The following is a 250550-nucleotide window of genomic DNA, read 5'->3' as shown; positions in this document are numbered from 1 at the left end:
CAGCTTGGCTTCAGGTGCGCCGCAGGAGTTGCCGGTGTTGACTACAACGTCGAACCGCCTTAGGGACTCCGGCTCCGGATTTTCTGTCGGGGTTTACTCCCTTAGCCTTTCCCCTGAAGAGGTATGCCGCAAGGCAGCGGAGGTTTTTTGGAGTCAGAGTTTTCCTTCTCTGATGTACCCTGACTGGAAGATCGAACCAGCGACACTTAGCTCGCAGGCCGACGCTCAATCCACTGAGCTAAACCAGCCAGGGCCTAGTCTGTGTGTGAATTATAGCTAAGAATTAACCGCCTTTTATCTTTATCTTCTGTAACACTCTGAATCCCTGGGAGATTAAGGCACACAATCAAACATCCTTTAAGGTATGTAGCCATTACCTTAAAATCACAAATGAAGAATTTTCACATCTAACCTGAGGACTCAAGATATGCAAGAATATTTTGGGTACCAAATTTGCCTAGGTGTTCTAGAGCATGAGAGGGTGGTAGGGCAAGAAAAGAAATTGGGGACTCTTGCAAAATTTATATAACAAACATTTACTGAATAGCAGGCACTGTACTGAGCTTTGTGATTATTACAGGGACTTAGGCATGGTTCCTGCTGTCACAGAGTTTCCAGAGTGGAAAAGCTGGAAAAGATACAGACGATTATACTGTGATGTGCTCTTAAAGAGGAAAAGATGGGGCCTTACACCTGGACACCTAACAGTTTTGGGAGGTCAGTGAAGGCTTCCAAGTCAAAGAACCACTAAGAAGAACAAAGAGAATTTGCTGGACAAAAAGGAGGGAAAGGTATTATAGCAAGAACAATAAGAACAAAGGCTCAGGAACATTTAACAAGTTCAAAGAATAAATCCCTTCAATCTCTGAGTAAAGACACTGCTGGGAGTAATAGTCCTCGTGGTGGTAGTAATAGTAGCAGCAGTAGCAATAATAATAATGATCATCATCATAATTGTGATCGCTAATATTTGCTGAGTGCTCATGTGCCGTACACTGAGCTAAGAGTCTTACACTCACGGCTCCTCTTTATCATAAACACTCCATTGGATAATACCAATACATAATCGTGTGTCTTCACTACTCATCCCTTTCTCTTCAATACGGTTTTTTGTTTTGTTTCATTCTGTTAACTGATTTGCCTGATCTCCATGCTTTCTTCATTTTGCTTGCCTCCAAAAAGTCTGCAACTAAGCAATATAGTTCTGATGTGCCTAGAGACGGGGTAGCGAAGTAAAGGAATGAATGACTCCTGGCCAGCAGCTGGCCTAGGCCCTCTCAAGAGTAATTTAGTGATCAAATTTCAGAGTCACTTTTTCTGTCACACTTCTTTGGTATTATTTGTTCTCAAGCTGGACTTTTCCAAGGAATATTTTTATAAGTTCTATTTGCTGCCTTTTTTTTTCTTTCTTGCCACCTTTGGCTTTCCTCTCACTTTTTAAGGTCCATTTGTATTGAGTCCCTGTCTGCATTGTTGTTTGTAACACCTTCCAATTTAGTATCATCTGCAAATTTCATTAACATGCTTTTTACTCCCTCTTCCAGATCATTAATAAGTGCTATTTCTTATGTATTAAATTTTGTGGTCGAATAGATTTAATTTGTGGTTGTAATGCCAATGCATGTTTTCTAAAGATACAATGCAGTTAAGAATGGTCTTAACATCAGCTTAAATCCATACTCAGTTTATAGTTATTTTACTATTATGCAATTCATTTGTGTTCTCTAATTAGCACTGTTGTGAGTTTCATTGAAGCAATAATCTATTGATTTTCTCTTCCTTCTTTTTCAATAAATGCACAGCAATTGCAGAGTCAGAATTATTGTTGTATTCTAATCCACAGCTATTTATAAAATGAAATTAAGTCTTTTTTTCTCAGTGGATATTCTTTCACTGATATAGAAAATATTCTACATTAAGAAATTATTTCATAATCATATTTCATTTTCTTATGCATTGTCTCAATGTTTTAAACAGAAATAGATTTTAGATCTTTTAAAAAGCATTTAAATATATTATATATTATATTTATATATTAAATAAACATATTATAAATATATATTCATTAATATAATACATATATATTAGGGGCATGTGTGTATTTTTTTTTTTCCTTTTATTTTTTGGTTTTTCAATTACAGTTGTCCCATTTTTCCCCCATTGCTCCCCCCACCCAGCCCACCCCTTCTCCCGCAATCATATCCCTCCCCATTGTCCATGTCCATGAGTCATTTATACACGTTCCTTGACTAGACCCCTCCCTTACTTATCCCCCTTCTCTCCCCCTCCCTTGTATTTTCTTTTCTAATAAATCTGTTCCCTGATTCCCTGACTCCTAGAGAATCTGAGGTTACTTTGTTTTTTATAATAGACTTATACATGCCACCTTCAAATCAGAGACAGATTCATTAAGCCTTTGCTTCACTTTATGTCACACGTCATCCTACTCATTAGGCCTTGATAGTGCCAGTTATTTTTTTCAGTGAGATGAGGCTTCCTACATGCCACTTATTTCAGAACTTATGTTCACATATTATAATTTTAGATCATTATGCATGAGGTTAGTCTTTATGTTTCTACATAATATTTCCAGAAGCTATTTTCTTTCCCCTCACCATCAATACCTCTCTCGCTCTCTCTCTTCCCCAGTGTTCATTGAATATAAGCCCATGGTAATCTTTTCCTTTCTACCTTGAAAAATTTATTTAACCTCTAAATCTCAGTATCCCCATGTGTGAGTAGTCCCTGCATAACTTACCTATCATCTCAGAGGGTGTTGTCAAGTTCAAATGAGATAATTTATGAAAAAGTGTTTTATAAGTGATAGAAAAGCACATAAAAAGTATTGTTTTATTGAAACATAGTAAAGGCACATACAGGATATTGTTTTTATTGAGAAATAAAACCTGTATTTCTGGAAGATTTTCTATATTGAACTTACAGTAAATGTTCATTTTTATAGCGAAAGACATGCTATCTTTTCATAATTGGCCTTCAGTGCAATTGAGTACTAAATCTAAGATTTGAAGAGAAAATATCTGCACTTTAGAATTTCTCTAGCTAAACAACATACAATTTCATACAAGTTCATAAATAACTCTCCAGTAGACCTCTGAGTTAAAAAAGATAAGACATAAAAAAAAAAAAAAATCCCAGTAAAATTTGTTTTTGTATGGGAAACTCTTTTTTATTCTTTTTTCTTATTTTTGAAGTCTTAAAGAACTCAACTTAGGCCAAAAACATCAACTGGGTTATTTATGAATTTAATTTCTCATCCAGAGCAACTGGTCTTATGTAAACTTTTGGAGATTTTATGAGAGTTTATTCTTGTGAAGGACACTTGGCTAGTTTCTCTTCTCACTAACTCATCCTCCTGACACCTTTCATTCTTTTCATTACCAATCATGTTTAATGATAAATCTCCCCACTTTCACATATTATTCTCCCCACTTTTAACTTTTTCTGTAGAAATGGTCTTAATCTTCAGTATGATACAGTATGTTTTTTTCCTTCCCATGGGGAGTGAAAAATCAAACACTTCTAGGTACACAGGGGAGGAATTTCAATGGGAGGGATGTACTATCAGAGCTACATGTACACAGAGTATGTGGTAGAAAGTTGCTATGGATCGCATTGTGTTCCCCCAAAATTCATTGACTCTAAGCCCAATGAACTGCATTTGGAGGTAGGGCTGTTAGGAGGTAATTAAGATTAAATTAGGTCATAAGGGTGGAGTCCTTCTCTTGTAGCATTGGTGGCTTTTAAAAGAAGAAGAGGAAAATCTAGCTCTGTCTTTTTCCACTTGTGTGTACTGAGGAAAGGCCACGTGAGTACATAGCAAGAAGATAGAGGTCTACAAGCCCGGAGGAGACCCTTGATCACAACCCAATCACACTGACACGCTGATCTCAGACTTCTGGCCTCTGGGACTGTGAGAAAATAAGATTCTGTCATTTAAGTCCCCCAGTCTATGATATTTGTTACGGCAGCCCAGACTGACTAATACAGAAGTACTTCAAAGGAAAAAATGTTCCATCAGAGTGAAGCAGAGAGTGGAAATAATTATGTAGCATGTGCATGAAACTGTAATCCCCTCCTCCCACTCACATATGCATACAGACACATTTTTGCTCAATTATTTAAATGTCTTATCAAAATTCTCCTTACCACCAGATATCAGGAAAACATAAGAAATAACTGCATAATTGCCATAGTGTTTCAATTCATTAATATGAAGCAAACCTTACCAAATTTTTGTGGTAGACACTCCAAAATAATTATGTCAGATTTGCAAAGTCCTACTGAGTTATTTCAGTTGAGTAATCAAACGTCAATCTCACTTAGCCAGCCTTTACCTGTCTAGACAACCAGTTTGTCTGGATCATTTTGCCATGCAAGTTAGTTGCATAAACCTCTCTAACAAGTTTCAGTGTGTTAAATGACACAACATGATATCTATGACCAACATCCCCAGCCTCTAAGGAAGTTGCATTAGCTATATCTCTAGATAGATGTCTTTCAGATTTTTCTGATCCTGAAGGGTCTGGATGCAACAAGTTTTAGTGTTGATATCCTGTTATAGAATGAAGCTCATAGATATTCTTGAAGTCCTAAGCCTGATTTATTAGTCTGATCTCCCAATGCCAATGTAGAGGGCAACCAAATTTAAGCTCTCACCCTTTCCCAGATTTTTAGGCAAGTCAGTATGGAACTTGAGTGGTCTTATACATGAGAACTTTATAAGTTGATAGGTCCCTTGGGTCAAATGTTAATGAAGACTTTAAAGTGCCTAAAACTCAAAGATTAAGGCTTTCAATGTAATATAGCATAGGGACAAAGAACATCAGCTTTGGCCTTAGATAAACCTGGACTGAGGTCTGCCTATGAGCTGTGTGACCTCGGTTTCTTCATCTGTAAAATGCGGATTATAATAGAATTTTTGTTTAGATTAAATAAGTTAATATACGGCCCTGACTGGCATGGCTCAGTGGGTTGGGCATCATCCCACAAACCAAAAGGTTGCTGGCTCAATTCCAGGTCAGGGCACATGCCTGGGTTGTCAACCAGGCCCCCGGTTGGAGGCATGCTAGAGGCAACCAATTGGTGTAGCTCTCACACATTAATGTTTCTCTTTCTCTTTCTCCCTCCCTACCCCTCTCTCCAAAAATAAATAAAATCTTTAAAAGATGAATAAATAAATAAGTTAATATATGTACAGTGTTTAAAATAGGACCTGGCTCAGAGTTAGTTTCAGTGATGCTACATATTATTATTATTATTGGTCATGTTTCATATCCTAAATATTTGCTATTATAATTATTATTCAGTTACCTGAATTAGTTCTGTTTTCTCTGGAGTCAATTTTTCTTCTCATTTTCCTTTATTTTTCTCTTTTATGGTACCAGTTTTCTCAGATATTTCTGGTGATCGTTAGTTGCTGTTTATATTTAAGAACAAAAAATTATGCTATTTTGAGTGGTTGGCATGGGTTTTCCCTGTTGTTATGAAGTAGATTTTTGCCCCATAGGACACTTCCCTGAATAGGAAGACTCTATGGGAACCTCAAGCAGATGGAGAGATAAGCTGAGGGGTAGGTTCGCTTTAGGATGCAGTTGGCTTAAGCACATATTTTCATGGTTGACTCAGCCAGAACAGTACTATTAGTGCTTTCATGTCTTGGACTTTTTTGTTTGGGGAAGTTATAACCTATTATGGCTAATGAAAAAAAATGTGAAACATAATGCTGGAGGTGACCAAAAAAGTACCCAGGAAGAGTAGCCCACTGGATAGTTAAATGAAAGTTTGTTACAACTTCAGAGGTCAGTTATCAAAGAAGGTGAAGATCAAGAACAAATGGGGAATTGGTAGAAGTCCTTCAATATTATGAAAGGCACTAAAAATATCATTACAGCCTCAAAGATTTGTCAAAAGAAGCAGGAAAAAAACTATCCCCTAAGCTTAATGTGACTTAGGGGACTTTAAGAGAAAGAAGAGTGACGTGTGCGTTCTGGGAATTTAGCGCCACATGGGGAGATAAAGACTGGTTACGCTCCTGTTTCCACGAATGTGTCCCCACGCTGAGCGTGTGCTGAGGCTCAGCAGAATCGGGGAGGCTCTGACGTGTCAGTCGTGTCTTCCTTCTTTCCTCACCAGTCTCCGAAACAAAAAGTGAGAGGAGAGAGATTCACGTTCCCTGATGTGTATTATGTACCTACCCTTTGGTGACAGAAGGCGCTGTAGCCAGTTTTGGTTTTAAATAAGACCGTGTTTCCTACTTTCTGTCCTAACAATTTTTGCTAATGGTTTTTGTCCATTTATACTACCCTTCTAAAGAGAATGGCCCTGGTAATAAGACCAACAATATCTTCAACCTCAGGCAGAGTGGAGATTTTCACATTTGGAGCTACAGCTAATGCGAAAATTAAGCTGATGTGCACAAACAAGGAAATAGGAAAACGCCAAGGATGATCTGTAAACTGGATAGGGTGGGGAGGATTACGAATAGAAAAAGGAGGCTAAATGATTGGCAGCAAAGAAGAGAGATTTGGACGACAAGGCACGTCCAGTGAGGATTTTTTAAAGAATAACTGTGAGGTTCCGTAATGAAATCCCCTTAAATTTTTCTGCAAAATATTCAGTAAACTTACATAGTTCAGTAATACTTTGATTTTAGTGGAGTCAATTTTAAATGAAATAAGGCATAGAGAATAATATGAAAACAGCCACTCAGCTTAAGCAATAAAGCATTTCAAATACAACAGAAACCCCTTCCTGAATATGAGTGGTTTCCTTATGAATGCAGAAAAAAGGTTTATCTTGTAAAAATGGAGACTTCCTATGGCATATATATGATATATGGGAAATCTATGAAGTGGCACACACACACAAACACTTATATTTTAAAAACAACAAGACTTTATAGAAAATACCCCCAAATCTCTTTTCTAAACTTCACTTAGAATATTTTGGCAAAATTAGCCTAATGTTTGGTTCCTGAACTTTTTTCTGTCGTTTTTAGTTTGTGGCATCAAAAGCCTGAGTAATCTGTGCTCTTGGGGGCAAAAAGAGAGTCAGGCCTGTGCAGCCTCGTAGTTAACAACATATGCTTTGGAATTAGACATACTTGGTTTGGAACCCAAACTTCGCCATAATCTAAGCACATGAACCTTGAGCAACATAATTCTCTAGTTCTCTCATCAGTAAATAACAAGACCATTCATCTCTTAGGTAGTTAGAATAAATACTGTGTATATGGATCTGACACATAGTAGGTAGGTGTTCAATAAATAGCAGGTGAACTGACAGGTGAAAAGCATTGATGATTGAATCAATATATCCCAGAAAATTATCTTCCAAAGATAACATTCAGAAAATTTGGTATTTAAAATACTGTATCCTTAGTAGCCTTGCTGTCCTTTCTGTTTTAAATAAAGTACAAAATGTTTTCTTTTATTTCCCCTAGCAGTCATCTTCTCTTTGTGCTCGAAAGATTTCCATGCCCCATGTTACAACTTTATTCGGTTGCTCCAAAGGTGTTTTTTCTCTAATGCATAAGTGAACTCTGCATATTAAGCTTACAGTGCAGCTACAATTTTACTTATTCCCATAATCTCCTCCACCTGCAAATGTTTCAATGTTGACTTAATATTATTCATTTGCTTGTATTGTTACTGACAGTGAGTTCTTAATTAAAACGGCCCACCATCACCTGGCTCAGATAGAGTGCCACAGGCAATGATCCCTAATTTAATGTACACTTTGACTCATACCTTCAATTTACCTCCTGAAGTCAGACATATAAATGGATTTTATGAGGGCCTGTGAGCATCATGTGAGAGGATATTAGAACTAGAATGAAGAGCTACTTTCTTAGGTGGAATTTCATAACAGTGCATAATTGTTTCTAGGTTATATGGGCTGAACATGTAAATGAACACCCAGTTTAAGTGAAAAATATAACTTCTAGTGTGATCTATAGATGTATGACATGTTAATCTTTGGTTTAATTTCTGATCTACTCTGTCATATATGAACATTTTATTTGTTGGTAAGAAGTATGAGTCTTTTATTCTATTTTCACTTCTCCCCTCTTTCATTCAGTAATTTGAAATGTTTCCTATTTCACTGTAAACAACTTTTAAGTTGGGTTTAAACAAGATAATAGTACCCTGTTTTAATTACTGCAGCAAACACTTTGCAAAATCAGTATAACTTTGGGGTACAAAGGATAAGGTTAAAGGACAGGTCTCTTGAACTGCTCCTTCATCCCAAATAAATTTCAGTGACTCAAAGCTACCATATACATTTCTTTCCTTCCCCATCCTTTTAGAATTGGTTTGGCTGGAGACTCTCAGGCATCCTTGAATGTTCTAAAGTACTCTTTAAGTGTGGCTTCTCATAGGAGATATTAGCATTTCTTGACTGCCAAGAACTCAGTCTGCTGGACATTTCATATACCTTAACTGAGTCCTCAGACAGCCTTTGGGAGGGAGGTATTGTGTGTGATTCCCATCAGCAGACGTGGAAATGGAAGCTCAGCGGTGAAATACATGGGCCAGGGTTCCCAGCTAAGGGCTACCACATACAGTGGTGCAGGCTGTGCACCTCCTTGTACATGCACAAGGGAGCCTGGAGAGGGCGCTCTCCAGCGGAGCGGTGCCAGTTGCACAGAAGGGTTGCTTTTTTCCTAACACACAGGAAGGTGCCATATACACTGGAAGGAGCTCTGATTGAGGCATACCCAGATATTTCTAATTTTAAAGCTCATTATCTTCCTCCTATTCCACGTTACTTCCTCAAGAGCAACTACATTCACCCTGGAAAAGCATTTAAACATCTGGCAACACCAGGGCCTCCCAAATTCCCCTCAAACTCTTCCCCCAAAAGAGCAGTATACCATCTAGCCCCTCACATTTTGTGCTACTGTCACTCTAGTCAACTGTTTGCAAAAGAGGCAGTAATTTCCTTACCCATGTCCACAATCTTGGCCATGTCACTTAGAAGCTCTGCCTGTGAAGAGACAGTTATTTCTGCACCCTTTGCATCTTGGCTGGCCTCTTGACCCACTTTTGCCAGCACAGTGCTGCAGAGGTGATGGTGTGCCTGTTCTGAGCCTGGGCCTCAAGAGCTCTTGCTTATCCGCCTGTTCCCTGGGAAGCCTTCACAGCCCACGAGTGAATTAGCCTAAGCTAGCCTGCTGGAGGCTGAGAGACGATGTGAAGCTGACTGCAGATACATGATTGAGCCCAGTCCTGATCCACCAAGCCTGGCCCAGGTGGGCAGCATTTCCCAATTGACCCTTAGAGTCATCTTTGTTGTCTTAAGGTACTAATCTTGGGGTGGTTTGTTGCACAGCATGATGGTTAATTTTCTGTGTTAACTCAGAGGGTGTTTTGGATGGGATTCACATTTCAGTTGGTGAACTTCGACTGAGCAGATTGTCCTCCATAGCTGAGTGGGCCTCACCAAAGCAATTGAAGACCTACTATAACAGAAAGACTGACTTCCTTAAGCAGAAGCACCATCAATTCTCCTGTGTTTCCCACCTGTTGGCCTACACTGCATATCTGGGGCTTTTCAGCCTCTAAAACTAATATATATACATATTTCATAGTGCTGTTTGTCTGGAGGACCCTGTCTAATACACACAAGCCACTGATATACTTACCAGTGTGGTTTATCCAACCATCTTTTTCTTCATCCCTCTCAAGCTGCTGCATCTTGGCTGGTGCAGAACCTGTCTACCCCAGCTCTGCTGTGACTCCTCACCTGGAGCCCTTCTCCTTACTGGGGAGACTGAACCTATTCCTCTGCACTCAAACTTTAGGACTTCTATTGGAACCATTAATTCTCCTCCATTCCTGCCAGGTCCCTATTGTTATCACGCTAGAGACTCTTGCCACCTGCCTCTCGTTAAGTGGCTGGAGATCTCATGAGGTTCTTCCAACCCACTTTTATTCACAGGTGCTGCAAAACCTGTTCTGAAGACTTTCACGCCCACTTTTTCTCCAAGTATTCTCTTGTGTTGGTTCTCCTATTGTAGAATTCCAGTCTTCTTGAATTTCCCTGCCTAGGAAGAGTCGGACCCCTTCCTGCAGGTGCTGAGGGAAGAGAACTATTGCAGAACTGGGGAGCTCTCACATGTCCTGGTCCCAGCCTCTCTATTCCTCAAGTCTTGGGGTGCTCCCCTGTTTGAACCCAGAAGCTCACAGTGCCTGTGCTCACTTCCATTTATAGCACAGCTCTGGCCCTAATCTTTCCAGATTTAAATTGCCCCAAAGCAAAGATCCTGGCTTCCTGTTGCATCATCCCTGACCTTCCCTGGCTGCCAGACAAGGCTAGACAAAGGCAAGGCAGGCACTTTCCCGTTCCCACGCCGTTGTTCTCTCGGGATTAGTAACATTTCCTCCAGTTCTCCCATCCTTTAGTGTCAGGCAACAGGCAGCAGTAGTTTGATACATTAACCAACAGAGCAGCGAGGACACACCAAGGCTCCTGGGCAGTGACTGCCTTGTGAGGCATCATGGCTTAAAGGAGGCACAGAGGCAAATGCAGACTTCCTGCTCCACGCCTGGACATCCACATACTGAGCCCGGCCCCCTAGCCACTGCTTTTCCCAGCAGCCATGCCATACATCGGCACCCTCTGTCTCCAAGGAGATGACATAGGTAAGCATGGGCTACGTCACATGTAGCCCATAAAATGGTGCAGCAACCATGGAAGACAGTATGGCCGCTCCTCAAGAAGTTAGAATTACCTTAAAATTTAGCAGTTCCATTTCTCGGTACATATCCAAGTGAATTGAACACTGGGACTTGAACAGGGATTTGTACACCCATGTTTATAGCACTATTATTCACAATGCCAACGGTGGAAACAAATTAAATAATGGATGAGTGCATAAACAAAATGCGGTATACAATAGTCCCTCTCTATAGTGCAGTTGACTTATCGTGGCCTCACTGTATCATGGGATTTTTAAAAATATTATATTTAATTATTTAGTGCAGATTTTTTGCTATAAGTTTAATAAGGGACTGGGAACAGTTTATAAGTGTGTGGGGAGGGTTTATAAAGCCTTAAAATAAATCTAAATACTAAAATAAATGTAAGGTTCCTACTTCGTGGATTTTCACCTATCGTGAGGGGGGAGGGTGGGGACTAGAACGTAATACCCGCGATAAGTGAGGGAATACTGTATATTTTTAGCCTTAAAAAGGAAGAAAGTTCTGACACATGCTATAGCATGGGTAAACCTTGGAGACATGTAAAGTGAAACAAAGGGACAAATATTGTATGATTCCACTTATATGCGGTAACCTCCAAATTCTAGAGATAGAAAGTGGAATTGTGGATACGAGGGGCTGGGAGAGGTGGAAGTGGTAGTCATTGTGTGATGGGCAGTTTCAGTTTGGGAAAAGGAAATATTTTAGACCTGGATAGTGGTGATGGTTGCACAACAATGTGATTGTACTTATGCCACTGCATTGTGCACTCAAAAAATGCTTAAAATGGTAAATTTTATGGTGAGCATATTTTACCACAACAAAAAATTAAAAGGCCAGCATGGACTAAGTCAAGAGGAGGAATGGTGCTTGACTTTTGGAGGGTATATGGGTCCACACTTTTAATATTTAAATTACATATGCTTTTTAATATTTGCCATTATCCACAATTTTCTCTGTCCAACCTTTGAGCTTCCATCATAAAGTAATTAAGGAATCAGGGATGACACCACGTGCCATCTGCTGTGTGGTATCATAAAGCAATGGCCCCCACAGGGACGTAAGGGACAACACAGCGTTAGCTATGCAGGGTGACAGATGGTTACTAGACTTACTGTGGTGCTCACTTAGTAAGATATAGAAAAATGGTGCACACCTGAAACTAATATAATATTGTATGTCAACTATAATTAAAAATAAAAATTTAAATATGTTCCACATGGACCATTAAAAAAAAAAACCCAAGAAAAACAAACAAACAAAAATAAAGCCATGACCTTACCCTCTAAGGGCTACCACTAGAAATGCAACACCCAGCCTCAGGCGCTTCAGTGGCTTCCCACAGCTCTTGGGTAAAAGACGAAGCTCCTTTAAAGGGCCTGCAAGACCGCGAACGCTCTGAGCCAGTCCTAGGTCTCCAGCACATACTGGAGCATGCTTGCCCAGTTCTCTCTGCTCTGCCACAGTGAGCTTTCCATCCTTCACACTGTCAAGGTTATTTCCTGCTGAGAACATATTCTCCTCCCTGCTGAGTTAGCATTTCTGTCCTTCAGCCATCAGGTCAACTGTCACTTCACAGAAAACAGTTCCTCGCTCAGATCAGGTTTAATCCTCTTGTGACACCTTCTTGCAACACCATATCCTTCCTTGGAAATGTTTTTATATTTATTCTGAGTTTGGTTCTTTGTTTAATCTTTTGTCTCTCCCACTGGATGATAAGCTCCAGGAGAACAGGGACCCTCTAGTTTTCCTCACCATTGAATCCTGAGCTCACAGAGGGCCTGACATTCACCAAGCCCCTCAACAATTATTTGCTAATGAATGAATGAACAAATAAATGAATACAAAGATAACAAAGAATAATTAAGTTAAAGGCTCTTCTCCAGTTTATAAGGCAGGGATGCTGTAACCAACTTCTCACATTCTTCTCCACATAAGACAAATAGAGAAAATTAAGATTATTCTGAAACAAGAGATATAATACATTTTAGATTGACAGTAAAAAAAAAAAAAAGTTATTCAAGGTAGGAGTTCATTTGTACCACACTGCATATTCTATGCTGGTTAAAAAAAAAATTAAAAGCACAATTTGAAACGAGAATGACTCTTAATTTTCTTACACTGCTAGTCATTGATCTGCATTCATATTTCACTGGAAATGCCATTGAATTCAGAAGAAATCTATTTAACCTGCATGGTATTCAAAAATTGCTGAAAAAGCTTGGCTCCTGTACCGTGTACCAGTGACCTTGCTAAGCAGGTATGTTAAACACTTAAATGTATAATTTTTTACAGGCACTTTTGGTTAAAACATTCTTTCTTCTTTTTCACGTCTCCTGCAAACCTCATTATCCTTCTTGTGACACTGCAGGCATATCATTTTCTTCTGGCTTGTTTGCAGGCTTGAAAATATTAGCTGCAGCTCCTGCTTCAGGAAGGGTTGATTGGCTGCTACTCTCCATTTTTAGAGTGTGAATTCTTTCACTTAGCCATGGCTACCTTGAGTAACGGAGTTTAATGCATTTTCAAGGAAGACAGACATAATTAAAAATCTCTTATCTTTATTAAGTATAGCAACAGTTATTCTCACTTGAAAGACCAAAGAGAATATACATGGGAGAATATGTGTTAGTTTTGAATAATATGGAAACCAAATTAAAATAAGGTTTTAAGGTGTCATAGAATTGGGGGAAAGGAGCTGTCAGACATAGGATAGCAGCTTTAAGCAAGGTAGGAGTACAGAAGAGCAAAACAAGAGCAAGGATGCCCAAGGGCTCAGCTTTTGGCATTATATGTCATTTTAATAAATGATCTAGAGAAGGAAAAATACATAACTGAGAACCTTGCAGCTGATATTGAGGTCTACGGGACACTGAAATGCTGCACAATAATAACTTCAAGAAAGTTTATTCAGAGGCTTTTCTTTTTCTAGTAAATTCCAAGCATTGTGCTTTAGTTGAGGTAGGAGGCACAACACTGCCTGAAATACAGTCTCTGCTCCAGAGGACCTCCCTGGAACTGCTGTGCGATGGGCGCAGAGAGGCATTTGCCTGTCTTAGCCTTTCTCCAAGTGGGCCTGGCTGTCAGATGGTAGAAAGGATTACAGCAGGACTTCTCAGAGCCATTAATACATTCATGAATAGTGAGAATGATTCCTAAGAATGGCATATACTACACATAGGTTCCCAAATTTATTCAAAGATACTATTTTGGTTATTTTTTTGCTTTGCGGTTGTGTATCTGCTTTTGGATGAGCTTGTAAAATTAGTAAAGCTTGGGACATACTCTGGCAAATGCTGACATTAAAAAAATAGACATGCCCTGGCTGGTGTGGCTCAGTGGATTGAGCCACCAAAAGATCGCCAGTTCAATTCCCAGTCAGGGCACATGACTGGGTTGCAGGCCAGGTCCCCAACTAGGGCATGACAGAGGCAACCAATTGCTATTTCTCTCTCGCACATCATGTTTCACTCCATCTCTTTCTCCCTCTTTTCCCCTCTCTCTAAAAATAAGGAAGTAAAATCTTTTTAAAAAATAGAGATGTCTGGAATTTAAAGAATTTTGGAACTTTCTTAATCGAATGTTTACTAGGTGCTTAAATCACTGAGAAATGCTATGAGGCCCCTTACCAAGCTGCTTTAGCACCCAGTGTCCCTTCATATCAACAATATTCCCAGTAGCCCCAAAGTGGAAACAGCCTAAGTGTCCATAACCTAATGAATGGACAAATAGCATGTGGTATATCCATACAATGGACTATTACTGAGCCATAAAAAGCAATGAAGTACTTATACATGCAATAACATGTGTGAACTTGAAAACATTGTGCTAAGTAAAAGAAATCAGATACAAAAGGCTACACGTATGATTCTATTTATTTAAAACAATGTCCACATTAGTGGTTTCCAGGGACTGGGAGGAGAAGAGAATGGGGAGTGACCATTAACGGGTACGAGATTTCTTTTAGGAATGAGGAGAAAGTTCTGGAATTATAATGTGATGATGGTTGTACAACCTTGTGAATATACCAAACCCCACTGAATTGCACCCTTTAAAAAAGTGGCTTTTATAGTATGTGAATTTTATTTGAGTTTAAAAAATCCAGGACCCCACTATGCCAAATAGTTTTCCCTCCCATATTATAGAAATTGAAAACACAACCATTTCTTTTCAACAATTGTATTTAATGAAGATACTAGCTGTTATTTACAGAAGATATACATACATACATACAGTTCCTACACATTAAATGTAGCCTAACTCTGAAACCAGGAAAAAAAGTACCCAAAATTACATACTAAATAAAATAAATAAAAAGTAATTATTTGGCACAATATCTATTATGTAGCAAATAAATAACTCTATACCATTGATTGAATGAACTATTTACAATCTATCTGAAAGTGCAAAACGATGGCTGAAAATTAAGATCTTTGTAATAAGATTTAAGTCCAGAAAATATTTTTTTAATCAGTAACAATAATTAGCCAATAGTAAAGGTGTTTAATGCCCAGGAAAATATTTAATTTTGAAAAATGTTCTGTGCATATTGTGCTCTTCTGAAATATATTTTTTTAAATCTTAATGCTGGCAATTTTAAGAACCTTGGAGTTTCTTAGTGGAATTCTTATGCATATAATCCTGATTTGTGAGTTTAAAAAAGTTACATTGTAAACATAAATATTATTTTTATATGCCATTCAGAAATTATAGACAGGTCCTCCCTAAATTACATAAATAGCCATAATGTTTTATAATAATATGGTCAGATTCAATTCCTTCAGAGGTAAGACTCTAAAGATGGAAGTATACAACCTATAATGTGGATTTATACTAATTCCTCAACACCTTCCAAAAACCTCATGCTCCAAATCAAGATGTCAAGTTAAAAATTATGAAACTATATGACCACGGATGTGTTCAAATAAATCCCATTTGTATGTAGCACATTTCACCCTGTAAACATTCTTAGAAAAAAAATGTTTCTCTTGACAAAGGTATTTTTACCAGACTCGTCATGTGGGTCTTATTTTATGTTTCAGCAAAGAAGATGGCACGTCTGGAAATGAAATTGGTGACGACAAACTGGTGATTCCTAAGCTAGAGAGTGCAAGCGTTACGCAAACCAAGTAAGTTCTTCTCTTGTCATGATGCTGGGAAGCTGAATGCAGCCCCAAGATGTCTCAGGGTGTGTTTTTGCTTGTTTTGTAGAATTCTCTAGTGACAATACAGTCAGTAGTAGCATAAATGCCATTTTGGAAAGATTGTGGACTGAAGGCAAACCACTGTTCCAGGCACTTTAAATGTCTATGGTCGACGGGGCTCTAATCGGTGTGACAACTGTGACAAAGTTCTCTGGTTGTCAATCACATTTAATTGCCGTACATAACTCCGGACATCCTGATGGTTCTTATTAGCCTGAGCTGCATCAAGATCTGTTGGAAAAGAGAAGACTTGGCATTGTGTAATATATGCATAGAAGATACAGCTCTATTTTATCCAACTACTTATTACATTTATCTTAGATTGCTGGGTTCTGTTAAGACCTTTCAAACAACACCACGTTCATAGAAATGTTTCCACCTGGATGGTCCATCTCCTCCCTCTCACCCTTTTCTTCCCAGGAATCACCTATTTTGATCATTTTCTTTTGCATTGTATATTGTAAAAAAATGTCACTAAAAGAGTGAAAGCATCACCTGAGAGTCCCTGGTTATACATTAAAATTGTTTCCCATACCGTCCACTTACGTCTCATACTCTGATCTCTGCCCCCTCTGATCCAGATATGGACTAATGCCAAAAGACAGTTTTCATTAGCTCTTAACAAAAGCACTTAAAACCTGGGCTGAACTGAAACAAGCCAGTAAGACTAGTAAGTCCAAATCCCCTTGTTACTTGCATACAACATACAGCATTACTGCATAGGTTGTGTGTTCTTAGAGATGTGCATATTCAGGAAAAAACCAACTCATGGCTTCTGCTAGACCTTTGACTCTGATGTAACTTATTCTGAAATCCCAGCTACCATTCTATTCTCATTCACTCCCCCAAATATGGGCGCAACAGAGCTATCTGACTGTTTTCCCTAAAACCAGATTGAAAGAAGAATCAGGTGCTCCCCACCCTGCACAGGGGATATACACAAATAAGGAAAGCCAAATGTGACAGTGGAGAACTAGACACACAGGTCCCTGCAGAAGTGACTGCTCATCTTCTGCACCTGTGCCCTGAATTCCTCAGTTTAGACCTAACACTTCAGCTGCTGTCCTTGGGCCACCTCTGCCCCACGGATCGCTGGTATGGGGCTCTTATCTTGCTGTGGACCACCAGGAATGGCCCATTCGGAGTCTGGCCTCAGACCAGAGTGCTTTCTGCCACAGCACATGGCCCTGCAGTCCATACACTCATCTTAGATGCTTGTACCGCTCCTGAAGACACTTAGAATGCCATCTGCCTACGGGCTGAGGGGAGTGCTTCAGGTCTGAGCACAGAAACACAGAGAGAAGATCCAAAGGCCCCTCTTGCTCTAAGAAGAAACTCATCAGTATAATTATTACATATAAATAATACCACAGTGTTTCATTTCCTCGCTTCTCACTGGCAGTGTACTCCACATGTACAATATACTGTAATTACATTGTACATAGTCCCACAATGTTTATGAATCTATTCCTATAGCTTTATCTATAGATTGTTGACTTCAGAGCTGAGCAGCTGTTGTTTACCAGCAGTTACTCATAACTTCAACAAATGCAGCAGAGAGTTACATATATTTATATTATATATTTATAAAGCCCCCTCCCCCACGCTCTAGGAGAAAATGTAGGCAGATGGGGCTTTATTTCCAAAGAGGCTTATGGAACATGACATATTTTATCATGGTTTTTTGGATCTTGACCCTCACTGAGAACCTTCTCAAGGCTATGCACCTTCTTAGGCACACAAAATTTTTGGTTCAATTCCAGGAATTTCCTGGAACACCCCCCACCCCCAACCACCACCTCGAAGGACCACGGATTCTAGGTTATAAGCCCTTGTTGTAGATCAGCACCACTTCTATATCCTCATACCACTTGTTTAACTGCTTTAGGACCATGTCCTTATCCATATAAAAAGTTACTAGATGAAGAGATACAAGACACTTCAGCTCTGGTAGAATCCACACAGGAGTGGTTCAGGATCGCCAAGACTATTCTCCCTTTGCAAGGACGAGAAGGTACAATCATTGGAGTCAATTTTTAAAAGGTCTACTTGCTCCCCAAATAAAGATAATTTTTCTAGATTAGTTCTTCTGTACATTAAAAAAATAAACAGCAATTTCTGGCACCCATGCTAGCAAACCCTCCCTTTGGCCAGTCTTATGCTAAGAAGAATAAAGCTAGCTCTGCTGGATAAAACGAGACCTCTTCAGTCTCTTAGCAATAGGTTTACCGGAGGGGATGGCACTGGTAGCCTCACAGTCAGATTTATGTCAAATCATCGTCTTGACTCAATGAGCCAAGTGACTTCAAATGACAATGAAGCTAGCAAAAAACTGCAGGGGCCACCTTCTCACTCCCAGCCCAATTTTAGGGAACCCAAGCCTCACCCCCCCAAAAAAATATTCCAGAGAGAATAGTACTGGTTGGCATGCTGATCTGGTGCTATGATGCGATGTAACTCCAAACAGTTTAAAATTGCTATTTATTATTAGCAATAGTTTCTTATTAAAGCATTGTGTTATACCAGTTATTGTGTTATATATACAAATTCAAAAAGAGCCCCTTAAATTCAACTGGGAATACTAGAAATATGATATGAATTCCTGCTGTGGAACCTTTTACAAATGTGCTATATCCACTAATGGATCCTTGCAACAGAGCAAGAAACAATACATATTATCTTTCCCAGTTTATAAACAACAGAACTGTATCATTGAGAGTGGATACGAGTTTTTTAACATCACGCAGTGAGTCATAAAGAGAGCTGGTTTGAGGCAAGATTTGTTGGCAATCATGCCTTAGTTGTCTCTAGTCACATGGAAGGAGAAAATTAATTCTCTTTAAGTTCATTCATAAAATAATATTCCTACGGTAATTTTCTAGTTTAACAACTAGAAAATCCTTAAACTCAGGCTCCTGTCCTATGGATTTCACGGTCCAAAGTGTCTCTGGCACAATCAAATATTGTCCAAATTTCTACAATGTCTCAGCAGCCTCATTTAAAAAGGACCCAGTCACCATCAATCCATATGGCAGCATTGAACTTACTGAAAGGTTGGCTTCTGCAGTACCTCACTGTTCTGGCAGTATTTGCAATCATGCGCTAAAAAGAACAAAGAGAAAAGACTGAAATGCAAGTAAGCTTAGTGTATAATCCAAGAAGGAAAATAAACCATTATTTATTTCGGCAATACCTGGGACCATGTCAAACAGCCTGTTCTGAGATGTTCTGATGTGTAACCTGTTTAATCTCTAGAAAGAGGCACCCACACTCATACAAGGAGTTTTCAGGTGAGGAGCACCAATGGTGTAATTCTACTTTATTGTTTGTTTGTTCCTCAGGACACAAAAAGCAGTCTGTTGTTCCTAAGACTACCTTGCTCTCTTGAGACCCAGCTCTCACCTTTTGGAGGTCACCATGCCTTTGTTAAGAGAATTTGTAACTATCCAGGATTTGGAGAAGGATTAGCGTGTTCAGTTCCTCAAAGGAGAGGACTCAGTAATGAGATATTATTAGCTCAGACTGATTGAACAGTCCTAGTCAAAATGTTTTACCTGTGTATTTTTCTGTATGCTATGTATTACATACCTTTCCAGTTTCCAGCAAAGCTATGTGTTTTGATATTAATTTCCTTCCCTCCTGCCTTCTTTCTTTCTGATTATAACTCTAACACATGCACATTTTAACAAATCAAAAATACATAAAATGTTAAGAACAGAGTAAAAACCACTCAGAATATCACAGCACAGAGGAATTTCATTAATATTTTGGTACATCTGTTTCTAATACCTTAAAGCTAAATATATAAAGCACATTTTTCAAAAAATTAAAGACATGTATTTTTGTTTTATTTTAATTTTTTACATGGCATTGTGACTATTTTCCATACTGTTTGCATTTTTAAACATTTTTTTTAATGAGTATGGCTGGATAACGCATGTGGATGGATCATAATTTATTTAACCTTTGTTAATTTTGTCCTTAAGGAATCTTAACTTCTTTGTAACATTTTCTTGACATAAAGACGCATTAGGAAATGTTTTGTATTTTACTCAACTTAGTTAAAAACAAAGAAGAAGGGAGTTAAAAAAGAAAAGGGACAGAAACATGAGGGAAAACCTCAGTGAGACGTAAGCACCTCTCTGAGCCAGGGAATGCATTTCTTGCTCATGGTATTTTAATAGTAGCTGGACCCCCAGTCTCACTGTCTCAGGACCCCTTTGCTACTCAGATGCTGAAGGAGATCTTGCAGACATGCTGGATCAATTCTAACACTAATAGAAAATTGATAAGGCTCCAGCCCAGAAATGAGACTTTCTAATCTCTGCGGGGCTATATGGTTCCATTTCTTGCTATCTTCTTTCTGTGTCCTTGGCTTACCAAAGTATAGAACAGGACTTCGAGAAAGCTCATGTAGTGCTAAAAAATATCAACTTATTTGGCAGGACAAAAATCCCTAGAAGTGTCAAAGCCTTAGAAATACATAAGAACGTTCACAACACTTCTCTGAATACTCCAGCTTCAAGGACTGGCAAGCACTGAGTGGCGTGTATCAGCGCTGGACGATTTATCATACACAAAGAGGCAATCGGGAAAGTTGGAACTTCACTTTCATAAAAGATCCTAAAAACCAGCATATCTGTTGAACAGCATGAGAAATATATTACAAATACCTCCAAGAGACTGTAGCATACAATGTATAATTAGCCTCTGATATATGGAACCCTGAAATAAACAGTAACTATGATAATTTCCCTAATTTACTTTAAGTTGTTTTTTCACGTCCCTAAAGGCTTTGCATCTGAAGGGCACAAGTATATTCCATGTAGAATTATTGTAATTCAGATACTGAATGGAGTGTAATTACTGAAAACCCTGGGAAATGCTGCCAGTATGCCCCTCTGAAGAATAATAAAACAATTAGCAGGGGTCAGAAACCTCTTCCTATACCATTTTTACAGGGAGTAATTGTTCCGTTTTTTAGTGCTGAGAGCTAAAACATTTCATTCTGACTTTAGTTTTAGATGACTCTTTATAGCTATACTCTGAGGCTTCATAATTTTTAGCTCATTATGTAGTTGAAAATGTGAGAACAATTGTTTAAATCAGTAATTTCCAGCTCCGGAGTTCATTCTACCTTTCTAAATCTTTGATTAATTTTCACAATGGTTTTAATTCTGACATATCCTTTTTAATTGCACTCAAACATAACTTTGAAATCTAAACCTGGTTTTGCAACAAGGTCCCTTCTTTTTCTTTGTGAGGCCTGCACCGTATGTGGTAATACGTGAACCCGCAGAAGCAGGGTGTGAGCTCCCCAGGCAAGGCTGTTGAATGCCTAGTTACAGAATGCTTGCACAAGGCCCAAGAAGGGATAACTTGATCTTTTAACTCTGCCCTCTTTTGCACCTCTTGACACATGCAGCAATTTAATATGCTACCAACTACATCCAACTAGCAGGCATACTCCCAGGAGGCTGAAGGAGACTTCAGAAGTCCCCTTCTTCAACTGTCTCCAGGGCGCACAACGACTTTTATAACTTGCTTACAACCAAGGGCTTCCCATTTTTTAAATGCATGGAGGAACTTTTTGATTTTTTATACTTGTCTGACTATCAGAAATTGCTTTATTGAGTCAAAGCTTTTCTCCCTTTGCTTTTCACCCACTGATTGTAGTTCGGAGCTCTGGAGCCACAACAAACACATTTAGTTCCTCCTTAACAGGATAGTTATGCAAATACATGAAGACACCTCTGATGGACAGCTTCTTACCCCAAAATCTTTTCTGGTCGGCCTGAATATGGACAATTTCTTTTACAATTTTTTATAAGAAAGTTTTGGGTCTACTCTGGATAGTCTCTAGTGTGGTGCCCCAGACTAAGCAAATTACAGAGTGCAGAATTATTATTTTCCTTCCTTGATCTAGACAAAGGTACATTTCTAAGTCTACAGTTCTAAAAAAGTCCCATTACTGTCATCTGTTGAGCTGACAGTGAATGAAATCTCTCCTCCTACGTCACTGAGCTGCTGCCTGGACTTAGCTTGCTTCTCTGTAGACATGCAGTTTGTTTCTTGGGCTGAAGTAAAACTTGCATTTATCTCCACTGAAAGCCATCGAGTTAGTCTTTCTGTCCTTCTGCAGACTTCAGCTTCCCGTGTAATTCACTGGTGTTCTCAGTCACAGTTGGCAGAAACTAAGGTTGAAGAAACCTGAACTTTATTATCCCAACTTCATAGCAGGGATGAAGCCAAGAATTATACCCTAGGCCTCGGGGTGCTGCCAGAGCAGGTTGTCCCGCCTACGACAGGCCAGGCAACTTTCCTGCAATGCCAGTGGGCAAATACCCGATCTCTCCAAAGCAGACTTTCTCATCGTTTTTTCCCACCTCAGCCAGCCTGAGGTTTATGACACACTCCCATAAACAACTGGCTCACTAAAAGCAGTGATTTGCAAATCAAGGTTAAATACGAGGAGAACACGCTCCTTTGGAAGGACTCAGTGCGGGGGGGCGGGGGGTGGACAGTGTGAACCCCCCTCCACACCAGAGCTGATTCTGACGTACCCCCCACCCCCACTCCCTGTGAGAATCACAGCCATGGCGTTTGCCTATTGGACTGTCCTCAAAGGACTCTCATCAAGAAAACAGTCTATGGTCTGAAGGCTAGGGCTCCGCTTGGGACATTTCAATTTTCACACAGCCACCATTTTTCTTGAGACTAATTCTAAGTACAGGTCTTCAGAGCTTCTTTGAAAAAATTAATATGTTCATACAGGTCCTCACCTACAGGGCTGAGAAATGGGCGCAAATGAAAGCTGATGAATTTCCCTCAGGACATAAACTCATGGAGAGGGAAGCTCAGAGAAGAAAAATGAGGTAGCAAGTGAAAGAGTCTGTCACTACCCTCAAGTAGTTCATTCTTCATTAGCTGAAAACAGAGTGACTCAGAAGCAGATGTCTTTCTTGGAGCCTGAGTTGCACAGTGACCAGGACAAAGATGCCATCCAGAGGGAGGGGTGACCAGCTGTCCGCATTCACCCCTGAGGCTACTGTCCCAAACACAAATTTCCTCCAAACTCTGATGCAAGTGATTCCCCTTAAATCCAATGAGGTGTCAGAGGGGCCTCTCCTAAGACTGGGCCCTGGGAGGGGGGGGCAGACTCCCCGTTTACCTTTCTGTGGCACCATCCCCTCAGGAATGGGGTGACCAAGTTACACTTTCACTCTTACCCAGATGAGCTGACAGCCTACCAAGCCTTTACCGCTCACTCCAGCTTTCCTGGCCAGCTCTGCACTGACTCAGCGTGAATCCCACTCCGTCCCTGAAATGATTCTGATGCCCCCACACACCCCCCATTAGAATCACTGCCATAGAGTCTGCTCATCGGACTGCCCTAAAGGACTCTACAAGAAAACAGCCCCCAGTCTTTTAAAGTTCAGACCGGCAGGCCCTCCAGGCAAGACTGCCTCGCAGTTACACCCCCTCAACCTCCCATTCACAGACAGACAGCTGCCCGCTCAGCCTCTCTTCTGAGGCTCTGAGTCCACCTGGAAGCTACCCCCGGACTTCAGACCACTTCTAAATGCCTGCCCGCCATGGTTTTGTCTTTCCTTCTATTGCCTCTTGAGGTCTTTGCCATCCTTTGTTCTTCAGGTTTGCCAGATTCCCTTTCTTTTCTTATTTCTGCTCCTTCTGATTTGACTCTGCCCCTGACCATATATCTATCAAATATATTTAGAATCTCAGTGATTCCACATTTATGCCATCTGATTATTTCACTCAGACCTTCATATATGTAGGATGAGATTTTTTTTCACAACAAGGTCTAGAAACATATAGTCTCAGCTTCAAAGATGGTGCCCATGATAGCCACTAAATAGAATTAAATGCACCATAAGGACCAGACATAAAAGATGAACAAGCCCAGAGCTGATCCAGCCTTCACTACATGCATCGTTGAGGAAGAACCCTGGGCCCTGTCCCCTGGCTATGGGTCTTTACTATTGAAAAGGTGTCTGACATACAGACACACACATAACATGCACAATGCTGTGTTGTATATGCAATGGCCATGAATCATGGCAGTTCAGGCACATGCAGAGTGTTGTACATGTCTGCGCTTGGGGAAGGACCCTGAAGGACAGATGTCATTAGCACCACAGGGAGGAGGGGAGACAGAATAATGTCCAGTCAGGAACAGATGACTAAGGGAGCCATCTTGCAGAGAGTCTCAGTAACACAAAATGCTTGGGACATTCTGCTTAATCTAATTTCCTAATAAAATAAAAAATACTTTTTGATTAAATCTTTGTTACATTAATCCTTTAAAAATGTTTTAGTGTACTGTCCTATCTCACTAAGTCCAACACTGGAATAGGATTGGGTTATTCTTCAATTCAACAAATATTTTTTGCATGCTTTGATATGCCAAACACTTTTTTGGGTGCTGGGGGAAAAGCAGTAAACGAGACAGATGAGATACATGGTCTAGGACATTTACCTTCTACTGGGGAAGACAAACAATGAAGAAGCAAGTAAAGAAGATCATCTCAGATTATGAAACGAGCTATGAAGACAAGGTTATCTGTCTGAAAGTGTAGGCTATGGAGGGTAGAAGAATGTTTGAAGGGTGGTCAGGAAAGACTACTTGGAGGATGTAATCTGAGCTGAGACCTGAATGATGAGAAGGAGCCAGGCAGGTGGAGACTAGGGGAAGACAATTTCAGACAAAGCCAATGGCTACTGCAAATTCCCTGAGGTGGAAAGGAAAAGAAAGCAGTTGGTTTTGCCAGCTTGGACTGAGCACAGTGAAGATGAAGTGTGAGATGAGGCTGGATGGATGCTCAGAAGAACAAGTCTGGATTTAATTAATTATGTTATTGTATTTAACATGGTTTAGTTTCTTCTGATAGAGCTGCATGAACTTACCTTTCCTTGCATTTTCTGTTTTGACATCTTTATTTTATTGTCACTGTGAACTCATTTTTATAATTTGTTGATTTTTAATATTTCATGTCTTTATGTTTTATCATCTCAACTGCGTATAATCTCCTAGAGATTGAGGATTACATCTGGGATTTCTTTATGCTTCCTAGCAAAATTCTTTGCCTGGACAGATTACACATATTGTATTGCTTTGAAACATGCCCTTTGGAAAATCTGCATTTAGCCTGGTCTGCGAATTTTATATGAAGAAGTAAACACTAAAAGTCCTCTTCTAGATTTCTATTGTGTTGCAAAGGGCTGGGAATTCAGTGGATTTGAACATCTAGATTTTTACTTGGAGGTTGTTTTTGATATTGGCCCAGTGCTCTCTCCATGATCTTGTAATAATATTATTGGTGGTAGAAAACATATTGTTGCTAATTATATAATAGCAGGAAGGGGAACAGAGTTTGCCACCCCAAAATATGAATCTTTGAGATATTATTTTACACTGGTTATTTTTAGTCCCAGAAGGCTCAGGGAGAATCTTTGACCTTCTCTCTAACTGCCTGAAAAAATTTAAGATAGAGAGTCTGTTCCAGGAAGACACTATCACCACAGATAACAACAGTTGACCCTTGAACGTGTACGGGTTAGGGGTGCTAACCCCCCGTGCAGCAGAAAATCTGCGTATAACTTTTGACTCCCCCAAAGCTTAACCACAGTTCTCCAGCGGCATCCACAAGGAATTGGTTTCAGGACCCACTCTGATACCACAATCCAAGGATGCTCAAGCCCCTTATATAAAGTGATGTGGGATGATGCACCCAGTCGGCCCTGCACATCCACGGGATCCCAACTGCGCATCACAAAGGCTGTTTTAGCCTGAGGTCGGTTGAACTCGACAGAAACCTGGGGCTTCGAAGGGAAAACTGTGCATTTATTGAAAAAAAAAAATCCATATATAAGTGGACCTGCACAGTTCAAACCCATGTTGTTCACATGTCAGCTGCACAGTTTAACCTGAACTAGGTGTGATACACAGGGAGGAACCTCACAAGGTCCCTCTAATCAAAGTCCTCTCTATGTTCCACTGTTTCTAGATGTCCCAGCAAACATTTGTTTACTAAACATTAACTCTTTCCCTTTGAAGTGCCAGGCCCTTGCCTGTCTCTCCTTCGTCTAGAATGATATATATACCTTACTTTGCTTTACTGTCTTTGGAATTCTTCATGGTTGTGTGAATTCCCGTATGTACATATTAAATTTGATTGTCTCCCGTTAATCTGCTTCATGTCACTTTAATTATTCCACCAGCCATAAGCATCAAGAGGGAAAGGGGTAATTTTCCCTTCCCCCACAATACGAAAATAAAAGGATTCAAAACATTTCTCTTCCTTCATTAATTAGCTTCTGTTTATGTTTCCAGAAGTACAGAAGTTTGCTTCATGCATTTCATTCCAAATAAAATGACTACCTTAAAATAATGTCCATAAATAAATACACCTAAATATGGGTACGTCTGAAATAGAAGCAACCTCCTAATACAGTAGCAACTGTGGCCATCAGCATGCTTTCTGCAGACCAGGATAGTGGCAGCCGGCCAGCACATTATCCTCTAATCCATTGCTAGTCTACCTCCTAAATGTTATAAATATTCATGTATGCCACAGAAAGCTACAAAGGGCTTTATTCAAACAGTTTTTTTTGAATACTCCTTTATGTTCCCCCCAAATAAAAGAATGTCTGCCTTTTTTTCTTTTTTTTTTTTTTTTGCATGAGGATCAGAGTGTGAATTCTCTTTTGTTCATACTCATAAATCCTGAAAACCAATATGCAACAAATTCTCTAATCCTCATTTCATACCTCTAGGGTGAAAAGGTTCAAAATGAAAATACTTAGGGTTGGCATGGTAGTTTGCTGTGACTGCAACGGTGCCACCAAGAAGAGGCATCTGTGTTCCTAGCTACCTGGTGACTTTTGCCCCTGGCGAGGGCTCCTTCTGGGGGTATAGCCTACCAGCCCCACAAAGGCTGCCAGCTCTGCTCATCACCTTGGCCTTGCTGATGATTGGCTGGGAAGCTGCATGAACATCAACCTGGACAGGGAGATGCATCCTTCCCTAAGACACACAGTAACAACAGTGGCCACTAGTGGGAGTTATAAGTGGTAGAGGTGGTGGCGAGGGGGCCGGGGTGGGCTAGTTTATTGAGAGACAGTTGGAAAGTTGACAACAAGTGCCAGGTTGGTCAAAGCCAGGTTTAAAAAAACATTATCAAATCCTTTTGAAATTCTATTTCATTTTCCAGTAACATTTCACTCATGGAAGGGCAATTGTAAAATTAAACATTGTCATGATATGATTTATCAAATGAAATAAAAGCTATAGTTGTAGGAACAGAGAACTAACAGTGCTCTTTCCGTATTCTTTCTCCCTTTCTCTGTCACAGTAATAGAACCCCCCAATTTTAGTGGGGCATGTGGATACCCCAAATAAGGGCTACCTATTCTACCTTCCCTTTCATGGGACTAAACTTCTGGCCAGAAAAATGTGGTGAGTGCAACTCCAGGTCATATCCTTACAGGGAAGAAGCTTGTCTTTGCCGTTTCCCTTCCCCCTTCCCTCTGGTTAAAATGGGGTTCTGGTGGGCCCGCCATCTTGGACCACATGGAAGGTGACGTGGCAAGAGAAAAGTCTGCAACCTTGACTGCTTCCTGGAGGAGAGCTACCATGCTGGCTTGAACCTTAAAGGGAGACAGAAAGACACTTATCTTGCTTAAGCCATTGTGAATTTAGGTTTCTGTCATTGCAGCTGAACTGCTATCATAGCCATTGAGTAGCTTTTAAGCAAAACTGGACTCTTTCTGAGAGCAGGGTGGAAAGGACCTCTCTCCTTGCCGCTAGGCACTGCCGTGGGCCTAAAGTGCAGCCATGGGGAAGGGGAATGCTCTTAATATCCATGGAATACAACCTTGACTTTGCCTTTGTGGGTTATAAGTGCAACACCAGTATCTACAAACCCAGATGAAACAACTTTCATCCTCCTCGATGGATAATTTTGCTGTTCTTGTTTGTTTTGCTTTAACTTTAGTGATCAAAAGTTCTAAAAAGCTCAGTCAACTCTTTAGGAAACCCTGACTTCTATGGCTCTGTGCACATGTATATTTTATAGTCAAATGGTTGGCTTAGTCACCCCTCAGTCTGCATTTCTGCATGAATGATATATATATATTTTGATCAAAGAATTATTAAACTGACTAAACTGACACAGTAACAGAAATTCTCATACCCTTGGTGGGGCAGGGAGTGGTGGTGGAGGGGAAGACTGCTAGGAGAATATTTGCCTTCTTGTCCAGTGTGTCTTTGAGGAGTGTAGACTCATGCGCTATTTCTTAGGAAGTTTAAGACATAGGAACATAGTGCCCAGGAATTGCTGCACTTCTTTATCAGACCGGGCTTTGCAATGAGCTCATTTCCAAAGCTGAATGGTGTGAGCCTTATAAAATTACTGTAGGATGTTTCAAATTCTCCTGGTGTCATACAGGTTCAAGAAACAAGTAGAAGAACAGTTTTCTGATAAGACCTCTATAGCACTGCATGGTTTACAGGATACTTATATATCCGGACCCACCAACAAGCTCCAGGGATAGATGGAGCAGGCATGATCCCCATTTCCTATTCAGGAAACTGGCCCACAAAGAAGAGAGAGCTGCAAAGTGATGAAGCTGAGAATTGAACATCATGTGCCCTGAACTCCAAGTCCTGAGCTTCTCTTGCAAGAACCATGTCCACCACTGCGAACCATGGCCCTGGGAGGATGCTTACCCACACACACAATGCTGCAACACCTCATCCATCCATGCTGCAGCCAAATAATTTAGAAGACAATGGAGCATTCCATTAACACGCACCATGTGGCTAAAGAAAGGTTCTGGCTTCGCAGAAGATAAGAAAATAAACTGCAAAGTAACTAATGCCAGAAAACACAGCTTTTTGGGGGGCTGGGGTGGGGGCAGTGGCTGGAAAATGCTGATTAGGTGCCAGTTCCATATCTGCTACTTAAAATTATTTGGTTTTAGATATGAAGATCGTCAAGCAGTCCCCTTTCTGAACTTTGGTGAACTTGGTTGGGATAAACAATACACATTTAGATTAACAGTCCAAAATAACACAGAGTTGCCTTTTACCTGCATGCACTAAAGTCAGGCTCAGCAGATAAACATTTCAAAGGCATCCTGGGGCAGTCAAGCGCCACAAGTCTTACAACAAAACAACAACACAGAACTCACTCTGGAGCATTCGTGCATTTTAGCAACAGGCAGCCTAGGACAAGGCACTCAGCATAATAGCCAGCTGCCGCTGCGCCACGCAGCACAAATCCCATTCAACCTCACAAAGGAGAGCTGACACACGGAACCAGGTAGCCAATTTGAACCACATATTACAAAACTCCGTTATGTGTAACTGCCTTTTTAGCATGGCAGCATATATGAAAATTATTTCTTTTATTAGCACAAATGCAAATTTTATTTTTTTGAAAAGCATTGTGGCAAAGGTTATAATCCAGCACCTACCATTTTTTCAAAGTTTACTAGATTGTCAATGAACGTCTTGTTCCCCTCATGAGTAAATGTCATATCTGCAAAGAAATAAAAGTTACATTGCAATCACTAACAGAAATATGTCATACTAAGAAATCACAATAGCACCATTAGCTGATGCTGGAGGATTTGCATAACGCTGCCTTTGAAGAAAGCTGACAATAGTTCCTTTTATGTGAGGTGTTTAACTTTCTAAAGCACTTTACCTGAGGTTAGTAAAATTTCCCAATTAACCCTCTGTTTTACCATCAGGTCTTCCAAATTGTGGACTCCTGCTCCTGCAATAATCTTGCCAGCCCTTTCAGGAAAGTCAGGGCTGAGAGGAGGTGATGAGGAGGGTGGAAGTGTGGGGTCATTCTTCCCAAAAAAGTCAGCCGATTAGACTCTTGTTCCCTTCCTTCCCCACATGCTCATCACTGGCTTGGCTTGTGTGTGTTCTTAGAATTACCTTTGATGAGCAAAGGCATGAAGGGGATGAGAGGAGGTTCCAGCTTAGCTACTGTCAGCCGGTAGGCCCTGTGGTTTCTTGAAGGATCCTTCGGGGAAACAGAGAGGCTGATTAACAGTCCATGACGCATGCACCACCCCCTTCACCTCCTCACACACCCAGCCTTGTCATCCCACAATCAGGTCGTCGGGATTCAAGTGTAGGCACAAAAGAAAGGTGGACTTAGTTAAACAAACTGACTTGTGTTTTAAAACAACTTTGTGTGACGTGAAAATTATTTGCTTTTTGTTTCCTTTCTTGATTGAAAGGGAGATTTGCCTGTAGGAATCGAGGGGAGAGAGATTCCTTTGACAGCAAATATAAAACACGTAGGACGGACACCAGCCATGCGAGTCCCTTCTCCCAAAGCCCTGCTCCCTCCTGGTGTTCCGTCACCCGCCTCTCTGCCGCGCACCACCAGCCCTGGCTTGCCCTCTCTGAAACCATCCCATCCCTCCTGCCAGGCCCCACTCACTCCTTTTCTGTCTGTTAACACCTCCCAGCCAGTGGGGAAAAATAATTTTGGCAAGCCAAGGAAAATGCAGCTTCCAACCCACAGCGAACCTGTGCTAGAGGGAAAGGGTCCTATTACACTGCTTTTCTTAGTTATACAAATCGACCTTATGTGGGACATAAGTCCTCTTTAAGTTAGTTCCTGAGGGCGTCATTCATTAGTCAGACATGCTTGTTTTAGCAGCACTAAAACGGGATCATAAACTTCTTAAAGTCATACAAGGACAGATAAAATTTCTGAAACGAGGACTTCAATTCAGCTAATCAGAAACTGGATGGATACAGACTGAACAGAATAAAGGAGCCACTGTCACTTACCATTAAACTTTCAAACTCTGCATAGAACTTCTTGAACTTGCTTGGCAGTTTCTGTTAATGAAATGAAAATGCCAATCTTATATGTCAGATTCAATATCTAGGTTTGTGTCATGTGCTACCATTTCTAAGGGAAATGTATTTCTTTTGGCTTTTCATCAGGCACCTCTAGGACAGGCCAGACTGAAATCTGTCTTGTCATTTGAAGATAATCTGGAATATAGAGAATTCACCTTTAGAAGTCTTAACCTACCCCTGACCAGGTGGTTCAGTTGGTTGGAGCGTCTTCCTCTACACCAAAAGATTGTGGGTTCGATCCCCAGTCAGGGCATATGCCTCAGTTGTGTGGGTTTGATCCCTGGTTGGGGGGGCAACTGATCAATGTTACTCTCTGACATTGATGGTTTTTCTCTCTCTCTCTCTCTCTCTTTCCCTTCCTCTCTAAAATCAATAAACATAACCTTGGTTGATGACTAAAAAAAAATTCTTAACTTAGGTGAACCAAATGTTACAATGGATGCTTTGGCCTTCCTGCCTTTATAATGTTTTCTGAAATTGATTATTCAGACTATAAATGTTTTGGAATTGAACATTCCCAGATTACAAATGCTTTGGAGTTAAACTCTCTGATTCCCACAATTAGGAATTTAGACCAGAGAATATCGTAGGATTAAAAGTTTTAGAAATTTCCTATTTTAACCTTTCTCTTTTACGTGGCAAGCTACATGAGAATGGGAGTTTTTATCAGTTTTGTTTATTGCTATATCCTCAGTGCCGAAAAGCGTCAGGAACACAGTAGGTGTTCAAAAAATATTTATTTGATCAGATTAAACCTGTATTTTATAGATGGGAGAAATTGAGTCTCATAGTTTAAATGAAACACCCAAAGTCACACAGATGATTATTGGCACAGTCTCTGTAACTCACATCATCTATCTGCTTCCTTTTCTGTCCCCTCTCCTGCATGCTCTTTGCTCTTCTACACAAGCGTTTCTCCCCCATGCTTCTCCTGCCCTGCTATGATGCAGAAACGGACAGTTCCATCAGTTTCCTGATTTCTTATGTTTACGTTTTGGCAGACCATTCAACACCACCGACAGTACCTTTGTAGCTACACCAGCAGCTCAATACTGAAACATCTTTCAGTCTGTGGGTCTCACCCTGCTTAGGTTCTAAGCTTTTAGGTAAGCTGAGATTTTCTCTTCTGACTGGGCCACAGCGAGAGAGAGAGCAGTGTGACCCAATTCCCATCCTGAGACTCTGGAGGCATCGACCGGGCCCTGGGACTCAGAGATTCCCAGCTCAGCTCTGCTTTGTGACATCAACAACTGATTTACCAATTCAGCCTCTGCCGCCCACAAAAACCTCCTCTTGTCTTTCCTCCCTCATGTCGGAATCCATTTAAACATTCCCACTTCAACATTGTAAAATATCTTATTTTGCTTCTAGGAAGCCAAATTCATTTTCCTAGCGCCTATTTTCAAGTTGGGTTTCAGGGTAACTTGCTGTTCTTGCTTAGAAGGGATGTTCAAAGGCATGAAAGCTGGAGGGGCATCCGGGGACCTGAGGATCTCATCCCACACAGAGTAGCCAAACGATCATGTTAGGAGATAACATTTCACGAACACAGACCTTTTAAGAAATAGGAGTGAATTACATTTTTGGTTGGATCTGTCACATTAGTTCTCTTTCCTGACTTAGCTGGCTTTTGGGTCAAAGGCAGGAGGGCATATGGTAATAAAACCATATTTCCAGAGCACTGGTTCTCAACTGGGAGCAATTTTGCATCTCCGCCTCCCACCAGGGGATATTTAATGTCTGCAGACATTTTTTGCTGTCACTGGGGTGAGGTGAGCTGACAGAGGCTGTTGGTAGACAATAGATAGAGGTGAGGGATGCTGCTAAGTACCCTGCAATGCACAGGACAGCCACCACACAAAGAATGATCCTGCCCCAAATGTGAGTACTGCTGGGGCCACGGACCTGCTCCAGGCTCTCATTCCCATTTGCTTTATCTCAGATTGGTCTTTCCTTTCTTTTTTTCTTTTCTTTTTCCTTAATTTTATTTATTTATTTTTAGAAAGAAGGGAAGGGAGGGAGAAAGAGAGGGAGAGAAAAATCAATGTGTGATTGCCTCTCATGTGTCCAAGGCTGGGGACCTGTATTGCAACCTAGGCATGTGCCCTGACTGGGAATTGAACCAGTGACTCTTTGGTTCACAAGCTGATGCTCAATCCACTGAGCCACACCAGCCAGGAAGGTCTTTCCCTTCTATTTGGGTCCATTTCCTCTGCCGTTCGTTTTGACTTGCTTTTCTGTTTTGTTCACGGACAGTTTCATACGGTTCTCAGTTCCTGGAGGTCAGGCAGTGTCCCACACTGCTCATGGGCCCACATGGGTCTCAGAAGAGCTGTATGGGAAGCCCCTGGGAGGTATTTGGCAAGTACAGGTAGATGCACCAAAATCAAAGATCTTTCTACTGAATAATATAATTATATTCACCTTAAAAAATGAGCTTATAAATGAGGAAAGGTTCATCTTTTCTTTTCAGCAACATGCAAGGATGAAAAAAAAAAAGCTCCCAGAGTGATGGACGCTTTCCTATTCCCATGAAATTGAGGACCAGCCAGTTAACTCCCTGCTTTTGCTGACTGACCCCTCTGCCCACCCCCAGGCCCCCCGCCCCTGGCCAGGTAGCCTCCATTTTCCTCTTTAGACCAGGAGAGGGGACTTGCACAGTGTTTCCCACATGCTGCATCCTTAATGTCTGGCTGTAGTGCCTACGCCGGGCAGTCCTGGACCCCTGTGAGACTTTGTATTTCTTTAATTATCCCTACCAACTCATGTGGACTCTAGGAGGGATCAGACGCTGGAAACAGGCTGGGGAAAGCAGCTTATTTAAGAGGAAACCCTAGGTCTGCAGAGATTCCTAGCGCTGTGGGCGAGGGACAGGTGAGCCTGCGCTGTGGACTCGTGGCTCAGCGGCGCTGGCAGCACTAACCCTTTCCCTTCACCAGGTGGAAGATGATACAGCTGCATGGCCTGTGGGCCTCACCGATGCCTTCATCCCTATATTCAGGGCATGAGCTGCTGTGCGTTGCATCTGCCTGGAATTTTAAGAGTCAACTAAGACAGAAGGACGTGTGAGGGCCTGCCCTATAAACAGGTTTCCCTTGAAGAAAACAGCTTCAGGAGGGACAGAAGGAAACGTTTCACGGAAAACATTCAGAGGTGCGAACAGCTGTCTTCACCATTGCACATTAAATCTCTGTTATCTCTTCTTGCCCTCTTTTTGTGTCCCACTTACACATACTTTTTATTTTTAGTAAGAGTCTATTTTTGTGCGCATGTTCCACTAGAGGTTAGTATTTCTTTGACTATATACCACATGCAAGGGGTCAGGCACATTTTGAGTACTTAGCTAATGAAAAATGAAGACATTCTCTAGCACAAATGACCAATTATCAGCAAACCACTCATCACATAACACACCTGCGTAACTTTTGCCCCAAACTGACTACTAGCCAACTGCCATTCCTCCATACCCAGGGAGGCCTGCCGGGCAGTTAAAAGATACTCAGTACTAGGCTGAGCCAAACAGTTGGCCTTCTAGCTAATTCTCCCAGAAGCAACATGACTACTTGAGGGGGGAAAAAAGGATCTTCTGTCCTCTCTTAATTATGGATAAGGTTTATTGCAAAAGCAATAAGCAGACATTCCAGAAAACAATGGAATTTGTGAGCAAAACCTTTGAACTCATCCAAGCAATGTTGTTGATTTACACGATATCTCGGAATTAGACTTATTTACATTGTATAGAACAAGAAGCTGAGACCCCCTCCACCCCCTAGACAAGAAAGGGACAATATCTTTTTCAATTCACACTCTGAGGCAAGTAGAAAAAGAAGGCAGGTCACTTCCCTCCAAGTGTCCCACCTTTTCCATTGTGACACAGGTGTGAGTGACATTTCTACACAAAAAGCTCACTGGTGTGCCTGTGTTTTTATTCTTAAGGCCAGAGTCACAGCTGGAGCTCAGCTGAAGCTTACCTCCCACGTTAGCGTCAAGCGGCTAACAGCGACATTGCTTAGTCCCATGACGATGGCAAAAAAGGAATTCAGATTTTTGTACTCCTTACAGCTGAAACACAAGAGGCACATGTTTGAGTAAAGTGCTACTTTGAGTGAGATTAAAAAAAAAAAAATTAGAGTCTATTTTCTGCTAGTCATTAATATTCATCAGGACCCCGTTATGAACGCACGGTGTGAGTTCCACTTGGGTGACCACGCTCTGCTGTTTGCCTTCTCACTGTAATTTTAGAAAGGTGATGGTTTGGGCTGGCTCAGTCCAGGTTTGGAGAAGGAACTTAAAGACACCTACCCTGGGGATTGTTATTTTGACCCTAAGGTTTGCTCAAGGCCTGTGGGACCCAAGGGAAACACCTCAAGGGAAGAGAGAAAGCAAATATCCTTGACCAAAGGCCAGACTCTTAGCCTGAAGCTGGGAACCTCCTGGGGCAGCTTGAGAGACAACATGGAAATCACACGGCTGAAGAACCATGACTTCAACCTGCCATGTAAATCCTTCTAATTTATTGAAAAATATCAGGTTCCAAGTCATGATCCCTATGGACTCAAGGAGCTTTAAAGCTGAGAAAAAAACCTAAGCAAGTGACAAAAACAAAACAAAAAAAACCTTATTTTCTCTGTGTTTTACTGATGTTAGTGAAGCTGATCATTGTGAATCTGCACTTATGCCACTATTAGCTTTTATAAATATAATTTGGGAATAAGAATATTGTGGAACAAGACCAAAGATTCTTAAGAGAATGGCAATATTTAGCATAAGTACTTGGATTAATTTTTTTTTAAAAGGGGTGGGGGGGACTCCCAAATTCATACCAGATCCTTGAGAAGGGAAAGAAGAATTCATTTCGTAAAAAGCGCAAATCCTTCACCCCAAATCAATGCAGCTATCTAAATCGACTATATCGTAATTAAACCGTACTTGGATTAACATTTTTGTAAAAGCCTAATTAACTTGTTGCATCTGCTGCCCCTGTTCTTGCAGAGGGAGCAATGAAGATGCTTAAATGGTCTGTGTGGAAATGGGAAAAGCTCTAGTGGATCTGACCCCACCAGTGAAACAAGCAAGCAAGGCCTTTGCTGGGTGAGGACAGTGGCTCTCAGGAAAGGGGCTGAAAGCAATTTCAGAGACCCCCCAGGGCTGAAGGCAGTGGGTATGATCATGCACACGTTTGCTTTGGTCCTATCTATATGATTTTAAGTGAAAACATGCAGGACCGCAGACTTGCCTCTCTGGTCACTGCTCTGATGACTGTTACCAACTAACTTTATCACCTTAAGTAGGTCATGACATTTCTCTAGGCCTCAGTATGCTCATCAGTAAAAGGGGATGATAACATTTGGTCTCCCAACTTCACAAAGTTCTGGGCAGGTCAAAGAGCTTAAATAGAATATGTTGAAGTTCTTTAAAAATACCAGACAACACAGGCTATGCCACTGGGTTTAGATCTCAGTTTTATAGACCTTGGCTTACGAAAGCCTGCAGTCTTCTCCAGCTGGGCTGTATGAACAGTGCCACTGTTGGACAGCATGGGTTAATAATGGTTAAATAATAAAAATCAATTAATATCAAAGGCCAGGTCCACCTACTCACTCACATAATCAGAAGGAAGAGAGATAAGAGAGGCAAAAATATTTTTAAAAGTTCCTGAGTTCTTGAAGGCTCTCCTGTGCTCTCTCTGTAAAATAACAGGACTGCCCCTCCCCCCGCCTCCGGCTTCCTGATCCCCACGTTGGCAAGCAGATTGCTTCTCCCATTCCCTTGTCCCCTTGTAGTGCTTTGCACTGCCTGGCGGAGGTGAAGAGAGAATGTGCTCCCTGTAACAGGAAGGCACACATTGTCAGTTTCCACAATCATGTCCTTCCCAACAGGTGAAGGCACACCAATGCCCTTCAGGCTCCTAGGGGAAGTGGTACACTCAGAACCAGAAATCCATAAGCAACATTTTAGCAACTCTGTCTTCCAAAGGGCAGCTTTTTCAAATGAAGAGAACCAGCATTTGAATCCAAGGGATATGGATATTCTGTGGAACCCTCAGATTTTTGGCAAAAAAATTCAATGCATTTGGCAAGCCGATAGGCATACAATGTTAAGCAGTATTTACTTCTTTGTTTAGCTCTGAAAATCAGACTCTGTATGGGATCTAAACCACTTGGCTCAAGAGTTGCCCAGCAGGGATCACTTGTGCTCCCCACCTTCCTGCGCTCCAGCTCCCTGCTTTTAGAAAGGAAAGAAGTCTCCCAGCCACAGGCCACATTTAGCATTTTATTTTTAGCATTGTGGTGATACCAAAAACATGAGTGTAAACAGGAGGTTGTCAGGCATATCTAAATAGAAGATTAAATTCACGTCAGGGAGAAACTTAACTGGCCCCTGCAGTAAATAAATTGTTTCCCATTTAATGCCACTAAATAGCATATTTATAAGATGCTTGCTTTTTTTTCTTCTTCTGAGGTTTATGGAGATGATTTTCATGTACCAGGTTAGCTGTTATGCATTTTACCGATTTTATTCTGGCCAAGGCGGATGTGCTGTTGTACATGCATGTACCCACTGCCCTCTACTGGTGAGAATGTGGCATGTAGGACATCGACTTCAAGAGCCTTCTGAAGCAGAACTTTCTGCAGCAGGACTTTGCCCAAGGACTCTTGACACTGACAGGGGCACAAAGTCTGAGTAGTTCAGAGCAAAAAGAGGTCGCAAGTTTGGCACCAGTATCAATGCTGTGAGATGTTAATTAACACGATGATGTTAAATACTACAAAAACTAGACAAAATTAATCTTTTACAAGACTGTGGTTATTCTTAAGCCCCATGGTCAGTCCTTGTGCCCGAGGAGACCCTGTATGTTGCTTTCCTTTCTAAGGTGTAGTCTGAGAGAAGAAAAGGAAAACACAGCTCCAACACTTTTCTCTCCCCGAGCTAAGGATACTTACTGTGCTGCTATCTTAATAAATTTTTTTAAGAGCTGAACACGCTTGTTGGGCTGGGAACAAAGGCAAATCTCAGTGACAACCCAAAACTGAATTTCATTAAATCTCCTCAGGAACAAATCCAAGTTTGCTGTGGTCTTTTTAAAATTATGCCTTCCAAATGTGTGATAGATTAGCTCCAGCTAGAAAAGAAAGGAAAACAATTTTACTTCTTTGTTTTTCAATCAAAACAGCAGCAAGGCCTCTCTGTTTGTTAACACAAATCGACACCGGTCAGCAAATGTGAATATAACCACTGACCAGGATTTGACTTGGACTCTAGGTCTGAAGGGCTTCCATGAGGCTTGTTCAATGTATTAACAACAAATGAGGTGCTGTTGGTTTAATATACTCAGGAAGACATAGCTTACTGTAAATCATAAAGATTTTTCTCGAACACTCAAAGACTTTGACAGGCTTTATTAATAAACTCAATATTTGAAAAAGATCATGTGGTTTCCATATTGCAGCACGTCTTAACATTTGCAGCTGAGTGATGCCAGCAGGCTTCATCCAGAATTGCTGTGGTACCTACTAACGCTCTCAATCAAGCAGCTTACCTCATGCACACAGTTGAAGAGTTCCCAATCATAAATTGTCATCTGGTATGCTAAATCTTTCGAGCTCATCAGTTCAAAAGTTCCCACTGTTCCAACGGTTGGGCCTTCCTGTTCTGGCAAGGGAGTCTATGAATAATCATGCAAAAATATATCAGAATCTCAAAACAGACAAGCACTTAATGCTGACTGCTTTAAGGAGTTGCCGAGGGGAAAGGATTCTGGAAATGCTTTCGGAAATATTTTGAAACTTTGATTTTACCCAGGGGAGAAAGACGGCTTTACTCTTAATGCTCACTTGCTTCAGTGCCAACTTTATAATCATCGCCACTATGATCAATTCCACTGCCTGAAAAACGTGGACCGTGACAAATAAGATTCAGAGGAAAGTGACCTGTGGAGGTTCTCCTCTGCGGGCCTGGGAGTTCCCTGGAAATAATTTCTTTTCTCTGGTAAAAATGTAAGAAGTTCTTGGAGACTTTGTCCTCCTATTTCCCAGGACAGCTGTTTCATAGCAGGCGCAGCGGCATTTGGGATGGTTAGCCGCAGGGCTAATTAATCACTCCTGACTCTGCTGGGCTACTGACTGTGGTCAAGCTGCCACATCTCCATCTCTCAGAATACACTGCCTGGGGTTATTGAGTGGCAGGGCCCTCCCTGTATACTGAGATTCTTCCACTCTCTGGGAGATGTTGTGTTGAGAGGGATTTTCACATGGTCATGATGTTTGGGCAAGGCATCAGAAAACCAAACTCTACTACAGAACGTCCCATGCAACTTACTTATTTCATGTTGTTTATGAGGAATGATTTATGGTGCTTTCCTTAGTAAGATGAATGATTCACATACACTGGAAATTTATGTATAAAATGTTAATATCTATTGATCTATATGTACAAAGTTATAAAAGTCATATGAATTGGAGAACAACTTCCCTAATATCATGTATGCCATATATGGATATTCAATATTTAGATTGGAGGTACTAATACTGTACAAGTTGTACCATCATCATTATTATCATCATCCCTAACCATTACATTCTATAAATACCCACTGCATTCTGGGCACTAAAGAAATAACACATTCAGGATGTACGTGGTCCCTGCATTTGAACGTTGTCAGTCTAAGAGAAGAGTCGGCCTTGACAAGCAAGTATGGCACTGCACACCAATAGTCAACTGCTCACATTCATTTGCACATATAAAGGGGCAGACAGAGGCACCAACACTCCTGACTCTTGGATACACAGATAAACAGGTGGGGGAATGTGAATGGGCCTTTGGAGTGAAGTATGGCCTGAAGAGGTTCTCAGAGAAAGAAGCTGGGATTTGAAAGATGAAGCAGACAAACTTTGGGTGAGTTAGAACAGCAAGGACTTCTCTGAGCAACCAGGATAGCCTGCTATAGGTTAAAAGATGGCAAGAGGGGCATGAAGGTGGGGAAGCTGTCATTAGCCTTGTTTGGCAGGAACACAGAGCTCAGGGGCACCAAATGGCAAGCGTGGCCAGCTTTTAGAAAGCCTCTGAGTACAAGATGAAGAGTGGGGGTTGCGTAATAGACCAGGTTAATGCCGGCTTTAGAGAGTAACGGATTATAAATCTAAACCACACTCTGACTACAGACTTGGATTGATTCCCTAATCTCCTGAATGTCTGTTGCCAGCTCTGGTAAGTAGAGATCCCAGTACCTAGAAACTAGGCTTGTTGAGAGGATTGGATGGGAATAATGTAAGTATAGCATGTGAGCACAGTACCTGGCATGGGGGGGTCCCTATCCTCTCCCCTCCCCACCCCCTTTAGTTCCCTTCCTAGACGTGTGGAGAATTGCAAAGGTGTGGGAATGCGTGATCAGTACAACACCTGGCTGTAAGAGCTACATACTGTTGTTCCTGATTCACTCTATGCAGGGGATAGAGAACAGGGAAGAAAAACAATGATGTCAAAGTTTTGGACCTTAGGGAGCCAATCTGAAGCTGATGGGTAAGTAGCTTATGAAAGTAAATAAGGAGAATGGTTTCCAGCAGGGAGGTCTTGGGTAGAAAAGCTGGGGAAGCTTTCAAGTGCTAGGTCTGAGGACCTCTCTCAGGCTCAGACTGGCCCTCCACGTCCTCCCTGCCCTTGTGCAGTTGCTCCTGTGACCACAGGCCCTCTGCTCCTCTGTGGAACGGCCCCCCACTCCTCTGTGGAACTACCCCCCGCTCTTTTCCATGGGTCTGCTCTCTCCTCAGTCTGCCTAGCTCCTGTATCTTTCTTGAGGCCTTACAGCTTTTCATAGAGAGAACAAGTCAGCCCAAAGACTGCAAGAAAGATCCAATATAAAGAAATATACAAAATTCTCTAACTTACGGATACTGGTCTATCATTCCTGCATCTCTTTTGAGAAAATAATGGAAAGCCCTATTGAAGCTTTACTTTTTTTAGTGGGCTGGGCTCACCAAGCTCTTCCCTTTTTGGCAAAGGGCAGGCATGGGAGAGGCCATGGGTGCTCCTCTGTCTGAAGTGGAGAAGATACTTGCTGACCTCAGGCCCCACAGAAGCATCTCCTTGGGCCCTTTTCACATAGATAACCCTGCGGACATTTCCTGCAGAAGAGGCACAGCAGAGCTTCTGTCAGGTTTGCATTGTACAGACAGATCTGAAAAGGCCTACACAGAGGCACAGAACTTGCAGACTCTCTCTGCTCTCGTTGGGAGAACTGATTTCTTTGGTAGGCCTGGGTGGTGGTGACCAAGAGGATAACACCATTACCCTCCCATTTGCCAGAGGAGAAAACTAAGACATGAAAAGGATATGCTGATTGTCAGTGATAAAGAGGTGGTTCAAGTTAGCTGCCACCTCAGTGTTCCTCCCTCTTCCCTTGGGCTCCCACGTTCTGTGCCTAGCTCTGCGATGGCATTTGTCACATTGGATTCTCATGACACCCTGCGGTCCCTCACCAGAGTGTGAGTTCTTTGAGTCACAAAGGCCCTGGTGGCTTCATCTTCAAGACCGTCCCAGAGCCAGAGCCATCTACAATGCCTGGAATAATATAGTGAGCACTTAAATAAAAATGGAAGGAACCAGCAAATGGGTAAAAGTAGAACCAAATCTCAGTACAATGAGATTTTACTGTAATTTTCTGTGTACTAATATTTATGCTTAAACAAAATGTCAAGAGCCTTTAAAGCCCCAGAATCCAAGTCCTTCACCAACTAGGATAAATCGCTGGCACTCTACTAATTCTAGACGACACAATTTAGCCCCACAATTGGTTCTGTTCCAGGCTGTTTGTGTCAGTCTCATCTCTTGTCATGAGGGATGCTGGTCCAGTGTCACATAGAAGCTAGCACAGCACTGAAGGCAAAGCAGACACTTCACAAGCACGTGCTGACAGATGGCTTTGGCCAACATTCGGGACTGCGGAGTCATCCTGGGCATGACTCTTCCTAGAAGGATCATCTTTAAAGACATTTTTAGAAAGTCGCAAAAGGAGCTACATGTTTTCGGTTTTGCGAGGCAGGTAGGTCTGATCACTCCTAAGTATGGTGACATAACTTGCAGCCCGGTGAACAGTACAACACCCATAAGGGAAAAGTTAAACAAGTTCACGTCCTGGGTACTTGTTGCAAAGTAAGCTTCTTTCAATTGCCCAGGCCTTAAAATGGAAGACAAGCAAGGATAAGAACTTGCAAGGCTGTGGGATGCTGTGCAAGTAAACGGAGGCTTAGAAGTGAATATCTGCCCCACAGGGCGCTGGAGGCAGTCCCCACGCTCCAGCCACGCATCACGGCATTGCACGCTGCAGCCAAGAAGCAGCTGGCGAGCGAGGCCTGAGCGTCACGTGGCAAACACATCGTGATGGGCCTCCCTCCCCTCTGGCTCCACTGTTTCCAGTGGAGGGCAGCCTAGCTCATTTACGACAATGTTTTTTCCCCAGTCCCTTGATGGGAAATATTTATTTTTTAGAAAGCAAAGAATGTAGATGACCGAAAATACATGAAAAGGATGGTGTGCAGACTTAGATGGGACAGTACTGGCAGTTAAGGAAACGCAAGCGTGCTGGGGGGCGGGGTTGCACGGGGGGTGGGGGAGCAGTAAGGGAACTAAAGCTGTGTGGCTAAGCTTCTCTCCAGCTGAATTCAAGATATTGCAAAGATCTGCTGAATTGTGCTAGAGTGCGCGACCTGGCTCTCCCCAACCCAGAAAATCAGAATTATTGTAAGATGAAGCAACATCAAGCTCCAAAAGTCCAAGGAGGGAAATCTTGGTTTACCTATAATGTCTAATTGGATTAAACTCGAACATATTCATGTAGCACTTACATAGTTAAACTTTTTCCCAAAGAGACGCACCTCACCTCTAGCCCTTATGCTGTGCCTTTCTTAGTGAAGGAGCTCTGTGTGCCCAAAGATGGAAAAGAAACCAGTCCTCTAATGCTATGAACTGGCCCCACAGGTTTTCTAAGGTACTTTAATAGCTACTCACCTCCACGCCTAATTTTTATAGGATGAACAGAAATGAACCCTACCACCTGCATAAAGGAGAGCAGGCTACTCGATTATCAGCATGGGCCAATTAATCATGTATTCACAGAGAACTCTGTGTGGCCGAGAGCAAGTGTTTCAGAGACTTTGGGAAGACTGTCGGCCCCTGGCATTTGCTATACAAGACAGAACACTTTCAGGAAGAGCATTTTTCATAGCCTGGAGAGGGGCTTTGCCAGTGTATTTCTATACCCCCCTACGGAGTATGATAAATCAGAATAGCTTGTCCAAAAATTATTCTTATCCTGGTCTAACTATTCATACTTTAAATATTAATATTTAAATTGGAGACATTTCAAGGAGGTGAATTCCTACAATGAATTCTGAAAGCTGAATTGCTCCCCAGTATGGGTGCTACTTAGCTTATTCCACAAAAGAAAACCTAAAGCTCAGAGCATCTCAAATGAACACCTGAGGCTTACCTAATAGACCAGAGGCAGGGGGAGTGGGGGAAACAAGTAGCATTTGAGATATTTTTTAGCAATGAGGTTCAACACGACTGCAAAGTGAAGCTCTAGCCAAGTTTTTCTGATTGCAGGCGCTGCTCTGAGGAGCCCCCCACACCTACCAGTGAATCGAATTGCTCTCGCGGGCAAGCAAACAGGCGTCCATTAATGGTGAGCGTCGTAAATACTGAAACATCATTAGGTTTGAGCACCACCTTTTCTGTGAACATAAAAAGCATGAGATTGCCTATTAACTGCATCTGAGATTTGCTGCACTGCCCTAATCACACCAACAAATTGTCAGCTCAGTGAATTACCGGAACACGCAGTGCGACTGCATAAAATACAGCCCTGAAGGGGCCGGCTGAATAAGAGAGACGCAGCGTTTCCCCAGGCGCGCGGCACTTGGAATGCCATCAGAAAGGACCACAAAACAGGCCTGCAAGTACCCGAGGGTCAATTCGCCCAGTTCTGTGCTGCAACTGTAATTACATACAAAAACCACACTTGCTATTTATATAACGAGTTATCTTTCCAGATGGGAATGGTGCCCATCACTTGGGAGATGGAAAGATGACTTTTAGAAAACTTAGGCATGGGGTTCTGAGATCCCATAAGACTTTTGGTGCAAAATATATTATTATTTTTCACTGATTTCCTCATTTGGCAGGCAATTGTATTGCCTACATGAAGCCTTCTATAGTTTAAAAATGAATTCATTTAATATATATTTAACTTAGACTTTACTATATGCTGGATGCTACTCTAGGCAATGAGGATACAGAAGGGAACAATACAGAAAAAAAAAAATCCCAGTCTAAAAAGAGCTGTCATCCTAGTGGGAAAGGCAGTGACCCAGATAAATATATGAGAGCAAGAAGTGATGAGGAGAAGGAAACTCAGCAGGGAAGGAGGCCAGGCAGCAGGTGTAAGGGGAAAAGTTGCCACTTTAGACAGGGACTCAAGGAAAGGAAGGGGTTCTCAGCGACACACTGCTCTTTGGGTGAAGCCTGAGGGGGTGAGGAAGGGAGCTGGGATTGATAGGGGAAGGAGGCCCAGGGGTCAGTGAGGGCAGACATCACGGGCCCTGTGTGACTTGGGCGGGGATGCAAGGAGAAATCTTGGGCGAGTTCAGCATGCCTTTTAACATCCTACATCCGTGGGATCATTTGTCTTCGAACAGGGCAGAAATGGCTCACCTGCTGCTGAAAGGTTCCCCAAGTGGCTGTCACCTCATTATTAGACAAAGTAACACGCCTGCCCCTTCCTCCTAACTCTCACTGCCACACTTACTGATCATCCCCAAACTCCTAAGGGCACGAACTGTAACGGCATATTTACTATTTACCTCCTTACAGGCTTGGGAGCAACTTGGGGGCATGGGCTGTGTCCACCTCATCCTCTCCTGTCACAGCCACACTGAGTGGCCAGGAAATATATGAAGAATGAATAAGTGACATTTCAGGAAAGCATAGAGTGATTAAGTAATCCCACAGGGGAAAGACTCCCCATTCCGTTTGACGGCCTGGGTTCTGGTGCTCTCTACTGCGCGTAAGGAGGGGACCACCGTCAGCTGAAAGAACTAGCCTATGGCCACTTCCAGCTGTAGACTTCAGCTTGTCATGCTAGATTCTCTCTCAGTGTCTGTGTTTCTCAGAGCTCCAAGGCCTTAAGCTTTTCCTTCTACATCAGTTCTCAGTTCCAGCTGCCTCCGAGAGATCACATCACCTCTTTCTGCTTTAGAGTGGGCACCTGACAAGACAGGGGATATTAGACATGTACCCAGCTCACTTCTAACCACATGACTTCTGTTATTTGTGGGAGGACACACAGCACCAATTTGTCCCTTTGCATCAACTTGGAAGGGTCACACGGGCTCCCGGTGGCATTTCTGTTTGGATAGGCTATCCCATGTTACAGAAGCTTGAAGTACAAGGTAAGACTGTTACCTCCTCCGGAACTCATCTTGACAAGGATCAGGCCTTCCCCAGAGCCCAGTTTGTCAGCAACTGCGCTGATGACTTCCTTCACCGAGGCGGCCACCGGCACCCGAATGGTCGTGTAGGTGTGGTCCATGCAATAGACCTTAAACAGGACTATTGGGAAGGCAATGGAAATGAGGTCAGTTAGTCCTGGGAGTTCCTAATAAAACCATGAGCTATGCTAAATGGTTAGACATCCTCCAAAATTTGTCTCATCTTTCCATTCTTACTACTGTATTTATGTGGATTCTTCTACATCATATTTGCCCTCTTCTAAAACCCTTCCCCCTCAGCATTTGTCTAAGAATAGGTGTACACATGACTGTAATCCCCAATTAAAACAAACAACAACAGATATTTGTGAAAAACCCACAAATAGACCATGGGAAAAATGAGAAGTATGGCTTGGTCCGTCTTCTGGGTCTGCCCTTGTCTGTGAGCCTTTCTCTTTTCCCGGTGCGGGGAGTGCTGTGTGATAGGCCAAGGACTAGCTTACTGCTGCCAGGAACACATCTGCAGACTGCAGCGCCTCTTCTGGGGCCCTAACCATATGCTGACATTCCTGCTCTCTTGTTCACTGGACTCTGGGGCCAGGCCACATAGCTTGGGTGGCATTTAGGTCAGCAGACACGTATGTGGCACCCACAGGCTCACCTCAGAACACACAAATCCTGGCAGCAATTCTGGCTGCTGTAATTCTTTGGGTTTAGAGGCACTCCTAAATTATGATTCATTTGTGGCTTAAAATAAAAAATATTATCATTGTTATTAGTTACATTTTTGTTTTTTGTTTTTTTTTGAGAAATCTTCAACAACCCAATAGTAACAGCCAGCATCTGCATCTCCCTTATGGCTGCTAAGAGGCTGTGCTCAGCACCAGGGGGCACTCCCTGGGCAGAAGTCCTGCTCTGTGGGTGACCCTGGCCCCCCACCTTGGCTAGGCCTCTGCAAAGTGCCAGCTTCCTTCCTGCCAGCTCTTCCCAGAAGTGAGCAACCTTGACAACTGATCCCTGAGATCATCTCTTTTTCCTTCAAGGACACGTGCTGGTGGGAGAGGCAGAATCAGGGAAGTGTGGATGAGCACCTCCACTCCAGGCACAGAGCTCAAGAATGTAAATAATTAGAATGCAAAGGGGCACCCCGAAGAAGCTGTTCTGTGCGTCCAATGTGACAATTCCCAGAGGAAGATTTTATTCAACTAACCCAAACAATCCTGAGTTTTAAGAAAATTCTCACCTTCGTCAGAACCACGGATAGGCTGGCGCTTCTGGGCTCTCTCATCGCTGGTGTTGAACTGTTGCAAAAGAACTTTGTGCTGGAAAAATAATAACAGTAGCTGTCTTAAAGGGAGAATGACTGGTGCACATTTACAACTCAAAGGAAACACATTGAGAGGCAGTCGGGTTCAGAAATGAAGAAAACATATTTTGTGTTGATGAAAACATCACTTTTATATGTTGCAATATAACATTACTGGAGAACTATCAATTTATGAAGCACAATTAGAGAATCCCAATCCATCACCACTTACCTTCTTTTGTGGATTCTTTGCATCTTCTGAACTACGAGAAACAGAGAGAACACATTATTTAATACCATTGTTAGTATTATCTGAAATTGCTTCATTTGTACCTAACTTTGATCTTATGTTAGAAAATGAAATCACAGCATCCCTTTGGGAGGCAATATGAGCCTCCTCATTTTAATACAAAGAGACCAAAGCATGGAGGACACAGCAAAGAGATCAGTTTTTGTGATAGGCAGATCCCTAGCAGAACCAATGTTAAAAGCCTGGGTTTCTAGCCTCTGCCAGCATGGCTCAGCTTGTCGGAGCATCATCATCCACACACCAAAATGTTGAGGGTTCAATTCCTGTTTGGGGCGCATATGGGAGGGAACCCATCGATGTTTCTCTCTCACATGGATGTTTCTCTCTGTCTTCCTTCCTGTCTCTCTAAAATCAATAAACATATTTATTTTTTAAAAAAGCCCAGGTTTCTAGCATAAAAAGTCTATCTAGTGGCATACCCTTGCTCCAGTATTTAATCTGTGGCTCAGAAACATGTGAAAACATTCTATCACTGAAAAAACACAAACATTCACCATCAACAGCTTTGATGGCACAAAGTAAATTTTCCACGTAATTCCCCTCAAACTTTCTCTAAATGCCACAGACCATTTTATGATTGGATTTACTGCTTAACCCACAGGCACCCACATTGATCCAGTCAGATGCCCCAAAGAAGAATCTTTTCCTTCTCAGGCTTTCCCATGGCAGCTGCCCAGCCTGGGCAGCAGCTGAGCAGGAGCCCAGTCCTTTTGTTCCTCCCGTCTCATTGCACCACCTACGCCCCAGGCCCAGTCTGCTCAAATCAGGACATTGTATGGCTGTTGAAAAACCAGCTTTCACCTTTTTGCGGGGGGCAAAGGACTTGGGAGAAGATGCTTTGATTGAGAGCAGGCACTTCCATGATGGAAGCACCCCCCACCCCCACCCTGCTTCCCCGAGCCTAGCCCTTCCTTACATTTGCTTGACAATCTTCTCCAACTCGGGCAGTTGCTCCTTCAGGGCAGCAATCATCCGGGCATCATCTGACACAGACACATAAAACTCCTGTAATTGGCAAAGGTCACAGGCTTTTAAGAAGAACTGCAAAAGGTACTCAAGTCTGTAAAGAACAATAAAGACATGTGCCTGTGTCTGCAACACTAGCATCTCCAGACCATGGTTTCATGGACTGGAGACAAAAAAAAAAAAGTTAGAATATGTCTAAACTCAAAATTGCAAGTGAGAAAAAATTTTGAAAATAGAGGTGATGGTTATATAACATTGTGCTCACACACTAAAAAATGGTTAAAACAGCAACATTTATGTTGGGTATATTTTCTTTAAAAATATTTTAAATTGTAATTGCAAATGAATTCTTTATATAATATTTATACAGAAGGCAATGTCATGCAATGTTTTGAAATAGGTAATATTGTAGTCTACCTTTGAAGAGCACTTTTTACCTCAATATTTTTTCAGGGGAATTTTAATATTTATTTTGATATTATTTTAGTTTTTGTAGTTTATTTTATATTTACCACTAGCTGTAGTTGATTGTCAGTGGTAAAAATGCAGGCAGGGACTTCAGCAATGCACTAAATTTGCGTTGGATTTTGTGCGGCCCACTCAGGTCTCTTTGCTGAGGTTCTGGGTACTGTCCTGACCACAGAGCACAACGGTGCCCCCTCTGCTCAGGAGCAGCGGCCTCCACGACAGAAGAAGGGAGCTATGGCTGTGCCGGCCTAACCACCACGTGGGCTTTTACCCCATGGGTGGAGGCCACAAATCAAGTTATGATTACAAGCTATTATTATTCTTTAACATTTTCAAAAGACTTCATTTCCCAACGTTAAAGGGTTCTTGGTCCACCCTCCCTCCCTCCCTGCCTCTCCTGTCTCTGGTGACAAATGATATGATTAAGAAGAAGATAAGGGGTATGTTTCCTTTGGATAATTTATTCTTGAACATACAGACTGATAAAGTTTGAAATAGAAGCCACATTATGTTTGGCCTGCACAAAAGTAAGGTCCTTATCTAAGTTCTGGAGGACAGAGTGAACCGCAAGGATGACATGCCAGGGTAAATGCTATAGTGTGGGGCTGGAGCCATGGGAAGGGAAAGGGAAGTGCAGCTCAAAAGCAGTGCTTACAAAATAAATCATATCTCTTCAGAACCACTTCACGGTCCCAGTAATTTCTCAATAAAATTATCTGCTTTAGTCCATTCAAAAATCTACCATTTGATCTAGTAATCCCACATGTAGGAACATAACTAAGGACAGACCTGCATGCATGAAAATGTTCACTATTCTAAGAAGGCAAAAATGGAAATGACATACATAGTCAACAATATGGGGACAAATAAATACATCTAGGGCATAGCTACTCAAAATTAGAAAGACTGTACTGACATGAAAAAAATTCTTACATGAAATTAAGTGAAAAAAGCAGCCTGCAATGATTGGTGGTATGAGATTATAACCATGAAAAACATACAAAGAAAAAGAGACCAAAACAAAAATATATTAAAATGCTACCAGTTATTGAATTAAAGTGGTGGGATAATGGATGATGTTTTTCTTTACTTTTCTTATGGTACCTTTCTGATAAATGAACATGTTAACAAAGTTTAAAATTTGCAATTATAGTCTCCCCAGGGAAGCTGCCATGCCTACGGGTAGGCTGTGTATTGTAGGGCAAAGATGTATTCTTGGAAGGAAGGACCCCACGTACCTCCAGGAAAGCCATAGCCACGTCATCCTCTTGCAGGAGGTCTCCATACATGGTGGCCCACTGCAAAACCAGGCGGATGACTCGCCTCTTGTTGTTGAGGGTGTAATCCATTTTCTCCTGTTCTGTACCTTGTGAAGGCTGTGCATGGTAAGTTCCGAGGAGTCAAGGAAGACATTAGCCATTTCATACTCATTTGACCGCTACTTGCAAAGGCAGAGAGTGACAGATCCCAGCTTCAGGGAGCCAGCTTTTTTAACTGATTCCTTTCTTCCCTTAGGCCCTCAGAAAATCTCCACCCACATAACAGTTCTGGACCAAATGAATACAAACCCTTACTAATGACTGCTGACTTGGACCTGATAGTTGCCCAGGAAATTAGACTGGCTTGGCTCCACCTGGACTTGTGTGTTGACAAGGATTCTGGAGCCCAGCTCTAGCTTTCACCAGGCTGTATTCCATTTCCTGCCTGCCCTCCACCTTGCACTTCAGTTCTAGGGGTGGTAATGGTTCCCACTGTCGCTGGTCTCTGGGTGCCTTGCCATCTCTTATTGGTTGCCATAATTCTGCACACATCTCTTTAATCCTCTTCAATATATGCATTTTTCTTATTTATTTTTTCTACTTTATTTTTTATTGTTTATTCTATTACAATTGGCCTATTTTTTCCCTTTTGCCACCCCCCACCCAGCCCACCCCTTCTCCCACAGTCAATCCCCACCCTGTTGTTCATGTCCATGGGTCATTCATACATGTTGTTTGTCTAGTGCCTTCCCCTTCCTTCCACCATCATCTCCCTCCCTGCTCCCCTCCTAGAGCTATCGGTCTGTTCCATGTTTCCGGTTCTATTTTTCTCATTAGTTTATTTTGTTCATTAAATTCTAGTTATAAGTGAAATCATATGGTATTTGTCTTTTACCAACTGGCTTATTTCATTTAGCATAATACTCTCTAGTTCTATCCATGCTGTCACAAAAGGTAGGACTTCTTTCTTTCTGCTGTATACATAAATACGTATTCCATTGTTTAAATGTACTTCAATTAAACCCTTCCAAGAGGTTATCTAGTAATGCCAAGATTGTTTCTGATACAAATAGTGCAGGGTGTGGGGTGGGGTGGGGTGAGGAGGGCAGTGAGGCTGGAGGAAGATAAGCTTGCCCAGTAGGTGGAAGAGGAAAGGTTCCTGCTGTATTATCTTCTGGTGAGGGACTCAGACAGTTTTTATACCATTTCATCTTCTCCTGTCTAGAACCACAACTTAACTCACACTGGCTTTTTGTGCATTTATGAATAGCCATCTTAAATCAACTATAAGCTCTTTGAGACTTCAGATGATAAATTATTTGTCTTGTATTCTATACCATGCCTAGCGCTTTCATATAGAAATTTTATTTATTGACATAACAAATACTTGAGTGCCCACTGTATGTATCAGGTAAAGGTCTGCTCTCAGTGTTCATTCTTACATGGATTACAAAAAGGGGCATAGAGTATGTGATCAAGAAATCAAGAAAGAGTTTAGACTAGATATACTGTTCCTTTTTCAGTGATTTACAGTGGTGGATATTACCGACAATTAGTTTACAGGACAATTTCCTCATTATAACTAACACCCTGACTTGCACACATAGTACCACAGTCAAGCTCTACTTCATATTCTTGTGACAAAAAGTGTTGTTCCCTTTCTACAGGTGAGCACACTGCCAGAAAAGGAGCATAATGGCCAAGATTACACAGCAAGGATGGAGAGCTGGATTTGAATCCAAGACTCCTAATTCCAATTAGCTTTCTTCCGCATCACCGCATCACCCCCCCCCACCCCGCCCCCCGCCCCCGGCCCCACAGGCCTCAGAGCTGCTTATGAGACTGGCCCTGCCTTAGCTTTACCCCAGGACTTCACAGGCACTGCAGAAAACTGCCTCGTGGCTGAGCTGCGCTTGAGAGCTACACCAGTAAAGGGCCTTTTCTAAAGGGATTATAAATAATCATGATCAAGGTAAATGACAGAGCCTCACAGCAAAGGTGCAGTGCATGTAAATGGGTTGTAAAATGGCTTTCATAAATTGAGCACGAGATTCATAAAAAAGAAAGAAAATTGCTCAACCTATATTGCTACCATTCTCTCTGAACTTACAATTTAAAAAAAGGAAGAAAGATCACTTTATGTGAAAATTATGTCTTTTCTGATTAACCCTTTGGTCTCTTGCTTGTATGCACACATAACTCGGGTTTTTTTCCCCCCACAAAGAATTGCAATGTTGGGCACTACATTTTATGACTTTTTAAATGGTAACTAGCAGTACAGTCACATACATCATGGTTACCAAATAAATAATTCCTGGCAGATTATAACAATATATAATGGTTCACCCAAGAGTTGGTGAGAAAAAGAGTCTTTCCTACTTGTAGGGGGCTGAAATTTCAAGTTGATATCAAGTGGCTATAATTCTAACTCTCCAGGTTATCGTATTTGAACTCCACAAAACAATACAAATACTTGTCCATTGGATACAGAAACATCAGCAGCACACTTGTGGCTCACCTCCAGGGCCCTCACACAGGGTAACTAAATCAACATAGTTTCTGCAGGTCAAGACAGTTTTTTTGTCCTCTTTCCTGCTGGGGAAATCTGCCTTTTGTCAACAATGAGAGATAGAATCTCTGATTGGAAGGCTGAGCATGATACCACTTCAAATATATAAAGAATTTGACGGTTTATAATAAACATTCTTAATGTGCTCACATGATAATGTAATGCTTTCTACAAACATGAAGAAGAAATATTTACAGAGAGGAAACTGAGGATCAGGGAGACAAGGTCTGCCCAGCACTGTGCAGTGTGTAAATGGCGGGTTTTACAAATCCAGACAAAGCTCTTTCCATTTTCACCACTCCCACAGCCCCAAGCAGTGGCTATAGTGAGAAGACATTAGTGCTTGTGTTCATGAAATTATTAAATAATTGTACCTAGGAAGCAAAAATCCCAATGGAAAAGATAACCCCCACGTTTTTTTTGTTTGTTTGTTTTTTTATTTTTATTTTTTGCTGAAGTTCCAAGTTTCCCCGGAGCTAAAGCTGACTCAGCATGTTGAGTGTCTAAACCAGAGGTGAGTGCCTGCTGCCCATCATGAGTGACTCCTAGCCTCCTGGGAACTGGAGCTGGCTGGATCTGGGGGAAGAGGCTTTCTCTATTTTCTCTTTGAAGTTAACTATGTTTGCCTCTGGGAAAAACAAAAGGAAGCACTACTTTGTTTCACAAAGCCTTGCCTTTCCCCTTACGGATGTTTATTTATGAAAATAAAGGTGTGAGTAACACTACTTTAGTAGCTGAATCCAGGCCTGTACTCCAGGATGCTGCCCCTCCCTCGCAACATACTGTTCCATCCCTGAGCAGTCTGCTGATCAGATTCTTAAGGGACACAGAGGAGACTTGATACGTAATTGATTATACCTGAATGGTTACAGGCTAAGTTCTGGGGCTTCTATTTATTTCCATAACAATCTTCTCTGGCTTTTAGAAGATTTATGTGATTTTTAGATTTTATTAAACTCCTACAAAAAAGGTGGGGAGAGGACAAAAACTATATTTCCTTTAGATATCAGCTAAAGAATAAAGAACATCCCATCAGGTCCATTGTCTCTATATGATGTCAACATGCAACCTAAAAAGAGTAATATTTCAAATGTAATATGCTCATAAATTTAAACACATCAGGCTAAAACTGGAAGATCCATTTGATGGAGAAAGTCCTATGTGGAACAAAAAATCTAACTTTTTCAGGATGAATAACAATTTAGAAAGGATTATCAATGCATACCACAAACACAAGATATTTTTAACACCCGAAGAACACTATCTGAAATATGTAATTGGTTAATGTCTGTGTTAAGAGTAGATTAGTAGAGAAAATAAAATATTTAATAATCCAATGTTTTTGTCAAATGATCTGGAAGTACTGGCATTGAATAAGACCATGATTTCTGATATCATGACAGTTGGGTTCAGGTAAGAAGTAATATGGCTGCTTGGATTCATAGGAAAAAGAAACACAGAAAGAGAGCATGGTCTGGTACTTCATAAAATGCTAGGTAGGATAATCTAGAATTAGTCACAGAACTGGTATTTTAAACACAATTTTTAAAAGATCATAACAGTCAAAGTGGTCAAACTTATAACTGACACTGAGTTCATTTGAGATTACTCACAGAATCACAGAATGTAGGAGTTGCAAAAGCCTTTTGATTGTATGTCCTGCAAAACCACCATTTTGGAGGTAAGGAAACTCAGGTATAATGAGGTGATTTTTCCAAGTTTATCAATGGAATTCTTGGGACTAGAACTCAGTTCTCTCTCTCCCTCCCTAGTATTCTGTTTAACTATTTATGTTGTAGTGTTTTATCTGACATTAATGTTTTTTATGCTAACACATATTATACAGCAGAATCAGGTTAGATAAAAGGTAAACCCATTTGATGTATAGAAATTGATCCCCCCAAATTCTGAAAGACAACAAAATGCAGGCAAGAAATCAAGAGTTAATTGTTGCTGCCTTGACAATCTGATGTCAGGCAAGCACAGAAATTTTAATGTCTGAACTAGATCCTCTCTGCTATGGTTTTAACCAGTTCTCTTGCTCAATATTTGTAGATTCAGAAAGAAGTAACTCACCACTACTAACCAAACATTCTTAAATCTACTGACCATTCAAATCCTAACTTGAGGTTTCTCATTATGGTAATAAGATTCCTTACCATCGGGCAGCATTAAATTCAAATCTTTAACAGCAGGACTCATGTGTTAAACTCATTGTGAATCTCTATATTTTCTAGTCAAAGACTAGGTACCTGAAAACATCAAAAGCCTGGTTTGTCAATTGACTGCTTACCTTAAACAATTCAATCACACTGTTTGAAGTGCTAAATATAATGCAATTTTCTAAAAAATAAAACAATGTTTTTATCTTACCACAGCTCTTTAAGCCCTTTATCTAAATTAGCTGAAGTTCTGTCTTGTGTCAAATACAGATCATAGATACATTCTAAACAAGATCATACTCACCGTCACCAGGTTGACCAAGTCTCCACAAACACCAAAATGCCTGGTGCCTCTTTTAAACAGAATCGTTCAGTTACCCAGTATTTACTCTAAAGGAGCACAATCTTTGAATGACTAAATCTTCATTGAATTGGACCAGCTCCTTCAGCATCACGTAGATGTGACTGAGGATGGACTGGATCTGTTTTCAGGAAGGTACTAGGTCTAAGAGTCACAAGAGGCGAAGGCCACTGTGTAGCCTCTAGTCTTTCTACCCTGCCAACAGCAGGCTTAATATTCCATTGAGTCATTTTCCTCATGCCAGCTCTGCTGTTCAAACACTGTAATTATTTCATATATTTTTACCTAGTTATTATCTTACTCACCACAGGCACCTGTAATTTTTCTGTATTTTTTTTACTGCTCATTTACTTATTTTTAATTCAGCTAATAATGGTTCCATGTATTAAAATTATTATGGGGAAAGTAAGTGAAAACCTCCTAGGATGTAGAGGGAGCAGATTCATTACAGCCTACAACAGGGAATAAAATATTATGTATACTTTTTGCAGTAAGTATATGCTAATTATGCAGCTATTTATAAAACACTTATCAACATTCAAACTGATACTCTTCAATGTTGTTGTTTTTTGAAGCCCTGCTTTGCATACAAGATCTCTGCTTGCAGTTGAAAACAAACTTTGGGGGGTCATCTGCCCACTGCCTAGACAAAGCCTTTGTCTATTCTTTACATTATGCCATATACCTCTCATGACAGCACAATAATTTACTTATATGGGGCAATATTATTTATATTTGTAAGGGGCTTTAAGGTGTATTAATGTGCTTTCATGCACATAGCCTCATTTGATCTTCACAACAACCTGGGGAGGTGGGCGGGACAGGTAGAACATCCCCTGTTACACAGACAGGGCTCAGAGGGATAAGAGATAATAGCCGAGTAGTAAAGCCTGTGACACACAGATCTTCAGCACAGGTCCTCTGACTTCAGAACTCCTGCTTCTCCCACTACACACATACACTGTGGGCCTCCTTCCTCCCCTGCATGCAGGCCTCTGTGGAGCATCCCAGCATTGTGCGCATGGGGCCTATTCCTTCCTTGATGTGACATGCCCTTGGGAATGCAAGTTCTGGAATTAGACCACCTGGCATATCCTAGCATGCTCACTTATAAACTTGGTTTGTCAACTCACCATGCAAAGCTGCTAAGGATGAGATGAGACAATCTTGGTAAACCATGTATAGAACAGTATCTGAGACGTATTAAGTGCTCAGTAGAAATTAGTTATCATGATTATCATAGATCCACTTCTGGAAATCATTTAAAATCTTTTTAATGGTTGGTTTTAGCATTTTTCTTGAGAACTGGCATTTCTGGGTTTAACTCTGAGATGCTATTCCTACCAACACAGCTGTTCCTGTGTGTGTGCTGCTACTCACTTGGGGCTCACAGAAGCCACCTCTGCGCTATCGTTTCTCTAGATGCCTCCAGTTTTCTTGTTCAGAATATGTTTTCTTCCCACTGGGTTCAGATCTGGTTGTAACACCCACCAGCTATGTAACTTGGGGCAAGTTACTTAGCTGCTCAGTCTCACTTCTTTAAAATTTGTTTTTCCTTTTTATCGAATTTATTGGGGTGTCATTGGTTAACAAAATGATACAGGTTTCAAGTGCACTATTTAAAATACACTATATTGTGTGTTCACCACCCTAAGTCAAGCAGTCTCATTTCTTATTGTAAAAATAGTGTACATCTCATAGTGTTGATAGGAGGTGAAGAAAATTTATATAAAGTACAGTCCTTGGTAGAATATCTGATAATATAGTTATTTCTTTTTTCAAAGAGCACATCATGTTCTTATCATCAAACCAAATCTTCCTCATTGGAAATAAACTCTCAAACCGCATATCCATAGAAGTAAATTTCTCGGATAGTGACATATGGACCAAACACTTTTCTGAACCAAATGGAGACTACAACTATTAAAATTTAGCTTCAACAAAATTTAAGATGATGATTTTCCTTAGAAATCTAAAAAATATTCCTAAAATCCTGACTTCATCTAGAGAATAAGAACCTGATGCTGTTTTGTAAATATTTCATCAACAAGAAAAGCAAATTTTGAAAAATGTTCCTTTTAGAGAACCCAAGACAAGTCCCAAAGAGAACAACTCCAGTTCAATTCCACAGAGAAATTAATGATGTAAGCTTTTGTGTCTATTTTGTTTTTCTATAAAAGACATAATACATGTGAAAATAGTTTCAGCTAAAACTTAGTGAAAAATATGTATTCTATTTTTTCTTTTTAATTCATGAACCTAACAAATTTTTTCCTTGCCAGAAGCATAGAAATTGTGTTGAATGCTAAGTCAGAAGAAGTTAGGATAGTAAGAGAAAATATTCATCCCATTTTATTTGTTATAGGAAAAAATGTGGAAATAACCTAAATATCCAATAGGAAGAGGCTAAGAAAATAAATTGCAACATATCTGCCATATAATGTTCTGAGTGATTAAAAATGAAAACACGTTTTTCTCAACCATCTTTGTCACCTTGTTGTCCAACTCTGCATGACACATTTAAAGTGCCCAATAAATGTTTGTGAAATTATCTGAAAAAATAGTTGTTTTGTTTACATATATTGATTTGAAAAGATATCCACAAAATACCATTAATAATAAAAAATATATTACAAAGAAACCCACATATAACATGATCTCACTAATATAAAATTGTATAACATTTCTGGAAGGTTTTTCATGAAACAGTAGTGAGGTACCACATAAATTTTGCTTTCTTCTCTTTTTCTGTAAATCAAATTAGTTTAATAGTGAGACTTTTATTTTTAAGGATGACCAAGCTATCTATATTTAGAAAAATGGTGTAGAAAGGTATTTAATGTCAAAGATATTGTTTAGTGACAAAGCACACACAAATATTTGTTGTATGATTCCATTATTATGATAAAAAAATCTATATGTTTAAAAAAAAGATTGGAAGGATACATACTAACATATTAACAGTAGTAATATCTGGTAGGGTTACAGGTAGCTTTAACTTTTTTTTAAAGACTAATAAAAGATTGAACTGAATTTTAAGTGCAGATTTAAAGAAGATTTTAAAAATTGGAGATGAAAAGTACAGAAACTGAACAAATATAATATTAAAAACTCATTATAAAGCACTTGTATTCATCAGGTCAAATCATGTCCCAGGCATATCTAATGAATAGAGAGTCTTCCTCCTTAGCACACAAAAGGCCTGAAATATTAATGTGAAACAGTTCTACCACCTTCCTCCTGCTAAAAGCAAAATTGGAGGAGACATAAAACGTGGATTAAGGACAGAAGTAAGTGTCGGTAGCTCAAGGCTTAAATCTTTTCTGCACTAGTAATTACCTTTCTCTGAGCAAATCATAATTTTTCATTATCCTAGTTTATTGATTTGGAAAAAGAGAAGTGAAAATACAAACTTCTTTATAGGGCTGCTATGAAAAGTCACATATTAAGTACTTTGAAAACACATAGCCAAAGCAACTCACTTTAATGTGGGTGCTTTAATGGAATGTGGTTAAGTATTTTAATGTCCCTAAATCCCATGTTAAAAACATAGGGGTTAACTAACTTGTTCGATTTTACATTATATGTCCCTGTCACTTGTGCATGTGGTGTTATGCTGTTCATGTGTATTTCTGTCCATTGTCTATTTCTCCACGTTGTCTGTTTTCTTTATAGGCAGCCTCTGTCCAGTAAAGTGCTTTGCCTTCCCTTGACCAAGATGCCAGCAGTGACCCAAGCTGGGCCAACTAGACCCCCTGACCCCAGAGACAGAGGAATGAGGTGAGGACCCGGGATGCTTGGAGCGGATTCACCCCAACAGCACTGCCTTTAGTTGCTGTACCGAGGCCCCTTTTTAAGGTCTGGGCATTTCCAAAATTCCTTCAGTTCTCTGGCTTACTCCGCATCCTTCATAAATTCCTTTTAATTGTTAAGTCAGTTACTTTATGTTACATAGAACTGAAAAAGAGTAGCTTACCTAAGGAGCCTACATAATATCTCTCTGGAGGGAAAGGGACAAAAAATTGAGTACTTGGCATAACATAGAAGCACTTAGACACATATGGCCTCCAGGGATAGAGCCTCTTCCGTTTGCTCAAATGCAGGAGGATAAGTGTTCAGTTTCCCTGCCATTCCCTCCCCGGGCATTACAGAACAGCACTCCTTGTTTGAGGCTCTTGTTCCCAGTATCTAAGGAACAGACTTAAGCTGTCCAATATGGTAGGCACGTGAAGCTATTTAAATTAATGAAATTTACATAAAGTTAAAGATTCAGTTCATCAGTCATAGAAGCCATTTAAAAAATTTTTTTATTTAATCTTTATTGTATTTTTTCTCACTACCATTTAGTCTCCTCATACCCCCTCCTCCCAGCAATCACCACACTGTTTTCCATGAGTCTTTTTTTCTTTGTACTCAATCTAATTTCATGGCCAGTGGCCCCTGGGCTAGCAAAAATACAGAACATTTCCATCACTGCAAGATGTTCAATTGGACATTTCATTTATTTTATTTCAACAAGTTAGGCCTACTTTGGGTTTAGCCACCTCAGCTGTGGAATACATTGTCAAAAAATGTTCTTAAATGGTGATTAAAGGATAAGCTTTTAAAGAAGTAGGTTGTAAAGAAAAAAAACTGCCACACCCCAGGCTTGGAATCCTAGGACATGGATGAATCATGGCTCTGTCACTTGCCTTGGGCATGTCATGCCATTTTTTTGAACTTCAATATCCTCATTCATAGAATAAAGCTAATATTAACCCAATAGACTCCTACAGGGATAAGCAGTATAATACAGGTCAATGCTCTTAGCATGGTGCCTGATGAGTAGAGAATTGATTTCAGATAAAACAATAAAGAGAATCTAGGTTCTTACAGGGCCGTTGTGAAGAAGGTGGTGTGAGGGCACTAGGTGGTGTAGATGATACCCAGCCACCCTGGGTTCCCTCCTTCTACAGAGAAAAGCATTAAGAGGAGATACTCAGGTTTCTCTTGAGTCTGTTATTCACTTCCCTGTCTCCTCCTCCTCCCTCCAATGCCATTACTACCATAACTCCTCACCGGGGATGGCAAGGGCTTCAATCTAGGAGCTTCTATTTTAAAAAGAGGTTAGTGATCACAAGTGTTCTCCATCTACTCTGATGGAGAATAAGCTAATAAATTAGAGTTAAAAAGAAACACAATAATACGCTTAGTGTTTGGGGCTTGAGCTATAAAGATGGTATGACTTGGTCCACTGTACAATGTGCTGTTGAAAAAATTAGTGTAAACTCAATGGTGACTTTTATCTTTTCTTTCAACAGATCTCAACGATTTATAATGACTACCATGGATGGAGTTAATAGAGCACAGGGAGATCCTGAGTGTGTTAATTTTACTTGAGAAAAACTGCATATGAGCCAGAAAGAATATACAATATATGTTAAGTCTCATTAAGCTGTCTTCACATAGATAGTTCCCAGGCAAATAAACACCCAAATCTCACTCTTGCAGCTCCCTCTGAAAAACACATTCAACCCAAATCTCCTACCCTCATGCATGACTTCCAAGAGAATGATGGGTGAACAAGAAAATGAGACTCAGGTAGGGCAATTAAAATTCTGAAAAAGGAAAGTATACCCAACACGGATTGGATAACCCAGAAAAAAAGAAATCTACTCTCCTTCAATATATTTCACTGCTCATAAAAGGCCAAAGTGTTTGGGGTTCTAAATTTTTGTTGCTTTAAAAAGAAAAAGCACAATTGGAAAATATACTTTCACATGCCACCCCCCCCAAATTTGAGAATGTGACTCATTAAATATTTTGATTTCTTTTATTCAACTTACATTTTCTGAATGTTCACTCTGTGCCAGATATGTATACCAAGTGGTGAATTCACTAGACTACTGAAAAACTGCACAAAACAAACTCAGCTTCCAAACTACTGAGAAGAACCCCCATTAGAATTTCAAGTTTTGTATCTTTTATTCAAGTGCATGTAATGATAATAAAAATAGGAATGAAAGAATAAATTTCAGTATCTAGAGGAGAGGATGGACTAGGACAAATGTAAAAGAAAAGCTGCCCCACAATGATAACTTGCCTTTATCCCGATGAGTTAGTGGTTCGATTAATACTGCAGATTAGAGGAGGAACATAAGCAGGCCAAAAGCCAACCTGCCAGGTATCCTGCCAGAGGTACAAAGTCTGCCTCCCAGGTTAGGGAACTATCCCTAAAAATACTTCCCTATTCTTCTCCCTAAATTCTCTAGTCTACCACCCAGATATGTATATTTCTATCCGGTATCACCTTCCTGACCTGACTTGGCTCACATTTCTCTACACAGGTAACGAGGAAAAAAATCCTCAATCATGGTACAACAAAACCATGGCAAGGAGAGCTGGAGTCTCTGCTGGGGAAAACTGGCATTTCAGTTAGACAGGGGAAAGCACACCTCTGCCTGGGCTGTGACTTACCTTTAGAGGATGGGGCGAGATAATGACCATGTATATGGGGGGTGTCTTCTAGGAAATAGACTTTTCACAACAAAAGGATATTGGGCCACCAGGGCTGGGCAAAGCTGGGTATTTGGCATAAAAACACAGTGCATCATAACAAAGTCATTTAAAACAGAATCTGCAGGGGAAAGAAAATGCAAAGCAGAACCTAATTAGGTTCTCACAGAAAACTTGAGGAAAAGATTTCTTGACCAATGGTTCTCATATGTTGGCTTTGAGTATTGTGGTTTTACTGTACATAGAAGCACTGCATATACAAATAACTTCATACATATGTATACATATTTCAAGAGCCACCCATGGATAGTACCATGTGTGTAGAAAACATTTCTTTGTCAACTTTACGCCATATGTCTTTTGTCAATATCACTTTCTTCTTTATCTCTTTTTCATCTCTTACTTCCAGGGGGAGCAATGAGGGGCGAGAAGACAATGCAATTATAGAAAAAGGAGGTGACAAGAGCAGAGAATTGGTGAGGGACATAAAAGCAGGGGGTGGGGGGCGATTAAGGCAGTGAGCAGCAACTGAAGCAAAACAAAGCTGTCCAGTCCATTAAAATGGTGCTGTCCTATATTTGAAGCTGTTTTGTAGGTAGGTGAGCAGGAAGATGGCAAGGGTAATAAAGCAAGCCCCAAAGATAAGCTTTGCTCTAATGTTGTGACTCAGTATGGAAAGCTTTGTCCCCAGTCTCTAGACACCAGTCTTTTTCAGGATCACTTCTACGGCTGTATTCTCCATTACACTTTGCTTGATCCCCTCAACTAGTCAGGGATCATGAAGCACTGACCACATTATGCCTTATGTTCAAGCCATTGGCACGTTCCTTTCTGTCCTCTGGTAGGTTATAAACTTCCTGAGGACAAGAGAGCAATGTCTTGTTCACCGTGCCTAGTCCAAAGCATCCAGCTTAGTGCCTGCCCAAGAAAATACTCAATAAATACTGAACCAAAAATAACTGCCCTGGAGCCAGAGATCCTGGCTTTTATAATAACTACTCCCCAATTAATTTGCTATAAAAAGAAATATCTCAGATTATCTGTTTATAAAAGAAGAAACTGGAATGAAGAGCTAAAATAAGAAGTAAATCAGTGCTTAAGTACTTTTAGGAGGCATATAAAAAGAATAACTTCACCTTGCGTATACGGCAAAGTTGATGGAAATGGACTTTGAACTACCATTAGGTTTTTAAGATACATCTTCAAACTTCTTTTAGTGAGAAATCTTCTTCCATGGAGCTCAGTGTGCTTAAAATATTAACCTTTTATTCTGAGTGACAGGCCAGTAGCATAAGATTTAAAAAATATTGAATGTATTCTGTTCCAAAGTTGCATACAAGATTGTTCCTAAAGTGGAAAATGATAGCATAACTCTGAACACTCAATTCACTGGTGAGATTCACCATATTCACACTCAGATCTCTGTGTTTTAGTTAATAGGACTGGTTCACTGTAAGGCAGTATTATGGCTTGAATTCTGTTCTCCCAAAAAGACATGTTGAAGTCCTAATCCCCATTACCTCAGAGTGTGACCTTAGTTGGAAATCGGGTCTTTGTAGGTGTTGACAAGGTCAGATTTGGTCATTACTGTGAGCCCTGATCCAACATGACTGCTGTCCTTAGACAGAGAGAATATTTGGAATCAGAGAGAGACGCACAGAAGAAAGACAATGTGAGGAGACCGAGGGAGAGCACGTGAACATGAAGGCCAAGATTGGGGTGATGCATCTATAAGCCAAGGAACACCACAGATTCTGGCAAAACGCCAGAAGCCAAGAGCGAGACATGGAACAGATTCCCCCTCACAGGCTTCAGAATGACCGAGCCCTGCCAACATCTTGATCTCAGACTTCTAGTTCCTAGACAGTAAGACAACACATTTCTGTAGTTTAAGCCACCAGTTTGAGGTACCTTGTTACATCAGCCCTAGCAAACTAATATAGGTGGTGTTTAGTGACACTCTGGGGCAGCCGAAGAATCTACAACCACATTTTACTCCCATTGGAGCAAGGTTGTGCCTCTTGTGTAGGCAGCAGCAGATCCTTTACAGGAACAGGTAGAATTTAAATGATTACTTAATAGACGCCTATAAAGGTGAATTTAAATGATAACTTGAAGACATGCTTATGGAAGGCTAATCCTAATCTGTATGAATGAGACTGAGCCATTTATCCAGGACAGCCAGAAGCAGAGGGGGCAGAGGAGGGTCAGAAAGACTGTCCCCTGAGTGGGCCATGCAGGGGTGCTCTTGGAGTGTGAATACACATAACCCCCTTCTAAAGCTGTTGGGCTGCACATGCTGAGAATGAACACAGAGTTTCTTTACGGTGCTCTGCATGGATTTAATAAACACACAAACTGTTCTAGGTATTTACCTGTTGCTTCATTTAAAGCTGGTTCAAGGCGGATAGTTTCTAGAAAATGCTCTAAAATTTTTTCAGGTGTTCCTGACATCACAGTATACCTGGATAAAAAAATACAAACATTAGCTTTTCCAAAATGGGCAAATAATTAATAAATAACTTTTCACATATCTAAGATTTTTTTTTAATATCCCAGGAAATCATGTTGACTTAACTTAGGGCCTTAGTCTCCTTTGGTAAGAGAGACCATGTACCTTAGCAAAGTCACATAGGAAGACAACGGAAAAAACAAATTGAAGTAGTTACTGAAATGTGACTCTCTTTTCCCTATATGGAACTGCAGTCAATTTCTTGGAGAGTGGCTCTAACAGGCTGGGAACTGAGCAACTCCAGCCTTGTTCCAAGGGGAAGGAAAGGAAACATGTGAATCCCAGGGCAGCTGAGGTCAGGCACAGGGAGCTGGGGAGGGAAGCGACAGTAAACTAGGTTATCCATATATGGGTCACTTGTAGCAAAATTTCAGTCCCACACTGGATTCCCCTGCCTATTTCTGGAATGCTCTGTCTTTCCCAACTGTACATTGGCATGTGCTTTGGAAATACAGCTAAGAATAAAACAGGAGAAAAAAAAATAAACTGAATGCCAATGAGCAAACAAGCAAACCCCAATAGCACCTGAACAGAAATAAACCAGCAACAAAAGATTCATATAATTTATTTCCATGTCAAATATATATTATTGGGGGGAGGGTTAGTCATTATTTCAGATGATCCATCCATGCAGCTCTTTAATCCACATGAAAGGGTTTATTTTTTAAATTGAATGTGGGTTATTTCAAAGTCATATTCAAGACAATAACAAAACAGTGAATGAAAACTAGAAACAAAATACATTAAGATGATATGGGCGCTCCTAGTCCAAAACTCAGACTTTGCTTTTTTGCTTGGCATCTCACCTAAAGCAAAATGACAGGGAAGGAAAACAACCAGGAGAATAACATTCTCTTATGTTCAGGTATCTGCATTCTCTTCTAGGAGGATCCAGACTTCTTTGCCTTGTCATCAACACCCTTTCCTTGCCTGTTTGAGACCTTGGAGGAGGCACAAGGCGATCCCAAGAATACCCCTAACATATTAGATATCAGGGTCTTAACCTCATGTTGGAGGGAGTGAAGAAGAGGCAGTTCAATATATGACATTTTCCATGTGAAAACGGAGAGGGAAAGGGTGTGAAGCAACTCAAGTGTTGAGTGAAGTAATAAATGCAGTCTACCCAGAAGGCAGCCATTAGCTAAAACTATTGTGTGTGTGTGTGTGTGTGTGTGTGTGTGTGCATGCACACGCATGTTCACATCTGCACATGTATGCGTGCATGCAGGACCAAAAGGAAGTTGACGGGTTAAATGTTTGGGGGAACCTGGCTTTAGAGACTAGAGAAGAAAAGGGGAAATAGGAAAAAAAAATTTTAATCTCAAAAGCATGACTCCTTTCTCAAAGCAAATAAGGTAGAAAACAATGGTTTTTCCTCCAGTAGGCAATGAATATTTGAGGAAAAGAGAACGCATATCTATAAATGACCTTCAACACTTAAATGGAGAAAATTGCTGAGTTCATTCAACAAGTCCTGAAATACATGATTCTTTAATAGTGTTCAGCAGATGAGCTGGAAAGGGAGCAGCATCTGGCCACATACTAAGGAACTGAGGTTGGAGAGGGCACTCAATATCTGTCGAATGTTTACTGTGCCCCAGACAACTATGGGCCCTGAAATATGTCCTCATGTTTACTCCTGCTAGTTAAATATTATCTTTATTCTGCAGGTGGAGAAACTGTTCTGTAAGGGGAGGCATCAGGCCCATGGTCACACAGAGGGTACATGCGAGATCTCCGCTGTGAGCCCAGGTCTGGCTGCAGAGCACAGGTGAGTCTCATGTCCCAGCTCAGCGTGTGCAGCATGACATTCTGGGCAGAGGCTCCTTCTAGGTACTTAGAGCTCGTTCTAAACAGGACATCTGTTGTGCAAAGGAAACCCCCCCCCTCTGAAGAGAACTTGTTTGCTTGTTTCTGAAAAGTTTTCTTTAAATTAGAGTGTAGATATATTCCATTAAAAACTTGTGGGTTACCGCAGGGTTGGGCAGTCACTACTAGTAAGCTGCATAGCCGGCGACGTGACTGATACGTCAGATGGGAATTTGCTCCCTTGTCAAAAGTGTCACCCTGATAGAAGGTTGGCTTCACATTCTGGTGTTCTTTGTTTGGACCTCCTTTAGTTAGGGTCTTATGTCTGTTCAAAAAGAATAAATACCAGGGTGGCAAGCCTAGTATCCTACCACTTCCTTAAGAGAAGTGGTCTCTCTAACCTTGACCCACCTGTTCCATCTGACACCAGGGGATCTTTCTTTTGCTAGCAAAGGCCCCCTCTAGTGGTACAGCTGCTGTGGCTGCCTTAGCCATCCCCCCGCCCCCCCCCCTCCCTTCTCAGCTCCACAGAAGGCTGTTCATCACAGTAGCGAACTCTGAAGTGGGAGGGCCAGGGAGCAGCTGGCCAGACGTTGCCGTCTGTGATCTTACAGCTCTGGGTTTGACCGAAACATCACGTTATTGCTTTGTTTCAGGCTGGACACTGCCAGGCGCCTACTGCTTAACTTCTGTTTAAATGAGGAACTTGAAGACCAGACAGCGTGGCTCTTTCCAGATTATTGCAGGAGGGAGCTACTTTAGTCCAAGTTCAAGAGAACCCCTGTTGGCTACATTATCCAAGTAGTGGGGTGGGGGTTTTAAGCCTGTGACAGAAAATCTTTTCCTGATATCGAGTCTGGAAATAATGTTAGGAAAAGAGACACTTCCATCTGCACCTAGAACAAAAAATAAAATAAAATAAAATAAAATGTGGTGGTGGTCGGGGGGGGCCTGAAAGAGACTATCTTTCTACAACCAGGATGGAGTTGAGTAGGGTGATTGAGTCTAAGGAAAAGCAACACAGTACCTGAAACAGAAAGAGTCATTAGAAATTCTTTCTTTTTTTTACTAAAACCACATAACCACAGAGCAGAAGAAAACCAAAATGATAAAATTTTCAGGGCTCCATAAAGCTTACCCATCATGAGAAATACTGTCTTGCAAATGACATTTTACTCTCACATTCATAGCTGAATGACTTGGGCAGAGTCAAGCAGTTTTGAAACTATTCTGGATTTCTCAGGGGAAAAATGAATCGGAAAAATAATATTATCAGCACCAACCCTGACTCTCTGTAAGCTCGAAAAGGACAATTTCTGAGGAGATAGAAGCCCTAAACATTCCTGAATTTTGAGTCCCTCCATAGACATGACTATTGCCATGACATTGAAGCTCTCTGGATTATCAGGCCAAAATTCACTTGCACAGTCTACCGTTTTCAAGTCTGCTCTGGCCTGGGAAAGTTCACATGGAAAATCACCACTTGAAAGAGTTGCTTTTAATTCTTCAGGAAACTGACTTTGCATGGTGCATTATTGATATTCTCAAAATTGTGTGCTGAGAACATGCACAGGGTTTTGAATCATATAAGAAGGAATTTAGATTTGTCTAAAAGACACAAATGAGATATAATAGAAATCAGATCCAGCCTAAAATAAGTTTAATACACATGGCCTCTCCTTTTCTGTTCCCTTTAGTTTGATTTCATAAAAAAAATCTATATTTGGAAGGCGCTGTGAATGGAAGATGTTGTAACAAGCAAGTGCTTTTGATCATTCTGCCATGAAGATCAAAATGAAAAGGTGAAGGAAGGGGGTCTCCAGAGGACATCTTGGTTGAATGCTTCAAGGTTAAGGAGAATTATCAAGGCTTCCCTTTTCAGGTAGCAAAATTTTCCTAAGACATCTGAAGCATTATTAAAGAATGCATATTATCAGCATAAAATGGCCTACTTATGTTAAAGTTATACTGAAGAGCACTAAGAAAAATCATTGGTGATAGTCCCAACCTTCACATTAAAAAATGTCTTCATTCTCGTCCTTCCCTGGAAGAACAACCATTAAAAACGCTTGAGCAAGAACATTTTCAAGAATGGATAGTAGTGAAAAACAACAACAAAAAATAATGAAGGATTCTGGATGGTCATTTTATAGACTTCTAAGTGAAAGAGTACTTCTTATATAGTATATTTTATGTCAGTCCTGTTGAAGTATATTGGTTTGCAATGCTTACTAGGAGCACTGAGAATACAGTATTTAGATAACATGATTTGCTACAGTAATCTGTGAGGCTAAAGGGGAAACGGCACGGAAGTAGACCAAGCTGGACTTGAATCCCAGCTCTGTCATTATAAGCTTTGTAATTTGGGGCAAGTAATTTGCTTATATGAGCCTAAATATTTCTATCTGTTGAAAGGAGTTGTAATAAGGGATTAGATGAAATATGCAAAATATACTATGGCTATTCAATAATATATTTCTTCCCACCTTCCTCATAAATATGTCCAGTTATCCAAATGAAGATGTCTGAGCATTAGGCTTTTAGTCTAAACAATAAAAATTCCTTAGTTATGGAGAGTGTCCTGATGAAAGGGAACACCCTGTTGACATGGCAAACAAAAACTACCGGATGTATTCTTTTTCAACATATTACTTGGTGACATTTCTTTAGCTACAGCATTGGTGTTTTTATCATCCTAAGGTTGAAAATTCATCTTTATTTTAAAAATGATATTCTGTGATGCTCTACAATTTCTTGGTGCTACATATCTTAATTCTCCTGCAATACCATTCAAATGTTGGTACATTTGATAAAAAAGTCTCAAGTAGGAAGTTGCTGCAAAAGGTGGAACTGAACATACGTATACTGTACAGACCCAAGTTAAACAGGGGCCTGAGAAGCAAGTATCCTTTTGACATTAGCAAGGATAAGTATGATCGAAGCCAAATGGCTGCTTCCAGGCTGCAATCAACAGATTATCTTATATTTGAAATCTGGGTTTTTTGTCAAAGATGCTCATTCTGATAACAAGATGCAAACACTTCTTCAGATCCTCCATAAGAAACTCAAATACCAAAGATTCTTATCACCTAGGGCAGTGATTTTCATCTCTTTTTCATCTCTTTGCACATATAAACTAATTACTAAAATTCTGAAGCACACCAAAAAGTTATTTTTTTCCAATCTGACAAAAAAAATAGGTACAATTTTGATTCATTCACACTGGATGATTATTGTTATGTTGGCTGTTGTCTTTTTTTTTTTTTTTTTTTTTAATTTCACAATCTAAGGGAAAAGAGGTCAGTGCCCTTGACTAAATAGTCAGGGACTGCATGTTTCAAAAGATTCTTGAGACACACCTGTTGAAAATCAGTGCCCTGGGGGCCTCTGTGTCCTCTGAGCTGCCTGACATGCCTGCTTCTACTGTTCTCGCCAATGCCTTCTGTTCCAAAGCTACTACAGTTGAACACTATCCAGAGAGCATTTTTAGAGTAGGGGAAGAGTCTCCCCTCAATTGCTCTAGGCAGCACCAAGCTAAACACAGTGCCAGAAATGGATACATTATACTCCACAAAATGTGTGATTAGTCAATAGAGAGAAAAGAGTCACACACCGCCATCTTCCACAGAAAAGGAGAACATGCTATTGTAGAAACGATGATACCATGTGAAAAGGTTAATCATAGTCTGGCAATTGCAGTGTTGGATGCAAACCTACTTTTGCTGAGGCTGTGAGTTTCCTTGATTAGAAGCCCTGTTCCCTGCTGGGACCTTCTCCAGCACCAAGACATCTTGGTCATGTTCTTTAAGTCTGACTGTATTCGCCTCAACGTCCTGCAAATACAAATTACACCACATACAGATGCTGCCATTTTCTCAGACAATGAAAAAAATTTCAAATGCTTCAGAAACTCATTTGGTGCTTGTGATGCTAATTGCTGTGTCTACAAATTAAGTCATTTTCAAAGTCAAGGGCTGGAATGGTCAGAGAGAGGGCCAGATGAGGTTTAGACATGTGGTTTTAAAGCTCTGCTTTTACTCCAGATTCAGAAAAATCAGCAGAGTAAAGAGGAGTGTGGCTGTGCTCTGAGAAGCCTTTGGGAGAGGGTGGCTAGTGGGAAGAGAAAGGAGCAAAGCATTTATTCTTTATAAAAATATGTGGCAAATAGCACTCAGCTTCAATAAAGTTCTTTCATTCTGATTTTCTTCTGAGGGTATTTAGTTTTCGTAGGAGTAGTACATTTCTCTCTAATCAAAAGACTATTTACTTTATTAAAAAAACAAAATCAGTTCGAAATGTGTTAAAACATTTTTCAGATATTTTGAATAACTTTATAAATCACTTCAATGATAATGGTCCTAATGTGATTCTTTCAAATAATTTTTTTGCTAAATGCAAACTCCGTATGTGCGAACTTCAAAGAGCTAAAGTTCACTTCTAAATTTCAATATCATTTTAAACAATTAATTTTAAAAATTTAATATGCTTTCTCTCATTATTTTAAAAGAGATTAGATAAGAACCAAGGCAAATTCCATGTGGTACTTTTTCTATATTTTTCAATGGTATATATTCAATGGCCTAGTTTTAAACTGAACTTTCTTTGCATTAAGAGAATGCATACCTAAGACAAACTTTGGTGTCAGAAATTTTGCCACTGAAGGCAAATATTTAAGGCTGTGTAGTGATAGGGGTCTGTACATAGGAATGGAGAATGACATTGTAAACGATCATTAAATAAAGTCAAATGTACCAGAAAGCATAGAAGCTGCAGTTGGGACTTTCAGAGAGGATGTGCAAAGATGCTAAGGGTAGGGAGAGGCAGAGAAGAACATCTGCTCTGTCAGCCAGCAGGAAAGGGAACAGAGCAAAGTGATCCTACAGAGAACAGTGTCTCTGGGTGAACTCAAGCTAGGGAGGGATGGAGCATGAGCCACCTGAGAGCCCAGAGGTGATGGGGACACTGTCATCACGCCCAGCAGCCCATAATCAGGCCTCTATCTGCTAAAGCTGAATTGTTCCTCTCACAGCACCAGGGGCTGCATGGTAGGGAAAGGCCAGGGACCATCTCTTCTAAAGATCACCCACTCTCACAAATACTACTTACAAGCTTAGAGCAGGCTCATCTGCAGGATCAACTTTAAATGCAATTATTCTTTACCTACTTGTCAAAGTCTAAAATTCCTTTCATGTGAATCAATTCAATATTAAGCACTTGAAATAAAAATGCTTGGCCAGAGTAACCATGATTAACACTAATTCCCACTAAAAAGTAGTCACTCAATAAATCAAGAGAGTGTGTGACAGTAAAGAAAGGTTCAGATTTGGGAAGAGATTAGAGGGGGAAACTAGGAAGGTTTGGGAGAGAGAAGGACATGAGTGAGGAAGGACACAAAAGTGGAAGCCTCGGTTGCAAAGAGAAACACCTCACTTTGACATTAGCCAAAGCGGTGCCACTATGTCTGCAATTCTCATGGATTGTCCAGGCGTGAGCAGAGCCATTTGGTCAAGCATAGTAGCATGCCACATTTTCCTGGATATTACCTCTGGGCACCAGAATGCACCAGCACATTGAACACCCCAGGTTTGTGACCAAGGCTCTTTGTTCCTAGAGCCTTCATTAATCGCAGTATTGCTCAATTCACATGACACTCAAGTTTTTTCTCATGTGGCAAAAGGAAAAATGGGATGGCCCTCAGCCGCAGTTTGCTGTGGACTTACCCTCAGAATCCGGTTGAAATCCTCCTTGTCTACTCTTAAGAAATGGCAGTTATCTTCTCGCAAGACGATGGAGGCAGCTCTGGGGGCATCATTCACTAGCGCCAACTTGCCAAAATCATCTCCTTCATGCAGCGTGCAGACCACACCCTGAAGGGAGCAAGCATTCAGATGACAGCGCTCCCTGAAACAGAGCCAACAACCACCAGCCTCACTCTGCGAGGCCCCCTTCCCCTAACTCACTGCATATGAAATTGGCTGTACCCAGGAATGCCACAGAGAAGTTATCTAATTGAATTATAATGTTTAATTTTCCTTTCATTGAATAATATGGGCTATGGCATAATTTAAATGTATACATTATAATCTACATGGAGACGTGCCCCAGAAAGTTCAATACTACTCTGAGTATAATAATTTAGATAATTTATGATTAGAGATGCTATAATGACTTTTCTACAATGAGTAACAATGTCATGGCAAGTTTAATTGTAGCACTACATGGTTAATACTTAGAGCCACACTAGGAAATGGAACATAGTAAAGATTCAAAAAGAAAAAGATATATATACCTTTCCATAAATGACTACATTCACTGATCCTTTTAGGATAATGTACCAGGAGGTACCTTCTTCTCCCTGGTTAAACACTAGATACAAAAAGACGAAAAGATGTAACAAGAATAAAAGCACATCAATATAAATTACAGCTTATCAAATCACCATTTTTAAGTTCCCAGAATTACACAGTTATTCCAGAAGGAAAAAATATATTGGCAAATACTAATTCGGTGGAATATTATTTCCTTTTCTATAGAACATAAAAGGAACAGAACCACTGTTCTACCTGCTGCTCCCTGAAAGATCCATTTTTACTAGCTATCAGTTCACCAGCAATCCATTTCATCAGGCAATAATGCACTTTCACTCACGATTCATCAAAACTTATTATGCTATAGAAAGTAGTTTTTAAAAGTAATCTGATCAGTAAAGTAAAATCAGAAAACATGTAAATAAGTGCTACTTATGTTTATGTGTATGTATGTCTACATATTTTGTTTAATGGGTTGGAATGATAACCACTGCATAGAGGATAGAAGTTACCCTGGAGAGGGAAACAGAAGAACAAAATAAAGGAGGAAACAACTGTATCGATAATTTCATTCTTTAGAAAACATGAAAAAATATTGCATGTTAGTGTTCAATGAAGATTAAAAGGTACTTGTAATAATCTCTAGTATTTGTTTGAAATATTTAAATATTTCCTAATAAAATGAAAACAATCAGTAATCTGAGTGAAAAGAATAAAAGACAAGTTGTAAGTCACCAGTGATCAAAAAAATAAATAAAATACTACAGCAAACCTTTAAAACGTGCAGAAAAGCCATTCTTACCCAAATAAATATCAATGTTAGAGATATCACTTTTGATGACTGAAAAACATTTCGAAATGTGATTTTTATAACTTCTTGCTATTACAATTTTGGACCCCAAAATTGGATGAAGAAAGAACAAGATTTTCCAAAGAATGTCTCCTGAAACACTAACAGGTATCCATAAAACAACTGATCTATGTTTCACCAGGTTTAGGAAATGTGGGTCTAAATGGAGTGAATGTTTTGCTTTATTGCAGAGCTTTTGAGAACCTTAGCATGTTGATGCATACGACTCTCCAAGAAAGGTTAGAGAAGGTGGCATTTCCCGACCACTGACCCTACTTTTCAAAGAGGACTTTGCAGATTAGTGGGAAGTTCTAGAGTGAATAACTTAACTCATATTTATTGATATCAAATTTAGTTTTGTTCTGCTTCCAAATCACAGAACTAAATTACAAGAAGTATTTGAGTCAAAGAAATTCTTTCAGGCCTGGAGCTGAAGTGAGAGAAGAAAAAGAAAACAGGATCGGTTATCATTCTAACTAGCAATCTCAAAAGATGGATTAGTCCTTCCAAAACCATCAGCTGTGAAAAGGTCCTGCGTGAAGAGCAGGTTCACTGCAACCCCCTTAAATGCTTCCTTGAGCCAGTAGGTAGAGAGTGAGCAGAGACTCAGACTGGCAACTCCTCCCACACTGGTCCCAGAAAATCACTGTGCTGCAGAATAATGGACACTTGCTGGGAATGACCACAGGTCCCAAAAAACAAAAGTGCCACAGGACATCTTGCCAAGTCTGACCTGGCCCAAGAAAGGGGAGTATTTGCAGCCAGGCTCCCAGGACACATGCTTGTGAGGGGGCCAGCCAGGCGCAACATCCAATGACAGCTTTTACTTACAGACGGTGCCTCCTTTGGCATGAGACTCAAAAATGAGAACACCTGCTAACTCCCGTTTCACCTAGAAGAAGAAGAGAAAGAATGTGGAAAGGCCAGATTTGGGGGTAGAGGGACAGGTTCCCTTTCTGAACAGTGCTAACTGTACCCTTCTTCCCACACAGCCAGCTCTGCCTCTGCTTGCTGGGAATGCTGTCTAGAACCACTTTCACTAGATTTGTGACTAGTTTCACCACTAGATTCTTAAAGGCCTTACAAAAGCTCTTTTCCAAGCTAACTCATACAAGACAACTGCTCTAGAGACCGTCGGAAACGTGATTTCAAATATCGGCACTAGCCGATTTCACCGCCTATCTTTTGCCTTGTGTGAGGAGGTGAGCGTCTACAATATCCTACGACTCTGTTGCTATTCAAGGCTCTTCCCTGTATCCCACATAGTGCATTGCTGCAAACATGTTGGAAAATTCAATGAGTCGAAGTTGAATAATTAAGCTTAAATGTGTGAGGCGATTTATATTCCAAGATCGCTAAGAAAAAAACTAAATTCCAAATTATGGTCCCAAATGATGGCTCTGTCTCCCTAAGAACTAAGTAACCCGAGACTTTCCCACAGAGCCTGGGTACCTGTGGTTTGAGGGACAAGAGGAGACTATCCATAGTCCACTCAGTTCCATCAGGACTGGGGAAATCAGAACGAGGACATGCTGGGGACATGCAGTACAGGTAGGGTGAGGGGTCCTCCCTCGAGCCCTCTGCAGTGAGAGCCCACAGTGCTCACATTTGCTGGGGCTCCCCAGGTGAGGGTCTCAGGCACTAGACCTCCTCCCTCTCCTCAAGGATGAAGTGACAATGACAGGACAGTGGTGGGTGAGAAGGGAGGCTGGGCTCCATGTAGGTGAGCAAGCTTTTGGACCCCCAGCAGTCAGTGGGGAGAAATGTGAAGGCAGCTCTGTTGGGTCGAAGGGGGAAGGATTTGGAGCCCTTCTGCTTGGGACTGTGACAAACACCACACTGCTCTCTGCAGAGACCTGAACCCTCCCCAGAGCAGGGACCACAGAGACGGCTACCATGTGACAGCATAATATCGCCTAGCAAGTGGGGAATGAAAGGCAGATTAAGAATGCAGATGTTTCTGAGGGGTCTTGGTATCTAATCTGTGAACAATGAAATATTATTATTATTATTATTATTATTATTATTATTGAATTATAGGCATATAGGAGATGTGTGTTGCCTCGAAAACCTGTTCCTATGTTCCTTTCACACAAGGAGGTGTTTCTGTCCCTGTTCAGAGGCCAAAGTCTGCCCACTACTTTCCTAAATATCTTAATCATGTACAACTTTAGAGGCAGAGCCATTGGGCCATTTCCCACTACTGGGTATTGCTTTTGTGCCCTAACATATCTGAGGTAATGTTCTCTTGAATCTTCTGCTTCTTTTTTCAATAGAGCAGCAAACCTGGGCCAAGACAGATTATCTTTATTTCTCTCCTCCCTCCCTCTGGCTCTGTATTTCAGGGAAGGGTCTCAGGGCCCGTTTGAAGGCCTGGATTTTTTGTCTAAGTGTGCAGGTTCCAAGGTTCAGATTTGGAAAGATAAATCATAGGTTCACTTCTCACATCATACTGCTCTGGGGTTTAGGGCATGTGGCAACTACTAATGACATGACAACACGTGATCCCATTACAGTGATTGTTCTTGGATACAATTTACTTAGCATCTCATGAGAAAGACTAAGGATTATTTATGAGGTAGAATTCAGACATTCCTGCCCTCCATTCCATAATAGACTCCTCCCATCCTAACAGTGCATTTTTGAAAGTATATTTTATTGATTATGTGGTTACAGTAGTTTCCATTTTTTTCCCCTTCACTTCCCTCTGCCCAGTAATCCCCTTCCCACAGCAATCCCACCCCACTTAGTTCATGTCCATGGGTTGTGTATATAAGTTCTTTGGTTTCACCCTTTCCTATACTATCCTTAACATCCTCCTGTCTATTTTGTTCCTACCAATTATGCTTCTTAATCCCTGCATCGTTTCCCCATTTCTCCCCCTTCCCCTTCTCAGCTGATAACTCTCCAAATGATGCCCATACCTATGATTCTGTTCCTATTCTGGTTTGCTTAGTTGGATTTTGTTTTTACTTTTTAGAGTCAGTTGTTGATAGTTGTGACTTCGTTGTCATTTTAATGTTCATTGTTTTTATCTTCTTTTTCTTAAGTAAGTCCCTTTGACATTTCATATAATAATAGCTTGATGATGAGCTCCTTTAGCTTTACCTTGTCTGGAAAGCACTTTATCTGCCTTTCCATTCTAAATGATAGCTTTGCTAGATAGAGTAATCTTAATTGTAAGCCCTTGCTTTTCATCACCTTCTTGCCCATCCCTTCTTGCCTGCAAAGTTTCTTTTGAGAAATCAGCTGATAGTCTTATAGGCACCCCTTTGTAGGTAACTTTCTGCTTTTCTCTTGCTACTTTTAAGATTCTCTTTATCTTTCACCTTTGGCATTTTAATTATGATGTGTCTTGGTATGGTTCTTTTTGGGTCTAGCTTGTTTGGGCCTCTCTGTGCTTCCTGGACTTGTATGTCTATTTCTTTTGCCAGATTTGGAGAGTTTTCCTTCATTATTTTCTCACATAAGTTTTCAATTTCTTGCTCTTCCTCTTCTCCTTCTGGCACCCCTATGGTTCGGATGTTGGCATGTATAAAGCTGTCCCAGAGGCTCCTAAGTCTCTCCTCTTTTTTTTTTTTTTTTTTTCAATTCTTGTTTCCTAATTCTGTACTGGTTGATTGTCTTTTTCTTCCTTACGTTCCAAATCATTGATTTGAATCCTGGTTTCCTTCTCTTCACCATTGATTTTGTGTTGATTTTCCTTCATTTCATTTAGCATAGCCTTCATATCTTCCCTTATGCGTTTGCCATACTCAAGCATATCTATCAAGGATGTGAGCATCTTTTTCACCAGTGTTTTGAACTCTGCATCTTTTTGGTTGTTATCTCCTCGTTTTTTAGGTTGGCTATCTCCTTGTCACTTAGTTCTACAACTGGAACCTTGATCTGTTCCCCCTTTTGTGCCATACTTCTCTGTCTCCTCATCTTGACAGGCTCCTGTGTTTGTTTGTCTCTGTGTCTTAGGTAGAGCTGTCGCACCTGTTACATTGTAAGGGAGAGAGCCTTAAGTTTCATCAGTACAGGGTGACACGTTTCACCACATTGTGGCACTGTGTGGTCGGGGGGGGTCTGAGAGGGAATAATACCACTTGTTCATCACTCACCCCTGTTCCAGGCACTCCTCCCACTTTGTATGGGACTGGCGCCTCTCTAGCTGTTTCCCTGGCTGTTGTTCCCAGAGTGGGTGGGTCTGGGGATGTTCAAGGACCATGGGGGCTTTTAAACAAATGAACTCTGCTGGGAGACCAGCCATTCCCTCTTCCGCCCCAACCCCCATTGGTTTGCACAGTCAAAAGCAATGAGGCTTTATTGTCCTTGGCGCTGGGACCGTGAGCTGTGCGGTCAGGTCTGGTGCTGGGAGCGCTCCCCAGGTGTCCCTCCCAACTTTTAAAAACATGTGACTGTGCTTTCTGACAGTCTGCCACTGCCATCACTCTTGCTGCCACCATGCTGCATCCTCTCCACCCCTCCTACCTGTCTAGATGAGTATTTCTTCTTTATATCTTTGTTGTACTTCCATGCAGCTCGATTTTCAAGAACTCCTGGTTGTCTCTAGTTTTGAGGTAGTTGTATTCCTTCTTATTTGTGGAGGGAAACCCAGCATGTCTGTCTAGGCCTCCATCTTGGCCAGGAGTCCCTAACAATGCATTTAACTCAAAGTCCACCTGACTATGTTCAATAAGGGATAACTTACGGTAGTAGAAAGATGGGATAAGGCTTTAATGTGAAGGAGCTCATCATAGATAATCTCTAGGTCATCCATAGTCCTCTGGCCAGGTCTACAAAGAAAAAAGTAACAAGGAAATAATGAGAAAAGAGTTATCACTAAAGCCTGAAATACAGAAATGTATTCAAGGGTCAGTAATGTGTTCACAGATTTCTTAGGAATAATCTCTGTAAAAACATGTTGGCAGAGGGCAAGACTATGCCATTACAATCCCTGAGAAATATCCAAAGTCATGAAGAGCAGGGACCTACAGCCAAGATTGCTCTACCCAGCAAAGATATCATTCAGAATCAAAGGGCAGATAAAGAACTTCCTAGACAAGTTAAAAACTAAAGGAGTTCATTATCACCAAGCCATTATTATATGAAATGCTAAAAGAACTTCTTAAAAAAAAAGATCAACACTATGAACAATAAAATAGCAATAAATACATATCTATCAATGGTTGAATCTAAAATACAAACTAAGCAAAGAAGAACAGAGACAGAATCATGGATATGGAAAGCATTTTGAAGGTTGCCAGATAGGAGGGGTGTTTGGAGGAGTGGGTGAAGAAGTGAGGGGATTAAGATGTACAAACAGGTAGTTACAGAATAGCCATGGGGGTATAAAGTACAGTACAGGAAATGGAGTAGCCAAAGAACTTGTATGCATGATCCATAGATGTGATCAATGGTGGGAGATTGCCTGAGGGAGTGGGTGGTGCTGGGTGAAAGGGAGCAAAGGGGGGAAAATTGGGAAAACTGTAATAGTATAATCAATGAAATATAATTTTTTAAAAGTGTTCCTTGGTCAAAGGGGACTGTTGGTGTACTGAACAGAGCACTGGGCTTTGAGTCTGAAGATAAGGTTTTAACCTTAGTGCAACCCCCCCCCCAGCTGTGTGACATCAGAGCCCCAGTCTCATCTGTAAATTGGGGACATACCTTCCTTCCTGAGAGAGATGTGAGAGCTAAAAGAAGCAGTGAATGTGAAGGCACCTGCATACTTATTTGTGTAAGTGGGAAAAAATACCCAGCAGAATGATGTTCAAAACTCAAACTTTTGCATAAGAAGTTAAACTGACAAAGAACAACATTTGGGCCAGCAAATTACATCTAAAATTTAGTCAATTATAGATAAGTACTCTGAGTAGTCAAAACTGAACTGCAAATATTCTAATATAGTTAATTGGGTTAATAATTTTGCAGCCATTTATAATAAGAGGTAGATAACAGATCAGGTGGGGCTAATTGGAGGAAGACAACCTTTGCTCACCTTGCACACCACCTTTTCAAGGACAGCTTTAATAGGAACAAAAGCATCTGATATCCCTCTCTTATAGCTTCAACAGAGAATATACTTCCTAATTTTGACTATACAAAGATAGGTACTAAGTCTATGACCCAGGGAGATGACAGCCAGGCTCACCTACTGCGAAGGATCACCCCTGTGCTTAACGGTGGAACTCAGAAAGTATGGGACCCAAAACACACCAAAGGAAAAGCTATGGCCACAGGGCGCTGAAGGAGCCAGACCTTCTTAGCAAGGGACCTAATCTCCCACTTGACTTAGACATGGGATTTGAAATGAGCATCCATGGGGATTTAAAGGTCAATCGAGTCACCTCAGTCCATCTGCTATGACAGAAGCAGCTAAAGGTGGAAGTCTCAGGTAGGCATAATAGGATTACGGCTCTTCAGCCAAGAAGCTGCCCTGCTGTTCTTGCTACTTGACATCAGCTGCAAATAGCACAGACCTTCCTAGAAGCCTGGCTAATGAGAAAACAGTCTCCACGTCTCATCCTCACCTCCAGAGGATGGGCTGTTATGGATGGAGAAGAAAAACTCAGCTCATAAAAGGGCTAGAATGTAGCTCTGAAATCTTAACAGCTTCCAATTTGGAATTTGGGGAGCAGATCTTTATGAGTTTAGGAAGAGTGATTTTACATTATATCCACAAGAAATCCATGTTGAGCAACTCTTTTTTTCAGGTTTAATTGATTCTTTTAATTAAAAAAAATTTTTTTCCTATTGCTCAATTCTTACAGATTAAAAAAGTGTTGCCCCTAGAATCTACACATCACATTAAAATTGATTATGTATTGTTTATGAGCGAGAACTCTGTCAGATCCTCAGTGCAGCAATATTAAAATTTTGTCATAGCTGGGTCAAGGCTGCCTGTTGAGCCATTATTGGTAGTCGGAGGACCTGCACCAAAGCGTGAGAGAAGAGGGGCAAAGATGGCGACATTCAAGCCATTTCTGAAACCTATGCACTTCCTGCTGCCGAACACCACTGAGCAGTGACTGAGGTTCTCGCGCTCCTGGCTCTCTCTTCCAGCCCTCCCAAACATTTCCTCCTTTTGGGTCTGTTCTTCTTTTGTTCACCTCCTAAATTGTGCTGCAGCCCAACTTTCTGCCTTCAGCTCTGTGCTCATTTTGTTCTGATTTCTCTTCCTGGGAAAAATCTCCAACTTTTATCTATATAATGCTGAGACCTGAATCTCCATCTCCAAACAGCCCTATTTCTGAGCTCCGAGAGCTCCCTGGCCATCTCACCCACAAGCCCCTCAAGCACGGTCTGAACAGGGGTGCCCCTCGTCGTCACACAAGGCTCTTCAAAAGCAGATCACAACTGACTTTTGCAGACTCGTCTGTCTTCCCTCCCTTCATTTCTTCCCCATGGCTCTGTCCTCTGCTCCACCCATGCCACACATTTCTCCATTCCTCACATATGCTATGCTTTTCCCTGTCTCCAAAGCTTTTCACATGCTCCTCTCTTTGCCTAGGAAATTTTTTCTGCTTTAAGCCCAGCTCAGCTGTCATCTCTCCCAGGTGAAGCTGGTTTTCCAACCTTTATTCTTCCACAGCCCACTGTCTACCACTGTGGTCATTACAACATACTGTGAAGAATGATATTTGCTTAAATATCCATAACCCTACACTGTTCTTCTCAAGAGAAGCAGCATGTGTAAGTGCAAAGGGAGCTGGATTGGAAGCAGAAACTGGATTTGAGACCTAAATCATGAACTTCCTAGGTGGCCAATTGGTCTAATGCCTTGTTCCTGCATCTGTAAAATGGGAATAATAAACACGGTTGTTGTAAAGATCAAATGAGTAAATACATGAAGCACTGACACACTGGAACTAGGACACAAATGTAGGATGAATTATTAACAGGGTGGATGTTCAATACAGTTTATCAGATGAATAGACACACTAGTTCTCACAATTCAGGCTGAATTCAGGGTCTGCCCAAGAGATATATGGGAGCAATATCATGAATCAGTTGTTGTTTGGTGGCCTGAGAGAAACGAGAGTTTATACTCAGTTCTTCTTCCTATCTAAGGTCAAGTAAGACCAGATGGTCATGACAACTCACTTTTGTCGTGACAAGTAGTTAATGGGGATAGGAGAAAAGATGAAAATGTTGGACCTCACCTCTTAATCCAAATCCTGTTACATGATGGGAAAGATACATTTTCTAAAAAGTTATAGATTTATTCATCCAGCTGTACGGAAGTACTTGCCATCTTGGACCAACTGAAGTTACTCAGATTAACTCGCCAAGATGAGCAGGGGTCCGAATGGAGGTGATCACCAAAGACCAAGGAGCACCTGTTGGGCTGGGCCCCTTTTCGGCCAGACTTTTGTCTGCCATGCTGAAGTCGGATGGGAATGACATCTGAAAATCTGAAACAGCAGGGAAACAAGACCACCACCAGCACAAACCACAAAACAGTACTACTGGCTGATCATAGAGTTGTAGGAATTCCTGGATGACAGAAAACAGATAGGAATAAAACATCTGAAAAATGACTGGAAGCAGTCACAACTCAACACTCAGAGATCAGCAGCACAGGAGGAAGACGACGCTGCTGATAAGACAAGGACAGGAGTGGGTCAGTGGATTATCACAAGACTGCTCCACTCAGGGCATTGGGCAGGGCCCTTCCCCCACCCCACACTGAGCAGCGGGCTGTGGTGGAGTTTCGGGGCCCCCTCTCCTGCCCTACACTGAACAATGGGCAATGGCAGAGTTTCCTGCAAGACTGACACTGGAGACCTGCTCTCCAAGACAAATGCCCAGCGAGGAGACTGAGAAAGAAGCAGAACAGAGCATGTGAAAGCCCTGGCTCTCCTGCCAGACACAGAGGAGAACAAGGAGAAGCAGGATTTCCAGGAAAGAAATAACCAAAAGGGCCCCATTCCTGGGAAATCTGCCTTAGTTTAGCAACTAGTGGGAGGGAGAGGGGGTTCAGCATGCCTGCTCTGCCTCGTGCCCCTCAGAAAGCAAAGCCCGCAGGAAACATGGCCCCACTGCCTTTGGGGGTGGCTCTTTGGGGGGTGTGACTAGCACACCTGCCCAGAGACTCAAGTGGCAGCTTATTCTACCTGCCAGCGCTCATGCATCAATAATAACCACTACAGAGAAATAAAGACTTCCCCGGGACTGCCCGGATGCTGTGGAGAAAGCTATGGTAGCCATTTGAAACAGAATGGAACAAAGCTTAAAAACAGTCCTAAATAACATTCAAAATGAAAGGAAAAAACCAACCCTGAGGTCTAAAGTGGTCAAGTAATCACAGGGCAGGCCACTGTCATTTGGCAATCCACCCAGGTAGCCATGAACTTCTTGGTCCTGTTTACAGCAGATTTTTAATGAGGTGAGAGAAGTCAGTTCTGCAAGGTGTGAAGAGACTTACTTTCAAACACGAGTATATTTGCACTTAGCAAAACAACAAAAGCATTCGGGAGAGCTTTGCTACCAGCAAACTCATGCTGCCCAGAGGCCTCAGCATGTCATTAGGAATGAAAGTTGACAGAAGTCCCAGGGGAGAGGCCAGATGGAGCAAAGCCAGTGTGGCCAACCTGTGCCGCCAAACTGAATGGAAACGTGAGCCCCTCTCCCACCCCACGTGGCTCTTCTTGTTTGTGGCTGCAGGGACAGGAGACCAGCGCCAGCCTCTCCGGAGGCCACCAGCTCAGAGTTGCTGTGCCATCTAGTGTCTGAGGAGATTCAGCTCTCTACTCTGGCATCAGACAAAGTTCTCCCCTTGATCTACCCCACGCCTTCAAAGAGCACCTCATAAATCTAAAAACAGCCTTCCCGCACACACACTGAACAAAGTCGCATTTTGAAAGCAGGTTTCTCCTGGCAAACTGGCACTAAGCACCTCTCATGCTCTGGTCTTTAAGGGGGTGATGGGGGAAAAATGGAGGAGAGAGTCTGCAAATCAGCTCCCGGCCTGTTCAGACAGCAATGAAAGGGTCCTAAGGACAGAAGGCAATTTGGCTTTCAAGAGTCAAGGGAACACTGTGCCTGGAGCAGGAGGAGGGATCTCCTAGGCACCTTCACAGGGTAACCTACAAGGCTAGAGAACTGAACTGACTCTCGGGCAGCTGTGAGTGGCAGCCGGTGAATGTACCTGGTCTTTGCTTGTCCTTCTCCAGATGTCACAGGGAGAGGTATTAGGCATCCCTGCTTCTTTACAAATCTGCGTGGTGCCACATTGATGTGGATTTGTCAGGTCCTGCTGTGGAAAGGCCTAGTTTCTGCAGGGGACTCATTCTGGCAGCAATGTCTAGTTACAGACAAGATAATAAACGGGGATGGATGGAGAAGCAGTTTATACATTAAAGGATGGGAGGGCTCAGGTGATATTGGAAGCTGCTGGTAAATACCATTTTATCAAGGAATTTATCAAGGTCAGAGGGAGATCCTCAGTTACTGGAACATGGATAAAATGAGGGATTCATCTGGCTACTAAGCAGCACATTGACACAGGCAGGGGTAACATATGCAGGAGACAAAGCAGATAACCTAGTTCTTATAGACCTGTCGCCTGGTAGACCTATCCCCTGGCGCATGGAGGAATACAGAAAAGTCAATGTGTAAGCATCTGCGTAAGCCACAGTCAAGCTTAAAAACAGAGGAAGTGCTCCATGCTATTTTTCTGGTGTTGGGAATGCTATATTGTATGGCAGCGCTCGTCCTCAGCCAAGCTGATTGTACTGCTTACAAAGTCATTTCTCAAACTTGGGTCATTTTCCAACACTCCTAAGATCTTCTTGAGAACTCACCTTCTCCCACTTCCCTTACTGGTGACTTTGGTGTGGTTTCCCATCCTCTTGTCAAATGAACCAGCGAATCCTGTTTCTTTTCTTTGCTTCCTAGGACCCTGGCTTCTTAACAGTTGGATCTTAAGTGTTAGAGCTATTCTAGGACCCTGGTGATTTGATATTTAAAGTGTTCTGCCCAGCCCTGGTTGGGTGGCTTAGTTGGCTGGAGCATCGTCCCATACAACAAAAGGTTGTGGGTTCGATTCCCAGTCAGGGCACATAGCTAGGTTGCAGGTTCAATCCCCTGACAGGGCACATAAAGGAGGCAACTAGTTAATGTTTCTTTCTCACAACAATGTTTCTTTCTCCCTTTCTGTCTCCCTAAAATCAATGAACATATCCTTGGGTTAAGATTAAAAAATAAATAATAAAAATAAAGTGTCCTGCCCGTTCTGTCTGCTCACCTCCCTGCCATGCCACCACCCATTAGCCTTATTTAGTCCAGAAAAGAACATTTTAAATTTATCAGATGCAATTAGGCATCTTTTAGTTCTGCTAGCAAAGCCTGAATACACAGGGATTCTTTCCATCTTTATGCATTTAGAAATGAATACAGTTTATAGCTACAGTAAAGGCATAATGATTTATGAATATTTGTGAGAAGTCATGTCACCCCCATCATAACATGGGGGAAGGGTAACATAGTTCAGGGGTTCTGAGTGCTAAGTGTTTTTAGGATAACATGATTTGAGAGTTTTCATTTTCAGAAACTGAACATTCCCAACATCCTTCCAGCAAAAGTATTTAAGGATACTCTAGACATTTAACATTAAACCATTTAAAAGGTGCAACTGTAAATATTTTTCTTTAAAACACCTAAGCAGCAAGTTGGGGAAAAAATGGATGGAATCAGCTAGTATAGCTACCTGCCTTTGTGTATTATTACACACACACACACACACACACACACATACACACATATTGGGTGGAAGATGCAAACTTTTTTGAGGAGGTAGGTGCTTATGAGAATGCATTATTACTTTTTCCTTGTAAAAATTAATTCTTAATTAATCAGGGACACATGGATCATACATATTTCTTTGGATTTCACTGTTTGTTTAGTAAATCCACCAGAAAGGACAAAGTTGTGGCAACCTAGTAGAGAGGAAAGAATATTAGACATAAAAAAATGAAATTGGATTTTGGAGTAAGCAGACTTGGGTGCAGTTCCTGCTTCAGCCTCATATGCTGCCGTGTGATGTTAAGGAAGGTACTTGTATCTACTAAGCTCAGTTTCTTCATTTGTAAATTGTGGATAATAAGGTCTATGCAGTTCACAGAACTATTTTGAGGTTCAAAGAGGTGATCTATGTGAGGTCACTATATAAACTTTAATGTGATTCATTTATTAGTTATTGTTATTTGTAATTCTGGCTAGTAGGTTGATGTGAACATTTTTCTATGGTAGATGGTATACTCATACTCCATTCAGGTCTATATGGTAATAATTGAATGAGATAAGATTTGTCTGTAACAATTATTTTTAAATAAAATTTCCATGACATATTTCTTCCCCGTTGCTTAAAGGATAAACCCAGGAAGCCCTTTTGAATCATTCTGGCCCAGGACTGGTGGTAGAGCACAGTAACGCACACAGGCTCCTGACTCAGGCAGACCTGGACCAGATCCTGAATCCATCACTTCTGGGATAAACACAGGCAAGTGACTTAACCTAAGCCTATTTCCTAATCCATAAAATGGAGATATTATTAATAACTACTGCATAATTCTGTTGAAGGAATTGAATTAGGTAATTGCTGAACACAGTGCCCAGCGCCCATGATCTCAATAAATGTTGGCTGTGATTAAATACAATCCCCTTGTGAAGTTGGGAGAGGGTAAGTAGATATTATTAAACTCATTTTATAGCTTAGGAGATTTTGTAGTCTGGAGTTATTGGGTAACTTATTGGTAAATTGGCAAGACTAGAACCCAGGGCTCTTGTGCTCAGTATTTCATCCATTTTATTGAGTAGACTCTTGGGTCAAATGTATGTATCTCATATGCTGTCATTAAATTCTCAAAATGTAATTAATTTTAATCTTTAGTGTCAAACCCTCCAACCCATTCTTCGCAGACAGCAGAGAAACCTCCCTGTGGCAAAGCTGACCGCACCACACTTCCCTTTAAACTCTTCAGTGGTGCCCCAAGTGGCTGTCAAATAACATCCAAGGTACACAGAGGGACAGCAGACCCCCTTCAGTCTGACCTTGGCCTAAGTCCCAGCCACATTTACTAGCACTCCTGGTCTGGGTCCTCCTCCAGTGAGAAACGGCTTCTTGTTCCCTGCTGGAACTTTCCTGGAATCATCTTGCCCCCTCCCCACCTTCTCCCCACCAGGCTAGGAGTTCTTTCTTTGTTCCAGGAAGAGGAGCACTAAAACATTGTGTTTTTTGCTGCTGCTAAGAAGAAAGGGCTTGATAAAGTAAAGTATAGGGATATAGTCAACCATATTGTAATAACTATGTTTGGTGCCAGGTAGGTGCTAGAAATAACAGGGGAAACACTTCATAAAGTGTATGATTGTCTAACTGCTTTGCCTTACACCTGAAACTAATACAAAATAATGTTGAATGCAAACTGCAATTGAAAAATAAAAATTTAAAAATAATGAAATAAAAGAAGAAAGGGCTTGAGAATTAACCTAAACATCCAACAATGACAAGCTGAATGTATTAAGGAACATTCAGAGGATAGATTACTATGTACCTATTAAAAATCTCATCTTTAAAGAATATTTAAAGGGAAGGGAGAATGCCATGAAATATTATTAAGTGTAAAAAGTTAGGAATTGAAATGTAACTGGAGGGATAAACACCAAAATGTTAATAATAATCATTTCTGGGAGGTGGGATTGCAGGTGTCATTTATTGTCTTTATCTCCTTTCAGTTTCTGAAATTTCTACAATGAACAGATTGACTTTAACAATAAAAAGTCATTAAAATATTGGGCAGCTCCATCCATCTTCCCCCTCCCAAATCTGAACCCTTGTGGCCGCAATCCAACCACTGGTTTCTTGGGCATGTGAACATGAGGGATAAGGGGAAATTGCTTTTATACAGGAGAGGCAAATCCAACCCCAAGAAAAGGCCCACTTAATGCAATCCTTTGTTCTGGTAAATTCTATAAGCTTTCACTAGGGCACAGCAATGTTTCCAGGAGAAACAATGGCGGAGTCTGTCATGCCATGGAGAGAAAGATTCATAGCGAATTTCTTATTTTGTTAAGATCAGGCTTTTTCAGTCATGCTTCTCTTTTCCTATCATTTGCATGTCAGAATGGACTTTACAACTTTGAGCATACTCTTGGCATAGCCCAACAAAAATCAAAGCCCTAGGCACCACTGAGTTTAGGCTTGCTAATCTGGGTTCCGCTGAGGAAGCAAATTTCCCTATAATTAATCAGGATTTCAAATTTCACACCCTCAAAAACAGCTTGGACAAACAAAGGCCCTATTAAAACAGGCTGTGTTAATTAAGAGAAAATACACAGCCTCTCAAGTGTGTGGAACAGCCCACCCCCCCATTTTCATGTCATCTTAAGTTGCTTTCTTTCAATCTGACATCCTATAGCATATGTTAGAAAATACTTTCACATAAAATAGATGAATTTAAGTTTCTGAATTTCTGACCCATTTGAAAGACTCAAGAACCTGCCAACAATTCTCTTGTTATGTATATGTTGTAAATAAACACATTTTACAAAATATATTTAATACATAGTAATCAATATATTAAATATTTATATTTTTTCTGCTCAGGTCTAACTGACGATCTCTTTCTGAACTATTTAAGCTTCTAGGCTTTTAGGGAATTTCAGAATTGCAGACCCACCCAGAATTAGATTTGGGAAATGGCACGTTTAGGCTGGTTTCTCGTAGATCATTCTACATAGTGGAGCATTATATCTCACTTTAGTTGGAAGGAGAGGTTGGGAGGCTTGTATGGCAAGAGCCTCGTTTGTCTCTTCGAAGCCTCCTTTTATCCAGCTGGCCTCCAGCTTACAACATCTGACGTGGTCACCCCACATCTTTTGCCCATGGCCCCCTCTCCAGAGTATCTGCTCCAAGTTAGCTGGAATGTATGTTTCTACTGGTAAGGGTCTTCATTGTATCTATTTGCTGCAGGGTAACCTCTTGTTTGTAGGCTTGTAAACAAAGCAAAATCAAAACAATAAGCTCCAAGGGCTCATCTTAGGTTTGACGGCCCTGTCTGCGAACTGCAACAACAGCGCCGTCAAACTGCCACGTTCTATGGCACTTGCCCCCAAATGCCATCCAGGTCTGCACCTGTGAAGCCAGCGTGAGCCTTGTGAGTCACTCTGTCTGCCACCACATTAAAAGCTAATTTCACATTCAGAATGTATGTTTTTTTTCCAAATACCAATAGCAACAAGAGTGTGCCAAAAAATTTCCCTTGAAGCTCTGTTCTGTTTTTTAAACTACAGAACATTCTCTCATAGTTTGACAGTTAAAATGCCACAGTTAATGTAATAAACAGAGAATTTTTCTAAGTAGCCTGTCAAAACAAGTGACACTTTTCTTTTTTTGCTAACGAGTCTCAGATTCAGAACAATAGGAAGTACCTTTCAAAGCAACATCTTCATTATACAATCAAATTCTCAAAGTAATCTTCTCATCAAAGAATATTGTGTTATTTCTTTCCCAGTAATTATCAGAGTTCTGCAACCTCACTGGCAGTGGCGACTGTAATAAAGTGCAGCTGTGCACTTGGGGGTCCTGCTCTGGTAGATACAGAGCCAATGCATCTCATGCCTCTACATTTCTGAATGACTTGGCAGTTTGGGTAAAAAGTCAATATTTTCAGGATGTATGAACCCACCCTCAAGTTTCCAGGAGCACAGTGCTCAGCTGATCTCTTCAAGGACAGCAGTGAAAGTGGCTATTCGTGATCAACTAAGCTTATTTTCTTTCCACTTAAATAAAATAAAGTAGAGGCTCCAAAAGTTATCAGGTTAAAACAAAAATGGTGTGTGTGTGTGTGTGTGTGTGTACTGTGAAATCTGTCTTGTTAAACAAGGTCCTGCTTTTTCAGTCTCCCATCTCTTCGCAGCTATCTTTGCAATAGAAAGAAAACCCAAGAACAGACCCAAAAGTGGAACTACCAGCCCAATTCCAATGTCTGCAGTTTCATAAAATCTGGGAGGTGGGAACATCCCAAGGACACCCAAAATAATTCTGGTGAAACCCATACTTTAACAACCAGTGATAGGCTGGAAAATTTCAAGCTTTGGAATGCCATCTTCCCTGAAAAATCCTTGGGCTGCCAAGGATCGCACAATTCAGCTCTACAGGGGGAAAACAAGGAGCACAAGAACAGAATTCCGTTTCTAAGGGTGACTTGTGAACCCAGCTCCCGGGCTCCTGTGACAGTAAATCAAACAATTAGCACGAATGTACTCAGCAGGTGCCCAGAACTGAGCAGGCACCCCATAAATGTTTGTTGCGTCTGAAATCTCATTTGGGAGTGCCTCCCCCATTGGATTATAAACTCCCCAAAGGCAGGAACCATTTTATTACTTTCTTTAACTTCTTTCATATATACTCAGAAGTCTTTGTAAAGAGAATGACATTTCTGCCTCCCGTGAAGCAACTAAGAGCAGAGGGAATATTAGCTGGGGTTGTATATTCATGGGGATGTGGCCTTTTCTACCTTCCTCACCAGGGTAAACCCCCTTCTCCATATTATTCTATTAACACCCATAACATTTCCTTTGTAGTAAATAATGCAGCTGTGATAAAGTGATTGCTTGCATAACTAGTTGTTTAAGGTCTGTCTCCTGCACTAGAAAAAAGTTCCAGGAAGTTCTAGCCTTAGTATTTAGAAAAAAATCAGTGTTCGATAAATATTACTTAAACGACTAAATGGAGTAAAATGAGGTATGCTTTCACCTTTAAGAAACTCACAGTTGACAGCAACATCTCTCAAGAGGGACATTATTTCCAGGACAGCTCCTCACTTGATAGGGTTCCAGGTACTGAGGTGTGTTTAGCATCCCTTGGTCCCCACCACTGGCCACTGATGCCAGCCCTGTGCCCCCTCACACACCGAGACAACCAAACATGCTCCCATATTTCCCAATGCCCCCAGAATGCTGTCCCACCTTGGATTCAGAACCCCTGTATGGTGCTGGCTTTAAGGAAAGGAACATGGATCCAGGAAATGATGAAAAAGTAAGGACAAGACAATGGGGGGAAGGAGTGTGGAGAGGAGAAGGAAGCAGTCTGACAGGACAAAAAGCATGGCTGGGAATGGTGGTGTTCGTTTGGGTTCTCTAAACCCTGGGGATTCTCTCATGTCCCTGCAGCCACCTGCCCCTGTGGTCTTTCAGGACAGACAGAGCATACGTTGCTTGGGAAGATTTCTTAGATGCTACTTATGACTACGTCTGTAAAACTCCGGCTTTCTGTTTGATATTATGGGTTTTTCTAGTACAATGTTTGTTTGAAGAAACAAAATTTTGAGGCAAAAATAATTTGTTTTTTGTTTGAGGTAAAGAGTTGAAAACCATAGTTCTAGAGTTAAGGGGGGAAGACCTTTAAACACCCAAGAGGAAGTTTTGACAAAGGGGACATGGTGTGATAAGAAATGAAATTTGTTGAGAAGCCTTGTGCAGTAGGGGCAAAGGGCAGGGGAAGGATCCCAGGGAGAGGAAAGAAAGGTGAGCTGGGAGGCTCTTGTGAGTTGGTGTGAGGGGCAGACATTGGGGAAGCTGGCCTGAGGGACACCTCACTTTTGGAAAGAGCCCAGTGGCCACACAAGACGTGTAAAGTTCTGCCCTCAAGTCGAGACCCGCTAACAAAGGGAGGTCGGCCAAGCCACTGACTCAGCGCCGACACCCGGAGCTGGCTGGAACCATGTGCAGGGTGGAGGACAGTTCCATTTCCAGCAGGAAAACATATCAGCCTGTGGCTGGTGGTTTTGGAACCAAGTGCCAAGCTCTCTCCCATCAAAAAGGTTCCGCTGAGGTTGGGACCGTGGCGTAGGCCTCTGTGCGTGCCCCACAGCAGTTAGGAGAGCTCCCTGAAAGGAGGAGGGCTCAGAGTCTGCTTTCTGAATTGATCTGATGAAACAGCTGAAGTCCTCAACTTCAGCTGCTCCAGGAGGGAAGGTGGCTGAGAGAGAACAGAGAGAGCGCCTCCCCGACCGAATGGAGGCCTCAAAGCATTAACGGAGCAGTGTGGTTCTCCACACTGTCTTCAAGGTAAAGAGCAGAAGGTTCAGAGCAGGGTGAAAGGATGTGCTGAATGAATGAGTGAGTACAAGCACAGGCATAAGGCCTGTGGTTCTGACAGCCTCTGCCTTATTGTGTTAGGAAGAAAGGCGCTGTGATGATCTGGCATAGAAACAGAGCAGTTTGTTGTCACTGACCAAAGGTCAGTTAATGTGTGGACTCAGTTTTGAACCTGAGCCAACCACTAAAAATCTCTGCATTTTTAATGCATGCAAAGGGGAAATGAAATTATCTGGCTCAAAAACAAAATAGAAAAGAGACAGACACTGCTGTGTCACCCTTCAGAGACTGTCCTTTGGCCCTGTGCGAGGCCAGGACCTTTGAAATCAGCCTCTCCTCCCACTGCCCCAGAGCGTGTGCCTGCCCACCGTATGGCCCTGGCTACACGCGGCAGGTGGGGACCGTGCTCTTACTCACGATTTGCGAAGGATCATCCTCATGTGGGCATCAGGGCCCATCTGTGACAGCAGCAGCATGGTGTCCTGGAACTCCTCATCACACTCCTTCTTCTCCTCCTCAGTGGGCAAAGGGGCGTCCTCATGCTCATCATTCAGGAATCGATAAAATAAATATTTGTCCTGGAAATGATGCTCCTGGTCCACTATGGGAAACATGGAGGCAAGGGTCAGCTGGTGCACCTCTGCCTCCCAGCCCCGGTTACCAGAAACAAACAGATGATGTCAGGCAAGACAACCAAGTGGCAGCAAAACAGTGAGACTCCTCAGCCTCCTCGCTCTGCCTGCCTATGGCTGTGCCGCTGGAAGATGTGGCCTCTCAGCTGCCATCGGGCACCTCACAGCTCCCTCTGACCCGCCCGTCTCCCGGGCTGCCCTAGCACTCTTGCAGGACAACCTGCCAACTTGTCTGAGATGAGCAAAAACTACCCTGATGACATCTTCTCGCATGTGGTACATATGTCCCAAACGGGAAAACAACCAAAGGCCAGATCATGCTCTAAATTGAAAATACAGACTTAAAAAAAAATCTGCTTTGTTGGGATCAGAATTCATGTTCTTCTCTCTATATGTACTGTTTATAAACATGTTTGTCTGTACTTAAAAAAAAAGAGTAAAATTGTTTGAACAAAGCTGACTAGACCAAGCTTCTAGGTCACATAACCCTAGGGATATTTTATGTTAATTCCCATTGAGTTCTGACTTTTTAAAGTTTTTTCCCATATTCCCTCTAAACAAAAAGATTTAGATCTTGGAAGGACTAAGTCGGGGAACTTGGTTCAGAATCCCTCATCTATATGTCTTAAAGCTTTTAATCCCCTTTTCGGGTTGGAGCATCACCACTGACAAGAGATAAAGAGAAGCAGCATCTGGGGGGCGCTGGAAAGGCAGACTCCCAGGACCTGTCCCAAACCTGCTGCATCAGAATCTGCATTTTAACAAGAGTCCCAGGTGGCTTGTACACACATTAAAGTCTGAGACACCGTGGCAAGACCATCAGTAGATTCCCAGATCCTGGTAAATCAAATGAAAGATTTTAATAGTCTGTCCATTTGGAAAAGCGGTCTTCACACAAGTGGCACAAGCATGTCAGCCGCAGTCACACTCTAGTCCTGAACAGCTATTCTGCTCAAGCCCAGCCCCTGAAGACACCGGGGCGGCCACTGTGGAGCACATTCCTGGTCTTAAACACGGTCCTCCTGTGGGCGCACAAACTGGTGCCCCAGATAACCCCGTGGTTAACAGGCAGCTTCTGAATTCATTATTTTCTTCCTTGTCACCGGCCCAGCCACCCGTTTCGCTGCTCTTCGCTCTGCCCCTGCATCAGGACTGCTGCACAGTGCTCAGAGTATAATCACACTATCAATGAACCATGAATGCAAACTAATAAACATAATTGGAACTGATGCACTCAAGTTGCAATTTCATTTTCCTTCATATAGTCTCCCAAGTTAGGAGGGTACAGTGGCGGAACGCAGCGATCAATAGCATCTGCTCGCTGCATCTGTACCGCTAAATGAAGATGCTTAGCTCGGAGGCTGCCTAAAGGGGTCATAATTCTTTCTTGCCCATTTGGGAGTTCAGTAACCACTTAACCAGGGAAATGTACTTTGCCTTCCCTGAGGGATTTCTGGGGACTGTGGCTCATCTTACCGTGGTTGAGAACACCGTCTTCCACCAGAACTTGCCACATGCCAACAGCTTGAGTCCGGGAGTGAACACAAGGAGTCTGCTGCAGCATCCAGTCCACCAGCTCAGTGCCCACACAGCATTGCCTACGGAGAGGTGGGACCCAGAGGATGGGAGATCACCCCCTTGTAGATGAAGACGTCTCTTTTGAGAGGACACCCTCCAAAGAGCTTAGTGCTCTTCCACCACACGGTGTGAGCAAAGCACTGCACAGTGTGGCCTCAGGTTCTCAAGCTCTTATACAAACCGACAAAACCACTCTGCTCACGAGAGAACCTTCTTTCTAAGTAGGGCTGGCTAAACCAAAGAGCATTAGTAGTTGCAGCACCAGGGGAGACCAAAGGGCTGCTAGACAGGAAGCAGTATCTGGCAGGCTAAACTTTGCTGGGCCAGAAACTCTCTCACCTCGCGCCTGTCCCAGGAAATGTCAGTGTAAAATGAAAGCAAAGTTCTGACTTCCTTCACCCGAGCCTTGTGAGGAACGAGTTAATGTTTGTGAGGCACTCAGAGGTGCTCCATGAAAGGCGCTGGGTAAGTGCAAAATTATATAGCACTTTATATTTTCAAGTAATACTACTGATCTTCCTCAGAGGGGTGTTGGGAGAAACAAGCAATTAGCGATGCAAATCTCTCAGAAAGAAGTTCCATGTAATGAGTATCAGCACTTCTACAGAGCCTGTCATCTGAAGAGCTCCAAATGCTTCCTGGATAGTCACACATTTATCCCTAAGATGCCCCTCTGCAGTAAGTTGGTCAGGATGGGCAAACTACATGCATTAGTTATGAAGCATATAATCACACACACACACACACACACACACACACACACGCACGCACGCACACACGCACATTAAGAAACAGTAAATAAACCCTTCAGCAGTAGTGTGACAGAGAAAGGGAGGTGTCCGTGGCATGGTGGTTCAAGGGAGGAAATGGAATCTTTAAGTCCTAGGGAGGAATCCCAAGGGACAATGGAGCAGGCAGGGAGTCACATAGCAGCTGGGTCTGAGTCACTGGTGGCCTCCCTCCCATGCTAAGGATGTCACCAGCTCTGGAGCACAGGCTGAGCCTCGGTCAAGCCCAGGGAGCTCCTCTTTAGTTTCAACTGGAGGAGATTCCTGGTGCTGCTGGCACTTTAGAAAGAGGCCTGGGAGGACCAGGTCTGCAACTTACTAGCTCTATGACTTTGGCTATATAGTTTCAACTCTCTGGTTCTCAGTTTTCTCATCTGTAAAAGAAAGGAGGAGCAAAAGATGGCTTCTAAGGCCATTTTCAGTTCTAATATTCTAGGAACTGACATTTATCAGGGCTCTTGGGATGTCCTGAGTCAGGGATGACCCTAAAATATTTCACAAGAAGGACACACTGAGAAGCCACTAGATTTCCAGGACCGCTCTGATTACAGTCTCTCCTCACACACGGGAGCGGCAATGGGCAAAGAGGCACCTAGAAATTCTTCATTCTGAACCAAACACATGATCTTTCAAAACATTCCTGTTCTAATTTGAGGGATTATTAATGGGCAAAGTATTGTAAAAGTATTAAAAAAAATCAACCTCGTGTGGTTTTTAATTCAATGATTGCCTTTACTAAAAAGAGCACATGGAATTAAGATGAGCCCAAGTCATCCGGGCCCTGGCATAGGGCATAAGGATCCTGCAGTCAGAACACAGAGCAAAGACACCGAGCTGTGTCACTTGTGGCTGATGGAGTCACTGAGTTTCCTCCCTGTTGATGATCCCTAGCCACTTTAGAAGTGACAGCAGATCACTAGTACAGTGATCACTAGGGATGATACAGCATCAGGGGAGACTTCTACCCCCTAATATTGCAGCAATAATATAATGGGGTGAAGAGCAGGAGGGAGAGGGAGGATGGAATTGGGAACAAGATCTGGAACAAGGAGCTCAAACTGTGTTGCAGAAAAAAAGAAATCATGCCTTTGGCTTCCAGTTGAGTCTGTGGGTCATTACCAACAGATCATTAATTTGTGTCATAGGGTGTGGAATAGACATCACACCTATATTTCAGGGGTATAAAATCTTAGTACTATGGAACAAGAAAATAATTATGGTTTCTGACTTCTAGTTTCCATTATTTGTCACCAAAGATGACATATTTTAATTAAATTTCCCTACTGTAAGTCAACACTTGGGGAAAGCACAACCGAATTCTAAAAAGAAAAAGGTCCTTTAGCCATATGAGATCTTGAAATTCACTTAATGAGTTAAAGAGGTTAAATCCTGTTCTTTTTAACCTTTACTTCCCTTAAGATTATAGCAGTGTGTAGGGATCACAGACTCCCAAAAGAATGAGTTTCCAGGGTTGGATGCGAGGACTTTGAAATGTAATTATCCAACATGGTAGCTAGTAAATGGCAAATTAAAGGGGTCATGGGAGCAATCTGTCTAAAGAGATGGAATACGTACTAAGAGGAATGTGCTACTGATAACGCTAAAGTGTTTCTCAAATCCCATCTCAATTCAAAAATTCTATCAGGAAGAGACCAATGTATCAATTAAACTATCCATTTTGGTATTGTAAACATTTTGGGATCTAAAAAAAAAAATAAAAATGAACAAACAAAACAGTACCAGACTTATACATACAGAGAATAGATTGATGGTTGCCAGAGGGGTGAGGGACTGGGTGGAAAAGGTGAAGGGATTGAGAAGTACAGGTTGGTAGTTACAAAATAGTCATGGGGATGTAAAGTACAGCATAGGACATATAGTCAATAATAGTGTTGTAACGATAAATCGTGTCAGGTGGGTGCTGGAAATATCAGAGGGAACAATGTAAAATATATCATTGTCTAATCATTATGCTGTGTACCTGAAAGTAATGTAAAATAATATTGAAGGTAAATTGTAATTGAAAATAAAAATAAATAAAACATATTCATGACAAAGCAAGCAGAAGAATGTTAGTTTGTGTGACGTGTAGAAAAAGTGATTGGATAAGAACTTGCAATGTTTTTCTATCTCTGTCTTGGGAAAGAGACTGGCTCTTGAGGCAGCTATACTTGCAGGTTTTCCATAGGGTTAACCAGGTGTGATTTTACAGGTGCTATAAGAGCTGATAGTCACTAGAAAGTTATATACCCTTCATGGTGACTTAAAATGTGCATTCTAGCTTCTCACTGGTTCATGTGAATCAGATGGGCTTCGATTCATGCCCAGTCTGATGGGTCTGAGGTCTTGTCGGGGCTGAACGGGAAAACGAACCTGGCTGACTGAGGGACGAGGGCTGTGAGTCTGAATGGCAGGTGCAGGGAGAGGGCGAGTTGGCTTGTGCACTGTATACAGGCCATTCCAGTTCCTAAACCCTATTGAGTTGATAAAATCAAGAGGTAGCGAATAGGCATAAATTCTTATTTGACTCACTATGGCTCAGTCATCCCAGAAGGATCATGCAGCTCTAGTCTTTATTATTATTTTTAACTCCAGTGACAGCTATAATGAGTCCTTAATTTTATATGATTATAGCTGTGACAGTGTTGTATATCTTACTGTATGCATAATAGAATAAAATCTATATTTACTTTCTAAGTAAAATATGTACTTTTTCATTCCTGCACCCTTAGGGCCTGGAACACAATAGTTCCTGGTGACCAGTAGTTGTTTGATAAATTTGTCGAATGAAGAAATGATAGACTGGATGAAAAGATCACTGAACCAGCCTTGGTTTAAACCTTGGCCCTGCCACTACTAGGTTTATGACTTGGATAAGAAAAACTATTTAAGCTCTCTGAGCCTCAGTTTTATCATCTGAAAAATGGTCACACACCTGCCTAGCAGGTTATCATGAGGATAAATTAGATATTTTATAGAAAGTGACCTGGTGCAGGGCTTCAAGCATAAATAAATGCTCAGTAAATATTAGTTGAATCTCATCTACATATAGTTTTCATAAAAAACACCAGTACACAGAAATTGTTCATCACAATTAAACCAATGTTCAAGCAAATTAGTTTAGGAGTAACTGCTGGGGATATTAAGGATAACTGAAGTTACGCAGGATCCAAGACAGGCTTAGATCTTCCAGGACCAGGAGGATTACAAAACATGCTGCCCATGCGTGAAAACGGGGAAATGCAAGTTTGTTCCAATTTCACTAAACATAAACCTGAGGGGCTCGCAGACTGTAGAATTACTGCACATACCTGTATGTCTTCAGGTGATATTTTCTATCTCTTATCATGTGAGGTGCCCGAGAGAGAATGGCATTTCGTAAAATTTTTCCAGCTCTGAGGATCTTCTCTGAAGGGACCTGGATTTTAAGTACGTGGAAAAGGGGGAAGAGAAAGGAGAATTTATAGAAGCAAAACAAACCAGGTGAATCCTTAAATCACTTTCCAATCTGACTGTGGCTTGAAAAATACTACTCATTCATACATTTACATGTTTCACATGTGTGACTGATACATATTGAGAACCAAGACACACTGTATATTGATCATCCCTGGAGAAAGTGTCTGAGGCTGCCTGACGTGAGGCTCTGACACACGGACCGCCTTCAGTGGTTACTGATGGCTCATGAACCCACTTACATCCCATTACCTTGGTAATGGTGTGAGCAGGACGAAGAGGAACGGGAGGTTCAATGAGAGGTGTCTGAAAAATAAAACGTTACAGCAAAAGAAAATTAAACAAAAAGTTCACTAAAGAAAATTATGGGTTGGGGGCTAGTAAGAAACGTCCATTTTTATAAAACTCAAAATAGAATTTAAAAAACCCAAGAGGTAAAACCTGCCTACAGAACTTGAATGCATAGGCATTCAAAGGGCAAAATCGGACCATTCAATTTGCCAAAATATAAATATAAATTATGAAAAATGAAATAAATAAAAATGATGAGATGTTTGTAGGCTTAATGAGAAGGGAGTTGTTATTTACTGAAAGCAAAAAAAAAAAAAAAAAAAAAGAAATCAGAGCAGAGGGAAAAAAACAAGAAGAATGAATAGAGATTAAAATGACCTATATCTCAGGGGCTAAGGCTAAAATATTGATTTAGGATGGAAATGAGAGATTTCATCTTCCATCATGTAGTAAAAATTCTTTTTCTGCAAGTGTATTTTTAGAAAGAAATCTTAATTTTAAAACAATGCTGCACGGTGGTTGTATGCATTCAAGTTCCTAGAACCCCATGAGGCAGTTTTTGTACCTTTTCTTTCATCTGCGAGGTAGTGTACGCTTTTCAGGATTCTGTGGCTGTCAGAACAGCTCCAGAATCTAGATGAAGCTTAAGCCTTATCCACATTCTTCAGACAAAGCTGCTGAATTGAAATCCCAGGGCAATGACTTGCTACACAGCTACACAGTTGAGTCCCCCAGTCCTACTGAAATCCCTTCTATTTCTCTGAAAGATTTGGTAATGGCGTTTCCAAAGGGAGGAGAGAGAGATTTGGTCAAAGGTGGTAGCAGAACCATCAATACTACACTGTTTATGCGACTTCCAGAAGGTAAGACAAGATGGTAGGTTTGTTTATAGGATTGCAGTAGGCAGAATAATGGTCCCCCCAAACATGTTATGTCCTCATCCTCAGGGCCTGTGAATATATTAGATTTCACAGCAAGAGTGACTCTACAAATGTGATTAAATTAAGGATCAAAATGGGAGATTATCCTGATGCTTCCAGGTGGGTCCAATGTAGTCACATGGGTGCTTAAAAGGTGGAGGCAGAAGGCGGAAGAGTTAGAACCAGAGAGAGAGCAGAGTGAGTAGGACTCAGCCTGATTTTGCTCGCTTTGATGTTGGAAGACGCCAAGAGCCAAGGAATGAGGGCAACCTCTAGAAGACGGAAAAGGCAAAACAAGATATGGATTCCCCACAGAGCCTCCAGAAGGAACTGACCTGCTGACAAGTTGATTTTAGCTCAGTGAGACCCATTTCAGACTTCTAAACTACAGCACTGTAAGGTTTTTAATTTGTGTTGTTTTAAGCCAATAAGCTTGCAGCTATTTGTTACAGCAGTCACAGAAAACTAATACAAAGAGTATTATACTTAATATTAAAAACCCTACATTTTGCAAATAGAAGCCATTACATTGAGAATAAGTTGGTAGGTTTTCACTCTAATCCTAATTTTATATAAGATTATATAATCAGTGCGGAAAATGAAAATCAATAGTAATTTAAAATACTTTATGTACCTAATACAAATAGAAACATATAAACATATACCTGTCTTTTTATCAATGATAAATTTCAGGTGGGTTGATATTTTTAAAACTATAATAGCATTAAGGAAAAAGTGAAAAGATCACTAAGCTTTAAGAAAAGAATAGATGGGACACAGATTTACTTAGCATGACTGAAATCTCACTGAACTTAAACATTTTTATCACCTCATTGACATCCAGTAAACTTTGTTTCTCCTCTTGAAATCACTAGAGTACAGGTGTCAAGCAATAGTATAGTATTTTAGCAGTCCGTTTACAACCAGCATAGACTAAGAAATGTCAGTCTGGTCCCATTCAATAGTAGCTTTAAACAGAGGCCAACTTTACCCTGAAATAATCTGTCCTCCTTTATGATAGATCTTTCAATGGTAGAGGGATCATGAGCTTAAAGAGTCCCTGTGCTTGTACCATCTCCTCAAAGATGACAGAGAGAATTCTGAAGTACCAAATCTCCTGAAAAAATATTTGAAAGTGCCAGACCAGCATGTACCAGGGCTCCGGAAATGTGTGCAGTTAAAACATGCAGCTTATTTCTGAGTTGTAAATTCTCAGTACTCCTGCCTCTTGCCTCCTTACGTTACACAGGTTGGTTTATATGTGTAGGACTATGGCTGGTAATACATTCAAATTGTAGAAGCCTCTGGTTATTCATGGAACTAGTAGTAGAAATCCATTTCTTTTTCTTTCTTGGAAGAAAGAGGTGCAGAGTAGATGGATGTGGGATTAACTTCTAAAGTAATCTTTTCTTTCCTATAAAAAAAGCTATCTTCCTTTGCATTAGTCTTTGAGAGGCCAATGGAGATGGAGGTCAAGGTGCCCATTCTTGAGGATTACTGATAAATGTTTATTCTTCAGTAGGTGCAATGAAATATTATTTGAAAATTCTGTCTTTTTGTTTGTTTCTTCAGAAATGGCTATATTTTAACAAAATGCTAACAAGTGCTCCCTAGGTTAGTTTATTTTGTTGGATAGTTTTCTTTTTGATCCCTTGGAACCCTAAAAGGGAAGTACTAATACAAGCAGGGGGAAGCATCAGACTTCAACCAGAATCATTCCTTTGATTTGCAGCTTGTAAAGGGAAAAAAGGCACACAGGTTGTTTTTCAGCTAGATAATCCGAGTACCAGTTCCAGGACTTGGAGGCTGTTTCATCTGGTGAAAGGCAGCATTCTTAGAACTTCCCTTGGCTCCATAATTTTAGGTTTGAGGGCAATATAATGAACCGATGCTTTGAGAAGGCTCAGTCCCTCTATTTGAATAAAATCTCCAGGGAACACATGAAGGGTAAAAGCAGGGTAAGTTTTATTTGGGGAGAATAAAAATTATCTGTCTTTGAAATAAAAACACTCTCTTCAGTTAGGCAAGCTCCTATGTCCTAAAACCCATACTGGTGCCTCGCTGCCACATTGAGCAAGAGAGGGCATTTGTGACAGGCGGGCCAGGTCCCTGCGATAGCCACCTGCAGATGCCCGTTCAGGAACGCCTCCATCCTGAGTGGGACCTGACTGTGTTTGTATTGGCTTATTCATTTCCTTTTTGGTTTCCCTTGACTTTCAAGGAAATTTGTTTTGAGAATTTCACTTTAGCTGTGCCTTAGAGCATAAGGAAAAGAATTTCATTTTATAAATGAGTAGGTTAAACAGGCCAGGGCAAGCAGCAGCCTGCTGATAGTCATGCGGATGAAGACAAGAACCACAGCCCTAAAGGCAAGACCAAGCCTTTCCTGTCACAGGCTCCTTATCCATGGTGTCTGCCCATGTGCCCTTACATGCATCATCACCTTATTTTATTATTACTCCCAATTCTTTATTGAGAAGATAAAGGGCAGAGGCACCTAAGGACTGAGCTTCCCTCTAAGGACTGGAAGAGCTGGACAATGAACCTGATGCAGGCACAAGGGCCCCACCCCTCCTGCTCTTCCCTCCTAGAGACAATTTTGCTCACCCTTTGGAAGAATTTGTGTTCTGTTTGATTCAAGCTCATTGAGAAAAAAGCATGTGAGCCCTTCTAGGCTATCAGATAACAGACTAGATCTTAAACATTTCCAGGAACAAGTGCAATAACCTACCGAGATGACAGCACCATGCCTCATGCTTGGTCTGACTTCACTAATTTTGTAATTAAATAATCGACATGTAACATTGGGTGAGTTTAAGGTATACAGCAGTGCTACTTTGACACATTTGTATGTCATAATGAAATTGCTGATATAGTGATATTTATCACCTTACATAACTGTAGTACAATATTACTGTCTTTATTCATTGTGCTGTGCATTAGATCTCTATGGCTTATGTACTACTTGTTACAAGTCTGTACCCTGAAAAACCATTCCTCTTATTCCCCCACCCCCCCAGTAATTTCAATTTTACTCTCTGTTTTTTACTAGTTTAACCTTTTTAGATTCTACATATAAGTGATATCATACAGTATTTGTCTTTCTTTGTGTGACGGTATCTGGTTTAGCATAATATGTTCAAGATTCATCCATTGTGGCAAATGGCTGAAAAATATTCCATCATGTATATGTACCACATCTCAGCATTATTCACAATAATTAAGATACAAAAACAATCCAAATACCCATCAATGGATGAACAGATGATTTAACATTTTAAAAAGCAACTTCGTGACCATAATACTTTTGGCACTGAGGAACTGCCCCACCAGGGCTAAGACTATATACCAGGGACATGGGTAGCAGTCAAAGTCTGAGCAAGAAAGTGGATGCCACTCAGTATTTCCCGCAGAGCAAATTTAATGCCCAAACTGGCTTTGTGGGTGGTGGAAGCACTAAGCTGAACAGGCAATGGGAAGTCACCTGGATGTTAGCAAAGCAGGAATCCGTGGGCAGAGGAACAGAAAGAGAAGGAGACGTGACCAGACCTGGAGCCCGGGGTCCTGATGGAAGTTGGAACCCAACCTGGAGAGTCTCCGGGACCAAAAGATGTGGCCACCACTGGAGATGCTGCCTTACCCTCCTCCTGCTGCTGAGAGGACAGGGACACCCTCCTACATCCCATTTCCCTCCAGCCAGAAGCCAGAGAAATAAGGAAAAGAATTTTACTTCATACATGATTAAATTAGAAGTAGTCTGGTAATAGTAGTGAGATGACCAAAGCAACAAAACTAGCCTTAAATGCAAAACCAAGACAGAGGAGTCTGGCAGACACTGCAGTGGGTGGCCTCCCTTGAGATGCACAGAAAGTCAAAAGTTGCTCTGAGGACACACAGGGCCAGCTCTGGCACAGCAGGGTGGCCCCCTGTGGGGGGCTGGGCTGTGGCACCTACCTCTCAGCCCTCTCACCCTCTCACAATTCCATGTCCTCCGGGCACTCTCTGTGCTGGGGTGCAGACAAGGAAGGGGACAGCGGGCAAGCACAGAGTGAGACTTCACTGATGTTCCCTTGGTCTGTTGCCTAGGCTGGCCCTATGTTTGACCTATAGCCAGAAAACATATTACAAATGGGCCCTGAAAAGGAATGGACCCTTCTCCAATTAAATTTCATACATTTCTGCATATCGATCATGTGTTGAGAATAAAAATTCTTCCTTCTTACCTAAGCCTGAATGAATCCAAATTGGGCTATGAAAATATGATCCTAAAAAGCTAGGCAGAGAGAACAGATAAAGACAGAGGTATTCAGCTTTATCTCTGCCTTTCTTGGCTTTCTGCACTGAAGACTTCCCTCAGGATTGACCGTAATTGATTTTTGTTTGTTTCTGGAGAGCAGATGCATTCTACTGCATTTTATTATGTTTCCATTACCACTGAAAAGAAGAGGCAGTAAGGGAAAATAGTCCTTTTGGCGCCAGAGCCAATTCAGAAATACTAATCATGTGATGAAAAATATGAATTTAGCCTCCATTACAAGATACACAATAACTCCCCAGCAGATCACAGTGAGGTATAAGGCACTGTAATAGGCTTCGTGAAAAACCATATTCAAGCCCTTTTGAGAGCAGGTAATTCTTTTTACTCAAGTACTTGCTCACAGAAGCCTTTTGCAAGGCACAACATTTTAAGCCAAGTGATAAGAATAACAAGGTAGTTTGGGACACAAAGCTTGGGCAGAACTCTGGCAACCCAGTGCAATAAAAAGTCATATGAGTTCACACCCAATTTAATTCAAGTATTTAATAAAGGTCTATCATGTGCAGAGCAACGTGCTAGGCTAAAGTAGAAGACTGATAAAGTGCCTGGTCTAAATGAGCTCTTAATCTCCCAGGGAAAGCAAAACTTCTATAGGAATCAAAATAAAAGCAACAACACTCTAGATTTCAAATTTTCTCTCCCTCTGTTCAGGTAAGAAAAATCTCTAGAAAGTGGGGAGAATAATATTCAATTTTTTAGTGAACAAGATAAACTTTTAGGAGTTCCATTTCCTTGTGTTGGTATTTTGGAATAACACAACTAAGGTTGTAATAATTATCATCAATGTCATCAATGTTTGGCTGACTAGATAAAATTCAAGCAACGACCAAGTCAGACTCTGAAATAACTCTGTAAGTTTTTCCATTTATTAAATGGAAAAATTATCTCTTTGGCTTCTGTCAGTAGGTTTTTTAATTTTTTAAGTCTTTCCTCATTCAAAATTGGCTTAGAGATTTCCAGTTTCAGCTCCCACATGTATAGAGATTAAAAGTTGTTACTCTCATCCTTACAACAAGAAAAGCTGAACAGAGTGGAAACAATGACTTCTCTCGGGCCCAACAGAAAAGTGATGTTGCAGAGGAGCTGCCACCCCGAAATGTGGCGAGATGGAATCCGGAGGGGTAACAGCTGAGTTTGGCTCCCTGGAACAGAAGCCACAAACTGGTGGGAACATTTAATGATGTTAAATTAATTAAGCAAGGAGGCCATTAGATTGAAATGGCCCTGATGCCATGGCAGCTTACGTAAGCAAGCCAAAATCTAAGCCTGTAAATGCCTCAAGGTTATGAAATTGAAACCTAAGGACAACCAATCTCAAACAGCCAACTGGGCTAGAAGCTATAGCTGGTTAATTTCCTTGCTTTGCCTCCACCTTTTCTCTATAAAAGTATCTCCCTGAGCTCCTCTCAACAGAGTACTCTAAACCACTTCCCACTGGGATCCGTCAGATCCAAATCAACTTTTGCTCAAATGAACTGAAAATGTTTAGTATGCCTCAGTTTATTTTTGAACAACAGTAATTTTGATGAATTGCCACAGAGACTGAATGTGGAGTAGTTTGAGACTGAAATACTCCTGTGGAGGTAGTCTTAGGTGGACCCCCACACTTTTGTGGGTTTTACCTCCTAGGACCCTATTGAACTTTCTTGATGAAGAACCAGAAGAGATCTTGTGGTTCTGGCAGGGGGAGGAGAAGAGAAAGCATTGTGAAATATACCCAGAATGTTCTCTCTAACAAAAGGAAAAAGACTCTCCAGGAAAAGACTTTACTAGTCTTATCCCACCTGGGGGAAGGGCATTGCTCTGACTCTAGCCCCCTCTAGCCTTCCCATCTCACTTAAGAGAGAGAAAAAAAGCTGAGAAATAATTGCAAAGGTCACAGTGCAGGGACACACATCCACTAAATGACTGAGATTCAATCATAAGATTATAGGACACTTCCCTTCCATTATATGCCCCAACCATGCCAGTATAAACATCATGGATTACAGCTGAAAGAGCTACAAGATGCAGACTCTAAGTTACAAAGCAATCAGGGGATGTAAGAAAAGCTTAGGTAATATAGTCAATAATATTGCAATAATTCTGTATGGTGCCAGTTGGGGTACTAGAAATCTTGAGGGGAACACTATGTAAAGTCGTCGGCAGCCGTCTGTCTCGAGAGACGATGGCGTAGCTTCTTGAGAGTCTATCTGCACCGCCGAGAATGGCTGTGCAGTCCGATTCAGGAGTGACAATCCCTGCCGCACTTGTTACAGATGAAGGCAGATGGCTGTTGTTGCTGCTGTTGATGCTGCTTCCGCCTCGATCTTTTCTGGGCCACCTCCTCGCTGCGCGCAGCCTCTGCGCGTGACATACCTTGCCTGACCGCGAGCCTCCAGGCTAGGCGGTCGTCTGCTTGAACTTCCCATGTGTTGAGATTGATGGAGCATTGTGTCATGTCCTTTTTGCAGATGTCTTTGAACCGCAGTTTTGGGTGCCCTGTCATCCTCTGGCCTTCTGTTAGCTCACTGTAGAGGAGGTCTTTGGGAATACGGCCTGCATCCATTCTTTTGACATGGCCGAGCCACCTGAGGCGTCTCTCACTAAGAACTGCATGCAAACTGCTCATGTTGGCTCGCTTCAGCACCTCGGTGTTGGGGACCTTATCCTGCCAGGCGACATGCAGGACGCGTCGCAGGCACCTCATGTGGAAGCTGTTGAGTTTCCTTTCGTGCCTTGCGTAGGTGGTCCACGTCTCGCTGCCATAGAGGAGAGTGCTGAGTACGCAGGCTTGGTGGATGCGCAGTCTGGTTTTCTCAGTGAGGCTGGAATTGTTCCACGCTTGCCAGTTCAGTTTGGCCATAACTGTGGCTGCCCTGGCGATTCTCCAATTGACCTCCAAGTCGACTGACAGAGAGCTCGAGATGGTGGACCCGAGGTAAGTGAAATCGTTGACAACCTCCAGGGTGTATCCGTCGATGGTGATGCATGGGGGAGTCCCCGTGCCTTGAGCCATAACGTTCGTCTTCATCAGGCTGATGGCTAGTCCGAACTCCTTGCATGCGTGGGAAAGGCAAGTGACTAGCTGCTGGAGTCCCTCTTCGGAGTGTGATGTCAAGGCTGCGTCGTCGGCGAAGAGCATCTCACGGATGAGCACCTCTTTGACTTTGGTCTTGGCTCGTAGACAGGCCAGGTTGTAGAGCTTGTCATCGGATCTGGTGTGAATGAAGACACCCTCGCTGCAGTCCTTAAAGGCGTATTATTGGAGGAGCATGGAGAAGAAGATTCCGAACAGCGTAGGCGTGAGGACGCAGCCCTGCTTTACTCCGCTGCTGACTGGGAAGGCCTCAGAGGTTGCGCCGTTGTAGGACACCATGCTGTGCATGTTGTCGTGAAAGGACATGACCACAGCAAGCAGATGTGGTGGACAGCCAATCTTCCGTAGCAAGCTGAAGAGTCCGCTTCGACTGACCAGATCAAACGCCTTCGTGAGGTCGATAAAGGCGAGGTAGAGTGGTTTATGCTGCTCGTGACACTTCTCCTGCAGCTGGCGTAGGGAGAAGATCATGGCGTCATCGCAAGATGTCGACTCAACACAGGAGGAGACAGATACCGGTTATAAGCTCATCCGATTGGCGAAGGAAACGAGCGCCAGGGGTCTCCTCTGACGGTGGGAGAGGTCATCGCACCTCACTGGACAGCTACCGCCCGCCTCAAGCTGGGCAGCCCCCAGCCAATTAGGTGCCGTCTCACCATGGCTCGCCTGCCCCACTGGGTGCGTGGGGATCAGAGAGGCGTCTCTCGAAAAGTGGGCCACAAAACACTCGCACCAGGCAATTCCAAGCAAACAACAAGAAAGAAGCCTCCAGCTCTTCGCCTCGCTAGCTGGAACATCAGGACCATGTGTCCTGGACTTACTGCAGACCTTCCGTGGATCAATGGTGCCAGGAAAACCGCCGTCATCGACAGGGAACTGGCACGACTAAACATCGACATTGCGGCTCTACAGGAGACCCAGTTGGCTGACAACGGAACTATCAGAGAAACCAACTACACCTTCTACTGGCAAGGGAAGTCTCCGGACCAACCAAGACAGCACAGTGTTGGGTTCGCTGTGAAGAACACGCTTGTTAACTCCATAGAGCCACCCACAGGAGGCACAGAGAGATTACTTACCCTCCGATTGTCAACAACTTTCGGCCCAGTCAGCATTCTTAGCGCATATGCCCCAACCCTCTGCGCCACCACCGAAGAGAAAGAACAGTTCTACCATGCACTGGACGAAGCGTTATCCAAGATCCCCAGAAGTAACGCTCTTTATCTCCTTGGAGACTTCAACGCAAGAGTAGGAGCCGACCACATGGCCTGGCCCACCTGCCTCGGAAACTTTGGGAGAGGAAAGATCAATGAGAATGGTCAGCGACTGCTTGAGCTTTCGTGTCACCACGGCCTGTGCGTGACAAACACACTATGTAAAGTACACCGTAGTCTAACCACTAAGCTGCACACCTGACACTAATACAAAATAAAGTTGCAAGGAAAAAAAGAGGATGCAGACTCTACCTGAGGAGAAGTGCTTAGGGAAGCCCAAGCACAACCAAGGAGACAACACTAAGGACACTAGTGGAGTTTGAAGCCTCTGGCACCTATAGCTACAACAAACTGTAAACACAGCTCAAACCTCTAGCCAGAGTAACATAAAAAAAACCTCACACAAATGCCTACTTATCTCCATTCCTCTTACCCAATACATCATGCCTGGCTTTCAACCAAAAACTATAAAGCATGCTAAAGGCAAGGAAAAACAGAGTCTGACAGATGAAGTAACCATCAGAGCCAGACTCAGGTATGACACAGATTTTGGAGTTGTCAGAGAGGAAATTTAAATGAACTATGATTAATATATTAATTATGGAATCATATTTCATTAATAATACTAATAAAAAAGTAGGCAATATGCAGGAACACATTAGGTAATGTAAGCAGAGAGATGGAAACTCTAAGAAAGACATGTCTTCCTTCCCTGTCCTTCCTCCATGGACCAGTGACGGAGATGGAAGAGCAGGTGGCGGTGGGAGTGGGAGAAGGCAGACCGCATCCCTCGGCCAAGTGCTGGATGCACCAGTTCGGTGTCTTCAGAGATTTCAATACAATAAAAGCTAGAAGTTCAACACTGATCTAGCCAGTTATTTTGTAGATATTAACAAATTGATTCTAAAGTTTACAGAGGGGCAAAAGACCCAGAACAGTGAACATAATATCAAAAGAGAAGAATGAGATTGGGGGACCAGTGCTACTCCACTTCAAGGCTTACTGTAAAGCCACAGCAATGAAGATGGTGAGGTACTGGCAGAAGAACAGACAAATGGAAACAGGACAGAGAACCCAGGAACAGAACCACATAAATGACCCACACAAACTGATCTTTGACAAAGAAGCAAAGGCAATAGAATGGAGAAAAGACTGTCTTTTCAACAAATGGTGCTGGAACAACTGGATTTTCATGTGCAAAACAATGAATCTGGACACAGAGCTTACACCATTCACAAACAATAATTTGAAATGGATCACTGACCTAAATGTAAAATGATGTAACATAACACATTTATAATAACATACTGTATATAATAACATGTAATAGAAGGAGTTATCATGTTGTGTAATTCTAGTTTGAATAAAAACATGATGTATAAATATTAATTTAAGTCATGGACATTTGAGGATGTCCTCTGTGCTATGCTAATGTTGGCTTATTAGAATTCAAAGGGGATTATTGTGGTCAATGATGCCATATTCAGGTTACAGTGCTTGGTTTGGGCTACAAAATGTTTAAAATGAGATTGGCCCAATTAGGGTCATAGCCTTGACAGGTTAAAGGGATATTGAGAATCCTCTCTGTTTATGCCCGAGCTGTGACTTTTATTGTAAGAATGAAATATAGGCATGCTCTCTCCCAGGGAAAACTGGCCCTTCTCCCTGGGAGATTAGTACTTTTAATATTTAACTGTTCCTTCCAGGAGAACTGGCCCTTCTCCCAGAGGGACCTGTTGGTTAGTTAAGTCATGCAGGGCCCTTGGCATGTAGCCACTTTTGTCTAAAATGTATTTAAGCAAAACCTCCAAATTAAGACTTTGGAATCCCACCCAAGAGAAGCACGCATTGCTCGGATCTTTCCCAGTTGGACCCCGAACACTGCCTCCGGGGTTCCCCTGCATCTGTGTTTGGGTGTTGGTGAATTCCCGTCTGGTGACGTATGATCTTGATTCTTGCTTTTACTTTGCTCTTGCTTAATAAAGTACTTAGTTACTCACATTTGACTTAGGGTTTTTATTGTCTGCAAATATGAACCTCTAAATTAAGTGGCCACAATCTTGCATGTATCCCTTAAAGGCACAGCCCTCTAAGACAATCTGAGAAGCTATAGAAACTACTTAAAAATAAAATCAGCTCACTACAAATGATTTTTCCCACCCTTGGTGCTTGAAGATTCATAATTTATGCATTAAATGAAGCAATTTAAAGAACCATTGAGGAGATTAGTGATCAAGTAAGGGTAGTCCCACATTTCTTATTTTGAGGGACGTATAGACTGTTTTCCACAGATATCAGCTGTGTCCTATTTCCTGACTCTCCATTGCTGCAAATATGTCACTGCTTGTGCCACAGCTATTTAAGTTTCTGCAAGTACAACATGAGCTCCTTACAATCAAAATTTGTGTTCTTGTTATCTTGGAATACCTGTGATGCTTTGTTTCTAGAGATTATTTATTAAATATTTACTTGGCTAACATGTGGAGAAATCTCTGAGGAGCTATTATCTGGCAGTGGTATAAAAAGAATGGAAAGAATTTTTCCTCTTTTCACTCCTGAAATTTCAGTTTTGCTCTTCATGGTTAGATATGAAAAGATTCAGTTAATTGGATGTTTGTGGACTACTTTCCTTTTGTTTCTTTCTTCATAGGAATAACATCTCTTTCCTGTTCATATCTGTAGTGAAGTGTTTTAAGATTGGAAGGAAGAAACACTAATTTGAAGTTGACACTTTTGCATTTCCTTTAGATCATGTGAAATTATACCTCTCCATCATCTTGACTTTTTCTCATTTTCTCATGATAGATGCAGGATAAGTTTTGAGTTTTCACTGTTTTGGTAAGTATTTCTGAACATTTTTTGGACAGCTTTGAGCATTCCTACAAGTGACAGAACCCTCAGGATGCACATACATACATAAATCCACAATTCTGCTTATAACTTCAGGAGTTAACAGAATTTATAGACCTCCAGAAGTCCATACACAGATCCTAAATATAAGCATGTGTATTCCTAACTCCCCTCCCCCAAATCCACTATACTGAAGCCCAACAGAAAGATGTGCATATATTCACCAACAGACAGCTACTAAAATGTTCAGTAGCCCATTGACAACAGGATGGACAATAAATTATGGTATATTCCCATAATGGAATGAGAAAAACAATTTACAGCCACATGCAACAATGTGGATAAATCTCACAAACATAATATTGAATGAAGGAGCTGGGTACAGAAGGTATGTGCCAGAGGACTTCATTTATCTAAAGTATAAAAACAAATCCCCCTTAGTTGGAGGAGTGGCTAGAAGAAAACAGGAGTTCCTTCTTGGGTGGTGGTAATGTTCTCTTTCTTGATTTGGGTGCTGTTTACTTGGTGAAAATGTACTGACCCAAATGACATGTGTATATTTTTACATGCATGTGCTAAGCTTTAATGAAAAGTCAAAAGAAAAACACCCATTTAAGAAACAATAAATTAACTTAATCACCTTATCAAAAAATTAAGAATATGTTATTTGCCAACATCCAATAAACTGAGTCTCTCCATAGCTAACCACGAAGAGCAAAACTGAAATTTCAGAGGTGAAAAGAGGAAAAATGCATTCCATTCTTCTCCTCAAAGGAAAAAGGGGAATGCATATTTTATGTTTATGTGCATAAAAGGCACCCAGCAAAAATGTCACCACAACCAACCTCCACAGAAGGTGGCATTCAGGAGTACCATTGGGTGAGACTGTGAGTCTGGACTGCCACCTGGCATTGTTATACATGTTCATTCATTTAGTAATTCTGGAAAAATTTAGAATACTGATTGCAATTGTCAAGTATCTACTGTTTAACACTAATGATACCCTCAAAGATATGTAAACACATGAAAAATTAAAACAAAGAGTATTAAAGTTGGTATGTAATTAAATGTTTTACAACTATTTCATTTAAATAGTTGCTATACCCAGCAAAACATACCTTTTTCTAGCAAATCTCAGTAAGTACTAATAAAATACCAATGTATTTTATTTATGCATATATTCCATTGTAAATATGATACAATCACATTCTTCTCAGGTATTACGCTTAAGAAGCCCAATGATTTGACTCTTGAGAAATGAGAAGTCGTTTTCTACAGCCAAATATAGGTTTCTGAAGATAGCGGTTGAATCCATCAAAAGTCTCAGAAATTCTTACAAATAATTTTAGGTAACATGTTAAATTCAAAATTAGTGACACACATTTAATGTGACACGTCGTGGAAACTCTACCGCTCATTTTTTAAGTTGAGGAACAGTCAGCAACTGCATACACTCTCCTAGGCAGTCAGCACTGTGTAGCCCGCAGGTGGGTCTCACGAGGTCAGAGGGATGCCTGTGCTGCCAGCGTCCGGCACGAACACAGGGAAGCCGCATCTAGCCGAACCCCATGTACCTGTCATAAGCATTGGGATAGAGACGTGAGGAGAAGCAGACAGTAACAGTCATCCTGGTGGCTCAAAGAAGCCTTTCCAGAGGAGGTGGGATTTCAACGGGATCTTTAGGATTAAAGACCTAAAGGTTAAGAGTAGAGTGTAGGCTAGCGCCCACAGTGGTGAGAGTTGAAGTTATTCTGAGTCTCCTAGTCTAGCTATAGAATAGAGCTGGTTCGAAAGGCGAGAAAGTGCAGGAAGATGCTACATGTGAGGACACTACAGATTCAGCTTTGTTAAGAAGACTTTGGAAAGTCAGATCATCAATGGTGATAAAGGCATATATTTAGTTATTAGGGTTTTTTTAAGTCACAAAATAACACATGCTCATTGGACAGTATAAAAATATTTAATCATATAAATCACCACTCAAAGAAAACTATGATTACTATTTTGGAATATTAATATTAATCCATTAGTCTAAATGTGGGTTTATTTTTATTTTTAACTGAAATATGATAATACTCCAGGTAAAATTTTGTATTTTTCCTTTTTACATAACCTAAATTATAAACAATTTCACATATTGCTACAAATATTTTGTAACCATCATGTAAAAATTCCATTAAGTGTATTTAGCACCTTTGAGTCATTTTTAATAATTTGCTAGTACAAATATACTATGAATTCAGGCAAAAATTCCCCTCACCCACCCATATTTGGAGTTATCGTCTCAGAATCAGCCTCCAGAAGTAGAATGCCTAGGTCATGGGTTCAGGTTCTTGACACATATTGACAAAGTATGAAGCTTATGTCAAAGGCAATTTGGATGGGACATTTGTTCTGGATAAACTCTTGGGAAAATGGCCTATCCTTAGCCTATTGGATACAGCCATCAGTTTCTGTACTAAGACTAATAAATATTAATGTGAACAAATTAATCAACTAAGACCAAAATTTCAGACAGGAAAACACAAATACATTTTTCTAACTTTTAACTACATGCTTTGCAAAATGCCCTAAGCCATTATTTTAATAGCATAGTAACTCCCAGTTGGGAAAGGTAAAATAATTACCATTAAAAAAGAGTTCTTTGTCCTTCACTTTGAATTGAAAATCATGCACTCAGTTGACTTTTGCACAGTCTTCTGCATGAAGGTGTATTTGTATTAATTGAAAATTTTTAAAGATTTTTTTTCCTGTCTCCAACAACCTAGTAGGCAAAGGCTAAAATAAATACAACTTTATTTATTGGACAAGAACATTCAAATAAATGGCTTTGATAACTTTTAAGGACTCAGGAACCTGAGAGCAGTTGCATATTTGATCTGTGTTATGCAAAATTCCTGGAATAGAAAAATCCTATTAATATTTTCAGGAAGTCTTTTAAGCCTTTACTACGCTCAACAAAATAAAAATGATCGAAGTCCTAAAAGTCATAGCATATAAAATATGAAAACAAGGTAAAAAAGTAGCATACTACATAAGATACCAAGTTTTTTCACACCTGGCTCGTAAGCCAGGTTTCCTAAACACAGTCTTCTTCTTTTTTTTTAATCATTAAGTCACACAGCTTGTAGAAGATGGTTTCAGTTACTTATACAAACTGCCTAGCTTAAAAAGCCAAAGACATAAGTAGTGTGATATATTACACTTTTAAAACTTGATTACACTCATATTTTTCTTTCTTCCCCTTTCTATATTTTTCTAATTTTCTAGACAGTACGTAAGAAGAAGAAAAAAACAATTTTTAAAAGCCTTGCTATTACTAGATGAATAATAAGCTGACAGAGGCTTAAGCATACTTTAGAAACCTGACATTCCTACCTCAGGGTTGCAATCTTTTTTATTTGAAGTAATTTGAAAGGCTTTAGAACTACTTAAACCATCTGCAGGTGTAATGAGAACTAATCAGATGTTATTGTGTGCTTTTATTGATAGGAAACCTAAACGGTGGACATGATTATTTTCTAGACATGAGATGAGGATTACAGCTCACCCTCAGGACAGAGTTTCACAATATTCCTTAGAGAAAGAAGAAATGTTGGGTCACCTATAACAAGACAAGAACAGCCACATGATGAAAGCCATCAGCCAGACTGGGATTAATCATTTTAAGACTTAGTGATTACATTTCCATCTGCTGCAGTTGCGTGAGGCTGCAGATTCTGGGAGGGCTGGGCTGGGAAGGTAGCCGTGACTTGATGTAGTGACAGGGGCTCACTCTGGGCACCCATTGCAGGTAATGAGGGGACTCTGCTGCTTCCTGTTTTCTGTCTCTGCCTCTACTGGTGTTGGAAACACTGTGAATCTCTGCTTGCACAGCTTAAATAAAAGAAATGCTGGACTCATTTTAAAGTAAATCTTTTTTCAAAATAAATACTAAACTTCTAATATGTTTCTGCCTAACAGGATTTTTGAGAACTCCAAGTTTTATTCTTTTACATGATGGGGTTCCCTCCAGAATGTAGATGAAGCCACATGAACAGGAACAGGAAGGAAGGAAGGGGACAGCCTCAGATGTTCATATTTTGGCCAGAAGTGAGGAAAACACTCACCATGTGATTTAATTTTAGTATTAAAAATATTTTATTGCAAAATTTCACAAGTAAAATGCCTGGGTGAGTCACTATGCTTGAAAACACCATAAATAATTGGCCTGTTATTGGTTGGCACTATCATTGCTTTTTCTCACTTTAGCCATTTGGAGAACTATTTCTCTCTAATTACTGTTAGGAATTTTAAGCCTCGGTAATCTTATCACATTTTTAAAGGAGGAGCAAGTGGGAGTCTTTATAAACACAGAGACCAGAAAAAACTCTGAGACTATACAGTTCACATAAAGACTTTCTCAGGATATAAAAGCAAATATATATAAGAACAAAAACTGGGGTAAAGGGCAAGATAGTGAAAGAGGTTTTCTTGTCTTGTCTGATTTCAGGTTGTGGGCTAGGGGAAGCTGTTCCCTTCTTTTCTCATCTGTTTGGGTGCTTCACCATAGGTCCAGAAAAACAGGGGAAGAAAGAAGGAGGGTTTGTGGATTCATGCTACAAAAAAACCCAAAGATCAGAAAAGGATAAGACAAATATTTATTAAGTGCTGTATGCTAAGTGCTTCACATGAAGTATCTTATTGGATACTCACAACAGTCCTTTGATGAAGGTACACTTATTCCCATTTCACAGATGAGGAAACTGAGGCTAAGGGATGTTAAGTCCCTTGCCCAGGATCACGTAGCTGAAAGGTGGCAGCTCTGGTACATGAACCCCATAGTTTATCTTCTCCCTGAAGTAAGGGTGATTTTCTTTTAAAGAGCCAATCTGATCATGTCACTTTTCCCTGTAAAACTTTTTAATGGCTCCCCATTCTTCTGGGAACAAACCCAAACTTCTTAACACTATTTAAAAAGCTCTTTCATAATTTCACCCTGCCTACCTCTTCAGCCCCACTTTCCTCCATTCTCCCTCTTGTACGATTGCTTGGAATGTTTTTCCAGTCCCTCAAATATGCCAAACTTTTTGTTTTGGAGGCTTTGCCCAATTTGTTCCCTCCGCTTATCACATGTTCCCCTCCCTTTTCCTGACTTCCTCATTCTTCCAATCTCAGCCAAATGTACTAGGTCCTCCATTTACATGCTTCTAGAGCTGCAGTGGCCGATACCGTAGCCACTAGCTAGATACGACCACTGTGCCCCGGAAATGTGGCCAAGTGTGAAAAACATGCTGGAATTTGAAACTAAGTATAAGAAAAAATGTAAAATATATTGGCAACAATGTTTAATATTGATTATTTGTTGAAATAGGATATATTGGATTAAACAAAATGTATTATTAAAGTTAATTTTACCTTTTTCTTTTTACTTTTTCAAATGCAGCTGCTAGGAAATTTTAGATTATGTAGGCGGCTTGTGTTCTGTTTCTATTGGCCAGCGCTGCTTTAGGGCGCCCGCACTTCCCTCTGGGATCACACAGTGTCATCTCACCTTTTTACCCAACTATAAGATCTAAGAGGGAGGGTGATGCCTGTTTTATTCTCCCTGGTGCCCCAGTGCTGAGGACAGTGGCTGGCATGGGATGCTTACATTGAATTGCTGAAATAATGAAGGCTAATAAAGAGCAGAAACCAGTTGGAAAAAGGAGAGAAGCAAAAATATTATCTCCTTTAGCACAAAATGTGAATGTGCTTTGTAAATGTTGGTGTTAGAAAGAAAGAAAGGAGATGGTGGGTATGAGTTTGGGCTAAGAGAATTTAAAACTATATTACTAGAGATATAAATGAGGCAAATAAACTTTAACTTGTTTGTAATCAAAAGAATATAATATTTGTTGCATGTACTCTATGTGCCAGGTACTGTGCTCTGTGAACTTCATCTGCACGTTCTCATTTAGTCCTCACGACAAATGTAGGAGGTTGGTATTATTGTTATCAACTCATTTTTTAGACGATGAACCTGAGTCTTTAGAGAGGTCAAGTAACTTGCTCAATGTCACGTAACTAAGGAGTGTCAGAACCAATATGTGAACTCAAGCAGTCTGGCCCCAGCCTCCTTGTTGGTTTACTCCTCTGGTAAACTGCCATGTACAGCTTCCACAGATGTACAGTGGTTCCCTTTCATCTCCAGGGGAGGTACTTTCTAAGACCCCCAGTGGATACCTGAAACTGTAGATAGTACCAAACCCTTTATGTACTGCTATTTTCTACATGTACATACTGACGACAAACTTTAATGCACAAGTTAGGCACTGTAAGAGATTAACAATTGTTGGCAGCCGTCCGTCTCGAGAGACGATGGTGTAGCTTCTTAAGAGTCTGTCTGCACCGCCGAGAATGGCTGTGCAGTCCGACTCGGGAGTGACACGGTATCTGTCTCCTCCCGTGTTGAATCGACATCTTGTGATGACGCTGGAGTGTCCTCTCCAGTGAAGCTGAAGCTACAGAGCCTGGGCAGGGTGATATGGAGGGTCTGCTGTTGCCCATGCAGCAGACCCTCCCCCTCTTCACAGCTGAAGAGTCCAAGGGAAAGACGGAGTCAATACAGCTTGGCTTCAGGTGCGCCGCAGGAGTTGCCGGTGTTGACTACAACGTCAAACCGCCTTAGGGACTCCGGCTCCGGATTTTCTGTCGGGGTTTACTCCCTTAGCCTTTCCCCTGAAGAGGTATGCCGCAAGGCAGCGGAGGTTTTTTGGAGTCAGAGTTTTCCTTCTCTGATGTGCCCTGACTGGAAGATCGAACCAGCGACACTTAGCTCGCAGGCCAACGCTCAATCCACTGAGCCAAACCAGTCAGGGTCAAGAGATTAACAATAACTAATAATAAATAGAACAATTTTAACAATACACTGTGATAAAAGTTATGTGGATGTGGCATTATTAAGTAAAATAAGGGCTACCTGAACACAAGCACTGCAATACAGTGACAGTCAATCTAATAACTGAGATGGCTACCAAGTGCCTAACAGGCTGGGAGTGAACACAGTGTGGATATGCTGGACAAAGGGATGATTCACATCCCTGGAGGGACAGAGTGGAATGAGCAAGATTTGATCACACTACTCTGTACAATGTATAATTTAAAACCTAGGAATTGTTTATTTCTAGAATTTTTCATTTAGTATGTTTGGACTGAAACCGCAGATGGGGGAGACTAGTATATAAAGAGAGGCTTTACCCTGATTTCCCTAATCATTTATTTTTCACAAACCTTAATAACAATTATAACCAAAAAAGCATTTAATTATGTGCTTTTTTTTTTTTTTCTTTTTTGTCAGCTAGGGCAATAACGACTTTCCATGGATTATTTTATTATTTTGTAAATGAGTAAGTATGTTTAAGACTAAAGACAAAAAACACTGTAAATTCTATTCTAGTTGATAAAGTTTACTTTTCATGGGTGTACAGGTAATCAATCTAAAACCATCATACCTATATATGGAATTAGACAAGTAAATAGATGGGAGATGGTTCAAGTCAAATTTCTCAGTGGTGGAGTGGGAAGTTACAGACAAACATGTAAAAAAGGATACAATAACCCATGTGCTAATAGAGTTAGATAAATCAGTATGAATGCATAGTTAGCTGTAGATATAGATAGGAATATATAAACAAATATTTATAGATTTGTATATATGCTCAAGTTAGTATACCTATATGTATTTCCTTGCTCTCTCAGCTGAAAGGGCTTAGAAGCAATAACATCCCAGTAGAAACAAGCACACCCACCACCTGGATTTTAGTTTCTAATACCATACTTCAATAAAAGAAATCAAAGATCCTTGGCAAAATGGCTGTGGCTAAGATGGGGACAAGAAACACACAAGCATCTGGTTGTGTCAGAAAGTTGAGAACATGTCCAAGCACAATGATGGGAGTGAATCAAAGAACCACAGTAGCCAACTGAAAGAGTTCCCAGTGGCCAAAGCTGGAACAATTTGAGCAACAAAACAAATACAACAGTATTGGATTATAACCCAAAGTACAAATTAAATATCCATGAGTCTATACTGACATAAATAAATAAATGTGGGAGAAGGGACAAATCTCTCACGTGGAAGAATTCCAAATAATTTATGTAGCTATTCACTATCAAGGAGGTGGAGCATAACTCCCCACCGTTGTGTGGGCAGTGCATCGTGACTTCCTCCCAGAGTTCATTGGGAGGAGTGGGGAGCGGTACTTCACAGTGGAAAAACCTGGCAAATACTACCTTAACCAGGTAATCAAGGCCAACATCAACAATGATAAATCTTATTGGTAGTATGTATTCTTGATATGATGTGATGAAAATGGTACATTACTTCTGTGATTCCCCTCCCCCAAACCCATATTCGGAGTCTAATCTTGAAAGAAAAAATCAGTCAAATCATAACCAAGGGATATTCTTCTAAATATCTGATCAGTACCCCTCATATCTTTCAGTCATCAATGAGGAAAGTTTGAGAGACCTACAAGAGCCTAAGGAGCGTAAGGAGACAGGGCCACAAAATGTAAAGTGATGGCCTGGATGGGATCCTTAAACAGAAAAAGGACACCATGTAAAAAGAAAGGAAATATGAATAAATAATGGACTTTAATGCTAATATCTCAATATTGGTTCATTAAAAATGCTGCAAAATTATAACTATCAACCCATAATTCTCTACCTAGCAAAAATATCCATTAGGAATGAAGGTTAAAAAACAAACAAACAAACAAACAAAAACCCTGACACTCCCAGATGAAGAAAAACTTAGGTGAATTGGTAGCCAGCAGACCTGTTTTACAAGACTTTCTAAAGGAAGTTCACATAGAAGGGGAATAATAGTAGAGGGAAACCCAGAATGTCAGCAATGAAGCAAGAACAGCAATGTAACCAAAAATAATTCCCAAAATGGGAAGGGGATGGTGTAGAAACTAATTTTTACAAGGTACACACTGCTATTTGAAGAAAATTGCTGCAGAGAAAATTCATTCTCCAAAATGGTTCAAACAATATTAAATAATAAAATAGTCCTTTAAAAATTTCATTGAAAATGTAGGCTATGAAACTATATACATAGTGTGAACTAAATTTTATTTCTATATATTACACATATAAATACAGAGAGCTCTGGGTGGTGGCATTTATGGGAAATGTTTAAAATAGTTTTATGTTTCCAAATATTCAATATAAGCTTTACTATATTTATGACCAGGAAAAGATAACCATTGTTTTAAAAATCCACTGTCTTGCTAGACTTCATTTTAGACTCTTGGCATAAACATTTCCTTTTAAGCACACAATGTAAGCTTCAATGACTCATCTGAATATAAATCTGGCTCACAGACTTTAAAGACTTAAAATCAAATAGATAAAAATGAATTCTTATATCTAGGACAAATAGAATTGCTTATTTCATCTACTAGTTTAGAATCTACATCTAAGTAGCTCAAAAGACTTAACAAGATCAAATCTTGTTAATTTCCACATCGCACATGTTAAGAAGACAGTGAAAAAGAAATTAAGACTCTGATTGAATAGAATGCATGGAATTTCTAAAGCACAATGCCTGTTGCAATCAAAGCTATTGCAAAATGTGATGTCAACATTATTCTCATAAGTGCTTCTGTCCTGCTTCTTCATAAACAAGGGATGAAGACTAACCCCAAATGAGATATTGATTGCATTATGATGTTATCTGACTACACCAAAGGAAGGGGACTGATTTTTTAGCAGTCAGCAGAATGTATCTCATTGCGGAAGAGTAGTAAACAGCTACTATTTCCTGCTCCCCATTATTCTAGGACTAGACAGACCTCCTCTCCATCTTCAGAGCTGATCCTACACTGGCTCAGAGTTGGGGTGAAGGAACCACATAACCCACACTAGTTCAGTCAGTGTCCTTCCCCAAGATTTTTGAACTGTTGTTGCCATGGAAGAACCAGAAACTGTCGCTGGCCACGTTTCTAGGCTTGGGGAGAGGTAGGAAGAAGCAGAGCCCTTGGCTTCTATTAGCTGAAGGCCAGTTCCATACCTGTTCTTCCTGTGGACTGGGGTCATGAGTCCCCAACATACTCTCTTGTTTGCTTTAGAGGGGGCATTACAGGGGTTCCTGCCACCTGTAATCTACATAGTCTGAAGTTATACTGTAACTCTGCATTCTTGTGAAGAGGTAGACTGTTGGTGTGTGTGTGAATAATGAAACATTGTTTTTTCAGAAATCCCTTGGGTTCAAGTGATGTGGCTCTTACAATGTGTGAGGTATTTCAGCACTTGATTCCAATTTCTCTCAGTACTACATTCTGATGTAATTATCTGTGTACCTATCTCTCTCCTAGACTGTTTAAGCTATTAGGTTGTTCACTCTTTGAAGTCAAGAATTAGTTTTATCGGACTTTGTATCCCTAGAGCCAAAGTATATGCCTGGAGGGCAGCACATATACTAAAATTGGAAAGAAATGTTAGTTGATTTAAAAAGGATTAAATAAAATTTGATAGTTTTCTCTCTTATTATAGCATTAATTCCCTCCTTCAGACTTTATTAATTGGAAATTTGTGGCTAGGCTAGAAAAATTAATTTATTTAAGAAAAAGGGGTTATTATCCCATTTAATAATATAAGAAACTATAGAGAATGATTAAACTAATTAAGAAAACAAATTGTTTCAAGCAGACCATCGCCTTTAAAATCACTGATTAATATAAAAATAAATTGTGGGTTAAGTTACAAATAATATCCCTCTATCTATTCATTAAATTAGGTCCCTGAGGATGTCTATTAAGCAACACATTGTTAGTTTGATTCATTTACTATTTGTATTTGAAATATTCCATGCATCAACCTTTAAGCAAAGCAAAAGGTGACATCGGCAGTTATAGATAGAATTTACTTACAAACATAAATTCTCTTAAAATCTAAAAAGTAGAACAGAGAGAGGTGACAAACCTAATAAAACTCTTTCTGATATTTGTCTCATTATTTGTATTCTTTCAGAAACATTCTAATTTCACTCATGCCTCAGGCACATGCTACTTGGTATAAATACCCAACATTGAACCTCATTATCACTTTCACTAACGTTTATTATCATTAACTACTGACCGGACTGAGGAGGCACAGCACACAGTCTAATCACACCTCATTCCTGGATACTGTCTAGTACCACAACCTTCAACCAGATCCCCAAACTCACTTTCTCCTCAGCTGTTGGCAGCTGCATCCTTCCCTGTGGCCAGGCCCCAAACCTCAATGTCCCCCTTGACTCCCTTCTTTCTCTCTCTCCTCACATTAATCCATCAGAAAACGCTGGGAGCTTCATTTTCCAAATCCACCTAGCATGCGACACTGGCGATCACCTCCACTGCGGCTGTGCCGTCTTCTCTCTCTCTCCTGAGGGACCACAAGCTGCCTGGGAGTCAAAAATTCAGTGACATTGCTATTTAAAACCATTTCCATTCCCATTTGCTTTCTTATATGACTAGGCTTTCTCAGCACTTACTCACCTAAAAACCAAGAAGAGGAATAGAATGAATGGTAAATCTCAATTGCATATAGATAACAAAGTTAACAAATTCATTTTTTATAAAAACACCCAATGAATGCATTGCCAATACTAACTTACTTTAAGGTTTAATAATTATTTATAAAATCTGTAACATATTTATTTAGTTTTGATAATTGTGTAATTTCTACTAACTGTTATAACTCAACCCAGAAGAAAAAATTTATTAGAGACTTTGGGTCACAGAAATTTTAAAATGTTAAGATTTAAATTTATATGCTTATTTTTGATACATGAAAGTATAAGAACAAGGTAATCAAGAAGAGGCATTCAATGATAAAAATACTTTACAACTTGGGATGCCATGTTAATCCTGGACATCTCACATTTGGACCATTAATATGAAGGAAAACTATCTTTTATTTCACTTAAGAGACTTATGTTTCAGTCTATGCTATTGTAGTTGAATCTGTGTATTGACTAATAAAATACATTGCCATAATTAAAAAGTAACCTGGCCCAGAAAAAATATTATTTAATAGGACAAACTTCTCTTGGTAAAATAGAATGAAAATATGATTTAAAGAAGAAAAAATAAATAATATAACATTGCCAACTGTTAAAGAAGAGCATATTTATATATTTTTAAAATGGTAACAAATTTTTTCCACTATGCCTAACTCTGGTTTAATACACAGGAAGTATTCTGCAAAAACTTGTTTAATAATAGAATCACTACCTGAGGAAATTTGTTTGACCTACAGGATTGGAATTAAATATCTTTCTGTGGACTTGCAGACCAAATATTTCTTCATTTCAGAAAGACAAATATCAACAGATTACTAGATTGGAAGACATGAATGAATGAGTGAATTGGATATTTACCCAATTTGGAGGTTCCCAAGTACCCAGCAATCTTACAAAGGAACATAACATTTACTATTAATATTTCCACTTTAATCCCAAAATGTTGTCATGTAACCAAAACTTCAGTTTTAAGATTAGGCATGCATAAATATTAGAATGTCCACCAGAGGGAGCCCAAGTGTTTTTCTGAATACTATACCAGACACCAAATAGAAAGAAAACACAAACAAAATATAAAGCTGGGGACATAAGAGGTTGGGAGGTAAGAGGAGGGCGTGAGGGGTGGGGGGCTATCATTACCTGCTTCAATCATTTCAAAGACTATCTTGTTGAATGACAGAGCCATTTTTGCATTTATGTTACAAATTCCTTTCCTAGACAGTTGTACACCGCAAAGCTTTAACACTTTTCAGAGGATTGGCTAAACATAATATTAAAAAACCTCATGTACCCTAAAATGAGAAGGTCCAGGGTAAACTGCTGTGATAACATCCATGCTTCTCTGCTGGTCCCCCAAACAAGCCAGGCACCTTCCCCAGCTTGTCTTCCTGCTCCTGCTCTGACTCTCTATCCTGATCCATCCTTGCAGTCAACTTTGGGTGCGGGTTTCCTCACTTTGTTTGGGATTGGGTTATCAAATTACTGCACCGACTGAGCATTTGGTGTGTCCTGGGGGCTTTTCATTCTCCTGGCTGAGCCAAATTAATATAGATATTAAGATGAATGACTTTCCATTTGGCATCCTCGGTTCTTCCCAGAACTCAGAACTGGACCAAGTCCTAACACAGGGTGCAAGAGCACCTTTATAAAGCTTCCCAGACCAAATCCCCATTTAAACGAGAATCCACTGGCCCTCCTCAGTGATCCCCCAGGCCAGAAAAATGTCCTTGGGCTGAGGTTGTGACAAGGGTGTGATCTTACTTAGAATTAAGCTCCAGGGAGCTTAATACAATGTTTTTGTTTTTTTTAAAAAAGTGGTGTCAAGCTTTAGAATTTTCCCCAGGCTTTACCCTAATTGATCCCCCAGTAATACTTTTATTGAGGTAGTTCAGGGATCGCCTTTTTATTGAAGAGGAAACTGAAGCCCACGCAGGTAAGTGACTTGCACGATGTCACTGGCTGTTAAGTCCAGGGACAGAAACTGATGCGTGACTGGGAACACAGACTATAAAAATGAATGAGTATTAAAATCAGTCATACTAATGCCTCCTGAGATAGAAAGAAAAGTATTGCCTTCCTTTTCTTCCAAATCACAAGTGAGTGAAAAGTATGACAGAAATGAATTTAATGACTTAGTCCTTGTTTTCTATTCAGTCTTCCCATGGTATGTTTTCCTAAGTTTCTTTTTCATAACCGGACGGGATAATTGTATCATGTACTGTATACAAATAAATTAGTATAAAAAATTAAATTACACAACGTTAGGTTATCTACTGAATATTGCTAGATTTAACATGCTGATTAATGCCTTGACTATGGTATCAAGCTTATTCTTACTAAATTTGATAATGATCCCCAATTGGGTGGGGTTGGCTGGCACTTAGGAGATCTGGAATGAAATTTAAAATGATCTTGACAAACAGAAAAAGCAAAAAAGGGCAAGATTCAATATGTAGAAAGATTTGCTGACTGATTCATTCAAGAGAAGGGGAAAAAAACCACAAAGGAGAACAACAGAAATGAGGGAGCACTGACTGGGCAATTATAACAGAAAAGGAGCTGGGGGCCAGAGTGAACAACAGGTTTCTAAGGCATCAACCATCTAGATCTGTCATTTAAAAAAAGCAGACGTGATATTGTGTGGTACAAATAGGGGGAAATTCAAGTTAATTCCCTATCTACATTCAAAACAGATCAAGCTTTAGGGGGAAAAATATATTGGTTTGTTGAGACCCAGAAATGCCTGAAGAGTAGAAGTCAGATTTTGATGATTTTGAAAGGTATCCTAGAAAATAGTGTCCAAAATCAGAAACAGTTTTTGAATTTAGATCTGATGAAATTAGCCTTAAGGAAGAAAGTTCTGGAACTCTGTGCCTTTGTTCATGCAGTGTCCTTCTTTCCTTTCCACCTGGATAACATCAACTTTCCATCAAAAATGCACACAAGCATTTCCTCCTCTGTGAGGCCTGCTCCGAGCCCCTCCCTGTCTTCATGAGAACTGCATGGTCCCCCCTGTGTCTCCTGAGTGCACACAGTGGGCTGCAGCACTGGCTAAGCATTTCGCACGCCTCATCTCATTATTCCTCCTGGAAACCTCCTGGCGTAGTACACGATATTACTCTTACTCTACAGATGAGGAAACAGAGGACTGAGGAGGTTAACTAACTTGTCCACCTTCACATGGGTAGCAAGTGGCAGGGCTGGACTTGAACTCAAGCCTGAAGAGCTCCCAAGGCCATGTCCTCATGCCATGCTCTGTGCCCACAGGTGTCCATGACACCTCATTGTACTTTTATATTCACATGCCTGCCTCTATCTGCTGCTGCAACTTCTGGAAGGTACCATATTTTATTTCCGTAGCGCCCCATGGGGCCTGTGATCCTTCAATACACATGCAACAAATGGAAGGTTTTTGAGCAAATAGAGGGCATATTCTATGGGTATTTCTGAATCGTTCTTCGGAAAGTAAAACTCAGTTGGAATGAAGAGAACTTAAGTATTTATAAAAACTGACAATAAGAATGCCAGATCATATTCCTAAAGGTGGTTTTATAATTTCCTTTCCTGAAAATTTTAAGAAAGAAAATAGTTAAATATATTTATATAATCATACCTACGTATGTGTCTATATACCAAATACATATGTATGTCTATCTATCATTTACCACTCTTCAATGTAATTTTACCTAAAGGTAAAGAGAATGCCTACGGAATATATTAATATCTAAGGACTCAGAGGAGCCTGTCTGACATAGAATTGTTATTAGAAAAGAATCCGAATCCTAAGTGACATGTAATCGCCAAATTAATTTATCCAATCTGAGAACACTACAATTTTCTCTCCTAAAAAGAAGACATATTTTGCAAATAATTTGGTTTCAATTTCTGAAAACAAGAACAATAAAAATTCAAATTCATCAAACAAATACTATATTATGTAGTCTCACAATCAGTTGAAATAATGTGCTAGCATCCCAAAGTTACTGGCGATGAACACAATTGCCTGCCACACAGGATGAAGTATTTCTGAAGACAACAGTCTTCTCCCATAACTTTGGAATTAGCAGTAGAGCACATTATTATCAACCTGACATCATGTCCCTTGTTCCTGCTGATAGTAGAACTGGTTCTCAGCAGTGAGCCGATTCTGAGCAGGATCGCCTGAAGTCTGTGCTATTTTTTAAGTGAGAGCCAGGAGAAGCTGAGGCCAGAGAGACTAGGGAATCTCATTTCTTTTATTATGATGATGTTTAAGGATTAAATGCTAGCCAGGTTCTCTCTGTGATACCTGGCCAAGTCAAAGTCTGATTACAGAAAAGACAGAGAGAATATACTCAAAGCAACCCTAGAGAACCATCAGTGACAACCTGAGAAAACTATTAGCTGGTGGCAACATTAAGAAGTTCTGTGTCATAAAAGAAAATTTTTAAATGAAAAGGAGCCAAAACTGGAACATTAAAACAATCACCAAATGTAATTCATATTAGAAACATAATTCTAAAATATGCTAACAAGGTACCACCCAAATACAGCCCGATTGGTGCCCTTTTGTCAAGCAAACACAGAAAGCAGGTCCTGTGAGCAGGGCCAAGAACACTGAGAAGCAACAAACATATGTTCTCATTGACAACCTAAGACCAGGATTTTAGACTGCTACCTGCATTTACTATTTATTATTTACCTGAAGGACAATCACCCATTACCTTCGAAATTCAATCAATATACCACTGCAGAAGCTAGAGAGAAAGAGAGAGACGGTAGGTCAGCTTTTACAACAGATGAGAGGAACAGACGGAATAAAAAGCAGAAGGAGATTCAGCAAGGACATTCTGCCCCAGAAAACCCATAACTCACAAACACCAAAACAAACATGTCTTCAGAGAGCTCAAGTTGTCCTTGGCCTCTTCGACATCACTCACTGGTGTTCTCCAGGAGGTGGGGCAAAGCAAGTCTTGGCTCACCAAGCTGCGCATTCCAATAGGCCAGCTGAAGAAATGAGTATTTACACACTACACATTGCACAGACCAAGGCCAGTGGCACCCTCAATCTAATCTTCACTTAGGTGATAAGCAATATGTCCTTCAAAATCATGACGAGCAGGCTCAGTATGTTCTAAGTCTTCAGCATTTGGTTGGTCTGCTCTCCCGTGGAGAGCTTTGAACTCTCAGCCCCTGACACGCGTTGTTTCAGGGTGGCATCAGCACTGGTAAAACCATTCTCACCCATGAAGTGGGGGAATGGCCGCTGGGGAAGCCTGTGGACTCTGGCCAAGATACCTTGATAAGCTCTGGACTTTTATCAGTCATGTTTTAAAGCAAGATTTTAAAAACTTTTGTGTTCTGCAGAAAACTGTTGGTTTGAATCCAGTAGGTGTTCTAAAGGTGAAGGTGAAGGTTTTACCAGGTTTTATGGGATTGTCTAAAGTTTTTTACACTTTAAATTTGTATCAGCATACACACCTTCCTTTTTCTTCATCTGGCCCAGAATCATAACCAATCTATAATGGTAAAATAAGATATTGCCATATAATTGGTAGAAAATGTTCTAATTTGTTTTCTCTAACCTTGATAAAGAACATCAATTGATATAAATGTTATTATAGTCCCTAAAAATCCCTAAAATTCCTAAACTTTTAACCATAATAGTTACTTGCTTATTATTACTCTATTACTCTCTTTAATGAAAATTTTCACAAACTGTGTAGATTATTTCCTGACCATTTGCCATTTAAAAACTTATGTCTTTATAATAATTTCTGAAAATTGTTCTTCATATAAATGAACTGTGATTTGTAAAAGTTTGAAAAACTTCATCATCTTCTTGAAATAAGACCTACAAATAGCTTTAAAAGTCTCCAAAGCTTGCTCATTACTAATAGCTAGCATCAGTTCTAGTGCTCAGGAAACCTTTGACCTCGGCATTGATAGTATTTTATACTGGTAAAGTATGCTTTCATATTTAGCAAGAAACTTGCTAGTGACACTATCAATACTACATATAACTGTCGGAAAAATGAAGACCTCAAATGATCTTTTTGGAAACAAGATGTTTGTAAGTCAGGAAACAGGATTATTTTGTAATCTCTCCCTGAGTCTATTTTCTGGCTCTTGATCACTGAGGAATAAAAGTATAAACTTCTAAGACTACAAAACTCCATAGCAAGTGCCTCTCAAAAGAATACAGCACAGTAAGAACAAAATCAACATAAATAGCAAAAAGTTATAGACAAGTTCATTCCTTCAAAGGGCAACTGTAATATTCAACTATAAAGCTCTTTTTTAATTGTGGGTTTGTTTGTTTTTTTAGCTCCTGTGCTAAACATGGTCGGTCAGGTATGGCACATACAGAAGACAGAAAAAATACAACTTGAACAGATCAGAGAAAAAAATTTCTTTTTAAAACCAACATCCCCAGACAATCACAACCCTACCAAAATAGTCTATGTGTTTTGTTGGCTCAATGTTCATTTTTCTAATGTAGTTATCAATTATTTTATAGGTTACAGTGTCCTGTGGTACTTAAAGTTAAATATTGCCCCTATCAATTACAGTAAACAGTAAACAAAATAATCCAGCAAGCTAACTGCCAGCCCATTTGTTTCTACAAAGGCACAATTTATGAAGAGAAAGTTCTTTTTATGCAAGGTAAGCATGGGTCTGGAAATAAAATGTAGCTGGCAAGGGAGGTAAAAACACAACTTACTGATATCTGCATATTTGTTTAAAAGTTAAACATGGTTATTCACAAAATCAAGAGTAGGAGCTAGAAAGGAGAATATATTCTTTCCACAAAGACTCTGTTTGGACATTGAAACAATAGTTGAAGTGCTTTTATTTCAATCACGGGCATATTATTGCTATTTAGAAATAGCCAGCATGTAGTTACAGAAGGTAAAGGATTAAAGAAACCATCACAACACAACCTGTCTCTTATAAAAGAAAAACTTCAATTAACACTACTTTAAGGATCTCAGGCTTCTCTTTATCCTTCTAGAGCTTCAACTCTGCTCATGAATGTCTTTGATGTCCTTTGCTTTACTTTGACGGAATAGGAGAGTTTTCCTAAGAGTACAGAGTGACATGACCTTCACTCTATTTGCTGATAGGGAAAACATGTGCTGTTCCGTTCGTCAGAGGATTTGACATGGAATGGCCCAAACAAATGCAAGTAAGCATACGTCACAACTCATACAGGGGAGACAGCCTGGCCAGCCCCTACATCATTGTTTCTAATGTTCTGCAAGCTTCAAATTCCTATTTTGTCACAAAATGAGCTACAGGATGACAGCTGGTAGACTTTCTGCTTAGAATGTGTGCCTGTCATCCCACTGCAGGGAGGTCCTTCCTAAAGTTCATGGGGGGCCAAAGAGAGACACAGCTTCCTTTTGAAGCTTAGAACATTTTAGACCCCCTAGGGTTTGCCATTCTGTAGGCTCTCCCCAGCACTGAGAGTCCCTTGGTGAGGAAGCAGCGGGCCCTTTTCCCATCTTTATTTGGCTGATGACCTGTGTATTTTTTGTTATAGTGTCTTTGGGACATCATGTCCAAAATGATGAGATTGTTACTTTAGACTCTAAAGGCTCTGGCTTTAGACTCGCTATGGACCTGATTATCTAGAGCTTTACTCAACACACAAGAACATTTTTCTAATAGCAAATGATCAACAGAATGGTTCACTGAAGAAAGGTATTTTAAGGAGAGTCATAAAGGAAAAAAACAAAACAAAAAACAGTTACTTTATAAAGGGTAAGACATTTTCAGAGAAGGAAAAATGACAGAAGACTTGAGAAGATAGTAATTATAATAATAGCCCTAACATTTACTGAGCTCGATTGTAATATCCTGGTTTTCTACAGACTCTCTCATTCAGTATTCATAATGGCCTTTTAGGTGGTCAGGACTAACATCCACGTTTTGAAGATGAGGCAAGGGTGTTCAGAAAAGTCAAGTAGCTTGCACAAGGCCCACCCAGGGAGGAACTAGAATCCTTTGCTGATCCAAGCCAAGTAAAATTTTGGTGTGACATTTGAAGCCACATTGCTGGGTCCTGAACCCAAATTTGTAGCAGTACAGCAGTGGGCCAGAATTCCTAACCAGCTCTTTAAAACCAAAATTATGAAAACAGGGAGACCTAAAGAAACGTAGAGTCAGAACTCTGAAAAGGGATACAGAAATCATCTGAATTCAGTTGAGACAATATCTTAGCCCACAGACATAGGAGCAAAAGCAGGGAAAGAAGGGTGACAATTCTGTAGCATTGCCACTTGGGTATAGCAATCAGGGAACACAATGGCAAGATGATACATCTGAGAGCCACCAAGCATGGCTTCAGATGAATCACCACATGCTTCCATCAGTAACTCTTCCATGTTGTTGTCTAAATTTCGATTTCAGTTAACATAATTAATATCATTATTATTATTTACAGGCAAAGACACTGACGCCACACCACTTCCATTCCTAGAATGCATGCTTGGTACTGTTTCTTAGGAAAGATTTGTCCTAAGCCTTCTACTCTCTCACCTGCTTTCCCTAAACTATTATAGTAATTTTTTTTGGCTTCCAAAGAGAAATATGACTTTAATATACAATTAGGTAAATTCATCATCTGACCCTGAAATTCACGTTTTTGTATTCCTACTAAGGAAAACAATATATTTTCTATAGGCTCTTAAACTAATGATTTGTTGTACTGCCGTGTATGCATCACGGGAAAAGGAAACACTTGGCATTTGCACTGTTTGCCCCCACAGTAACCGTCCTTCAGACTAATTAATGTCAAGGACACGTGAGGGCAATGTCATAGCAATAGACCTTCTCCCCTGTATACTTCAAAGTGACCCACCGAAGATGCCAGAATAAGATTAGAAAAATATTTATTGCTCTGTTGAATGTGAATAAAGAGCTCTTTTTGCTGGCAAGGTTACCATGATTATTTTTTACCTTTTCACAGTTTTTAGAAGCTAGGCAGAGAGAGTAGCTACTCACATTTTCCTTGTCAGGAATCCCTGGAAGAGCAAAAGGAGAGAGAGAGAGAGAAAGAATGAATTATGAGATCAACCTGTAAAATGGAACTGAAATCCTTTGCTGAATCAAACCAAGTAAAATTTGGTGTTAAAAAAAAAAAAAAAAAGACATCTACATAATGCTGCTATGAAAAACAGGAGCACTTTTCAAAGCCTGTAATATAAATAGATCGATGAACCAGGAGCAGGGCTGTGTGCCAGACAACCAAATCTGCTGCTGATTTTGCTTTCCTGCCACAGACTTTACCTTCCCATACGTAAAATTTACCCCTGACTTGTTTACACCATGTGAGCAACTGATTCCTCTGTCTTGGACACCAGTGCACTTGAAATTTTAGACAGACACATCAAGTTTAAGTGGCACATTTGTGTTTTTACATTCCAAACCACTTCACACTGCTACAGGGATTTGAACCTAAGAGCAGGTTGCACATAAAACCCACTAGAACACATCTTGCATTTGGGGCAAAGCAAACTCCTGCTGCCTCCAAGTCAGGTATGAACAGGGCAGTGGCTGTTTCCAGGGATATATCAGTTTTCTGAGCAAGAAAAGTGAAACATTCATCTATTTACTCATTTGCTCATTCACCCACAAACATTTCCTGAGCATCTACAACAGGCAGGCCCCAGTCATCTGCACTTTCTCTGGGGCTGCTGGCAGACATGGCAGGTGAGGGTGGTCATACTGGAAGGTCCACAGCCCCAGCAGAACTTACTGCTCCCAGAAAAGTGGGCACAAGTGGCTTTATATCGAGGAGACAGAACACAAGTGGTTTAAATGTGGCCTGCACCTAGTTTTGAACCACTGGGGCAGTGTGGGGTGGTTTTCAATGTTAAAATACAGCACATCCAAATTCGGAATAAACAGAACATTCTGTGTTTAATATGGGACTATAATGATTTACAATATTGGCATTAAAAGAACTGAGCACTCATCCTAATGGGGAGCAGTAGAGCACCCGGGAGAGATAAGGATGAAAGAGTCTATTTGGAAACATTCCCTAATCAAACTCTGGCTCCCAAATGGGGATAGCACCAGGATATAAACAGAGGGTACTAACAGGCAGGTTTGCCATCACTTCCCAGATCTGTCAGAAGAAGTAAGGGTGGCCTAATGTCAGCGCTCTGAAACTCATCTTGAGTCCGTCCATCCACCCACCCAATCATTCTTTCAACAACCATTTGAAAGGACTAAAGTTGATTGAATGAGGAGATACAGGGGTGTAATGGAAGCTTACTTTCCAGGAGGTTTAATAAGACAAATACACAGTTGTACAAATCACCATAACTGAGTGGCTGGAAATTAGGGTCTCTGTAGAGAAATAATACTGAAAAGGAGATTTGGGGCCATGCAGGAACTCAAAAGTTGGGCTAAGGCAATAGCAGTCTTGGAATTCACTGTCCGTGGCAAGTGGTGGACAATTATTAAGTGGTTCTGAGTAATAGAGAAATTATGACCATGAAAAGGATGGAAAGGGACTGTTCATAATTGAAAGACATTTAAGACATAAAAACAAGGACTTCTAGCCAAGATGGAGGCATAGACCAACACGCTCTGTCTCATTCTACAACTAAGAAGGATTACAACTACCACAAAACCAAAAATAATAAGAAGTTCCAGAAAATAAAGCTACATGGAAGTCCAACATATGAAGTTATAAACAAGTGGTGCTCATCTGGACGGGTAGGAAGTGCGAACCCGTGGCTAAGAGAGATCGAACTGTGCTGGAGGCGGCAACCGCAGTAGCGAACAGCGGGACCTGGTAAGCAGACACCTGTATTTGGGGGGAGGAGAGAAGTGCCTGGGAGCCGGCCCCGGCTGCAGACCAGATCCATCAGCTTGAGATTCCAAGGCCGGAGAAGGCAGACCCCGTTGGGAGGCGGCCCTGTTCCTCAGCGGAGAGTAACAGCAGGAATCCATCTTAGACCCCCTCCCCCACGCAAAGCGCCACAGTGTGGTGAGAAAGGTCACCAGGTTGTGACGAGCACACGGGGCTCCACCCAATATAGCGTAGGAGGTGTGACAGCGCCCCGCCCAAGAAGGAAAGATAAACAAAATGGTCAGAATGGCAGAATTAATGGTTGAAATAGCAATCACAGAGCTAACAAAAAAACAAATAAAAGCCTTGACTGACGAACAAATAGAGAATCTTCCTGAGGCTCAGTTCAGAGCTATGGTCATAAGGCAGCTTACAGACCTAACAGCGGGGCTGAATCAAGACAGGGAAGGAATGAAGGCTAGTCCTGCTGAAATGAACAAAAATACATACAAGACAAGTGGTGAGGAAAGAAAAGCCATGGATCAAATCAACAAATCAGAACATAGGGAGGGAACAAATAGTCAACCAGTGCAGAAAGAGGAAACCAAAAGTGAGGAAACTGAGGAGAGGCTCAGAAACCTCTGGGACAGCTATAACCGATCGAACATTCGAATTATCGGATTGCCAGAAGATGAAGAAGAAGAACTAGAAATTGAAAAATTATGTGAAAAAATAATGAAGCAGAACTTCCCGAACTTGGCGAAGGAAATGAACTTACAGGTTCAGGAAGTACGGAGTTCCGGATAGGCTGGACCCAGGGAGGACCACACCAACACACATTATCATCAAAATGTCAAAAATTAAAGATAAAGAGAGAATCTTAAAAGCAGCAAGAGAGAAGAGAAGAATTATGTACAAAGGGGTCCCAATAAGACTGTCAGAGGATTTCTCAAAAGAAACTCTGCAGGCAAGAAGGGACTGGCAAGAAATATTCAAAGTAATGAAAATCAAAAACCTACAACCATGATTACTCTATCCTGCAAAGCTGTCATTCAGGATAGAGGGGCAGAGAAAGTGTTTTCAGGACAAAGTAAAACTGAAGGAGTTTGTTAGATCCAAACCACTGTTATATGAGATGTTAAAGGAACTTGTTTAGGAGAAGGAGGATCAAAACTATGAACATTAAAATGAAAACTGTATCACAACAACCAACAGCAGAAGCCAGGGAATTGAAACAAAGGCAAACTAAGTAGGCAACGAGAGTGGAAAAAGAATTATAGGTATGGGAACATTTTGGGGGGAGGTCAGTGGGGAGGGGGTGGGGGGAAGGGAAGGAGATGGTGCAAGAATTAAGAAGCATAGTAGGAGGGAGTGGAGTAGACAGGAAGATGTTGAGAAGAACTATGTGCACAACCAATGGGCATGAACTAAGGTGGGGGGACAACTGGAGGTGGGGGAGCAGGGGAGAAAGAAATTGGGACAACCGTAACAGCATAATCAATAATAAAATAAAAATAAAGACATAAAAACAAGCGTTAATGGCATGGTCCTTGATTGAGGTCCAGTTTGAGCAATGAGCTATAAAGCTCTTCCGTTGGGGAAATCTACATATGCACTAGGTAGTAGATGTTGTTAAGAAAAACCATACCAGCCATTAGGTGTGATAATAGTGTATGGTCATACATGGAAAAGTTTTTATTTTAAAAAATACCTGTTGAAGTATTTGGTGTAAAATACATGTGTACAATTAAAAGAAAGAAATATGGCAAAATATTGATTTTAAAATACACATTAATAAAAATCCTATTTAAATATTAAGATATTAATTAAATTGAAATGATGAAAACACAGGGGTTAACGGTATCATTCTGCATGCTTGAAATTGTTCACAACAAAAGTTAAATAAAAAGGAGCTCTGTATAAGCGAGGTGCAGGGTAGACCAAGGGTGAGCTACCCAAGGTTCAGAGCCAGGTAAGTCATTTCTGCCTTCAGGTCAAGAGTGAGGCCGTCAGCCAGGTGGCTGAGAAGGGGGCAGAAATGAAAGAAAGTGAATGCAGCAAAGGAAGGAGCAAGGGGTGGACAAGCGGTTAACCTCGGCAGCGGAAGTAAGAGAGAGGAGGGCTCCCAGATGGGCAGGGTTCCGAGCCTGGCACCTGCAGGAGAACGGGGCAGTTGTGAATGAAAACGCACTTTCAGAGGGAACCAGAATTTTTTCTGTTACTGACATGCTGAATTGAAGAAGCCAGCAGACATCCAGATGGAAAGAGAGCCAGCAGTCACTTGGAAAGCTAGGCTGCCCTTTGGAGGAATCAGAGGTATTGGTTTGGGAAGTGTTTATACCAATTGCCAGAATGGATGCAATGGTCAGGGGAAAGTATAGGGAAAAACAGCTAAGGTTATACCTAAACTTTTGACTGAAAGGAAGAAGTATCTGTAAAAGGGGCAAACATGCAAGTCACCAGAGAGATATGAGAAAACCAGGCTAATGCAGTGGAGCCTGAGACCACAGGAGAACGGAGTGTTGGAATGTGACTAAATGGAATGTGAATGTCCTTCTCAAAGTCAGAGAGAATGGGGAGTGGTAATGACTGAGCCTGGTTATTGATTGGTCACTGGAAGCTGCAGAGTGGTTTGAGTCAAGGAGTATGGGGCAGAAGCCAGACTTGCAGGGGTTCAAGAGGGGCTGGTGTTGAGGAAATAATAGCTAACCTCATTTGGGGGCTAATTACATGCTTGGAACCCTTCCAAGCCCTTGACATGCTTAGCTTCATTTCATCCTCACAGTAACCCTGTGAGGAAACTGAGGCTCAGAGAGACCAAGCGCCTTGCCCAAGGTCACAAAGCTAGGGCACAGCACAGCTGGGATCCTCATGAGCCAGTCATCCCTAGATCAGCCAGGAGAGAACAATCAAAACCGGGAAGCAGAGGAAAGGGAAGAAAGGCCCGCCCTTCTCCCCGAGGACAGAACAGAAACAGGAGAGGGCAGAGGCTCCACGGACGTTGGGAACCAGAGGAGAAGGAAAATGAGGACGCTCACTTAGATCTCGGCCAAGCAGAGAGGAGAATCCCCTGTAAAAGTTACAAGTCTGGGATTAAGAGTGGGGACTCAAGGTGTGAGGAAGAGGATCTATCTGAAGGGTGACTCTCAGGCCGTGAAGATGCTTGGAGCGGAAGTGCTGCCCGCTCCATCACTGAGTCTAATTGAAGGGCTACAATCTCAAAAACCCCAGTACTTGGTACCTTGTCACACATAAACATGCAAGAGCCAAATAAGGGGGTTAGCAGTGCAACGAGCATCTCCCAGGGGCGGCAAGGAGTGCTATACAGATGCTCCTGACGTGCGCAAACATAAACACAGTCGGGACACAGGACTTCCCTGAGCCCAGTGGGCACCCACTAGAAAAGCGTATCACAGAGAAAAGCTTCCTTTCTTTTATTATGATCAGAGACTGGTCTTTTATAAAAGGCCCAGAGTTTGGAGAGGCTGTAATTAGAGAAGAATCATGACTCACGCTGCTTCTCTCCTTGATCAATAACATCAAAATGAGCAAGAGGTGGGGCTCTCGGGTGTGTAGAAGTGACCAAGACAAACACAGTTCATGAATCCCATTAAGAGCACAGCGACAACACTGGATTTTGCAATGAAATGAAGAGATTCTGAGAGGCGTTCTAAGTATGCTGAAGTTCCAGCTAGCACCACAGCACCAGCTGAAGCCATAAAATAATACTATATTAACATTTTTTAAAATAACCCATGTGGGCTAGCAGGTCTGTTTATTCACAAAAGAGTCTGGAAACTTAATCTGTCAAGCTGGTGTAGGCATATTTTTGTCACATGAAAACACACACCACACGACGCATTTTTAGATGCAAAATGTTCACATTTTTCACTTACTGTCATTGTTAGAGCCCGTTTCCATAACACCATAAGGAGGAGCCAGAAGTCCTGCCATGTACTGCCGGTATTTCTGAAAGACAAGATTGTAAACTCAATGCACAGATATTTACTCACTTGGAGCACTCGTTCATTTACATGTTAAAAAGCAGAAACGTTGGTCATCAGGAAGCAGCTGAGCCTTGCATTTACAGAGCCTTGAAACATGCTGTCTGGGATCCGTGGCCTACAATAAAGATACTGTGTTCCAAAGATGTGTTCCTGGACGAGGCTGAATGTGTCCCTGCCCAGGGAGGGGCTGCATCTCAGCCAGTTCATTTAAGCAGTTGTGACTGATTAATCGCATTGTGTGGGCTTTTACCCTCCCTCCATCTCCTGCCTGCTTCTCACTCCTGCCAATACATGCTCAGGTTTGGGTAGGGGGGAAAGACTCTTGGTGTTGATAGCTGCAGATACAAATAAACAGGTGAATGACATTGAATCAGCTTTCTTTCAAAGAAAAAAAAAATGCATCCCGAAAACATGTCTGTTTTGAAAGAAGCTGATTTGCTCCTATTTACCTACTTCCTTTTACATCGTACACCTGCCTGTTTTGTGACCTCCAAGGAACTGTTGGTATGTTGTCAAATAGAAGAGTGTGGCTTCGTTAGAACTGTTCGGAGTCCCCTGAATTGTATCCCCTTATTTTTGGTCCAGGAACACTTTAAAGCCTGGGGGCTCAGAGATATATATTAGCCTTCGAAGTCTGCACTGTTTTGAAGGGACAAGGCTTGGTGAGCATAAAGCAATCTAGAGCATCCTACGAGAGAGGGGCGGCATTTAGAAAGAATGACAAATGAATATTAGACATCCTCCCCTGTCAGGTAATAGTATAGCCTCCTCCCCTTTCAGAATGAAAGCTGAGCAATTTTAGGTATTGCATGGTGTCGTGTATATTTATGGCTTATAATTACAGTGCCACACAAATGTTAAGCAACATCAAAAGAATCAACACTCTATAAGGTGCTTGTGGGTTACACAAACGTCAGCAGAAAAGACTTCATCTGTAGCAATGGGCAGCTGGCAAAGTGCAATATTCGAGCAACCATCTGGCCCATTTGGTATATTTGAATGGTGTTTGTAATGAAACTTTGACAATTTCTCAAAAGAGCCTTCTTCCAGTCAAGATGTGACTAGCTTTTATTTTTTTAATCCATTTTTGCTCTCATGCTGAGGCGACTGTACCAACACCTGCATGCAAACAAGAAAAATCATGAATTTATCTGCCTCTGAGTTAACTGATCACTCAAACATACCCACAGGACTTATCTACCACCCTGAATTCTGGACATTTCCTTTGATAGCTTCCCAGTTCTGATTCTCTTCTTTCTTATGACACTATCTACTCTTCTTCCTCACCGGAGAGCATTGATTAAACACATTGCTCGGCATGATATCATGCTGAACTCAGAATAAAACAGGCTCAAAGAGAGGAGTCAGGGATGGGAATATGTTCTAAGAGGGTTTTGTGACCCCTGCAGCCTTTTGAGCTATTACTCTTACTGTTAGTAACTGCCTACTTGGCTCCTAAAAGAAACAGTTCATGTTAAATTAAAGGAGCAATTTTGCCTTGCTCAGAAAAGTTTTGGATGTGGAGGATCTTCTTTGTCTCAGGTACCTCAATGTCAATTCTCAGGGACTCCACGGAAGCACTTCCCTGACCCCTGAAGGACTGGGACTTCGCCTTCCTTCAGCTCCCTAGCACTTGGTCTGGAACTCGCTCATGAAGCACATCATCAGGGATGGAGCTCCTGGGGACAGAAAACTGAGCAATCCTCTGGAAACCAGAGCATGGGCTGGAGCTCAGGACGTATTGAGCACCTACTATGTGCAGACAGTGTCCTAGGCACCAGGCTCACTGCAAAGAACAAGCGGCTGAGGCCCCTTGCACTTGTGAGGTGTGTGTCTCCTATAAGTAGAGCACTATGGCTTGCACATAATACAAAGTTAACACTGATCTGTTGAATTTTAGAATTTTCATGGAAGTTTTCAAACGTATGTAAAAACAGACAGAATACCACACACCTAACATCTGGGCTCAATAATTATTAACTCGTGACCAATGTTATTTCATATATATTCCCATCACTTGCCCCTTCCAGAATTATTTTGAAGCAAATCTCAGATACATCATTTAATCCATAAATATTTCAGTATGAATCTCTAAAAGAACCCTTTTTTTTTTTTCTGAGACAAAACCACAATACCACCATCACAGCTAAGAAATGCACATCTCAATAATACCCAGTTGATATTCAAATTTCTGTCTCATAAATGTCACAATAGATTGAATTTAAGAAGTACTATATTTAATAAGACAACATTGGTTTCCATATAACAATTTTTGGTATAGTGGAGACTGCACAACCAGAACTGAAATATTTATGCCTATAAATAAAAAACTACAGCTTCTAAAATTGATGGGGCACTTTTTAATAAACATTCACTAAAGCAGGAAAACTGATTTCTTAGGTAGCACTCTGCAGTGCATCCTATATTAATTAGGATAAAAACAGCTAACTGGAATAAAGCTTATATCCGAAAATTGGAATTTCTAAATTATTTGCATATTGCTTGATCTTTAGGCAGCAGCTTATCATCCAAGTACCAGCTAAAAAGCAATCTACTAAAGAATATATCAGATAAAAAGAGGCTGAACCTCACTCATGACAGAAAGGAACATTAAAATGATAATGCAATATCATATTTTATTTGTCAGATCTGGAGATGTTTCAAAAAGTTGCTAACACATTATTAGTGAAAGTAGGGAAAGCAAATTCTCTCATGTGTGGCTTATTGGTACTATAAAATTATACTGCCTCAGTGGAAGGCAATTTGGAAGTATCAATCACATTTTAAAATGCAAAGTTCCTTTGACTGATTAAAGAACCTCCCTTAGAGGGCAGAAGTAGAGCCCCCTGAAATACCTGAATACATATGCAAACACACCTCTCTGTGCATAATAGCAAACAAAACAATAACAAAACAAACAGGAAATAACCCAAAGGTCCACGAAGTATTAATAGATGACATCTTGGTTACTTCCAAAGAAGATGAAGATGGGGTATTTCATGATAAAGAGATGATGTTGGAATATTATGCAGCCATGAAAAAGAATGGAGCACCACTACCTGTGCCAATATGGAATGATCTCCACAATATATTGTTAAATTTTTAAAAAGCAAACTAAAACACTGTGTGTAGAGTGTGCTACAATTTTGTGGAGATAAAAGATGTGTATATGTGAATATCCATAAAGATTTATAAATGCATAGACTCTTCCGGAGTATACCAGAAAGTAGTAAAATGACTGCCTCTGGGAAAGACATCTGGATGGCTGAGAGTCAAGTGGGAGACTCAGTTTTCACTGTTCATCCTTGGCTGAGCCAACACTGAGGGTAGGGGATCACCCACTGTGTCTGTCTGCCCAGAGACTGGATGGGAGGGGCTGACCTGCAGTGCCATTAAGTGTCAGTCATCTGAATGCGCATGGGGCCTGGCAGCAAGGGAGAGTGGCAGCCCGCAGCCTGGGAAAGAAAAGACTGCTTTTCTCTCTTAGTTTCATAGGTGGAGGTGGGAACAATTCCCTTAGACTATAAAATCCTCCAAAGGTGGGCTAACGGGGAGTTAAATACTGGGTTTCCTTGTAATAGCGATGAATTAAAAAATGAGAGATGACTCTATTAGTAAATCTAGATTGTGGAGCAATTCCTATCTTCATAGAAATTTAAAAGCCACTTCAAGCTTTCTGAGACCCAGAAAAAAACCAAGGGGAATTAACCAAGACCATAATTAATAAGGCCCCCGCATGAAAGTAAGCACAAAGCCAGCTTAAACCTGAGATTAGCAGTTTTCAGAGGTGACAGAGCACATTTTTATGGTGGTTACTCAATGTCACCCCTACACACCTCCCCAACCCCAGCTGCTGGGGTGTGGAGGGGCCTGGCTGAGTTCCTGGATAATGTCCTCTACGGGACCCTGATTGACATTCCCTTGCCAGACCTTTCCCTGGCTCAATAGCTTCAATGGCCTAACTCAGTCATTCTTGAATTTCATATGCACTGGGGAAGTACTCTGCCTTTAACTGCCACGGCACGCGTCCACACCAAGGCGGCCCCTGGCTGGAGGACTCCTCAGCACTCCCGCTCCCTAGACCTCCAGGACTTCGGAGGGCAGCTAGGAGATCAGTCATTCATAGGACAAGAAAACCACAGGGACTTCAATGGTCTGGGGAGAGTTTCGCAGGCTTTATTCTCAGGAGCTGCTCCTGACTTTGTCACTAATCAGCTGAGTCAACTCAAACATGTCATCACAGCTGCCCGATTTCAGTCTCTTCATCCACAGACTAAGTGCTCTGAATTGATCCAGGGTTTCTAAACCTTGTTCTCTGGCAGAACCCTGCATTCCCTCAGGCCAACAGAGCCCTCAGCCCCTATGGCAACGAGAGTGTTTTCACTTCTGTTGTTTTATAAATTAGAGTTCCAAGCCCAATATCATTTGAAAGATGACTTTGCTTTTTAAAAAAATAAAATTTGGCAGTGTGGTTCAGTGGGTTGGGTGTCATCCTGCAAACCAAAAGGTCACAGATTCAATTCACAGTCAGGGCACAGGCCTGGGCTGTGGGTTCAGTCCCTAGTCAGGGTGCCTACAAAAGGCAACCAATTGACATTCCTGTCTCACATCAGTGTTTCTTTCCCTCTCTTTCTCCCTCCCTCCTCCTTTCTCTAAAAAAATAAAAAACAAATAAAAGTTTATAAACCACAAGATTAAGTAATCTCTAAACTTCCAGCCAGACAGAGGGCACTCAAAAAATCACTATGAAGACTCAATAGAGATCCATTTAGGTTTTGTCTAGAAAGTACTAGGGATTCTATTCTCTGTTAGGAAGACTTCTGTGGTTGTGGATTGACCAGGTGAAGATTTCTCCATAGCTGACAGGTCTATTAAAAAACAAAACAAAACAAAAAACAATGCTAAGGTTTGAACTGAGATGCACCACAGTGCGATGCTGACCTTCTCAAACTGGTGTGTGGGCCCCCGGTGTGGCAGTCAGCAGGGCAGGCGGGGATGTGAGAGAGGGAAACAGGAGCTCTCCCTGGAGCTTAAATTTTATTCTGTGTTAAGTAGTTTAGAAGATTATTTTTATACTTTTACATTATGAAGTAGAAAGCCAAATTTGCATAAATTTTAAAGATTAAAGCATGAGACTTCAAAGAAATTGTGAGCTTTGCTGCTGGCTATGTCTAGCTACAAAGGGTCTAGATGCGAGCATAATATATTGATTTCATCTGCATTCAGGGAGCTTCAATGGAAAAAAGCAAGAACCTCTGATGTTATAGGAAGTGTTTAGACATTGGACTCACATATGAACAAGGTCTTAATTTTAATTCCACCACATGCTACCTGTGTGAACTTGAGTCAAGTTTTTACCTCAGTTTCCTGGCTAAGGGATCTGGGATATCATACCCATCTTAAGAGACCATTGGGAGGGTGAGAAATAAAATCTATAAAAGAACTTATCACATAGTAGGCACTTAATAAATGGTTGCTGATAATAATAATAGAAATAATAAGCCAAGGACTAATCAAGCTAATCACAGTACGCTTGATGCTATTTCCAAAGCAGAGAGTCTTCAGCTTTAGGAAGAAACATTATCTACATGACAGCTTCACATTACTGAGGCTGCTCATATACACACAATATAAGGGCCCACAAGACATCTACTGACCTGTCTGTAAAGTGTGGCTGTGGAGAAATAAGAATTTAAACAAGAGACTTTCGTAAATAGATATAGCATATTGCCCATTTTTATCTTCACATGGTAAAAGAGTCCAAGGAGAAAAGAAGAGCACAAGACAGCAAGGCCAGAAATAACTTAACAAAAATTAGTAAAGCCTTTCAGCCATCAGAACTATTTTTTATTAACAGAATCCTTTCAAAAAAATTAATCTGTAAATACAGTTGGTCTGTTTGTAAAGCAAAGTCAATACTTGTGGTGCAGAATGGAGGGAAGAGGAAAGGCAGCCTGAGGGGCAGAGACTACAGCAGAGGAGAAGGAAGACATCCTTAGGCTCAGGAGGCCAGGTGCCTGTCCCTGAATCCTGGTGGAGGTGTGCTACCAGCTGTACTAATGTTTTCTGAGAAGAGACAAAAGATGACAGACTCAGAAAGATTAAAACCTGGTCTGTTGTATCTCAGCCAACTCATTGGCCCCACCAAGGCCTCTGCAGAAGGCTGGAGGGAAGGCTGGCAGAGCAACCACCAGGCTGAGGGTGCTGGGGAGAAATCCAGTTCTGCCCCATAGCCTTGAGCCCCAGCCTGGGGCTCCTCCCACCTAGAGCAGAGGATGCCTCTCGCTAATGTGCACAAGGGCTCCTTATAGCCCAGGAGCCAGAATACAAGAGTTGGGTGGTGTCTGCTGGCAGTAGGGGCACATTAGAGATATGTCACATTCTGAAGGCCAGTTTACAAAGCAGGACTCAAAGAGAACAAAGGAAGGCTGGCAACTTGAGTCATAGCTGGACCCTCGATGACAAGAGAAAGAGTCCCAGTGGGGCAGGATGCCCCAACCTAAAAGTCAAGGTTCTTCTGACGTACTGAGACCTTTTCTGGATGTTCTCCAAGATGCTGCCAGCTGCCAAGGTCTGTCCAGGCTGCACAAGAGCCTCCACTAGGGAGGCCAGCATGACACATGACTGTGACCAAATTCCTGCCCAGCCAGCAGCAGTCAGATAGAGGCCTGAGCTTTGGGTTCCCCCTCCCCAGCAATTGACCCTGTGGCACCTCCCTCAACCTAGGAGATCACCAGGTTGCAGGGAGAACGTAAATAGTATTCCTGGACTGGGATATCAGCACTAGAAAACATTAAAACCAGGAAGGCGTGAGGATGACTGACAGGCATTGGTGTGAACACCTGCAGGGGTATGTGCTCAGAATGGGGACACACTACTGAGAGTCCACGGGGTGGTGTCCAGGACTGGGGAAGAGTAGAGAGGACTGTTCCAGGAATGTGAGGCTATATCTTGTCTTAATGTCCCACTGGTTATATCTCTACTCAGTCCTCCCAATGCATTAAAGCTGAGTTCATAAAATGTAACAGCAAACAGTTCATCTGTACTTTCTCTGAAAGCATCGTGGTTATGTGGTAGAAGACCTTAGCATAGGGGCATAAAGTTTAGGTTCCTTTTTTCTGTTTCTTGGAAGAGGTCTTTTACAACTTCTGTATGATGTATGATACAGAATGTACAATGGACATGACACATTGTTCTAAAATCCCAGAGAGCTAGACAGTTCTTTCATATGTGAAGAGCAGAAAAGAAAGGACCGCAAGACAGTTATAAATGGAAACCTTCAAGCACAAGTTTGAAGCCATGTGTACTGCTCTTCCCATGGCAGATCGCTGGCTGGACCCGGTTTACCCCTTGTGCCAAGTTCTTCTCTTCTGTTGTTTCTTGATTTCCATAGTGTCGGCATAATGGGGCACAAAGAACTTCCATAGCCACTTCTTCAATGATGTTTAATTACACCCTTCAGCCCCACCATAAATATTTCTAAATGGAGGCAAAATTCTGCTTGCCAACTCCTGGCCATTTTTAATTCATGACTGACTTGCAAGAGCTGTAGTCTGGAGTGTGATAATCACAACTATAGCTAATGGACCCAGTTTTCCAAAGGCAAACCATCCAAGCATCCTAGACTAAAGCCCAAGGGGAAAGATGCTACAAGTAAACAAATAAAGTCTCTCTGAAAAAGCCACCTGTTTGAAATTCACTCTCCTACCGCCCTGTGAAGGTGCTGAGATCCCCACTAACAGGTATAGGAATGGACCCTAAAATACCCTCAAGTGAGAGCAGAATTACTTACTATGTATGAGTAGTGGTAGTTTTTAGTCAGTTGTCTCATTCAGTCAGAGTTATAATAGAGGTTATTCAGGTTAACCCTGGACGAAGAGGAGAATAAATACTCATTCGCTTAGGCAGGGGTATGAGGGAGGCACGGGGTTGGGGGGTCCTCACAGCAGGGCCTCACAGGCATTCCCACATGACCACACTATTTTCTCAGCTCAGTGGTGCCAGGGGCTTGGGAGGAAAGAAGTACAGGGGGCATGGGAAATGGGCGGCAGAGAGTGAGGCAAATGCAGACTTTGGGGTCAGGGTGATGACACGGCATCTGAGGCTGAGGCGGCCTGGTGGGGATGGGACAGGGAGAACCAGCCTTCCAGGTAGAGAGGGAACACATGAGTTGTTAGGGGGCAAAGAAGGCCAGCCTAGCGGGAGAGGCAGGACAAGGGGCAGGACAAGGTGGTGGGACCGGAGTCATGCAGGGGCCTCACAGGCCAGGCCTTGCCGTCATGGTGAGGACTTTGAACATTATCAAACCACAATGGGAAGCATTTTAAGCGAAGAAGTGACAAGAACAGATAGGTGTTTTAAAAGATCATTCTGGCTGATGTGTGGAGAACAGTTTCGACAGAAAAAATAGGGAAGGCATAAGCCCTTAAGCGGAGGGCAGGCCTGGACATGGCCCTGCAAAGGGGTCTGAACTGGGGAAGAGGAAGAGAAAGGGACTAGCATAGGGGGAGGTAAAGACCCTTTTTCCTAGAGGCTAAACCATCTCCAATTACTTCCAGTTAATGATATTAAAGACTCAGATGTCTTGTTGAAGCACACTCAATACACCTATACTTCTAATATCACTAAAAGGTTCAGAGATTTCAAGGGGCTCACTGGAATGATTATAATTTAAATCAGTGCACACTCTGCATACTCAACTAGTTAAATTAGCCATGAGATCCTCTTAGGGAAACTCAAATGGAGAGTAAGACACACACACACAGTAGGTCAATGCTACTTAATTGAGAGTCATAAAATAATTTGCCATGGAGCTTACTGTATAGCAAATCCTCATATCCCTCTTTTCACTAAGCCTGAATCTACTACTGTCCATCTCATATATACATGTGGCTGCGAACATTTAAAAAAATCCACTGGCTCCTTGTTTACAGAAAAAAACAGTTGATTGACATTTTATGTAACCATATGAGTCTTCAAAGAGTGAAGGATAATAAGTATAGTTACAGTAGTCCCTCGCTATATCGCGGTTCACTTATTGTGGCCTCATTGTATTGTGAAATTTTTAAAAATGTTATATTTAATTATTTATCGCAGATTTTTCACTGTATTGCAGGATTTTGCGGTACTGTATACATATGTTGTTAAAGTTACGTAGGTTTAAGAGTGTAGAATAAATGTAAGGTTCCTACTTCGCAGGGGGGTCTGGAACGTAATACCCGTGATAAGTGAGGGAATACTGTATTTTGAATTAAATGATCAAGTCCAGCTCTTATAAAACTCATAGAAATATCAGTAATACATATCATGGAACCACGCAAATTCTAAAACGGTCCTTAAATACTGATAACACAGAATCAGGATGCATCTATTATTTAAACATCTAAAATAAAGAATCATTTCACAGAAAACAATAGCCTATGACTGTCATCCCATTAGAGCAAACTATCAGCATTTTGCTCTTGCTTCCTTGCTCTAAAATGTGCTGCACAAAGAGTAGCAGGCAGAATGGGACAGGGACGGTGAGGAGTGATTTAGCAGTTGCTATGGTCTGAATGTGCACCCCCCCTACCCATTTATATAATGAAATCCTGATGCCCAAGGTGATGGTATTAGGAGGTGGGCCTTTGGGAGGTGATGAGGTTATGAGGGTGGAGCCCTCATGAATGGGATCAGTGCTCTTATTGGAGACCCCATAGAGCTCTCTGGCTCCTTCTGACAGGTGAGGACACAAGGAGACGTCTATGAGCTGGAAAAGGGCTTTCACCTGACTATGCTGGCCCCCTGATCTCAGACATTTCACTTCCAGAACTGTGAGAAATAAATGTCTGTTGTTTTTAAGTCTGGTATTCTGTTATAGCAGCCCGAATGGACTAAGCCAGTGGGGGGCTGGGGGTAGAAATACTTTCCTGGCCCAAACAGATATCTGAACTTCCCACATTAGAGATATTCTCTTAGCTTCTGGCTTGGTCTCTCAAACTCTGAAACCACTATGCATTTCTCTGGTTATTTTTTGACCAAGTTTCTCTAAAAGCATCCATGTATAACTCACCTGCCCTGCTGCCTCATTTCCAGTCCCACCCTGTAACCCCCAATGGACATCCAGTACTCCTGCTTTTGTCATATTTATACACGTTGGCCACTAGAATGGAACGTACACAGGGCAGTGGCTTTTACCTGTTTTGTACATTGATGGAAGTCAACAGCCTGGAGTAGGCTACTTCTTAGTTTCAACCACTCTTGACTTTTGGGTAATTTCTACTTTGATTCATTCCAAACTCCTGCAGCTTTCCTGCCCACACACATTGTGCCTACTTTCTTCATCTCCCTTCATTATCATTTCTATTATTTCTGCTCCAAGATAAATACCTACTGCACATATCTAGGCAATCATGGTAATATAGCGCTAGGTGGTTTTGGAAGCTTCTGTTTATTGTGGGATCCCATACACCTGAATCATTTGAGTGGTTCTTGGTTTCTATCATCTCTCCACCCTAGATAATATGAGCTCTGTTTTACCTGCAGTGTGTTCTTAGGGGCCTCACCCAGGCCCTGTACTTCCTAATTCCCCTCTATAATATCAAATAACTGATTAGGCCCCACTTCTCCCTGCATGAACACTAAGAGGCAGCAATAATGAAAATGATGCCTTAGCCATCTTGGAAAACAGTGAGGAGGAGAACATTATAGTACCATGTGTCGGAGGGGGAGGAGCAAGAGAGAGGGCAAGGCTGAAACAGTTGGGGGATACAAGCTTTAAGATTCAGGCAAATGTGAGCTCCCTCCAGCTCTGTAAACTTCCACTGGTGCTAACAAGATTCTTGAACCTTCTCATGAGCTGCTGCTGCCTGCTCCTCCAGCCCCAGTTCCCACACTCTTCCTCTGGTCACTCATCTCTAACCCCACTGACTCCTTTCAGATCCTCAAACACACTGGACTTTCGCGTGTAGGCCTCCTGTGGCCTGAAATGTGCTTCCCACCCCTTGGCTTTGCTGATGTCTACTCATCTCCACCTATACATGGCCTCCTTAGGGTGTCCTTCCCTGAACCCCCAGTTTATGTGAGTCTCTCGTTATTCTCGCTCCCTGAGTTATGTCTTTGCCACCAGTGTGCCCAGGCAATGTGTGGTTCTGCACTGTGTGTGAGCACGTACCAGTTCTGGGCCTCTCTCCTCTGCTCCACTATAGGCTTATAGCGGGCAGGGACCACATCTATATTCCCTTGTGCATACCTAACCAAGTACAGGGCCTGGGACATAGCAGACAGCCAATGAATATTTGTTGGGTGAATTAATAAGTGAATTAAGAAGTGATGGAAGTTCTCAACCACTCTGAGGTTCAAGTCCCTCAATAATAAACCAGAAATATTACCACGTACCTGTCACGGCTGATGGAAGGACTGAACGAGATAACTGTGTCAAGCTACTCACAACCCAGGCACACAGTGAATATTGGTTCCCACTCCCTCTGCACCATGATTTCTTCTCACACCAATTCTGCCAAGGGGCACATTTCCATTTAAAAAAAATGCTTAAAAGAAAAATAGGTCTAATGCATGAAGATCTACAAAAATAATTCTAATGATGTGGAGATATGATGAAAGAAGCTATTTGAAATCATATGATATACATGGTCAAATATCTCTGATGTTTATTTGCTCTTTATGAATAAGCTTTTTGCGTTTAGAGAAGAAACAGAATAAGTATGAAGATCATTTGATGCTGATAAGAACAAAACCTAAATTTAACACATCAAAGTCTATGAAGACTAATCAATTTTGTAATCTAAAAGAAAGGATAGAGAAGCCAGTCTGCTCCACCAGAATTAACACCAAAATACACTCATTAATGAAAATGTAGTTTTAAGAGACCCATAAATGAATCTTGATGAAAAATTTGGCTGAAAGTAGAAAATTATTCATTTTACATATCCAACTTCTTCATAATTTCATTTATTAATTATTGATGTTCCTTTCTAAGTCACACTATTTTTAAATAAGTTTGCCTTTTGGTTTTGTTTTAACTGCTATTCATTCTGTCTCTCTCTCCTCATCTCTCTCTCTCTCTTTCTTCCACCTAACTATAACAGGTTTTATTATCAGAATGTAAATAAAAGCACAAGATGACACATTTAAACTACAAGGTGTATAAAATGAAAAAAAAAATTCTCACCCTCACTACCCTGTTCCTACTGACCTACCCGGCCTCACTGCCAAGTTCAGCACTGACAACACTCATATTGACTGTAACTTCCAAAATGTTTCTATGCACACACTAAAATAAAATCTCAATTGGCTTTAAACAAATGGGATCATATGGCACATAATATTTTATCCTTTATTTTTCTCTAAGACTATATCTTGGATAACTTTTGATATTAGAACACATTTCTACATTTGACAGTTGCTTTCTTATTTAACACTTTTTTTTTTTTTTTTGGCTATATACCCATTTACCTCAATTTGGGTAAATATATTAAATTCGATCACCAAAATATTTCCCTGAGTTTAAGGCAAAAAGATAAAAATCATAGTGATTTCAGTGTTATTCTTGAAATGAGATAGCACTGTAAAAAATTTAATTCCAAGGCAAAAAAATATGCAAGCACATTACCCAGAAAAGTTCTTTGATCTTTCCAATGACTTTATCAAATTGGTGTTATTATGTTGTAATTTCATTGACTGCTAATTATATTTCTGCACACTTGGCAAAGGCTTCCCGTGTCATGCATTTGAAAAAAATATTGTGTGCTCTCTCCCCAACATTGTCAGAAGTTAAAAGAAATGGAATTAAATTTCAATCTCTGAAAGTTCAAAAATAACAGATTAAAAACTATAAAACATTTTGAATGGCATTTGAATATTATTAGTATTAAAGGGAGACAGATTTACTAATTTTGATAACTTCATTGTGGTTATATAAGAAAAGGTCCTCGTTCTAAGGAAACATGCACTGAAATATTAATATTTAGGGGTTAAGGAGCACAATATCTCAACTTACAAATGACTCAGAAAAAATAAAAAAGAGAACGATAAAGCAAATGGGGCAAAATATAAACAATTGGTAGCATCAAAGTAAAGAGTCTAGAGGAATTGTTTATACCATTCTTGCAACTTTTCTGAGGATATTTTAAATTATTTCAAAATTAAAAGCAACTAAGAAATGAACTGGAGTCAGAGTTGAAACTTTATGACTGCTCTCAGTGCATTTATTTTGTTAATATTTGCCTTTCCCAGCTCAGCTCAATTACAAGCCCAATCCCCGTTTTGTAGGTCCGGCTGCCTCTGCCTCTCCAACAAGTCCTTATCGGAGTGGGAGCTCTGTCCCCACCAGCAGAGAAGGTCCAGCTTGCCCGTGGGTGCCATGTGTTCAGGCATCTGGCATGTGGAGACATGGGTGTAGGGGCAAAAAGAGCTAAAAAGCCAGTTTTCCCTTCATGTCTCAGCCGCCATATCTGGGCCTCGGCCTTCCCCCCAGGGTGTCTGCTCCCTTGCTGGGACTACGCACAGGCCAGCCTTCTATGTGACCCCTAGCCTGTCTAGCCCTGGCCTTCCCCTCTTCCCGCTTGTCCCTTACATCTCTAGTTTAGCCTGAAATACCACCCACCCTTGACAGGTGACCCAAAACCACAATGCAATCACCTGGTCGGATATTTTGTTCTGTCACTGTTGGCAAATCTTTTCTCCAGGCCCCACCCAACCAGACTATAGGATCCCCTTGGTCTCAATGCCATCCTGGGTCAAGTAGGAATTTTCTGGGCTCTTCTAGCACTGTTGTCTGACAGTTGGCCACTGACCTCAGGGGTCCACCTTACAGCTTTTGTAACTAGGTTTCCTGGGAAGTGCATTCTGGCTTCCTGTTTTCTCCACACTGCACTGCCTTGAGGCCCAAGGACGCTAATGTCCAATCTCCAATGTTAACAGAGCTGAAGAGTCTAACTGTCCTACACGGATTAACCCTTCATCACACATAAGACAGTCTCTGCAACAATCTAGAAACTCAGCTTCAAATGTCAATTTCCTGGTTAGAAAATAGCTGCTTTGGGCTTTCCTATAAATCATCTCTATAGTGCTAGAAGGAGAGAAAAATATCTTTCTACCAGTCAACACAAACATTTAAACAATATAATACAGCTGTGCTATGCTTATGAAAATCCAAAGTATAAAATATGAACCTGTGTCTTCCAATATTTGTAACATACAGCTATTTTTTATTTTATTACAGAGTTAAATAAAATTTCTGATATTTAAAAAATAATTACCCCCCAAAATATTTGCCCAAGTCTATATATAAAGTATTATATACAGTTTTTAAGTAATGTCCATGAAATACAGTGAAGTATATTTAAATTGAGGGGTGGTGGTGATTAAAGCACATTGCATCAGAGAGTTAGAAAAATCTGGGGGTGGGGGAGAAAACCTGAGGGGGCGGAGGAGTGCCTTATAAAAATTCCTTAGAAGCCTCACAGGGAGAGGAAATACTGTCAACCACTTTCCCACACAGTACACAGATTATCTGGACAAAAACATTAATTATCCTTCTTTCCATGAAAGTGTCAAGCTGAAAATGACACCTTTAAGGACAGACATGGAGACAGCCCAGGAAGAGGGCCACCAAGTGAAGGACTCTGAATCTGGACCCCAGGCCCAGGAGAAATCTTGTCTGAACCTTCTCCACCCACCCCTGACCTGTCGCAAACCATCTGCATCCCAGGGAGTTGAGGTGCCTGCCCCATGCCTCTCCCCCTCACCCCTGCGTGGAAGGGGCTGGCTGAAGGAGGGATTGGAGTCTGAGAGAATGCTTACTGGAGGAGCCTGCCCAAATGGGTCCACAAAGTGAGGAGCACCTGAGGAAAGGTAAGGGCAGGAGGAGAGTTGCAGAGAAAACAGCAAGGATAAGAACTACGGCAATGATCAAAACTACTCAGATGGAGCAAAGAGGAGGTGGCCTGATGATTCTAACTGTTAGGTGACACCCAGTGTGGGCAGGTGTAGTTCATTCACAGAGCACAGGACTCAGCAGCCAGGCCGGACATCTTCCTGGCTCTCCTGGGCCTGCTGCAGCTCCTTCTTCCTTTGGTGTAGATTACATCCCCACCTAAATGTTTACCATGATGTCCACCTTCCTTTTAGGTCTTTGCCTCCTGTTTGAGAATCTTCCATCATTTTTTTTAGTATGCTTTACTGATTATGCTGTTACAGTTGTCCCAATTACTTTTCCCTTTGTTCCTCTTCACCCAGTGACCCCCCCTCCCTCCAGTTGACCCCTCTCTAAGTCCATGCCCATTGGTTGTGCATATAGTTCTTCTAAACATCTTCCCGTCTACTCCACTGCCTCCTACCATGCTTCTTAATTCCTGTACCATCTCCGTCCCTTTCACCTTTTCCCGCTCCCAGCTGACCTCCCTCAATATGTTCCCCATACCTATAGTTCTTTTCCCACTCTCGTTGCCTACTTAGTTTGCTTTTGTTTCGGTTCCCTAGCTTCTGTTGTTGGTTGTTGTGATATAGTTTTCATTTTAATGTTTATAGTTTTGATCCTCTTTCTCCTAAACAAGTCCCTTTAACATTTCACATAACAGTGGTTTGGATCTGATGAACTCCTTCACTTTTACTTGGTCCTGGAAGCACTTTCTCTGCCCTTCTATTCTGAATGACAGCTTTGCTGGATAAGAGTAATCATGGCTGTAGGTTTTTGCTTTTCATTACTTTGAATATTTCTTGCCAGTCCCTTCTTTTTTTTTTTTTTTTTTAATTTTTTTATTTTGGTTTTTCAATTACAGTTGTCCCCTTTTCCCCCAATTTCTCTCCCCCACCCTACCCACCCCCTCTCCCACAATCATATCCCTCCCCATTGTCCATGTCCATGACTCTTTCATACAGGCTCTTTAATTAAACCCTTCCCTTACTTATCCCCCTTCTCTCCCTCTCCCCTCCCCCCTATTGACTGCTATTCTGCTCTTTGTTCTATTTAGTTCCTTTGTTTGTGTTGTTCTTTAGTTTCCTGTATTAGGTGATATCATATGGTATTTTTCTTTCTTTGCCTTTGCCAGTCCCTTCTTGCCTGCAGAATTTCTTTTGAGAAATCAGCTGACAGTCTTATTGGGACACCTTTGTATGTAATTCTCTTCTTCTCTCTTGCTGCTTTTAAGATTCTCTCTTAATCCTTAATTTTTGACATTTTGATTATAATGTGTCTTGGTGTGGTCCTCCCTGGGTCTAGTTTTTTTTGGAACTCTCTATGTTTCCTGGACCTGTAAGTTCATTTCCTTCCCCAAGTTAGGGAAGTTCTGCTTCATTATTTTTTCACATAATTTTTCAATTTCTAGTTCTTCTTCTTCATCTTCTGGCAACCCTATGATTCGAATGTTGGCCCGCTTATAGCTGTCCCATAGGTTTCTGAGCCTCTCCTCATTTTCCTCAGTTTTTGTTTCCTCTTCCTGCACTGGTTGACTGTTCCTTCCCTATGTTCCGATTTGTTGATTTGATCCCTGGTTTTCTTTCCCCCACCATTAGTTTTGTATGTGTTTTCATTCATTTCAGCAGGACTAGCCTTTATTCCTTCCCTGTCTTGTTTAAGATCTGCTGTCAGGTCTGTAAGCATTCGTATAACCAAAGCTCTGAACTGTGCCTCAGAAAGATTTCCTAACTGTTGCTTTGTTAGATTAGATATTTGCTGTCTGGTCAGCTGCGTCACCAGGATCTCTATTACGATCTATGCCATCCTGCAAGTTTTGTGTTTATCTTTGCTTCCTGGGCGGGGTGGTCACACTTCCTATGCTATAGGGGGCAGAGCCCTGTGCACTCGTCACTACTGGGTGACCTTTCTCACCACACTGTGGTGTTTTGTGTGGGGGTGGGGGTCCAAGATGGATTCCTGCCATTCACTCTCCGCTGAGAGACTGGGAGCCTCCTCTTCCGTCCCCACGCCCTCTGGCTCTCACAGTCCAAGGCAATGGGGATCTGCCTTCCCCGGCTTTGGAATCGCAAGCTGATGGGTTTGGTCTGCAGCCAGGGGTGCTCCCCAGGCACTTCTCACCTCCCCTTAAATATGGTTGTCTATGCTTACCGCCATCCCGCCACTGTCACCGCTACTGCTGCCGCCAGCACACCTTGACCTCTCCTCCCTGGCTTCACTCCTCCTACCTGTCTGGATGAGCACCACTTGTTTATAACTTCATACATTGGGCTTCCATGTAGCTTTATTTTCTGGAACTTCTGCTTACTTCTGGTTTTGTGGTAGTTGTATTCCTTCTTAGTTGTGGAGGGAGATGGAGCATGTCAGTCTAGGCCTCCATCTTGGCCGGAAGTCCTCGAGAATCTTCCATCTTGATGTTTGACCCCCAGCCCTGCAACTTCCTGTAAGGAAATCCTCCTGGTATTCGCAGCTCGCTTTTCACCTTGGATCCTCTTCTGGCCCCTGGCTTTCCTCCTGTTCCACTGCAGACCAGACCCACCACAGTGGTGCTCAGGTTGCTCAAATGTCTGGGTGCCAGCCTGCAGGCCCACGCCAAATAACAAAGTTCTTCTCCTCCAGGCCAGTCTCCTAGGAACCTCTCACCCCAGCTTGTCATGCGGTCAGTCAAACCTCTCAGCTGTGGTTTGACAGAAAGTGCTTTGCACACTGTAAAGTATGTACACACACTGTTAGGAGTTTTGAATATAGTTTCTATGCCATAAAATGAAGACACAAAGTGAAGAAAGCAATTCCAGAGATGAGAACAGCCTAGAAACCAATCAGATGAGAGAATGTTTTGCAAACAATACCTCTGATAAGAGGTTAATATCCAAAATATAAAAAGAATACATACAACTCAACAAAAACCCCAAACAACTAAATTTAAAAGTAGGCAGAGGACCTGAACACTTTTCCCAAGAAGACATACAGATGGACAACAGATATGTGAAAAGATGATCAACTTCACTAGCTATAAGGGACATGCAAAATCAAACCACAATGAGATACTACCTTACACCTGCTAGAATGGCTACTGTCAATGAGACAAGAAACAATAGGTGTTAGAGAGGATGTCAAAAAAACAGTACCCTCATACACTGCTGGCAGGAATTGGTACAGCCACTATGAAAAACAGTATGGAGGTTCCTCAAAAAATTTTAAAAAGAGCTACCATATGACCCAGCAATCCCTCTTCTCAGTATACTATCTGAAAATTTTAAAAACATTTATTCGTAAAGACATATATATATATATACTCCTATGTTCATTATTCATTGTGGTCAAGACATGGGAACAACCTAGATGCCCTTCAATGGATGATTAGATAAAGACCATGTGATACATATGTACAATGGAATACTACACAGTTATAAAAAATGATGAAGTATTGCCATTTGTGACAACATGGATTGATTTTGAGAATATCATGCTAAGTGAAACAAGTTAGAGGGAAAAGGACAAAAACCATATGATTTCATTCATACGTGGGATATAAAACAGAAAGCAACAATGAACAAGCAAAACAAACAAAGTCATAAACACAGACAATAGTATGGTGGTTACCAGAGGGGAAGGGGAGTTGGGGGAAGGGAAGAAAGTAAAGAAGAGATAAATACATGGTCACAGAGGGAGGCTAGACTTGGGTGCTGAATATACAACGCAATATACAGTTGAGGTATTATAGAATTGTATAGCTAAAACTTCCATAATGTGATTAAGCCAATGTTACCCCAATAAATTTAATTAAAAAGTAAATAAAAGTAGCCTAGAGAATGCTCACCTTCTGCTCACTGAATTAGTGTACAGTAGTCCTTCTCTATATTGTGGTTCACTTATCGTGGCCTCATTGTATCGCAGGATTTTTAAAAATACTATATTGAATTATTTATCATGAATTTTTCACTATATTGCGGGATTTTGTGGTACTGTATACGTATGTTGTTAAAGTTACATAGGTTTAAGAGTGTAGAATAAATGTAAGGGTCCTACTTAACGGGGGGGTCTAGAACATAATAATCTGTGATAAATGAGGGAATACTGTATCCAAATCTGGGTCTTCAGCAAACACTAACTGGGATGTGGTTTGTCTTTGGGGGCAATAAAAATGTTCTAAAATTGACTGTGGTAACAATTGCACAATATACTAAATGCTATTGAGTTGTATACTTTAAGTAGGCAAATTGAATGGCATGTGCAGTGTGTCTTAATAAAGCTGCTTTAAGAAAGAGGAAACGTTGGATGGAGCTCAGGATGTGAACCTAACTTACCAAGAGTGCCCACCTTGCTTTCAGAGGGAGGTAATCAGAAAAAGATGCAGGGAAGTCACTTCCCAGAAATTCTGGGTGGGCTCTGCTGAAGCACACACCCTGCTTTTACCTGCACAAAGCCCCTCCCATAGGCAGCGCCCCCTACAGGAACACTGCACACCAGGAGAGTTGGCCTATGTAGGTTTCTCGGTGCTTAGAGCATGCAGAGCTACGCTGATTTCTTTTAGCATTTGATTTTTCCAAAGAAAAAGAGAAACCAAGCACATAAAATCCAACAGTGAACTGATGAGCAACTTTGCATATATATAGAATTTCCAGGCAATAAAGCATGCTTTCCAACAAGCTTGTCTTTCTTTGGAAGAAAATTATGCTTTGCTTTCTCATACTGCCCTCTGCCAAGCCCAGTGTGCCCTCCTAATTTAAATTAGTCTTTCAATTGTATGATCCTTCCAAAAGAAACTAATTTTCACTACACTCATTCAGGGAACTTAACCGAAACTTGAATTTTTGTTGGGGGGAGGTGGCAAACCCACACAGTAAGGTTTTCTGCTTTGCCACAATCCTAAGATTAATCATTTTCTGAATATCTATAAATATTATTTTGATTATGTGAATGGTTTTAAATAGCTGTTTATGAAAAACTCACAATACTGTAAGTCTGCAAAGAAGCAAGCCTAATATAAAATGTGAGCAGGAAAATTAAACACAAATTGCACAATTATATTCTACTTTTTAGATTATAATTCATTGTACCATAATGATTTTTCTTGAAAATTGTTATCTCAAAAAAAAAAAAAAAAAGATTAAAACTGACTTAGATAACTTTTCCCACAAATCCTAAAGTGCTTCACTTACTGGGTAATTTCATTTTGTATGTCAGAAAGGACATTTCAAATCAAAGTCCTTAAAAGCAATGTTAATAAATCTTGACAGCTTCAATATGTTCTGTTTTCTTATTAGATGTTAAATTCCGAGTGAAATTCAGCAGTCTATATAATCTGGCATAAAAATGGAGGATTAAAAATGTTTAAAACTTTGATTTCTCAGAAATGTTTTAATAATATCTCTCTCTCACTGCTGGGTTATTTCCCAGAAAAGGCTTCATTTTCACTATAATTTTCCTAAATAAAACCATGATAAAAGAGGATAGCAGGCAATGGAAAGAGTAAGAAATCTGATCAAAAGTGGATTAATTTTTTTAATTTTCATAAATAGATAGCTCATGTTATAAATTCATCATCTGAACAAGCTGATCATTCCAAATGGGTCTGAGCAAGTTTTTATTGTTTTTGGTTTTTGTTGTTTTGAGGCAGTGTTATTTTTATCCATCCCCTTCCTAACTGCCTCCTTGCCATATACCAAAATGAGGTACTCATTTCTGAATGCCCTCAATGGCCAGAGCACATATATTTTGGGGACAAATTATGTTGGCATAAAATTCAGAACTGGCAGTCTCAGGGAACCAAGTTAGAAGTAGACCTGTTGCATATAAAATTAAACCATTTCCGTAATAACTAAGTTCACAGAAAGCTGTGAACAATAACTCAGGAAATATGCCTTTTAGGGCATGCTTGTGCAAGTTACAAATGAACACATGCAGTTTGCCTTCGGTAAAACATGTGTTCTGATCTCTGCCCACAAGCAGGGAGTTACTCAATAGACAGCACTCGATCTTGGATAAGGAGGCAGCAGGGGTAAAGGAGGGTCTCCTACCTTACTGGTTCCGTTTTCTAGCAGTTTCCAATGCCAAGTTCTAAAAAGCCAAACTTTTAATTAAATAGTATGGAAAAGTAGGATGCTGCATGACTTTCAAAAAAAAAAAAAAAAGAAAAACACCAGAATGGCTCACAACAGGACAGGAATCGAAAGTGAGTACTAGAAGCAGAACCCAGCCGTTGTCTTGAAAAGATTAAAAACAAAGAAGAACAGAAAACATTAAAGCAAAAGGGTTGCAGGGATGCTGACACGGGAGCATTTTAAACAGACCCAGAAAGTGACAACACGTCACTCAGCTCTCCACCACCATCCCTCACCTACCAGAGACAATAGGATGCCTTCTAAAGAAATTCAAAAAACAATACTTCTGTTTGGTATTCTTTGAAGATACTCAATATACAAAGCATCCATCAGCCAATGAACATGCACAAAGCTCAAGACAGTTCAAGTCCAATTTTGTGATAATTATTATACAATGTTCATTGCCCACTTCAAAGGCCAGAGTAGTATGTGCAGATGCCGATATAAGAATAAGTGTTTTTTTTAAAGGTTGGTCAAACTGGAATAAAAAAAAAAACAGATGGCAAGATAGCAATGCCATTATTTTGGGCTTCTCTGAAATTCCCCCTCAGAACACAGACAGATTTCAGCACCCACTTCTCACAAAATCAATTGAGTTTTCTCTTCTCATTAAATCCTCATTCTTGCAGTCAGTCTAAAAGCTCATGACAGACTAAAATCCTATTCAGATTGAGATGAAAATATCATATACTCTGGACAGAACCACTCCTATGTGCTTCCAAAATAAGTCATCTTCTTTTTTTTTCCACAAAATAACTCTTCTACCCTTTTCCACTAAATCCTTTCCACTGGAATAAAAAGAGGGGAGTATAAGAACTAGAATTGGAATTTTTATTAAGCTGATCCCCAATATTCTAATGGAGGCCTTGCAGGAAAAGGAAGTTTAAAATTTGTAAGTCATTACAGGAAAGCATGGTGCGAAAAGCCTAGACTCTCCGGCCAGATGTGAACTGCTGTGAGGCGACTGTACACGGAAGCATCCCTGACAACTCTGCAAATGGACTTTAAAAGGCCTCTGCACAGAGTGGTGAGAGGGAACCCCTCAGGGTCTAATGTTCTCTACAGGCCGCTCACATCACACAGGCTGTGAGCATGTTCCTTAGAACAGAGGCCCAGCTGCTTGTAGTTCACCCCAGAACAGAGCTGCTGGGGCCCCCAGCCTTCCTCCTGCCCTGTCACACTCTTGCTCTGTCTGCCCTGCTGGCTCTCGCCACTCATCCTTCACAACCCCTAACCATGCATGCACAATTGACCATTGCCATTGCACCTTTATTATACTCTGCACAGATTTCTAGCATCATCTCTCTCTCTGATAGACCACACACTCCATTGGCAGGAGCAGTATCTTATTTCTTTTTCCAGCACCAGTCTATAGCATGGTGCCTGACAAAGAGTGAGGCCTCAGAAAGGTGACTGTAATGAGGGGCCATCTGATATAGGGGAACATTTGCAACATAAGAATATTTTAAATTTCTCAACTTTCTCTTTTAGTTACCAGTTGAAAGTCTGAAGACTTGCAAGGAATGCCATAGATGAGCCAAGCCACATGGAAGGCTGGCATATATGCATGTCAGCCTGGCCAGCACAGCATCCTATTCATTTTATGGGTATCTCTTAATTTGTATGCCTTTGAAGGCAGCGCTTGAAACGAGGACTTGAATGCAGCTCATTTGGGAAGTGATTCCCAGGAAGCAGGAGTGAGGGCAGAGGCAGATTAAGGTCAGTTGAGGCCCTGGGTGCAGAAGAAAATATTGGGCCCCTTTAAAAAAAAGAGAGAACCAGGGAAAATAAAACTACATGTTAACCATACTTTATGCAGCGTAGTAATGAAACCAAACTTGGTGTCATTAGAAAAAAGTGTAAAGTTGGGGTTTTGCGGGGCCCTTCAGAAGTCCGGGCAGAAAAACTGTGACAAAGAAACCAGAAAAGACAATAAGGGCTGTGTTAGCTGGTTATCCCACTGGGACCCTTGCGGGATAGAACGCATTGCAGAACTCTGCCACCAAAGCACAGGGTCTGGGGCATTTACCTGCAGACTCCCATCCCCCATTATCTGTAGGGTACCTCTGGAGGCACTAATTCCCCTCCAACATCGCAACCATCTTGAGTTTAAGTTGGACAACATCTTGTGGTTTAGGAGGAAGTCCTGAGGCAGAGAAGCCGAGAGGCTGGGAATGGGCGGGGTGGGGCCCTGCACTGCGCCGGAGGTGTCTGTCACAGCCGCAGCTGAAAGCACAGGGAAGCCTCGGCCCACAAGGAGCTCTTGCTCCGGAGAGGGCCACAGACATAAATGGTTAAGGTCTTACGTCATATTTTCCTAGATTATGCAGCCAAATATAAAACTTGATTCCAAAATACAATCGATCAATCGATGAAAAGAAAGTGCTTAATTGGGCTCTGAGGAAGGAATGTCCTAGCTAGACCTGGGGGACGGAGCTTCCAGGAAACAGGTGACTTTGCCAGTTGATGCTCAGTCATTTCCAAGATTTGTATGTCCCCCCGCCCCCCATGCCAACCAGTCCTGACTCCTACCCGCCGCTTTTCCTTCCACTCCCTGTCATTCACAGGGCAAACGAAGGGCTGAGAATTGCCATACATCCTTTCTCACTCACTGTGACTTCTTTCCACCAAGCAAATTGGTCTTGACGGTCATTTTTAAAAAATGAGTGGAGAGCAGCAAAGAGGAGAGGGGAAGGGACTTACTGATCTGAGTAAATTCAATTATTTAAAGCTAGCTTCCCTTTTCCTCTCTTGGGCTCTGATTAGAATGAATTCCCATCTACTTTAAAAGCTGGGGAAACCTACTACAAATGATAGCAAACTTATACTGCTTAGCTTTCTCCAAGTATATTTGATAAAGCTCCTTGTATTCATTGTCACTAGAATTTTCTATGCCCGTTGGAAAAGGGAAAAACCAACTGCAGTGCCTTGGTTATTTTTCACCTGAGCTGCTGCACCACACTGTTTCTTTATTTAGTAAGGATGACGTCAGGCGCCGGCCCCATGCGCCCCCACGCACGTGCACCCCCACGCACGTGCACCCCCAGCGACGCCTCCCATCTGCTTCTGCCTCCGCCGTGCAGAACTACTGTCAATGAATTTGGCCCTTTGTTTCTTGCAGTCAGTCCCACTTTTCCATCATGAGCCTTTAGCTTAATATTGTCCCAGAATTTTGAGATAAACAGATGTCATGGCAGTGAGATTAGGAAGAGGGACATAAAAACAAATCAAAGCTGGCTTCGAAAGAAAATGTCTCTTACTAAGAAGCAGTATGCTCAGGAGAGAATGCTCAGGGTGGAGAAAATGCTCTGTATGATATCATAATGGTGGATATGTGTCATAATACATTTCTCCAAATTCATAGACTGTACAACACCAAGAGGAAACCTTAATGTAAACAGTGGACTTAAGGTGATAATGATATGTCAATAAAAGTTAATCAGGTGTAACAGAAGTACCATTCCGGTGCAGGATGTCAATAATGGGGGAGGCTGTGCATGTGTGGGGGCAAGAGGTATATAGGAGATCTCTGTGCCTTCCTTTCAATTCTGCTGTGAACCTAAAACTGCTCTAAAAAAGTCTGTTTAAACAATAAATAAGGAAAAATTTGAAGAAAAGCAATAAGAGAAAAAGGAGACAAAATATGCATCAAGAGATTGAGAAATCTAATACCTGTCAGATGTCATAGGTCAATATTTGTTAACATCAGGTAAGACTTTAAATATGGAAAACAGTGTGCTGCTGGGAGTTGTTTGGAGGTTGGAGGCCCGGCGCTGTCGGTTCTCAAGAGGAGCGATCATGTTGCATAAACAAATTTACTATTCGGACAAATACGACGATGAGGAGTTCGAGTACCGGCATGTCATGTTGCCCAAGGACATAGCCAAGCTGGTCCCTAAAACCCATTTGATGTCTGAATCTGAATGGAGGAATCTTGGTGTTCAGCAGAGTCAGGGATGGGTCCATTATATGATCCATGAACCAGAGCCTCACATCTTGCTGTTCCGGCGGCCACTGCCCAAGAAGCCAAAGAAATGAAGCTGGGGAACCACCTTTCAGCCTCATATTTTACACAGCTGTCTTCACTTGCTAACATCTTTCTGATAACATTATGTTGCCTTCTTGTTTCTCACTTTCATATTTAAAGGATGTTTAAAATACACTGTTTGATGTGCTGGTGACTGCTTTGCTTCTTGAGCCAAACCAACAGCACCATGACCCAGCCAGAGGAGTGCTCTTTGGGCTGCAACCTCTGCTGAGTATGACCCCAGAAACCATGGTGAGCTCTGTATGCAGCAGAATACACTTGGCAGATGGAGGAAGCATCTGAGAATAAGACCATGGCTGTTACAGGGATTGTGTGAACATGCTGTTTGTTTTTTGTTTTTTTCTCCTGCCAGGTGTTGTATGTATGGTGATTTACGTTTCAATGTATTGGAAACTTTCCATTTTATTCAAGAAATCTGTTTCATGTTTAAAGCCTTGATTAAAGAGGGAGTTTTTTATAATTAAAAAAAATATGGAAAACAAATAAAATCAGGGCTGATTTCATGAATGTGTAACCTGTGCATTCACACAGGGCCCCATGTGCAGGAATGCCCTGTGTTTGGTTTAATGTTCTGTGGCTGCCATCTTGAAATTCTTAATAAGTTTTAAACGAAGTCCTCAGGTTTTCATTTAGTGTTGGATTCCTGCAAATTATGTATCCAGTCCGAGTAAAAGGAATTGTGAGACAAGATCTTTCCTTTGCAGACTACAGCTTAGCAAGGAAGTATTTGCTAGGGTATTCTCAAAGCACTTCCTCCTTTCTTTTAACTGATTCATGTTAAATGGTCTCTCTTGGTTTAAACACACTAGGAATGTCAGTCTTTAATGTGCCTTGTCCTGAGAGCAGGAAGTCTTATGGATAAAGTTGTAAATGGATAACAATCTAAATTCTTTTCACTGGATTCCTTATTTGCAGAATTAGAGAAATAATAATTCAAAAAAATAACGATCACTCTTCAAAATAGATTCACTTATATAAAGCCTAACTTCACTGTGAAGGAAATGCTTCATGAGTCTCCTGTAGTATATACAGCCTGATTAGAAATCTGCTTTCCTAAAAAAGAACAGAAGACCCAACAAAAGGTCTCCAAAGGTCCCCAAGGACAACTGTGGAAAAGGTTGTCACCAACATCCAATTCCTGATTCTGCGTCTGAGTTCTTATCAGTCATCAAACTTCCTCTCCTTAAATAGAGCCACTCCAAATGTCACCACCAGCTTTCCTGGGACAAAATCAGAGATTTGGCGTCAGAACCTCAGCTGCCAAAATAAAAACCCTATAAATTATTTTCAGTTCACATTGGACCTTCCTGACTTATATGTTCTCAATTCACTGTTTATCATTATGATGGCTGATTAAGTCTTGCTCCCAGTTGGCACTACTGGATTTTTAGCTTAACAGCTGTAAAACATTAAGACATACATTCTTCTTTCTCCTAGTGCTACAAAAAAATACCCAGTGCACGCACCATGGAGCGTTCTCCAAAACTGGTGGCTATAAATCCAGATACATAGACCAACCTTAAACAGTTTTGCATGCCATAGTAACTTTTCCTTTATAAAATCTGATAGGAGGATCCATTTATCATCTAGAAGTTTAAATATTGACTTTAATCTTAATTTTACAAAACGTTTATCTGTATTTTAAAATTTTTCCTTGCTGACTTACATTAAAAAGTAATAAACCAGACACAATTAGAAATGTACTGGTTAGCCTGAATGTGTGTGTGTGTGTGTGCGTGTATGTGATTAAAGCTCATCCTGGTATAGACATGTCCTCTTATGAAACTTTGTACTGTTAGTGGAAATCACAAATTGAAATGACCTCCATGCAAGAAGAGGCACTTGTTATTTGGATGGGTTCCTAATTACAAAGTAGCTCAATGAACAGATCAAATACTGCCCATGTTTCTAGCAACACGACATAATTTGGTCTCTCAACCATGAAATCTGTTTGCAAGCAAACAAAACCTTTTTGCTGACCCTTTTGCTATACGTAAGTATTATTGCCAAAGCTTGAACAATGAAAATCCAGGAAAGATGGATTTCTTTCATTATAAAACATTACCCAAAAGATGTTGAAAGCCCATTAACTTGAAAGTAGACAGTGTCACGTGATCTCTTCCAGATAAGTAGCAGGGGGAAATGGGTGCCACAACTCATAAAACATAACTTTATAAACACTGAAAGAAGGTTCTAGTTTGTGAGTTATCATCCAAATAGATATTTGACATGACAAAGATGATTTTCCTGGTACTTAAAGATAGGTCCAAACTGCCTATCAATCTCAGAAGTTGCTTGTCAGCACTCACTCTCTTCTTTCCTCTTTTCTTCATTCCCTCAGTGAAGAGGTGTCTAGGAAGTCAATTAAAGCTCATCCTTATTACCGCATAAGTGGTTACCAGCCCCAGGAAGATGTACAACTGGGCTCTGCGCCAGATCAAATTCTCCCCATTAGGCAGTTGGAGAATATGAGGCATCCAACAGTTACCTGGCTCTGGCAACATGAAATCACCATCACTCAGATAAATATGGGAAATGCTTGAAAAAATGCTGCTTTCCATTTTGAATTTGATCTTTCATGGAAAAGGAGAAAAATCTAAAATTGACTGTAATAAGCCACGTAGGTCATCAAGCTGCTATTGCAAAAGCCATTATAGATTCGAAGCAGCTTTAAAAACATTCAAAATTTTCAGATAAAATAGAGATAATATCAGGGACTGAGAATTATCCCTTTCTTTCCAAAAGGAAAAATAGAGGGAACTAGAAAATCAACTTATTTGTCTGCAAATGAAAAACAGCTAATACTAAAATTCTCTAATCTTCTTTCTATTACTGAAGGTCAGTCCGCCAATAAATACCCTGCTTCCTTCATCATGAAAATAAGTATTAACAATTTCACTAAGTAGTTAACTCTCCAATTAGCACATTATCTCTAGTCAAACACACTAAGGGGTTTCTGTGAGGTGGTGTCATATAATTAAAGAGAGCAATAGACTGAGATTTGGAGAACTCAGCTTGGACAAGTCCCCTCTTTGAGCATCAGCTTTCTTTCTCCTCTGTAAGGAAAGGACAGGGAAAAAGTAGGACAAAAATCACCTCCAAATAATTTACAGTTAATAATTCTATAATTCCTCCAACTGCAGTGAGTGTTGCTGATTTATTTCATATGCACTGGTTAATAACATCCAACAGTCCAATATTCAGCAGTCATTTTATGGTACATACTTGGTGCCAAGCACTGGAGGATGCGCTGAAGATACAAAATTGAGTAACGATATAGAACCCTACCCTCTACAGCTCATACTCTGGTAGGGGATAAACAAGAAGCCAGGAATTCTGATACAAATAGCAATGATAAGTTCTTTAATACACGTCTGTACAAAGTGGGAGCTCAGAAGAGGAAAAAAAATACATTTGGGGAATTCAGAAGTTTTACAACAGAGATGAAAACCAAGCAGGACATTGAAAGTTTAAATGAGTTTTCTAAGCAGGAAAGGGGAGAGTGGTCTTCCAGGCAGAAGGAATAGCATGTGTAAAGGCTCAGAGGCAAGAAAAAGTTTGGCAAGCAGAAGAAATGATGAGAGCAGTTGGTCATGGTTAACATAAGGGGTTTCCTAGAGCAGAGATTAACAATTTTTTTCTTTCTATGAAGGGACAAAGAGTAAATATCTTTGACTTTGGCAGGCCATTCAGTCTTGTCACAACTATTCACCTCTGCCATTATAACAAAAAAGCAGCCATAAACAATATGTGAATAAATGAGTACGGCAGTGTTCCAATAAAACTTTATTTACAAAAACAGGTAGCAGTCTGGATTTGGCCTCCAGGCTATAGTTTTATAAACCCTATGCTAGAACATTACAGGGGATCAGATTATAAAGGCAAGTTAGAAACCAAATTGGGTAAGTTTCTCTGGGCATTACAGGGATGCTTAGGAAAATATGTTGTTGTTGTTTTTTTAAAATACAAGAGTGCGATGATAAAGTTTGCATGCTAAAAATGACATCAGCATGGAGTATATACATTTTCATACCCTGTGTTATTAAAATGAAAGCTATTATCTTTCTTTACTTCACCACTCTTATATCCTATAATTAAATCTAGTTAGGGCATTTTTTCCTAAGAAAATATAAAAGTGGGATTCCTTTTAACCATCTGGAAAATACTTTACATAGTACATCTTGTCCCACTTGTTCTGAACACCTGGCTAAAAAATAAATAAATAAATAAATAAATAGATAGATAAAATCTTTACCTCCTTAGTAGAAGCATTGCCTATAAAACTAGTAGACATCACAATGGAGGCAGGGACCTGAATGCTGTCTGATAGAGAGCTCTGAGAAGGTGGTGCTATCATACACACTCACCTATAGGCCTGGAAACGTTTTACATGCTATAAACAGCACTGCTACATGCACATGCAAAAGTCACAAGACAGTGGCAAATAAAAAGAAAGAAGAGCAACATTTGCAGAAACTTTGTTCCACGTTAGACGTAAAATAAAATTTATATTATGGCTGTTTTTTGTCAGGGACTGTGCTGCATGCCAGGTCACAAGAGTGAGCAAAGGACTTTGCTCTCCAAGAGTTAGTTCATAGTCTAGAGGAGGGATCAGCAAACTATTTTGTAAAGGTCTTGACAGTGAATATTTGAAACTTTGCAAACTGTCTGGTCTCTGTTGCAAATACTCAACTCTGGTTTTAGCACAAAAGCAACCCTAGATAATAATAAATCAATGGCTCTGTTCCAATCAAACTGTAATTGTTTGCAGATCCCTAGTCTAGAGAAAGGAAGACATTAAAAACACCATTGAAAATAACTTACATCATTGCAAATAATCAAATTTCTATGAAGGAAAAGCACAGTCTAGGAACCACATGTCTGAGTGACTGGACTGAGCTGGAAGGGTCCAAAAAGACTCCTGTGAGGCTGAGGGTGAGGAGAAGGAGGTAAACAGGGAGGAGGAGAGAACACCGCAGACAGAGGAACAGCGGTGCAGGGAAGCAGAGACTGGGCGTGGGGGGGACGCAAGATGAGGCACAAAGAGAAGCCCCATGTGGATGCATCTGGAAAACACTTCACACAGTATATCTCAGATGCAGCTGAAGTGCAGAAGCAGCCAGGCCATTCAGGACTCTAAGCAGAGGCACGAGGAAACCATTTAAGGTTTGGAGCTCAGCAGGATTTGATTGATTTGCATTTCTAACAGATTTAGAAGTATTTGTGTACGAGGCCCTGTAGGGAGAGCAGCTGGGGACCTAAAATGGTGGGTCAGGAAAAAATTCTGTCCTAGTTTGGCTTCCACTGCAAATAGACTCCCAGACAAGGTCTTGGGTTCAGAGAATGTATTTGGGAGGTGATCTTAGGAAATACGTGTAAGGAAATGGGGAAAGTGAGGCAGGGAAGAGAGAAAGCCAAACATGGGAATATTAATGAGTAGATTACTGCTGTGGGCAATTGGGGCTCTGCACCACTGGGGACCCGCTGAGGAAGTGAGTAGAACACACCTCAACATTGTCTTGCAGGGGGATGGCAGAGGCTGGGATATTTACCCACCAACCCTTGCCTCTCATCTGTTGAACGGTGCCCAGGAGCATCAAATCCCTGACGCTTTCGAGGTGGCTCATTCCTTGGCTGGGAAGAAAACCCTCAGACAGAAGTAGAGAGGCACAGGTGCAGGGGCACAGGCCACTACAGCTACAGATGAATTCAGAAATGGGCTGAGGGTACACAGAATTGGGCCTCAATAGGGTTTGCTACAAATAACTTTTCAGTTTCATCAGAAAGTAGATAAATCAAGAAAAATACAAATGATTTTCAAGTTCCATCAGAAATTCCCAAATAACTTTCTCCTTTCTAAAATCAAAGACTAAAGTCTGCTAAGCTGAAGGATGTTTCATATGTATTTTATCTGACAAAATTAATGGCATATCACAGAGGCCATGTTCAGAATATTTAATACCAAAAACAGTGAAGGTACTGACCATTCAGAATGGACCTTGGCTTAAAAACTCTTTCAGAGCACACAAGTGTGGACCAGGTGAACACCAGCCCTGCCCGTATTTTCTAAAAATATTTCTGGACTGTGGTAAGAATAGAGCAGGCGTGGCTCAAATGCAAGCACAGAATTTCCATATAAGAAGGAATGTTTCTGGATCTGCAGCTAGATAAAGCATGAATAAGAAAGTGCTACCTAACATGGCATGAGAAAGCCAGGGATGGTCTAGGATGAGTTCCTTCAAGGAAGAGCGTACTTCTGGGCAAACTCAGTGCTGACATTGCAAACATTAGCCCAAGACACGTACTTAGGTTCCAATGCATGAACACGATTTATTGACTGCAAACACAGGTTTTCTAACCCATCTACCTCCCTGCTGCACATAGGAAACAAAAGTGCTGGTTAGCTGAATTATAGTCCAAGGTCATCATGAGATTAAGGTCTTGCATCTGAAGGTAAAATATTACAAACCATTTTCATGGCTTGCCACTTGGAGACACTGCTGTGGCCTCCCAGCAAGGAACGGCTTCATACATTTGAATGGCTCACTGCTGGCTCCCTGGTTATGGGGTGGAGTTACGTGGGTTTAGTAGAATTTAAACACTGTGATCACAGGTCACTGTTATTACAGAATTGCTGTGGCAGCAGTTCAGTTACTAGAAGAGGTCTAATCGATGAAGACAAAAATCAGTTTGGTTCCACAGTGTCTGTCCCAACTCCATGAGTCCAATTACTTCACTGACTATACATATCCCCCTCTCACTCAGAAATGACTCCTATACACAGTTTATTCTTTTCACTAACCTAAATACAAGGTAAGGAAGGACTGATACTCTTGCCTTCTTCCATACCATAGTTGGCATCTCATTTTTGCACTGCCGTAAGTTAACTTTGGGATGGGCATCCTGTGGTCCTGAGAACCACGCCTGAGTGGATTCTGTGGTGTAAGTCCTCACTCAGACTCAGACACTGCTGACAGGAGCAGGCTTCCCATAAAACCCACCTTTCCCAAAAACATCTTGTTGGAGATTAAAATGTTCTGGGTAAAAACTTCTCCGTGTATTCACCCAGCAAACTTTTTCTTAATGTCAGGCCTTACTTTCCTCCTTCTTTCATACTGACCAATGAGATGATTTTTCCTTTAAGAGTCTTTATCTATGATCTCTGATACAAACATTTTTTTTTTTTTTATCTCTTGGTAGAGCAGGTATATCTACAAGGTCCTCAAGGTTGGGTTAGCTTCTTTTTTATACATGCTAAACATGCCATTCAATCATATTAAATGTGCTGCTTTAAAGCTGGCCTTGTCCTGTTCTCATCATGTGCTTGGCCATCTGCTACCTTGCCCCGACTCCATTCTTCCAATTCAGGGATAATTAGTTAACAAGTTTAAAATTAATGATATGACATGAGCAACAACTGGACTAGGAGCAACTAAAAGCAGGAAAGCAACCTGATGCTCCTAGTAGCCAGCACTACAGACTTACGGGATCTAGCATATGTCTTTCTAAGAGCAGCTACAATGATAACGATGGCGATGATGATGATGCTGATAACATTTGCTAGCACCTTAAAATTTGTAAATTACTTCCACATATTACATCATTTAAAGTATACTCAACCTTACAATATAGATAAAGCAAATATCTTTATTTTACCAATGAAAAAACTGAGTCTCAGTGATGAAGTGACTTGCACAATGTGAAGTGACTCAAACAGTTATAAATCGCAGGGCCAAGATATAAAACAGACCTTGAGATTCTATATTCCATATGCTTCCCTCATATCACATGGCCTCCTCCTTCCTCCTCTTCTGGCGGCTTCTCAAAGTGCACATTAAGCTTCTTTCTGGTTGAAATATAAGCCTCTTTCTCTTTCAGATACATAAATTGTAGTCTCAGACATATCTCTAAAGTTTCTGCACTCCACTAGACAGCAGAGTCAAACAGGCCCTGAGTGGGGCCCATTATCTATAATGAAGGCAAAATTGGGTCCGTACTCAAGGCATCCAGGTGATTAGCTAGCCCCAGAGAACATAGGACTGCCGAGAGGAATTCACTTCAAGGGGATGCCCACAGAGGTTTAAAGAGATTAGGAAGTGAATGCGAGAGAGAAAGTGTTAGCTAACCCAAATTCAAAACTGAGAAAAAGAACATCAACTAAACAATCTCTTAGCATTTCATAGGGTGTACACAAGGGCAGGAAGTTAGTCTGGGAAAAAATCAGTATATTTAATTTGGGAAACTTAATGTAAATTTAGAAGAAAAATAATAGATCTACTTAATTATTAATAGCCCCTATTAAAATCCATGAACACACCTCATTTGTATTTAACATTTTCCTATCTGTATATACAAAAGAGCTTACTGGCAAAATCTATTAGGAAAAGGTGTTTCTCTCCCTCTTAGCTCACTGACACCACAGTGTGGCATTTTTCACCACCCATTTCTTCACCTTCTTCTGTCACTCAGCAGCTTCTCAACAGTTTATAAGCAGTTAAAATATTTATAAAATGTTTTGAATATAAATTTAAATTTAAAACATTATAAAATGTTTTAAATGGAGGTACTTCATTTAAAGGCCACTGATTAATTTCTCCAATGGAGAATATTATTTTCCAATGAATAATATTCTCCCTCAATCCAAATCCAAGGAAGTAAAATAAAATAAAATAAAATTCAGTAGTCCCTCTCTATATCGCAGTTCACTTATCGCAGCCTCACTGTATCGTGGGATTTTTTAAAATATTATATTTAATTATTTATCACGGATTTTTCACTATATCGTGGGATTTTGCAGTACTGTACACGTATGTTGTTAAAGTTATGTAGGTTTAAGAGTGTAGAATATGTTTAAGAACATAAGTAGTGTTTATAAAAATGTGGAAAATGTTAATAAGGGAGTGAGAAAGGTTAATAAGGGACTGGGAATGGTTTGTAAGTGTGTGGGAAGGGTTTATAAAGCCTTAAAATATATATAAAAACTAAAATAAATGTAAGGTTCCTACTTTGCGGATTTTCACCTATCGTGGGGCGGGGCGGGGGGGGGTGCATCTAGAACGTAATACCCGCGATAAGTGAGGGAATATTGTAAAATAAACTGCAATGTGTGTTGCAGTAATACCAATTCTAATAATAAAATTTTAGCACTCTATAATAACAAAGCACTTTCATTTATGTTAAATTATACTATCTCATTAGAGCCCTACTGACAATGGAGAGCCAGTCTTATTCTCCTCGGTAGAGAAGAAATTAAGTAGCTGAGCCAGGACTTGAACTCACTAGCACGGGCTGCTTCTCCTGTTTAGAAGAAGTGGTAAAAGCTCTAGCCTAGTCCAAGTGCATTATGTTGAACTCCCATTAAAACTGTAAAACAGAAAATAGAATAAAACTTCTTTGTGTATGGTAAGACTTCATCTGTCTTATACACATGGAATATTGATGACAAATAGGAGATACTTCAATCAACATGGAAATTCCAAAAATCATTCACTTTATTCATTAGACAGTTCATTAAGAGCCTCATCAAGTCACTCTTATTTATACACCATTAACGTTTGCTTGGTTGTCTGATTCCCAAGAGGACAGCATATGAGAAAAGAAAATTATAAAGGTAGGAGAAGGTACCAAAAGCAGGCTGTTGAGAGCAGTCAGAGGTGACAGTTGACCGTTTGAGAAAGTCAGGCAAAAGATACTGAAAAGCAGAGCAGCTGGGGACCATGACACCTGAACTTACATCTCTACTAGCTCGGGGAGTATTTCTGTGTTATGCATGGGACAATAATGAATGCTCTTGATAACGTTCCCCAGTTAAAGATGAAGATGCTCATTATATTATTTTAGTAAACAATTTTTAGTGAATCCATTTTTAAAAGATACATTTCGAAATTAGTTAAGTAAGAAAGACTTCGGTGTTTAAAAGGGTATTCAGAAAATTTGAACAACTAGAATGATACGTGTCTTGAAGGTTCTAGATGATATTGCTAGTAATAAACAATGAATGTACTTGTCTCTATGCCAGATCCCGCTGTTAAAGCTCTGCATTAATTATCTCACTGAATCCAAACAACCAATCCATGGGGTAGATAATTTTGTTACTTTGATTTTATAGATGAGGAGATTGAGGCACAGGGAGTTTAAGGAACTTGCCCAAGTCACCAGCGAGTAAGAGAAGGTGTCAGGATTTGAACATAGCTGTTCACTCCAAAGCCAAAACACTGAACCAATTGGTCACACACAGCTAAAATTTAACTGTACCTGTTTTTAACTGCTGTGCTTCTCGGTCTTTCTCTTATGTCTAACAACAGGCAAATCTCAGTTGTAAAAAGTTATTTTGTAAAGCAGTTGTTTGGAATTTTGACTTTGCATCATTCATTCCACAGCCATTTCTTGAGCATCAACTGTATGCCAGGCATTGTATTGGCACTGGGGATACAGAGATGAACAGGACACAGCTCCTGCCTTGAAGTAGCTAACAGGGTAAAGAAGGAGGCTGAGCTATTAACAATCAATTACTATACGCTTACCTTATGGAAGGCAACCCCGGTGTAAGGAAGATGCAGTGGCATGCCTAGTGGTTAGGACCTAACCACGTTATAGGCTGTGAGCTCTAATAAAACTAACAATGGCCCTGACCCCTGAGCCTCCCTGAACTTCCTTGAGCTCTGAGTCTCCCAGAGTTCTGGGGGCAACAGGGACGGATGTGGACCTGAGCAATAATTTGTTTACCCATCTTTAACGATGGACTCTCTGATTCCAATCACCAAGCGGGCCTGACAGCACTCCGCTCTCTTCAGTCTGCTGGTAACTGGCTGCCTGGCCAGTCATGTTTAATGCCTGTCTCGCCTGCAGGCTATGCAGTATATTTTCAGAAAAGTATACGGAAAAAGGCCTCTCTCCTGCTTCACTCTATAAATAGACCAACCACTACCAAAATAAAAAAAGAAAAACTTCCATTACACCCACCTTTGGTTTCCTGAACAGACTCTTTGGGAAGCAGTTCTGAATGCTTTTCCCAGAAAACTTAGTTGCAACTTTCCTATATTTATATATACATGTTTAGTGAATTATAAAATTAATACATTCTCATTATAAAATTCAAAAGGTCAGAAGTATGCGGAGTAAAAAGTAATAGTTCCACTTCACCTCCTCCCCCAATTCCTCTTCCCTCTCCACTGTTAATAGTTTGTTATATGTAATTTCAGAAGTTTGCACATTTGTTTACATATCTAAGTGCTTAGGTTTCTTTTTTTTTAAATAAATGGGATCACATAAATATGTATCATCTTGTAGCTCCTTATTTTTGAATTAACAATATGGTTTGGTGATTTTCCCATATCACTACATACAGATCTCCCTTAGCATTTTTTAAATATCCTCACCCAAGGATATATTTATTTATTTTTTAAAGAGAGAAGAAGGGAGAGAGAGAGAGATGGGAGAACTATTGATTGGTTACTTCCCATAGGCACCCCGACCGGAGACTGAACCCACAACCTAGGTATGTGCCCTGAGTGGGGATCAAACCCTCAACCTTTTGGTGTATAGGACGATGCTCCAACCAACTGAGCCACCCTACCAAGGTTCTCTTAACTTTTGGAACAGCTCCACAGTATTTCAAGTTATGGGTGAATTGTAATTTATTTAACCAGTCTTCTACTGATAGACATTTAGAGTTTTCCTAAAGATTTCCCATTACAAATAACACAGAAAAGAAAACTTTGATACATATATCTTTGTGTACATGTGAAAGTAGTTTGAAGAATAAATATCTAGACCTGGTAATGTTTGTCCCAAATGGTGTGTGTATTTAAAATTTTTATAGATACTTCCAATTTAGTTGCAAAATATGATTTATATTTGCACCCTCACCAACAGTGTATGAGAATACTCTGTCTCCCCATGGCCTCCTCAACACCTGATATTCATCAATTATTTCCCTTTTTCCTAATCTGATGGGTAAAGACAGCATATCTAGTTGTTGTTTTAATTTATGTTTTTCTGACTACTAGTGATATTTACAAATTTATTGTCCATTTATATTTCTCCTTTCATGAATTACCTGTATATAGAGTCTTCCAATTCTCCCAGCTAGTGGCCTTCCCTTGTTTATTGATAAGATACTGAATTTCTTGACGTTAGAGGAGAATGTCATGTGTAAGACTTCTCATCCAGGTGAGGCAAACTTGGCTGTCAACCACAGGAATAATCACCTGCAACATGGAAGGTCACCCTGTGTCCCAGCAGTAGTTTTAGTCCTTCCTGAAAACGAACAGGCTAGAAATAGGTCTGCCGCAATAGGCGCACACAGAATTCTTTTGGATATAACCTCATGCGGACATTAAAACGTCCTGAGGTATGAGAAAAGGTGAAAATGTGAATCTTCCCTCAGCAACCACTTGGCGTCACTTTGTGGGTGAGTGGGACAAAGAGAAAAAAAATGATTGGGGGAGAAAACTGCTGATAGACAGGGAGGTTGGGAAAGGACCTCGACTAAAATGATAGAGGAAAATAGCCACAGCATCACTTTCCCATCTCTAGCTCTGTGTTAACCACCTCTCGAATCTTAGGTTTTGTTTTCCACACGAGGTGGGTGTAGAATTAATTCATTGGAGTGCAAATTCTAATGCAAAGAGCACTAACTTCAGTAATTTATTCTAACAGATTCAAAGCCTGACTCCCACAGCAAATTAGTAATGCTGGCTGAGTCACAGAAGGGTCACAGACAAAGTTTCTTAGAGTCTATTTGCCTCTATTTTTAGGAATCATCTTAGAAATAGAGAACAAAAAATAATGAGGATGTATTCATATTGCAGACTCTTGGTATGTACGGAATCACACAGCACCATATTTTCAACAGTTAGGAGATTCACTGCTCTCTCAATGCAGAAGGTCCCTCATATCTAATTCTCTCCAGGGGCTTAAAGAGCCATAATGAAGAAAGGGCTTCAGTCCGTGCCTGGCTGGGTGCTTCCCAGGGGGCAGGCAGCGAGAACAGAGGGCGAGGTCTTTTATCTGAGAGGTCAATCCAGAATGTGTGAGGTGAAAAGAGAAGCCTGGAAGAGCAAGGCTTGGCTGGATCAGGGAGCAGCTCATTATCCAAAACCTCAATGGCAAAACAGAAAAGAGGAAATATTTATATAAATCATTGCATTTAAATATATCTGTATCGTGCTAAGTGATTATGTGTTATTGTTGGGTTACGAAAGAGAGGATAGAAGCTGAGGGGCCAAAGAGGAAAAACTTGGAGTTATTCTGGTATTTTCTACAAAATACAGCCTCAATACTATGCCAAGGTTGTAATGATGTGAGAGTTGAGATGTCATTGGCTTCCAAAGTATTCTCTAATAAATTCTCTCATATTTTCATTGTAAACTTAAATGCACATGTACGCACATACATAGTAGCATCTCTCTGAATCAAGGTTTCAGTAGGAAACATGAGAATATTTCAAGACAAGATGAAATAGAATGAATCTTGGAAAAGGTTCTTTGGACACTCCCAATGCCTAGTCCTAAATATTAGCCAGCTTCCTTTTATCTGGCTATATTGAGTATGCAATCATAGACACACTGTGTTCATTGTAAAAAAATTATTGGACTTGGTATTCAATGATTTTCACTCTGTCCTCTAAAGTAGCATGGAAAGAGCCCAATTACCTTGCCTGATCTGGTGGTGTATTATAACAATCAATTGCATTTGACTAATGCACGCCAGTAATGGGCATTCAATAGATGTGTTCCAGTCAGTCTGAACTGTTCAGAGGAGACCAGAGTGAGGTGGGGTTTGCAACACCACTGCTACTTGTGAAGCTAGGAGGAAAGGCAGTATTTGCTCAGCTTTTCATCCTCTCAGACAAGATTCCAAAACCAAGACATCCAACACCTGGGGAAGGGAGGGCATGTTTGGTGAAACAACAACTTTTATGAGTGTGTGCAGGACAGCATGATTGCACCAGAACTCCCATAAATATTAAATAGTATGTGCAGCCAGGCCTTGGTAACCAGCAGGCTATCCAGTTGGCCTGAAAAATTCCTTTTCCTAAAAATTGTAAGTTATAAAAATAGGCATAACAATGCTGCTAGATTATTCACCAGAAGTCACATGCTTTTTTGAAAAAGAATAATAATAATGCACATATATGCCTCATTTGTTAACAGATGCTAAAAATACCAGTAAAAACCATTAACAATTAACAAATGCATTTCATAGAAGAAAATAAGGTTGAAACAGTATGATAATCAATACATTAAAGAGAAATAGTTGAATTCAGTAGAGAATGAAGCAAATTTGGAAACTAAGATAAAATTTAGAAACTAAATATAGGTACTTTACCTCTCCAGTTTTCTGGATTTATTTTAAATAGAGAAGTTCTGTCTCTATCTAAAATTTCTGTTAATACCAGATCATGAGAATAATGCTGGAACCAGTCAGTATTAGAAGAAGACTTGTACCTGGGCTCTGCTATTTCTCTGCTGTGTGACTCAAAGCAATTTGTTTCACCTCTCTGAGCCTCGGTTTCTTTATTCATAAAGTCATAAACAGGACAAAACCAACTGCCATCCAGCACTACTGGGAGGATTAAACAGCCAAATAAGAGTAAATTGGAAAGTATCTAGAATATAGTAGCTTCTCAATAAATGTTTTTTGAATTTAAAGAATTTATTCTATTTCAATATGTATTCACCTTGACTGTCCATTTGCTTATTTCAATAATGTTGTCATCTCAAAATATTGTTGCAACTCCCCTTCAGAATTGCCTTCTGTGCCCAAAACTATCAATTTTCTCTCCTTGTCAAAATGTATAATATCCCTTTTAATGAAGTCTAGGAAATGGGAACCTTCTTTCCATTTTACAGTTGAAGCACAGGCACAGAGGGGTTAAGTGATTTACACAAGGATATAAAATGGTTCAGAAGCTGAGAGAAATCACTGAGACTTCGTGCCTTGCCCTCCGCTACACTCTACCTCACCCTGGACTCTATGAGGCATTTCTCTGAGTTCTTGAAGAAATTTCCTATGATTGCCACATTTTACTTGCGTCAGCTCTCTCATCAGCAGACAGCATGCCCACGCCCATCAGAAAACTCTGTCGAGAGCCTTTCACCTCAAAAATCAAGGAAAATGGAAGGCAAGTGAACTCCCGAAGTTTCCCTTTTGAGCAACATTTTGAACCCATTTTGAAGTCACTGGAATAAGAAAGTCTTGATATTCATGCCTCTCGTTCCTGCCTGAGTAGTGGGGTTTGAGGGATGATACAGTCTGGTTGGATAATAACAAAGCCCTAGAAGGAGAAGTAACTGCCTCCTTTTTCCCTCTAGCAAATAAATGTGACTGTCTTGGAATAAAGCAGAGGGCCACTAGAAAAGCTACATTTAAGAAGGTTATCTGAATCTTAAGGCAGGCAAGTAGGGTTTAGTTCTCTTAATTCTAATAGAAATAAACATATGAGCTTTATATCAAATTTTAAAATTAAGTTAAAGATGCTATATCTCTTTTCAAAACATTTCAAAAGTTTTGCTCGAAACCTATTCTCAAGCTACTGATTCTATTAGCGTAATCCCTAGTCTTTACTTAGGTAGACAACTTTACATAAAAGTTTCGATAAACTTAAATCTCAACTTATAGATAGGATATAATCATAAAGGCATTTTAAGACTAAGAAACAGGCATAAAGAGAAATAACCTCACCAGCTCCATCCATGCACATAGCAGCAGATTGCAGGTGCTATTCATGGTCATTCTAAGACATTCCACAGCAACTGAAGTGAGCCATTACCACCAAGAATTAATGATATGGGTTTCAGAACATTGTTCCTGAAGCCATAGCCCCATCTTGGGGCTTGTCTGCAAGGTTGTGGCCTCTCAAAAATAGGAACAGGAAAACAAATCTTGACATAAACCAATACAGGCTACAGCTGCTTAAGAGGGATAAGAAGCTTAAAGGTTGAGCTGGCATTTTTTCCCACTCCCAGGAAGCATGACAGTCTCCACAAGTTCAATTAGACCCTCATTCCAGAAAAACACATGATGGATAGCCTCTCAAATCTATGAATTGGCTTGGCAATCGATATTACATCTTATAGATGTATAAGATATGCATAGATCATATATGTACATATCACATACACATATGTAATGCAGTACAGTGTCCAGGGTGATGAGGTAGCGCTGTAACAAGTACTTGGAAAGCAGTGAAGTGGGACACCCTGAATTCCTCAGCTGGGCAAGCTGCAGGCAGGAGCACCAGTAGCTGTACAGTGGTGACAGTAGCAGAGGGAAGTGAGGCCGAGAGGGAGTGAAGTGGGACTGAGGAATGAGGGGGAGACTGACTCGGGCAATGCAGCACCCAGGGCAACACAGCTGCCAGCACGGTTCCAAGTCTGAGCGGATGCTCCTTGGGTGTCCCCAGCTATTAAGCACCTATGAATTGCATTGTTTCCACAAAGAGTATCAGTAAGAGTATCCACAGCTCATGTGAAAAGACATTTTTACATGTATATATTTTACATTGTTGGAGCTCAGACTTCTGGTCCTGAGCGTTAGGTATCAGATCCAATCCCTACCCGCCACATGTCTGCATCAAATTAAGCAGATGGACAAATGGACACTCATTCAATAACAGACATATAATTATATTAGGCTGAACACATGGAATTGCCATTTGGTAGGTCAAAAGTGGTTGAATATCAGCAATTTTGCATCATTCAACTTAATAAAAAATCACTAAAATGCAGTGTGGGGCCAAGTGGCTTAAAGATTGGACTGATAACCTGAAGACTGAATCAAAATGTTTGGAGTGCACTCCCTGCCCCCACATTCCACACACAGCAACATGGACGAAGGTATCTAAATACCAGAAACGCATTTCCCATGATTTTCAATACACAGAATCTAGCATTAATTCTTTTCAAAGTGTTGGACTTCCTTTGCTTTCTACTATTTTCCTTAAAAAGTAAAGGTAAAAAATTACCCACAGGTAAAGAACTTTTAACAAAAAGATCTTCAATATTTTTATTTGAGAGGTTCAAAGTAGTACATATTAGTTTTTTATTTTCTTTTTTAAATGGGTTGCTATTCAATAAGAACACCATACCTAAGAATTTATCAAGGCTTCAGGCTTAGTTTTATTTTTTTCCATAATAAACTTTCTATTTGAATAGAACTTAATTGCTTATGAAGAATTTTCCTCTGCTACCTTATTTAGGCCCCCCTGGAAACCCTACAAAGTAAGGATTGGTATTCACACTTTACAGAAAAGGAAACAACTCATTCTAGAGATTCACTTAGAGGGGAGGAAAGCCAGTTTTTTTGTTTTTTTTGTTTTTAACTTAAACTTTGGATTCTGATCAAGTTCTGGTTGGCTTCAGATTCTGGACCATGGCACATACTAAGCACCTACAAAATGCCAGGCCCTTGCTTCGGTGTTTGTCCTTGAGTTACTTTTCACCTTTTGGAAAACACTTTAGCAGGAAGCCAAGTCTTTCAAAAGTATACAAAAACTTAGGATTCATGGTATTCTTTTAGGTCAAAAGCAGATACCTCTGCTTTTAGAAAATATTATTGGAAGAATGGTTCCTCTTCATGTAGACTACTCTACTTAAGTTCTTCCATATGTCGCTCATGTTAAAGAATGAGAAACAAGGATGAGAGCCAGGCTGTGTCACTTAATGTCCTTTTGTAGCCCCACACTGAGGACACATTTGGGAGACTTTCTAAGCAAAGGACCCAAAATCTTCTGTTCCCTCTATAGTACATGACACAAACCAAGAAAAATTTAACTTTCCACAAAAGCTACAGACAATATAAAGTACCAGATTTGAGCTCTTTTTTAAAGAAAGTGCCTTTTGAAGAGGCTTTCTTGGGTGTACACTTTACCATCATCAGAAATCTGTCTTGCTCACTGCTCTAAAGACTGTGCCTAGAATAATGCCTGGCACACAGTCGTCGGCGGTGGCGGCAGCCGTCCGTCTCGAGAGACGATGGTGTAGCTTCTTAAGAGTCTATCTGCACCGCCGAGAATGGCTGTGCAGTCCGACTCGGGAGTGACACGGTATCTGTCTCCTCCCGTGTTAAATCGACATCTTGCGATGACGCTGGAGTGTCCTCTCCAGTGAAGCTGAAGCTACAGAGCCTGGGCAGGGTGATATGGAGGGTCTGCTGTTGCCCATGCAGCAGACCCCCCCTCTCTTCACAGTTGAAGGATCCAAGGGAAAGACGGAGTCAATACAGCTTGGCTTCAGGTGCGCCGCAGGAGTTGCCGGTGTTGACTACAACGTCAAACCGCCTTAGGGACTCCGGCTCCGGATTTTCTGTCGGGGTTTACTCCCTTAGCCTTTCCCCTGAAGAGGTATGCCGCAAGGCAGCGGAGGTTTTTTGGAATCAGAGTTTTCCTTCTCTGATGTGCCCTGACTGGAAGATCGAACCAGCGACACTTAGCTCGCAGGCCGACGCTCAATCCACTGAGCCAAACCAGCCAGGGACATTCATAGAAGTATGTGTATAGTAAATGCACAGCTTGATCGATTCCATAGGGATGGATTCATTTTCAAATTCTGCTAATTTCTGTCAACCTGAGAGATTTTCAGGAGGGAGTTAGGCAAGGTTCAAGATAAGAGTGTAAGAGAAACTTCCCATTTCCTCCTGGGTCAGGTCCTCACAGTGTGTCTTCACTGTTTTGTTTAAAAGGGAATTCTCAAGACAATAGACATATTCAGAGATTGTGAAGGTCATTTCCAAATGAGCTTTACCATTCAGTTTTTCCCTGCTATAATTTACCACCAATCATGTTACAATACAGATTTGTCTAGATGTTTTCTGATATATAGGAATTCATACTATTTTAAAACAATAAAAATGTGGGTTAAATATTTAAGAGATGGATATTCTCATTTTTGTTGAACCCATCTAGTCTTTGCCCTTTACCTTCCATGTAGTTTGTGGAAAGCACAAGCTTAAGTAAACTTGTCTTGCGTCTGGCTTTTATCTTCCTTCTAAAGAAGGGTAGGCAACTTACTGTCCCTGTTTATGGGTACAGTATTTTCCTGCGTGCTCTGCTCCCTTTTGAATTAACTTAAAAATCTAATTCTGAGTTTATAGAGATCACACCTGGCACACAGTGGGGGTTGATAAATGAATGAAAACAAACAAATGAATGAAACTTAAAGGGAAGCTTAAAGGTAACTGAGGCCAATCCCTCCAAGGATGAGCATCATCTCAAAGAACAGAGATTCTATGACCCCTCGTCACACCTAAAAGAAATTAGCTGACTAATACTATGAGCTGGGAAATGCTGCATTTGTTATGCCTTGAAAATAAGAAAATAAATTGAAGATCTTAGTTTTACGCTATGACCTGTGGTTGATTAGGGGCATGATAGTGTAGTCTGTTTATTCCCACTTAGGACCAGCTTTCAACTGTTGTATGGATTCAGCAACAATGAGGTCCTCCAGCCATCTACCATCCAATTTCTGAACAAACACCAGAAATTCCTGCAGAGGATTACAGTTTTAAAATCAAAATGATATTCATAAATGATTATAGCATTGTTCAGGTTTCCAGAAGAATTGCCATCCTTACCAGCAGCCTAGAATGGGCTGAATACCACAAGACTCATTTTGCAACCTTGCAAAATATTGCTGGAAACAGTAAGTGGTAGAGACAAGTTGCCTGTCTTTGTAGCTCCACATGCCACTCCACTGCAGAGGAGCGGAGGCTGCAGATGGATCTGCCTGACACTAGTATTTTGGGAAGACCATGTCAACAGATCTTTCCTTCTGTACTGCTCCAAATGTGACTTCATAGAAACTTATAATTGTTCCACCACTGAATTTTCAAATTTCAGAGCTTTTTAAAAAAGACTTCAAAGCACTTCCTATGTTCTCCTTTATGAAGAGGAAAAAATGCAGACCCTGACTGGAACTGCAACTCAGTCCTCTAACACGAAGGGTCAGCTTCAGACAAATAGCTGCCTCCCTTGTTTGGATCTCTGTGCAAGAGGCACTTTTTTTTTTTTTTAATCCTTGTTTAAGGATACAATTATTGATTTTTTGAGAGAGAGAGAGAGACAGACAGACAGACAGACAGACAGACACAGAGACAGAAACATGGATGGGCTGCCTCCTGTGTGTGCCCTGAGCGGGGACCAAACCCACAACGTAGGTATGCATCCTGACCGGGAATGTAACCCACAACCTTTCAGTGCACAGGAGGACGCTCCAATCCCACGAGCCCCACAGGCCAGGGCCAGAGGTGCTGTTACAGAAGGCACAAGCACAGTTAACAGGAGAGAACTACACACAGGTTCCCCCTCAACTCCAAAGGTTCCTTCCCCTCTGATCGCCCCCATTTTCTCTTACGGAAACTTGGAGTGAAAAAGGAGAGAAGGTCTGTGCCATGTAAGAAGGTGCTATTGTGCAGTCCACTCTATTTCCACAAAATGAAATATAAGAATCATATTTTCCAGAAGCACTGGGATTTCAAAACAAATTTCAAGTTCTCTGTGGACTGCAAGTGAACCTGGTAGCAAAGACCTTTCTTTCAGGTAAGCACTATCATTAAGGATATGAGTTGTGTGAATAATATTGATCAAAAACATTTAATTCGTGCTTTTATTATTCCAGAGATTGATTACTGGGAGCCCGTTTTGTTTGGTCGTCCAATAATCTGTTCATTTGATTCCAGTCTGTTCAAAATGCAATCGCATGCCTAGAGAAGAGCTCAACAACTGAAGCACTTCACGCCTTCTCTGGGTCCTGTCACTGATGAATAGTTAAAATTTGGATTCACTTAGGTATGGCATGATCTGAATATGTGAAACATACTTTACTTTCTTGTTCTCTGGAAAATTCATATATTCTATATGTTTCAACAAAAATCGTTTTAAGAATGTTAAGGAAGTTATGCAAAAATTTATTTGTCTGATCCAAATCACTAGACTTCTTTCCTGTCACCTGAGACATCTCCAAAATGTAGTTAGGGCTCTAAGGTTCAAAACAATTTCTTAAATATAACTCCTTTCGCCTTTATAGATTGGTCTGGATGAACATTTGTGCCTTTTTTAATCATGATGAAAATGGGCAAGGCTAATAGATTTAGTTCTCTTTCACCACTATTTAGCCATACCCTCAGTCATAAATGCATTTCCCTCATGAAGTGCTGAAAAATTGGAAATGTCTAATTATTTCTGGTTTTAAAGTGGTATAGGTACACTTCCGATGATGAGGAACCTGTTTCCATAAGCGAAGAGGTTACATTGGACTTTCGTGTTTCAGTTTGAGGGTCTTTTCTCTTGGATGATTCCTCGGACCACAGGTAAGGCTAACTCACTCACCCCCTCCCCCAACCCTGTCGCTTCAGGATCATGCAGCTACCCCAAGGACACAAAAAGACCTGAAGGAAACAAAGAAGTCAACTGAGTGCCTAAATAGGTTGTTGTTTTTTTGTTTTGTTTTGTTCAATCCAAACCACAGAAAGTCAAAGAAATTTTTATTTTAATAACCAGCTTTGGAACAGAAAAGGCTTCTGAGTTCCAAAACTTTGGTTTTATTAGGACAAGTTCATACTATAAACAAGAGAGTAAGGAAGATGAAAAAAGATTTCAGAGTTAGTGTTTTAGCTCCAAAAGAGATCAAATACAACAGACTTGGTAGTGTGTGTATGTGTGGGGGGGGGGGGGCGGTGTTGAGGGAGGTTTTTCAGGAGAGAAGGGCAATTCAGCAAACTTTACAAAGTTTGGCTATAAAAGGGGAGGAAAAGCTGAGTAGATAAAAGTGGGCAAGATGAAGGTTTTCTTTTTTAAAGCTTGGAGTGGCTGGAGATCATGTACACTCTGATGAAAAAGATCTACCCACTAGAGATGAAAAGTTGAAAGACAGAAGAAATTATGCATAAAGCAAGCACCACAAGAAGACGGGAGTGAATGAGTACAGAACATAGTTGGAGGACTCAGAAGAAAAAAACCTCTTCTATTTTAACCTGAGCAAAGATGGAATGGATGCATACAAATGGACCATTTAAAACATATATATTTAAAACATATATTTGATTTAGATTTAAATTTTAAAATTCTATTTCACTTTATTTAATTTAGATTTTATACATATTAAATCACCAATGGATACTCTGCTTACTGAACTATGACTTGTGCTGACAGAGATAAGGGGAGGGAGAAAATGGCCAATAGCAGGATAGACCTGTAAGGAATGAAAGAAGGGGCAAGAAGATGAAGTGAATTAGTGAGGGGTAGAGGAGGATAGAGGAGGAGAATGAACTGGTGGCTGCCCTGAGGAGCCAGACTTTGGGGAAAGAGATCTGTGAAGACAATTTTTAGGAAATCTATGTGATCTGAAATTAGTTCCCAATTTGGTCTTGGTTGACTCCTGAAGAAGATTTCAGTAAAGGCTCTCTGGAGTCATAGTTGACTTTCACTGTGTTGAAACTGTCCTCAAGGCAAATGCTTTTGTTCAGCTTATGAGGTTAATAGACTTGGTGGCAGGAAACTGAAATCCTGGATAGTAAGAGATGTGAGGGGTGTGGCTTGGCCAAAGATTTGAGGAAAGTAGAAAAGTCTTCAAATAAGTTTTGGGAAGAGTGGCAGAAGTGTGTAAGAAAAGCACATAAGGATCGCTGAGCTATACTGAGAAGTCCAGTTGAAACTGGAGGTCCTATATGTATCATGTCACCCACTGGACTGCGGTCTGATTTTCTCTAGCGGTGCTGACCAGTCTGGCTGGAGGCAGGAGAAAGCACGGAACTGGGTTGATTAAGGCTTGGTATCTGGCCTGGTAAGTGCCAAGGGCAGGTCTTGTTCATTTCTAAGTATCCGAAACAATAATACCTGACAAATAGGAACCACTCAATAAACCTTTATTGAATGAATGAACGGGAGGACTGAAAGTATGGGTAAGAGGGTGGTTAAAATGATAGACCATGGTATCCAAACTGTATAGGGAAGGAAGTGAAGATAAGAGCGGGCTGAAAGGGGGAAACCAAAGGGGACCAAAGGTTCCTAAGAGCTTGCCCAGGTCTACCATCTACTACCGGTCACGTGGGCGGCATCAGCTACTCAAGAATCAACTTCTCTGAGTCCTAAGCACCCCCTGGTGGCTGATCCAGGGAGCTATTAGGCCCGATATCCTCTCTTATTTCTTTCTCAGAGCAACGTGCACTTTCTTACGTATTCCTCTCTTCAGTGTTCAGAACTCCCTTATTTCCCTTCATGCAGTCCCTTTCTCACTCAAATCTTTAACCTCTCTTTCTCCTCTCTCTTTTGACTTTTGCCCCAGCTACCTGAGATCCCTCTCCCACCTTTTCTCTTATCCTCATTTCCTTTCCTTTCCAATTGGTGAAAACAATTCTAGTCATGGCAGCTATGACCAAAGGTAAAATGCATGATATGCCTGAAATAAGAACAAGGGAATCCTTACATTTAAATTTTTTTTAATTCCAAGCCTACTAAAGCCAGTGAAAGTGGATGTAATTTTAAAATAGCCATAGCACATACCATCTTGTAATTAACTTGCATCTCCCCAGCACTAGCATTCAAAAACATTTCCATTCTTGGAGTTATTGCTCATATACTTTAATTATTAACATAGAAAGTCCTTTAGCTATTAACTTTTTATTGCAAATGTATGTGATTTCTACTATAGGATGAGTTGAGTAGACTTCTAAAAAGCAGCCCAAAGATATTTACAACATTGTTCCTATAAAGGATTTGTAAAATGAGCCTTCTGGATCACAACCTATTTTCCAATTAGGGGTTAAATATAGTTTTGATTCCTGCTTGAATTTCCTGAAAGATCCCAAAAAGTTATTTAAGGAATAACAGTGGCCAAACTTTCTGACAAGTCATAATATTAAATGGTTAAGTTCTAAAAGGTCAACCAGTCACCTTTTGGCTCCCATCTCCTCTTTAAAACCAAGCTATTCTGAGAATTTCTATTCCTCATGCTCCTTTTCTTCCCAACCCTGACACTATTTGTATCCCCTCGGTGGCCTTTTTTTAAGCTCAGGAAAACTTAAATAAGCTCCAAGATTGCAGAAAAGCCTAATTATTTGATGATTGTGTGTCTTGTCTGGGAAAAACTCCAAACAGAGATTTGCCATTTTAAGCAATTCCTTTGAATTCTCACTCTATTGTCAACAATGGTCTTATGTTATTGCTTTATTATTGATTTTTTTCTTCTTCTTTACATAAATTAACTAGGTGCTCCAGTTTTCTCCTCTCTCTTCTTATGTTTGATTAGTTTCTAAGTTCCTGGAGGAGTGTATTGTTTTAGCATTTGGGGTTTTGGAGAACCCAAAGACAAGTGCACACACAAATCAGACCTTGCTACTATCACAAACCTGTAATCATTTCCCTCAGCACCATGACTATTTCTTCTTTATAATCTTCCTTCTTCTTCTTCACCTTGTTTTAATATAATCAGATTCATTCTTTTCTCCATATTCCTACTGGCACCATCTTGTCTCAGGTCATATGTTCCTCGAAGGTTCTGCTACACCCACCTAGTCAGCTTCCCTGCCACCTCTGCTAACTCTCTCCTACCCACGATGTCCCACTACACACTCAATCCATGTGGTGAACCATCCTGCTCATCTCCTGTGAGGGCATGAAAGTACCTCTCTTTTAATTCTCACAATTCTGCATGAGTGTTACTTTCTTCATTTCCCACACAGGAAACTAATTCTCCCACGGGTTACGTATTTTCTCCCAAGTCATCTAACTTGTAAGTGTTTGAGTCACTGCCCCTCAAACCTGAAAAGGGAAGAGTGATCTGTGTTGTAACAAAAGAATAAATAAGTAAATGAGGCACTTGCATAAAAAATTTGATATTTAAGCTCTTTTAAAACTGAGGAACTAGATCAACTTGCAATTATTACCATATCAAGGCCACTGATTTTCAGGAGATGGATTTACACAAGAGAAGTATACATCCAAGTGTCTGCTCTCAAAGAGTTTATAATTTATTTGGTTAGAGTATGTATCTAGAACATGCTGGATACATAGTATGTGCTAAATAAATACTTGCTCAAGCCTGGACCAGGGAATGGAAGGAGAGACCTTGCTATTCTTTCATTTTGGCTTGCCACTAATGGCTTTGTTTAGTCATCAGATGATTCTTAATATAAAACACTCTCTCTGACACTTCCTCCTGACCCAGTCCCAAAGACTATCAGAACAATACACTGTTAGGAAAAAAAGACACTGAGATTACTGGGCTGCCTTCCAACCCACAGGCTTATTTATTTTTTCCTACCTACAAGATAATTATTGCTGGATATTATTATGGGACTTTTCCATATGTCCTTGGGTTAGGACAGTGATGACCCAATGCAGCTTTTTAATGTATGCTGGTCTCCTGCCAGCTTACCTCATTTCACAACTTTGTCTTTGGTTTTTATTTTTATGATTATTCAAACTTCCCATTGCCTAATCAATACCTCATTTGGCCGCTGCCGCTGTAGATGAAATACCTCAACAAAAACTCCTTGGAGAGGGTCTTTTTTGCTTGCAGTGGGCTCATTTGAAACAAGTTCTTGCTATGTTCATCACTTTGGCAAACAAGGACAAGTTCAAGGAAATTAGAGGCCAAACTTGACAGAGCACTGGGTGCAGCTGCTGGCCCAGCTGTGCAATGATTCTCAACTGGTCCATTACCTCTAAAACTCAACTATTCAGCACAGCCTTCCCTAGGCTGGCACTCCTGTCGGTCTAACATATTTGGCAACAGCCATTATTTCAGAAATGGATGCTCATGTGTATTTATAGCAAATCGCATGCCTGCTCTATCAAAATTAAAGAAATTAGGATTCAGCAGACATCGCCCTCTAATTAGGACAAGATGGAAGACATAGTGTACAGAATGATGCCGTCTGGTCAAGGTTTATCTTTTCCTGAGGAGACTGCCATGTTGCTTTGCATCAGTCGAACATTCGCTCTCTCTAGGGCTACGCTGCTCCCTGGGTAACATTCACTTCCTGTGTCTGTCTGCTGGAACTTTCAGCCAGGTGATTCTGTTGGCAGTGGACACTTCCCGCTTCCCCTTTCTCCCTCCCTCAAACCACGCTATAGTCTCAAGGGACTGTTTTAAGACTCGTTTTAAATTAACATGTGGACAGCACTGTGTGGCCACTAATGTCATTCACTTATACCCTTCCCCTGGAGCCTCAGAGTGTGTTATAGGCTCACACTTACGTAGTTTCTCCACTGAACAAAAAGCCCAAACTCGGTGTCTGGGCCATAAATTCCCTCTTGCCTCGCTCTTGCCCATGCATTATTTAAGCAATCTGCTAGGTGTGCTGGCATGAGAATTTCCCTCAGAGTAACAATCAGCATGCGCTTTGCATGCTGTTCCAAAGGGAAATGTAGGATATCTGAGAGAATTCCACCCATTCAGTCTCGATAATGAAATATGATAATCTAATTTGGTAAAAATAAACTGTGAAATCAGAGATTTGAGGAAAAAACTTTAAAGATGCTATTCAGAAGAGCAATCAATGCTTATTCAGTTTTTGTACCATCTCAGCTTTCTCCCTGTGCAGATGCTTAAGTGATACTAAATTAAATAATTGACAAATTTTTAAAACTGCTGGAAATTACCATCTGTACTTAATTTTGAAACATAAAAAGTCCATAGAAAACATCCTTTATGATTATATTGTCTAATAACACATATAAAACAATACAAACATCCCAGTCATAAAATATAATGTGTTTCGAGCAGACTGGCTTACATATTCAAACACAGTTTTTCAAAACAAAAGCCCACAGGAGGAACAAAATGCTGGGTTACCAACACGCTTTTTTAATTGAATGGCAAAAGAACTAAGTTTTTGTTTAAAATCTACCCCTCTTGCCCTCACCTCCCCACATAACAAAAACCAGAAAAGCAAAACTTACCCACAGGCAGTCCTATAGACATTAATGATAACCATCACTTTTCCACATTTCTCTCCTGGATAAACACTGGGCTAAACTGTCCTCTGTTTAGAACTTGTATTAGGTTGGTATTACATTTGCACAAAATAAAGCCTACGACTGTAAATAAACATGCTTGAAGCTTCCACCGAAAACACAGGAAGAGAAACAAGCTCCCTGCGTGGGAACACACTGGTAAATACGTGGATAAAACAAGCTGTAACTTACACCAGACACTTCTCCCAGGTCCAGCACGGCAGTAGCCCTAAAGGTACATTCTAGTGTTTTTTAATCCATGTTCTGCTCTTCTCACTGATGGGACTACTCAGGCACATGGTCAAGTTGCAATCAGCTTCTCCCTCAGTGATGTATAAAAGCTGGGCTGATTTATCTGGTCTTTCTGCAGCATATTAGCACTAATGTTTCTGCGTATGCACCCTACCTTTCTTTAGCTGTAGCCTCGGCTTTATCATTGGTAATCTAAATTAAAGAGCCAGTGAACAGAGCAGGGCTATTGGCCCCTACCCCTCCCTGTTTTCCATGAAACAATTGCCAGATAGTCGTTCCCGGACAAGGATTCCACTGTGTATATTCCAGTGAGCCTCCACTTCAATATCCCATTGAGACTGGAAGTCGGTTGCAAAAGGATGGGTCCAGCAAAAACTGTCTTAGTTCAAAGGTCTATTTATGATTTATTCTCTATAATGGTACAGATGGCCTCAGGAAATACTAGAGAGAGCTGTCACTTGCCAGTTTTTCAGCCCAGAATACAGAATTGACACTATTTACAAAAACAGAATAACCTGATATTCCATTTGCTGCCCAGGGAGCACTGCACATTTTGGTGGCTTTTTTTTCCTGACAAATCATGTCCTTTTTTTTAAACCCATGTTTATTTTGCCTATGCAAGTTTAAATGCTTATTTTAATGAAGAGTATGACTGCTATGATTTAGCAAGTTGCATACAAGAAGCATAAAATGCTATTCCTATAAAAATTTGGGAGAATCAACCAAACAAATCATTTATTAACCTTGTGGCCTTCTATCAGCAAACAGCAGCTGAAGGGGGAGCAAAAGGATGTGTTTAATTCAGGAGCTGCCAATTCCTTTCTTTAAGATACGTTTAAAATATCCCCCATCTCCACAAATGTTTGGGAAGAAAAAATATATTAGTACATTTTCGTATGTAGGTTGGAATCTCTTGACAATGTTGCTGTCTGAGCAGCATCTTAATGCTTTTAACTCAGATTGCCAATGATTCCTGAAATAATATTAGATTTTTTTTTCTCTTTGAATAACAGGACTTTTTAACAGATGTTAAGCAACAGAATTTGGAGGGTTAATAAAGTATAACAAGTTTCATCTATACTTTGTATATTTTTTGTTAAGAGAAAACATGGTTTTTTCATAATTTTAAATATATATATACTATATTTTTAATTTTGTTTTGGAAAATTAACAAAGTATGACATATCAATTTCCATACCAGTGTAAAATATAAAATTGACATTTTTAGTAGCTTTGTAATATTGAATTTTCTATTTCTTTGATATTTACATTGTTTCAAGCTTTCATTATAAAAATAAAATTTCTCATGAATACAAAATACTCACATTCCAAGCCCTTATCAACAACAACAACAATCAATGCCAAACTTTTGGCTTCTCAACTTTTTTCAAAATTGCAGTCAGGAGAAATAATACTCAGGACAGCTGCTTTAAGACTATTCAGGTATCAGTTCTTCTATATTTTATCTCGGGGTTAAACGTTAAACATTTAGTATGTTAATTTCTATACTATAGAACTTGACTATACTAAACTACTCCACAAACATCCAGAGTAATTATTTTAAAAATTTAAATCTGGGTTTATCATTCAGCTGCTTAAAACTCCACACAGCTTCCAGTAATTCTTAGGAAGAAAGCCAAAATCTTTATCATGGCCTTCAAGGACTCAGTTTCATTTCACTCGGAAGATAAGCCCACCCTCCCAGAACTGATAGCTGGGATTCAGAATCATCAATCAATCAAGTATTGAACCCCTGCTCCTGACTGGTCAGTCAGCACAAGTATGGTATATGAGTGCTAGTGTGGGATGCCGAGAGAAGTCCAAAAGCAAATACACAGACCTTCTCCTTTAGTTTGAAAGTAACACACATGAAGAGATTTCACTTCTTGACAAATCAGCTTAGGAACTATGACAAAATCAATATGAAGGAAGCCAAATTCAAAAACACCTAGTGAAGATAAAATCAAAGGATAAAAATAAGATGAAATTCATCATTTGATGAGTGTTAACCGAAACTGACTTAAACTAGAGGAGAAAAAGAAAAACAGTCAAGAAAAAGCAAAAGCTCTAAAACAAATGTTGCCCCAGCTTGGTCCTACTGTTATGCTTCTAAGGTCTAAGGTTCACATCAGCTAAATTAATCTTAGGCTTACATTTCTGAAAAGGCAACTATCTCAGAATTATGGTTGTTTCTTCAATAAACAACTCATATGCATTCATTATACTACTGTATATTACTCTTCTTCAACAGTTCTCTTTCTTTTAATCACTAAAAGACCCATATGACAAACTTCACTGATTTCTAAGTTAGGTGGTCCAAGCAGCCCAATATCACAGGATCCTTAAAATATGGGTTTTTCATAACTAAAGATCTCTCTTGCAATTAACCCAAAGCAGCACAGTCCTTTCATGCAACTTGTATATGAACTTTTATATAACATAATGTAAACACCCAAAGACATATGAATTATCCACTAAGCAATGAGATCTTGAGACTGGTCCACTGCATAAGGAATTGACACCTTATGGCCCCATTAGTTCCACAGTATTTCTCATACTTCTTGACATTGTCCTGAAATTTTTCACCATTAAATCCTCCTCTTGGAAAAAATCTTAAGGATCTAGAACCAAACTGCCTATCTACCTATGTTCAAGTCATAGATATGCCCTTGTATGACTTTGGGTAAGGTACTCAAACTTACTGTAGTGTGTGTGTGTGTGTGTGTGTGTGTGTGTGTGTTTAATTCATCTGTAAAGTAGGCAAAAAGAGTTCTGCATCTGGTCATAAAAGTAACTCACATCAAACCAACTTTCTCACAGATAAAAATTATAAACTCTGGATAAAATATTCAAGGGGAAAAAAACCCCAGCTATCTAAGAGTGACCAAAAACAGGCAGAAACTAATGGGGGGGGTTTACCGTTGGAAGAATGGGTCCCCATTTTTTGAAGTTTCTCCTTTAAGGGAAGGCCCATCAGTCAGTTCCACAGCATAGCTAGATCTCAGACCCTGCTGTCTTACTGGTTGAGGAATCAGAGCATAAATTTCAGGGAGATGATAACAACTAGAAAATGAAGGTAGAAACCCCAGAGAAAAAGTTGCCATAGAGGGGAAGGCCCAAACTCAGTATATAAAATCTGACCAAATCTCTAACTGATTCCAATATTATACATGTATGGAATAGACTCTAAGCATCCCACCTAAGGCAGAAGGAACTCAAGAGATTTCTGCCGCTGTCTGTCACAGGGAAGATAAAATTGGAATTTGAGTTCTGCCAACTTAACTACCTCCTAAAGGAGAAAATCAATACTCTTCAAAAGTATATGACAGAATTCAAAATCTCTATAACATATGACTGACAATGTCTGAGGTTCATTCCAAAATTACTAGATATACAAAGAAACACAATATACCCCACCCTCTAAAGAAAAAGTAATCCATAGAGAACAACTCTGAGATGATACAGATATTGGAATTAGCAGACGGGGATTTTAAAGTAGCTATTATAACTATGCTAAAGGATATAAAAGAAATCTGAGCAGAAAAGGGGAAACCATCAAAAAGAATCAACTTGATATCTTAAAACTAAAAAATACAATATATGAAAAAAAATTCACTGGATGAACCTAACAGATTGGGGGTTAGGGAGGGAGTATGAATAACCTTGAAGACAGAATAATCCAACCTGAGGAGGAGATTAAAAAAACTAAAAATGAACAAAGCTGAAATGGCTATAGTAATATTATATGAACTAGAATTCAAGGCAGAGTATTACCAGATATAGAGAGAGACATTTTATAATGAGAACAAGAAATTTTTCTGAAAAAATAATAAATGCATATGTGCTTAATAATAGAACATTTTGAAGCAAAAATTAACAGAATTATTGAATAAACAGACAAATCCACAATCATAGTTGGAGAGGGACAACAAAAATGAGGATATAGAAGACCTGAGCATCACTATCAACTACATTGACCTTATTGACATTTATAGAACACTGTCCCCTGTAACTGCAGAATACTCATTCCTTTCCAGTGTACATGGTACACTATCATGACAGACAATCTGGTGTGCTTTAAACAAGTCTCAATATATCAATACAAGACTTAAATCCTGTAAATATGTTTCCTGATCACAATTCAATTACACTAAAAATAATAACAATAAGATACCTAGAAAACCACAAATATTTGGAAATTGACAAGACACATCTGAAGAACTCATGGGCCAAAAAATAAATCACAGAGTAGACATAAAAATATTTTGAGGTAAATAAAATAGAAACACAACATATCAAAATTTGTGTGACACAGTCAAAGCAGTGCTTAAGAGAAAAAGTTATAGATTTCAATGTTTATAATAGAAAATAACAAAGGCATAAAAGCAATGACAATTGTTTCCTCCTAAAAAGTTAGGAAAAAGAGCAAATTAAATCCAAAGTAGGTAAAAGAAAGGAAATAATTTTTGAAAAGAGAAGAAATCAATGAAATAGGAAACAGGAAAATAATAGCAAAAATTTTAAAAAAACAAAGTTGGTTATTTGAAAGATAAACAAAATTGATAAATTCCTAGCTAGACTAATCAAAAAATAATTTTATAAGGGAATACAAGTGACCAATATCAGGACTGAAAAATAAGATATTTCTAGAGATCTTAATACATTGAAATAATAATAACTATAATAGACAAATTTCTTGAAAAATAGAATTGACCAAAACTAACAAAAGATGAAATTAAAGATCTAAATAGCTCAATATTGATTAAAGTCATTGAATATATTATCAAAATCCTTCTCATAAAGAAAACTCCAGCACAAATGGTTTCATGGTTTTATAAAATATTTCATTAAACATTTAAGGAAAAACAAACAATATTAATCTTACACAAACTTTTTCATAAAATGGAGCAGGATGGAACACTCTCTCCTCAACTCATTTTATGAGGTCAATATAACACTGATTCTAAAACCTGACGAAGATACTATAAGAAAATTATAGCTCAATATCTATGAATATAGACACACAAATCCTCAGCAAGTATTATAAAATAAAATCCAGTACATAAATCATCCTTTTAATATCATGACCAAGTGAGGTTTATCTCAGGAATGTAATAGTTTTAACATTTAAAAAGCAATCACTATAATTTACCATATCATAATAAAAGAAAAAACATGTAAAATTTTAACACATTCAGAAAAAGCATCTGACAATATTCAATACCAATTCATGAATAAAAACAAATACTCTCAGCAAATTAAAAGTAGGAGTATTCATTTAAAATCATATTTCATGGTGACATACTGAACACTTTTCCCCTAAGACTGGTTACAAGGGTAACGAGGATGTCCACTCTCACGATTTCTATTCACCTTTGTGCTAAAGGTCCTAACCAGTACAATAAGGTAGTAAAAATAAATTTAAAGCATAAAGATTAGAAAGAAATAAGATTCCCACTATTTATAGGTGACTTGATTGTCTACATAGAAAAATCATAAGAAATCTAAAATGGAATAGTAATAGTACCTACCTCATATAGTTGTCATAAGGACCAAATGACCTTAAATATGAACTGTGCCTAACACACAGTAAGTCCTATATAAGCATTAAACTAAATTTTAAAAAATATATCTAAACATAAAATTTGCAAAAGTTACATATTAGCTTACTAATAGTAGGTATAGATTTATTAGTCAGAATAGCTAATAAAGAGCTACCTTTAGGAATAAGATTATCTTCATTCTGGAGCCCAGGTTATGAAAGAGTTCAGGGCAGGTAGCACTGGGATGCCTAGAGAATGGCCAGTTATCACTGACATTCCTAAAACAGAACAAGTAAGTGTGTGGATGAAGTGTGTTAGTGTGACGCTGTCTATAGAGTTACTGCTCTAGATATGATCTAATATGTTTATACTGTTATACAAACAAATCTAGTTGTTTTTAATGAACATATATCTTGCTATGATCTCATGGCAGAATAGCTATGAAAGACATTTAAGTTATAAAAAAGCCATTGACATAATTATATTTACAGTATAATATAATTTTTAAGGCAAAAAGATGCATATATGATAATTGCATTGATATGTGTATAGAAAAATGTCCGGAAATATATGGATAGAAGTGTCAATAACAGATATCTTTAGATAGTGGTAGAGGAAAAGAACTTCCTTTTTTCTTAATATTATGTGCATATAGTTTGAATTTTTTATATTTGTTAGTATTTTTACATTATAATTTTTAAAGTAAAATAAAGAAATCCCTTACTAATGCAAAAAGTATATCAACATTTAAAAGTCATAATGTTTAGAGTTTTTTCTAAGTCAAATAAGATGAAATGAATTTTTCATGTTCCTTAAACAAAGGTAGAGTTTTATTTTAGACATCAAGAGCATATTCCAGATGTTTTTGCCTCTAGCCTCATTCACAGAATCCCTACTTTCCTATCCCAAGTGAGGAGAATTGTCTAAAAACCCAGGTCAGGTCCAATCTATCGTCAGGTGCAGGTGCATCAGCACTCAGACTGGATACCCCTGCAAGTCTATCTGCTTCACTGTAATTCACACCTTCTGGCTGTCCCCAGCTCCTGCCCCTGGATGCATGGAGACCATGGAGAGGAATATGGATCAGAGAGAATTCAGTGCCACTAGAGGCACAGAATTTTATTAGAATAATCTTAGAAAATGTCTAATTCACACAACCACTTTCCAGGTAAGGAAATGAGGTCCAGAGAAGTAACTTGTTCAAGGTTACAGGATTACTAAGTGATCACAGCACGTCTCTTGAATCTGAGGATAGCATGCTTTCCATCACAACAAAGAGAGAGTCTAAAAGGGCATGTCCTATTGATGCTGGACCAGGGCTGTGCCTTCATGAACAAAGAGAGTACATTAGGATGCAGGCTCTACCAGGCGTGGAAGGGAGCAATCTTCCTGCCTTTATCAGAGAGCCCCAAATTGGAGTGAAAACATGAAAAACTGATGCTGTTATTCATTTACTTTCATTACTAGTGTTCCATAAGATGCATATATACTTTCTCTACAAATAATCCATTAGTGTAAAACAGAGAATATTTTCTATTTGAGATATGCCCTCTGGCTACACCATCCAGAGATGCTTTTAGTATCTAACTAACACTAATGAAGGGCTCTTGGTAGAATGTTTTCCACATTTTGGTTACAGGCAATAGGAAATATTTAAATTAATGCAATATGTTCTATTATGATCTGTCATATTTTATAGGAAGACTATAAATCAGTTTATAAAGTTTAGGAGGTAAACCAGTGATTAGGCTCTGCAATTACTTAACATCAATAAATTAGAGACCGTCTTGCAAACTTGTCCAGAACCATAAATAAATCCTCTCTGCTAAAACAGAGGAGCCCCCCCCCCAAAAAAAAACAGTCAAAATAGCATTTCCAAAGATTACAAGTTAAAACCCATGCATAAAGCCTATACTAGCTGATATGCAAATAATAAGTCATTCTTACCTATTTATCAACATAAGTTCTCTAAAACCCTCTCCTCTGGGTGGTTATTTATTAATATTGATACATGATAATAATATACTCAGAATAACACAATTATTGCCTTTATTCACCATCACATTTTCCCACTAAAAACAGACAAGCCTTATAACAAATTATTGTAAGTTCCTCAAATGCATTAGAAATATGATCCCATTACATATGCCTTCAAGTCTGAAGGAAAGCATCTTGGGGTTAAGGAGAGGCATACCCACATTCATTATAAGAAGCTAACAGGAGACACATAAGTAGCAAACCCTGGCTGGACAAGAATGCTACTCACATTTTTTACATGACACTTCATTACTAATCATTTTCCAACTCTGAAGCTTTTAAAAACTCTGATGATGGAAACTCAGTAGGATGATTAAAGCCTTCCAGCTGAACAAACAGACTAGGGTGGAGAAACATCTCCTTAGCATTTGCCACAGAAAGTATCAAGTGCCCTGACTCCACCCCAGTGTTTCATTAAAGAGGTGTCCTTCAAAATATGCAAACAACAGTAATAATTTGAACAAACAAATGAATTAGGTGAGCCTCTATAGGCAATTTACTCAAGGTAATTAAGAATGCTAAATCAAACAAATTCTTATTTTAAATGGCAAGTAAGCATTAATTAAACTTGATTTCTATACTAAAAAATGAAACTACTAACGCAACAAAAAAGATTCAGTGTGAATTAAAAGGCAAAGTGTCAAGGAGGAAAAAATGTACACTCTGACTCTTGATTCACAAGATTAGGACCAGGTATCATTGCATTTTCTTTGGATGTTAGCTCAGAGAGAAGTACCTCTGGATGTGAATTTAGAATTGACAGAAGGTATTTGGGGTGCCTCGAGCAGGTGCATGTTTTAAATGGTAAAGATGCTAAGGAAAAACAGAATCAACCCAAACTCAAGGTAATTTCTTTCCAACTAGCATCTCACTCTTCCTCAATCATTAAGAAATGGAACCCAGCAGGTTGTAGCCCTCCCTGCGATTGGGTCCTTCTGTGGTGGGTGGTGGCACACGGTGGTCCATAGCAGAGCACCACAGTAGCATGATGGTCAATCACCCATGAAATATATGTGTGTGATGGACCAAACCAATAGGTCCCAATGAATAAACATGGAAATAAAGGTGCCCATAGAGGGGTAAAAATCCCCAGAGTTGTCTTGAGATGGACAAGGCTAAAACATGGTCTTATTAAAATAGATCACATGCATGTATTTAGTCCTCTTATAAAATAACAATCTTAGAAATAATTAGTCTATTTTGACAGTTTCAAGTCATCTGAGACAAGACATGTCCATGTCCCTTCTCTCCTTAATGCTTTGTCCCAGTCATCCTACTGGGACGGATGAGACCCCAGCCACCAGCACTGGCAAGCAGCAAAGCCCTCCCAGAGCCACCTGTTTTCTTCTCCACATGAAGCACGTCGCCTGGTTTAGTCGCCTGGGTCTTCCCTCTTCAACCTTCAGCCCGGACTCCCACAGGAAGACACACGATGAGTTCTGTCCCCTCTGCTCTTGGCTCTCTGGTCAGGCAGGATGACCCAGAGCAGGAGACAAGGAGGAAGCTAGGAGCAGTGCTGGGTGGTTGCAGGATGGAACAGGGTGGGGCCTGGAGTCGGGCTGGAGAAACCAATCGAAGCCACTACCTCTGGCATCTGGGCTGGTCACCCTGCCACGCAAGACCATTTTCATATTCTTTCCCTGAATAGTCTGCCCTCAGAGTGACCTTAGGGATTCTATTAAAATACTAATGACAGTGGTAGGAAGTTGGTGTCAAGCCTGTGTTCCAAGAGCAGAGAGTTCAGTGGACTGTATTTTCTCACTGTCCTCATGCCTTCCTTCACTCTGGCGGGGCAACCATGCCACTGCTGACTGTGTAACTACAGAGGGAAGAACAACTGTGTCTAGAACTCAGGAGCACTGAAGTGGCCAGTGTGTCCCTCATTCCTCTACTTGATCCTGACACTTGCCAGAATAAGATTCATTCCTTCATTCATCAAATAACCTTGGGGCGTTTTCAAGATGCCTCACCTTGTACTATGCTCTGGGCATATTTATAAAGAAACCCCATTCTGTCCTCAGGCTGCTCACATTCCAGAGAAGGGAGAGTCAGGCAAAGTACCAATTACAAAAAAAAAAAAAAATGCATGGGAAACTCAGAATGCAGTGAGAGCACCCGAGGGGGGCATAGAGCAGTGAGAGGGTCGGGGGAGGGGACAGAGAGAGCCACCTCTGATTGAACATCTGGCCCATTACGATATGCCCATTCCTCTGACCCACCAGGATGGGAGCTGTGCAACTTGTGAAAAGAGCTCTAGAGTCTCCCGCTTTGAGCAGAAACCTCACAAGTGTGGGACCCTGATTCCTGTGTCTAACACAGAGCATGATGTGCCATCAGGGCTCAACAAATATTGTTGAATAAAGGAATGACCTAAGAATTCAGATCTTTCCCTGGGACTTTTTTTTTTTAACAGAATCTTAGAGAGTGAGACTTAACTTAGAGGCCATGTAACAATCCAATCCTCTAGAATTTACAGACAAGCAACTTCTAAAATGTTTGCACAGAATAGCACAGTTGTGCAGAGCAAGTGTGCTGGGCCCAGAAAATATTTGCAGGTGAATGGATAGATAAAATGTGGTATATCCACTCAATGGAATACTATTCAACAAAAAAAAAGAAAGAAAGAAAGAAAAGAAAAACTGACTGACATACACTACAACCTGCATGAATTTCAAGAAAATCAGACCCAGTGAAAAGAGCCAGACATGGAGACCACATATCATATGATTACACTGGTATGAAATGTTCAGAAAAGGCAAATTTACAGAGACAGAAAGTAAATCAGTGGTTTCCCGGGGCTGGGGGTGGAATGGGATTAATGTACACAGGCATAAGGGATCTTATTGGGAAGATGAAACTCTTCTTAAACTGGACTATGGTAATAGTTGCACCACATTGCAAATACTCATTGAATTGTATACTTGAAATGGGTAAATTTTATAATATATAAAATATACCCCAATAAAGATGTTTTAAAAGTTTTGCAAAGGGAGTCATATGTTATAGGTCTACCCTCTTGCTGCTATAAAGGGTGGGGGGTACTGCTACCTTGTAAAAAAAAAAGACGGGAGCCCAGATTTTAAAATACCCCCCCTCCCCACCATTTCCTAATTCCCAATCTCAGGGCCTTCCATTCTTCTTCCTAACAAGTCTGCTTGTAGACAGAAAGCAGATTCGTGGCTGCCAGGGCTGCAGGAGGGGAGATGGGAAGTGGCTGTTCAGTGGATGTGTGGTTTCCCCATGGGGTGAGGAACACGTTCTGGAACTAGATAGTGGTAAAGGCTGCAACCCTTATGAATGTACTTAATGCCAGTGAATTATACACTTAACATGGTTAAATGGTAAATTTCATGTTATATGTATTTTACCAAAATTTCCAAGTCTACTTTTTTTTTTAAAGGCCATGTTTAAGGAATATTTTCATATTTCCCTTCCATCCGCCCAATCCATTCCCTGGTAGCCAGAGAGGGACCGACTGCTATCCCCAGCCACCTCATGTGAGGATGCTTCAGTCCAGGTGACAACATAGCTCTAAGCAGTTTGTTGGCTGCACTCTATCACCGTCTCCCTACTTGGCAAACATCAGACATTAGTTTGAAAAAATTGGGGTTTGGTTTGCATTTTAATCCTGCCCACTTGAAACTGGCTGGCATTATGCAAAACAGCACACACAGGGATGTTCCCTGAGCTGTCAGGCCATCTCATTAAGTGTTGCTACCGCAGCTTGCTTGCTCCCAACAGCGTAGGAGGTGATGACTTCTCCTGTCATGTACATAGCCATGGCATATTATGAGATACTTGCTGCTCAGTCAGAAACACTATAGGTTGATAAAGCTCAGGGACTCCCTGCTTCCATATAATTTAAAGTAACTCCAGCCTGGCCTGGAATCCCTTCCACATGATCCCTACTGTGAATGCCAAGGTCACTTGATCAATGGTGACTGCTGGAGTACCTCTTTGTGCCAATAGTATTTGCATCTGTACTCCTATCAGACAATCTGTAAGGTTGGTTAAGATATTCTTTCCTTTTTCCCAAAAAGAAGACAAGTTGCTGAAGAATTTTGTAAGTTGTCCAAGGATGTCAATTCATTTACGGATAGAACCAGTGTATGAACATGCTTAGTAATCATATATTCAATTGCTGTTGTACATAGAAAGTAAGTATTATCAGCTATAAAATATTCCCTACCTCAAAGATGCCATTAAACTGATACTTTCATTTTGAGATTGCTTAAAATATGCTTGATTTTTATTGATTGTGCTATTACACTTGTCACAGTTTTTCCCCTACACTCAACACCCCACTTCCTCTGGCATCGCCCCTCCTTTGCTCATGTCCATGGATCATGCATATACATTCTTTGACAATTCCATTTCTTACACTTGCTATTAACATCCCCCTGCCTATTCTGTAACCACCGATTTGTACTTCTTAATCCCTGAACTTTTTCCCCCATTCTCCAGACCCCCATCCCCACTGGCCACCATCCCAATGTTCTCCATATCTATAATTCTGCTTGTTTGCTTAGTTTGTTTTTAGATTCAGTTGTTGATAGTTGTGAATTTATTGCCATTTAATGGTCATAGTTTTGATATTCTTCTTTTTCTTAAATAAATCCCTTTAACATTTTGTATAATAAGGATTTGGTTATGATGAACTCCTTTAGCTTTACCTTGTCTGGGAAGCACTTTATCTGCCCTTCAATTCTAAATGATAGCTTTGCCGAATAAAGTAATCTAGGTTGTAGGTCCTTGCTTTTCATCCCTTTGAATATTTCTTGTCAATCCCTTTTAGCCTGCAAATTTTCTTTTGAGAAATCAGCTGACAGTCTTATGGGAACTCCTTTGTAGGTAACTCTCCACTTTTCTCTTGCTACTTTTAAGATTATCTCTTTATCTTTAACCTTTGGCATTTTAATTATGATGTGTCTTTGTGTGGTCCTCTTTATATCCCTCTTGTTTGGGAACTCTCTGTACTTCCTGGACTTGTATGTCTATTTCCTTCACCAAATGAGAAAAGTTTTCTTTTATTATTTTTTCAAATAGGTTTCCAATTTCTTGTTCTTTCTCTTCTCATTCTGGCACCCCTATGATGTGAATGTTGGAACACTTGAAGTTGTCCCAGATGCACCTTACACTATCCTTGGTTTTTTGGATTCTCTTTTCTTCTTGCTGTATGGATTAGATGTCTTTTCTTCCTTATGTTCCAAATCAGTTATTTGATTCTTGGTTTTTTCCACTCTGCTGTTGATTCACTGTAAATTGTTCTTTATTTCAATAAGTGTATTCTTTATTTCTGATTGGATCATTTTTATGATGTTGAAGTACCACTGAGTTCCTTGAGCATCCTTATAATCAGTGTTTTGAACTCTGCATCTGATAGATTGCTTACCTCCATTTTGTTTAGTTCTTTTTCTGGAGTTCTGTTAGGGTCTTTCATTTGGGCCACATTTGTTCGTCTCCTATTTTGCAGCCTCCAGGTGTTTATTTCTGTGTATTATGTAGGGCACTTTGATTCCATGTCTTGGTAGCATGGCCTAATGCAGTAGGTGTCCTGTAGGGTTGAGTGGCACAGCCTCGCCTATTCCCCAAGCTAGGTACTCGAGGTGTGCTCTCATGTGGGTTGAGTATTCCCTCCTCTTGTAGGTAAGTCTTGATTGCTGTCAGCAGGTCAATGGGAGGGATTTACCCAGTCAAGATAGCTGGTAGGACTTGCTATGACTTCTGGCCAGCAACGATCTCCGTCCTGTGGCTTGTGAAGCTGTTTGGGTGGTGCTCCAATGTGATCTGTAACTGTCTGGGGTTTCCCAGATGGTGCAGGCCAAGGTCAGCCTCCACCTGTGTTCTCTCTGGAGCCTTGGTGTGAGCTATAAAGTGATCTGCAACTGGCTGCTGCTAGTGCGAGGCCTGGGACCATTCAGCAAGAGGTACTAGGGCTAGGTTCAGCTGTTACTTGTTTGAGTGTATTTAGGAAGGTCAGAAGCCTGTGACTAGTCCAGGTCTTTGTATGGAAAAGCCACCGTTACCAGCTTGGGTGGGCCCTAAGGTTGGATGAGGTGGATGGACCATTAGGTAATGATCAGGGTGGGGCTTACTGTGTGAGCTAGGTTGGTGGAGATTCAGATATGGTGCCGCTGCACTGTGCCTCTGTATGGGGGAGTGCTCAGAAAGGGTACAATAGTCAGCGATCTGTAGTTCTGTCTGGGAAGAAGCTGTCCCCTAGCTCTCGCCCTGATGTCAGATACTTCAGTTCCTCCCTGTACACCACTGGTGCCCTTCAACGTGCTGGCTTGGTGCTGGAGCCCAGAGGGAGTGAGTCTGCGTATGTCCATGTGTGGGGGCCCCCAAGAGGAGATGCCTGAGAATCCCACAGTTTCTTCCACTGACCCAACCCCCACTGGGGACTTATCTTCCTGGCATTGGAACCATGGGCTGGATGGTCTAGTGTGGGGCTGGGATCCCTCACTCCTGAGATAACCTTGCATCTCATATCCACCACACATGGGTTTGGGACCATTCTGATCCATGTCTCTGCATTTCCACCCCTCCATCCCTCCTACCCATCTGGATGAATGTGGTTTCTTTAATTCCATAGTTGTCAGAATTCCATACAGCTTGATTTTCTGATGGTTCTGAGTGATATTTGTTCTGCAGTTAAACTGTAACTTCACTGTGGTTGTGTGAGGAGGCAAACTGTGTTTATCTATGCCACCATCTTGAGCGGAAGTCTTTACTTGATATTGAATAGACTTTTCAAAAAATCCTCAGGTTTCCGTTTGTGAAATATAACTTGGAGAGCAAGTACTAAAGTGCCACATGTCTAAAAAGAGCTCCCTAGAGAAAATACTTCTTTACTGTCAGCTTAAAATACCAGGGACACGTGGTGGCTGAATTTTTAATTGTGTTTTTTAGATGTTAGATAATTCTCTGACCATTAAAGGCAATCATAGCCAAGCCTCAATAAAAGTAATTGAATCTCAGAAATGACAGCATATAGCTGATTCACTGTGGGATGTCGGAGAGGAAGGAGGCAACTGAAAGGAAGCAAAAAAAGCCCCGGATGGACGTGTCCCCTTACTTCCTGAGTGCCTTGCTCTCCAGGGCCTGTTCTCCCATGTGGCACCTAAAATCATCAACAAGCATCAGAGAGTGAACCCCCAACCTCTGCCTGAGGTCTCATAAGTCCAGCTTAGGAGGCTGAGGTGAGATTTCTGAGAGTGGACAGGGTGAGGCCACAGCCATTGTGTCCTGAGAGATTGAGCCCACTCAGAGTCTCCCACGGCGGTGGGTGCAGAGCACACAGAGTTACCTAGGGGGGATGTACTGACCAACCACAGCATGCAGCCTGACTTAGGGTACGTGCAAAAAGGAGCTTTTGCCTTACACATTACATATATCAATTGTATTCAACCTCAAAGATTAAGCTTCTATAAATAAAGCAAATAACACATATGCTACAGTGATCCTGTCTTACAATTTAATGGTAAAAATACTAGCACTTTTCAGAGATAAGCTGGCCAACCACCTTTTGTCAGAGCAAGACCTACTTCTGCAAACATTTAATGTCTATAGCTTTTGAGATTGAGTTGGTGTCACAGAGAAGGTCTTCAGAGATTGTCTTTACAGGTAACAGATGCTAGTGTAGGAGCCTTGGGTAAACTAATTTTCTGAGCATCAGTGTTCTCATCAATAAAATGGAGATACAGGTCCACAATCTCAGTCAAACACATAACATACCTGCACACAATAAGTGGGCTAAATAAAGACTATAAATAGCCTCATGTCCTTAAGAATAGAGTCTATATTTTTACTTAGCTCAATAGAATAACATTATCCCTCTCATTCTTTTCCTTTTCTCTCCTTATCCAATTATTTTTAACAATACGTACTTCCTGGCCATGTCTCTTACACCAGTCACCTTTTTCCAGTCTATAGTCACCCTGTGCAAAGCCTCATCGTGGCATATCTAGTCTACCGTAAGAACTTCCCAGGTAATGTACCACCTCCAACCTCTCCCTCCAAATATCCGTCACTCTATAGCCAGATCATTGTCATTAATAATCACTGTGATTAACAAAACTCCAAAGACTTGCCAGCATCAGCAGGACCAAGTCCAGATTTCCTGACTTAGATTCTTATCCATTTTCTCATGCTCCATCCAAACTTTACCCTCTCTAACTCTACCGCCTCTGCAACCTCTCCTACAATCCATGGCCTGTGTAGCAGACTGTTTTCCAAACTGGCCACAAAGTATCTCCCATCCCACATGCTCCTCCTACAATGTGACTTTAATGTGTTAAAGGTTGAGCCCATGTTCCTTCTTCTTAGACCAGGGTATGCTCATGGCTATGACCAAAGTGGCAGTGAATGACTTACAATTGAAGGAGTTTCTGCCTGGTTCTCTTGGGACACTGGCATTTGTTACCCAGCCCCTATGCTGGGAGGAAGCCAGGCAGCCATATGGAAAGGCCATATGCAGGTGTTCTGGTCACTAGCTCCAGCTGGTCCCAACTGACAGCCAGCAGGAACTGCCAGACGTGCTAGTAGTGAGTCTTCAGGTGATTCCAGCCCCTAACTATCTATCCTCTGAGTTGCCCCCAAATGATCCAAGTGGAACACAGATATACCATTCTCTCCCCACAACCTCACCCCCTGCCATGCTCTATCCAAATTGCTGATTTGTGAGCAAAATAAAAAAGTTGGTTGTTTTAAGTGATTAATTTTAAGGTAGTATTTAATGTAGTAATAGAATAGACTAATATACCCTTCATTTCTTTTAGGCCTTTCTCAAATCCCACCTGCCTTTAAACGCCCAGCATAGACCTCAACTCCTTCATGATGTTAAGCTTACCTAAAAGTGATTTCTGTTTCCTCTCTCTCTTGCTTAAAGCTTGAACAGCACTTGAGAAAAGAAAAAATAAACATGCCTGTCTTCTGGGGAACTGTCTTCTGTCATATCTCAGAATATCTTATACACAGCAGATGGTTTATATATACTTGTTAGATAGCTAATTTTCTAGCTTCCAGAGTTAAGTGCATACAATAGGTACTGAATAAATGATACACACTATCACAGGTGTTTAATATAAAAGAAAATATGACAGGAAAAGAGGGATAAGAAAAATGATTTTTAAATGGAGTATTAGGTACTTGTAGGAAATTTAAACTTTCAAGCCTTTAAACTGTCTTTAGATTGAAGGAAGTAGATGCCTTTTTAATTAACAGTTTATGTTCAGGACTCTGTGTGTGTGTGTCTGTGTGTATGTGTGTGTCCATGTGTGTTGAGCCAACATGTGGATTTGGATATCTTCTTGGGGAATTGTTCCCTTATTAATAATTGAATTCTAAATGGAAATTTTGAGAAATGGCAGTAACCATCCACATTCTATGGCCTTGTAATTACTCAAGTGTAATTAGAATGTGGAAGGGATTAGAAAGGCACATAATGCTTTCTGCCAAGTACCATCTTTATCAAGACTTCTTAAAATGGGGATTGTGAACCTTACATGGTTAGCAATGTGTGAGCTACAAGAAGTACATGCACAAAATTCTATACAAAATTTTGTGTGTATGTGCATTTTTCTAAGGACAAGATCTAAGAATTCTACCAGATTCTCAAAATAGTTTTGGAAATACAGTTAACCCAGAGTTTTACCTTATCACGTTTGCTTTTAACTCCCTTTCGGAAAATCTGCTAATGGGACGGCCCAGGACCAGCAATTGGGAAATACCAAGACTGGTCTGGCTTGCCGCTGTCTCGCTGTCTTGCATGGTGGTCTTGGAGAAATCCTTACAAGCTTTCTGGATCTGCTTCTGGACCTCTCAGCTGTAAAAACAGGGGGTGTGCTACAGCTACCAAGACACCTCAAGACAGTTTTCTGGAGAAGGTCCCTGAAGAGGAAGGAGAAGGCTACCTACCTCACTTGGTGTTTTTCCATTGGATTATCTCTTCTATAAAAGAACTATAATATTAATTTTTGTTAAAGTATCTACCTAAGTGTTTACAATGGTTTATATAATAGATATCAAGTGCCCATAGTGTGATAGTCACTGATTATAAATTTTCCACTCAGTCCTTTAAGATTTGACCATTATTGAGTAATCCACTCCAAAACTGCCCCTATTTTTAAAAGGTAAAGGAGACAGTAAAAGTATCAAAAACTAAGAGAATGGCAGAGTGGGCCAAAGAATAAGTGATTTGTCATATAAGTGGGTGGAATAGGGATTGTGCAGATCAAGCAGAAACATAGTACTCCACTGATAACCAGGTTGATTTGGCTGATCTGCCCCATTCAGTGGCTGTCCACTGTTCCTTTGCTTCCAGAACTGCATGCTCAGTTAAGTGAATAGTTTCCCTTTCTAGAGAAAAACTTTCTAAAGACATGTGAGTAGTTACACTCCAGCTCAGAGCCTCTGAACCAGCTCTCACTGGAATAGAGAGTCATAAACAAATAAAAGCCAAGAAACACAGATAATTAAAAATAAGACATATAATGAATAATTTGAACCCAAGTATAATCTGACAATAATTCTCCCCATCTTCAAAGGTTTCACTGAAGGGTAAGATTTTATTAAAGTTTTATATTAGAGATGAAACACAAGATAAAGTACTAAAGACAAAAGAAAGGTTTTCAGCACTTAAGATGAAAAAATTTGACATTGATCATCATTTCTTGACCTATTAATTTTCCCTTAATGTTAGCATTTTAAAAATACATTAATACTCACTCTTTTCTATGTATATGGCTTACATCTTGAATTAAACAATCACCTCCTTGGACCCAAAGCCCATAGGTAATATTTTTGGATGTCATTTGAATGATGATGTATCCCAATTAAATATTCAATAAATATGCTATGAATGAATAAATGGAAGTTTCTCCTTAAAGCCTAAGATGGTGGTAAAACCAATGATCTGGCTTTAAGGAAGCTGAATAATGTCTTCTAACTCACCATAATTAATATCCACAATGTATTTCTTTCACTAAAAGTAAAAACATAAATGGAGAGCCTTCATCTATTGCTGATAGTTTGGGAATGGGGACATGGAGATCTATATGAGAGTTGTTCTCTGCTTGGTATATGAAAACCAAGGGAAGGGTTAGGAAATAATCTTATTTATTATCCACCTTTGGAAATTGTGGTTAAATTAATTTATGCTTCTTAATAAAAAATAAGTGCACTAATGAGTAACATAAAAGTTGCACTAAAGAACAACATATGGTACAAATAAATAGAGTTTGGTTTTCTCAATATGTGCCACATACAATTCTTCCTCCTAACTGCTCCCACGACTGTGTGTTAGTGTGTTGTATATGTGCCATACCATTCTGTACTTTAGATAAATTTGCACATGTGTGAACAAAATGCCTGGAGTAGCAAAGGTGTTGGGGTGCACAATATTTTCAAATGTGTTAAAAATGTACATGCAAAATTTCTGGAATCACCTCCAGACCAAGAGAGATCTTACAACAACTATATATATATATATAAAAAGAGCTGAACATGTAACACATCACCAGCATGCTTAGAAAGATCTTAAGTTTATATAAGATATTCACTTTATACCACCATGAGGTTTCCTTAGACAAAGCTGCCTCTGGATTCTTTTGTCCTTTTGGTCATAAATCAAATATTGAAGAGCTGACTCATATATTATCTTACTTCATTTTTTCTAAGTTAGTCACTTTAGAATGAAAACAAATTGCAGGCAAAACAAAGGTGGGAAATGGTAGATTATCTTTCACCTGGATTTCCAAGGGCATTTACAGGTTGGATTATTTGATCATCCTGATATGAGGGGCCGTTACCATGACTTTGATCTCCCTGTGAAGTGTTGCTGAGGTTGAAATGGTGAAGACAAACATTTTTTAGGAGGATGTTCTTTCACATCATGATTGGTGCAGAGAAAAAAAAATACATCTCATCTCTCAGAAAACCAGAGGAAAGACCCTCTACCTCTAACAGGCCACTTCTTATAAGAAATGATATATAATAATTTGAAGGGCTAAAATAAGGACAGTAGCTTTCTTATGTAAGAGAATATTCTCTTCTTAGTATCTCTTGATTTTCACCTCAAGGTGTCACAAGAAGCATGACTAACACAGTAGACACGTCATGTTTGTTGAATTTAACTCAATGTTTAGATTCCAGCTTCTTCCTAAGTGTTGGTGAGAATGGAGCCCAACTCCATATTTTGGCTACTGTTCTCCAAGTGAATGTAAACTTTTTCTCATATACATTTCATTAAGAAGGTTGAAAGAGGGGTTTGGTTTTTTTTAGGTTTGTTTATTTGCCTATTGGTTTGTTTATTTGGTTGACTGGACACTTTTTGTTGACATTGCTTGATCATAGGCAGTAAGAGAGAGAAACAGTATGGTACCTATCATGAGGTTTCAAGTCAGGAAAGACAAGTTTCCATCCTAACTCCTTCATTTTACTAGCCATCCACCCACAGGCAAGTTTCTTAATCTAAGTCTCGGTGTTTTTATTTATAAAATAGAACAATAATCCCTACTGGCCAGAGTTGTTAGGAAGATTAAATGAGATTATGTATATATGGTGCTTACTTAACATAATGACAAGCCTACAGTAAGTATTAGGCATATAGCTAATTTTATGTGTGTTATTATTACCTCATAAAGGAAATGGTTAGGATTAAACAAAATAATGCATATAAGTACTTAATATGGTTCTTGACATATAATGAATATTAAGCTCATACTCTATAGGAACACAATTTGATACACAATGTGAGTCATCTTCCCTACATTCCCCAGGGTAGTATTTCCCTACCACATGTGCCATATATAAGTCTATCCCAGGCATATATGAGGAATCACTCCCTCAGAATTAACTTTTAAAATGCTTCCCAGCTGCCAGAAATCACAAGAAATAGAAATAAGCATCAGAACATTCAGATTTGCAATGACACTGCTGGTAAACATTCCTACTTTGATGTGACAGTTTTGGATGTTGAAAGCACTAAATAACTAGCACCAAAGATGTTGCCATGCAGCCATGAGCTATTTCCAGTCATTCTTGCATTTCCCGGCTTTGCCTAGATGGGATATGCGCAGAATGCAGATTTGTCATCTATGTCATTCAAATAATTACAGCCTGACTGATGTCCTGACTGTGTCACATCCTCAAGTCTCTTCACATGACTCACCATTCAGCTGGAAAGCAGGAAGTGCTCCATTTGGGGCAGGAAGTCAAAAGGACACCACGCCTAAGGACAATACCCTTCTTACCCAAGTAGTGTTATTATTCTCATCTACCTAGCAACACCCAAACAGATCATGTCTAAACACCATCAGAAAGGAAGATTGGGGCTATGAGTTTACACTAGTGTCTCACATTTGAGACATCATGGGAAAAAGAGCTACAACCAAGAGCCTGTTACAACCACCCCATATGCAACTAGACCAAACCTCTAACCTCAAAGCACAGGGACCCGAAGCCCCTTCAGTTTACTCTGCCATATCTCTCGGAAGTGATATTCATTGGCACAGAACTAAACATAGGCAGGCAGAAATGGGTATGTTTTGCACGTATTTATAATGTAGGCACATACGTCCATACACGAGAAGTTTCTGGCACCCAAAGAATGCTACTGTGAAAAACCTTTGTTGCCAAGATTGTCTGCTATTTATCAATTTACATTTTTTTAAAAATAAGTCTGAATCTACACCAACATTTGACGTCTTTTATTGCATGGAAAGTATATTTCCATTACAATGGGTCAGGCGTTACTCATCTCCCACTTCTATTCAGAAGGTCAAGAACGGCCAGAAATATCACCCTAATTCAAGGCCAGGGAGAGTTTAGGAAAGTGATGCTCAATCTCAACCTCTCCAGTCCTAAACCCACATTCCAATCTGAAAATGAAAACTTTAGAGGAATGAAAAATTGGCTAGCTCTTTAATGACCCCAGTCTTCCACTGCCACTGAGAATTTGCCCTCTGGATTGGAAATGGATACTTAAGAGATTTTATTATATAATTGCATGGGTTGTTTTTTTTTCTTAGCAATTTATAATTGTATATTTATTTATATATCAATAAAGTTAAGAGATTAATTGACCATGAATATTGAGTATATTCTAATGATATACATTTATAAAACATGTTTAAGTTAATATCAAATTATATATATAATTATCATTTAATGAAATTCTTTCTCTCAATGTTTACCTATATTCTAGACACTCAGACACTCTACAACCATGCAAGTTATACTTTATCTCATTTTATAGGTGGGAAGACTGGGTACAAATCTCTGGCCCAACATTACACAGCCAGGAAGCAGTAAAATCCCATTTAGACTCAAACCTGTCTGACAACCAGGCCATATGCTTTCCACCCTAGAAACTTCCCCCTCTGTTTATTAATGAACTTGCAAGTTATGAAATATGTTTGTAGCTTGACAAACAACTTCAAAGTAATGTTATATAAAGATTTAAATCACTTAGCAATACACCACTAATCCAGAGATCTCTTGTGCAAATCTCCCAAACAACCCGAACACCATTAATAGCTGCAAGTAGGTCACCTAAACTATCAAAATAAATGTGACATTTATTTCATGTATCACTGCTGGTAGATGATACTGCTACAAGGTGCATACTGACTTCTTCAGAACCTATTTGCTCTTACTTCAGACACCCTGCTAAAAAGGGTGGCTACACTGTTGCCAACCTTCAACAGAGCAAAGCACCAGGGGAAGGAGAAAAAGAGGTGTGTAGAGTCAAGAGTATGGACTTCAATAACAGGTCAGAGCTGGCAACTGGGGGCAAGGGGAAAACAGAACAACTATAGATTCTGTAACATATTGGTGCTATTTAGCGTGGGGGCAAAAACTCCCACCCAGTTCAGAAAAACCTCTGAGGACACCAGCCAATGGAAGCCCAGAATAAAATCAGAAGCCCATCAGGATGACAAAGTCATTATGTTAGAGGAAAACAAAATGAACATTTTACCTAAGGAAAAAAATGGGATAACCATTTTAAAATTTTCTTCCAGAAAGAAATTTTTGATGTTTAATGAAAGAGTATTTCACCTTATTGAAAACCAGTCTTTTTTAAGAGATTCTAATTTTTCATAGAGGTTAAAAGCTGTCTGTTTAGCTATTTTGTTTTTTACAAATAAGCATCTATTTACAAGGGGGATGTTGTGTATTTAAGGAGGTTTCCGAGCTTTGCAGGAGGAGCATCTAACTGTTTTTCTCTGTCCCGGTACCTTTCACGGCCATTTTAGCCTGACTCCAAATCAAGTACTTAATGACGAGTAGTTCCCTTCCTCTGCTTCCACATATACACCTAGTCTTACACCCTCCTTTCAATCCCCTGAGGTTTTTAAAGCTGCCTCTGCTGTTTTTTTCACACATGGTTATATCCTGTTTATCTAGAACCGCTAAAGGGCAATGCTTCGAGCACCTGAGAATAATCCCGCCACAGAAGTGGAATTACTTCAGCTCTGCATCCAGGGTTTTTCAGCTTCAACCACCAAGGCAGTCTCACTAAAAATATCTGATCTGTGAAGAGAATGGGGGACCAAGTACAGAATGGCTAACCATTGACCTGGCCAAGAAAAACAGCATGTGATATAATTTTAAAACGCATTCTTCCCTTTAGTTTCCTCCATAGATAAGGACGAATTATTGCTGGGAACTGCATGGCGTAGCAAACAGATCCAAAAACCCAACTAATTTGGGACTAGCCTCCTGAAGTAGCATCTCCACAGTAACAAAAGTATTTAAAAAAAAAACATTAAATGGATAAATTAAAATAATTTCTAGGAGAAGTGCTAGGCAAAGAAGGCGAGGGGATTAGCCAAGGAATATTTTAAAAGATGCTTAACCTCACTCATGATTGGAGAAACAAAATAACAATATGATACCTTTTCTTCTTGGCAAAATTTTTAAAGTTTGAAATTGCCCACTGTTAAAGATGTGTCAAAACAACTTTACCCATAAACACAGACACCAGTGTGGTGATAGCCAAAAGGAAAGGCAGGCAAGAGTTAGGGGGAGGTGGGCAAAGCGGGGGAGGGGATGAGGACATCCGTAATAGTGTGAACAATAAAGAATAAAAACGTTTTTTAAAAGTTTTGCTTTAGAGTAATGTCTTTAGGGATTTGTAACTAGGGCATAGTTCAAGGAAAAGAGATTAGAGGGGAAAAGTTAATGAATAAATGTCTCAGGAAAGAAAACCATAAGGCAAGTCAGGAAGTGTTTCTTCAGTCCTAAGTGCCTGATCACAAAATAAACTTGGGAAAGATATTTCTATACATATGGCAAAAAGGGCATATTTCTTTAGTTTACAAAGTGCTCCTATATTATAAACTGTTGATACAACCTAATAGACTACTAGACAAAGGATATGCACCAGCCATTCACAGACCAAAAAAAAAAAAAAAAAAAAAAACTGCCAAGAAATATTTTAAAAGATGCTTAACCTCACTAATGATTGGAAAAACAAAGTAACAATAGATGCCTTTTCTTCAAGTTTGAAATTGCTCACTGTTAAAGACGTGTTAAAATAACTTTACTCATACACCGTTGGGGGGAGTGGAAATTGGTGCAGAGTTTCTGGAGTGTAATTAGAAAAAATTCATCAGATTTTAAATTTCATATAATGTCCATTTAATTCCATAGGTAAGAATATACTCCATAAAAGTACTTCAAGATATATATACAAGAACCTCCACTGCAGCACTGTTGATAAGAACAAAAATCAAAACTTGTTCATCAGTAGAAGAAAAGGTTAAATAAATTCCAGTAATCCAGCCAATGGAGGACACTGTTGTATAATGTGATTAATCTGAATGGATTGAAACAGAAGGATCTCTAAGACACACTAAATGAAGAAAAAGCAAGATACAGACAATATGAGTAACATAATTCCATTTGTGAGAGTATATAAATGAAATATTTTAACATATGCAATTATATAGTTACCGCTCATTACAAACCACCCTGAAATTTACTGGCTTAAAACAATGACTATGTATTATATACTTCTGACAATTCTGCAGGCTTCTTTGTTAGCTTGTCTGTTGATAGCACCTGGGCTCAGTCAGGTGGCTGCAGTCAGCGGGGAGGTTGGTGAGGGTGAGATGGGGTCACTTCTCTAGGGATTTAGCCAATATGGTTAAAATGACTGGAATGGACCACATGCATTTCTGTAATCAGGGCTGGCTTCATGGGCATGAGACTGGTGCCTTGTGCACTCCGTTCAATGCTCTGCTGTCCCTGTCTTGCAAGTCTTAATAACTTTATCTTTGAACTTGTGTTTTTTAAGTAAAGTCCATATGGACATGGACTGTGCATGGGCAGAGGAGACAGAGCAGCAGGCACGTCCACTGTGCCTTGACGCCCCACGTACACATAGCATTCACGTTGCCTGGTGAGGGCAGAATTCTGGCAGACTCAGGACACACGGGAGTTCGGCAGGACTCAAAGCGAGCACTGGGTAAGCGTGTCACTTCCTCTGATGAGTAAATGCTGGTGCTGGCAGCCCCAGGGGCCCCATATTCTGTTCTAATTAGAACTTGCTCTGAACACACAAAGCAAGCCATGGTACTGACAAAGAAACTCGATCATATCCTTTCTTATTCATGTTACTTCCCTGGATTAGCCAACCACTTACACTGCAAATAATGACATGAAGGAAAAAGAAAGCTAGGGAAACCCATAGTCCTTTTCCAGTCCTTCCTTACTCAACTGTAAGCTGAAGGTGTAAAGTGTAGGCAGAAGGTGTGTGCGTCAAGAAATAAAATATCCAGTTCAGTTAGTTCTGTTCAGTTTTCGTCGTTCTGGTAAGGCTGAGATACATATACATGTGTGGAGCTGGAAAACACAAATTATGTCATTTTGGTGATTCCACATATGAGTTAAATGTTCTTTCATTTGCACTTAAAATTAGCATTGCACCACAGAAAGATAAACAGCAAATTTGTGCTAATAATTTTATTTTTATTTTTCTACTTATAACAGCATTAAACAGCAAGTAAGACACATGAGTTGAGAGAAAGAATGCAGAAGAAAGGAAAAAGCTTTATATTTTAGTACTGTTAATAACACTTTTCCTCTCTGGGAGAACAAGGGACCTTATATTTCTATTTTTCACCAAGCGCCGCAAATTATGTAGTTGGCCTTGTCTGTACTGTCTGAATTTGAATATATGTGTTCCACTTTTTTGTAAAAACAAAAATGAGTTTCTTTTTACCACACCCTTTTACTCTTTTATTTCACATTCATGAGTTTTATGCTCTCTCTTACCTTAAGTCATCAAAGATCTGTTTTAAAAAGCTAACAGAGAAATAATGGTAAGATCTGGGAACTAACCGCTGGAAGAAGACAGGTACCCAAATGAAAAAGGATAAAAAAAAAAAAAAAAAACACTTTTAATAAACCAAGGCAATATTTCATATTATTAATCCAGCTCTTTTTCTTTTGTGGGCAAACATTCTCCCTGATTTATAGCACCAGAACCATAGTCAGGACAATGAAATTAAACAAGAATAATATGTCAGATTAAAAAGCCCAAACCCAATTTTATGAACTCAGTTCATGACAGCAGCACTGTCAACATAAATATTCATCCTCTCTAGGGCCACAGATACAAGGTCATTTGCACCACAAAGGGTGCTCTCCTTTGTTAGTAAATACACACATCAACTCAGGAAATGCGCAGGGTATCTAGAGGTTATTTACAGGGACAACTTCTTGGAAAATTAATACCAAAATAATTCCCCATGTTTTATTAACTAGCATGGTATCAACATGATATCCTTTAGCCACATGACTAATCATCTCTATTCAGGTTGAAGGAGGTATTATTTTTATTTTTATCTCTTATACTTTTAATATTACTAAACATGTATAATATTTTGAATTTTCAACAAACTTACTAGTTCTAAATAACTAAAAAAACAAAATTAATTATACTACAAAGGTATTACACGCTTAGTTAAAATTTTCTATTTGAAGCACAGTCACATTTTGCAATAATGTTTCTCAGATTTAAAACAACAGGAAATTGCCCTGGCTTGTGTGGCTCTGTGGACTGAGCACTGGCCTGCTGACCAAAGGGTCACCAGTTCGATTCCCAGGCAGGGCATATGCCTGCGCTGCAGGCCAGGTCCCCAGCTGTGGGTGTGTGGGAGGCATGTCGGTTTCATTCCCTCTCTTTCTCCTTTCTTTCTCCTCTATCTACACATAAATTAAATGTATAAAACTTTTTTTAGTCAGAAAATGCTAATAGGATATTCAAGTTGTTGATATCTAATGAAATAGCAAAGCAAAAGGAGAAAGTAAATTAAACTTTGGTAGGTCTACTGGGGCCAATTTGTAGGAAAATTGTGATTCTTTTAGAAATTTTAAACCATTTTTTTTCCTCAAAAGATTATAGAAAAAGAGTCAATGTAAGCTCTGGGAATTTTCTCTAAAAACAAAAGAGAATACACTTCATAAAATATTCTACAGAAGAAGGTGATTACAGTGACTTGAAGGGAGCTGATGTTTAGGGGCTGAGGGAGGAGAAAAGTATACTTTTCTTATATATATACCCTGTTACACTTTTTGAGTTTTTTTTTGTTTTTTTTTTTTTTTACCAAATGCACACATTACCTAGTTTCAACAAATTGAATTCCTTTAAAATAAAAAACAAAGACAATTCTTGCTCTGCATAATGAGCCATTCTATAGCTAATTTTCAAAAGTACCATTGTCTGAAGTTGTCCAGTTAGCTTTATGAGCAATATTAAATGTGAACTGTTTAGGGAAAGGTGTAGAACCAAGAATACAAAATCACACTTCCATGAAAACCTGTTATTAAACTTCAGTAGTTTTGGAATTGGGTATAAAATATTAAAATGTGTTCTATTTAAAAGGCCAATGGATCCATAAATTAGAAATAGTTATCTAAAAACAGGTTTTTAAAGCAAAGTATTTCTCTCTGAATCTGAAACTTGGCATTTGTTTTCTAATGATTTCTTTGTCACTACCTAAAGATTTTCTGTACACCCATGTCAAAGTCTATAAAGCCACAATGAAAATTATTTTCCTATCTCCCCTCTCACCATCACAAAACCTGTGCATTAAACTGAGAGAAAATGTTTAGCATTCTCCCATATAAAGGGGGAACAGGCTATAGAATCTGGTGTGTGTGTTGTTTTTTTTTTTTACTCTAGAGAAAATGGTGCTCAATCGATTGGGGAGTAACATAGTCCTTTCAGATGAGAATGAAAGCTATGAACCCTCTTTTCAGAAAAATGTACAGACATAAAAAAATATCAGAGGTTTGCGGTTTTCTCAGTAGCTGATCCATGAACTCCCCAGGGCTCATGAATCCAGACTGGAAGCACCTGTTTTGTGCCATTCCTCTTCCATGATTCTACACATAGTCCTACTTGCCAATGGTGTAAATAAGTTATTCTATTAGCACAGGACACATCACCACTTATATCATCTTATTTTTTAAGTCAGTTACAAAATAAAGATAATACCTTTATAAAACAAACAGAAAAATTTTAAATCACAGAATAGTCAGATTTATGGTGAAGTTAATGCCTTTAGAACTTATGTACATTAAATATTATTAAAAATTAAAAAGTAGACAAAGATAAAATATTTGCAGAAATCATAACAAAGGGTTAATACCTTGATCAAATAAAGCACTCAAACAGATTTGTAAATAAGTGCAACATATAAATGAGTAACATGTCTTAACAGAGGAACTATAATCAGTAAAGAAATGTGCTGGCTGGTGTGGCTCAGTGGATTGAGTGCCGGCCTGCAAACCAAAGGGTTGCTGGTTCAATTCCCAGTCAGGACACAGCCCTGGGTTGTGGGCCTGGTCCCCAGTTGGGGGCACACAAGAGGCAACCACACATTGATGCTTCTCTCTCTCCCTTCCCCTCTCTCTAAAAATAAATAAATAAAATCTTTAAAAAATAATAATAATTAAAGAGAAGTATATAAGAAAATCTCAGTCATCTCAAGAGTAGTCAAAGAAACACAATGACAATAGCAGAGTCTACTATAATGGGAAAAAAACATGTAATGATTATGTTGACCAAAGCTGGATATAATAGGCATTCTTTAATACTCTTGATGACTGAATAAAGCTATTGAACATAACTGTGATTATATATATTAAGAACCATCAAAGTTTTCATTCCCTTCAAATTAGTCATTCTTATTCTGGGAATATATCCCAGCTGGGAGCTCTCACCCCAGAGGGCCATGAGTTCAGTACTCTTTTCATTATAATACCAAGATACTACTTTCCATTTCCTCTATAACTTTTCCAGGAGCTGCATGCTGTGTGAGAACAGCACTACTCTGACAGCTAAGAGAGTGTGTGCTTGTAGGATGGTAGAATTTCGAGGTGATTTTGTACCTTGTTCTCATACTTTCAATAACCAGACCATGCAGGTAACTTCTAATCACAAAGCCACAAGTAAACCCCACTCACTCTATCTCTAAAGTACTAATTGTCATTATCACTTAAACATGGCAGAGATGCCAATTTGGAAGTAGAGTGTCTATATGAAAAAAAAAGAAAAATTACACTAAAAATTTTAATACAGACTAGTAAGGAACAAGCATACTATTCAATCATAGAGCCTTAACACAGGGTGAAGATGCCAGCCAGAGATACGCAGAAGCAGCACGTACAAAGAAGCACAGAGGATTACCAAAACCCACTGCTGAGAGACAAGAGTTCTCAGGCCTGGCTGCCCAGTAGACCCATCTGGGGAGCTTTATGAAGTTACTAATGAGACATTACGTACAAAAAAATATTGCTAAGAGTGATGTCAGAGAGTTTACTGCCTAGGTTTTCTTCTAAGAGTTTTGTGCTTTCAGTTCTTATATTTAAGTCTTTAATCCACTTTGAGTTTATTCTTGTATATGGCATAGAAAGTGGGCTAGTTGTAACTGTTCAATCTTCCCAACACCATTTATTGAAGAGACTGCCTTCACCCCGTTGTACATTCTTGCCTCCTTCATCATAGATTAACTGACCCTATAGGTGTGGGTTTATTTCTTGGCTCTCTAGCCTTGTAATATAGTTTCATATCAGGTAGCGTGATATATCCAACTTTTCTTCTTTCTTAAGGTTGCTTGGGCTATTCGGGGTCTTTTGTAGTTCCATATAAATTTAGGGGCAATCTCTTCATAAGGTATATATGGTAAATGTCTAATCATTATATTGTACACCTGAAACTAATATAGTATTGTATGTCACCTGTAAGTGAAAAATATTTTTAGGAGGAGGGGAGGAGGAGGAGAAGAAGAAGGAGGAGGAAGAGGAGAAGAAGGAGGAGGAGGAGGAGAAGCAGCTACAGATGCTCGGGCTTCATTGGTCTAGGGACGGCCCACAGATGGGAATTTTTAAGCAGCTTCTCAGGTAATTCTAATATGGAACTAGTTTTAAGAACTAGAACTATAAATGATGAAAGATACCAAAAAGTTATTCTTGCCTTTCAAATAATATATTTTCACATAATATGACCTATTGCCCTATACATTTCCTTTCCATTCACATAACTGGTGGTTCTGCCTTCTTTAATTTGCAAACCAAAAGGGGGGACATGAAATTTTTCAATTCATCGGGCACTTGAGTAATTGATCAATGTTAATGTGGAGCACTGTTATCAGAAAAGCAGGATTAAAATAAAGGTGTCTTTATTGTACCAAGAGATGGCTCAGGAAGCTGGAGAGCTTTCCAAGCAGTCATCCAGCGAAGTTGGGTTAAACCAGCAAGAATAGATCAGAATTTCAGGCCAGACCACTGATCACATCAATAACCTTTAGAAGGTCCATCTTGCATTTATTGGTCTGAGCTAGACAGCTCAACACATTGAGGTCAGAGAGATCAATCACAGCAAGACTGCAGGAATTCAGAATGGCGGACTTTTTGACAGAATTTCCCGCTGCTCCTTCCTCGGTGTCAGACACCCTGCCCCGGTGACTGCCCCTCGCCTCTTCTGGGCAGCTCAGAGGCCTTGCAGGGATGGAATTTGGCCCAACAAGAGCAGGAAAGTCCCATGACCACAGAGCTTCCTACGCATAAAGAGCTTAACAATATCCCCAGCCCACACCACGAGTTCCTTCTAAAAGTCTCAAGTTCTTAACGTTCTCCCAACTAGAACTGCATTTGCCTGGGGGACCCATTAAAACTTAGAGTGGATTTCTTGATGATAACTGAACAACAAACAAAACACAAAGCTGGGCATTTGGAAATACAACACATGACACCCTCAGAGGGCAGGCGGACAGACCTGTAACCAAACCCACCAAGGCCCCCCAGGAGGAGGAGGCAGAGTGCAGAGAGAGAGAAAGCCATGCCTCTTCTGTGTGGTCAGTCCCTTGGGACAAGGCTGCCTCCAATGCTATAATTTGGTTAACTGACCCTGATCCTTCAAGAAAGCTGAAAAACAGCCTTGTTAGCCACAAGAATTCAGAACCAGATCTCTTTGTCTTTGGATGAAATGATACCCTCCCTGGTGGAAATGAATCTCTCCCTGCTCGCCCCCATATGTCCTTCAGCACACTGATCTTTCTCACAGTACTTTTCAGTTCATCTCAGAGCAGGGTGATTTGTGTTGATGCTTGTCTGTCTTCTCCACTAGGCCGTGAACCAGAAAGACAGACGTGGAGCATTCTGTACCTCCACAGGGTGGGAACCAAGTATGTTTGTTGAATATGACAGAAGCTTCTTAAAGATGAAATTTTCAAAGTGGCATCAATACCATTGAGTGCAGCAGCTCTTTTACAGGCAGGCAGCCCCGTGCATTAGCTGAGAGGGCGAACAGGGCTGCTCCGAGATAAAAGCAGGGGAGAGGGTGGGGGTGAGGTGTCAACAGCATGCTGGCAAACACACAGCCACGGGAGGAGTATCAGAACCTCTATTGACAAAAACTCCTAAAAGACCTGAGTACACACTGCACATTCCTGAAATGAACACCCAAAGGCGCGTCAGCACAGGAGGAATGACCACTGCTTACAGCTCCCCACCAACAGGCCTGCCCAGCAGCATCCGGCTGCTCCTGACGCCTGCCAGCAGAGCCTTGATCTGTTCAGACCTCCTGATCGTCTTCTGAGAAACAGTGAGATCATAGCTGCGGAGCTGGTAGGACTTCAAGTCATCAATAATGTAACAGAGTTCCCATAAACGCTAAGGATTTCATACAGACTGAAAGCTGTAGGCAAGCTACCTACTGGGCACCCAGAGGGCGAAATACCATCACTCTCAATCTGTTTCCTTGCCCAAAATTCATTTTTAATATATGCCTTTCCAATATGTCACCAGATAAATACATATATTTAATATTAATGTGATAAATGTAACTCTGCCTAGATATGAACAACTATCTTTGTTTATCTTCTAGACACATATTTAAGATCAGGCTAAACAAACATATCCTTCACAATCCGAAAAACATGAGCTGCCACTCTGGCCCCCCCACCCCGCACACACACACACCACAAATAAAAATGAAATCAAATTATGTCAGTGCTGTGGTACATATTTAGATCTGGTGGAACATAATTGGAGAAGCCAGAGATGCTTTAGAGTATAATTCCTCAGACCAAAATGCAAACTGTGACATGTAATGTTTCCCCCCTAAAGAATTTTAAAAAATATTCCATTCTGACCTTGTAGGGCATACGTCCTTCTTTTTCTGTCTCTCAGAGTTCTCAGTCATCCAGTGAGTATCTGTCCTTTATTTGGACAGCAAAAGGTATCTTCATCGCCAATAATTACCTGCCTGTATCTATTCCTGTTCAGAGGCTCTCAGACCACAGAGAGGAAACGGGCGCTGCTGGTCCTCCAGGGACTCTCAGGCCGTCAAAGGCAATAGGAGATTTCCTATATATATATATATACACACACACACTTCTTTTCTTCAATTTTAGTTCCCTCCTAATCACTTCACTCCCTTTCTGGATTTGAATCACTTTGTCACTCCGCAGAAAAGCTTGAAGACAGAGGAGTGAGACCCTGGTGCAGACCTAAGGTCCAACTCATCTAAGCAGGCTTCCGCTTGGTTTAAAAGAATCAGAACTGTGAGGAGAGAGGCAAGAGACACAGCCAACAGGATGTGTGTGGCTGGAGTTCCTGGCATGAAGTCTTGGCTTTCATGTTTATTTTTGGATGTATTTTTCTTAGCCTTTTGATCCAAATTTCTGGCCTGGGAAGTAACCCTACAGTACAAGATCCAGAGTTGCCAGCAGTAAGCACAGGCTTCTGACTTGGGAGAGCACAGAGCCCTCGGCCTTTAGGCTATAGCGAATCCTTACAGGAGGGCGTGGGTCCCTGTGCATTAACACACAGGTAAGGGACCACCTGTCTGAGAATGGGCCCTGCAGTCCTGCCTCAGTACCCGGAACCATTAATGTGCATGTGAAATGACAGTCCACCCAGAAAGCTTAACAGCAATGTAAAAGAGAAACAACCTACAATTGTTTGTATGCCAAATAAAGTAATAAGACCCACCCGAAGGACTTCTGAGATTTTTATGTTCTGAGATATGTTTTAAGTATATGGCTTTAATTTTTCTGAAAGCCCGAGAGAGAGAGGAACATCAAGCCTGTTCAAGTAGGAGCAGAGGCCTCTGAAAGATATATTATTCTAATATGTTTTTTAAAGCACATCAACAAAGACTATGCTGTCATTTCAATAATTCCTGTTCTCATAGTGGCTTGAAAGATTATTAATGGAAAAGGGCTTTTTCTCCCTATATAGTCCAACAGAGGCAGTAAATAGAAATAACTAAAAAGCTTTTCAGCCCACCACTACCAACACATCTGGTAGAACAGAGACAAAAAGGCACTCTGAAAATTAGGCACTAGAGATACTCAGAGATGTAAAAAAATTTCTTTAAGAATATTCATTGATCTTAGACATATCCCTGCCTACAAACTGCTTTCTTTTTTTAAGAAACATGAACCTATTTATTATTTTTGCAATTCAGCTTTATACCCCATAAAGCATGAAATGTATTCTTGATCAGTTAACAATCTTTACTAAAGCTATAGACACATTTGGGGAATAAACTTATTTTATCTGGCATTACTTCTGTTACAGAGAACAGATTGGTGGTTACCAGAGGCAGTGGCAGGGGATGGGGGCAGAGAGATGGGCGAAGGGGACCCAAAGGGGCAAACTTCCAGTTACAAAATAAGTAAGTCATGAAATATAATGTACAGCATGGTGACTATAGCTAATAAGAATGCATTGTAACTTAGAAGGTTGCTAAGAGAAAAAATCTCAGGAGTTCTCATCACAAGGAAAACATTGTAACAACGTGTGGTGACAGCTATTGACTCACTGTGTTGGTCGTGGCTCAGTTATACACGCATCAAATCATCCTGTTGTACAACTGAAACTAATGTAATGTTATGGTCCATTACAGATAAAAATAAAAATAATAATTTAAAAAGTCATTACCTTTGAACAATGATCCTCTGTGACATGGTCTCCCCTGGTTAAAATAAGATCACAATAGTGTGCCAAGAAGTTTCTGGATAACAATGACAGCTTTTATTTTGACATGGGTCAGACTATAAATTTAAAATATTACTTTTATTTTTAAAGACTGTAGTTTTACTGCAGTCTTTAATTTATCAAATAATTTATTCATAAACATACATAATATAATTATTTTGAACATGCTAAAACAGTGTTCATAATAAAGAAAAGGGTTGGTCCAGAATGATGTTCATGCAATTGAAACACAGGTAAGCAAGTGATAGAACACTAGTTCAAGGTCCTCTCAGTAGTGTCTTATGTGGTTTGTTCAAGAGTGCCTCTCTAATTTACTTCTAGAATATGGACTCATCTCTGCATTCAATGTCATGTACTTGAAATAGTCCATGTAAAGATGTCAAACATGATACAGAGCTGAAAGCATCTTTATACAGACACATTAGGCAGAAAATCATCGGAAACCTTTTTTTATGTGCTAAGAAGAAAGTCATGGAATTGAACAGTAAATCAGTCCTTTATTTACTCCAAGAGTCAATGACATTCATAACTGCCCATAATATTGGATCAAATATTAATTACTGGCTTAAACTCCCAAGCCTATCTTTAACTGCTTTGCCATTTAACCTCCTTACTGAAGCAATACTATGTCACTAGTGTCAAAGAGTTTAAATTGTAATTGTCTCAATAACTAAAAATGATATTCCAAGGCCTTTAAATTAATTTTCTTCTGAATAAAATCCAGAAACATAACTATCTTATTTCTCTTATTCCTCTCTTCTGCCTTCTCTCTCTCTCTTTCCCTCTCTCTTGAGATGCTATTGAAAAATGGCATGTTTTATACCCTGGTTAATATATTTTATTAAGGTCTAATATCAAAGAGGTATAAAAAGAGGGAAGCATTATTGACTAACTCTCAATAAATTTCCCATAAGTCATTTAATCTAAGAAAATATGCTCTAATTTTAAGGTGAAACATCCCAGCACTTTCAAATCTAAATGCAAATTGGCAACTGAAACATAGGGAAAAAGGAAAAAAGAAAGTTGTTTTTATTAGAGAAGACATAGGGTATGAAGGAAAGCATCAAGCTCCTACCTCAGTTATATTTTAGGGAGTATTTCTTCTATTTGATGCATTTGCAGAGACTACTGAATAATTCTTCTGGTCATATTTATGACAATAATTTTTTTAAATGATCTTGGTGCTATCAACTTGACTTACAACATAATAGACAATATAAACCAAGAGGTGTTTGGGATGAAACTGAATAGGATTCAAAATCCTCTATGGAGTTCTCTAAGTGTGGATCTACCTGTGGAGAGCCAAGGGAATTTGCCTTTGGTCAGGAAGGAAGCAGGATTCCCTAGTTTTGTGTTGTCATTGAAGTTCAAGTGTAAGATTTAAAATAGACTATTTGCTCAGCCTATTAAAGAGCTATTTTTAGACTGTGCTGTTAGTGATGAGGGACCAAAATTTTCAGAGTGAGAAAAAGTAACCCAGAATCCTGGTCCTTGTGTTTTATCCTTCAGCCCCTTTAAGTGACATCAAGGACATAGGTAAGGACAGAAAGCAAAATACAAGGTTGCTCGCCATATAATCGACCCACCATTGCAATCATCCAAAGTAAATAATCAAATGAGGTGAACTAACAAATTTAGACCCATGATTCAGGTTGTTTAATTTTTACTGTTTGGCACCTAGGGCCTAACACTGAGCTCCTTCCCTTGCTGATGGGAGAGGCTTTACGCAGCTTAGCTTTCCCTGCCTCCTTCTCGCCACTTCATGGTTCACCTGAATGCTGAAGCTACGCAATCCCTCCATTCATAATCTTTCCCTTTTGGTAGTTGGCTAGCAGATTTGCTAACAGATTTTTTTTTTTAACTGGTATCATGAATAATTGAAGTATAAACTCTATTAATTTGACATAATCAAGGAATTCAGTTATCAAATACTTTATTAGCAGATTAGTGCTATATATGCCATCAATGGATTGCCTAGATTCAAATAAGAGAAAATTTATTTAGTGATAATGACATATTGTACTCTAAAACAATATTACTGACTTGCTAGTTTGTTTCCTGTCTTCTCCAAGTAGAACAGAAGCTCCTGCCCTGGGAGCAGGAAGTCTGTCAGTTTTGCTCACTGCTATATCTGAACCTGGCACACGGGAGGTACTCAAAAATATCTGCTGATAAATAAACAGCAGAATAAACATAATTCAATGTTTTCTATTTTAAAAGCACTTTTGCCTTGGCCAGTGTGCCTCAGTTGGTTGGAACATCGTCCTGTAAACCAAAAGGCTGCAGGTTCGATCCCCAGGCAGTACACATGCCTTCGTTGTGGGCTCATATGAGAGACAACCAATCGACATTTCTCTCTCCCATTGATGTTTCTCTCCCTCCCTTCTTCTGTTTCTAAATCAATAAGCAGGTCCTCAGGTGAGGCACTTTCAAATTTTACAGTTTCTCAGGATTATCATGTCCTGCACATGCACAAGTGTGCATATTAATACATTTCTGATTAACACAGATTTCATTTCAGTTAAAAAATTGATTGACCACCAAATTTGAACCCTGTACTTAGGTACATGAGCAAGCAAATAAAATGAAATATCTGACTAATCTCTTACTCATTATGAGGTTTCCATCCCACATCAGTAAAAGAAGAGCTCATATTAAAACCTCTATCCAACCTTTCCAGCTCAATTCAGTCACTGTCAGGGGGATCAGAAATCATTCTCTGAGGTTAAAGATGAGGGATTGGACCCATGGAGCTATAAAATCATGTGGCAAGGTTTGGGATACCAAGGACCACCCTCAATAGCAATACCCCCATTTAATAATGGAAATATCTGTGGAAAACAGCCCTAAAAAGTACTCAGATACAATCTGATCAGGGTCACTAATAGTGAGGCAACCTGACATTATGAGCTTCCCAATGTACTAGGTATCACCTTTGATGTTTTCTTGCTAAAATCATTTGGCTTGATGTAGTCAAGTCTTTGGTCTTAACTTCCATTTACAGGAAACCCTGGGGTAGGGGTACAGAAAAAATACTGGAGAAAACAATCCAACAATTCTTGAATTTGGGAGAAACTGATCTGGCTTTATTATCTAGTCAATGCCATGGAGAGAAAAAAAGAAAGAGGAAGGGTAGAAGAGAGGGAGAGAGACGGGGAGACTGACTTAGCCATAACTATCAAATGTAACATATACTTCCTTATTGGAGCCTGATTTGAGAAAAAAACAGCTATAAAAAATGTTTATGGCACAACTGGGGAAATTTGAACTCTAGACTGGATATCAGATGATATTTGGATATTGTTATTTCATAGGTCAAATAATGGTATTATCAGAATGTAGCAGAATATGCTAATTGTTCAGGTATACATCTGACTATTTAGGATGAAATGGCAGGTGTCTGTCATTTACATTAAAGTGGTTCAAAAAATCAAATACGAAGCAAATGTGTTTGTATGTTAACAACTGCTGAACTAAGTACAGGTATACTGGTGTTTATTGTACTATTCTTTTTGATTTTCTGATAGGTTTGAAAATTTTTTTAATGATGGTTTAATGTTCACAGGTAGCGACTTCTCAGGAACTTCCTTCACAGCACTGAGGGCTCCTCATTGAAATAAGTTTTTAATATTTCCCCAAATCATTTTCAGCAACTTGAATCAGTCATCATAGACTAAAAGCAGCTATAATGGCACATATCACAGGCAGGAATCTTTTCTGTTCTTAAACCAGTTTTCTGAGTTTCCTTTTTGGAACAGAATTTTTCAGTTTACCTTTTAAAATGAAAGATCCAAAAAAAGGAAAAAATGGCTTATTTGCCTCGAGCTTGGTCCCTTTTAATTGACAGAAAACCCTCTCCACACACACCTACTTCAGCTTTGCTTTCGAAAACTAGCTTTTGTCTCTGAACTTTACAGAGCGGTTGGAGCTCTTTAATATTTTCTAAGAGAAACATTTCAAACAAGTAACCCCGCAATTTATTCACTACTGCCAAGAATAAAAGTAACAGGTTCCACCACCAAGGCCTTCCAAAGGCTTTGCAGGACTTTCAAGGCAAAGCATCATTCATTCACCGGCAGGTTGGCTCCCTGAATGCATCTGTCATTTGTTTGGCTCTGGAGGAAACTATTTGATTACACAAAATTCTTTTTAGATCAAGTTTAAAATCTTTGCCACACTGGGACCAGTGGAGGAGCCTGCCAGCTCGAGGGGTTAACACATGGACACACTTAGCCCAGGACAAAGGTAAGGAACAACCACAGGTTAAAATCAGAAGCTTGAAGAACTGAAAAGGAATGAGCATGAAAGATGCAAGGCTTAGCCGGGCCTTTCTAAGTGCTCCATCTGCCATTACTGCATAGAAGATGATTTATTCCCGCACTTCTTGTAAATGAGTGCAGTACCCTAAGTGGCTCTGGTAAGCAGCGGTACATGCAAAGCCACCAGGACCAGCTGCCTCCACCCACCGCTGGGCCACCTATGCATTCTGAAGTTGGCAAGTAACCAGGCATCTTCATGTCCTTCATTTCCCATACCTTATTACGGGGCGCATCATTTTTAAAAGCATTTAAATGAAGCAGATGTTAACCCCATTTCATTCCATGTTACCAGGGAACATGTCAGAGATGATTTTTAAAATGCAAAAGAAAATGTCAAAGTATTTTGTTCCCTGGTTAAGAATACATCTGTGGAATAGGAGGGAGGAAATACATAAAACACTCTATGGCCATTCAAGAAATAATTATAAGGTATGTCAAACTACAGAAAATTGACCAAACACTAAATTAAAAAAAAAAAAAAAAAAAAGATGTGTCAAAATGGCTTTTTCACTCATTCATTTCAAAAACAAGTTTTGAAATTAAATTTCATCCCCCAGTTCAGAACAGAACACATTAAGGCCTGACTGTAATGCCATTACCCATGTGGCAGCTCCTTTTCTTTTCCGCAACCACAACCATGTTAACTGACAAGAAGCCTGGGGCTCACCTCCCATAGAGCCTTGAAGTCCTTCTGCTCGATGCGGAGCAGTTCGCTGCTCTCCCTGGTAACAATGGTCGCATGGCGGGGCGTGTTGTCCAGAATGGACTCTCCAAAGGCCGTTCCGATTCCCAGAGTACAGATGGTCACTGCATCCTGAGAAGCCCCAAAACTGGTCATTAGAAAATTAAACACTTAACGGATGGATGGGTTGTCTTTTAGTTGAACTGAAGTATAATTTGTACACAATAAAACACTTGATTTAATTGCGCGGTTCAACAAGTTTCAACTTAAAGCAAGAGATAGAACTTTTCTATCATCCCCCAAAGTTCCTTCATGCTTTTTCCTATTAAAACCCTCCTTTCAGAGGTTAATTGATGTATTTCTATCACAATAAAAGAGTGTTACTGGTTTTAGAACTTCATGTAAAAGGAATCTGACAACATGCCCTCTTTGACATCTAGCTTCTTTTGCTCAACATAATGTCTGTAAGATTCATCCAAGGTGTTGCGTGAATCAGTAGTTTTTTTCTCCTTTTACTGATGAGTAGTTTTCCATTGCTTATTCATTTTCCTACTGGTGGACATTAGGGTTGTTTCTAATGACAACGAATAAAGCTACTAGTAATAATCTCATGCAAGTCTTTTTGTGGACAGAGTTATCTTTGTATATGACTACCATTTGCTTTAAGAAGAAAGGGGGGAATCTTTTAAAAACAAACTAAGATTTTTAGTGAGGAGGTGCAGTTATAATATTTAAGTAAGAAACTGAAATATGGATGTTGTTATGTCCATTCATCTTGAAGAGATGAAGACACTGAGGGTCAGAGTGGTTGATTCACGTAGCCCTAGTTCACACAGACACAGTGAGTATAGCAGTCGGATTCTAACTGCTGCTCTCTGGCTATAGATTCTGAGCTTTCAGTATCGTGCTGCCTCCTGCAGCCCCAGCAAAGTAAAAACAGCATCTGGTTAAGAGCAGGATGGCTAGTTTATAAAATGTTGTCAATCAATGGTTTAAACGTTTTTAAAGGTATATTTAAAAAGTAATTTCCTCTCTGCATGCAACATTGGTGGTAATATTTAGATTTAATCCTAACTAGTTTCAATAATACAGATAGCCACTCAAAATCACCTGGACATTAATTTTGCAAGGCATTGCCAACTAAGGGAGATACACAAGGGTAAGTCTCCAAGTTAGAAAGCACAGTTTCCTTTCATGCATCTAATACACTATAATAGGCAAATCTTATTAAGATCAAGTTAGTGACTCTATAATCACATTATGAAGACAAATGCCCATAAGAATCCAGTTCCTTGAGCCACAGCAAATTGCTTCTGCACAGATATTACCATATAAAATTGCATTCAGGAAAATAAAATCAATAACAACTCAGAAAAGAATAAAATATTAGGGGAGAATTTAAGAACAGCCTGCTAGGAATTTTTCCAGAAAGCCAGTTGCAACAAATTCAGTCAGAAACATATTCCCAGAACTGAGAGTATGGTTCCTCTGAGTAATTTTCAAATTCTAGTAAAATACACAGGATGGATTATGACAAATCACAGACTTTCATAAATTCTCTAGCATCTAAGGTTCCCTTAAGAACTCCACTGGCTTACTACATTTTACCATTTGAACCCTTCAGAAAGGATTTTTCCCCTAATTTGCACTTTTCACATAACTTGAATATCTAAAGTCATCCACAAAGTATAATGCAAAAGTACAATGATGATCTGTTATACATGAGCTGGTTGTAGATTTTTATGAATTTAACAGTCTTCTCCTTTCTCACCTCCTACCCCTGACACAAAACAGACATCGCAGGCTGTGCAAGTCACATGAGCCCGTCTTCTTGCTAGTGAACAGCCCTTGTAGTAAAGACAAAAGATGGAAATTTTTCTTGGATTTCCCCTGGAGAGTGTAACACCAGCCATGCTTTATCATGTAGAATAAAATGTAGTCGTGTTAGTACTGCCAACTGCCCCTGTCGGTGTGGCTCCTATGTCAGCACCTGGGTAAGGAGAGGCGCTGAACGTTCATCTGCAAATGAGCAGAGCGTAAAATAGTCTGAATAGTCTCTATTCACTAAGTATGGAGACATAAACAGATCTCTAGAGTATTTGTAAGCTTAAAGGAAATAGCAATGTTCCATTTAGAAAGGGACGCTTTCAGCCACAGGCAGGTGCAGGATAACTGGGCTCAGGGAGTAGAGGTTCCTAAGAAGAACATTTTTACTCCTAACACCAGTCACTCTCTGTGTAGTCCATGGGCACGAGGCCTTACTTGCATCTGAATTCCAGATAGGGCCTTGTGCTTAGAAAATAATTGTCAAATAAGGACATTTACATTCAAATGTTCCCTCATGTAGCAGAGCCAGTATATGTTGCTCAGCACGTACGCGGATGGTGAGGAAATGTGAGCGGGATGGATACGAGTCGGCTGTGGCAGAAGCACTCTCAGGTTGGCCCACACTAACATGGAACTAGGAGTGATGGGCTCTCAAAAAAAATGACCTACAGTACATCAATGTTATGTCACCTGGTTTCTTCTCCCAGTCTGATCCAGGTTTCTCGCCTTTATCAGTGCGCTTGAGTGCTGCTTCTCCTACCCTCTAAAACACTGCATTCCATGCTTACCCTTAACAGTGCACGCCCTCCTGCGCATCAGCATACACACGCGTCTCCACATGTGTGAGTGTCGTGCTACGTGCACACACTGGGCCAGGTGTCTTGACTGTGATGCCACATTTATTCCTCATCACAGTTAAATGAGATGATGTCGTTAAAGGGCTTTGCACAGTACCTGACTCAAAAGAGATGCTTGATAAATTGCAGATATTCTTATTGATGATAGTATTAAAATAATCAGTATTATTATTGCTATTTTCTAGGTTGAAGAAAATCAGGCTCAAAGATGGTCAGTAATTTGCCCAAAAGCATGACTAGTAAGTGGAAGAATTGAGACTAGAAGCCAATTATTCTAATTACTTCCCATATATTTCTTAAATTGTCAGGAAATCTAAGTACCTCTTGCCAAGGCTCAATAGGGAAATCTATTAAAGTGTTAATTTAATCCTTATAGGTTCCTTTTTCTATCTTCTTTTTTTTTAAATCCTCACCCAAGGACATGTTTATTGATTTTAGAGAGAGAGGAAGGGAGTGGAGACAGAGAGACAGAGAGAGATGCGAGAGAGAAACATCGATTGGTTGCCTTCCTCCCATAGGTGCTCAGACTGGGGATTGAACCCGCAACCTTTTGGGTGTACAGGACAATACTCCAACCAACTGAACCACCCAGCCAGGCATAGGTTCCTTTTTCAATCAGCCATTCTATAGATTTATTGAATACTTAATAAGTCCAAATCACCAGAAAAATATAAAACATTGGTATTTCTTCTCCTCTAACACCCCGATTCCAATACTAGGGTCCACTTGACCCTTCCCCAGAGAACCAAATCCATCGCAGGATGGGACACCAATCCTCTTAGTCATTAGGAGAAATGCAAGCAATCGTAAGCCAAAAACTAAGGACCGCATCAGCATTTCTGCCTTTCCTACTTGGATCCTGTGCCCCAGTTCTAGAAACACAGTTCCTATCTCAGTTGGAGAAACTGAGTTTCTACCTTTCTGCGTCTCTGCCTTGACACCTGCCTAGTATCCTAATTCTTCTCAAATGGCTGACCATCTTGTTCAAACAGCCCCCCCTTGAGCCCCAGTTCCTCTCTGGCACCGTTCTGTTGCCAGGCCTCTTTGTCAGCCCAGCTGGCTGCCCATCTCCATCATGGGTCTGCTTCCTGGCTCTCTGCTCATTACTAAGCCACGCCCCATCGTGTTATGGCTTATTAGACCTGCTTTGCCCTTTGCCAAAAAACCCCAGGGCTGTGTCACTCCAACTTCCTGCCCAGGTCCTACCCAGCTCTGCCTGAATGTGCCTCTAGATAGCTCCCCCTCTCCACTATGGGCGCCCCTTCCCCCCCAGTTTCCAAGTTCTTTTCTGCCCAGTTAGACACCAACTTGAAGTCATGAACAATTTTTGCCATGGTATGCATTACAATGGGATAGGCAGGGTCTAGTTATCTTTATTCATAAAAGTTGGCATTGGGTAAGTGAACAAACATGTTGACAAAGCTGCCCTGATGGAGAGCAGGGAGCATCAGACAAGGAATACATATCTGGAGGCACCCAGAGTTAGCGCACTCCATGCTTAGAGGTAGGTAGCACAGAGAAGTACTAAATCCTTGCAGACCTGGATTTAAAACTTTTCTGCTTATTACTAACACTGTGGCTTTGGGTAGAATGCTGCCAGAGCCTCAGAGCCTCATTTGTGAAATGGAAGCAATCTTTCTGGTAAGATTAGCAGAATTCAATAGAAATAAACAATATATACACAGAGTTCTGTATGGTTCCTAGTACATTGTAGGTGCTCCATAGACAATGGAAAATATTATTTCTGGCTTAGCGATATTTATATACATGTGTAGGTTATCTACATTTCTAAAAAGCGAATTATATTTTTCTATTATTTAAAGAACAGAGAATCTCTATATTCATTTTCTGTTACTCTTCAATTAACAATGGCTTTTTAACACTTAAATTCCAAGTTTCTCTGACCCCCAGTTTGGATGTCAAGTGGTTTGAATGATCTGCAAAACACTTCAGCTCTCTGGGGGAGCTTGTATTCAGAGAAACCCTTCTGCTGAATCCTGCTGCAAATCAAAGAATCCTTTCGTTCTGCTACTAATCACCCTTAATTTATCTGCTTTGTATGTCAGAATTATGGTATACTGGGTTTTTTTTAAGCAGACATTCTTGTATGAGGCATTTTATTTGTTTGTTTTATTATAAATATAGGTACAGCATGAAAATGGGAATGGTGTTAAGAAGGCCAGTGATTATATGTTACTGGTAGCCAAGCTAACAAATATGTGCCTTGCAAATAAAGTCTATAAGCATCCACTAAAATCCAACTTAGTGTCTGGTAAAATTTAAAATAATTAACAATAAAATAGACATAAGAATTATCTGTGATAAGTACATCAAGATATTTTTTTAATTGTCCTATCACTTCAAGGGATATCTGATCTTATTATTATGGTGTTTGTGTGTGTGTGTGTGTGTTTTTGGAAGATTCCACATGTAAATGAGACCATACAGGATGGTCATTCTCTGCCTGACATTTTTCACTTAGCATAATGCCTTCAAGGTCCATCCATGTTGTTCCAAATGGTAGGAGTTTCTTGTTTCTTATGGCTGAGTAGTATTCCACTGTGTGTGTGTGTGTGTGTGTGTGTACACACATACCTATATCTCACATCTTCAGTCATTGATCTATAGATAACTCTTAGGTTGTTTCTATGTCTTGGCTATGGTAAACAGTGCTGCTATGAACCTGGGGGTACAGATATCATTTCCATCTAGTGTTTTCATTCGTTTTGGGTAAATTCCCAGAAGTCAATTTGCTGGATCACATGGTAGTTCTATTTTTAATTTTTTGAGGAATCTCCATACTGTTTTCCATAGTGGCTGCATTAATTTACAATCCTACCAACAGGTATAAGGGTTCCTTCTCTTCCACGTGCACACCAGCATTTGTTATCTTGTCTGGGTGACAATGGGAATTCTAACAGGTGTGAGGTGATATCTCATGGATTTTGATTTTCCTATGAATAGTGACATTGAGCATCTTTTCATGTACCTGTTGGCCTTTTATATATCTCCTTTGGAGAAATGTCTACTCAGGTCCTTTGCCTATTTAATTGGGTTATTTTATTTTATTTTTTGCTACTGGTATGAGTTCTTTATATTTTTTATATTAACCTCTTATCAGATATGTGGTTTGTAAGTATCTTTCCCATTCCATAGGCTGTCTTTTCATTTGTTAATGGTTTCTTTTGCTGTGCAATTATGCATATTTATCCCACTTTCACATTACTCAAGAAGAATTCATTGTCTCACTGCATATTTATTGTCTTGAATACCTGTTGGGTTAACATTAAGGAACAAATTGGTCTTTCAAGTGTGTAGACCCTAAAACACAAATTTTTACAAAGGAAATATGTTCATAATTTTTATTTTAGGACTCTAGGCAATAGCTGCCATTAAGTTTAGTAGTGTCTCTGTTTGTTTCATGAGCTTGAATGTAATAGAGGTATCCTCCGTATAACACGGTACTTCTATAACACGGTTTCACTCTAATGTGGCTAGAGAATTGGGGAAACTCCCATTTAACAGCAAATTAGAAAAATCCCCATATTATACTGAATGTGATAAAAGCTTTTAAGAGCAAAAGATAAGTCATTAAAATTTTTCATTTTAGCACGTATGTTGTATCAGATTTGCCTAAAGCATTCAAAAATTAATATGAATTTTAAAGCCATTTGGTTCATGGAGTATTAGAGTCACATTTCTTAAATGAAGATCTTTGTACTGAAAGGAGCACAAAGTCTGAGAGAACTTCAGAAGTGCTTGGCACCGTATAATGAATTTATAAAGATCTCTCAGCTAAAAGCCAGCAATCTAAAATAACAGATTTTTTGCAAAAAGCAGAGCAAAGAAATCAAGATAATGCTAAAGAAAGATCAGAGGATGAGGATATCTTGTCAAAAAGAAAGCACATTCGGTTAATGGAGCTTAGGAGTGATGATGAAGAAAACATTGCTTAATTCATATTATTATGTAATACTTTTAATGAAAACTGCTTTAATAAAGATATTTCTCTTAATTATAAAGATATAATAGTATTTCTTTTTCATTTTTGGAACCTAACTCCTCCTTTTTGTACTAGTTTTTTGTTTCATATAACACAGATTCGCATGACACGGCATTTGTTAGGAAACTAACAACCGTATTATGTGGGGGTTACCTGTACTGAAATTTATTGAATGCTCCAAGTTTTTTAAAAACAATAATTTAATGGAAATTAATCTCTGAATTTGTCAAGACATTAGACAGCATATACTATTTTAGTAATGGATTTATTTTCAAGCACAAAGGCAAAACAATTCTGTTAAATGTGGGTTTTTTTTTCCTAACAAAGAGCAAAGACAAGATTTATTACTTTTAGAGCACTTCCCTGGAAACAGAGTGTTAGACACAGCTTAACAAGATCGGGCAAGCTCACTGTGGGAAGGTCCCATCAGAATGGACTAGCATCAGCACTGTGATCACTGAACCAGGGAGGCCAGCCCTGCTTCAGCAACAAACCCAAACACAGTGTGTGGATGTATCGTGTAGGATGCTAAATAAACTCCTGATCAGTTCCTACTAAATAATATGACCTGATCATAGACACGTAGTAAGAGATTACAAACTATCCATGTGGGCTTGACACATTTTGAGTGTTATGGGCTCAATAAATGTGTCCAGAAAATGTTTCTCAATGATGACAATGTTCTCTGTTTGAAAATAATGGGGTGAAATGAGAGTAAATGGGAGAGACAGGCTAAGACAGAAAGAGAAATAGAGAGAGGTCCACATAAAGGAGAAATGTGCTTGTCCTTTAAACTTTATAAACAAAGCTACAGTGCTTAAAATCACTTTTGACGTAGAGACAAAGAGATGGTCAATAAAAGCACATTTTACTTTGGGGAGAGTACCAATAAGAGATATTTTTCCAAGACTGGGCTAAAAATAGCCAAAGAATTTCAGAGACAGATGCAAGGATGTATAAAATGATGACCAAGGCCAAATGCAGCCCAGATTCTCTGAACCCAGGAAATGGCTGAACAACATTGTTAAATTGGACATTGCAAATACCAAGTACATTTCCTGCTTTTTCTATGCTAGCACTGCCCTCTTGTGATAAAATGACAGCATTGCAGGCATTGCAACCGACAGCATTCCCCACTCTGGGCAATCAGGTTTTCTTTCTGGAAATAGTTAAAAAAGGAAAGAAAAAGAAGAAGAAAAAGAGCACTAGACCCCTTGATCTAAGCCAAGATTTATACTAAGTGCTTTTATACATTAACTCGTTTAAGGTAGGTGCTGCTATCCCCAACTTATAGGTAATCTAACTCGCCTAATTCACACAGTAATTGTCACAGAGAGGACTTCAAAAGTCTGATTTTAACCACTGTGCATTGCATTAGGTACTTATTTACACTTTAAATGAGCATCTGTTAAAGATACATAGGCTTTTTAACTAATTAATACACCATCCCATTCTGTATTTTGTAGAATTAACCCTATTCACCCAGCAGCCATCAAAAATTATTTGACCCGACGGAAAACATATTATACCTTATTTGGTGTAAAGATTAATTTAAAGCCTTTTATATTTATAGGATTTAAATATTTACCATGCCAAAAAGGCCCCTCATCTGTAAAATCTGCAGAGAAAAGCAGGACCTTTTCTCTCTTTCTCTTTCTCTCTCTGAAACATCCAGAGTTGGGTATGGTTGCTTTGTATAGTGAAGTTTATAAGCTCATTTATTGTTTTTAAGTTTATTGTCTATACTTTGTTCCCATCTTCATTTCCATCCATCGTATCATTCATTCTATTGGGAATGTAAAATCTCTGACTTTTAGCCTGTTACATTAAACAGGCGCCCAAACAGGCAGGTCTTTGAGTGCAAGAGTTCAGCTATGGGCATCTGAAGGTGGATGTGTTCTGGTTAGGCTTAGGTAACCAGAGACTGGGGGTAGGGGCAGGTGTCACTGGAGACTGGAAAGATTAATTCTTAATAGGCTCTGTGCTGCCAAGTGCAAATCTACATGAGTGTACGAGCCAGGTTATTGGGATGATGAAGCAGTCTGTAAACAGGTCCCCTTGCTGGACATTCTACATTTCATGGGATGAGACGAAGAATGGCCAAGGCAGGAGAAATGTCTGGGGAGCTGGGAGAGGCACCTCTGTCCATTACACAGGGACCTGGGCTAAGAGTGTTTCTGAAGCAGGTTTTATTTTATGGAGAACTTGAATCGGTATAATGTGTAGGAAGATATTTGCAAGGATAGCAGTCTTCAAAATTTCATCAAAATCATAGGAACAGAACAGTCTATGTATAATTTCTCTGAATTCTTAGCACAAACATAGTGCCTGGGTGGTAACAAAAGAAATGAAAGTAACACAGCACCAGCTTCTCAGGGAGGGTCTCTGAGAGGCAGGCCCACTGCCCCTCTAGGCATCCAGAACCTTTGATCCCTCCCATTGCCCACCCCCCAACCCCTCCAGTTCATACTTAAAGCCTGGGATTGGGGGTTGGGGGAACTCAGGCAAAGAGAAGACAGGGAAGCAGGACAGAGAGTTGGCCAACTATGCATGTGAGAGAGAAGATGGTTCTAACCAGCACTCACAGGATTTGGTAGCCCTGGGGGGCCTGTCCAGAGCCAGAGGCAGACCCACCAGGTGAGGCAGAGTCAGCCTGCCAGGTCGTGTCTCCCCGGCTGGTAGACTTGTGTTTCTGAACTGACCAGGAGGTGAACCATGTGGTTCCCCATAGCCCATCAGACTTTCTTCTCTATTCTCCCCTTCCAGGAAAGGGCCTGAAGTTTATATAACCACTCACTGGGACATTTGTAATATAATATTTCTCCCAAGTGTGGAATGGATGGCTTTCTTTGTTAGAATATTAGGCATCAGTGATTTAAGGGGGTAAAGAAGGATCAACGCACCACCTCCACCACCCACGGTACTGGAGGTACTTGGGAGCAAGCGGCCTTTGTAGACCCCTTACAGATGCCGCAGGCAAATGGCAGTGCATGCAGGCCACCACTGAGGATGGTGAGAGCAAGCACCCATTGGGTACAGAAACCATGGAGATTTCCAGGTCTGTGGGTCACACCGTGCCATCTGGTATAGACCACTCACTGACCTGTGACTTGAGCAAAATACAACAGCGTTGGGTGCACCTAAAAGGATGGCTCAAACAAAAGAATGTAAGTGAAATGCTCTGTAAATGATGAGAGTTACTATTATACTACTAAGCTTTCAGGGTATCATCAATAAGAAATGTGTGGCCCTCAACCGGAGTCCAAAGAATTCAAAAACAACATGCCAAACCAACCACACAGAGAACAAGAAGCTATGATTTTTTAACCCAGTGAGCAAAAACAGTATAAGGAAATGATGGGAAGGGACAAAAAGGAATATTGTATTGCAACAGGCAGGGAAGTAATGTGAATGTATGAGCCAAATAAAATATTTATGCTCCATGTATTCTTGAAAGTTACATATAGTTATATTTTGCTATAACTATATAAAAGAAATAGGGTAATTTTGTTCAAAAAATATTTAATTAAACCAATAATAATAAATAGATGATATAAAAATGGTATACTAGAATCTGTGAGGGTTTTTCTTCATTATGCATTCCTTATTTCAATTAATGTCATCGCCACCCACCCCTTCATCTCAACGCCCCGCACACCCCATTAATACCAATACTAACCATGTTGCCTTTATCCTGGACACACTGTACCTCAACCTCCCTCCCTTATCACCCACAGGGGATGGAGCGTGCTCATTTCTGTTAGGGCCAGAGACCCCATGTTGCTTGCCCTGTAACCTGTCACCTGAGTCAGGCCTTGCAAAACAGGCTATGGCCAGTGGTCACTGTGTCCTCGGGAGCTGTGGCCTGCAGTCACGCAGGACCTGAGCCACTGCCTGTGCTGAAGCAAAGAGGGTCTGCATCACTGGCCATGCACCTGATCACAGGGCTCCCCATTAACAGAGGCAACTAAGGCATAGCCGCCGCATCCTGCTGAGAGCTAATTACACCCCCATTGCCCCTTCCCCTCTCCCTTATCATTTCCCAGAAACAAGGACCGTAAATCTCCTGACAGCTATCCTTAATCAGAGACATTGTTCTTTTGCAAACACCTATACCCTGGACTCTGGAGCTGACCAGCAGGGTGACCCACCACCTTGAGGGTTTGCTCCAAGCCCTTAAAAATCTCTCTATCCCCTCCTTTAGGGCTGCAGTCTGCTTGGACTCAGCCACCTGCTTAAACATCATTCAATAAAGGCTTTAAACCGGTCCACTGGACTCCTCCCTTCTTTCAAGCACAAACCTAACAATTACAGTGTTATCTCCCAATCTAAAAGGTGCTAGGAGGAGGGCCCACGTCCCGGGGGCAGTCTAGCACAGTCTTCGAAGTGGGCCTTCCCCACCAGCATGGAGCAAACACCTGTGAGGTGGGCTTGCACATGAGAAGGTGCGGAGTTGTGAGCTGGTATCAGAAATGGGGCTGCAAGGAGCTGTCAGGGAAAAGCTCCTTCTCCCCACATCCACGATTCCTTCTGCAAAGCAACCGTACGACCAAAATGGTCAAGAACTTGAGCCCAAGGGTCATAAAGAACTGGCTCTCAGGCCCAATGGCTGTGTGACCTTGGGCAAGTTATTTAGCATCTTACTTGAAACTAATGATAGAACTAAATGGGGAAGAGCAAGGTAGTGAAATACTTGTAAAGTGCTCTGCACATAGCTGCCTGTAGTGGGCGCTCCATTACCATTAGCTATTCCTGCTCTTATCTCACCATTCTGGCTCGGCTAACACCCCCCGGAGGGGCTGAAAACTCAGAGGTAAGTTTGAGAATTTATCACCACCAGCCCCTCTGCCTTCTGACTCTCAGATTCAAAGACAGGTATGCAGGGCAGGGAGAAACCTGAGGAATGAAAATGAAGAAGCAGGCTAGCGAGAAACTGCCCTCTTCTCTTTCCTTAATTCTTAGTCTCTTTAGTCTCTTTAACTTTTCTTTTTTTTTCTTTTTTTGTTCCCTGTGCACCTTTTTTTCCTGTGTGAGCAGTAGGAAGAACATGAAATTTGGAGTATGTCGAGCCTGAATTCAAATCTTAATTTGGTCACATACATTCGTGTGGCCCAGGGGAAGTTATACCTATACATAATGCACTGACTATTTTCAAGCTCAATTGTAAAATAGGACGTGAACATCTAAAGATGGAGTCAGCAAATGTGCACAGAACCCCCGCACTGTGACACACAATGAACACTTAGCAGTGTTGCTGCTGGTCTCTGGGGATAGAAATTCCAGGTCTTTCTTTGCTTCTCCTCCCATGGTTCCTCACCCAACCTCATTTTTCTCCTATTGGGGTACATGATGATTAATTTTATATGCCAACTATGGTAACCAGTTCCTTATTTAGATGTAATTAACAATTATAATCAGTAGACTTTAAGTAAAGCAGATTGCCCTCTATAATGTGGGTGGGTTTATGAGCAATCAGATTTTCCTTGAGGTTTCTTTCCCAAAGAAGAAGTAATTCTGCTTCCAGACCACAACATAGAAATTCTACCTGAGTTCCAGCTTTTGGACTCAAGCCTGCAGCACCAACTTTTATTTTACATGAATCTCCAGCCTGTCAGCTTACTCGACAAATTTTGAATTTTCCAGCCCCCACAATCACATAAGCCAAAGCCTTAAAATAAATCTTTATCTATCTGTCTATCTCCTATTGGTTCTGTTTCTCTGGTGAACCCTAATGTAAGGTACTACTCTGATTGGCTAACCCATCACCCTGATTTGGCCACATCACTATGGGGCAGAGACCCAGAGCCCATTACAAGGTCAGCTCAGGTAGAAATAGCTTTTTTGTTTCTCCCTTTAAAGCAATTTGCCATGGAAGGAGGTTCAGCCATCTTGCTCAATCTCCTTAGCTTCTTCCTCCCATGTGGCTAAAACCATGTTCTGCCCATCAGAGCTGACCAGAGGATGAGCCCTCTGTCAATCTCAGGCCACTCTCTGGAGGGCTGGAGGATGTGGAGAACAATGTGCTTTATCATCCTTCTATCTTAGTGACTATACAAATCAATCCAGAAAAGCCTGATTGGACATTGTGGGCACAGTACACAGAGGAGACAGGAAGTCAGCTTTAATCTAAAGCTATTGCTAATTCCTAACATCTTAAAAAAAAGTTAAACCCAGCTTAGGAAAGTTCTGTGGATTGGATGTGAGGTCAAAACCACAACTAGAATCTAGAATTAAAAGTTTGTTAAAAATTGTTTAAAACCCACAGCAAATAACAGAGTGTTACTCAGCTGTTCTTTGCTCAGAGCACATGGTGAGGGATAATTGGTCCAGGGCAATATTCCAAGAGCCCCTGGCCAGATACTATTTTAATACCATCAACATCTCACACTGGCTTTTAACATCTGCTGTGTCAGCACGCCATTGCTGATGTGATTCATCGTCCCTTAGGTACATCTGCTTTGCCTTTTTAAATTATTGTTATTCTTTCCTCATCTCTCTTCCCTGATTTCCTTTCCTTCTCACCTTTCTCCTCTAATTTTCATCTTCCCTCCCTTTCCCCTCTTCCCTCACCTTTCTCATTTCAGCTGCTCCCCTCTATCCCGTCATTATTCTCTCAGGACCACCTGGAGAAGCAAGGTGCTTCCTCCTCCTCCAGGTCCTGTCCCCTCTGCACAACCACGCAGGCGAGCCCAGTTAAGGAAAGCATCAGGAGCAGCTCTGAGCAAAAGGGCCCAGAGGGTACCCACGGGGTCTGCAGGTAGGAGGTGTGCAGAGAAAAGGGATGTGGGGTAATCTGAAAGGATGAGAGACGGCAGAGACGGAGGGAGCAGTATTGCATGCTTCACGTTTCTTTTGAGTCAAGTAGTACAGAGCAGTGGCTAAGAGCATATCTTCAGGTGCCAAACTGCTTAGGTTTTAATCTTAGTTCCCTTAATTTCTAGATACATTACTTGGGACAGGTTCTTTAACTACTCAGGGCATCAGTGTCCTCCTCTGTAACATGAGAAAAGTAATATACCTACTTCATAGGGTTATTGTGAGGGTTAAAGCCATAAACAAACACCTGTTAAGTGCTTAGAACACTGCCTAGCACATGGCAAATATCCAAGAAACACTCGCCAGCTCCTCTCAGTGCCATTGGGAAATTGAGGCAGCTTACAAGAGTCAAAACCTGCCTCTCACCTTGGCCTCTCTGAAATCCAAGAGAAACCTGGTCCCATGAGAGAGGGGAAGTGGAACAGCACCATCAAGGCGGAGGGGCACAGGTTCTAGGCAGCTTCTAATGGAACTTCTATGCGCTGATGCAGAGAGAAAGTGTGCTATGGATTAACCAGGACTTCGACACTGGCCCAAGACTCCAACCACCTACAACCATGGGTATAACACAGGCAACTACATTCCAAACTCCAAGTATCCACCTTACCAACAATCTTTTGGGACACGTCTACATTTTTTAGGTGGTCACTGCCTACAACTCCTATATGTACATAAATTCCTATAAAATTTAAATCCCAGATTGAGTATGTCATGAATGTTTCTCACATTTGAAGTGTGCTACGTATGGAAAGGCCTCAGAAGCACTGTCTTCAGCATGCTACTAAGCTGCAGGATACGTGTCCCTTTACCTGTTTCTGTGATTTTTCTTGATAATTCTTTCTGATTTTACATTTTGTCAATTCTCTTTTCCCCATTTTTAACTTGAATCATGAGTATTTGGGTAGAAACCTTGGACCATTTTCATACTGAAGCTTGACAGTGGCCTGTAGGGGCCATTCTTCTGAGAGCTAAGGTTCTTGGCTCCAAGTGGAAGGTTCTGCACATCAGCCATGGGGGTTAGTGATGGAGTAAGGGTCACCACAGATGTGAAAGGAGACTCTGGGTCCAGTTTTAAATATTCACAAATATTGTGGGGCAGGGTTGGGGGCGGGGGGAAGAATTCAAGTTTTATCTTTTGGGATGCCAAGCTCCTCAGAGGTGACTAATGGAAATAAAGGAAGCCAGTACTGCACTTTAGGGGGAAATAATGTTATTATCGGCCCTCCCACATTTGAAGAGATGAGGTGGAGAAACAGGGAGAGATTTTGAGGAGGCTGCATTGGCCACGCTTCCCCTGCATCACTGGAGCACCTGAAAGGCCACAGGGGCTCACATCTAGGACACAGAAAAGTCAGGAAACCAGCTGGAGAAGGGCTCTAAGGAGAAACCTAGGAAGATGTGCTTCTCCTTCCCCATTTGCTCACATTTCACCTGATCCCACAGCAACTTATCATATTGCAAATGAATTGTTTGTATTTCCCAACAGACAGCAAGCTCCTGGAAAGCAAGGAGTCCCTGCATTCCTGTTCCAACACGTGGCACCATATTCAAATCACAGAAGGCATTCAAGGTATGTTTCTTTGAGTAACTTAATAAAGGAATTCATCAGACACTTGAACTCCTTAATATGGGAAAGAGGAGAGGAAATGGGTTTGAAAGTGTAATTTTGGTGTTTTAGTAGACATAGGGAAAATGTGTTTTTTAAAAATAGTAATACATCATACTAAAAATAATAATAATAATAAGATACCTTACCTGGTGACTACTGGTCTCAGATACTTTAACATCCAAAGATCCTGCCAGGACAGCATACCAGTTTGTTCCAATATCACCTTGACGAAATACTGAAAAGGAAATAGTAATGTAACTATGCTGAATATAAGTTGGTTTTACTGTATGATCTGATAGGTTCTCATTGGTATTATAAGTGTGACTTGGACCTAGCTGAGCTTATGACTCTTGCTCTACTTTCTCCACAAGAACATGATAGAGGTTTCTTTTCTTCATCTATCAACAAGGCTATATCCTATTTATTCAATATTCTATGAAGCAAAACTCTACTTAAACAAAACTCTTTCATAGTTACAGAGCAGTAATAAGGGAAGATAACCCTAAATAGTATATGATCTTTGAATTTAAGAAGTGAGTGATGTTCTATGCAATTTATCTTAAATATACTTCACTGTATTATTATTCTTGGAAAATTATTACTCAAGGTGGGGTACATATTAACAAGGCTATTTGAGTCAACAAAACCAGACCACCAGCTCAATTTCTTAAGTCTATTTTTATTAAAAGCAACATGTTTTCTAGGATAGAATGGCTCCTATTAAGCTATATAATGATTAAAAAATTAAAATCTGCTTTAAAAGTTTTAATGACTATAGTATCACTGTCCATTTTCTTGTTTGTTTGTTCTTTTTAAAAATAAATTCACTGCTTTAGGCATTAGGGGTGAACTGCTCTTTGGAAATGACTCTCACTGGAAATTTCTGAACCTGATTTTGCTTTACTTTTGGTGCTCCCAGAGAAGAAATATTTAGATATTTAGATAGAACCTTAGTTCCCATGTCATGTTAAGACTAGTACTTGGGAAAGTCATTCTGAAATATTGAGTCAAAAATCTTGTACAAATCCAACTGTCCTTTTAAACGTTCTAGCTAAATAACCAGATGGAATGATCTGACATTTTAGAAGTCTTTTTATGGTTAAAATCAGAGGTCTAGTGACTCAATGAGAAATCACATGACAACTCAGTAGGACAGCTGAATTCTGGCAAGGCTAGTGCTCACTGCAGAAGAGCAAGCCTCTGGGAGCCACAATTAATGCCTACAAGCTGCTCTGAACTCTCTAAGACATGCTGTGGAAAGGCAAAGAATAACAATGGCATCCTACCAAACGCAATGATAAGCTTAAGATGGGGAGTTGGTGAGTTTATAACCAGCCTCTCCAGTAACTGCTGTTCCTAGCTTTGTAAATAACATATTAGAGTTACAGCTTTGCCTTTCATGAACGTTCTGTTACCATTTGCCAATCAAATGATATTGACATGATATATCATAGACGATTCATTTTGAAAATGGCTTTAAGAAACAGAAAATAGAATCTCATCCCCAAGAGAATGAAGTTTCTGATATCAATAATAATAATAATAACATTTAAAAGCAGCATGTTTGAATGATTTTTTTTTTTTTTTAGTAGAAATGCGACTGTGTTTGGGAGTGTACAGATGGGAAAATATCTTGAAGGATACAAAGTGTTAATAGTAATCTCTGGGTTTGGGAATTGTAGGTGATTTTTATTTTGTTTGTCTTCTAAATTTTCTGCAACAATGTTGTAACAGACTCTGTTGATTACCCATCCAGAGTCATGCCTCCTTTCATCTTATCTAACTAAACATTATATATACACAAATTATATACAATTTCCACCCTCCTTCAAGGGCCAAGTGCTCAGAGCAAGAGTTTCTTTCCTGGCTCCAATGCAATAATAATGATTGGTCTAATTCAATCATGGTGGTCCCATTGCCTTTGCAGTGATTGGTTTAGACACGGTATGTGATACAATTCTAGCCAATGAAACAATGCAGGAAGTCTGCTGGGGAACTTCTGAAAAGGAGGCACTAGAAGAAATAGCCCTTCACCAGGAAGTTTTTGTATTAGTATGTAATGCTTCCATCTGCTGTAACTGTCTTAGAACCATTTGGGACAAGTCTAAGGACAAAAGCCAACATGTGAGGCTACATAGCAAAAACAAACAAAAACATGAGAGGTATCCCGTACATTAATAATGTCATTGAGCCACCTAATTAACCAATCCTGAAGCCATCCTACTTCAAAACTTTTGGTATATGAGTAATTGATTTATCTTCTTGTATGAGTAATTCATTATTCAAGCCAGATGAATGGGAGTTTTCTGTTACTGCAGCACAAAGCATTCCAACAGATAGAAAAGCATTATTTTTTTAATGAAAATATACTTTTTAAAAAAATGTAGCTAACCCTATCGTTTTACTCTTCCTGCCCCTTATTCACACCTGGAATAGACAATATCACTGAGGTTAAATCAAAACATTACTATTAGCATTAATTAAATGACTTTTTATTTTTATTTAATATTCTACTGGCTAACATATTTTGGGGGATAGAGAAAATAATTATTTGAATTTCTAAAAGTAAAGCTGAATATATATAACTCAGTATGTCCCCCCAACTCCAACTGGAAAGTAGGATGCCCTGGAAGAAACATTTGCATGCTGTGAATAAAGGAATTAAGGGAATGCCTACAAGAAACTGAATAAACAAAGTAGAGGGAAATGTCAATCTAATACCTTCAGTCGAATCTCAAATATTTTGCACATAAATATCCCATGTGCTATCAATCCCCACAGGGTAACCACAAAGAAGCACAAACCATACATAAAAGTGTACTATTGGAGTTAAGTGTCTTACATGTTATTCCTTTTTCCAGATTCTCATAATAACCACATAAACAAATCTGATGAAGGAGATTTGGGTGAAATTTCTCAAAAGCTTTAACTTCTTTCAGCCGTGTGAAAATTATATCCACATCTTCACTGGATCGTTCCAATGGCCTATAAAGAAGAGACAAGTTGCAAAATGCTGTATCAGCAAAGATTTATTTGAGTCAAGATGCATTATTTTAGTAATATTCGAGTTTATGCAACTCTCCCAATTACAAGTTTTCATTGCAAATATTTACCTACCTATCCCCATCACAGGTACTTCTACGCTTTTGTCAACTGTTCACCTTAAATCATGTTTATTGCAGGTGCTGTGATATTGCAATTTATAATAAGAAATATATACGTATATATAGTCTTTGCCCACTTTTTCTAGCTCCTGAAACTTGTAATTTCCTATATATGAGCCTTAGGGGCATCGTCTGTTATAATATTTGGTCTTTTGTCCTCAGTTTCTGAAATGCTTCAGAGCCATGAAGGGGAAATGGGTGTGTTGTTACTCATAACCAGTCTCTTTCAACTACAACTGAGCTTATGTGAATGAGGTGCCTTTGCAAAGCCCCTAAGTAACCTAAGAATGGCAGCTGGTTGCCAGGGGTTAGAACTTTCAGCCCCACTCCTTAACCTCTGGGGAGCAGGCGGAAGATTGAGTTCAGTGACCAAAAATCAATGATTTAATCAACCATGCCTAAATAATAAAGCCTCCATAAAAGTGCTTGAACTACTTCCTGGGTTTGGAGAGCCCCCAGCTTGGTGACCACGTGGAAATTGGGGCAGAGCAGTGCCCTTTCTCATGCCTTGCCCTCTGCACCTCTTCCATCTGGTTTTTCCTGATTTTATCCTTTTATTAAAAATTGGTAAACTGTGTGTGTGTGTGTGTGTGTGTGTTTTTAATAAAAAACTAAATAAACTGTTTTCCTGATTTCTGTGAGCCACTCTAGCAAATTAATCAAACCTGAAGAGGAAGTGGTCAGAGCACAGGTGACAACTTGGACTTGTGATTGGCAGCTCAAGTGTGGGGGTTGGGGGGTACTCTTGTGGGACTGAGTCCTTAACCTGTGTGATCTGATGCTATCTTCAGGTAGACAGAGTCAGAAATGAACCGAGTTGAGTTTAACTGTAGGACATTTAGCTGGTGTCTCAGGATTGCTCATCTGGTGTCAGAAGCATTGGGAGTGTGGTAATAGTGTGAGGGTAAAGGAAATGCAGGGGGAGTGAGTTTTTCCTTCGCAGAGGCTATAGCAGGAATCCACCTCAGAGCCATGAGTTCAAGGTGATGCTTCTGAGTACATTTAATACCCTAAAAGCACCAGGATATGGTAAGATATAAGAAAATGCAGATTTTACTTAAAATTGGGGTAACAAACAAATGCCTTCAGGAGCCACTCAGGTAAGTTATATAAGTAAAAAGATCCAAATATAAGGAAGAAAAATCTCTGCTATAAGAAAACAATTATGAAAGCACGAAGACAAATGAGAGTTGATATTCAGCTTCAGTGCTGACGATATTATAGAGGGGATCACAGCAAATGGCAGCAATGGGACTGTGTATAGGAAGAAGCATTCAGTTGTTTTCCTTATTACTGGTTCTCTATGGAAATGGGGCCCAGATGTCAGACCTTGCAATTGTTCAAGGAAAGATAGATACTTGTTCACATTTCTTAAACATTATGTAGGCCACACATAGAATATCTACGGACCGGTTCTAGCTTATTGGCCACCATTTTGTATTCTCTGGATTAAGATGAACCAAAGAACCAAACAAACATGGTATACTTTCACAGATTATACAGATTATTTTCTTTCTTTTTCTTTGGACAGTTTCCAAATTTATTCCTTCAATATGTTCTGTAAGATCATATGACATTCCTTGATAGATATTTCACATTACATAAAAATTATCCAGCCTCGTGTGTGCCCAAAGCATTCTGAGATCAGAAGGCATGAGCTGCACAAGGATGTGACTGAGATAAGTAATTCCCACTGAGTACCCACGTGTTCCGCTAAATTTACCAGCCTCCATTGCAATTATGTTGGATCCATACTCTAGTTAGCAGATTGTGAACAAAACTAGCATGTATCACTTCTGAGGTGAGACTGTTGAGAGCCAGGGGGTCTCTCTTGCATCTCTCCCTTCCTCCCCAAAACTTTGGTTGGTATTATGGGTTGAGCTGTGTCCTTCTCAAAAGATAAATTGAACACCTAACACCTGGTACCTGTGAGTGTGACTATTTCATTTGGAAATGATCTTTGCTGATGTAATCAAGTTAACATGAGATCATAGTGGATCAGGATGGGCCATAATCCAATGACTGGTGTCCTTATAAGAGAAGGGAGATTTGGACCCAGAGACACCGTGAGGACGGTCATGTGACAGTGAGGCAGAGATTGGAATGATGCCTCTACAGGCCCAGGAAGGGTCTTTCCCTGGAGTCTTCAGGAGAACATGGCCCTACTGACTTCAGATTCTCTCTTCTGGAACCATGAGAGGATGGATTTCTGCTGTTTTAAACCACCCAGTTTGAGGTACCTTGTTTTAGCTGCCCTAGGAAACTAATACAAAAGATGTGTGTTTCAGATGCTAAAAACACAAGATGGAGACTGTGTGAGTGACAAATAAATCTCCATTGTGTGAAGCTACTGAGATTTGGAGGGAAAGGGGGTCACAACAGCACCACCTAAACTAATACAGAGGTCAGGACTACATGTGCCCAAGTCCCAAGGAGCCTGGGACATTGTCAGAGGAAGACAGATCCCATCATGAGAGACAAACATTTTGGAAGACACCCACAGATGACCTGTCAGTTGGGGAAACAACTAACACACAGCTTTCGTGAGCTTCCTCAGGGGCTCACCACCTGCCCCCCATCACACTTTCAGACCCAAGAACACTATGCTCAAAGAACATGCCCACAATCTTGGCCAGCCTCCCAATGAACTATACAGAAAGAGCCTGAGTTATGCTTCCTAGGAAGGAAGAAGGGAAACCCTCCTGCATGAGTGCCCAGTTTATGAGACAACCAAGTGCCTGAAAGAGCTGAGAGGTTTGCAGGCTTTACCAGGGAAGGAACAGCACCTCAGTATGTGTGTTGTTATTTATTAGCCTCTTTCTACCCATTGGCACTTTGGAAGGGCTTTGTAAACTCCCTAGCTACGTTCTCAAAGTTCAGGGGCCAGAGCTTCAGAAGTTAACAAAGGGGTCAGACAGTGGTGCAGACCACTTTCAGCAGGAGCCTCTGTGTGCCCAGAGGGAAAGCACTCCACAGATGGCGATGGCCACAGTGGCTGGCAGAGGTGCCCCTCGGTGAGGAGCCGTGCCAGTGGCGCACTTCCTGCAGGGCAGTGTTGGCACCAGCAGGGAGTCACACCAGCCACAGCAAGCAGCCATGTGACCTCCACGGTCACTGCCACAGCAACACTGGCACTGACCTGCTGGCCCAAAGCAGCGGCAGCCTGAAACACCCACAGGAGGCATCACATGGACCACATGAGCTGGAAATGGACTGGATATTGAGAAGGTGGACACTACTTAATTACACAGAAAAGGAGATAAATGGAGATTAAAATCCATCTTCCCTCAAAAAGGAAAGCAGCACCCCATTTTGTTTACTCCCTTTGGAGAGTGTCCCATTTCAGGAAGTCAGACCAGGGCAGCTTAAAAACACTTTTGGCCCAACACTCTCCAGAACAAACTGGACTCCAGAAAAAACAGAAAGCTACTGAAGAAAAACCTATGTACTTCCATAGAGTACAAAACAGGCACAAAAGAACTTCAGGATTCATAACCGGATATGGGAGGCCAAGTGATAAGACACTTAGAAAGACAAAATTAATTTGACGTAACCAGGAAAAGTCTGAAACCTCTCTTCCTAATATTTTCTTTGGGCACCCCAAGTTGTCCTAACAATGTCTCCCATTGTTTAAATATTTAAACCATAGAAGCAATGTTTCTATGGTTCTATGTCATTGCTTTTATTGGGTACTTCAGACAGTGGGGAAAATCCCATTTAGCTATTAATGACACCTTAACTATCCCACCTCTGTAATCTACCACTGCTGATAATCCTTCTGTTGCCCTTCTTGTCCTGAGAATCCATAATTTCTGAATGCCACATAGATTCTCATCTCTGCAGAGGTTATATGCCTGGCACTTCCTTCACAGATCCCATAGTACCCAGTAGAGAGCCAAGCATGCCCTCGGGTGTGATTTTCTATAGCGACTTCAAAATAAACTCATCTTCTCTCCCACATCTGCTACTGCACCTGCAACTCCTTATTTACATGCATGAAGAAGGCTCACCCTCCCTCATCACATCCAGGTAATTCTACCTGCTAACTCTCTCAAATCTGTCCCCTCCTCTTAACCCTACTGTCACTGTCTGAGCTGAGTGTGAATGAAGGGCACGTGGAGCCTGTGTTGGGACATGAAGCTGAACAGCATGGCAGTCCTTTCCCAGGAGGCCAGAGAGCCTGGGTTCCCTCTAATAGTCAGCAGAAGTATTTTTAGCAGAGTAGTGGTGTGACTGCACATGAATTTTGGAAAGATCACCTTGACTGCAAGTAGAGGCAGATGGGAGAGAGTAAAGGCCAGCCACCAAGAGGCCCGTTAGGAAGCTAATTATAACTCCTTCCTTTCCGCTTCATTAATAACGGCGGACAGCCGGTCCCCTCAGTTAAAGTAAGTAAAAGCTCCAACCTCAGAGAAGTTATTTTCCATAGCCCGTCATCTGACACCCCCGGCCCGTTATTTAAATCGCTTTTTTAAAAAACTTCACTTTTAAAACATGTCCAGACAACAACAAAAAGAATCATTTACAAAAGAGGATACTATGGTAGGCAGGATTCGAAGGTGATCCACATTGACCCACACCCTTGCATAACCCCCACGAGTGTGGGCAGGAGCTGTAATTCACTTTTATTTAGTAGAACATGGAAAAAGTGGGG

General features: G+C 40.5%; 1 protein-coding gene and 1 pseudogene across 1 annotated transcript; one reads left to right on the top strand and one right to left on the bottom strand.

Annotated features, from left to right (window-relative positions):
- Positions 1-14887: 14887 nt before the first annotated feature.
- RAPGEF4 (Rap guanine nucleotide exchange factor 4) lies at positions 14888-245694 on the bottom strand. The gene is made up of 30 exons (XM_090280772.1): positions 245575-245694; positions 242879-242967; positions 227606-227752; positions 136135-136207; positions 130441-130460; positions 97500-97553; positions 97103-97209; positions 92902-93023; positions 91211-91394; positions 77403-77487; positions 73538-73598; positions 71838-71914; positions 71269-71415; positions 69266-69381; positions 63603-63691; positions 61270-61348; positions 49620-49770; positions 47864-47952; positions 46870-46900; positions 46575-46653; positions 45306-45452; positions 43479-43576; positions 38389-38514; positions 37793-37971; positions 34820-34910; positions 30774-30824; positions 29904-29991; positions 29429-29493; positions 18976-19030; positions 14888-16159 (listed from the first exon to the last, which is right to left on the bottom strand). The coding sequence occupies exons 4-30, from the start codon at positions 136190-136192 to the stop codon at positions 16032-16034; spliced, it is 2577 nt and encodes an 858-aa protein (XP_090136898.1). The 5' UTR covers positions 136193-136207; positions 227606-227752; positions 242879-242967; positions 245575-245694; the 3' UTR covers positions 14888-16031.
- LOC150022236 (cyclin-dependent kinases regulatory subunit 1 pseudogene) lies at positions 161040-161747 on the top strand (annotated as a pseudogene).
- Positions 245695-250550: the final 4856 nt, after the last annotated feature.

Source organism: Furipterus horrens, unplaced genomic scaffold (assembly GCF_987537825.1).
Source record: "Furipterus horrens unplaced genomic scaffold, mFurHor1.1.pri manual_scaffold_1, whole genome shotgun sequence".
Lineage (NCBI taxonomy): Eukaryota > Metazoa > Chordata > Mammalia > Chiroptera > Furipteridae > Furipterus > Furipterus horrens.
This window is presented reverse-complemented; position numbering and strand designations above follow the sequence as displayed.

Bases quoted from the DNA above. Each gene is read 5' to 3' on its own strand.
- RAPGEF4 (XM_090280772.1), bottom strand. From the start codon at position 136,192: ATGGCAGGACTTCTGGCTCCTCCTTATGGTGTTATGGAAACGGGCTCT. The intron at 130,461-136,134 runs GTAAGTGAAAAA...TTGCTCTTCCAG, and splicing joins AACGGGCTCTAACAATGACA to GGATTCCTGACAAGGAAAAT. The intron at 61,349-63,602 runs GTAAATACCTAG...TTTCCCCTGCAG, and splicing joins AGCTTTAAATGAAGCAACAG to ATTCTGTTTTAAATGACTTT.